A 288,358-nucleotide genomic window follows, 5' to 3' on the forward strand; every position below is an offset into this window, starting at 1 on the left:
ACTTCTCATTCTTCCTGGGATGAGCAAGGGCTGGAGTCGAAAGACTGATGAAAGCTAACTGTAGGCTGACTGAGAGGCATTCTGCCTGAGACGGTTAACATGGTTCGCCCCATCTACAAAAACTACGGTAAACACCTTTCCCAACGACTGCATACATACAGTCTAGACTGTCACCCATGATGCTGTATATGCTGCATTCCCAGAAAAATAAATGTCTACTAAGAAACAAAATATCTCTAAAGACATTCATTTTTGCTTAAAAGAGAATTACTAATCTGTCCTGGTGAAAAGACATAAAATGGCAAATAAAAGTAAACACTGAGATTGACAGTGCTAGTTTTATAAATCATCATTTATGATTTATTTGTTTAAAATATATTTTGAGATGTTTTTACAAGACTACTTATAGTCAATGTATAATTTCAATGGTACTTTAAGCAATTACAGTTTAACTGCATGTAGTATTAACTTTTCTTCTCTTCTGATTCCTCCGCCAATTTCAATTTCTCTTTTAATTCCTTCTGATCTCTGGAATTTTGTTTAAATATCGGTTGAAAAACATATACTCCTCCAGCAATTCCAAGGATGCTAGCGAATAGTAGTTGTGAAAGAGTCAATCTCCCAAACATTTTTTCAATAAATGCCACACGGTGCAAAGATGGTTTTGAAAATTACACTCCACTCAGGAAATCTCTCCAGATCTGTGTGCAAAGTAAATGGAAAACAAAGCAGTAAGTTAGAACAAGATTCTTTTTGAAGATTTCATGTCACTATGTTGCTCCAGAGTGAACAGTGTTTTTGTCATAATATGTAAATATATCTTACCGATTAACCTGAAAAAGGAATATATATCTATTTAGGGAGTACGGAAAAGAGGGCTAGGGGATGGTGTAAAACAAAGCTAAATCCTGTTATAGAATGTTCTCAATGGTTTAAAATGGATAATTAAAAGGGCAGAAGTGGGACAAGGGCAAGCCATAGTCTTTATGCCTTTAAAGCATACCAATCCCATCTGGAAGTAGGAGATAGAGAAATGTTACTTTTCATTAGTAACCCATCTTTATTATCTCATTTTTTGGGGCAATATGTATAATTAAAAACAATAGCTTCTTTTAAAAACAGGCTAAAATTTTATGAGTTCCCTTTGATCCTTTACTAAGTACAAGCACACGTCAAATATAAATCACTTGCCATCCATTTTTGACAAAAATATAACAGAGATTTGGCTGGTTTTACTTCTAATAGAGGAGTTAAGACTTTAGCACTTCTTGAAAAGTTATACTCCTTGCCAACATCTTAGTCTCTGGAGAAACTAGGTAGGCGTTTATGAACTAGGACAGCAAAACAAAAAAATTACATATTTTCATTATTAAAACACTATTTCACAGCCTCTCAGATCAATCCTGAAGGTCATAAAAATCATTAGGGGCAGAACTGATACTAGAAACTAGCTTGCCCTTAATTACTAAAATGTAATTTAAACTAGACTGGGAAAGAAAAAACCTGTTTTCTCCTGGATTCTACCATTAACTCAGATAAATGACGTCACTAAGCACCCTTGAATTGATGTCTGCTAAATGTTAAAAAAATTTTTAAAAGAGCCACTCTTTGGAAAATTGATCATTAAACCATGCCAATAATAAGAAAGTTACTCTTCTGCCACTAACCGTCTAACTGACGCTGACCAAGTCATTTTATGTTTTTAAACCTCATTTTTCTTATCTGTACAACAGGCTACCCTGCCCACCTGGTGCAACAAATTGTTGTTGTGCAATCACCCAAACATGTTTATAATTATCATTACAGGCATACCTCGGAGATATTGCAGATTTGGTTCCAAACCACCGTAATAAACAGAATTTCACAGTAAGTTTTGGTGTCCTACAAGCTATTTTGCAAGTCTCACAAATTATTTTGGTGTCCCAGTGCCTATAAAAGTTATGCTTACACTGTACTGCAGTCGGTTAAATGTACGATAGCATTATGTTTAAAAAACAAGGTACATACCTTAATTTAAAAATACTTTATTGCTAAAAAATGCTAACCATCATCTGAGCCTTCAGTGAGTCGTAATCTTTTTGCTGGTGGAGGGTCTTGCTTCGATGTTGATGGCTGCTGACCGATCAGGGTGGTGGATGCTAAGGTCGGGGGTGACTGCAGCAATTTCTTAAAATGAGTGAACAATGAGGTTTGCTGCTTGGATCGACTCTTCCTTTCGCGAAGGATTTCCCTGTAGCACGCGATGCTATTTGACAGCATTTTACCGACAGTAGAACTTCTTTCAAAATTGGAGTCTATCCTCTCAAATCCTGCTGCTGCTTTGTCAACTAAATTTATGTAATGTTCTAAATCCTTTGTTGTCATTTCAACTATCTTCACAGCATCTTCTCCAGAAGCAGACTCCATCTCAAGAAACCACTTTCTTTGCTCATTCGTAAGAAGCAACTCATCTGTTAAAACACTCGCTGCTTCACCTTGCGCTTTTAAGTTACTGAGCCGGCTTCTCTCCTTAAACCTCTTGAACCAACCTCTGCTGGCTTCAAACTTTTCTTCTGCAGCTTCCTCCCCTCTCTCAGCTTTCATAGAATTGAAGAGAGTTAGGGCCTTGCTTTGTATCAGGCTTTGGCTTAAGGGGACGTTGTGGCTGGTCTGATCTTCTATCCAGACCACTAAAACTTTCTCCATATCAGCAATAAGGCTGTTTCGCTTTCTTATCATACGGGTATTCAGAGGAGTAGCACTTTCAATTTCCTTCAAAAACTTTTCCTTTGCATTCACCACTTGGCTAACTGTTTGGCGCAAGAGGCCTAGCTTTCGGCCTATCTCAGCTTTCGATAAGCCTTCCTCGCTAAGTCTAATCATTTCTAGCTTTTGATTTAAAGTGAGAGATATGCGACTCTTCCTTTCACTTGAACACTTAGAAGCCATTGTAGGATTATCAACTGGCCTAAGTTCAATACTGTTGTATATCAGGAAATAGGAAGGCCTGAGGAGAGGGAGACTACCAGAGGAAGGGCCAGTGGTGAAGCAGTCAGAACTCAAACATTTATCAATTAGGTCCCAAGTCTTCTAATGTGGGTGTAGTTGGTGGCACCCCAAAACAATGACAATCGTTAACACAGAAGATCACTGATCACCATAACAAATATAACAATAGTGAAGAAGTATGAAATACTGCGAGTTACCAAAACGTGACACTGACACACAAAGTGAACAAATGTGTTGGAAAAATGGCGCCGATGGACTTGCTCCTCTCAGGGTTGCCAGAAACCTTCAAGTTGTTTAAATTTAAAAAAAAAAAAAAAACAAAACCGCAATATCTGTGAAGCGCAATAAAGCAAAGCGCAATGAAACGAGGTATGCCTGTACTATCACCATTACCATTCAGATATCTCCCACCGTTCAGCTCTCACTCCGAGTCACTGACCCCGCCTCCCGCCTGTCCCCGCAAAGGGTGATGATATCCGCACATCCCAGCAGTTTCCGGATCCCGGGGCGCACAGACCGCAAAATCGGAGCCGGCAGCACCTCCGCGACACAGAGAAATGCCTACGGGGAAGTGCGGGCAAGTCCCAGGCAAAGTTTAGCAGCCCGGACCAAAACCGCAGCTCCCGGCGACGAAACACCACCTTCGGGAGTTCGCGAAAGTTGCCCTTTCCCAGCTCCCTCCGCGCCTGCCCAGGACGGCTGCTCGCCGAGGCCAAACTTAGTGAGTCCAAAAGCAGAACGCGCTGCAGATAGCCTACCTCTGCGGAGGGAGGTGGTGGCCCCGGAGCCTCCGAGCACCCGCGGCATGGAGCGAGAGCCCGGCGACAGCAGCCTCTTTTTCCGCCGTCTCCAGAGCCGCTCCCACAAGAAGGTGAAGCTGCGAAAGAGAAAGTCGGTGCTGTACGTGAGCCCCGAGAAGAGCTCGGGGCGCCGTGGAAGTGAGTGAGAGGGGTGAGGACGCCCAGGGAGAGGCGGTGGCGGGAAGTCGCGGCCTCGGAGCGCGGGCTCCACCTGCTGGGTGGGGGTGCCAAGAAATCGGTGTGCGCTGGAGACGGGATTCTCCACCCCTGCCACTGGCAAGGCACTGCATTGTGCGTTGTTTAGTGCCGCCTTTCCCGCAGCCGTGTGAAGTGAGTAGGCATGATGCGGCCGTCCCATTAATTTAGAGGGGGCACCCAGGCCAGACGTTACCCAAGCTTTAGCAGCTGCGGGGGGCTGATTCCTGGAGTGTTACCAGGTTCGACCCCGCCCTATTTCATTTGTTCCCTCTGCCTTCTCTTTGCTCGGGACGTGATGTTGGCAGGAGAAAAATCACCCCGGCAAGTTGGGGGCGGGGGTGTGGATTTAATAAAAAGAAGGACTCCTCATTCATTCAGCAATTACTGACTGTAGCCTTTTATGTGACAAGGACGGTATGGGCGGTATAAAATGAATGCCTGGTTACTCCTCTGGAAACCTGAGACTAACAAAGAGGAAACCTATACATTCAATAAAAATTAAAACATTAATAAGTAAATTTTTAAGAAAAGAAAGGGGAAATCTTTTTGCTAAATGGAAAGTGAGGGTGGGAGGAGTGTGACCGGCCTTAGGGGTGGTGGAGAGGAGAGCCTGCTGGGCTCCAGCCCTCTTGCTTCCTTCCCCTAGCCCACACCTTGTTAGCAGTTGCATGCCAGCAAGGTAACGGTCAGTAAGGACAGTAAATTACCATACTTTCAGCAGAGTTTTTTTTCTTCTGCCTCAGTCCACAGAGAAAAGGGTGGGGGGTGGGGGGGCGACAGAGATAGTCCAGTGAGCTTTCTTCTAGTGTTTCTGGAAGAGGAGAGTTCAGATGGGGCATGTATGTTGTGTTGAATGTACCAATTGTCTGAGAAACATTGGAGATGTGTTTTGTGAAAATAAGGGAGGAGACTGGCAGGACCCCAGAATGATAGCAAAGAATCACAGTGGGTCAGAGGTAGGTTGCAAACTCAAATACTCAGGAGGTCCACACAGGCAAGGCTAAGTCAAAGCACCCTGTATTTCAGTACCAGTTAGTTGCCGGTTCAGCTCTGTGTTGCCAGATCTTAGTTTCAAAATGCTGCAACAGAGACTTTAATATAAATTCTGATTCTTTAAATTTTGGCAACTAAATTTAAATTTAAGAATAATACTCTGTATTTAACCAGCGGCTGCCCATCCACGGTTAAGAGCAGGATGTTGGAGTCAGCAGGCAGACCTGGTTTTGAATCCTGTTTAGTGATTTACAGCTTTTTTGACTTTGGACAAGGCAATTTACTTCTGGGCCTCAGTTTCCTCATTTGTAAAAGGGCAAATATCTACCCCGTAGCATTATTTTGAGGACTAAATGAGATAATGCATGGAAAGAAAGAAACTCAGTGCCTGGTTATTGAGTTTACTTAAAAATGTACAGATCATTTTATAAGTCACTATTTGGCACATACACAAAAAGTTGCTACCTTAGTAATTTCTTAGCTGGTTTCTTTCATTAAATACACATATAGGACCCACCTAAGGCCTTAGTTAACCCAATCTCTTTTTCAATATTTATCTTCTCTTTATACAATAAGTTGCAAGAAAGATTGGTTAAATGAAAGGAGTGGTAAATCACCCCACGGCGAGGCCCTGCTTTGAGAGTAGTTTGGAGGGGCCAGAGTTCACTAATGTGCCTTCGCAGAGCCTGAACGAGGGGCCAACCGGAGCGGCAGACTTCAGTTCTGCAGGCAGCACTTGCCTGACTTCTGTGCCACAGTCACCTGTCTTGTTTTGTTTTTCAGATCTTCTTGGTGAAAACATTTATCTGGTCTTGTTTACCATAACATTACGAATATGTAACTGCTTTTTAGTCCAGACAAGTTTTGTTCCAGATGAGTACTGGCAGTCTCTTGAGGTTGCACATCGTATGGTTTTCAAATATCCTTTGTAGTTTCTTCTCCAGATTAGGAATGTGTATTCCTCTTAGGAATTGTGGCAGTTTCTGTCACATGTTTTCAATCAATCCTCCACATTTTCTCCAAATAATTTTAATTTATCAAAGTATACCATTATTTTATGCTAATATTTTTTAATATATTTCTTTGATGTTAATATACTTGACTTCACTTTTAGCATATATTCCCACAGTGCTTATTACTGTGGAGGACGTATATGAGGTAAAAAACACATTTCTGCCTTGAACAAATTAAGAGTTTAGTTGGCCAGTTGCATTTTTAATTTAAATATCTAGTATAAGATGCTGTTTTTTTAAAAAAAATGCTGTGTTTTTGAGCTGCTGTATCAAAAAATGACATAGTTTTATATATGCAAATGAAAGTAGGTTTTGTTTCGATGCCATTTAACATTAGTCCTTAATATTACTAATTATGGTTATTTGACCTGGGAATGGACAGAAAGATTAAGAGGTTACACTTACCCCTTAATCTTTGCAAGCATTTACAAGATTCTGCATCTTTTGGGGAAAGATAGTGTTCAGCTACTGGTAAGTTTTAAATAAGAGTAATCAAAATAGTTCTTACAAGTAGATTTATTCCATCCTCTTTTAAATGTTAGTGTATATTAACTAAATGGTATTATTGTATCATGAAATTTGTTTTTAAGAGGCTACTGTTGCTAAACTCTGACCATATCTGGGAAGCACAGGGTTCCAAAGACATCCTGTGATGTAAGTCTTTAATATGTGCTAAAATACAAGACTGAGCACGGAAGTGTCCTGCTGGGAGCAATCCTGTTAAGATTTTCAAAATGACTACATTATATATTAATTATTTAGACTTTAAAAGTTATTTCCTTCATAGAGAATCACTTGAGAGCAGGTTGTATCTCGTTTTTTTAACGTGTGAGCAGAAGACCATATTGTATGAGCTTATGAAGACTAAATACATATAAGCACACTGAGAATTTAGTGTTGAGATTAAAACTTAGAAAAAGTTAATTTGACAAAAATTTAATAATATGCACAATTATTATGCTATGTTGTAATTAGGCATCAATAGTAAATAGGGCTGTAATTCCTGGATCGTGGATTTCTGGGGTTGTTTGTTAGCAGAGGATACAGAGGAAGAACTAATGGTGCAAATGTTTCCCTAACCTCACTGTCAGGATCCTTTAAGCTATCCTCAAGTTGGACTCAGAACTTCAGGCCTTCCCCATTTTCTATTAGGGAAGTACCCCAGAATTACAAAGGCAGTCTAAATCCTGAGGGGTTTTTGAAGCCTGAAAGACATTGAGGTTCGGGGGGGGGGTTGTTTTTGTTTTTTAAGGCAAAATTGTACCCTGCCCTTCCCAATGGTATTTGATTAGCTGTTACTGAGAAGCAAGAATCAGACCTGTGAAATGGATCATCAGGAAATATCACGAGCAGTAGCAGAGATTCCGTCCTGGACACAGGCAGAACTCAGGAACTGTGAATTCTCTTTCCTCCTTTCAGGGCTGGCCACTAGCTTGCAGATCATGCAGGGTATAGTCTGTATAGTCTGGAACCATGGGCAGATATACGTAATGTCACCAAGGATGTCTCATATCCCAGGAAGTAAGTTGTATTATAAATGAAGGGGTCTTCAGGATAGAAAAACTTCCTATTCCTCCAAGACCTGTCCACTGCCTTCAACCTGTAGCTGACCCACCTGGCCGTTTTGTGATTTAAAAGAAACCTATCCCACACCACAACCTCTCCCAAAAAAAGCACTCGGTCACGTCCCAGGTGGAGAAAATTAGGATGCTATCAGTCATTCATACTGTCATATTGATTATTTTAAATAAAGATCATACAATGTTGAACTAGAAGCAGTCAGAGAAGTGAAGTATTTCCATAGACAAAGGTCACAGCATGCTAAAAGCAGAGCTAAAACTAGATCCAACGTCTTTCCAGATTGTTTCTCTCTAAACTGTATAAGGTGTGTGCACAAAATGAGGGATGACTTAGAGCTGCAGTGTCCGATACGGTGGCCACTGGCCACATGTGGTTACTAAAATACTTGTGAGTAGTCCAAACCAAGAGGTGCTATGAGTGCAAAGTACATATTGGATGTCAAAGACCTAGTATGAAATAAGAATGTAAAATATTTCTATAATTTTAATATTAAAATGAATATTTTAGATATATTGAGTTAAACAAAATTCATGTTACCGGTTTGTGATTTTTTTACTTTTTAATTTGGCTACTATAAAATTTTAGATTACATATGTGGTTCACATTCTATTTCTGTTAGACAGTGCTGGCTTAGAACATGTGAGAAGAAAGAAGGATAAGAAGGGAGGCCTGCCCTGGCTGGTGTGGCTCAGTGGATTGAGTGACAGCCAGTGAACCAAAAGGTTGCTGGTTCAATTCCCAGCCAGGGCACATGCCTGGGTTTCAGGCCAGATCCCCAGTAGGGGGCGTGCAAGAGGCAACCACACATTGATGTTTCCATCCCTCTCTTTCTCCCTCCCTTCCCCTCTCTCTAAAAATAAATAAATAAGATATTTTTAAAAATAAAAGAAGGGAGACCTGATGGGGTACCACAGTAGGGCTTTAAATAGTCAGAAGATGGTCCAAGGGCATTTGGCTCCTGGAATTTAAGGGAGGAATCAGGAGCTTAAAGTGCAGGATTATAGAATGGTAAACTGCCAACCCAGGCTTGGTGTTCAAGATCTACCCCAGTCCTATTCCTTCTCCTCTTTACCCCACACCACTACTTTCTATTTTCCAGAAACCATGTGAAACTATTATTTAATTCTTGTTAGGTCCTTACTGTCATTAACTTTTCCAGTTACCCTGGAAAATGATGGTATCTTAAGTGTCTGGAGAGACTGCTAATAACTGAGATTACAACTCCACTTATTTTTGTGGTGAGCTAAAATCTACCTGCTTTTAAATTTAAGATTTCTACATGACAACCTTTCAAAAAGTTTTATTTATCCAGGATGAATATCTCTAGTTCTAAACCTCATAATCAGATACTGTCCTCTAAATATCTTGTAATTAATACCCCCCTTAAAATGAGGGTCTCCAAACTGAGCATAATATTGAAAGTTAGGGTAACTGGTTCAGAATAGTATAGTAGGACCATTTACTTCATAAATACTACTCTTCCCTCAGTGCACAAGGATTCTTTTAGTTTTTTAGTGGCTACTTTACACTGTTGATTCATATTAACTTTGTAGCCAAATTGAGTCTTCAAATGAACCGCTTTCAGGCCTGGAAGGTACGCATGGAGCTTATAGATCTCCATGCAGAGTAAACAAAAGGTGTGTAATAGGTGCCCTTAACTACATGTTATGGGGCACAGTTTAACTGAAAATATGAAGTACAGCATGCTTATAACTAAGATTTAGGCAATTATTTACAGGTTAATGAAAAAGAACACAAAGCTAAAGTGTTAGAAGCCACAGGCAACTGAAAGTTAAGCAACTCTAATTATAATGTAAAGTTAATAAATATTTTGAGCCAACAAAAATACAAATTTATATATTTTTAGAAACATATCTTTTGAATAAACCAACAGTAAGCTATGCTTTACAGCAAAGTGTTATTTTTATTCTGCTAATGATAACTACAGCACATTTTTTTAAAACTAAGATGCTAATGTATAGTACTAAGTTATACAAGTGATGGGCAAAGTAGGTTTACAGCTGTTCCTGTGGAGAATAATACAATAATAAATAATACAAGAATAAACTCTTGTGTTTCACGTACTCACAACTGTAAACCTACTTTTGCCCACCCCAGTGTGTGTGTGTGTATATCTTCTTTATTTTCTTTTAAATTTTCTCTTAAATTTACTCTTTAATGTCATCTAAATATTATTTTATTTTCTATATTGTAAGATGGGGAAGCAATGGTAACTTAATAGCTGAGAGCATAGGCTTTGGAGTCAGGGAGACCTGTGTGTGAATCCTGGCTTGCACATTAACTAGCTATACAGCCTTGGGAGAGTTACCCAACCTGTGTGCTCAGTTTTCTCATTTATAAGATAATATCTATTTCCTGGGATTGTTGGAAAGACTGAATGAGCCGATATATATAAAGTACATGCTTAATATGACTCCTAGCACATAGTACTATAAACATCTTATTTTAAATTACCTATTGTTATGCTAATGAAAATAACTAACTATGCTTCTAAAATAGAACCTTAACACAATGAAATGGTTTGCTGTCTATTTGAATTAAATTAAAATTAGTAGTGTTGTTTTATACATATGTGTGTGTATATATACATGAGAATGGTAAAACTACTTTGGGTATTTACATGAAAAATTAATGTAATTTTTGTAGAAAAACAGCAATTTTTGCAGAAGAATAATACAGTATATTTACTTTTGTACTAAGAATGGCTTTCAGTTAATAGTTGGATTAGCTTGTTGATATCTTACGGTGATTCAGTGTGAACCAACAGATGTTTTTAATATCTTTTTTTCCCCCACCAATGAAGATTTGGATTCCTAGACTGGCCCAGGCACTTCTGTCTGCTATAGCCGACTTGAGGCTTTATTCATTAATGAAGCAACTAGAAAATCAGCAAGTCGCAAAATGGGTGGTAAGTCCTAAACATTTTAGAAACTATATGCCAGTTATCTCATTCCTATAAGCATGAAAGACAGGGAACAATATAGATTCCCACACCGGTTTCAGGAGATAATTCATACAGCCTTACAGAGGCACTTCCATAATTAAGGACAGTGGAGTGCGAGTGGCGCACACCGTCCCTCTCCGGACTGGGCCCCAGGCAGCAGTCCCTGATGCCCTCAAACCCCATGAGAGGCTGAACCCTAGGAGACAGCCTTTGGAAGCATCTTCACTCCTCCAGCTGTCAGAGTCCTTGCCTCACTTGCCATAACATTCAGGAGGAATAGTTCTGAATTGTTGCCTACCTCGCCAATGACCTCAGCCATTTACAGCCCTGTTCACTGTTCCTCCAGCTACCCGAGCCTCGGCCTTTTCACTGAAGCATTCTTCACCTCTGGCTAGAGTGTTTGAAATAGCTGGACTCTCTAAGGGAGACAAGGTAGTGTAAAAGGCAGTCTTTTGTCATTTAGCTTATTTCACAAAGGGAAGATAGATTCCTGATGTCACAGTCAAATCTTGAATGGGTTTTCCCATTTAATCCATATCCTGAAGAGTGACTGGATGCTGAAATACTGTTGCTGCTTCATTTTGGCTCTTTTCTAAATTAAGTAAGCTTATTTGAGCCACGCTAGAAATCTTAACTACCTTTTTTAATACTGTTTTTATTGGAAAATATGTTTCAAATTCCAAGTAACCAATTCACCCACACATTTCTGGAATACAACTTATTATAACTATTAATAAATATTAATTTATGAAAGATGAACAGGACATATTTTTGCAGGTAGTGTGTTGATTTGCATTAGAAAGTCAGCTTGGTTTAGCAAAGGAGCCCTTGCTAAATGATTCCAGGATGAAAACAGTCTCTACTTTATGTTTATGTTCACTGCTGAAAGCTCAGCCTACAATGACAGAGCCATAATGCCTTTGAAATTCTTGCTCCAAAGTAGCAGCACCAGGTTTTTCTAGTTTAGGAAAAGCCTTTAACTCCACAAAAATTGGAAACAATTTTTAAAGGCTATATTTAAGGAGATAGGAAGCTAATATGCCTGCTTAACACCCTTGCATCAACTAACAAGCTTCTTTAAGGTAGTTGTTTTGTAGGATTACTGATGATGTTTACATAGTCTTCTGAAAACTGGTTGATTAATTTAGTCAGTCTCCAAATTAAAATTTAATGATGTCTCCTGATAGGTTTTTTTCTCTTTTATGTTGTTTTAATTTTTCATCAAGAAATAGGGCAGTATCCCAAACCAAGATCAATAAAAACAATCCATTTACTTGTCAGAAATATAAGACAAGTTGAGTAATACTGATTAGGAGAACATAGTTAGGAACTTCAATTCTCTATAAACTGTACCATCAAAGGATTTGTGTTTTGTGCCTTTTATTAGTGGGAAGTGAGATTAGATCAAATGCAATGCCATAAAAATGTCTCCGAAAGTATAAACTTCTTAACTTTAATAAATATAGATCTGATATCACAGACCTGTATTTGATATAAATTCTCAAAAACAATGTTTGGGCATGCCTACCTCTAACATTACTTACCTTTGGATGTGATTTTTGCAGTATTTAGACTTGCTATTTGCTGTAGAATAGAACACTAAACTTCGATTTCCCACTCCACATGTTTGCTCATAATTGTTCTTAGTTTTTTTGCCAGTTGTGCTCTTGGTTCACGTGGTATTGCTGTACCAGAACTCTTACCAACACCATGGAAACTGTTCTCACTGTAATGGCTCTTTTCTACTATCCTTTGGAAGGTTCAAAGTCTATGAACAGGTAAGATATATTACTGTTAATATACAAAACTAAAGCATGCTGTTGAAAAATCTTAAATATCAACATATTTTAATGTCCAGTGGACTCCATAATGTTGATGAAGGTTATTACAACAATAAATTTTTAATGGATACATTTATTATAGCAGGAAACAGCATACTCAAACTGAGTAATTAAGGAAAGGTTAATAAAAAGACCATTTACAAGAGTGTAGACAATGTTTAGAAAAGCCAATAAGGGGATACCATAGTACCCCAGGACTGGGCTCAGCAGGAAGTTTCTACTACCCTTTGGCCCCACGGAGCAAGGAGAGGAAACATTACTAGAATCCATGCAGAGCTGTAACTTTCACAGGGCCCCAACAGAAGGCACAGCCAGCCCTCAGCCATAACAAAGAGGAAGCTGAGAGAATGAAATACCCTGACTCGACTTTCTGTCCTCCAGTTTAGCTAAAGGCAATCAGAAAGCAGGATAGCCCATTGATAGGGTCCATATACGCGAGCCTCCCTGCACATGCAGTAGGTGAAAAGGAGAGAACAGACCTAGAAGGGCAAATGGAAAATATACGGACTTGACTTGGGCATATACATATAAACTGGGGAAACAAATACCAAGCCAAAAGAACAACATAAGCAAAGGCACAAAGCCGTGGAGGGGCTTCATTGTACTTCTGGCATTTTTTCCAGAGTAGCTAATATGTGGTAGGGTGCATGGGAAAAGAGAGTAGGGGATGAGGCTGAAAGGAACTTGGCCCTTCTCCAGAATTAGAACTTTATAGGTCATAGGGAACCATTGGGGGCTTTGAGAAGCAGTACATTATCATGTCTGATTTAGAAAGAATTCTCTTTAGTAGCTGGTATTTAGGATGTAATGAAAGGGAGAAAGCCATAATTTGAGTCTAGTTAAGAAACTAGTGTCCATTCTTCGTATATAAAAAGGTGGTTGTGAGGATGAAATTAAGTAAGATCACTTCTGCCTTAGACTTCTGACTGCAAGAATAGTCATCCAGTTCTCTGTATGATGAGGACTTTACTACAAGACAAAAAGTGAAAATAAGGAAAATGGACATCTTAGGCTTGTGGCCAGGCCTGCAAGAAAATTACAGAATATCTCAGCCACACACATGAATTAGAAGGTTATGCAGAATGCAAGGTAGTTTAGAGGAATGGGCTGTTTTTTGTGCCTTTATGGCCTGGTCTGTGAATCCCTGTTTTAGTCTTCCATCATTTTGAGGCTTAGCCAGTCTCTCTGTCCACTTCCTGTGTACCTCTCATTCACTTTGAAAGAATCTGATTAGGTCTTTTCAATGTCATTGTCCCTGTTTGGACACAGTTTTCACACTGGCCAGCCTTACATTGGCTGCCTGGGCTCAGATGCCCTTCCCCAATTCAGTCAGGAAAGGAGGACCATGTGGGACAAGTCACCACTATCTAAGCATTCTTTCCATGACAGGTACTATTCCTGGCCTGTCAAATAAATGACATTTTGCAAACTACTTTAAAATGCAAGTATTGTAAATAAAAGATTTTTAAGGGTGGTATGAGAATATCTAAGCATGGGTTTCTGTAAAATGAGAATAATAAAACAGCTGTCATAGAAATTAGAGAATCCATGTAAAAGTGCATAGCATAGGGCCTATTGTAAAGTGCTCAATAAGTACTGATAATAACAATGATGTTGTTGTTATTAAATAAAGCAATGTTTCTGAGCAATACCAAAAAAAAAAAAAAAACCCTACGAAAAAATTCCCGACAAATGACAGGACTTGATGTGAGATTATGCCCGTGGGAATGGGAGAGAAACAGAGTGGGTGTATGGATGAGAAGTCGCTATGTAAGGTGACTCCATAATTTTAAGAGTGAGAAACTGAGTGATCTGTTGACTTATATACTAGACACTGAACAGGTTTGAGGGGAAGTTGTGGGGCTTATTTCAGACACTTCGATTTTGAATGCCACAAAGAGATCTATGTAGAAATATTCAGAAAGGAGTAAGAAGTCCAAGTCTGAAAATTTGAGGTGAGGTTAGGACTGGAAATACACATTTGATTGTCCCCTAGGAAGTTTCACTACAGCAGAAGTTACAATTACACTGTCTGCAAGTCAGAACAAGCCAGAACTATGTTTTATTTCACTTGGCAAAGTTTTAAAATTGGATAATCTTACATAATATCTGGATTTCTGGTTTCTCTTGGGGGGGGGGGGGGAAATAGAAGGCCTAACAACATTTTGGGCCAGGATTCCTTCATGACAATATCAGAGTCCATCACTTGTTTTGAGTACTTATCTGATCTGTGTAAGCATTTGAATTTGAAATCTTTGCTGTTACATCCTCACCAACGTTAGAATTCTTTACAATTATTAGTTAACAGGTAAATAATAGTAACATAAAGTTATTTTCATGTGCTAGCTTTCAATTTTTAGCAGAGCTAAGTATATTTCCGAGTGATAATATTCTGTCTGTAGTCCATGATTAAATCTTTTAGCCATTGAAAGAAGTCCTAATAGTAAAATCCCACATTTCTAACCACGATCGATCATTTAGGTTTTATAGCAGGTTTTTTAAAATCAGTTGTACATATACATCTTTCAGTTGGATATAATTTGCAGCTTACTTTCAAAACAAAATCATATGGACTCAGAAGCCCGTCATTGCCTAAATAATCCTAATGTTTCTTTAAATGCAGTTGGTGCCTTTCTTAGAGAATGGTTTTGTGTGACTTCGCTATTCCTATGGGAGACTTGGTCATTTTCTGTCAGGAAGGCAACTGGCAGGATTGTATGGTTGAAAGTCAGTATACCTTTCAGCAAACAAGACCAACAATAAGACATAGAATAACTGTTTATTTCAAAATACTAGAATTGGGATATTAGAGCTAGGAAAACCCTTAGATATTACTTTTTTTATGGATGAGAAAAATTTAAGAGCCAGATAGTATAAGTAACTTTCCCAAGTTCACATACCTATTTATACCAAAAGGAAAATGCTCTTTTTTAAAGTGTTATATCAAAGTGTAAATAGTAGATAACTTCTAGACTCATTTCCCAGTTGTCTTGACAATACATTTTCCTTGTTTATAGTGTTAAGTACTCATCCCTGGTGGCACTTGCCTTCATAATTCGTCCCACAGCTCTCATTCCGTGGATACCTTTGTTCTTCAGACATTTCTGGCAAGAACAGAGAAAGCTTGATCTTATTCTACATCAGTTTTTACCTGTAGGGTAAGTATTGCTACAGTCCATCTATTAATGTTATTTTTATATATATTTTCTTATACTTTAATTTTAATAACCTGTAATTTATGTATTATGAACATGATTTTACATCTTGCCCTGGCCAGGTGGCTCAGTTGGTTGGAGCACTGTCCCACACATCAAAAGGCTGTGCCTTTGCTTCCTGCTCAGGGCACATACCTGGGTTGCAGATTCAGTCCCCAGTCAGGGTTGGGGCGTGTACAGGAGGCAACCAGTCGATGTTTCTTTCTCTCTATCTCTTTCTCTCTTTCTAAAATTAAGAAACACATCCTCAGGTGATGATTAAAAAAATAATTTTTTATCTTTTAGTTAATTATTATATCCTCTAATGTCAATAAGAATTGTCAGACCAAGGAAACAAAATATTTCTAAGTTTTTACTTTAATACTTATGATTCTGATTAACTGTAAGTATTTTAATTTGCTTAAATGAGATAGAATCTTTGCAATTCTTCTTAGAACTTTCCTATGCATTATTTCTTAAATATTTCCCAGGTGCATTTTAGAGAAACTTGATTTTTTTACACTTGTACATGGCGTTATAAGTTGTAATGGGCATTCACATATTACCACATGATTTTCAAAATTTTTGGATCTAGCAGTGCAGGTGTTTTTGTTTTGTGGAAGGAATGGGCTTGGCGATACTAAAAATGAGTCAGCCAAAGTCATGAGGTTGGTTGCTATGATGGAACGAAGATTGAAACCCAGGTCTTCCAACTATATTTTGAGCTTTAGGATCAGACTTAACCCAAATATCTAGCAGAGTATCCAAAACAGTTATTTATTAACAAGGGATGAATGTATTCTGACTCTTAGAACAGTGATCTTTTAGTATACTAGTATTCACTCTGTACCAGTATTTTTTGGTAGTAAAAAGGAGTAATTCATCTGGTGACTAAATCACTGTTGTCATTTCTCAGATTTATAAAAATTGTTTTGAATGTAATATTCATTCAGCAAATATTTATTTAACCCTAGTGTGTGCCAGGTGCTGTTACAGATGCTGGAGATAGAGCAGTTTAACTAAGTCCCTGCATTCATGAAGTTTACTTTACATGCTAGTGGGGAAAGACAGACAGCCAAATACAATTACGTATTTGTAATATATATTTGTCAATTGACAACAAGTGCTATAGGAAAAAATAATGAGATAAGAAGGATAGAGTGCTGGTGCATGATGGAAAGGGTGTCACATTTTACAGAGTAATTGGGGAAGACCCCGCCATGATAAGGTGACATTGGAGCCAAAACCTAAGGGAACCGAGTGAACCGTGTAGATGAGGAAAGAATATTCCAGACAAAGGAATCAAAGTGCAAAGGCCTTGACACAGGAATTGTTTGGCATTTCCCAGGAACAGCAGAGGGACTGGTGTGTCTAAAAAAGAGTGAGCTTGGGACAGTGTGATAGTGAAGTCAGAGGGAGAGCAGGGGCATAGTTCATTAGGCTTCTACACTGAGGCAGATGAAAACCCTTTTACTCTTAGCAGTGTGATATAGTTTACTCATTCGACAACCTTTAACATACTTTGTATCTAGCATTTGATGATTCAGATGATTCCATTTTTGTAAAATTCCAAACCGGTAAAACTGTATGCTATCAGAAGTCAGGGTGGTGGTCCCCTTTGGGAAGGGAGTGGAGATTAACTGGTTGGAGGGATGAAGGGGCCTTTTGAAGCGCTACTGATGCTGCGTCCTGATCTATACGGCAGTCACACAGTTGTGTTCATATTGTGATGATTCACGAAGCCACATACTCACAGCGTACTCTTCTCTGTGTTTGTCACAGGCAGCCTCTGAGATGCCCTCCACTACTCCCATCATCTTAATATTCATATATCATAATTCTAGTAATCTTGGATAATTCCCTTACCTTGAGCATGGAGTAGGCATTTTGACTTAATTCTAACAAACAGAAATGGCAGAAGGGATGTCACTTCCACAACTGGTTTGTAAAGATACGGCTTCCATCTAAGATGCCTGTCTCTCTCTTTCTTAGCTGGCTTATGCTGGGGGAAGCCACATGCCATGTCTTGAGGCAGCTTCCAGGAGAGGGTCACATGTGGGAGCCTGAGCTCTGCCAATAACCTTGTGAGTGAGCTTGGAAGCAAATCTCCCCATTACCCCCCAAAAAGCCTTTAGATGAACCTATAGCTCCAGCCAACATCTTGGGGTTTTTTAAATATATTTTGGTTATGCTATTACAATTGTCCCAACTTTTCCCCCTTTGCCCTCCTCTATCCAGTAACCCCCATTCCCTCTGGCAACAGTCCCCGCTCTTAGTTCATGTCCATGGGTCATGCATGTAAGTTCTTTGGCTACTCCATTTCCTATATTGTTCTGAACATCCCCCTGTAACTACCAATTTGTGCTTCTTAATCCCTGCACCTTTTCTCTCAATCTTCCCCTTCTCCCTCCCAATTGATAACCCTCTATGATCTCCATATCTATGATTCTGTTCCTGTTCTAGTTGTTTCCTTAGTTATTTAGATTCAATTATAGTTGTGAATTTGCCATTTTAATGTTCGTAGTTTTGATCTTTTTCTTATATAATTCCCTTTAGCATTTCATATAAGAATGGCTTGGTGATGATGAGCTCCTTTAGTTTTACCTTGTCTAGGAAGCACTTTATCTGCCTTTCAATTCTAAGTGATAGCTTTGTTGGATAGAGTAATCTAGGTTGTAGGTCCTTGCTTTTCATCACTTTGAATACTTCTTGCCAGTCCCTTCTAGCCTGCAAAGTTTCTTTTGAGAAATCAGCTGACAGTCTTACAGCAACTCCTTTGTAGGTAACTATCTTTTGTCTTGTTGCTTTTAAGGTTATCTTTTTATCTGTAACCTTTGGCATTGTAATTATGATGTGTCTTGGTGTGGACCTGTTTGGGTCCATCTTGTTTGGGACTGTTTGTGCTTCCTGGGCTTGCATGGAAGCACAAATTTCCTTCACCAAATTAGGGAAGTTTTCTTCCATTTTTTTTTTCAGATAAGTTTTCAATTTCTTGCTCTTCCTCTTCTCCTTCTGGCACCCCTATGATTTGGATGTTGGTATGTTTAAAGATGTCCCAGAGGCTCCTTAGCCTATCCTCATTTTTTAAAATTTTTCCTTCTTGCTATTCTTTTTTCTTATGTTCCAAGTCATTGATTTGATTCTTTGCTTCATCCACACCACTTATTTCACTTAGTATGACCTTCATTTCTGCCTGGGTCTTTAGCTGCTGAAATACCCAGTGAGTTCCTGGAGCATTCTCAGATAACCAGTGTTTTGAACTCTGCATCTGATAATTACTTATCTCCATTTTGTTTAGTTCTCTTTCTGGAGTTTTGTTCTGCTCTTTCATATGGGCCATATTTCTCTGTCTCCTCAATTTGGCAGCCTCCCTGGTTTTTTTTTTTCTCTGTATTAGGTAGAGTTGCTTTGACTTCCTGTCTTAGTAGTGTGGCCTATTGTAGAAAAGTGCACCTCTGAGTTGTATGGGCTGGAGCCTTAGGTAGTCTTCAGGGCAGGGCAGGGCAACCTGTGTCACTACTCTGTAGCTCTGTGCGGGAGAGGGCTGAGAGGGGACAATTCTGCTGCCTGGCGTCTGGAGTTCTGCCCAGGAGAAAGCTGTCTCCCAGCACTCATCTTATTGCCAGTCACTTCAATTTCTCCCCATATGCCACTGGTGCCCTTCCAGCTGTTACCCTGGTGCTGAATGCCAGAGGGGGTGAATCTGCGTGAGTCCTAAGCCTGTTGCCAGACCACTAAGAGGAGTCTCTTGAGAATCCCAGTTTGTTCTACTGCACCAACCCCCACTGGTTTTTACAGCCAGAAGTTATAGGGACTTACTGTATTTTCCTGTGTATAATACACTCCGTGTATAATGCATACCCACGTTTTTGGCCCAAACTTTCAGGAAAAAAAGTTTTTCATTTTATTTTTTAAATTCAATTTTTAATTTATATCTAGAAACAAACCTGATTATCATATTCCAGGATATTATTTTGCATATGGATATCATTATTGCTTTCTCGAGTTACACTTTTAATAAGCATAAGTAAAAAAATTAAAAACATTTATATAGATATGGAATTAGTACTACCCATGTATAATGTGCATCCTTATTTTTCCCTGAAAAAAGTGGGCAAAAATGTGTGCATTATACATGGTGAAATACAGTATCTTCCTGGCACTGGAATCCTGGGCTGCATGGTGTGGTCTGGGGCTGGAATCCTTCACTCCTAATTGGTCTCTCCCAATTTTTATCCACCACATATGGATGTGGGGCTACCCGTTCCACGTCTCCATACTTCTCTGTGCCACTTTGTGTCTTACTCTCCATGCCTTTCCACCTCTCCACCCCTCCTACCCATCTGGATGACTGTGACTTCTTTAAATCCTTGGTTGTTGGACTTACACACAGATTAATTTTTCTGACGGTTCTGGATGATGATGTTTTTGTAATCTAGTACTAATTTTTGCTGTCGTTGTCCCAGGAGGAGAGGCACGTTTACCTACACCTCCATCTTAAGCAGCCCAGCCATCATCTTGACAATTCACGAGACCTTGAGCCAGAGACCTTGAGCCAGAGACACTCGGCTAAGCTGTGCCTGGCTGGATTCTTAACTTGAGAAAATGAATGTTTTACGTTGCCAAGTTTAGGAATAATTTGTTATGCAGCATTACATAATGCAGTGTTTATTACTTTAAGTTTCCTTAAATGCGGCTATGTAATGAAATATCTTTCAAAATGTGTAAATCCATATTCAGTATATGAAACTAAAACATTTTTAAAGTAGCTTTTTAAAAAAACATCTTTGATAAAAGGTACTTACAAACCATATGCCAATATTGGATTTTCAGTAAGTTCAGAATGTTAATCATCTTTTTGTTTTTCATTTTCAGATTTGTCACTTTGAGTTGTTCTCTGATCATTGATCGTATGTTTTTTGGTCAGGTGAGTAAAATATATTAAGGTATTTACAGTATATTGTAAATAGATGTACAATAGATGTAAATAGCTATTTATTACAATAAAAGCTCGACCCAACTTTTTAATTCATGAATATTTGGAAACACAGGCAAATCATTAAAAAAGATTGCCAGAATGTGCCTTTGGTTCAATTTGTTGCACTTGCTATATATAACAAAACTGTGTATTCCTAGTTCAAATTCAGGAGTACGTTTTATAAGGCATTTTTGTCAGGTTTGTAAGCAGTAAAGGTTAGATCTTTTTAAATGGCTTTAGTTGGCCTTAAGGTAATCATTGAAAATTCAAATCAACCATAATACGCTATTCTTCAAGCATTTGGCTTGACATTTTAATCTCATGACTACTGGTTGTTTTTAAGTTCCCTGGCTTTTCAGTCGCTTATGGGCTCTGGAATCAGATTGCTGAAGTTTGAAGCTTAGTGCCCTTATTAGCTGTGTGACCTTGGACATGTCATGTACCTTTCTTGCCAGTTTCTTTATCTGGAAATAATTGTGGTACTTACAATGTTGCAGGGTTAAATGAAATAATGCACATGTAATGCTTACAGTGGTGCCTGGCACAAGCAAGTACTTAACATTAGCTGTTGTTGCTTTTGATTATCTGCTTTGTATCATACTTCAACTGCAATGTTTCGAAAGCTTTATCATACTAGGCAATACATGATATAAGGTACTGGAATCAAAATAATTTAAGATTTTATTTTACTTTTTAAGATTTTATTTACTTTTAGAGAGAGGGGGATGGATAGAGGGAGAGAAACATTGATTGATTGCCTTTCACATGCCCCCAACTGGGGACCTAGCCCACAACCCAGGCTTGTGCCCTGACTGGGAATTGAACCAGCGACTTTTCAGTTCACAGGCTCAGTCCACTGAGCCACACCAGCCAGGGCTTTACCTCTAATTTTATGTAAAACTTAATGTCAAAATTTGAATGTGTATTCACTTTCTTGAATCTCAAAAACCTAGTGTTTTACACATTAACAAAGAACACAATACTTAGAACATAAAAAAATGTATTTCATATGATCATTAATCCAAATTATTAGTGTAAGCTATTACTTGGTTTTTAGAATTCATTCCTGATTTAATGTCAAGATTCTGGCAAATTTCCTAATGCCAAAGATTCATACTTGGCACTAACACATTTCTGTTTCTCTTTCCTTCAACTATGCCAGTGGACTCTGGTTCAGTATAATTTTTTGAAATTTAACGTGCTGCAGAACTTGGGAATATTTTATGGTTCTCACCCATGGCACTGGTACTTCAGTCAAGGATTTCCAGTTGTTTTGGGCACTCACCTACCCTTCTTTATTCATGGCTGCTTTCTAGCCCCAAAGAGGTGCCAGATACTTTTGGTGACTGTGCTGTGGACACTTCTGGTTTACAGGTAAGATTTTATTTGTTCAAATAGTTAATTTTGATAATGTTACCAAGAAATTAAATTCTTTGAAAACTAAACTGTTACCTTTTGGAGATGCATTAAAGATTATGATTTGTTAATTGAGATGATTTAGCAGAAAGAAAAGATAGTAATTACACCAGTGCTCAGATAGAATGAATAGTCTTGATAGTTTAGTTTACTTAATAAGGATTACATTCCATTTTTAGGAAGTTGAACAAATTTCATTTGTTCTTTAAAAAAAAACTACCAAAATTTTAAGTATTGAAGGAACCAGAGAAGTAATATTCTAAAATGAAAATGTATGCATCTTTCTTCCAAATTTGAGTATGACTTGGATTGGTAGTAGAAGTTTTTTAGAATGTAACTGAACCTTAAGACACTCACATCAAATGACAGGGTTACTTTTAACACATCGCCTTACAACTGAAAAATGTGACTCATTCCTGAAGCATGAAACTCAGTCTCAGTACTTCAAAGAACAGGTCCTGTTAATTGTGTTTCATTTTAAATGCATTAATTTATTAAAGTATGTAATACGAGAAAATATTTTATTGTTTTTCTATTATAGCATGTTGAGCCACAAAGAATTCAGGTTTATCTATCCAGTTTTACCATTTTGTATGGTATTCTGTGGTAAGTATTTTTGTTCAATATAGAAACAAATTATATAGAAGTAGGTAAAAGACAATAAGCTCTCATTAAAGCTCATTAAACTCTAAAATATTTTTCAACTAGGCTAGAAGAGAATTGCTTCTAATGATAAAATAACTATATTACTGCAGTATTCTCATTTTGCAGCCTAAATATCCTTTTTTGCTGGGTCCTATAAAGTGAGATAAAATCATAGGGATCCACTATCTGAAGCACCCTCTGGCGGTAGTGATTCTGGCTATTGGAAATCTCTCACTAAAAAGTGATGGAATAGTATGTCTATTTTAGAATAGATACTTTACGATTAAACTACTAAGTTCTTTGTTCCATAAATAAAAATATATTTATAGCTATTTAAACTAGTTTTTAATGCTTTAAGACTCACTCTAATGCATATGGAATTTGTAAAGTGATTCACACCTGATTTTATTTTTGGCCCTTCATCGTTTCCAGTAAGTCTTTGCAATAACTTTTTTTACATGTGACTTCTAGAGGTTTGTATCATTCAGCTTTGGAATTTACATTGCTTATTTTGGGAAAATTATGAATTGAAACTTTATTAACTTTCATTCAAAATAAATGACTATTGATTTCCTTCAAATATTAATCACTAAAAAATCACTGGACTGAGGAGGGAAGAAATGAGTAACGGACTAGAGACAGGGCAAAGCTAGGGAGTTAATGGCATCAACCTTTTTACCTACAAAACAACTCCAAAGAACCAGAGTTAAGCAACCTTCTTTGACCAAGTAGGTACACCTTATCTCTTTCAGATCTCAGATGTACTCTTTTAAGTACAAATATACACCCTCTATATTTATACATCTAAAGTACTGAAACCAAAATTAATTTGTCATTGCCTTATGATCTTACTTTATACACAGTGCAGGCGCATGTATAAAAATACAGATGTCTTAACAACTTTGTTGTTTTAAGAATAGTAGCTCATTTACCACAGCAAGTTTGTTCATCAACCACTATCCTTTTTGGTATGAACTTGTTAAAGTTACAATTAAATTGTTTGGTTTCTGCCCTGGTTGAGCATTGTCAGACTATTGGAAGACAAATATGTGCGTGTTGTTTAATTTAGGAAGTTGTTTTGATTTCACTTTTATAATCTGGATTTTTCCAGCATTTCACTTGTATCTTCACAAAGTGTTTCAGGGAAAGACTGCATTTTTGCCTCATTCCCAGTCCAAAAGACTCAAGTATTAGGATCCCAGTAATCTCTAGTTCCCAGTCCCAAAGACTTAAGATAAAATGCTGCTGAGGGTTGAGATCATCTTGTGACTGATTAAGAACTGATCTTTTTCCCAGCCAGTGTCCACTCAGGATATCTGAAGGACCAAGACCCACCAAAACCCCTGACCTCACAGGATGTGATCTCTTCCTCCAGACACGTACCCAGGGTTCTTGAGTGGCCCTAAGATTCTGATTCTTAGGACACTCATACTGCCTTTAAGAGTCAGACCTCTTTTAATGTCAAGAGGTTCCAAAAAGAGGACTAATTACGTAGTGAGCTCACCTAGACAAAAATCTCTGGATATTCAGGAAGGATGTCAAACAGCAGTTCTCTTTGGAGTTCTTGATGTGTTCAACTGCCCAGTTTGTCTTTTCTAACCACCTGAAATTTTGAGTTACATGGTACTTCAAATGTCAGTGTTTTTCTATACTTGTGGCTGATACCTCAGCTCTTCTGCATGTAGCTGGGACTCGTTCACTTGCTGTAGGCAGGGTTCCAAGAGAAGGAACAGAAGTGTGCAAGGCCCTTTGAGGCCCAAGCATGGAATTGAACTGGCACACTGTCACTTCCACCACAGTCCCAGCCAGGACAGATTGGAGAAATGAACCTCAGACTCATATAGGGGCTGGACACAGGAAGAGGAATAATTATGTACCTTCTTTCAATCTGCAGTAACTTTTCTTCTCTAGTTTGTTTCCCTCAGCCCTATCCAAAAATAGGACTTAACCATAGAAAAACATACCGCTGTAATTGGCTCTGATCCTTAGTGAACTTTATAACCTTGTGTCTCAGTTTCCTTATCCGTAAAATAAAGACGCCACTGGTCTAGTTAACAGTGAAATTCTTAGATTTACCCTGTCATTTGTGCTGGTGTGTTTCGAGCACCTGCTTTCCATTCTGGGTTGAGTGTCTGTTTAATGTTTTTACCAGGGTAGCCAGTCTGGACTTGCTTGCTCACATCTGATTAGGCCACTTTGTTTTTCCGTGTGCTTATCTTTTTATCAAAATTACATAGGTACATGTTTCAAATGCCGTAACATACGGAGTTTGTCTTAAAGCTTCCACTGCCTTCCCCCAACTCCCCTCCCCAGAGGCACTCACTCTTTTAGGTGGTTATTCGTTATCTCTAAATAAAAGGCTAATACAGTTCTTAATAGTACAAAGAGTCTCTCCTCTGGGCCCATTCTCATATCCCTCTCCAGAATTAAACTACCCTTTATTTTTACCATTTAACACTGAAATCAAGTTGACATACAGCTTTCCTAAGAAGTATTTTAAAATGAAAACATTAACTCAGAAATATGTCAAATTGGTATTTCTTAACATTGAGTTTTCTAGTAATTCTTGTCAAAACCAGGATGGCATCAGTATGAGTAGATTGCTTCCCATCAGTATTGGGTGGCATCAGTAATGTACAACCTGAGCTTTCCCATCCTCATCATTACAATGAACCTTACCCAGGAAAGGAGGAACTCCTCAATCATTGCTGAAAAATGCATTCACACACTAAATATCCAAAACTTAGAATGTGATTGTGTATTATCAAGGTAAGTCATATGACTAGGAGATGGCTCAGTAAAGGAGGAACCAACTCATGAAGCACCTTCTTATATACACGTTTTTAGATTTTATCCCCAGAGAGCACTTGAATGGGACATAAAGGACTTGGAACACTCTTTAAACAGTAGTCTCAATAAGAGTGATTTCTTAAGAGCCCAGTGCTTCCTATAAAAACATTTGTGGTACAGAATAAACTGTCAGTGTCACCTAGCTCTGTTCATGTAGCTCTGTTCCCATTATCATTGTCTTGTTAAGTTTTCCCAGAAATTTTCTATATACCCACTTTTAAGGGTTTTTTTTTTTTTGTAGGTCCAGATTAACAGGAGAAAATTAAATATGCTGGGATGTTATTTAGAATTGAGTTAGTCACTGTGTGAAATGATGGCGCCTATATTCTGACAGGCAGTCACCAGGATTCACACTATATCCTTATTCCCATGGAAATTACATGAAGCTGAAAGATTTAAGTGGTTTTACAGGATAGACCGAAAACTGGTGCAGTAATTGGGAGCAGGGTCTTATATTTCAAGTTAGGACAAGCTTACGTTATACGGTGGTAACTAATTTTGTGAAGCTAGCTTATGTTAGGGTGGACCCTTTTAGTGAAAACTGCATCTCCTTGTTTGTATGCACATTTAAGTAGATTTACTGGATGGTAGCTATTAGGACCTTCTTAATTACTTTTAAATATTAGAGAAACTATACTGTTTCCCTGTAAGGAAACCATGGACTCTGGGCTTCTCTTGTGAATCAGTCTAGCATTGAGGCTGTTCTTTCTTCCAACTCTCCCTTTAGCAACTCCACTTTCTAAAGCTCCCCCTGAGAAAGTTTTCAGTGTTAGGTTTGAAAACCCTCAGTCAAACTCAAGACTATTTAACTGTTCCTTCTCTTCCCAAAATTTTCTTTGTTTCTTCACATACGGAGATTCATTTCTCACTGAAGGGATCCATCATTCTAAAGTGAGCTAGCTTCAGAAAGTGAAACACCAACATAACATAAGCATTACCTAACTTGAAAGACTTCCTTCAACATTAAAGCTAGGAATACAAGCACAGTTATCTTCCCGCATTCGATGCAGAATACCATTTTTACAACATTCACACTCTGTATTCCATTTTATATCTATTACCCATACTACTGTGTCCCTAACACCAGTTTCTGATAATGCTTTAAATGAATGCTTAGTGAATGAAAAAACTGTTAATGAGGGAACCACATTAGAGGACCATGGTATGTATACTTGAACATTCCTGAGAGTTAGGGCCTTGCCAGAGTAGGCTTTAATGTACCTTTTTGTAATGTGAACCCACTAGGAAGATTTAGTTTTTGCCTGTCAACCTAAGAAAGAACTTCACTTTCAAGTTGTATTTGCTGGTCTGTTATATCTGTAGCTGGAATTATTACAGGTAGCAGAACTTGGAATCCTATTTCAGTTCTAATAAAGCTATTATAGTCCTCATCTTTAGTAGGTCCCTCATTTTACCATTTCAAAAATCTTACAGATTTAGCTTTAAGTTTAAAGGTAGGTTTAGGTTTCTTGATTTGGCTATTTTATCACACTGCCTTTCATAACATTCTTTGGTTCATCAAAGCTATTTCAAGCAGTACTAGGCCAAATGGACATGTGATAAGCTACTGAATGTAATGAACTATAGGTATCTAAAAACATTCATAGAGGAACAGAATCAAGCATTTAAGACTTTTTGCCCAAATTTGATATTACAATTCTTCCTAAGCCAACTGTTAGTGTAGTTTAAATGTAAACAGTTCAAATTTAATTTTATTCATATTGTTATATTTTAGTGATAAGCCAAGCTGAGATGGCTGATAATAGTCAATTAGGTGATGGTCATGGGAAACAGTGCCTTCCCCAATGGGAATTAGCGCTAAAATTTCAGGCAGGCCAGAGATTGGATCCGGGATACCCAAATTCTAAAATAACTATTATCTATTTCTGTGAAGACAGTGTGTGTTGAGCATTGAAGACAATGTGTGTTGACCATAAAATCTAATGTCAAGAAAGTTTACTAGTCATTCTTTTCCACTGTAAAGGCCTGTTCTTTCATGGCATTGTCAACTAACTTTACCACATTAGAAAAGGAAAATTGTTCAGCATCTCCAAATTGTCCAACACTATAGTGGGGGAGGGGTGGGGAAAAAAATTTGCCTCCTCTTCTTCCAGAAAAAGAGATCCATTGCCACCACTCATAATGAACACTGAAGATCTCCAAGAGCCCAGTGATGTATTTTTTTAAAAGGACATTCTACTGTACTTCCTCCAGAATTACTGGGACTTGTGTGTACACAATCCATTGCTACTGCTTCAGATATTAAATAGAAGAGAGGTAATGGAATAAAAGTCCTATTTATTTAGCAACTACTATGTTGCAGGACAGGCACTTAACACACCTTTTTTACTAATACTTGAAAAAAAGTACTGTTACCCTACTTGCAGCTGAGGAAACTAATGCTCAGCAAAGTAAAGCGACTTGTGCCAGAGTCAGAATTCAAACCTGGGTCTGTTGGACTCCCTGGCCATAATCTTTCCATTATACTTCTATTCCTTTTCCTATAAGGTCAAGACCCAGATGACAATAGACAATGATAGTGAATGGTCAGAGCAACCTACTGATTACATCTTGTTTATGACAGCAGTACAGCTGTGCTACTTCCATGAAATACTGTAAATGTATTTGTAGCGACCAATTGCTTAGTTGTAAGAAAACAAGATTGCCAGTGTTATGATTAAACAGATCATGTCTATTTTCATACAGGGTATTCACTAAATCACCTGAAAACGTGGAAAAAAACAGCTCTAAGTCTCCTGTTTTTATCAAATACGCTCCTTGCGCTCTATACTGGTTTAGTTCATCAACGAGGTACTTTGGATGTTATGACTCATATTCAAGAACTCTGTTATAACAATCCCAATAAATCTGCAGCTTCAGTATTTGTAATGATGCCTTGCCACTCTACTCCTTTTTATAGGTAATAAAAATTGTTCCACTTTATGCTATTGTTAAGAAAATGAAACTACTTTAAAATTACTTTCAGGTTCCCAGATTTAAATTAAATGATAGCTGATCAATGATAATAAAAAATTTGAAACTCCACATTCAGATAGATTTTAAAAACCATTTGAACCATGTTGATGAAAGTCATATACCACTTTTAACTTCAATATCCTTTTCAAAATTTCTAAACAATTCAGAATTAATTGATCTGATTTAAATATATACTTTATAGGTTATTTGATGGTTTGGGGTTTTTTTATCCTTATCCAAAGACATGCTTATTGATTTTTAGAGAGAGGGGAAGAGAGGGAGAGAAAGAAACATCGATCGACTAGGCAAGTGCCCTGACCAGGAATCAAGCCCACAACCTTTCAGTTTATAGAACTATGCTCCAACCAACTGGGCCACATCAGCCAGGGCTTAATTTCTTAGTAAAGAAATTATCAGTGATCTTACTACAAATTTTTGTGATATATGTATACAATTTTGAATTAATCTCAAAACACTGGCTTCTAGTCTAGATTTACTGCTATTGCTCTGGTCTTTAACCAGTCTTTTTAATATCTTTGGATATCAGTTGTCTCACCTGTGAAAATTAGGGAACTCAATTAGATGATATCGTAATACTTGAATTAGATGTTTCTGGGAATATAACAATGAAATTGTCTTAACTATGCAGGGCATTTAAAGACATCCATTTGGCCCTCTGCTTGTCAGGAAGGTGTATTAGTTACCAATTGCCTAATATCAGTACAGAGGCAAACAGTTTTTATGTAGAAAATTTTACACCTATTAATCTGGCTTTAAACAGTCTGAAGTTAATTTTGCATGTGCACATTCAGTCAACCTAGTATCAAAGTTATCTTTTCAGATAATGTAACATTTTTTTTGAATACTCTTTATGTCAGTCATTAATGCCAACCATTAATACACAATTTGGAAAATTAGAATCGCCTAGCAGAAAAGTCACAGGTTAGATGTAAAACCCCAAGTGTCCCTTTAACTTCAGCTTCCCTACTGTATAAAAAAAGACTAGAGCTGAAAGAGACACATTCGCCGTCCCTCCATGCTCACATTCCTAACACTGCAGAAAACAAAAACTCTACAGGTACCAAGTTGCTTTCCATACATGGTAGCAGTGCTTGAAGTCTCAAGCTTTTGTATAGTTTGCCAAGTTCTCATCTTACTTTTTTTCAAAGTACACAATGCAGCAAAAAAATGTGATGTCTACTTTGGAACACAAGGTCCCAGCTGTTTCTGTTTTCCCCTTATCTCCAAAATTACCAAAGTCATGAAGTATTGGGTCTTGTGTAAATTTACTTTGTATGCACTTCATAGATAAAAATAAACTTCTGTCATGTATTTATTTTTAGTTTTCCTGAGGCAAAGTTATAAACACGGCTTTCTGCATGGTCCAAGTAACTAGCATTAATTTATCATGATTCATCAATCCATCTTTTTTATATATGCTGTAGTCCTTCCATACACAGTAAAACCATTACTTATTTGGACTTTAACCAGCGAGCACATATTGCTATTACTGAATCTTACTTAAATAAAGGTTCTGCTGCTGCTGCACAGGTCCATGGTGTAAGGGTCATACATCTGTGAGAACACTACATTAAAGGCTTGCCTCTTCACCGGAACTGGAACCTGGTTCACATTCAGATTTCACATTTTGTTATGTAAACATTATGTATCTTAAGAGTAGTTTGAAAACTCACTTTTTAAAAAAACTTCTTGTAACTATAATGGTAACTTTCTTTTTATAGCCATGTTCACTACCCACTTCCAATGAGATTTCTTCAATGTCCCCCAGACCTGACTGGAAAAAGTCATTATCTTGACGAAGCAGATCTATTTTATCAAAATCCCTTAAGCTGGTTGTATGAAGAGTTTCACAACAATTCAACATTGCCTACTTACTTGATCATCTTCAGCATTTTGGAAGAGGTAAGGAAACATGAGAAAAGGGAAAAACAGTTTCACCTTAGGTTTAGTAAACACTCAGGAAAACAGACAACATATTTATGGTCTTCTTTAACCCCTATAGGTGGTAACTGGTCTTTTCTCCAGACAAAATCAGCACTTCTGTGTGTATCAATATCTATACGTATCTGTGTAACTTGCCAGAAGTTAATTTAAGGAACTACATTTTTTATTAAGAAAAGCGCAGAGGCACAAATCAGAATAGGTCATTCTAAAATTCTGAAACCAGTACTCAGCAAAATGTAGCCTTTATTTACTTAAATATTTATTTCTAGGAAATAAGTGCTTTCCTAACTTCAAGAAACTATGAGAGAACTGCTGTTTTCTTCCACACTCACTTGCCAGAAGGTCGAACTGGAAGTCACGTATATGTCTATGAACGGAAGTTAAAAGGGAAACTCCAGAGAAGATGAAATTCTGAACTGTGCTGAGATCCTTCCCAGGGAAATAGACGCTGCTGGGTAGAAATACTCAGATGTTGCTTAACTACCCTAGTAAACACTGGGTAAGATTTCATGGAACTCACAAAAACCTATGAACTGTTTTACCAAATAGTACTACTGAGGAAATGTATGAAAAATATCACGAAGTATGAAATCCTGTATTAATATAATGCCAGATTTTAAAATAAAGACCTTTAGTTTTCCTCATGGTGTAGTTTTATTGTTTCTTCCACAATATTCAGATGTGCAAGAAATTTCACAAGAGAAAAGTCAGCAAGCTCATAAGAAGGCAGCAAATTCTTCACAAGTCAACGGGCTCTTGAACCCACAAAAAGACAAGAAGCAAGAGTAAGATTATAAAATGTTAAAGAAGAAATTCCATCACAATGTACTCTTATCAAGCTCTACTGCAAACTTAACACAAATATCAGTGTTAATTACACTTTGTCATGTATGATTTGGGCTTGCTTTAAACTCATACACTGAAAGGAAGTCTCATTTCATGCACAAAATCTGTGGTGTGCCTGGTTTCTTTAACAGAACTATAGTTGAACATTTCCAGTGCTGAAAAATATTCAGCAAAGCTAAACAACAGCAGGTTAGTAAGCTTTTATTTGATGCTTCTAAGTAATAATAGTCATCAAACTGATACTTAGAAATGGTAAAAAGACATTGTTATCTTGATAATCTCATCCTAGTTTCAACACCAAACATTGTAGAAAGCATCCATATGTTAGTTTTCTAATTTAACTTAATCACAATGGTCAATATTTAGGGTCAAAAGGTAATTGCCCCAATTCTATTTCGACATTTGCCATGTGTCTTCCATTAGTGCGATCGTACTTATGCCATTTACCTTCCCTCTTATAAGGTTGTGGCTGAGGGTGCTTCTGCTCTTGTTTTCGATGCCTGGAGTTTTCAATATTTACCGTACGTTGCTTTTTATCTGGTCGACTGAAAGCAGTAAACACATTTTTCATCTAGGTTAGAGTTAAATTTATTTAAACAAGGAACAATTTCAATGTTTTTCTCCATTAATCTATTATCTGAACACTCTGAAAAAGGATGTTAAATTAATCTGAAGTATAATCATAGTGTAACCATGTATTCAGTATTATACTTTTATCCAATGGGGGGAAAAATGTGACGATAAAATAATGAGATTTTTTTTTAATCATTTTTCTTTCTTTCCTGGAAAAATCAGTCCCTCCCCATTGGTCTGTTTCATCCTTCAGCAGAAATGTGTACTCATCTCTTGCACACAAAACAAAGCCTTTTTTCCTCTCCTACAGCTACAGTTCACAAACAATGTCTGTATGTACTGCCTTCCTCTCTCTCTCTAATCAGGCTTCTGTCACAATGTCACTCAAACAGTCCATAATGCCATCCTTGGCCACCCAATTCCCAAGGCAAGAAATCCAGTCCTTTTTATTGCATTTGACACACGTATAATCCTCTTACTTGAGATCATCTTTGGTTGTTCATGATGCCATTCTCTGGTCTTGTCATTCTCAGCCTCCTTTTCCTACAACCCTCTATATGTTGGCATTCCCTAAGAGTCTGATAAGTAACTCCAGCCTAGATGACACACACACAGTCTGGGCTACAGACAGTCGTATATAACTGATCCTTTCCATTTGTATGTCAATAGGTACCACTAAGCACAATTCTCATTTCCAGTTCCCCTTACCTAAAACCTTCTGGTATTCCTTATCTTAGTAATCTCACTATCCAACTAATGACCCAACCCAGAAATACGGAAACCACTGTCACTTTCTACTTCTCTTTGACAAGAAATACCACTAACTTTACTTCCTGTGTATTACTCAATTCCGTCTCCCCCTTTCCACTCATCCTCACCAGTTCACGTCTGTTTTAATGACCATCTTAGCTTCGCCCTTCCCAATGACTCTCTTCAGGCTGCTGCCACTGATCCTGGAAAACGCAATAAAGCATGTCCTCACCTCAAGCATAAAATGAAGCTCTTCATGAGCTACATATTCTCTTCTATTCATACCCCAGCACTGCCTTGCCTCCCTGAGGTGGCATGTCTTCAGATCTCCAAATTAAAGTTCCCTTTGAGTGGACTGTCCTACCCTATCTGCTTAATAAACTCATTTTTCCTTCAAAAGCCAGCTTAAAAATGTTTAGTTCAAAGGCCACCTCACTCATGAAGCCTTCCCACACATCTCCAGACTGAGGCCACTATATACAATGTCTCTATACCTCCGTTAATCTACCTAACTCTTCAATAGCTTGTGATCTCCTTCTCAGCAAGAATTTTTCATGTTTCCTCAGGGCAGCCTCACAGCACTTTGCTCATTGTACGTACTAGATACTCATTTAATGACTAAATTCACCAGTACCAGTCTCATTATTTTATAGACACATTACTTTTATTCAAAAAGATACCTATGTCAAATGTAAAAAAATAAAGCTAACATTTGAACGTTAGTCAAGTTTCACGTTACAGAATATAAAACTGGTAAGTAATAGATATGGTTAATTTTAGTAGTTATTTACAAAGCACACACATTAAAACTTGTGGCTTGCCAAGTTTGCCTCTTTCATCATGTCTCTACCTTTATCAACAATAAGTCTGTAGTAAGTGTACTAAATATCGTAATTTAGTAAATGGAATCAACAAACGAAAAGTGGAGCATCTAAATTGTTACTGCGCTCTCCTGAGCTCTTTATGCCTAGCTTCCCGAAAGTAAGTAAATAAAAAATTAAAGGGAAACAATCTTACAAAAACAAAATAAGCTAAAATAAGATTAATATACCCTTAACCAACTTTTCAGGTAGAAATTAAACTATTTGCTCAAGTCAAACTGATTATATAAAATTTTAAATTTGTAGTATCTATTAACTTGAAATTTTGTTTAAATTTAATTTATTCTAAATTCTCTGGCAATGAAGTACGTTTACAAATAGTACTTTTTTTTTTTTTTACAAAGAGTACAAATAGTAACATTCCAAGCAACTTATCAAATGATAAAATGCTATCCAATCTATAAATGTTAAAAACTGTTATAACATGGTGATATGTAAACCGACCTGGGTCCATATGGAGGGGAAAAAGTGTGACCAAAGAAGTGTCTATATATATATTCATCCAACTTCTCAAACACTTCATCATTATCTACTTGATATTCCTTGATGTCTTTAAGATAATCTTTAACATCATTAACAAAGTCAGTGAAGAGCTTCTGATCATGTATAAAGATACCATGTATGAAAAACTTATTGATGAATTGATCAAGTTCTTTCCAATGATGAAAACTATCCAATTTTCCAATTAAGTACCTTTCAATTAACTGTCTAAATTCATCTATCCTTACAGGATTCAACACTTTCATATTAAATAGGTTAATGGATTCCTGTTGAGCACATTCAAATACACCAGAACAAGCCTTTCTGAAAGAATTGTAATTTTCACTACAGCCATGTTCAGCACTGCATTTCTGTGAATTTGTGTTTCTTCCAAATTCATCAAAATGTACTGGCTTTCCTTTCCTTCCCTCTTTTTGCATGGTAGGGCCTCTATTATTCTGGTTTTGTGTACGTGCCTTATACTGTGGATATAAATATTCACTAAAAACTGTTGGTTTTTTAGCTGCTCCTTCTTTTGTAGCACCATATCTTTTATTGCCCTTTTCATCAAAGATATTCTTGGTGGTATCTTTGAAATGTCTGAAAGTGGATTTAACTGAATCTGAGAATTTTTTCAGATTTTCTTTCACAGCTTCTTTAGCCTGCTTAATTTTTTCTTTATGATGCCTCACAAACTCCTTGGTAGAATTCTTCATGGCATCAAATGTTTCCTTAACTGAACCCAAAAATGTTTCCTTCGACTTATTTTTAGCCCTGTGGTTTCCTCTGCTCCCTTTCTTTTTCCCATCAGTTTCTTGTTTTCCATTTTGATCTTTTGCCTCAATATACAGTCTTTCCCACAAATCAGACCGCTGCTGTTCAAAGTTTAACTTCCGCTCCAGCTCAGTGAGTCTTTCCCGTAAGATTTCTACTTCCTTCTTTTCAGTCAATACACTGGGAGAGTCTGGATTGCCAGCTGACTGCCTAGAGCTTAACTGTTGAAGTTCCACCCTTAAAGCCATGGTTTTTAGTCGTTCTCTCTCCAGTTCCCTCCTTAACATCTTTGCTTCTGCCAATAGAGTCTCCCTCTGATTAAGAAAGCTGTGTGTTTTCTGCTTTTCTTCTTTCAAATGCTGCTTAAGTTTCTGATTTTCTGTAACTAATTCAGTACTTGTCCCTTTATCTTCCAATATCCTAATCTGTTCTCTTAGTTTCCTTAACTCTTCCTGTAGTGAAGACAAGGCTTTTTCTTCCTTCTCCAGAGATATTCTTAAATATTGATTTTCTGTATCAAGGTTCTTTTTCTGAGTTTCAAAGGACATCTTCTCTGCTTCAGTAAGGGTCCGACACTTCGCAAGGTTTTCCTTCAATGACTAAATTTTTGTGAAAGAGAAGAAAAATGTCAAGTGTTTTAAAAGCTGAATTTAAATCTTTAACATATAATACACCATAAATTTTTAGTGTATATTTATGCAAAAACTAGTCTTTATGTATTTCCAATATATAAAAGTTGGAAAATACAAGGTTGATACACGAAAATGCACAACAGAGAGCTACATCAAAATAAGAGCATTGCATGTTCCAAGTCTTGTTAAAAATTAGCTAGAGTTTGGTTTGTCTCCAAGATTCTAAAATTAGAGATGGGGTACTTCTGATTAGTGTTTCCCATAGTCATTTGAAATCCTTACTGGTTTCTAGGCCCACTTACAGGTTAGGAGAAAAGGAGATTAGCCTCCTATTTGTTGACTACAGGATTCCAATCTCTCCTGGTAAGGGTCCTAGCAAGAATGTAGAAAGAACTAAGGGCTTCTCTGATCCTTGTGTGAGAGAGAATATTTTTTATAAAAAGTATAATTACAGCTGGAGGTGACATGATGCTCTTTATATTCACTGTACTCTTAGAAGGAAAAAGATTTCAATAATCTTCATCCTATTTGAAACCTCTTAGTCCCTATGCAAATCAACGTCTCTAAGTTCTGATAAATCATAAAATTTCTCTTGTACTTTAGAGGACAGAATGAATCTTGGTAACATTTATAACTAATTCCCCCAAATTCAATAATATTCTAAAGAAACTGAGAAGATTAGTAATATAATTCCAAGGTCAGCACCTTTGACAGAAAAAAGTTTTGTTCAATCAGGTTTACAAAATTTTGCCACAGTTGCCTTGAGTGGTCTAATTTTTCTTTCAACATATGCATTAGTAACAAACTAAGCAAAATAGCCAGAAACTAAACAACATGCTTACATAGGTTAATAATGCTTATTAGCAGTATTCAGTCAGTTAAAACATCTTATGTATAAATCTGCAAAATGATACTTCAATGATACCAGATACAGCTATTCCAAATGAATCAGACCAGAAAAATAGCTCATTTGCAGAAACAAGCAAAACAACCACCACCACCACCTTTAAGAGAATGACAGTATCTTCCACTTAAAAATAACTATCTGAAATGGATGTTTCACTGTCTGGCTATTTAATCTTCAGAGAATGAATTATTAAAGTTTCGTTATAGTCATTTCATCTGCTGTGTAAGAGAAAACAAGTTTCAGCTAACGGACAAAAGTGGGCTGTGGAGGAGAACTGAGTGATGTAGCATTATCTTTAAATGAACAGTCATACGCAGCCACAGAATGACTGCAGGATCCAGTAAACTCCACATTCTTGAATTAAGTGACTGGTAAGCAGATCCTGGCAGGTCTTCCATGAAGATCTTCAAAAAACCAAACCACATTTAACAGATGGAGACAAGCACTCTGCAAAAACTGACTTATTAGTAAAGATCTATGCAGGGTGAGTCTCCTAAAGGCCAGTGGGCTATGGAACTAGAAACCATGCTGGTGAAAGAGAAAATAGATACTCTTTTGAAAACATTCTCTGACCAAGGTAGGGAAAACTATATTATTTACAACCAACTCCAGTAGTTGTTCCCTGAAAGAGATAATTCATATGTCAAGTAGGATTCTGTCTTCCAAAGAAACATAATCATAATCCTGTAAGGGATACATAACATAAAGTGTAAAGGAAATGTGGGGAAAGTGAAGGAAAAAGGAAGAGTTTATTCTTTTCCTACCCTGAATTTATCTACAATCCCTACACACCCTTCCCAGGGAAGAACTAGAGAGGAGACCAGTTATTTTGCTGATACTCATAAATCCACCAATGTGCTCGGTAACTGGACAGAATGAACACACACAGTCCTGCTGGAGTCAGGTGAGTTGTAGGTAGGAAAGTATAACATGCTATCTCTTGCCTCAGAACTAACAAGAAACCAGAGGGGAAAAACCAGCTGGTTTTTTTTCTTCATTAAGGGAAGATCTTAGGCTACAAACACTCCTCTTTCTCACTGAATGAAAATGTTTTGCTTGGCTCTGTAGAAATGAAGTTAATAATAATGGTATGTATTTTATATATATTATCAACTTAAAATAATGTTAACTATAATATAAGTGATTAGGACTAACACCTTTGAAGTCAGAATCAAATTTAGCTATGCCAGTTGCTAGCCTTGGCAAAGTTATTTAACTTTTTTGAACCCCTTTCCATCTTTAAAATGAAGTTAAGACTTGATTAATTCACAGGGCTGTGGTCAGAAATAAGAGAAATACTGTACATGAGTACAGTGACTAGGACACAGTAGTACTCAATCAACAATTACCAATATTATTGATTTGCTAATCTGTACTGTACCTGTATCTGAATAGTGTATTAATTATTGGCTAACAATTATTTTTTCATAAAATGTGTTAGTAGTACACACCTTATAATCTGTAACAGACTCTTGTTTCTGGTGACATTGGGAAAGATAATCCTTCATATCATTCAATTCATCTTCATGTATTTTTGTGACTAACTGTTGACGCTTCTGAATCTGAATTGTGCCTAAAAATGAAAATTTTTATTAGAGATATGTAACATAAATATTATGATTATCAGTATTTTAAACATGTAATGAAATATTTAATTACACATATTTAACTAATCAAGATAGGATCATTTTCTTCAAAATACGAGTATTTCACAGTTCTATACAATTTCTGAATATAACAGTGTGAGTAAGTGAAGTCTCCATGGTATCATTCATCAAATGGTGGTGGGTGGATGTTAATATAAATTGGGCCAAGTAGGTTAACATATTTGTTTTATTTCTCATATACCCAGAGATATTTAAGCAGCTTACTATCCTTTTGATTAAAACAAGCCAGTCCATATTACCCTAACAAAGAAAACAATTTATGGTAATGTGTTTATCTTACTCTATAGAAGACACTAAGGTCTTTATTTTTTTTCCTTTTTACAGGGGAATGTCACAATCATGCTATTGAGAGCTACACATTGTGCTTTGACTCATATTTCTTCTGAGCTAATCAAACAGCGGGAGGACGCCCTCCGGGACACTGCACAAAATCCAGAACGCTTCACGAAACTGTGTCACCCTCGAGCAGGCGCCATGCTAACCTTCTCGGTATCGTCCCATTTTCAGTGTACGTGCAGCTGGCCCGAGGACTCAGGTCTGCTGTTTTTGAGGGACCTTTGAAATACATAAAGTGTTGCATTCTCCCAGACAGAGAAAGAAACAAAGCATGGAGTCTATTCACAGTTTATAAGGAAAAACAAAAATGCCTGTTTTTTCTTACTATAATTCTCCTAAATAATATAACACAAACCCAAAAGTTACAGCAAGGAAAATGACTGACTGACTGTGATCACCCACCATTCTCAGAGCCAGATCTTTTGAGCATTCTGTGTTCATTACATCTGTACTAGAGCACCGCCATCCCCATCCCAGCAGTGCTACAGGGATCTTAAACCAACCAAAAAAATTTAAATCACCTTAAAAATTAAAATGTTAATTTGGCAAGACATGCCTGTTCACATGCTGCTACATGCTTCATGCATGAGAACAAAAACAACACAATCAAAAAGGAGGCAAAATGCATTTGACAATTTTAATATTATATCTACTGAGTAGCATAGTCTTTTGTAAAGAATTTTGTAATGAAAGGATGTAATGATAGTTTACTATTTCTTCTCACTGCTAAAAAATTAATTTTTAATTTCTTCAAAAAATCTTGATATACACTAAAGAGAAATCCTTTGCCAAATTACAGACTACTGTTACCAATTAACAGCTGATACTGTTAGGACTCACACCCTCTCTTTAAATTTTCCAATTTATAAAAGCATGGCAAATTTGTTTCAGTATCTCCCAAAAGAATCTCAGATTTTTTTTTAAATCTTGAAATAAATACATATGTAGTTCCCTAAGTGACAGAAAATCTTTCTTTCCAAACTTCTAACAGGATGAATTCCTTTTGCTCAATGGAAAGTAACCTAGAACTGTGTGTCAAGACCCAAATTGGCAGTACTATTATCTCGCATGTTTGATGGCTGTCAATCTCATTACTAGGTTGCCCCTCCCCCACCAAGAGCTAGAAAGCAGCCACTCCTAGAGGTTTTTGAGTTTGTTTTGTTGTTTTCCAACATCTTCAGCTGCCGGACTATAAAGTGTTACTGCCCAAAATCCAATCTTTGGCCTTCTGGTCATGTGTACACGTCTATCTATATTAACTACATTAACCCACTGTCAGTTTTTGCTAGCACTGCTGTTAAGACTTCTCTACAGATCTGACCAGAGCTTCCATATAATATATCGAGCTGCCTGTTGGGCACAATCTTGGGAACAACTTCATGCAAACAAACGAAAAAAAATCAAACTTCAACAGCTACCCTAAACAATTCTAGAATAAAGTTCAGTAAAAACAAACCAAAATGGCTCACCATCTATTTACTGTATCATCTAAATAAAACTCTTTCCCAGTCATACTCCCATCTCCAAAAGTAAAGCAGCTAGCAAGCACACTTCTAGGAATTTAAAACAAAAACAAAAAACGGAGTATCTCGGGTATCCCATCTCAAAAGTTCTGTTTTCTATTATTACTTCAATGTCCCATATTTCACCAACCTTCTCTCCAACCCCACCACCTCTGTAATTAAGGCTCTGATCACCAAACATCTAAATTACAAAATTTCCCAGATGACTGGCCTAATCTTCCCCACACCATTGTCCTTCCTGCACTTTTCCTCTAACCTATTGCCACTCTATAAACCAAACTCTCCTATCCAGATTCCAAGATGTTTGACAATGTAACAGCACGCCACATATTCCAACTTTACATTCCATTATTCTAAGTAACAATCCTGCTATAGTCCAGGCAGTCTTCTCACTGCTCCCAAACCCAGCAAGTTTACTTTCAGGTTATGTGGTTCTCCATTGCTGGAATGTTCCCCTTTCCTTCCACCTACCATTATCTTAGTAAGACCAAACTCAACTCAAATCTTACCACCTCCAGGATGACTAAGTGTAGCCTTTGAGCTATAATAATCTTTGTGTACGCTACACATCGTGGCACCTACTTATATTCTGCTGTATTACCTGTTGAAGAGCAGGACAGCCTATCAATACTTAAAGTAACTTCTTGAGAAAACCAGTCCAACTGAACTCCACTAATGATTCAGAATATGGGTTTATCTATGAGCAAAGAAAGGTAAGGAAGATAGGTGCTTCATGCATAAAGATTTTTCTTTAAACTTTTATAAGCAGTTTCAGAACCTGCAGCAGTCCCAAATACTTTCAAGTATATTCTTTTACTGTCCTCAGTCATACCAGTTTTCTCTTCCTTCCAAGCTAGGTCTGAAACTCCAAAATTATATGGAGCCAAACTTGGTCAATGTGCTGAGTGATTTGACTTAGTGGTATGTCTTCATTAAATTATAAAGCAAATGACATTATGGTATGCAACAACTGACTTCATGGTGCATGGGAAAGTCAAAGTGGCTATGAAGTCCACTCAAAAGAGCTCTTAAAGTTAAGATTAGCGCCAGAGTTAAGAACAAAAAGTAATGTCCTTTAAACAGTGACTGTGAAAAAGTAGGAAGTTGTTCAGGTAAATTTTTGTATGTTCATTGAGCCAGTCTTCTTACTTTATCAACCTTCTTCACACTGTATTATTTAGTTTTTTCATATTCTGAAAAGCTAATTTCAAGCATAGGAAAATGCTTTGTTAAATATAATTATTAAAGTAAATTTTACAAGTAACCAAAATCCTAAGTAATGGCAATAATTTCTCATTTTGAAAGCACTCCTCTCTAAATTGATCTTTCTACAAAATACTTAGCAGTTCATGCAATTGGTGAGATTTTAAAGGAGTTTAGATAAACATTAAATCACTGTTCAATTTTTAGTAGGAAAAAAAGATTAAGATAAGACCTTCTCCTTTGTTACCTCCATGTTTACCTGTGGGGAAAAAGAATCATGCTCAAAAAAAAACAGATTCACACATTTGCTCCAGGTAGATAATGAAAAAAGTTAAATATATGTATTTCAGGTTAAATCTCATTACAACAAACTTCAAGGGAGAATATAAATGATAGTATTTCAGTATTAAATTCAAGCAGGCACCTATAAGAAACACACTTTACTGACTGATTTAAATCAAATATTGACTGTCTTCATTAATTACCCTAACAGTATAGTATGTTGAATGATGTATCTTTTCCACAAATCAACATAAGAGTACATGTATTTCTTCAATTTTTATATAATGAACACACTGATAGACAGAAATAGCAAAACAGGAGTACTTCAGAAAGTTAAATTGTGAATTACATAGTCAAAAAATCTAAATGTAGTTAATATAAGACAAACTGAAATTTGTTGACAACATCTAAGCCATTTGTTTTGATTCTAATAAAGCAGAGTGTGAATGTTCAGTTCTCAAACACTCATCCTTTCAAAAAAATTTTTATTTATTTATTTTTAGAGAGAGGGGAAAGGAGGGAGAAAGAAAAGAAGAGAAACATCGATCAGTTGCCTTTCGCATGTGAACCAACCAGCAACCAGGCCCACAACACAAGCATGTGCCCTGACCAGAACTGAACCGGTGACCTTTCACTTATGCCGGATGACGCTCAACTAACTGAGCCGCACCAGTCAGGGCTACACTCTCATCTTTGTGCAAATATATACCTTAAATAAGATTCAACTGTTGGGCTCTCAAATGATACCATATAGAATTCCTTCCTTTTCACCCAAGAGACTTTTAAATTAAAGGCTTTGCATTAAGATAATCAATGTACATTAAAAAAAAAAAAACACTAACAAGATTAATAGTAAGCAAAATATAATGCTAAACTATAAAACAAATGCAACAAAATATAAAGCTTACATGAAACTGGAAGGCAGAAATAATGAGCAACAATTATTGTGAAATTTCAATTGTAACTATTTAAGATGGGATTTATATAATCCTCCTAATAAAGTCTTAGTTCAAACTGCTTTAATTGTGATTTTAAAATAAATGATTTGCCTCACAATAAGCACTTCAGATCTTTAATCTTCCAATCTTTTCCTTGTAATAAAAACATACATGCTAAAAATCCTTCTATTTCTTAAATAAATACTGCTTAATTTAAGTGAAAACAGGTTTGTGAAACAGGCAACACCATCCCCACTCTCCAATTGAGAAAACTGAGGATCAGGTTGTGAGCTATTCAAGGTTGTATTTTAATCATATAAACACTAAACACATGTCCTACATGTTTAATCATATAAGCACATAGGACACTAAAACAGATCCCAGGATTCCTCACTCTTAGAGTTTCTACCCTATGCCATCAGCTTATGTACGACGCATTTTCAATTACTTACCATAGAAATGTCCAAATCCCATGCTGATTGCAATCACCAGAGCCAGTATAACACACCTATTGAGGCCACTACTGAAATGGCGTTTACACTCCTTAGGGGGCTCCGTTTCTTGTTCAGGAAGCAGTCGTTCTTCAGATTCTGAACTAGAAATGGTCTTCTTCCTAGCACGGCGTCGTCTAAAGGCAGGACTGGGCTGATGACTGGTTTCATCACTACTTGATTTGTCGTCGCTAGGCTGAGATGAAAATACTATTAAAAAAAATGTAGATGAATATTAAAAATTTTAGAAAAACATTTCCCAGTAAATATAATATACAGTAATTAATGCCATCATTTCATGCCTTTTTTATATAAGACAACCAAAAACAAAAACTCAAACTTTCAGGTTTATCAACATAATGCCAAAACATAAAATATTTCAACTGTGGTACACAAGAATCTGTTAATCATATTATATGCCTTTGAAGGTCTGTTTTTTTGTTAAATTTCTCCTATAGTTTATACCATTAGAACAATCATTCTCATAGTCCATTAAATTTGATATTTGATGCTATAAATGAATACTATTTCTAAAAAGAAAAAAAACAAACAAACCCTGTATCTCTTCGTTCAGTTTCAAACAAAGGTTAATTTAAGTTCAACTGTTTAAGGAACACAGACATACACAAGCAGTTCCTTGGGTGTATCTGGACCCTAGTTGCACTTCCATCCTATGAGTCTACAATCAAAGTTCAAAAAGCACTACTGTTTAACACAGGTTTCCAGATGTCAGATGAGCCCTTCCCTTCAACTGCCACTCTTACTAGAAGGCTATTAATCTCACCCTCTAGTAAATATGTCAGCATGAGGAAGTGACACAACAGCTATCTCCGATATTAAGGACTAGTTTGGTGCTGCTCCTTCTTTATGAAAAAAATAATTAAAAAAAAATTTTTAATTCACAAGAAATCTCAAGTCCTGGAAACATATCTGCTAGAAAAATTACCTTCTTTTTTTTCCCATGTGTAATCTGTTAACACGTTTTCACATTATCAATAAACTATATGTTTACACAGAAGATTATATGACTCAATAATTCCCCCAGGCCAGTTAGAAACAAAAAAGCACTAAAAGTAAGGATAAAATGTGAACTTAAACTTGATGCACAGAGCTACAAAACAACCAACATCCATGCTTCAAAAAAGCAAAACCATTCTTCAAAAGACAGGTTATCCATGCCAGAGGAAAGCTAGTGACTTAGGTTAGGCAATACTTTTTAAAGAAGAATCATGGAGGATTCAGTTAACGTTCACATTTACAACAACAAACACGAAGACAGAAGGCACTGTTGAATGAATGAATATTCCTAAGGTTTAGTGACACAGGTGCCAGTGAGAGAGCTTTTGTTCATGACCCTCGCGCCCATCATGTTTATCTGGTTATTCTAGATCACTGGTTTTCCCAAGATACCTTCACCTCAGCTGTTAGGTTACATTATCTTTGACAAAGAGAAAGAAAGGAAGATTTAAACAAAGCATTACATAATACAAAGGCATGACCATGGTTGGAGTATTTAAGTCAGACATTCTGACAACATTAAGATGGGTAAATGTAAAAAAACCTTTTGCCAAAGTCCTTAAATAAACTTTCAATTCTACATTAACATACTGCCTTCATTATATATTCCAAGTCAAAAAACCAGCTTAACCCATACTAATGAATTCACATCATTATCTAATGCTTCCATCTTTTTTAATCCATACATATGATAGCTGAAGTATTTTGATTTATAAAAAACCTTTTAAAGCTTAGTTTGGCCCACAGTCCAAGATGCAAGCAATGCAAAGGCATGCAATAAGCTTAGCCAGCTTTGTTACACAATCAACTTGAACACCTGTTTAGAGTACCATAGCTGACAACAGATATCTTTAAAGCACTAAGTAAATAGTAAATGTGACTAGGCATACTCAGCTCTAGAAAAGCTGATAGATTTAGTCACACCACCTTGGAAAGCGAGTTGGCTAGGAACATGGTGTTTCAGCTGATCATCCCATCCCCTTATGCATTCAGGAATCTTCCACAGCTTCTCCCACCACCTTTCTTTTGTGAATAAACAGGAAAAAAGATGTATAAAGCTTTATTACAAATAAAAAGGAAAAAGAATTGAAAATACTTATTTTAATTATCATTTAACATTGTTATTTGTGCTCCATCAAAATCTTACAATCATGCCTTTTTTAAAAAAACATATACAATACAAATTTTCTACAACTACATACTTTGCTCTCTTAGGGGAGAAGAGGGCCACATGAAGAGGGTAAGGAGCATTCTTACATCAATAAAAGATTACTATCACAAGAATCTAATTTAGAAGAAATAATTGAAGTTGAAATCCTACGGAGATGAAGAAAGGAAAAGGAAAACACAAAATAAGTAAGCAATGGGTAGCAGGAACTTAAACAAACAAACAAAAAAAAGGAATAGAGAACAAAAACTGTGCAACTGATTTATATGTAGTCTTTTCAACATAGCCCAATGTCATTTTTTATTATTTAACATTGTCACATTGTCCTTTGGGAGGAACAGCGATGGATAAAAGTATACCTAATAAACTATACCTCTTAACTGAATCTATAAAATTCCAAAGAAGTCCAAATTTATAAAGTTAGATAAAAACTAGAATAATGTGCTCTGAAGTGTCCAATTATCTGAAAAAAAATTAACAGCACATGTAAACTTCTTAAATGTCTGCTTGAACCCTTCTGCAAAACTGCTTCAACTACCTTTTCTTGCCTATTAATATTCTCAAATGAAATTAGCATGGTCTTCTTTTTTTTTTAATTTTAAGTTTTGTTTCTTTTTTTAAAAAGATTTTATTTATTTATTTTTAGAGACAGGGCAGGGAGGGGAAAAGAGGAGAGAAACATCAATGTGTAGTTGCCTCTCACACCCCCCTACTGGGGACCTGGCCTGCAACCCTGGCATGTGCCCTGGCTGGAAATCGAACCTGCAACCCTTTGGTTCACAGGCCAGCACTCAATCCACTGCCATACCAGCCAGGGCCCAGCGTAGTCCTTTAAAAAAGAAGAAGGGAAAAAAATACTTGAATGTAGCATGAATCCTATATTTAAGTAAATAAAATAAAATTCAATCACTAAAATGGATTCTAAAATCAATTACATTTAGCCCTATTCTGGCCAAGGCTGAAGTTTCTATGAGCACAAAGAATGCCAGATGAGAATTTAAACATCTGACTCAAGTGTTTTCAAGCTCGTTTATAGGCAAACTACTGATACACTAATTGAAAATAACTCGTTATTAAGTGAAATAACTAAAAAATCTCTATTTGACATTTTATTAACTTTAACTTCAATAACAGAAATTCCATTATCTGATTCTGGTAAATGTAAATATTAAAGTATGGTAAAATCTAAGGAAATGATCTGAAATAGATACTACATGTTCCTGTTTCTGTATCAACTTAGGAAATTCTTGGAATTACTAGCAGTGTTCCAAGGTGTCTTTCCTGTATTCATCCTTAAGTTGTAACTGTGGGTTAATTATAAGTTTGTTTCTTATATTTTTCCAGTAATTGTGTCTAAGTATTATATCACATTGAAAGTTGTTATTTATGCCCCTAAAATTCAGCCAAAAAATTATAAGGGACTCTAAAATGTAAGTTCAGTAACTTACATTTTTTTTAATCTCCAAATGATTCTGTCTTAACAACAGGCATTAAGTGCATTAAGATAAGACTTACAATAGGCACATTTTCATAAATCAATCTAAAATGGAAAAGCCAGGGACTTGAGATGCTGCTGTACTGCCGGCTACTTGAGCCCTGTTTGGCACATGGTACCACTCAGTAAATGTTTATTAAATGACTAATCATTGAATAGATCTGAAAGGTTTCAATAAGAAGTTTCTTTCACTTTTTCTGTACAATGTAAAATTTTTACCAATGTAGGTAAATATCTTAACATTCTCCTACTTTTAGGTACAATGGCTCAATCTCCCACTCTTAAAGATCTAAAGAATGTGCCCTGAGTGGTGTGGCTAAGTGGATTGCTTGCTGGCCTGCAAATCAAAAGGCTACCAGTTCCATTCCCAGTCAGGGAACAAGCCAGAGCTGTGGGACAGGTCCCCAGTAGGGGGCGTGAGAGAGGCAACCAATCAATGTATCTCTTGCACATTGATGTTCCTTTCTCTTCCTCCCTCCCGCCCCCCTCTCTAAAAATAAATAAATAAAATCTTAAAAAGAAAAAGATCTAAAAAATGTCAAATGCATTTTTTTGGAGTGTCTGAGACATTAACAAACCTCCTTGGGGCTATTTTTTTTTTTAACTTAATGATTAAGAGATGGTATCTACTGTTAAAGAAGACTGTGCTCTAGGTCCTAGAGTCTAGGAAAATATTACATATGACAGTAAATTTTGTAAATGCATTTCTTGAGTCTGATTCAAATATATTCAAAACTTGAGATTTAGGATTATAAAACAAACCATTATATAAAATGTGGTCACAGGACTCCTTAAGTCTGTTGTCAGTATATTCTTTATATAGTACTTACCAGTTTCTGGCTGACAGAATGTATACTGGCTGCTGGAAGAGGAGCCCATATTGAAGTCATCTGGACTCTGTACATCTGTAACAATTATGGCTTCTTCTTGATTTCCAATTTCTTCTAACTTAGGTGGCTCAAGGGTAACAATATCAGAATCGTCACTGACAGTTCCAAAGTAGACATTGTCTTCAGGTGACCTTTCTTCCTCTCCCTAAGAAAATCATAATTTTAGAGACAATTAAATTCAACAATTATTTAAGGGCCGTATGTTTTCTCCACAGTTCAAAGTGAATAAATGGTATATAAGCAGTAGGGCTTAAAATAGAAGATATGAATTCCATCCAATAGGAAAGGATTACTCAATAGTAGATTCATCTTTTAGTGTGAAAACACCTTCAAATCCCTTGGGGACTCTCTAACTGCTGCCTACTCCTGATAGGCTGCGGATGCTAAGAAGCCCACCTTTACCACCCAGTGACTACAGAGGGGAGAGATTTCTCACCAGTTCCATGGGTTTATTTTAGCATAACTCAGGGAGCCCTTTAAAAGACTGATTAAATTTTCCTGGTTATACATGTAATAAACTTTAATAGCTATGCCATGTAAAGATCGTCTAGCTATCTAGTTTTATCTAGAAGTCAAGTAATCGCTAAAGGATGAGGTTTAGTTTGTTCTCAAATTCAGAAACTGACCTTCCTTTTGCTTAATTTCTCAATATAATGTATTTTGCCATGTATAATGTGCACTCTTCTGCCCAAATTTCTGAGGAAGAAATAAGGGTGTGCATTATACACGGGTATCATGATTACATGCCACAGGCATAACAATCCCATGTATAATGCACACCAAACATGGGAGCACATTATGCACAGCAAAATACAGTATTCAAGGATGCACCCTGGCAAGGTGGCTCAGTTGGATGGAGCACTACCTGGTGCAAAAAAAAGGTTGTAGGTTTTAATTCCCAGTCAGGGCAAAAAAGGGCTGCAGGTTCAATCCCTGGTTGGAGTATGTAAGGGTGTGGAGGTGGGCAATTGACTTAATGTTTCTTTCTAAAATCCATTTCTTTCTCTCACCCTAATATAAATAAATATATACTCAGGTGGTGATTTAAAAAAAGGAACACAACTTAATCAGACAAAATACATCACAAGACATCAGTGGGCCTGTATACCTATGGATTGATATTGAACTCCAAATCCATTTTGTTTGTCTTTTCCTATCTGCTAATGGTATTAGTCATAATAACAGTTATACTTGTTCTTTGGGTTCTTCTATATAGTACAACTGTTTATGATGGCTGAACATCTATCACTGTTAATACCCTTTTCATGGCTTACATAAGTGTTATACTAGATCCAAATGCAGAAAAATGAGATGGAAGGCAGGACTCAAGTCATAGTTTACAGGATAGAAATAGTCTGAGTATTTTTTCACAATGAAGGCCATGAGACCTGACTGCATTCCATTTAATCACCTTTCTTCTTTTGGGAAAATTCTGCCTCAACTCAGATCCCATGATTACAATATTGCCCCATCTCCAGTGGTCACAAGACATCAATACTGAGACTTCCTAGGAATGAGCCTTCCCAGCACTATAAGACCACACTATTTGACCAAAAGGGGGAACTGTGGACAAAAAGTGGGGTTCTATGGAAAGTAACCTCTCAGGGTGATCTGATCATAAATTACCAAGAAATTACTTTTCTAAATTAAAAGATATCTCAATCAGAAATTTAAATAAAAGCTAATAATTTTAAACTTAAAAGCAATTGATCTGGGAAGTCTCAAAATTTTCAATGAAATTTGTTTATAATTAAAATAAGAACAGAATGCACAAATAGAAATGGTAGCTTTAAGTAGTACTCTCTATGTTTACCATATTTCCAGAGTAAAACACAAGGTTACCTCATGTGCTGACTTCGTTTCCTCCAAAGCTGGATAAGCAGTTTCTTCCACTAACATTGTGACATTTTGGCTACTCTCTGATATAAAGCAAAAATCAATTTAGTTATACTTTATCACTCTGGCAGTCTACAAATATAATAATCTGAGTATATAAAATGTATCCCTAATTTTTTTTAATGGATTTAATCTAATGACACATAAAGTTATTCCTCTGTTGCTAAAAAGATCTCTGTATTTCAATATATTTGTTTCAGTATTTGAAACTGTCAGGTGATAATTTTAGTTATCATTTAAGAGCAACTAAAACAGACAGCAAACTCACAGTTATTAACAACCACACCTAAAACCAAAACATAAGCAAACTAAAACAGGAACAGAATCACAGAGAAGGTTATCAGCACGGAGGGGGTGGGGGAGAATGGGAGGAAAAGGTACAGGGAATAAGAAACATAAATGGTAGGTACAAAATAGACAGGGGGATGTTAAGAATAATATGGAAAATGGAGAAAGCAAAGAACTTGTACGGACATGAACTCAGGTGGCAGAATGCTGGCGGAAGGGGGTTACAGGGTGGAGAGGAATAAAGGGAAGGAAAAAAATGGGACAACTGTAATAGTGTAATCAATGAAATATATTTTAAAAAAGAAATAATAGTAATTTAAATATGAAGATAAGGGTATACGTTAATTATTTGGGCATCATATTTCTCTAATTAATGTGAACATCAAATCTCGTATGAAGTATGATTATATATAACATAAATGTAATACAATAGTTAGATATCATTTACTACCTCTAACCAAAGTAGTCTTAAGTGTGACAATAAATGGAAATGAGTTTAGTAAATCACTTGTGATGAATTCAGTAATTTCGTACATCACTAGTTTTAAGATTAATAGTACTGAGTTACTAACACATGTAACATCAAAGAGTTATCTGGAGGCCCAAACATATACTACAGCTGCAAATAAACAAACCCCTGCACAGGATGGTACCACCAGGCTCTGCAAGCCTTCCCACCTACATACTCAACTTCTAGTCCTTCGGTGACTTAATCATTTAGATTATCCAGATGAGGGTAAGATTTGTAATGTCCCTCATACATCCTATTTTAAAAAATAAAAAGTCAGACTTTTTAAACCTCTTACCTCCCTGCTCTAATTGCAATACTTGTAGCTCCTCTTGCTCTAAAGATGAATCCTCTGGGGTGAGCTCACAGCTGTCACTGGCTGTCCCATGTTCAGAATTCACCATCTCTATATCAGACCCCTAGGGAAAAGTGAAAGTCAGTTATTTATCCATCAGCTCCTCAAAGCTAGGTTTGACTACAAGTTGATGCTTCCATTACCACAAGTCTCAATGCTGCCATACTCCAAAGAAAAAAGATCTAATCTGACCGCCTTTTGTTCAATTTAGTCCATAAAGGTCTATGGCAAGGAAACAGCATAATGGAGAACAGGTTTAGATTCTAAAACAGAAGTCAGCCCAAAAGTCAAATGATCTGATGACTATTTTATAAGCCCAAGCAACAAATTTGAATCTCAGAAGATAAAAGTCTCTGAACTTAGCTACTTCTACTAATTTACTTGTACTCAACATTAAAGACCTACTATAGGCAAGGCAGTTTGTTATAGGTACTATAAGACATAAAATATTTGAATCCAAAATTCAAATTTATAGCCTATTCAGATAAACAGCCACATTTAAGTAACTACTTATCATAGAAATGTAAAACTAAAAAAGTTTAAGGGCAAGGCTTAACATGAACCCATCACATTAATGCCGTAAACTTCATTTATATAATTTTAGATTAATCATTAATTTCAAGCTTGTCCTTATTTTGATGTCAGATTATCTTTTTTTTTTTTTTTGAGGTTTTGTTATCATTCACTTGTAAAGTTAAAAATGAGCGATAAAATGTAAAAACTGCTATACAGTATTTCTTGGTTCTCAATTTGTTTTCAGTTTTCAATCAGGCTGTCTTGTGGATCTTGTGCCTTAAATAGCAAAATAAAGTTAACCAGTCATTTGATTCTGCCTCTCCCCATACTCCTCCCTCAATTATCCTACAGTTTACTAACCCATGAAACCAAAAGGCCTGAGTTCTCCTGATAAACATAGCTCAAAACAACAAAATTAAAAGAATTCATTAAATGAGTGGGTTTTGAGTTGAGTACTAAAGAATCAATCCTAAATATAAGTCTTTGGGGTTGCCTAAAGTGGTAGGAGAATGACAGAAACAGAAGCAAGGTTAGGGATGGGTTGGGGGTCTCAGAGGAGATCAGTTCTGGCCTAAATGAAAATGGGGCCAATAGAAAAAGAAAAGGAAACACATGTAAGACACAAGAGCAAAAGAAGAGTAGAACTTGATAACTAGATATGGAGGGAAGAGACATAAAAGTACAGACATGATTTACTCTGTGACAAGACATCCCTAATACAGAATGCCCTAATGACACACGTGTCTAAGCGGCAGAGTGGTTCGCGTGCTGTCTTGCTTCACACTGCAAACCACAAGGAGGACCCCCACAGCCGCCTTGCTCCTAGTTAATTATCCTTGACTGAGAAGATGTTACTACGGGAGTTCATCTAAGCTTTGTAGAATAGAAAACAGGTTAATAATAGAAAAGTCACTTATTTAAAAAAAAAAACAAAAACAAAAATTACCTCACCAAAAAAGATAGGAAGGAAGGATGGAAGAAACCAGTTGGTACAACTGCTATTAAACTGTGAAAATTTCTTGTGGAAAAAGCCATCTTTTTTTTGTTAATGTTGTTTTCTAGAAGATATGACTAATCATTTATCTAAATCTTAAATTATCAAATGGTAAAAAATATCATTTTAGCCCTGGCTAGGTGGCTCAGCTGGAGTGTCATTCCATACACCAAAAGAATGCGGATTCGATTCCCGATCAGGTCACATGGCTAGGTTGTGGGTTGGATCCCCAGTCAGGGCGCACAAGGAATCTCACATCAGTGTTTCTCTTCTCGCTCTCCCTCCCCCTCCTTCTCTAAAATCAATACACATATCCTTGGGTGAGGATAAAAATATACGTATGTATGTATGTATGTATATGTGTGTGTGTGTCTGTATATATATATGTGTGTGTGTACATATATATATATATGTACACACACACATATATATATGTACACCATTTTAAATCTTTATAAATGAAGGAAAGTAAGCGAGGCTTAAGAGATCCTAAGAACAAACAGGAAAACATATAAATCCATTAAAACTTTGAATAGGTATAGATGATTTTTGTTATTGCTTCTATTCATCAGTATTTTGTGATTTTCCTAAAATGAATATATATTGCAAGTGTGAGAATATGTTTATTATATGCTAATTATGTAACATCATACTTCTATATAAAATTCATTTTGTAATAAAGTTCTAGCCATAGTCCTTTTTCTGTCAATACATACTTTCTGCTAATACATATTATAAATGGAACACATGTTCTCCATGCTCCTTTCTGTTCTATTTAAATGCAGGCTCTGATATTTTCCAATTACCTATTCTTGGCCAAATTACTCAAATTCTCTAAGCTTTACTTTTCTCAACTATGAAATGAGAATAAAAACAATTTATACCAAAGGTTTAAAATTATGAGCATGTAGGTAAAGCACAGGACCTGACCAATAATAAACCCTCAATAAATATTTTCCTACTATCTCACAAAGCTGAGAAAAATAACGTACAATAATGTAGATGATGCTGGCTCATGCAGAGTTTTAGTAATGAAGTTTAATGTAGGTGGAAAAATGTCCAAGCTATAGACAATGAAACCATATGCTTAAATGTAGAAAAATATTGGCTTTCAAAGAACCTAGCTTAAATCACTGCTAACACTGTAATATTACAAACTGCCATATAAAAAGTATTAAATAGCATACCTCATGATTGATGACAGTCCAGCCACAAGATGAATCACTGTCACTGGAATTTTCAGACATTTTTCAGGTCTACAAACACAAAAACATATTAACATGTTGGACATATTATTTAAAATCCTGTAGAAGTACTGTCAGTGATCTGAATATGAAAAATGACTTACTACCTCTCAGTTGAAACCGAGACAACCCACCCATAGGATTACCATATAGGATATGATGGCATACCCACATAAACAAACACTTTTAAGACAAGGAGATCTTCCTGAGCTAGAAATACTCTAGACAGTCATATTGTTGGAAGGAAGAAGAAAGCTGGGTCTCAAAGAAAATGTAGGATTTGGCCAGGCAGAACTGAAGGGATAGGAGAACCCAGTTTAATTAACTGAGCGAGGAGGCTGAGAAAACAGTGAACAGGGAGCTGACAGCAAAGAGTAAAAGCCTAGCCCTGGCTGGTGTGGCTCAGTGGACTGAGCGCCAGTCTGAAAACCAAAGGGTTACCAGTTCGATTCCCAGCTAGGGCACATGCCTGTGTTTTGGGCCAGGTCCCCGACTGGGGATATGCAAGAAACAACCAATCTGTGTTTCTCTCCCTTCTTTCTTCCTTTCTTCCCCTCTCTCTAAAAGTAAATAAATAAAATCTTTAAAAAATAATTATTATTTTGCCAAAGGGGAATGGTCAAATAAGGCTTTATAAATGAGGTTACAATATTTTTCAGACATTCTAAGTTCTGTTTTTAATTTTTTTTAAAGATTTTATTTGTTTTTAGAGAGAGAGGAAAGGAGGGAGAAAAAGAGAGAAACATCAATGTTGCCTCTGGCATGAGCCCATGTAGGGGACGTGCCCCACGCTCAATCCACTGAGCTACACCAGCCAGGGCCTCTTTTAGTACGTTTTTATCAGTAATTTGAAAATGAGCTATCAAAAAATGCCTATTCTTAAGTTAGTTTCTTCCTCTTTAAAAGAAATTAAATGTTAACAAATTTTGCTGGATTAAGATTTCTTTTTAGATATAAAACGTGTACTGTTGATGACAAACAAATATAAAACCTATTAACTAGAATTAACTGTGCATAGCAGTATATCTGATTATGTACAGTAGTATAATCTCAATTGTATCTAAATGTAATTGTGAAAACAAGTAGGCTGATTGAGAGAACCAAGATGGCGGCGTAGGAAGACAAACTGCGCCTCCTCGCACAACCACAACTGACAGAAAATCGAACGGCAAGGGGGTCCGACACCAAGGAAATAAAAAATAAACATTCATCCAGACCGGTAGGAGGGGCGGAGACGGGCACCGGGGTGGAGAGGACTCGCGTTGCCGTGGCAGGACCAAGACTGGCGGAGTGTGGGATCAACAGGGCAGGCAGTCTGACCACTATTAGACCCTGCGAACCCACATTCACGCACAGATAAACCCAGAGGGCCAGACTCAAGAGTGGCGGAGAGCGGAGCAGGCAGAGCGGGGGTAGCAACCCACGGCCCCCACATTCACGCATAGATAAACCGGACTAATGGCGGGGAGCGAAGCAGACCATGCAACCCAGGGCTCCAGCTCCGGGAAATAAAGCCTCAAACCTCTGATTGAAAACGCCCATGGGGGTTGGGGCAGCAGCAGGAGAGACTCCCAGCCTCACAGGAGAGGTCGCTGGAGAGACCCACAGGGGCCTAGAGTGTGCAAAGGCCCACCCACTTGGGAACCAGCACCAGAGGGGCCCAGTTTGATTGTGGGTAGTGGAGTGAAAGATTGAAATCTGGAGGAGAGTGAAGCGGGCGCCATTGCTCCCTCTAGGCCCCTCCCCCACGTACAGCGTCACAGCACAGCGACCAGCGTTACCCCGCCCCGGGGAACACCTAAGCCTCCCCCCCTTAAAGTAACAGATGCACCAAGACAAAAAAAAAAAAAAAAAAAGGCCCAAATGACAGAACACTTCAAAGCTCCAGAAAAAATACAACTAAGCGAGGAAGAGATAGCCAACCTATCGGATGCACAGTTCAAAACACTGGTTATCAAGATGCTCACAGAATTGGTTGAATCTGTTCAAAAACCAGATGAAAAAATGAAGCCTATCCTAAGAGAAACAAAGGAAAATGTACAGGGAACCAACAGTGACGTGAAGGAAACTGGGACTCAAATCAACGTTGTGGACCAGAAGGAAGAAAGAAACATCCAACCAGAAAAGAATGAAGAAACAAGAACTCAGAAAAATGAGGAGAGGCTTAGGAACCTCCAGGACATCTTGAAATGTTCCAACATCCGAATTATAGGGGTGCCAGAAGGAGAAGAGGAAGAACAAAAAACTGAAAACTTATTTGAATAAATAATGAAGGAGAACTTCCCTAATCTGGAAAAGGAAATAGGCCTCCGGGAAGTCCAGGAAGCTCAGAGAGTCCTAAAGAAGCTGGACCCAAGGAGGAACACACCAAGGCACATCATAATTACATTACCCAAGATTAAACGCAAGGACCTACATCCAAGATTACTGTATCCAGCAAAGCTATCATTTAGAATGGAAGGGCAGATAAAGTACTTCTCAGATAAGGTCAAGTTAAAGGAGTTCATCATCACCAAGCCCTTATTATATGAAATGTTAAAGGGAGTTACCTAAGAAAAAGAAGATAAAAAATATGAACAGTAAAAATGACAGCAAACTCACAGTTATTAACGACCACACCTAAAACAAAAACAAGAGCAAACTAGGCAAACAACTGGAACAGGAACAGAACCATAGAGATGGAGATCACATGGAGGGTTGTCAGTAGGGGAGTGGGGAGGGGAGAGGGGGAGAAAGGTACAGAGAATAAGTAGCATAGATGATAGGTGGAAAATAGACAGGGGGAGGGTAAAAATAGTGTAGGAAATGTAGAAGCCAAAGAACTTATATACATGACCCATGGACATGAACTATAGGGGGGGAATGTGGGAGGGAGGGGTGGGCAGGACAGAGTGGAGTGGGGGGGGGGGGAATGGGACAACTGTAATAGCATAATCAATAAATATATTTAGAAAAAAAACAAGTAGGCTATGTCTTGAACTTTCTAAATTGAAACTATGTTTTTTAATATAAGGGACTTATAGTATTATTAGCTTGTTGAACAGACCTTGAATCTAGTCTTCAGCGCTTAAAACACATGAACACAGTGATCACTGATGAACTGAAGCCACCATATTACAGAGCATTTGTCACATTTTTCCCTATAGTTTGTCAGAAGGGCTACAAATGACATGAACTGTTAAATCTCTGCATACCTTTGACACCCCTGCCCATTTCTCTCTTTACTTAACCAAGGTGTTAAGCATGACTTCACAAGTGTTTTATTTTCTATTAAACCAAAAGTATGATATTATTTGATATTTATATTTGTAACCTGAATTTTAGCACCTAATGTAATGTTCGCATGTTGATTCCTGTATTAACATAGTTTTTGTTAGGAATTTGTTATGTTGAACATTTTAATATGATAAGTTCCATTAGCCATATGAATTTTGACATGTTTCAGAAAAGTCAGTAAATAAAATATTATATGAATATAACACTGTTTCTCTTGAAGTTTTCAACTTCACAAGAATTACTGATTTCTTGACTGGGATATAATGTATTCATATAGTGTAAAGTGAGCCTAATGATACCATAAGTAAATTTTGTTTGTTTTGTTTCTTGGTACTTTTCATTTCTCTGGCCTGTTTGTTGATGGCAAGGATTTTTTCTTGATTAAGGAACGTAATCAAATAGTATAGGGTTTTTAGAGTTTGTGGGTCCAACCTCCTACAATTAGTGGGATCATGAGTTTTTTTCATTTACATCTTCTACCTTTTAACATTACTTTTTAAAAGTAACAATGATGGGAGAGACTAGTATTTGGGTTCTTTCAGTCCTTTTAAGCTAACAGCAGAATGGATGAGAACAGAGGTTCTAAGACAAACTGCCTGGATTGTGGTTTTGATTTCACTACTTTCTACCTGTGGTCTTAGACAAGATAACTTCTGTAAGCCTCCATTTCATCTGGAAATTGGGTTAACAATAGTATTCATAAGACTTTCTGAGGATTAGATGGCATAATCCATGTTAAGCCTTTAGCACTGTGCTTAGAACACAGTAAACTCAAAAAATGGTAGCTATTATTACTGTATTCATATGATTATTATTTTTTCAGGGAAAGGGTATAAGTAGCCTGGTCTTTAAGTTTTTCCATAGTTTGAATTGAATAATTATTTATTGGTAATGTGTACCTTTTCTGCCAAGGTATGTCTACTATTAAATGCCATTTTTTGCAGTTGGGAAATACAACAAGATTACCCTCATGCGGGGGGGGGGGGGGGGGGGGGTGTGTGTGTGTGTGTGTGTGTGTGTGTGTGTGTGTGTGTGTGTGTGTGTGTGTGTGTGTGTGTGTGTGTGTATGGCAAGGGGAACTGAAATCCTTAAATCTAAAACCTGTGTTTATTTGTCTGTACAAAATAAAATTACTACAGTATGGATGGACTTGGAGAACATTATGCTAAGTGAAATAAGCCAATCAGAGAAACAAAAATACTGTATGATTTCACTCCTATGTAGAATCTAATGAACAAACTGAACTAATAAGCAAAACAGAGACAGACTCAAAGATGGAGAGCAGACTGACAGCTAGTTGGAGTGGGGAGGAGGTGAAGGGATTTAGCTAAAAGGAAGGAGGAATCATGGATATGGACAACAGTGTGATGATTGCTGGGAGGGTAGGTATTAGGGAACCAAATGGTAATGGAAAAAATACAATAAAGATTAAATGTAAAAAAATAAATTGAGTATTAGTCGGTGATAAGTGGTAAAAGTACTGAATCTCTTAACGTATAAATGAAACACCAAATCATAATATATTCTGAAAAAAATACAAAAATTGTTGAATATAGCCCTGGCTGGTGTGGCTCAGTGGATTGAGTGCCAGCCTGCAAACCAAAAGATCACTGGTTAGAACTCCCAGCCAGGGCACATGCCTGGGTTGCAGGCCAGGTCCCCCAGTAGGGGGCGCGCAAGAGGCAACCACATAGTGATGTTTCTCTCCCTCTCTCCCTCCCTTGCCCTCTCTAAAAATACATACATAAAATTTTAAAAATTTGTTGAATATTATTTTAAGATGAGAATAATTAGTTGAAAATATTACCATTTAATAACAGGAAACTTTTAGACTTGATAAACATGTAAATATTTTACTTATTTTTCAATGGTGTAATTCATTTCTATAGGAGCATTAAACTGCACTTTGCAAAATACCGATTTACTTACGAGGTAGACTGCAAAGGAGTCATGCTGAACAATTAGGTTAACTATGTATCTTTACAAGTTCATAATTATGTATTTCTTACATAAGCTCTTCCACAATAGCTCCAGGGAACTTACAGATCCTGCCTAAATAATGCTTATTCTTAACAAATGAGTCACATATTAGAGGCAGTGATGAGACTTGCATGAAGCACTTGAAGGAAACAAACCAACATGAGTCATTATTGCTTTCTCTACCTTCTTGAGAAGGAAAAAACACTGCAGAGACTAGGGAAACCCAGAGAAATTCATTTATCTTGGAATATTTGACATGTGTTGTATCAATGAGGAAAAGGGAATAAAATATTACACATATATTATATAAACTACATATTATAGATAATATATAAATTAAATATAAATTATACACACGCACATTTAAAAAACTGATTTTTAAAAAGCAGCAGCTTGACCCCGGCTGCTATGTTTCAGTGGATTGAGCACCGGCCGGAGAACCAAAAGGTCTCTGATTCAACTCTGATGCAGGGCACATGCCTGGGTTGCCAGCCAGGTCCCCAACTGGAGGCATGGGAGAAGCAACTGATTGATGTATCACACTAATGTTTCTCTCCCTCTCTCTCTCCCTCCCTTTCCTTCTCTCTAAAACTAAAGAGATAAAATCTTCATTTAAAAAAAAAAAAAAAGCAGCAGCCTGATGTATTCCCTGAAGTCTTACTGTATTCCCTGAAGCTCCTTAGTCATTGAGCACCAGGAGTATACAAGGCTGTCTTCTCAGCTCTGGAAATACAGTAGAGATACAGTGGAGAACACGACGAAGTCCATGACCTTGTGGGACTTAAAAATATGCGAAGGCAGAAAAGTTAAAGAATAAAGTTTTAAGAAAGGAAATTATTTTAGCATGAGTGGAGTATTATAAGAACAGATATAAGTCTTTAAAAGGGCATATATTAGGATGGGAAAACAACTAAAGGGTGCCTAGATCAGTGAGATTCAATAAATCAGTGCAATATTCCATGATAAAGATGCACACCTAAATTTAACCAGTATTGATGGAGGTTAAAGAAGAAAAGGAGGGGTTAGGAGAAATTTGAAAAGACTTTTTTATAAGAGAATTAAATAGCCAATTATAGAAGGGAGAGAGTGCAGGATAACTACCACATTTGTGGTTAAGTGAGTAAATTTGAAAAACTTTTCTGTATGCAACAAGAAGTACCAAATAGGACTTTGATACAAGGAAAAATGGCTGCCCTGCTCGAGTGGCTCAATGGGTTGGGTGCTGTCCTGCAAACCAAAAGGTCACCTGTTGGATTCCTGGTCAGGGCGCATGCCTGGCTTGCAGGCCAGGTCCCCAGTTGAGGAGTGTGCAAGAGGCAACCAATCCATGTCTCTCACATGTTGATGTTTCTCTCGGTCTCTTCCTCCCTCCCTCCCTCCCTCTCTAAAAAATAAATAAATAATTATTTTTCTAAATGGCTAAAGCCTAAAAAGCATTATTTCTTCACCATAAGAAAGCTTCTCGCCCTGGCTGGTGTGGCTCAGTGGACTGAGTGACAGCCTGCAAAGCAAAGGGCTGCTGGTTAGATTCCCCGTCAGGACACATGCCTCAGTTGTGGGCCCGATCCCCCAGTGGGGGGCTCCTGAGAAGCAACCACACATTGACGTTTCTCTCCTTTTCTCCCTCTCCCTTCCCACCTAAAAATAAATAAATAAAATCTTTTTTAAAAAGGAAAAGCTTCTCTCCTTCCTTTGCATACCCCCATCTTCTACCTCTCCTAGTAGCCTACATTCTCACTGCTCCTGCATCTCAACCCTAAAGACTTTCATGCTTTATTTTCTTTAAGATTTTATTTATTTACTTTTAGAGAGAGGAAAGGTGGGAAAAGGAGAGAGAGAAAAACAACATGCAAGAGATACATCAATCAGTTGCCTCTCAAACGTCCCCAAAAGGGGACCTGGCCCGCAACCCAGGCATGTGACCCAACCAGGAATCAAACTTGCAACTCTGGGTCGCAGGCCATCACTCAATCCACTGAGCCACACCAGCCAGAGCAGATGCTTCATTTTCTTAATAACCTTCCAAAACTTCCGAGTTACCAGGTGTATTCCCTGGGTAGGTGTATTCCCTACCCTTCTCTAGGTAATTTCCATTTAGAGTTTTTTAAAACAGGTGGTTCCTAGCTTTTGCTTTGTCACAAAATACTCTAATAGCTCAGAGATGGAAAAAGAAACATTTCAAAAGAAAGTTAAATACATTGCTAAATTGGGACAACTTTAGCTTGTGTGAATGTCTCAAATCCAACAGCCCACTTTAACCAGCCCCCAATTTAATTATTTACTTGTTTTGAAGGACAAGTTGGACAGCTAGCCCAAATGAGGAAAGAAAGTTTTTTACTGACCACAGCACCAAAGTAACAGTTTGGATGAGCAAAATTCAGTCTAATACTAGAGAGCCATCCTAATTCAGCTGTTCTCAAAGAGTCAGGTGTGGTGCAATTAAAGCAAATTTTAAAAAGGACATTTCTGAGCCCCACCCTAGAGGCACTGACTCCGAAAGCTGCCACTGTAAGTGATCTTCCTAAAATGATAATCTCATGTCATTCCTTAAAACTTTTAAGCTTTTTCATAGTCTTCAGGATAATGTCAAAAGGCTTGGAATATCTTACTTTTTTCTCTAGCATTTTGTCTTTTGTCCAGCAAATCCCTCTCCCTCACACTTTTCAATTGCCCTAAAAGGTATGGCTTTCTGTTAACTCTGGAGTTTTACATATTCCCCACCCACACATCCCAACTCAAATCTTGTGCCCATTGCTTCCTATCTCAGCTAATGCATCACTTCTTTGTGAAGCATTCCCTGACCTCAGTCCCGAAGACGAGTAGTTTCCCTAATCTACTAAAAGTAGAATGCTGTGCTATAACTGCTTACCTGCCTGCCTGTTATGTATTCCCAGCACAAAGCATAGTGCTTGCTTGACACATATTAGACAGTTAATCAAGAAAGATAAACAGATTTCTTGGGTGGTAGTACAGTTAGTGGCCCAAGTCTACACTGTTACTCAAAGAACTCAAAATTCTGGAGGAACCCTGAGGTTCTTCTCTCATTAAAATTTGACCACATGTAAATATACAAACCCTCCCCCTTTTAAGGGCTTTATAAATAATAATTACAGATCCTAAGACTAGCTTTTTACTGATACTAAGTCACAAAAGATTTTTGAGGAAAGGAATAGAAAGCTCACTCTGGCTGCCTTATTGAGACAGGACTATGGGGAAGCAAAGACAGAAGCAGTAAGACCATTTGCAAAGTTCTTACAATAATTCTGGTGAGAGATGGTGGTTTGAAACAGGGTGCAGCAGTGAGGACAGTGAGGAGTGAACAGATTATACATGTACTGTGAAGGTAGAGTCAACAGTGCTTCCTGATATATATTGAATTAGGGGTATGAAGGATGACTCTTGGCCTGAACAAATACAAGAACTGAGACAGGAAGACTTGAAAAGCAGCAAGTTAGGAAAGGAAAACTGGTAAACTGGTTTGGGGCACATTAAATTTGAGATAGATATTATCACACCCAATTGGAAACATCAAATAGGCAGCTGTACACTGAATTTAAGGAGAGTTATGGACCAAAGATACAATTTTAAAACACTTTAGGCAGCAATTGTCAAAACTAATAACACAGCAACAATATTATTTTTACCTATAAAGTATAACCTAAGTGACTGGTACCTGACATGATGGTGCCCTTCATCATTCCTGGGCAGCTACATTTTACCATGGAAAGGTAAGGTTTCCACCACAGTATCTTCTAGAATTAGACATGATGAGGGATAATAGGGGCATTATTCTCCCACACATTTACAATTCCGAAGTAAGCCAGCCAATGGGCTGTCAGCAAAAGTCCCAAAAGTGCTGCTGCACTATACTCGTGATCAAAAATGAGTCAGTCTGGAAAGCTTTTAAGAACCTATTCCTATAATGCTTTTCAAGGTTCTGAAACTTTCATCTCCCAAAAAAGGTATGAAAATGCCTACTTCAAACTAGACTTTATTTGAAAAAGGGAAGAGATTCAAGATTCCAACTAATGAAACCTTTGAAATGTCCTTTCTAGCCCTGGCCGGTTGGCTCAACTGACAGGAGTGTCATCCTGTAAACCAAAAGGTTGTGGGTTCAATTCCCAGTCAGGGCACATACCTACACTGCAGGTTCACTCCCCAGCCGGGTCGTGCACAGTAGGTAGCTGATCGATGTTTCTCTCTCACATTGATGTTCCCTCCACCAAAAATCAATAAACATATCTTTGGGTGAGGATTTAAATAAATAAATAAACGGTTGAATAAATAAATAAATAAATGTCCTTTCTACTCTATTTTTTATCGAATAACAGCCTTACAGAAGTATTTCAAATGAGTCATCTTGATCTGGAACATAAACTCAACACACACTTATTGCACACCTAGGTACTGTGAACTATTATCCAAGTGCTGGGGATACACAGCACAAGGGGCGGGGGAGGGCCTCCCCTGACGAGTTTGTATTCTAGTAGAAGCCAGTTTATATCTAGTAAAATACAAACAAGCAAAATATATTGTGAGCCAGGTGGCAAGTACTATGGAGAGAAATAATGCAAGGAGAAAAGCTGAATGCTAGGAGTGGGGAATAGGGATTTATTTTAAACAAAGTTGTTAGAGAAGGCCTCCAACCAACATATGAGGGTACCTATTTCTCCACGGCCTCGCCAACATAGTAACCACCATCTTTAACTTCTGATCATCTCATGAGAAAAAGAAAAGATCTTATTTTAATCTGCATTTCTCAGATGACTGAGTAGACTGCAATCTCTTCCAAAATTTACGGGCACTGTGTATTTCCTTTTATGTGAATTATTTAATGTTCCCATGTTCACTATTCTATTGGGTTGTCTTTATTGACTTGCAGAAGTTCTTTAAGTTGGGTCATGAATGAATTTATTGTTATACCTACTGCAAATGTTTCCTTCTAGCATGCTTCAATTCTTTAAAAATATCTTCTTCCATGGATGGTTTTTTTAATTTTATGCAGTCAAATGTAGAGGATAGAGATAAAGAATACTGTGTCCTTTATAGCATCTGTATTTTATATCTTGCTAGAAAGTCTTTCCTACTCCCAAGACAATAAAATCTATTTTCTTGTATTTTCTACTAATAATTTTTCAGTTTTCCCTTTTACACTTAGCTGTTTCATCTATGCATCTGGGGTTCTTCCCTTTGGGTGTGAGGTAGAAATATCCCAATTACTGAATATTCTATAATTTTTCTGATTTAAAATGCCATTTTTTGCCTTCTAAGTTCCCATACTTTTATCAATCAGTTTGTAGTATCCATTCTGTTCCACTGATCCTGCACCAATAAAATGCTGTTTTTATTACTGGTACTCATCACATTTTCGGCTCTTTCCTTGGTCCCCACTAAACACACACAACCACTCTAAACACTTACATACGAGCAAAGATAAAATTGATCGCAGGTTACATACAATACTTATTTCCAAATACTTCTTCCCATTCAAAAGTCTCCCTCTGATCTTGAGAAGTGTTTTGCACAATAAAGTCAAATTTCTTAGGGTGACATTCAAAAGCTTCCACTATCTGGCTCTAGTCTGGCTGATAATTAATTGATTAGCTCTCCTCCTGAACTATATCACCTGGTCAAAGTAATTTCTTGCTTTGTGTCTTCTGAACACAGAACAAACAGCCCTACCTCCATGTTTATGCTTAATCAAGTCAGAATTCCTGGAATGCTTTTCCTTCCAATTTCTGTATTTAAGGCTCAGCCCTTCTCCATGAAGTTCTCAGAAACCAACCACTGTTTCTGACACACTGATCTCTCCTTCCCTTGTATCTACAGCATTTACTTCTTACTCCTTAATGTAACTTCCATACTTCTCAGTATAACTTGCCTAATGGTGGCTTATACTACTTTTTTTCCTTGAGTTACTTTACCAATTACTATTAAGTTCAAAATCTGATAAAGAACTCCAATTTTATTTTTAATGCCATTATAACACATAAAAACTTTAATTGACCGTCACACAAAGTCAGAAAAAGTCACACAATATATACTTATTAATCTCCAGTCTCATCATTCCATTCATCTATAGTAAAAGACATGCAAGCATTTGATTAATTCCTATCAGGAAGTGAAACATCAGAAATACTAAAGAGTTGCAGCTCTAATTTCAGGTCTAGCCCAGTCTTTACAGCTGCCTGTTAAACTTAGTGTAATTATGAATATTTTTTTAATCCTGCCTACTTTCAAGAGGGACTTAGGGCTACTAAAATCACTTAACCACCACAATGAATGGGTCTAAGTAGAAAAGTTTAAGGAATCCACTATCATCCAGCTAGGTGTGGGGTGTAGTTGCCCACTCTAGCTTACTACTAAAAATCTCCAATAGCAAGAAAGGGAAATTTGATGAGGCCTAATGCCACATCACCCCTGTGGTGTGATTCCTATTACTATACTCCTTGGTTTTAAAACAACCTCTCACCAAAGCTTATGAGAGCCTATTCAACAAAAAGATGTACGTCTCCAGCTGGAGCTGGCTACTGTATGACTCGGTCTTGCCTGCACCATCAACGAGACAATACTCTTATGTCTGTCAGAAAAACCAGCATTCTTCATATAATACTGAAGATGATCTCAGCAAAGATAGTGGAGTCTAGTCCAGATCTAGCCAAAGGCACTTTACTCTCTTAACTGTGTAGCACAGAGAGTGCCCCATGTCTTAACCTTACCCCCACCTATACCTTGTTTTGTGACAGCACTAATCTATGTTAACGAGTCATTAAAAAAAGAGCCCTACTGAACTCATTATCTTGTTTCTTGAAAGGGTGAGTAAGCACACAGTTAAATACATTTTCAAACATCTTCTTTAGAAGGACCATAAGCAGAAATTTCTTTCTGATTTTAGTGTTAGAACAACTGAGCTTATCCTGAGCAATTGGCTTAGGTTATTGAAGAGTTTTCCCTCATATACCTAGCCTTGGTAAGAATATACAAACGTCTTGTACACCTTAAACTAATACAATGTTATACGTCAATTATATCTTGACAAAACTGGAGGGAGAGGGAGAAATACAAGACAGGCGAAATTGACTTTAGTACTGAAATAATGAACACTGCAGCACACACACAAAAAAGAATACAGAACCTCACAGTGTATATTTTTGTGTAGAGTAATATGTTATTCTTGGTTCCATTGTAGAATTCCTACCTCTGTCTACATTCATTATCTTGTTGCATTTTATCTACCTTTATATTGCTCCCCCACCCTTCTGGCAATTAAAATAAACCCATACATTCATTCATTCATTCACTCACATTCATTCAACAAATATTTACTGAGCAACAACTACATGGCACTGTTTTAAACCCTTTTATTTTAATTAGAATCTTTTAGGGCTCAAAATAGATTTCAAAAATTAGGCAACATGCAAGGTGAGCACGAACAGAAGTAAAACGTGCAAATAAAAGGGAGGGCATTTCAGGCAGAATGAAGAGCATGTACAAAGGTAACAAAAACATGGGTGAAGTAAGTCTTCCTCAATAACGGTAGCACACTTTATATTTGCTGCAAATTTTTTAAAAATGTACCTGGAATATAGCCTTCCAAACATTTTATGTAAGCTTTGGGGTCAATGAGTTTTCTACCTTACTTTTACCGCTTAACTGTTTAAGAATTTTTTTAATGTTTTATAAAAATTATTTTTTAAAAGACTTTATTTTATTTTTAGATAGAGGGAAGGAAGGGAGAAAGAGAGGGAAAGAAACATCAATGTGTGGTTGCTTGTGAGCTCCCTACCGGGGACCTGGCTCACAATCCAGGCATGTGCCCTGATTGGCAATCGAACTGGCGATCCTTTGGTTTGCAGGCCAGCGCTCAAATCACTGAGCCACAACAGCCAGGGCTATGTAAATTATTAAAAAATGACTTCAGTGACTATGTAACAGACTGTTCTATTTATCATAGTTTATTTCTCTATTAATGGATGTTTAGGTGTTGATGAAACATTAGTGATACAGGAAAAAATCATCTAAGACTTACTAATAATTTGGCACAAAGTCACATTTCAAAAAATATGCTGACATAAATACTTCTGGAGTTAAATGGTGAGAAATATCTCTTTCAGTAAATAAAGTCTGCCATCCTATTAATTGTGGGAGGGAAGAAGCTTCCATTATACCGCTTGCTTTCTTCCAAATAGTCTGATCTTAAGTGAAGGGTCAGTTTACACTTTTTTTTTTTAATCATTTACAAGGTCAACCTTATTCCAGTCCCCAAACTCTGGCAATAAATTAACCTAGCTTAGGAATGCTTATTACCCACTAGGCCCGTGATTTTCAACCTTTTTCATCTCATGGCACACATAAACTAATGACTAAAATTCTGTAGCCCACCAAAAAATATTTTTGCCTATCTGACAAACCCAATGGCTATTGCTGTGTTGTCTGTTGTCATTTTTTTCTTTGACAAAGGGAAAAGAAGCCAGTGCCCCTAAAATAGTCAGGTATTGCATGATTTAAAAATTCTTGCAGCACACTGGTTGAAAATCACTAGATTTTTGTGCTGTGGGAAATAAAAGTATCAACCCTAGCGAAGTTGATTCCAAGGCTTACTGGCTAGAATGGTCGGTAAATCCTTTATTTGAAAAAGATTAGGTTTCTATAGGATGTTTAAACTATTACAGCAGATAAATCTTATAAAATATTTTCACCAAGCAAATGCCAAACTAAGCTGCTTTCCAAACAGAATAAAGGGACAAAATATTTCAATATGGATCTAAGAGGTAGCTGCCAACCTAGACACTCAAAACACACAAGTCTTCCTATGGACTGTGTGGAAGGTAGAGTATGAAAGAGAAGCAGTAAGATAAGAGCCACTTTCACATAAAATGCTTTTGACTTAAAAAAAAAAAAAAAAAAAGAAAGAAAAGAAAAGAAAGTCAGGCCCTGACTGGTGTGGCTCAGTTGTTTGGGCGAAAGGTCACAGGTTCAATTCCCAGTCAGGGCATATGCCTGGGTTGTGGGTTCAGTCTTGGACTGGGCACCAATAGAGGTTTCCCTCTCATACGGATATTACTCTTCCTGTCTCCCTCCCTTCCCTTCTCTCTAAAAGTAAATAAAATCTTTTTTAAAAAATGAGAGAAAGCCAATTTCATTGTTCTCCTTCATCCACCTCCCAAAGCGGAAAAACAAATCAATTTTTGTCAAGTTCTATCACTCAAAAATCAAATCCTCCATTAAACTTCATAAATGTGATGTTGCAGACAACTTTCAGATTGATGACTTTCATGACCTGTTTGTCTTGTAGAAGAGCAGCATTATTCACATAAGGCTTCATAAAACTTCAAGACCAGCCCTGGCTGGTGTGGCTCAGTGGATTGAGTGCCAGCCTGTGAACCAAAAGATCGCCAGTTCTATTCCCAGTCAGGGTGCTGGCCAGGCCCCCCAGTTGGCGGCATTTGAGAGGCAACCAATCAATACAGCTCTCACATCAATGTCCCTCCTTGTCTCCCTTCCTTCCCTCTCTCTAAATAAATAAATAAAACCTTTAAAAAAATTAAGAAACAACAATGAAAAAAACCCTTCGAGACCACTTGGTAAGAATATGGCTCACAGATTTATATATATATATAAAATGAAAACACAAAAGAACAACAACAACAAAAAAAACCCTCAAAAAGTTTTGTATTCCTGGGGTATAGATGATCATTTTTCTAAGCTTTACACAAAATGCAGAAATCATAAAGGATAATATTTTACTATATAAAAATCATAAACTTTTGCCAAAGTCACCATAAATATGAATGATAATGCTGGGAAAATATCTGTGACATAAATGACAGAGTTCTCAAAGCACTTAAAGTGTACCAATAAATAAGAAAGAGGTTAAAAAATGGAATAGAACATTCAGCAAGGAACATGAGTAAACAATTTATAGAATAGGGGTCCCCAACCCCCAGGCCAAAACACCAGGCCACAGAGTAGGTGAACTTGAATGTAATGCGCTTGTACCATCCAAAAAACACCCCCTGGCCCAGTCCACAAAAAAATTGTCTTCCATGAAACCAATCCCCAGTGCCAAACAGGTTGGGGACCACTGTTATAGAAGACACAAAAATGGCTTATTGCAAGAAAACTATGCTCTACCTACCTTACCACCAAAGATACCCAAAGAGACAGATTATTTTAATGTCTAGCTGATTAAGAAGATTAAACAGGTCAGTAGATTAAATAAGATATGAGGAACTAGGCCCTATAAACTTTGGAAATGTAGATTATTATCCTTCTGATAGGGGAATTCAAGAGTTAATGGTTTTAGATGTAGTTCATAGGCTTAAGTGATTAATGTTATTATTCCAGGAACCAGACTGATTCCAAGGGGTCAGCCAGCAATTCAACCTTTGTGCAATAGGGGGTCTGCAAGGGATGGAGATATATCTGAGCCATTGTGTTCTGGGAAAGGGACTGCAGGTGATGCAGATAAAGAACTGATGAGCAACAGATGAAGAAGTGCTAGGAGAATCTCTGCTGGATTGCAATTCTCATCCAATTAACCTTTTTCCAAATCCCTTACCTACCCTTTCATATAAAGAGTCATCTTGAAATAAGAGATATTAAGTCACTTTTTAAGGGTACATACCCGCAGTCTTCTCAGATCACCAGCCGTCTGAATAAAGCATCCATAAAGATTCAATCTTTGTCCCTACTTATTGGTTCTGGTTGTGACAGACAGAAAACACTGACTTTTCTGGTTTTCTTTTGAGTGATAACTAAAAATTTTACAGGCAAATACCCTGTGACCTACCAATTGTATTTTATTTCCTAGCCATTTCTTTTTTTAAGATTTTATTTATTCATTTTTAGAGAAAGGGGAAGGGAGAGAAGGAGAGAAACATTGAAGTGTCACTGCCTCTCGAGCATGCCAGAATGTATCTGATGGAAACACTTACATGGGAATGAAAATATATACACACATAAGAAGTTATTAGAACAAGTTTTATAACATAAAATTAAGCATGAAATTTCTACCAACAGTGAATTTATTAAAATCTACAATATCTATAATTAATGCAGCCATTGACAAAATAAACATGTCTTGACATAGGATTATTATAAATAATATACTAAGTGAAACAAGTCAGAAAATATGTATAATAAAATCCTATTTATATTAATCTACTATATACAATGTATTAAATTTTAAAGAGTATCTTTTAAATCTAAAATATTATATGTAATATATCTGCTAAATTTTCAATGAGCATCTACCTTTATAATCAGCAGAAAAGAAAAACATTTTTATAAATAAAAAGACAAACATAAGCACCCCTATGTTCATTGCAGCATTATTTACAATTGCCAAGATATGGAAGCAGCCCAAGTGTCCATCGATAGGTAAGTGGATAAAACAACTATGGGACATTACACAATGGAATTCTACTCAGCTGTAGAAGAAAATTTTACCCTTTACAACAATATGGATGGACCTGGAGAGCATTATGCTAAGTGAAATAAGCCAGTCAGAGAAAGACAAATACCATATGATTTCACTTTTATGTGGAATCTAGTGAACAAACTGAACTAACAAGCAAAACAGACAGATTCATAGATGGAGAGCAGATGACAACTAGGGAGGGATGGGTGGTGGTTAAGAGGTTGAGGCATTGAGCAAAAACGAAAAAGGACTCCTGGACTTTGACAACAGTGTGGTGATTGCTTGGGGACAGGAGATATAATGGGACTAAATGGTAATGAAAAAAATAAAGATTAAATAAGTAAATAAATAAATCCAAAAAAATTAAAAGATAAACCCAATTTTCAGTACAGTTAATGACTGATTCAAATCTGATCATTTTCCATATGATCAGTTTTTTCAAGATATTTTAAGGACATAATGGGAATCATATTAAAAAATTTACTATGTGCAGTATCAGTGGAAAACTGACAGCAGAGAGGACTTGGGTCTTGGATGAGTCCACAGAGCAGTACTTATGGCATCAAGATGAGGGTCTTACAGTTGCCCTGCCTCCTGGTCATATACAGTCACCATGTAAGTAAATGCAAAGATAACCCATCTCTGATAAGCAGGCCTTCTACCTGTAATTGAGTGGAAATCCAGTGAAAACACTGAAATCTATCACTAAAGATAGGGATCTGGGGAAAAAATCTTGAACACGAGTAGTAATTTCACTTTATTTATGCCCAGAAGGAGGCAGCAATACTGTTACATAAAACAGATTAACCTTTTTATCTAAAAAATAAACCCTACAAGAAGTTAGTCAATACAATTTCTTCACAAGTTTCTTTCTATGATGTAACATCCCTCAAGTTGGGAAACAAAAGCAACTACTGTGGTAGTTGAAGATAAAAGTATCCCCTTTTTGCCCCAATCTAAAAGAACCCACATCTTTGATAAAAAGTTTGAAATAAAGTGAATAGACATTATGAATCCAAAATCCTATAGGAAAATTAAAATACCTCTTGGTATGGAAATATTCTTGGCCCTCGTTGACTAGTGCAGCCGGTAAGAGTGTGGTCCAGATACACCAAGGTGGCAGGTTCAACCCCCCAGTCAGGGCATATACAACAAACAAATGAGTAAGTGGAACAACAAAGCTACGTCCGTCCGTCCGTCCCTCCGTCCCTCCCTCCCTCTGTCTCATTTCCCTCCCCTCTCTCTCTCTCAAATCAATAAATAAAAATGTTTTGAAATTTTCTTTCCACCAGGTATTCTCATTCTGAGAAAAATCCTGACTTTCCAGGACTGTTATATCTTGATTTTGGAAAAACCTGAAAGAGCCAACAAATATGTAAGTTTAACACAGCTCCACACTGTCCTCACTTGGGCACCACAAGCCCCTGGTGGGCCCCTTCTCCCCATTACAGATAAATAATTAAAACTCCTAGATTCTGGCTCTTTGTTTTCTTCTATTCTCAAATTTTTAAAAAATAATCAGTTTTCACTTGTTAAAAATATATATTCATCATATAATCTATATTTTTGTTTAAACATACATTTCACAAAAGGATTATCTGTTCTAATTATTTTTTAAATATTTTATTTATTTATTTTTACAGTGAGGGGGAGGGAGGGAGAGAGAGAAACATCAATGTGTGGCTGCCTCTCACATCCCCTACTAGGAACCCGGGACTGGGAATCAAACCCGCAACCCTTTGGTTTACAGGCCATCACTCAATCCACTGAGCCACACCAGCCAAGTCTGTTCTAATTTTTTTCACAACTGTCTTCAACTTCTTCATTTAGGAAAAAAGATGAAAAGATGGAAAACAAAAAAAGAATTTTATGCATTTTTATTATCTTCCATTTTTAGAAGTTTGCATACCTTATTACAGAATAATTAAATATATATTCCTATTTATTCAATATTACTTTCTAGTAGTAAATTAAATAAAAATGTTAGTAAAGCCCTGGCTGGTGTGGCTCGGTGGACTGAGTGACCCAAAGGTCACCAGTTCAATTCCCAATCAGGGCACATCCCTGGGTTTCCAGCCAGGTCCCCACTTTGGGGCCTGTGAGAGGCAACCAACCAATCTATCTCTCACACATCAATGTTTCCCTCCCTCTTTTTCTCCCTTCCTTGCCCTCCCTCTAAAAATAAATAAATAAAATCTTAAAATATTAGCAAAGATTTATTTACACACCAACTAACCAAATAAACAGTCTTAACCCACGATAAATTACGTATTTCTTTGCTCTTACTTTCACTTACTTGTATTTATTCTCATAAAGTCCTCAGAATTTATTGACAAAGTTTCTAAAATACTTTTTACTTGTAATGTGTCAACCTAACTGTAACAGGCAAGGCTGACTTCCCCAGGAGGCATCTAAGCTGGAAAACTCTTTCTTGCACTGAAAGACCAGAGCTTACTTACACATACAATGTATCTCTCCCAGAAGACCTGTTCATGAAATCAACTTAAAGTACCATTTTAAAACATTGAAAACAACATCTACTTTCTACTCTTAAATTAGACTGATGATCTTCCTTATACTTCAGATGTGCAATTAAATCAAAACCAAAATTAAAAGCCCAACTAAAAAAAGCACACTGCAGTTTCAGGACCTTTAAGGGAACGGAGTGCAAAGTCACGTCAGGAGAGGGGCCAGGTTTCCTTCAATCAAAAAAAATAAAAATAAAAAGCAAAAAAGCTCTACCAGAAATACCAAATCAGGATTATGTTTGATTATTTCTCCATCAAACTTTCCAGTCAGAAAGTATATATCACATGGAGCCATCACACTTCAAATGCATAATGTTTTATTTAAATGCTACTTAAGCAGGACAATAATACTTTGCATGATTCACTCTGTCAATTAACAGAAGTATGTAATAGTATTTTAGTATCCGAATGATCTTCACAAACACCCCATGAAGTAAAGCAATTGCCTATCACTTACAGCACAAATGGAAACAATAGAAACCCCTAACATTACATTACTTGCTCAACATAATTAAACATCCTGACTCCCAATCCAATGCTCTTTATTTACATCCCATCATGCCGGCAAAAAGAACCAGAGAAGATTTTAGGGTAGTGATTTATAGACAAGCACTGAAGAAAAATTATACTGACTTCCTGTAATGACAGAGGAAAATCATTACCTCACTTTACTTATTTTCTAATACTTCCTTCAAAAACCCTATAGGCCTTTAAACAGGTTTACCCACATTAAATGCCCTTTAAAAAAAATTCCAAAACGTATCAGTTAGTTGCAATCCTCCCCAGATTACAGGGCTAAATTTCATCTTGGAGCTCAAATTGAGAGATTATTTTCAAGTTTATCTGATGCAATACATGGGACATGGCCTTTGAAACTGACTCATATTTTTTAGCTATTTTAATCTAGTCAAAATTGCAGAACTGCCAGGAAGAAAATTCTTGAAAATGTAAATTATCACTTACAATATGGCAACTTCCTCACCTTAACCACACACAAACACAAATGCAATTCAGCCTCTGGTAGTTCTGCACTGTTAGATGAGTCTGCATTTTCTGTTTTAAAAAACCCTGGGCTTAAACAGGTCTTGCTGCTGAATCCCTATTCTTTACATGTTCAGAAACTACTACTTCTATGATCTTAGCAGTTCATGCTCACTTAATTTTTGTTAAATCTCTATTTAACCTGGATAAGAATACAATTATACAACCTGAACAATATTGTGTAACTAAATCATAAATCATACGTGTTAATTATGAATGCTTCTTATGCCCTATAAATGGACTGAAATATCTAATAAAATATTGAACCAACACAGTACAAAAAATATAAATAGAAAACATTGAAAGAAATTGAAATTTGGGGAGAGAAGTAAAGCTCCGAAGAAGATAACCTAAGAAAATAGAGTATGAATACTGGAGCTTGGGAGGAAAAAAAAAAAAAAGCTTCAGAATGGGTATTTTATTGTTAATGGGCAACTGGGGAAGAGGTAAACCTCAATCTTTCAAGACTTAAAATTACAAAAATGTAATTTAGGCTACTCCTATAGAACAGCAATTCCTTTCTATTCCTTTCTGTATGATGGAAAAACAAAATGTGGACTAAACAATATGCTACCTACCTATCCATATCCAAAATATCAGACATATAAAACACAGTACTCAAAGAGATTTAATGCAAACAAGCTCGAAATGCCCCATATTATAATAATTGCTTAACTTCTTTACTTCTGTCAAGTGCTTACAAAACAATAAATGAAAGATTCTGTTACATCCAGATCTGGATATATTTTCAGATCTGGATATATATTCCCATATTTTGTCACACGATGTATTTACAGGAATAATCAAGATTGCACTGCCTTAACTGAAGAAAGGCTAAGCACTTTTGTCTTTGATTTTACTGTACAAAGTGAAAAAACTAATCAAAATGGGATGTGGCATAAAAAGACTTAAGAATTATTGTCAACAGGTTACCTGACCTTTCCAGTCCAACTAATGAATTCTTGTCTCTTTCAACTATTACTTCATATTTTTTGTTGTTACTTATTTGCTTTTTAAAGTGATTTCCCGCCCCCCCCCCGGCTGGTGTGGTTCAGTGGATTGAGGGTCAGCCTGGGAACCAAAGGGTCGCAGGTTTGATTCCCAGTCAGGGCACCTGTCTGGGTTGTGGGCCAGGTCCCCTTTGGGGGAAGGGAGGTGTGAGAGGGAACCACACATTGATGTTTCTCTCTTTCTCCCTCCCTTCCCCTTTGTTAAAAAATAAAATCTTTTAAAAATAAAGTAATTTTTAAAGAATCTTTATAATTGAAATTGCTGTGTCTATTGTCTTTTTTAAAATTAAGTTTTTCTATAGAAACTCTGCAAAATACCAGAAAGCATAAAAAAAATTATTTGTAGTTTCACTTTTATAACTATTGTTTGTGCCTTTCTTCTGGGATACAAAAAGGACCACATACTAAGCCAGACAAGCTCAGGGAAGGCCTGTTTTCATCTAGGTAACATACTTAAGGAATGTTCAGGTAATTTCTTTTTTGGGACCCTCACTGCACCAGAGCAGAGACCACAAAACCTCTCACAGTTAACTGTTATTTACTGTTATTGTGTTATCTGCTAACAATCCTATACCCACAAATGCGAACAGGCACGTGTCTTACTGGTTTTACTTTTTATCCAATCCCAGAGATTTCCGGCTTTGCTTTCTCCCACCTCCCTAATCTATCACCAGCTGACTTCTTGTAATCTCCTTACTTGTACTCCTTTGTAATGTGTAAAATTAGGTGCAAAACTGCCATTCGTTGGAGCATTTTCTCAATCAGTTGGGATTTTGCTTCCTGGCAGTTGTCTGTTTGGCTCAAATAAACTCATAAAAATTCCCTACAGTTTAATCACTTCTTACGTTGACATTTCATATAGACGTATAATTGCTTCTAAATTTTATCTATATGGTTGACAAAATTAAAATTACACTATTTTCTAACCTGTTTTTATTAAAAATATTTTACACATTTGAGAATGGTTTTTTAATAGTACAATCAGAATCCCATCCTTAGCTGAAGAATTAAATTATGCATTGAAGTAACACACCCCACTTCCTCTTTCCCTTCCTTTTTAGAATCAGAGTTCAAGACAATAGTAAACCATTCACACCAAATATCACCAAGAAATTGGGGGCCTAATAAGATTGAAACCTTAAGCCACAGATATGATGGTCTAATAGTGACGTTTCAAGGACTATCCAGCGGATGTAACGTTATTCGAAGACGCAAATCTCCTAAAATTCGCAGTACCAAGAAGTTACCTATTCTAGAGACAAGAAAACTCCTTACCGTTTTTAAAGATACACACAGTGAAGCAGTGCAAATTTCACCACTCAACAAAGTGCCTTGATGGGCTGAGCTCGTTAAAGCCGGCGCTCCCAATGGCAGTTGGATTCATTAAACAAGGGAAATATGTAGAGCATACAAGGCACTATACGGAGAGCTGCTCCAGAGAATTTATCGATTAGGAACGCCCACGCTGAAAGCGGCTCGGGGGAGGAGGACCACGATATGAAGGGGGATTTGATCATTATCAGCCTAGCGTACAAGCAGAAATTTCAGCTGCATTATTTAGTATTTAATCTTTCCATTTCTGGCATCACGGGGCTCAAACGTCACCAAAAAGATGGGCCGGTTGAAAACCAGGCAGGGTGACGCACACCACACCTTCCCATATGGAGTCACACCATCAGGACCGAGAAGTACCCCAAACCAGCCCAGTGAATTAAGGAGGGTACCCGCGGCCGTCAACTCCCCCACACCCCTGGCGCACCGCTGGGGTCTGCACGTGGCAGTCGGAGGCTGCAAGACCATCAGACCCGACGCCTCAGGAACCGACTCTGGCCGCGGGGGGTGCAACTAGGATTACCAGGCCACCCAGCACGCTCCAGGCGACAGGAGTCGAACTCGGGGCCCGCCAACCCCAACCACAGATGAGACCGCGCGACTGCCTCCGCCAGGTGGCTGATCCGACGCTGCCAACCAGGGCCGCGACACGTAGCCGCGACTTCTCTCCCGAGGTGCAAACCCGCCCAAGGCCGTACCTGAAGGGGCAGCCCCACCGCCGCTCCACTGTGCTGGCTGTCGCGGTGGCGGTGTTCACAGCGCAGAGCGCAGTGACGCCTCTCATAAAAACAACCTGCTCGCAGGCGTCTGCAGCCGAGAGGCGGTGGCCGGCGGGGCGCCGTAGTGCATGCTGGGTCTCGTAGTCTCGCCCGCGCCTTCGGTCCGGCAGCAGCGGAGAGAAGAACTACGACTCCCAAAGAGGCGCGCGGCACGCTGCGGCGAGCCTGCACGACGCCGGGCCAGGTGACCGCGAGCCTCACAACATCCGGGCCCGGCGCTGGAGGGGCGGAGAGGCGCGGCGGCCGGTTGTTATGGAGACGGGCTGCTACAATCACTCCAAAGGATTCGCGGTTTCACCCTGGAGGGCTGCTCCGGATATTGATCCGGATTTAATTGGGTGTACTAAAAAGGCCGCATCCCCTGGGGCACTCGCCGGCCTCTCGCGGTCTGCTGCAGGAAGACTGGGCCGAAAAAATAAAGACACCGAGAATGACCGAGTATGACTGGGTGGGTTTGGGCAAAGGGCTGGATGTTTGTGAATGTTAATATTCTTTTAACTTTGGGGCACCCGTAGTCCCACCTAACCCCTCCCCCCAAAAAACAATTTTCTGGGCAACCACTGGGCTACATAGAGGCAAATGTGCATTATTGCATTAAGCCAGAATGCTCTGAAGGTATAAAAATGATTGGGGATGGTATGCAACTCCTACCCTATTGCAAGCTGTGAGGTGATGGCTTTGAAAATGTACCTTCTAAATTTTACATTTGTTTACATTGTACCTTGTTGAAAAGATATGAGCTATCAAAGGATATGATGCAATTATACTCACTGTTGATGGAAACTAGAAAACTAAGGTTTAACTGTCCGTCCCTCACTAGTGGCAAAAAAAGAAAAGGTTAGGAAAACATTAACAAGGAAGATGGTGGGCCTCCGCTGAAATAAAAGGATGCCTCAAAGTTAGACTTTTGGATCTTTGGCTTTGGAGGTTACTATATTTAACTGTGATATGTCAACTATGACACAACAAAAAAAAAAACAATTTTAACTTCATAATTACAACTTCTCTAAGGGATATTTTTATTATTTCGGTGGCTTGCTTTTATTATTATTTTTTTAATGTGTGATCATAACAAAGAACTTTGAAAAGTCACAGGCTTTCTCTAATTCTAGGAGAGCCTTAAAAATTAAATTACTAAGAAAGCTAACACCATCTACTTACAGATTTTTATTCTTTTCAAGGAACTTTCATGGCCAATTCTAAGATACAGTCAATTTAAAAAGAATTTAAAGGTAAATTTTAATTTACCTTTTTATCCTTAAGTACAACAGTTGCTGACCCAATGCATAATTGGCAGTTAACTTAAAATAATCCTTTTATTATTCTTTGAATGAGGCTATTTTGTTTTGATTTCAATTGTATCTAGTTTGAACTCCACATTTAAGAATATCAGATTTGAATGTTATAGAATTGTACACCTGAAACCTATATAGTTTTGGTACTAGTGTCGCCTCAATAAATTCAATAGAAAGGAAAAACGAAAAGTAAAAAGTATATCAGATTTGAAGAGAGTGAAATCCAAATAAGAAAGCTGTAGGGAGGGTCTCTGACGTAAAGTAAAATCAATGGGTATTTTGTTACTGAGTCTATAAACATTTGTGAATTATCCTGGAGATCTAAAAGATTTAGGTAGACACTAACTTCCAGATTGTGTGGTATAAATTATACCAACAAAGTTTTATCAGCTAATTTATTGTCAATTTTGACTAGATTTGGTTTTCTGTATTACATTTTGTGCCAAAGCTGGTCAGAATTCTAAAGCCAGTAGTAGAGGGTGATTCCATGAAAGGGAGTCCTCTGTGCCTGACGTTGCCCTGAGCAACCTGACTGGGTGTCCATAAAGTAAATTAGAGTTGGTACTTTTTCCCACAGATCACGGGCAGCCACCTTCCACCTAAGAAGCTTTCCCTTGCGGAGGAAACTTTGACATTTTTTTAACTTTTACCAAAACTTTTTGCCTACATGGACCCCAACAGAGTGCATTTATTAACACACACTTTCCTTTATGCTTTTCGAGTAATTGAACATCAGTTCTGCCCTGGCTGGTGTGGCTCAGTGGATTTAGAGCAGGTTCTTGAACCAAAGGGTCGCCAGTTCGATTCCCAGTCAGGGCACATACCTGAGTTGCAGGCCAGGACCCCAGTGGGGGCGCACATGAGAAGCAACCACACACTGATGTTTCTCACTCCCTTCCCCTCTCTTAAAAAAAAAAAAAAAAAATTCAGTTCCTATTGCTATATTTGAAGAGCCCTGATGAGGGAGTCCTCAAATTAGGATACAATACTATCTAATCCATCTCCTTTGATTTATATTCGTAGACAAGGAACTTGAAACCTTGTAAAACAATTTCATCAAAGTCACACAGCTATTATAAGCACCAGCATCACAACCCAGCACTAGTAACACTTAATATGTGCTTTTATAACCCTTACGGCAGGAGGAATACAAATACAATTAGTTTGCTTGACATGTTTTTGTATAATCCATGTAGGTATTATTATGGCCCTGTCTCTGTCCTTTTACCCACACTCTTAACCTGCCTTCTGTTAGGTAGCCGAGGTGGCTAAGAAGGGACCAGGAGCCAAAAAGTTCTAATTAGGGCTTTTATTCGAGTCTGAGATCAGGCAGGCTGAGTCCAAGCAGACTACAGCTGCAAGGGAAAGGGTAAAGGGTTTTTAAGGGTGTGTAGCAGACCCCAGGGGAGGGCGGATCACCCTGCTGATCTGCCCCAGGTGTCCTGGGTACAATTGTTTGCCAGACAATGTTCTTTGATTGGGCATGGCTGGTTCAGTGACAGAAAGTTCAGGAGATTTATGGGCCTCGTTCTGGGGGAGAAAAAGCTCCAGGAAGAGGGGAGGGGCAGTGAGGACTCAACTGGTTTCCAGCGGGATGCCTGCAGCTATCCCTCAGTTGCTTCTGATAATGGGGAATCTGTGGTCAAGTGTTTAGCAGGTGACACATACCTTCTTTGTTCCAGCACAGGCAGTGGCTTAGATCCTCCACGTCCCAGTACCTTCTAACTCCTCCCAAAGGCCTTTTTAACTCCTGACCACCACTTAACTACATCTTTTATAACAAACCTTGTGATAACATTCATGAGATGCCCTACAAACTTAACTCTTGTTTATATCAGTTAGCCTATGGTAAATTGGTTTCACCCAATTCCAAGACTCTATCAACAAACTGTAACTCAAAGTAAGATCTAGGAACCAGCAGCCCAAGTATCACCTGGCCTGCTGTAGCTCCTTTCCACATCCATTCAAGGCCCGACAGCAGCCAAAATAATCATACTAAAACTTGTGACATCATGGCATGCTCCTCCATAAAACCCTTAAATAGCTTTCCTTTGCTTTTACTATAAGGATCCAAAATTTTAACCTAGCCAACAACACCCCGCAGCGTCTGGCATCTGCCCCTCTATTCTCATGTCAACTTACTTGACTTGGGCCACACTTTTTCTTTGTTCCCCCTCTGTCTTTTCCTTCCTTGTCTTACACTCAGATTCAATGACACTTTATCAGAATGGCCTTCCTTAGCCCTCCACAGTAGGTTAGAATTTCCTATGTATTTTTACAAATATATTGGGATGTTTTATTTTTTCTGTCATAGAACTTAACCACCATTACCCTACACTTGATCTTAGCCAAAAGGCTGAGAAGGGATGCCCGCCATTACTCTCAAATGCCCTCAAGAGAACAGGATTCCCAAAAAAGTGGAGTGGCTAGGGCTACGTTTTTTGTTTTGTTTTTCCAGCTTTATTGAAATATAACAAACATGTAACACTGTGTAAGTTTAAGGTATACAAGACAATGATTTGATATATGAGTATATTGTGAAGTGACTTCCAAAATAAGGTTAACACCTCCATCACCTCACATAATTACAAGTTTGTGTGTATGTGGTGAGAATATTTAAGATCTACTCTCTTAGCAACTTTCAAGTATATACTGGTAATATAGTACTGTTAACTACAGTCACCATGCTGTACACAGATCCCCTGAACTTATATCTGGAAGTATAGACCCCTTGACTAACATCTCTTCATTTCCCCCCGTTCTTCCCAGCCCCTGGCAACCATTTCTACTCTTTCTTAATAAGTTTGGCTTCTTTTTTAGATTCCAAATAATATGTAAGGTCATATAGTATTTGTCTTTCTCTGTTCATTATGTATATATACCACATTTTCTTTACCCATTCATCCTTCCGTGGACACTGCGATGCTTTCCGTGGCTTGGTTATTGTAAATAATTCTGTGATGAACATGGGGGTGCAGGCGTCTCTTTGAGACAGTGATTTTTTTTTAAGATTTTATTTATTCATCTTCAGAGAGAGAGGAGACAAGAAAGAAAGGGAAAGAAATGTCAATGTATGGTTGCCTCTCATGCACCCTATAGTGGGGGGACCTGGCCTGCAACCCAGGAATGTGTCCTGACTGGGAATCGAACTGGCGACACTTTGGCTCGCAGTTTGTGCTCAATCCACTGAGCTATACCAGCCAGGGGAGATAGAGATTTCTATAAGGAAACAAAATTTGCCATCCCAAAATATTTCTCTTTGGCATAAGGACTAGTTTCGGCTGATTAAGAAAGCTGCCCTGCCGACATAGGAAAAGCTATAAAAACTGAGAAGTTACCCTTGTGTAAGAGCTTTTTTACTTGTAGCTGCCTAAGGGAAATCTCTACTTGTAAGGGTGCCTCCCTCACTTTAGGAGGAAGAGGGAGAATACCTGATCTCTGGAAACAAGTATTAATGGAGAAGTCAAGGGCTTAAATCTGCTAAACCACCTTACATTTGGTGCTGTGCTTTCCTGGTAATTTCCCCTCCCATAACTGACTGTCCACGCACAGCACATTTTGTCGTTAGCTGGTGATGTTATTTAAGGTAGTGGCTTCAGCCATTTAAGACTTGCTCAATTTCCTTGGGTCTCTCCCATATATATGAGTACACAAGCTTTTAAACTTTGTTATAAACTTTTGTTTTTCTACTGTTAATCTGTCTCATGTCAATTTGATTATTAGACCAGCCAAAAGAACCTAGGATAGAGGAAAAATTTTCCTTCCCCAAATGTTATTTCTTTTGGATACATATCCATCATTGGGACTGCTGAATCATATGGTAGTTATATTTTTAATATTTTGAGGAACCTCCATACTATTTTCCACAGTGGCTGCAGCAATTTACATTCTAACAGTGTACAAGGGTTCCCCTTCCTTCACGTCTTTGCCAGCACTTGTTATCTCTGGACTCTTTGATAACAGCAATTCTAACAGGTGTGAGATAATATCTCATTATGGCTTTTCTCATGTGGTTGTTCATTGTGTATGTGTGTGTTTAAACTTACTTGTTACAACTTTATTCTGGTTCAAATACCAGGTCTCTCCAGAAAAAGTCCAACCGTTAATATAACAAGAACGGTTCGCACAGTGACGTAACCTGGCAGCCAAGGAGAGTGCACCGGAATGCACATGCATGAACAATGCCGATCTCACTGCACTAGTGAGTGGGGATGGTAGATACTGCTGAGTGAGCATGTGTACTGTAACTGTGTGGCTGTCACAGTCAAAAAGAGCGAGCAGAGCAATGAATCTGCATCAAATTTTGGGTTGTTTGAACATTCCTCCACGGAAACTAGTGGGTGACTCTGAAGGCCACAGCTATGGGCAACTGGTAATTGGCAGCTTCATCATGACAACATACCCGATCATGCATCACAGCTGGTGCTTGACATCACATGCAGAGAGGTTTTGGCAAAACGTCAAATCACCCAGGTGACTCAGTCGCCCTTTGGCGCCCTGCAGCTTCTGGCTTTTCCCAAAACTAGAATCACCTTCGAAAGGGAAGAGATTTCAGAACCTCGATGAGATTCAGGAAAATATGATGGGACAGCTGATGGCGACTGGGAGAACTGCATGAGGTCCCAAAGTACTTACTTTGAAAGGGACTGAGGTGTCACTGTCCTATGTACAATGTTTCTTGTATCTTCTTCAATAAATGTCTCTATTTTTCACATTACATGGCTTGATACTTTCTGGACAGACCTTGTAGATACATGTTTTAATTAATTTTTTATTGTATTTTTTCCATTACTGTTTATCTTCCCTAGATCCTCTTCCACCTCCACCACCTCCTCCCTTGCACTGCAGTCACCACAGTTGTCTGTGTCCATGAGTTCTTTTTCTTTTGTGCTTGATCCCTCGTACCCTCGCAAACCCTCTCCCGACCAGAGCTGTCAGCCTGCTCTGTATCTAGGAGTCTGTTTTGCTTGTTAGTTCAGTTTGTTCATTAGATTCCACATATGTTGAACTGAACACCTTTTCATGTACTTCTTGGTCATTTGTGTGTCTTCTTTGAAAAAATGTCTAGTCAGGTCCTCTGACCAATTTTTAATCAGATATTTTGTTTGTTTGCTTTTGACTTACATGAGTTCCTCATATATTTTTAATATTTTTAGTATTAACCCCTCATCAGATATATGGTTTACAGGCATTTTCTCCCATTCTATAGATTGTCTCATTCTGTTGATGGTTTTGTTGTTGTTGTTTTGCTGTGGTTTGATGTAGTCCCGCTTGTTTATTTTTGCATCTGTTGCTTGTACTTTAGGGTCATATCCAAAAAATCGTTGCCAAGACTAATAAAGGAGATTTTTCCCTATTTGTTTACTGGGAGTTTTGCAGTTTCAGATCTTACATTTAAGTCTTCATTTCAAGTTAATTTTTGTGAGTGGTATAAAATAGGGTTGGAACTAAGTTGAATAGTTTTGGGTGTTTTTTTTTTCCCCCAGAACTTTATAATTGAGAATGTTTTGATGTGTTTACATTTTAGGATCAGAAAAGTACTTCAGCTTCAAATTCAGACACAGAAATGAAACCTGAACAACTGTGTGCTGTTCAGGTTTCTGAACAACTGAAGCCTACTTGTGTGAACCCCGGCAATCCTGTGTTTTCCTGTATGTTGGATCCAAAGACACTCCATACGGCAACCTCACTATCACAACCTAAGATGATTATGTATAAAACCAGTTCAAGTGCTCATGGTGAATTTGTACCTATACCACAGTTTTTCCCCTGCAATTATACTCCAAAAGGGCAAGAATTTTCAAGCCGTATCAGAGCTACTGGATTTTATCAAAATAACACTCTAAACACCGCACTTGACAGAAGCAGAACCCTGGATTTTCCTAATTTTCAACACACTCTATAAAAATGTATTCCTTTGTATATTTAAGAGAAAATAAACTCAGGAAAAAATGAGTTTTAAGACTAAGGCTAGAATTCCTAACTTGAAATATAAAAATATTTGAATTTAAAGAATACCTTTAAGAAATGAAGCATTTCACCTGATAACTGAGTGATACTGACTTTTTTAAAAATCCTCACCCAAGAACATGAGTTACTGGTTTTAGGGAGGGAGGAGGGGGGAGAGACAGAGGGAGACATCAATGTGAGAGACAAATACTGATCGGCCACTTCCCACACGTGCTCCAACCAGGGATAGAACCCACAACTTAGGTATGTGATCGGGGATGGAAACCGCAACCTTTTTTCAGTGTGCAGGACAACACTCCACCCAACTGAGCCACCAGCCAGGGCTGACATTGACTTCTTAAATACAAATGTGTTCAGAAAAGCAGCATAAAAGGTAGAAGCATTGTTGTACATCCTTGCTTTATTTATTACATGTATGCCCCACACATCAAAATCTTACATGATCTCAGTTGTCTATTGAGTATATTTATCAAGACAAAGGAACACAGGAGCTCTAAGAAAAAGATTAAAATAAAGACTGACCAGTTTTCCCACTGTTGTGTTATTTCAAGTAATGGCTTCAAACCTAGAGAAATGTTAGTTCCCTCTGCCAGGCCTGTGGAAGAGAGGACTTGTTACTCGCTCATTCAGCAAACAGTTATTAAATACCTACTTACGGCAGACGCTACATATTATGCAAATGTAACAAAAATAAAAGGCCATCTTTTATTGTTCCAGTGAAACTTTAGTGTTTTCAGTGAATTTTAGAAGAGATTGGCAAATTAATAATATGTGATAATTTATGCAATGTAAAGTATACAAAAGGTCTTTTAGACATAGAGACAGAATGGTTCAAAATGAGACCAAGGAGCCCTGGCCAAATACCTCGGTTGGAGCATCATCCCGGTACACTAAGGTTGAGGGTTTGACTTCTGGTCAGGGCGCATATAAGAATCAACCAATGAATGTATCAATAAGCGGAACAACAAATTAATGTTTCTCTTTTTTTTTTAATTTTATGATGTTAGTTTCTGCTGCTATTTTTTAAAGATTTTATTTACTTATTTTTAGAGAGAGGGGAATGGAGGGAGAAAGAGAGAGAAAGAAATGTCAATGTGTGGTTGCCTCCCACATGCCCATAACTGGGGACCTGTCCCGCAACCCAGGCATGTGCCCTGACTGGGAATTGAACCAGCAACCTTTGGGTTCACAGGCTGGCGCTCACTCCACTGAGCCACACCAGCCAGGGCCCCTCTTTCTCTCTCTCTTTAAAAAATAAAAATAAATTAAAAAGATGAGATCAAGCTGATCAGAAGAAGCATCCTGGAGAAGGTAAAGCCAAATCAAAGAATAGGTCAGTCCAAGCAGAAGAAACAATGTATGTAAGTACAAAGATGTGAGAGAATGTGATATAATTTTATAAAAGCAATTAGTTTGATACAGGCTTCCCTGCTACCCAAGAGTAGAGTATTCCTATGAAACCTTTCATAAGCCAAAATGGTGTAAAATGAAGAGTGTCTTCCACTTTCTGAAAGTTTGTATTACACCACTTCACTTTTACAGAAGACCACATTACTACCTGTTTCCCCTAACCAAAAGAAATCCAAAGAGGTGGTTGCTTTTACCAAAAAGCTATTACTGTCACTGTACCTATTTTTCCCTTTTGGTTTTAGGTTCAGGATATTAGTATCAATTAGAATAATTAATGTCAATTAGAATAATCCTGTGAGTCACTAAGGGATCAGAAAAGCATGATCTTCTATTTTAAAAAATGGCTTGATGTGAGGAAACAGCACAAATTCTGCAGCCTCGTGAAATTCTTCCAGATACCCCCAAATTTGTTATTTGGTAACACACAAGCAAGAAGCAAAATGGGTTTTGTTCACTACCTCTAAAACAGCAAAAACTGAGGGACTGCACAAGATTTTGAAGCAAATAATGCAACAGAATTTGAATGTACTAGCTTTTTCTCCACATAAACTATACAAACCATTTTGCTATTCAATGTAGGTGACCAATTTGTGGCAAGTGGAGTCAACTTTTTAATATGTAAAATCTACATATTAGACTAATGTTCCTTATTATGGCAGGTTGTTAGGCTTTTTGTTTTCTTGGTATTGCTAAAATTCTCAGATCGGATGAGTATCTTGAAATCAAGCACACTGTCGGGAATGCCATTATGTAGCCATTCAGTGCCTATTAGGGACTATTCTAGGCACTAAGAGCCTGCCCTCATGGAGCAGACTCTAGTAGGGAAAACAGATCAAAAACCATGCATAAATATGTACACATATTTATACATATATATAGTATATACTTTAAATATTTGTTAATATGTTACACATTACAGATTTTTATAGAGACAAATTATATATATAGTAACTATATCTATATAACATTTATGCATTTGTTATATATTACATACACATATATTACATGTAATATTTATATATGTGTCTATATGTATAAAACATGCCAGGTTGTAAGTGTTATAAAAAAACTAAGGGCCTGGCCAGGTAGCCCCATTGGTTAGAGTGCTGTCCTGATAGGCCAAAATTGTGGGTTTGATCCCCAGTCATGGCACGTACAAGAAGCAAGCAATGAATGCATAAATAAATGGAACAACAAATAAATCTCTTTCTCTCCCCTCCCGTCTCTCTAAAATCAATCAATAAATAACTTTTTTACAAAGAAATAAATAAAATAGAGTTAGGGGAGAGGGAGTGATCGGACAAGAAGTTATGTTAGGCAGGTTAGTCAGGGAAGCCTCTGGTAAGATGTTTGGCCACAGCCCTGAAGGAAGTGAAGGAAGTGAAGGAACTATTCTGGGGAAAATCAGCTGCTGTGAGGCAATTCAATACCAGGTCTAGAGTCCAGGGAGAAGCCAAATTTGAATATAATCAATTTAAACAATATCCAATGTTGTCACAAATATCTTATTTAAAACCATGGGACCAGATAAGATAAAGTATAATTAAGAAACCCAAGAACTAAGCTTGCAGAACTCCAACATTTAGACATCAAGAGAATGAATGGAATAAACAAATGAGATCAACAAGGAGTGATTAGTGAAGTAGGAGGAATTAGAAGATTGTGATGCCTGAAGCCAAGTGAAGAATTTGTTTTAAAAGGGAATGACAATTAAAAGAAAAAAAGGAAGGAAGAAGAAAACACAAGATACCAAAAAAAAAAAAAAGGAATGCCCCAACTGTGTAAAATTTATCTTGGGAGATAACAGTGAATGGAGATCGGACAGGGCTGATTAGGCAATGCGGAGGTCATTGTTACCTCAACAAGAAGTGTTTCAGTGATGTGGTAGAGGACAACTGTATGGGAATAGGTTTAAAAAGGAATAGAAGGCCCTGGCTGGTGTGGCTCTGTTGAGAGCTAGGAAAGAGGGCTAGCCAATTTTAAGCATTGCTAAGCAGAAAACCTCTTGAAGGTCACCAGAATAGATAGGGGAGAGAAACAACATTGTCGGCCAAAGTAAGGGTAAAGGTAAACAATACGTGATTTGCAGAGGGCTTATTCTGAGTTACAGCCAATTAGAGGGCCATAAAACTTTGGGTGCCAGACTCATCTCGGGTCTGGACCTTATCTTTAAACTGAGGGTACAAATTAAGTGGGACAGACAGATGGTTCTTATCAACAGGAGACAGACAGATAGTTCCTCCTGACCCCAGAGCTATGCAGAGATAGCCGCAACTCCCACTTTTGTAACTTGCTTGCTTGCTTCTCACCGTATAAAAGAGCTAGCCTGTGAGCGTTCGGCGCGACTCCCCTTTGCAGCCTTAACGGGCACCCTGGGAGTTCGCCCCTGCGCAGGTAAAAATAAAGTACCATCTAAGTGCACTCCACACGTCTCCATTTGATTTTCTGCTCGCGTACGGGATACAACATTTGGAGGCCCCAGCGAGATCTCCCTTTTGGGAGTTTTGCTTTCGGAGACTGGGTGGACAGTTCGAACTCAGTAAGTAATTTGTCAGGATCCTGTTTTGGTTTTGGTTTCAGTCCTCCGGAGGCTTTGCCCTGAGGTAGTAGGCAGGACGCTGCCGGAACCCTACCCAGGGGTTCGGAGAATAGTGGGACGCCACTTCCGAATATAGGTTTTGTCTCTGTGCCGCGCGGCCTTGTCGTGTTTGTCTGTGTTATGTTGTCGGAGGTATGTTATTAATGTAGTGAGAATGAGAGTGTGATTGTGTCTGTGGCTCCACCGGCATCAGCCTACGGAGCGTGCGTGGGCCCCAACCTGCGGTTCCTTAGTCTGTCATACGGCATAACGGCTGGGAGTTTAACCCGAATTCTACGCGGGCAGCCTTAGCTAAGACAGACCTAAGTCCTCGCGAGAGGAGAGGCCAGGCGGGCGAGGCGAATATCCTCCGACCTCGTTAGCTGTTTGTCTCGATATTGTGCTTGTCTCAGTTACGTGAAACTAACCCTTGTGAAAATGGGCCAGCGGGAGTCCACCCCCGAACTCCCCGCTTGATTGCATCTTGAATAACTTTTCTGATTTCCAGCGTCGTGCACGCGGCTACGTGAGCGTGCAGCTCGATCCGGAGTTCCTGCGGACTCTTTGCCAGCTAGAGTGGCTGACTTTTGGTGTCGGATGGCCTGCAGAAGGGACTTTCGACCTCCCGGTATTGTTTGCAGTTCGGGCCACAGTTTATAGAGCCCCACACCCCGATCAGATAGTTTACATCAATGTGTGGGTAGATATAGCCCCAGACAAGCCAGGCTATATTCAGAAATGTCTAAGAAGGAGTGCCTCCCGCGGAAGAACGGTTCTGTTAGCCGCGGGAAGAGGAAAACAAAAAGAAATTCCCGGAGCCCTCCGCACCAAGAGGGCGGAGGGTGCCTAAACTCTACCCCCACCACTACCAGGACCTGGGGAGGACATGTTAGACCCCTTGAATGCGCTCCCTCCCTACCCTAGGAGGGAAGTGCCGCATTCTACCCAGCCGGAGGAGGGAGGGACACTCTCGAGCCCTCCTCACACCCGAGGGGGAACTAGAGAAGGGGAGGAGGCTCTAGTATTCCCAGCACCTCCGGCACTTCTGCCACTCCGTGAGGCACCACCCGGACCGGGTGCCCCTGCTGGAGCACCCCCTCGGTTGATATATGTTCCTTTCTCCACTAGTGATCTGTATAATTAGAAACACCAGAATCCCCCATTTTCTGAGAAACCGCAGGGATTAATTTCCCTACTAGAAACTATATTTAGGACTCACCAGCCAACCTGGGATGATTGTCAGACTCTATTTACCTCAGAAGAAAGGGAAAGAATTTATAGGGAGGTTGCAAAGATTGTGTTGGGAGAAGGGGAGGGAGGAATCTCCCGCTGCTTTCCTAGAAAGATTACTACAGGCAGGTGCGGTAGTTCTTAGGAGCAATAGGATAGTGCCGCCTCTGGATTCTAGGGTTTGCAGAATTGGCCAAGCCTCTCCATGAACTTACGAGGGGAAAAGAGGGAAATATAACTTGAACTGAAAAAGAGAACCAAGCCTTTGAGGCGCTCAAGGCAGCTTTGGTATCTGCACTTGCACTGGCCTTGCCAAATTTAGGAAAGCCGTTCCAGCCGTTTGTGGCAGAAAACGGAGGCATTGCAAAGAGAGTGCTGAGCCAGGCTTTAGGACCCTGGAGAAGGCCCGTGGCCTATTCGTCCAAGAGATTGGACCCAGTAGCCTCAGGGTGGCCAGCCTGCTTACTTGAGCTCTAGTTGCCACAGCCATGCTAGTGAAGGAGGCCAGCAAGCTCACCCTTGGACAGAATTTGCAGATAATTGGGGAGCATCATATAGAGAGAATTTTGAAATCCTCTCCTGATCGCTGGTTGTCTAATGCACGGCTAACTCAGTACCAGGTGCAGTTGCTGAATTCCCCATCAGTCCAGTTCCTGAAAAGTGCCGCCTTGAATCCAGCCACCCTGCTTCCAGCCCCTGATCCAACCATCATGCATAGCTGCCATGAAATATTAGAGCAGGTCACAGGCATGCGCCCAGACTTGCGGGATGAGGCATACAAAAAAACCAGAGCTCGCTCTGTTCTCGGATAGCAGTAGTTTCCTTAGGGAAGGGCAGCGGTACACGGGGGCTGCGGTAACCACGGAAACTGAAGTCCTTTGGCAGCAAGCCCTGCCAAAAGGAACTTCAGCCCAGAGGGCGGAGTTGATGGGGCGTTTGCAAGGTCTAATCTTAAGAAAGCTGCAGGATATCTCTGCATATCTAGGGACTTTGAGTAGAAGATGCCTGTACTGGTAGGGACTTTTGGCTGCCACGTACTGAGTTTAAGTGCTGAGTTTAAGTACAGTCCTTCCCAGGGTGGGGAAGGAGCAGGGATTAAAGGTAGACTGTAGTTAAATCTGGATGGGCAAAAATATGTAGAAAGGTTGTGAAAGTTTTAAACCTGGAGGAAAGGAAACCTCAACTACTTGTTTTCTGGTTTTATGGTAATGTAGTTTCATTTTGCTTCCGTTTCTAATCAGAAACCCCCTGTATCTGAAGACCTAGTTAGGGTCACCTGAAGACCTAGTGAAGGTCGCCTGTAACCGGTTGGAGAGAATGCCTTTGCCACTCAGGACCCAGGAAGGGTCATTTGGGCATGATGTGTGTTTCAGCCTGAGGCAAAGGAGCATGTCTCTGCCAAGAGACCGGACCTGAAGGGCATGTCTCTGCGGAGGCTCCAGTAGACGCACCGGTGCAAGAGGATGTCTCTACCTGTGTGCTGTTCTTATAGAACTCCGTCTGTGTTTTAGATTTTGTTCTGTATCTTCTCTGAAAAGAAAATTGAGGATTCCAGGGATAGTTAAAACTTCACACTCTGTAGGAAAGTGAACAAGGGAAAGTGCAAGATATGTAAATGAAGATGTATGAAAGGATACAGAAGGTTAGTGGATGTTGCAGAAGGTCTATGGGAAGCTGTAAAGATAGAAGAGGGTTTGTAAAAAGGTGTGTAAAAGGTTATAAAAGTTTGTGAAAGTTTTGGAAAGAAAGTGTGTAGGGCCAGTAATAGAAGGTATAAGGCATAGAGATGCAATCTTAGTAGATATCAGAAGGAAAAGGATTTTCCTTCGCACTTGGTATTTTTCTCCCTACCTGATCCCTCCAGAATTTGGCATTCTGAAGGAGTGAGTAATGACATAAGGTTTCTCTGCATAAATCCATTAAGACCAGTCATTAATAGTTTGTTAACCGATGCTTTGACTGGAATGTCACGCCTGAAGGAGGCATGTCTGGGTTCTGGTTGTCACCAGGAAGCCCCGAGGAACTGGGATTGACTTGAGAAGCTAGCAAAAGCCCACAGGAAGAAGCCTGGCACCTTGGTTGATTGTGTGGTTCGTGGCAGTCTTTCCAGGGAAGGAACGAAGGTTGCTTTCCTGAAAGATGGATAAAAAGGAACCTGTAGGCACAATGAAAGCCTCAAGGATTTAAGTGAAACAACTGGTACAGGTGAAGCCAGGTGGCAGATGTGTGGCTCTGCTTCTGTGCCCTGAGGGGCAGACTGAAGTCAGTCTAAAGGTTCCCTGAGTGAGTTCCAGCGAAGCGAACTTAAAGATCATAGGCGATCCAGGCTGCTCTTGGTGTGTTTATGCAAACGAACAGGCAGAATTAAACGTTGGACTCAAAGTAGTCTCTTTAATAACGATGAGGGTGCTCTTAAGGAGAAAAATCATGGTCTAAGGACAATCACAATGTTCAGTATTGGATATAGGAATTGTTCGTGCAGCTGTCTTGAAAGTCTGTTTTCATTTGAAAGTTGAAACTGGGTTTGTAATATTACCGAAGATGTTCAATTTACAGGCACGAAGGGCCTGTCAAATTGCCATTGCTGTATGTCATCGCAGCAAGGGCCTTGCAACTGAATGTCTTCCCAAAAGACAGTCTCACCAGCATAGAGACTGGCTTGGGAGTGGTTGTGTAAATTAACCTGCGTGTTCCTCCTTCTGTTTTCATAGGGCGTGGGACTATGGCCTCATTACCTGAGAGAATGGTTGCAATATAGGCCTCACTTAAAGAGCCCACCTTCATCATCTACCCCTGAGACTCAACTAGTTTGGTTAAACTAGGTAGTTGGGTTGGTAAAGGGTTTGAGAGATCTGTGGGCTTCACTTCAGAGCTTATCTTCCCTTTTCTGTCCTAATAGCCAAGACAGAAAGGGCCCAGAGATCTGAAAGGAGAGAAATCCTGATATATTCCCCTCAGCCCGAGTGAAGTGTAGTGAGCCACAGGGTTTTGGACAGGTGTAGCATGTCTCATACACCTTCCTCCAGATAAGCCATTCTTTACCTAGGTGCCTGCCTTTCTGATTCGGTAATTATGATTTAATTGTGCCTTCCAACTCTCTTGCCAAATCTGTCACCTCCAGAATATGACGAGGATGCCAACTGTCCAGTAATGCCAGCCTTTGGACACCGAGCTTGCAACTTCGCAGTGACAGCCAACTGACTTGGATTAAATAAGGTCCTTCCCCTTACAGGAAAGGACTACCTCCGTGCTGCACCCCCTTTCAGGGCACCCCTAACCCAAGGTTAGGTAGGACAACGTCCATGTCCAGCCGGAAGCAGTTACAAGAAGATGAGACCTTCGCCCATTGTCCTTTATATAATTATAAAGGGGTTATATATCTGAAAGGAAGGATTGAAGCAGGGTGCAGCCAAGAGGAGGGCCCAGGAAGGGATTTGTAATAGGGTCCAGAACTCAAGGTGTACCATTCCTAGGCCCCTTACTCATAATTCTTCTGGGGATTAAGCCTAGGGCCTTGCATCCTACAGACCCTAGTTCAGAATCTAGAAGCCACAGTCACTCGTACTGCAGTAGCTAAGGTGCTGGCCCTTCAGAATTATCAGCATCAGTACCAGAAACTAAGGCAGTTTACTGATACCCAGAACTATGGCCAGCTCTATAGTGATGCTAAAGGAGCCGAAAACGACTTTTTGCATCAAAAGGGGGGAATATAGTAGATAATGGTTTAGTTAGTATGCTGCTCCCAGTTACTATGCTGCTTCCAGGTTGCCCCTGGCTGCTCACTTACAGGTTCAGTGAGCCCAGGTGGCACTAAGGGAACCTGTGCTCAGGTTTGGGGAGGAAGTGAACCCCTAGGCTCTATAAGCTGAGCCTGCATGAATATTAGGAATTGGATACTAAGCCATGTAGGTACACCACCATTTTAGGTAAGCCGATTATAGAAATCGTTGTTTAACAACAAGGAACATGACCCACTCCTCCGAAAAGAATCCAGGATTACTGAAAGCCCCTGAGGGCATTTGGTTTATATGCCTCCAAGGAATATATCTTTGTTTGCCACCAATTTCTTATCAAGAATTTCGTGTAACTGGGTACATAATTCCCCAAGTGTATCTCTATGCAGGAAACCCAGATTTTGTTCTCCCCTCTAGGACTAGGAAAAAAAAACTCCCCTTCTTATACCCATAGTAGCCACTGTTAGGATCTTAGGGTCCCCCGCACTCAGTGCCGCAGCCCTCATTCGGGAGATTTAGAGTTAAGGCAGCTTTCGCAGACTTTCTCTAAGGACATATCTCTGCTGCAAGATCAGGTAGCTGATTTAGAAAGACAGGGAGACTCCTTAGCAGAGGTAGCTCTCCAAAATCGGAGAGGATTAGATGTATTGTTCTTAAGGAAAGAAGGATTATGTGCAGCATTAGGAGAAACTTGTTGCTTTTATGCTAATCATTCAGGGATAATTAGAGATAGTATCAAGGTCTTAACCCAGAGACTAAAAGAATGAGAAAATCTAGAAGAACCAACATAGTACGCAGGAATCTATTAAGATGTCCCCATAGTTGACTACCCTGATTTCCTCTATTAGTGGGCCTTTATTAATTATACTCCTCTGTTTAACCTGTGGCCCCATCATTAGTATGATTCAAGGATTTGACTCATAAGTGCCAACAAGGAAATGGGGGAATGTTGAGAGCTAGGAAAGAGGGCTAGCCAATTTTAAGCATTGCTAAGCAGAAAACCTCTTGAAGGTCACCAGAATAGATAGGGGAGAGAAACAACATTGTCGGCCAAAGTAAGGGTAAAGGTAAACAATACGTGATTTGCAGAGGGCTTATTCTGAGTTACAGCCAATTAGAGGGCCATAAAACTTTGGGTGCCAGACTCATCTCGGGTCTGGACCTTATCTTTAAACTGAGGGTACAAATTAAGTGGGACAGACAGATGGTTCTTATCAACAGGAGACAGACAGATAGTTCCTCCTGACCCCAGAGCTATGCAGAGATAGCCGCAACTCCCACTTTTGTAACTTGCTTGCTTGCTTCTCACCGTATAAAAGAGCTAGCCTGTGAGCGTTCGGCGCGACTCCCCTTTGCAGCCTTAACGGGCACCCTGGGAGTTCGCCCCTGCGCAGGTAAAAATAAAGTACCATCTAAGTGCACTCCACACGTCTCCATTTGATTTTCTGCTCGCGTACGGGATACAACAGCTCAGTGTATTGAGTGCCAGCCTGTGAATGGAAAAGTCACTGGTTTCGGGCCAGCTCCCCAGTTGCAGGGTGGGATGGTGCGAGAGGCAACTGATGATATATCTCTTGTACACTGATGTTTCTCTCCCCTCTCCTCCTCCTGTCCCTTTTCTCTAAAAAATAAACAAATAAAATATTTTTTAAAAAGAATGGAAGAAGTAGAAACTACTCTAGAGTAGTTTTGCTCTACCCTGAACAGAGAAATGGGACAATAGCTAGAAGTAGATGTGGCATCAAAGGTTATTTTTAAGATAGGATTGTAATATAACATATTTGTATGCTGATGGGACCACATTTAGAGTACTGACCTACAAGTAAACAGTTCTATAGAGAAAATGGAGCTGAAGACAACCAAAGAGTAATGTTTCTTTAATATGTACTTTAAAGAACTCAAGTGTATACAATTAAAGGTATGGATAGGCTAAATAAACATAGAATTATTCACCAACTGGATGTGGAAGAAAAGGGACCACATAGTAAACCTGACAAGCTCAGGGGAAGCCTGCCTGGCTGCCTTACAAACTCAAGAGACCTAAAGTAACCACATAGGATGGTCTCAAATTAAAAACTTTCCTAAAAGCAGATCATGGTGGACAGCTGTCCTAGGCTAGAATCTTCCCGGACAAAAAATCTTTCAGTTAATTGAGCCTGTCTATTGTCTTTTTGCATCTAAGATAACTTACCTTTGGAATGTCAAGGCAACTTCCCTTTTTTCCCCAGAACCCCTGTGGGCACAACAATTACACCAGAGACTACAAATCCCCTATTGTTATTATTATTGTGTTAATTGTTGACTGTTAACTATCCTGTACCCACCTGTGTAAGAGAGGTCTGTGTCTGTCTAATCCCAGAGGTTTCCCTGCTTTGCTCTCTCCCACCTCCCCAATCTATCACCAATAGATTTCATGTAACCTCCTTATGCCTCTTCTTTTGATTGTGATGTATAAAATAAGTTTCAAAATTGCCATTTTCCAGAGCATTTTACCATTGTCAGTTTGGCTCAAATAAACTCATGAAAATTCTCACAGGTTTGGACGTTTCTTACATTGACATGGAATGTGTAAGGACAACCTAAAAAAAACATTAGAGTGTGGACTGTAAATTATTAAATTCATTATCTGTGAGATATACTAAATAATGCAGTACATTTTGGACTTTGCAACCCTAAATTGTAAAACAACTGAAAATTTAAAAAGTGCTTTGTCATTTTTATCAAAGAAAGCCTCCATTTCAGATAACAGTTTGAAAAATCAGTTCTTCTAGAAAATATTTAGCGCACATTAGGTAAAAAAAACAACTCACATTCTTTACACAAATTTTCCCACCTTTACACAATCAGAACGTTGGAAGTTTCACTTCCATTTCCAGATTCATCACTACTGGAAATACAGCCTGATCTCCCAGCTTCAAATAAAACTTGAACTTATCTTCTCAGAGGAATATTCTACCAGCTTGTTTCAGTCCTTTTCCTGTTAGCTAAAAACTAAAAGACTATCTCAAATATACTTTTACCTCATCAAGAGTCTAATCTGCCCTGACTAGGTACCTCTTGGTAAAAGCATTGTCTCGTTACACCAAGGTTGCAAGATTGATCCCCACCCCCCACCCCCACCCCCACCCCCCGTCAGGGCACATATAAGAATCAACCAATGGCCGTGGCTGGGGTGCTTCAGTGGACAGAGCGCCAGCCTGCGAACCAAAGAGTCGCAGTTGGATTCCTGGTCAGGGCACATGCCTGGGTTGCGGGTCAGGTCCCCAATAGGGGGCCCAATGTGAGAGGCAACCACACACTGATGCTTCTCTCCTTCTCTTTCCCCCTCCCTTCCCCTCTCTCTAAAAATAAATATTTTTTTTTAAAAAAAGGACCAATGAATGCATAAGAAAGTGGAACAACAAATCAATGTTTTGATAGTGGACTTAAGAGTTGGAAAATTTTAGCTTAAGGTAAACAGTTATAAGCCGAGCAAGTAGTGTGTATGTAAAGCTTTTGTTTCAGAAACTATAGATAAGGCCCACCCTGGCTCCTGGGAAAACTGCCGACTTCCTAGGGCACTGCTAAAGATTACGCTTGGGGACCAGTGGAGGCATTCAGGCCATTGTGTTTCAGGGAGGGGCAAACGACCACCTGCCCCTGGGAGCAGCTAACCGCCCAGGACAGGAATGTTGCAGTTTCTTCTACCTGACCCTCCCTGAATTTCAAAAACCCTCATCTCACCTAGTTTATTCCCTGCTATAAAAACCTTGGCCTGGAAAGAAAAGGGAAGATGGTCTGTTAGGGTATGAACCCGCCATCTTCCCAGATCACCTGCCATCTGAATAAAGGGCCCATAAAGATTCAATTGCTGCCAGTGCTTACTGGGTTTGGTAGGGACAGGCAGCCTGAACTCCGGTGTCTTCCAGTTTCAGTTTCTTTCTTTCCCTTCCCCTCCCCCCTCTCTAAAACCAATCAATAAATGAAAACATTTTTCTAAAAAATAAAAAGATAAAAAGAATCTAAAAGAATCTAAACAACATATCTGACCAAATAAAGTTGGTTGATTTTTACTATCTATAATAGTTCAAAATTTTTATGAGTTTAGTATATACTAGGTATGGTACTAAGCAGTTTGTTTTGTTTACTAAACAAAAAACATGTTTTGCCCTGACCTGTATGGCTCAGTTGCTTAAGCATCATCCCATAAAGCAAAAGGTCACAGATTTGATTCGTAGTCAGGGCACATGACTGGGTTGCAGGGTGGTCCCAAGTTGGGAATGTGTGCAATTGATGGATTTTCTGTCCCTCTTTTTCTCTCTCCCTTCCCCTATCTTGAAGACAAACAGCCCTGGCTGGTATGGCTCAGTGGACTGAGCACCAGACTTTGAACTAAAAGGTTGCCAGTTCAATTCTCAGTCAGGGCACATACCTGGGTTTCTGGCCAGGTTCCCAATTGGGGGTGTGTGAGAGGCAGCCGATTTCACCTCTCTCTAAAAATAAATAAATAAAATCTTAAAAAAAAAATAACCAACAAAAAAGTAACCTTAAAAAAAACCCCACATATTTCTGTAGGTCTTTAAAATTGCAAAAATAAGGTATGTTTTAAGTAATGTTAAAAATAGTTTCTTCAAGGAATGTGTTTTTAACATGTTTTATTGATTGATTGAGTGATTGATTTTACAGAGAGAGGAGGAGAGAGAGAAAGAGAAACATCAATTTGTTGTTCCACTTATTTATGTATTCTTTGGTTAATTCTTGTATATTCTCTGACCAGGGATCAAACCAGCAACCTTGGCCTATCAGGACGACACTCCAACCAACTGAGCTACCTGGCCAGAGCAAGGAATATCTTTTTTTTCAAGAGCCAATTTTTTAATTTGTTCATTTCTTGCATTTGAAGTACTCCTCAATGACATCCTTGGCCTGAGATTCTTTTCCCTCTGCCACGGTCCTTAATTACCACACAATTGCAGCTGGCCACTTTGCGGGGCTTTCCCTCTCTGTCATTTTTACAGAGACCTATCCATTCCCCTAATTTCTCTTCTTTTTTTTCATTCCCCTAATTACTCATTGTCATCATCCCTAATTAAGTTGACTTGGTGTTCAGCACATAAGGCCTCCACCAACCTGATTACAGAGGCTTATTACAATTGGATACAAGGTCACAAAGATGGACTTGGTACTTGTCTAAAGCTTTGGCAGCTTTGGGAATTCCAAGTACTAGATCCTTGTGGGGGAGGAGAAACTTTCCTCCAGCCTCAAGGTTCTTTCAGCTCATCTAATATCAAATAGACATGAGAAAAATAACCAAATCGAATACATACATATAGATGGGAACCCCACATACATGGGACAGTCAGAGACCACATTTGCACGAGGGGCTCATAAATAAAAAGGGGCACTGAGGTACAGAAGACATTATAAGACAGGGATGAGGTAAGGTGCCTTGAGGGCTTCAAAGGATGATAAGAATAGACAGTTTAGTAAATAGAAGTTTGCCCTGCCTTCTAGATAGGTCAAAGAAGCTGCTGCTGATAATATTCCATTAAGGTAAGGCCCCTAGTTCAAGTTCTTCTCAGTAAAGAGAGGGGCACAAGTTTCCCCTGAGCCTTCAGCTAAAGTTGCTGTTAGCTCAAAACAATCCACATTCTACACAGGCACATCTTGGGGTGCCTAGCTTTTAACCCCCACACCATCATGGATTAAGGCAGTCTTCAGCACTTCCACCAGTTGCCTCTGGCACACCCCCAACTGGGGACCTGACCGGCAACCCAGGCATGTGCCCTGACTGGGAATTGCATCAGTGACCTTTCAGTTCACAAGTCGGCACTCAATCTACGGAGCCACACCAGCCAGGGCTGCGTGCAATACCTCTGTACAGTTTTGGTATTTGTTCATAACCAAATTTTCTTTAATAATTGTGTACACAATGTGAAACTAGAAAAGCCAGGGTTTGTGATGCCTGTCACCTACCAGACCCAATAAGCAGAGACAGGGATTGAATCTTTATAGACGCTTTATTCAGAAGGCTGGAGATCTGAGGAGGCTGCAGGTTTGTACCCTAACAGACCGTCTTAAATTCCATTTTAATCCAACCCTTTTTATAAGGAGGAGAGAAGTGCAGGTAAGGGGTTTGGAATTCAGGGAAAAGTTAACCAGATAAAAGCTGCAGCGTTCTTTCATCTGTGCCACGGTGGGTCATACCTTCAGTTCCTGAAACAATAGCTTTTTACATACATTGATTACTAAGCTTATTAGCTATTACCTGAAACTAACATTTTTCCAACATTTGAGTCCCCCATCATATATATTGGTCATCACACAGTAGTGGGGATTAAAGATCTCTCCAGTTTACATTTGTGTAAAGGCTACATTTAATGTTTTATCTACTGGGTATTTTGAAACTAATTTCAATCAAACAATTGGCATATGAAAAAAGAAGAACTACTATAACAATTTTTCTTTTACTTTATTCACAGGCTTTAACAATAGCACTACTATTTGGGAGGCACAGTTTAAATCATAAAGGGAATTAAAATGTCTTCATCAATATTTTAGCTCTATCACCCACCATGTCCATGGAAACCAAAAGTCCCTTGGAAACCACAAGAGATTGCTCAATAAGAGGTCAGGTATTTCATGAATACAAATGTGTACCTGTTGCATTTAAACCAAGACTTTATTTAGAGGATAGGATCAAAAATATTTATAAATATCTATTGGAGACTTTCCCTTCTACCTCCTCCAGCTAATAGGAGTCTTGTTTTCTGATTGGGATGGTAATAGGAAGAGCCAGAGGAAAAACTAGGTTGGCCAACATATGTTGTTTGACACACAGGAAGACATACCCTTATTTTGCTTCATTGATTTTTAAAAATAAAAACAAGCAAACAAATAAACCAGGATTGATTATAAGAAAAACAGTCCTGCCACATCAGAAAATCTGGTGGTTGGACAGGACTACTATCTGTCCAGGACTAACTGGAAAGAAAGTTGCTTCAAGGAACTAAAATTTCAAAGTTGCTGAGCTAGGATCTCTTATACATTCACAAAAATATTGCCTTAAAAAAAAAGCACAAGGCTGTTTTATAATCCACTTGAATGACATCAGATGATCAAATACTGTAAAAACTTTTCCCAGTTTTGTTTTCCTAAAAATCATCTAAATATTATATATACAACAGGCTAGTACCCAGGACAAGTAGAAGAGGGAAACTGAGACAGATAACAGCCAAGTAATTTAAAAGCCATCTAGTAAGTTGCTAAATACTATCTTCTGTAACCAAGGACACTTAAGAGTAAATAGTTTACACTTCTCCCCAACCAGAGGGTAAATAGGTTAAATCCTACTCTGAGTGATAGCAGAAATCCAATTAGTGCTATTTGCCAACCACACCCAAAGGCGGATGAAGTTAAGGGAATAAATCTCATTTGGCACATCAGCCAAATGTAAAGCAGATAGTAAAGCTGATGAATATTCTATTGAGATCTTCCCCAAGACCTCCGATAAACCCTCAGCCTTTAAAACCCTCAAAAGGAAGCTCCCAGAGGCACATTCTCCCTCCCAGGAGCACACTGTGCCTTTCCTTTACCCCTCTTCTTTCCCCACAGACGTGCATCTCCTAAACTCTAAAGGACCCCCATGAGGCTTGCAATCAGGGGAGCAATGGGCAGCCACTGCTCATTCTAGGCAAGCCCCCTGATCCTATCCCCAAGGCCCCCTTTTCTCTGACTTTTCAGTGAGCCAAAGCACAACCTAGGTTTATTTCCCCACCTAGTTCCTCTCCTGTTGCTTCTTCTATCCTAGGCCCTTCCTTGTTTCACTGTCCTCAGCTTTGATAAACATCCTCTAAAATCACTTGAACTCGTTGGGAAATCTTTCCTGCAGGAAGTCAAGAACCCACACACTACCCGCCAGCCTTGGCAGAACCACTCGGGCCAGGTCCCCTTTGCGGTAACAACATGATCAGAGAGTTGTGACAACTACCGCCTGTAAAGGGAAGCTGTGCCGTCTTTGCTTAAAGCCTGCATCATCACATCGATGCAACACAAACGGTGCAAGCCACCATCAATAACATTACATTCTAAGTTAACATTTCACCTTTTGCTCTTTTTTTCCCTGGTGTACTTGAAGGTACTAGAAAACTTATCTTCACCAGGTAGTGTTTGAAATTGAAAATTAGGTTTTCCAAACAGTTGTTTTACTAGGTTGAACTGATCTGACCTCAAACAACAGGTGGTGGAGACATTAAAGAAAAAAAACCACAGTTCTGTGCACTTGAAAACTATGTGAACACATCCATATTGATTATACCAGGGTCAACCATTCAGACAATTATATAACATATTTAATACAAACAAAAATGCTTTATAAATATAATCTTTTTATTTTAAAATTCTACCCCGTTAAGAATGAATCAGGAAGTGTCCTGGTAATTATCATACCAACAAGTATTTTGATAGTTATAAGGGTAAGGTGAATTTTGTAACAAAAGTATATAATTAAATTATATATTAAGATAAAGAGGCAAAGAATTAAGATTACTCTTATTCTGATTTACTGATTCGGAAGCCACTCGACTCAAACATACCATCTTCTACAGATTTACAGTATTTTCCCTCTACAGAACTAGTGCACTAAAATAAAGCGAGTCTGCACAGTCAGCCATAATATGTACAGAGATGCCCAGTGCCTTGTTATTTTTGAAAAACTTAAAACAACACCCATTACAATACCTAGTTGCTTCTAGTAGTCATGAAGATTTTAGTTCTGTTCCTTGAATTATATTCCGAATCTTCTCAGCATCATGTTGTACAACTTTGTTGGATGGATCAATCTTAAGTGCAGCTTCATAATCCTGTAGGCCTATGTTTATATAGCAATAATGATCAATACAAATATTTCATAAATACTTACTTGTATTATCTACACAGTATTTTTTAAAAATAAAAGTAACAACTGAGAACATGGTCCAGGACCCGTACCAGGTTTTAAGTCAGAGTCCCGTCTTCACACGCATGGGAGTATCTCTAGCAGACTGCACACATTGTTCAGTGATTTCAGGAATAAGTACAATGAGTTCATGCAGGATTCAGTAAGAAGTAGTTATTTTAAATTCAAGAACAAATAAGCTAAGACCTTTAACTCATTAAAGCATGAACAAAATCAATAAAACTCATATAATGATATAATCCATAACCTGTAGTTTGTGGGGTTTTTCTGTAGTTATCATATCTCCAGAACTCCTTTAATGAAAATTGGTGCTGGGGTGGGGTGGAGGGATGGGGAGAAAAGGCATACAACTGTAATTGAATAACAATAAAAATTTAAAAAAAAAAAGAAAAGAAAGAAAATTGGTGAAGAAGGAAAGCATTGTGGAGGGCTTGGTAAAAACACATAACTGAGGCCAGGGCCGGTGTGGCTCAGCTGGGGCAGCGTCATCCAGGCAAAGCAAAAAGTTGCTGATGACTCCTGGTCAGGGCCGCCCACCACCCCAAACTTGGGCGGTGGGAAAGGTAACCGATCTATGTTTCTCTCCCTCTCTTTCATCCTCCTTTCCCTTAACCGATCTATGTTTCTCTCCCTCTCTTTCATCCTCCTTTCCCTTATCTCTAAAAATGAATAAAATATGTAAAATATTAAAATATATATGTACATGTATGTGTGTGTGTGTGTATGTGTGTACATAAACTGAATCTAAATATTTACCAATAAGGCAGTGGGAAGAATTTCTTTGGGAGGAGGGAAACAAGCTCTTTTATATTTTTAAAATTTTTGTGAATTTTATTTTTGGAGAGAGATTTATTTTGGGGGAGGGAGAAAAAGAGGGAAAGAAACATCAGTATGCGGTTGCCTCTCATGTGCTCCCTACTGGGGACCTGGCCCACAATCCAGGCATGTGCCCTGATTGGGAATCGAACCAGCCACTCTGTGGTTTGCAAGCTGGTGCTCAATCCACTGAGCCACACCAGCCGAGTCTGGAAACATGTTCTTAAGTGCTACTGATTTGCCATGCCACTTCAGAGAAATCACTTATCTTCTCTAGCCCTTCATTTTCTCATCTTTAGCTCAAGAAAGTCTGATGCTATTATAATTTGTAAAGATAGTATTATAATGTTTCATTCCTATCTTAGTGTTTTTTATCTTCATGAAGCTAGATTAAGGCACTAAAAAAAAAATGGGACATATAAACCTAATTTTGATGTTTTGGTTAGGAAAATCTCCTAAAAATGGCAGAAATAAGTTTAAAAATGAAGTCAAATAATAAAACTTTTAAAGGCTACAGCCCATTAGTCCTTGAATGCAGGGAAGCTAAATAGGCATCTGGGAGAGAGGTATGGGAAGGGGAGAATTGAAGATAAAACTCTGGCTACTACAATATTTTGCCTTTGGGGCAAACATGAGTAGCTAACCGCAAATAGTCCCTGAATACATTAGAAATGTAAAACAATAACAGTTAAATAAGTGCTGTGGCTTCTATACACATGGGGCTTAGTTATAAACCTTGGTACAGTGTTACAAATATAAGCAATGGTCACATATTGTGGTAGATTTCTGAGCGCGCGAGTTCACGCGTGCGTGCGTGCGTGTGTGTGTGTGTGTGTCTCCAAAGAATCTCACTTTAAAATTTCTATTACACTTAGTGAGTCACTTATATCCTTTATCATACATCTTTTCATGGAAAAGTTAATACCACAACATTTTCCAAGATTACATCTTGTTCTAACTCCCTTCTACGATAATTAATTTTTAAACTATTTCAAAATCATTTTTTGTCAGATGAGTTACAGAGAATAAATTAAGTGCTAAAAATATAAAATAATGGAGTCCTAAAAAGCATGATCTTAAATAATCCCAATGATATTTTTTTCAGAGTTTAATTTGGAACTCAAAACATTTCTAACATTTTCTTACCTTCTATGTACAACTCTAGTCGACAGAATGCAGTTCCACGCCGCACATGTGCCTTCATCCTTGCACGAGCATTGTCTGCAACAGGTGGTGTCAATAATTCTAGTGCCTTATGAAAACCAGTAAGGGAAAGATATAACACTCTAATTTAAACTTGAACAAAAACATGGTAAAAGCCTTACCTTTAAAAGAAGCCTCAAATGGTGATGGAAAAATAAATAAACAGTAAAGTTAAGAAAAAAACAAGCATCAAACCCTCACCCACCCAAAATTTGGCTTAGCTAGCACAGGAATTTAAATACATATATTTATATTAAAAAATGTAAGGAATTATTCAATTATTCTCCCCCAAAGTTATAATTTATCATTTGAAACCTCTAAAAATATACCCTTAGTAGCAAGAATGATTAAATAGCATTTGTTTTTTTATATTCAAATTAGATGATTCAGTTTATTCATTTATTCAATAAATACTTGTTTATGCACAAAATTGTACTAGCAAAAAGAAAACTATATCAAAAATTATCGCTTATTTAGTAGCTAAATAAGATCAAAGTACGAGGACTTGGTTGTTTCCTCTACATCCTTTATCTCAAGGAGCCACATAAAAGATTCAGCATGTGATTTTCCCCTAAAACAAGTTACTTTGATATGAAAAAAAAAAAACTAGCAGTTTAATACAATGACATAATATTAGTAATGAAAATTAGGATATACTAAGTTACTCTGAGAATGGAAAAAAATTATTGGACAGCCTTTTCCTGTGTGGGTGGTAGTGATATCAAGTGTTCTTCCTTCTAACTTGCATTATGTGTGCAAAATTTTAATAAGGAAAAGGGTGAGCACAAACTGACAACAATTTACTCATTTCCATGCGAATTTCAACTGATCTACCAAGGCAATATAGTAGCAATTGATTAAAACAAAACAAAACCAAACCTTCATTTCAGAAAAAAAGATATAATAAATAATAAGCAAGATGATTCTTAAAATCTTTTATTATTTAAATAATCTTCAATTCTTTAACACATAAAAGGTAAAGGCATCATTTAAACCAATAAATAGGAGGATAACAATTTCAAAGCACCATATATAAATAAAGAGATATATATACCTTAGAAGAATCTTCAATGGCCTTGTGTAGGTTTTTTAATTTGAGGTGGCAAGCAGCCCGATTCAGATACAATAGTGGAATCTTATTATTCAGTCTTATGGCTAAGTTGTATGCATTAATAGCTGCCAAATAGTTTTCTGTTGCAAACAATTTGCTAATGAGACAAAAACAGAAAAAATATATATAACATTGAAACAGAAACACAGAAATATATCTAAGGATATTTTCTATTCCCTGTACAACTGGGGTTGTAGGCTACACTGATTCCACATCCATCAGCATGTAATCAGCACGACCTCGCCCCTACCTCCCAGGGAGACATCAGGAGTTTAAGCCGGTAGGCATCTTTCCATTCTCCTTGCTACATTTTTTTTTGAAGATTTTATTTATGTTTTAGAGAGAAGGGAAGGGAGGGAGAAAGGGAGAGAAACATCCATCAGTTGCCTCTTGCAGGCCTGCAACTGGGGTTGTGGCCGGTAACTCAGGCATGTGCTCTGACTGGGAACTGAACCAGTGACCTTTCATTTCGCAGGCAGGTACTCAATCCACTGAGCCCCACCAGCCAGGGCTTTGCTAGGATGGTTGACTCAGAGATAGGCTTATGACCAAAATTGCATTCAGAATGCAACCTGTGGCTTTATTTCCAAAGTTAGAGAATGAAAAATTGGAAAAACTCCCCCTGCTGGATATAAGTGAAGAAAGCACACAGCCTGAATTGTTTAACCCCAAGAGAGGAGCAAATACTAGAATAAAGCTGGTATCATGGAATTATGAAAAGAATAAAAAGGCAGAAGGAAACAGTCCTTGGTGATACAAGCTTGGCTGGATCAAGCGTCACCTAAAATACAATACAGCTTTTTAGTTATATTAGCCAATAAATTCCTTTTAACATAAATCCAGTTTAAATTGGCTTTTCTTGGTTACTGGCAAACAAAAGCATCCTAATAGATATACTCTTTCAGTTCAAATCTTCCAAAATTCTCTTAAAATAAACAGATGTACATAATCAAAGAATTTATTTAAAATGCTGTTTCTTTTTCATTTTTCATGTACAATTCCCAGAATTTGGAAAAATGTATAAACATAGAGAAAATAGAAAAATACTATGCCAAGTATAAAAGTGCCATATAAATAACTCTTTGCATTCATTGCCAGTCAATTGTGCATACTTTACAGTTCTAGAATAGCACACACGATGACATCAAAAGCGGACCCACAAAAGCAGCCAGTAAATCCTGAGTAGAAGGTAAAATGACACCACTGTGACATCTAGCCTAAGTTGAGTCATCAAGTTTAAATTAACCTGCACAAACTAAAAAAGCTAATTCTGTGAGAACGGTTTCCATATCTGAAATGCTTCATATCAGCCTAGGATGTTTCTGACCACAAGTAACAGAACCCCAATTCAAACTGGCTTAAGTCAGTAAGGAAATAAATTATCCTACATTTAAAACACAGGTGGCAAACACAAGGCCCTCAGGCCAAATCCAGCCCTCCACCTAGTTTTATCTGGCCCCCGTACCTCGTTTCTACTCGGGGGCAGCACAGAGCTCCTTGCCCCTAGTTAAGGAGTAGTTACATTTTTTAAAAGTCTGGAGGGAAAGACCCTGTGCCCAATATAACCAGCACATCAAAGATGTTATCAAGGGCCCAGGTTCCATCCACTTCTCCATTCTATTGTACTGAGCTGCATCCTAGGGCTGGTTTTCCTCATGGGTGCAAAATTGCTGCATAGTACAAGGTGCCACGTTCAGGCACAATAGTCATTAGAAGAAAATAAGACAGTATATTCTGATATATGATCCTTAAGAGCAAGAAATCCTTTCCTAGAAATCTCCTGGTTCCCCTCCTTTCCCATCTTACTGACCAAAAGTACCTACCCTTAGAAAAAGATTGCCTCTTAAAAAACCACCAGTCTCTCTCCCTGAATTGCTGTCTCCCCCTTCTATATCTCTACACTTTTTCTCAATACTATATATTGCTGTTTTGGAACATTTTAAAAAATTCAACCATATGACCATCTTTCCATGTTAATAAATATAGGGATACACTATCTTTTGCTGTTGAGTTGTAGAAGTTCCTTATATATATACATATTCTAGATATATGATATACCAGATATATGATTTGCACATATTTTCTCTATTCTATGGGTTGTCTTTTCACTCTGTTGATAGTGTTCCTTTTTAACAAAGATTTATTTATTTTTAGATATAGGGGAAGAGAGGGAGAACTAGAGATAGAGAAACATTGATGTAAAAAAGAAACATCCATCAGTTGCCTCTCATACATGCCCCATCCAGGGACTGAACCCACAACCCAGGCATGTGCCCTGAACAAGGAACTCAAGTGGCGACCTTTACTTTGTAGGACAACACCCAACCAACTGAGCGACACCAGTCAGGGCAACAGTGTTCTTGATGTACAAAGTTCTTAATTTTTTTTGAAGATTTTACTTACTTATTTTTAGAGAGAGGGGAAGGGAGAAAGAGAAGGAGAGAAACATCAATGTGTGGTTGCCTCTCGTGCACCCCAACTGGGAACCTGGCCCCCAACCCAGGCATGTGCCCTGACTGGGAATCGAACTGGCAACCCTTTGGTTCACAGGCCAGCACTCAATCCACTGAGTCACACCAGCCAGGACAAAAGTTCTTAATCTTGATGCACTACAACTTAGCTATTTTTTAAATCTCCTATGCTTTTGATGTCATATCTAAAATATTGCCAAATCCAATATCATGAAGCACCCTGTGTTTTCTTCTAAGAATTTTGTAGTTTTAGCTCTTATGTTTAGTTTTTTTAATCTATTTTGAGTTCATTTTTGTATATGATGTTAGGTAAGGGTCGAACTTCATTCTTTTGCATGTGGACATCCAGTTTTCCCATCACCATTTGCTGAAAGGCTGTCCTTTCTCCACTGAATAGTCTTAGCACCCTTTTTGAAAATCATTTGACCATATGGTATGTTAGGGTTATTTCTGGACTATCTATTCCATTGACCTGTATGTCAATAACCCTAACCCTAACCCTTAATTCCCTCCTATCTAACATCAGAATTTGCTGTGGAGGGCGAGGTATGCAGGTGGGATTCCAGTGGTCCTAGTGTGGGGGAAGAAGGGACTTAAAGTCTGGGGTTAAGACAGGGTTAGTTAAAAAAAAATGCTAAAAATCACACACAGATTAAGGTCAGTGGGGCAGAATGATGGTCTCTCTACCTTATACGATTACAAATGTCTTGAAGGGTAGCAATTAAGTTATTTTCAGATTCTGAGTCAGAGAGGCTGTTAACTAACATCACACCCTGCCATATCTAAATAAGAGCACCTAGACTCTATCTCATGTGAGATGTTCTCAGTAAAAAGCTACCTGGCACATCATGTTAATGGAAAAGCTAAAATGCTTTCATAAGCAAATAAAATGACATAAGATTAGGTATTTTCCTAAAAGGTAGATTTGACATTTAAAACCAAGACACAGCAGTAGAAAGCTGGGTAAAGAAAATAAAAACATTGTATGGCTTTTTCTACAAGCTTCATTTTGAATACACATAATCCCCTAAATGGTTTTCTCAAGCTACTGCTCTTTGAAAGGCAGACCCACCTCTGAAAGGGTAGTACAACAAGGACGGCGTTTTGCCTATGTAAATAGAGAGGGCCACCGGAAAACAAAGCCTCTGGAGATGAATGTGTTTCATGCTTTGCCTTAATGTCAACACCTTGCTTCTGAATCAGTTCTATTAATTCTGTTTCTATCTTTTGTAGCGCATTACATTGCTAGAGAGGATACATTTCTCTCTAACAATTCTTTCCTGTCATTAGTTGCTAAGTGTTCTTCCATCTCTCCTCATTTTTAACTCTCTTCTCCTCTTATTTTGCTCCTCCTCCTTTTTCTACCAAATTGAAGACTGTAAGGCAACATGGTACAAAAACAAAAGGATCTCAAATAATTACAACCTACCAGTTGTAGCTGCCTGCCACAAAGTACACTTCTGCAACAGGTTGTTGCCTATTGACTGCTTTCATCAGAAGTCAATTTTGTATTTATTTATTTGCACACACACATGTCTTTTGCTGTACTTATCAGTCAAAATTTCAGCCCTGGCTCAGTGATCTTATTTGCCCTTTCCACTCTTAAATCCAAATCACATCATTAGTATATATTAGAAATAAGATCAAAAGGACTCATGGACATGGTCAACAGTCTGGTGATTGGGGGGGGCGGGTAGCGGGGATAAGGGGGATAAATGGAAATGAAAAAAAATACAACAAAAACAAAATTTTTTTTTAAGAAATAAGATCAGACCAACACTGCCTAGGACCTTTAGCTAGTCCCAGCACCAAAATACCTTGTGCCAAAGGCCTGTCTAACCATGTTCACCAATGCTGTTATCTTTGGGCACTGATCCAAAAGCATGCTTCTCCCTTGTCCTCATGTTAAAAGTCCTTATTTGCCAGCCTTTCCTACTCTCATCCCCACCTCCTCCTTTGCACTTTCTTACTCCTGTTTCTGCCTTAATTGACTCCACCTCCTATCCCAGCCCTTCCCGATACCCTCAAATCTTCCACTGAATGCTTTCTAAAATAAACCCGGCTCCGCCTTGAGGGCGGTGCTATCTCTACCCCCTCTACACTGAAGCTCCACCAGACACTCACCTCTCCATGTAAGGAACTAGGACCGCAGGCATTGGCACTGTCCAGACTCACTTAGCAGTAGCTCTCCCCTCTATGTGAAAGCCATCATCCTTTCAGATCCCTGCCATCTTTAGCCTATAGTCTTCAGGTCGCTGGCATTTACTGGTTTTTTAAATCACTCTTTTTTACTCATTGAGGGCTTTGAAACTTGGCTCCCAGTATCTGTCTCCATCCCAACTTCTGCTATAATTCCAGAAGATTCTAAGGCTTATCTATATGATCCCTTAATCAATTTAGCCTTGAAATACCTAGAACTCCTTAATTCAAATTACCTTCCCTTCAACTCTATTTTTGCTACCCACTGCCAGGGCCACACCTTGGATTCTGTCACCAACTGAATTACACTACCTCAGGACCATCAAACTCTGGAATCCCAGCCATTGACCTGAACTTTCTATTCTGCCAACTTTCCCTTCATACTACTTCTTCAACCTTACAGAGCCCTCTGCTTTTGTAATTGCTCCCCTTTCTCAGGCCACTGAGCCCCTCAAGACATCTCTTCCTTTCTAACACAGCCTGGGCTTCATGGCTAAACATCTGAGTTATTTCTCCCATGAGCAATCTGGTTTCTTGAACTACTAGTCTTGTGATGTTCTTGTCAGTCAAAAGTTCAACTCACGCTCAAGGATCTAATCTTAAACCCAAAAGATCAAACACTATAGGAGGTAAATCACGCAGTGGCACTGACTGACATCTCTGTGAATTCATGTTTCCTACTGAGCACAGCCCTCAACGGTACCCACTAGGCAATTTTTCTTGTTAGAAACGTACCTTGTCTTCACTTTCTTCCCTCTAAACTCAGAAAATAAAGTATCTCTGCCTACTTAAAATTAATTGGTCAACATTTTCTACAGCAAAGAACTAGTCCAAGAGGACAGCCCACTCTGCTATGCACACTTCAGCACTCTCACACTGAACGGATTCACAGCACACCACTCGGGCTGTGGTTAATCAATTGAAATAAAAGGATGGGAAGAAGATTTCATTCATCTATGAGAGGTATGCAACAGTGGCTGGAACACAAGCTTCATAATCATATTGACCTGGGATTGAATCCTGCTTCATCTTATTAACCACCACCTTAGCTTAGTTTATTAACCATTCTAGCCCTGGTTTCTGCATTTGAAAAATAAGGATACAGAATACTATCCACCCTGACTGGGGTTCAGTGTGTTGGGCATTGTCCCACAAACCAAAAGGATGCCAGTTCAATTCCTGGTCAAGGCACATGCCCGGGATGTAGGCCAGGTCCCTGGTTGGGGGCATATGAGAGGCAGCCAATCTGTTTCTCTCACACACTGATGTTTCTCTCCTTTTCTTTCTCCCTCCCTTCCCCTTTCTCTGAAAATAAATACATTTTTAAAAATCTTAAAAAAATAATAACCAGTGGGGATTGAGGCGGGTAGAAGACAGGAACTGCTAGAGTCCAAGGAAGTTCCTCTTAAAGGGCCTGCACACAGACTTACTCAGATGTACTCCATCTGAGCTCCAGCATGGAGGCAGCAGATTGAAAGGCATCAGAAACATACAAGGAGAAACTGAACTGTCCTGCATCAGGGTGAAAGCTGGAGGGGCAGCTTTCTCCCAATAGCATCTGGATAGCAGCTCAAAAGGCACCAGTGGCATACAAGAAGACCCTGAAGTGTCTATTACCCAGGTGAGAGCTGGGGAACAGAAAGGAGGGCAGACGCCATTGTCCCTTTACTGAACCCTTGCCCTACAGAGCCACAGAGCCAGGAGGCGGGTACCATATCTGAGACTCCATCAAACTGGCTAACACTATTTGCCCACCCTGGAGACCCCAGAGACTCTGTCCCACCCAACTTACCAGCTCCCACAAGCTGCTTTTCCATATGAATGACTGGTCTTGGCTCATGCTTCACAGCTTACTTAATTCTCTCAAAAGAGCAACAGCCAGCCTCAGTGAGCCCTCAGCCCCTGCACCTCTTGCTAAGTAGCCACAGTCCCAGCACCAGCAGCAACCATTCTAGATGCACAGCTTGGCTTCACCTGGGAGTCTCCAAGCCCAGCACAAGCAGCGGCCATCTCACTGCCATCTCAGATTACTTTATAGTTCAGGCAGGGTAACTCTGGGCAAAACACAGGTGGAGGCAGACCTTGGCCTGTACCACATGGGAAACCCAAAAGCCTGTGCACCCAAGTGGACAGCTACAGACCATGTTGGAACAATACCACCCTGCCCCTGCACAGCTGATCCTCAACAGAGGGCAGATGTTGCTGGTAAGTGGTCACATCCAGTCCTTGCAGCTGACTGGCCTGGGCAAATCCTTCCATTTTACTTGCCAACAGCAATCAAGGCTCGGCTATAGGATGAGGGTGTACTCAGCTTGCACAGAGTGCCCCGCTTGGGTGATAAGGGGACCCTACGGGACACCTACTACATTAGGCCACACTACCAAGACACAGAATCAAAGCAGCTCTACCTAATACACAGAAACAAACACAAGGAGGCTGACAAAACGAGGAGACAGAGAAACATGGCCCAAATGAAAGAACAGATCAAAACTCCAGGAAAAGAGCTAAACGAAACTGAGAGAAGCAATCTATCAGATGCAGAGTTCAAAACACTGGTTATAATGATGCTTGAGGAACTTAGTGAGGACCTCAGCAGCATAAAATGACCCTGACAGAAATTGAAAATACATTAATTGAAATAAGAAACAATTTATAGGGAAACAACAGTAAAGTGGATGAAGCTGAGAATCAAATCAATGATTTGGAACATAAGGAAGCAAAAAACAATCAGGACAACAACAAGAAAAAGAATCCCAAAAAAGGAGGATAGTGTAAGCAGTCTCTGGAACAACTTCAAGCATACCAACATTGGCATCACAGGGGTGTCAGAAGGAGAATAGAGAGAAGAAACTGTAAATCTGTTTGAAAAAATAATGACAGAAAACTTTCCTAATTTGGTGAAGGAAATAGATCTGTAAGTCCAGGAAGCACAGACAGTCCCAAACAAGATAAACCGAAAGAGGCCCACTCCAAGACACAACATAATTAAAATGTCAAAGGTTAAATACAAAGAGAGAATCTTAAAAGCAGCAAGAGAAAAGCAGTTAGTTACCTAACAACGGAGCTCCCATAAGACTGTTAGGTGGCCCTGGCTGGTGTGGCTCAGTGGACTGGGTGCTGGCCTGTGAACCAAAGGGTTATCTGTTCAATTCCCAATACACATGCCTGGGTTGGAAGTCAAGTCCCCAATTAGGGGCACACAAGAGGCAACCACACACTGACGTTTCTCTCCCTCTGCTTCTCCCTCCCTTCCTCTCTCTCTAGAAATAAATAAACAAAATCTTAAAAAGAAAAAACTGTCAGCTGATTTCTGAAAAGGAACTTGGCAGGCTACATGGGATGGGTGAGAAATATTCAAAGTGATGATAACCAAGGTCCTGCAACCAAGTTTACCCAGCAAAGCTATTGTTTAGAATCGAAGGACAGACAAAGAGCTTCCCAATCAAGAAAAAGCTAAAGGAGTTCATTAGCCCCAACCAGTATTATATGAAATGTTAAGGGTCTTCTGTAAGAAGATGATCAACAATGAACAATAAAATGGCAATAAATACATACCTATCAACAATTGAATCTAAAAAGCAAAATAAACAGGCAGAAGAGAAACAGAATCATAGATACAGACAACATTTTGATGGTTGCCAGATGGGAGATGGGTTGGTGGTGGGTAAAAATGGTGAAGGGTTTAAGTACAAACAGGTAGTTACGGAATAGTTTTGGGGATATAAAATACAGCATGAAGAATAGAGGAGCCAAAGAACATATATGTATGACCCATGGACATGGACAATGGTGTGTGGATTGTCTGAGAGAGTGGGGTGACTGGGTGCAGGGGGGCAAACGGGGAAAATTAGGACAACTGTAACAGCATAACCAATAAAATATAATTTAAAAAACAATGATTTAGAGTGTGTATAGCTGGGGAGCAGGATAGGAAGGGGGCCTGTAGACTGGGTAAAATGCAAGGGGAACTTGCATTTCATATGCACTGTGTGAATTTTTTTCAGAAGGTATATTTTTATAAAAATTTTCAATGCATGTCACTTTTAACAAGAGGATAAATACAAAATGAAGATAATACACCCACCCTTGGCTTTTAACCAATTATCTCTATTTTTTAAGGAGACATTTTAATCATCTTGTCTGTGGCATTTGCAAATCTATTCAAACCTTTTCTATTCTTAAAGAACAAGAAAAACCACAGTCTATCCTTAAACTTTCTATTCTATTGGCTCTGGGAGTATTTTTGTGTATTCTTTTCCTTTGCCAGACCTTCAAATGCTGGTAGGTCAGAGTTTTATCCTCAAGCCATTACTCTCCTGGTCTACATACTTTTCCTGGGTATCTCCCTGACTTTTCTAAATCCAAGTACTGTAGTGTGCTCTTCCTCTATGGAGTACGCCCACATCTTTCTTTCCTCTCAGGCCTGCATATCCTAGACTCCAAAGGTTCCCATGTGACCTGAAACCAGAGGAGCAAGGTGCAGTGGCAGCTCGTCCTCGGCTAACCCCATGAACCTGTCTCCAAGGCGCCCTTTACTCTGACTTTTCAATGAGCTAACAGCAGCCCACATAGGCTCATTTCTTTCCTATAACATTTCTAGAGAGCCAACACTGCCCGGCCTAAGTTCTCACCTGCTGCTTCTTCTATCTTAAGCCCTTCTTTGTTTCACTGTCCCCAGCTTTCATAAATGAATTCTCAAAAGAAAAAATTCAACTACTATATAAATGCTGATAGCCTCCAAATCTGTATCTACAGTGCTGGCCTCCCTCGAGTTTCAAACTTGCTGGACACTATGGACCAGACTGACCCAGAGACAGTTCAAACTCAACATACTCAAAACTGAACTTACCTGCATTCCCCCCACCTGGCCCCTCTTTTAGTATTCTCTAATTCATTCGGTGGCATCAGGCAATCAATCATTCAAACTGGAAACACGAAGTCACCTACAGGTGCCCCTTTCTCCCTCTCCAAAAATCATTCAAGAAGTTCCGCCTATTTTACTTCCTAAATATTTCTCAAATTGCCCTTTTCACACCTACAACAATACCATAGTTGGAAGCCTTTGCTTAGTTTCTGCAACACATTTTTCCCCACCTTACAAAATAAAATACAAGAATCTTAATCAAGCACACGATGCCCTTGCCTATTTATCCAGGTACATTTATTACTCCTAGCCTCAAATTTTGTTTTAGCAAAAAAATAAATGACCCACAGTTCCTGACCTGCATATCATACTATTTCTTGTCTTTGAGATTTTGCTCATGTTGTCTCCTCTGCCTGAAATGAATGCCTTTCTCTCCCTACTTCTTCAAACTCACTTTTCATTAAAAGGAGCTCAGGTACTAAGTTCTCTAGGAAGCTTTTCCTGATCCTACCTTCCTTTCATTAAGGTTAGGTGTTCCTCCTCTGTACTCTCGTATTACTTCGTTCTTTTCTAGAAATTGTACTTCCCATACAGTGTTTTAAGTATTTGTATATATCTCTCCCTTCCACTGATCTCTGTAGCTCAGATTCTAGCTCACAGTCTGGCAAAACAGCAAGCAATCAATAGATGTTTATTTAATGGTTCAATACATATGAAGGGAGGGAGAGAGGGAAGGAGGCAGAGAGGGGAAGGGAGAAATAGGAGGAAGGTTCACAATGGGTTTTACTGATGGGAGTAAAAGGAATAAACTTACCAGCCCCAGGCTTCTAACACTCAGAAAAATTGCCAGCTCCAGCTCCATGCCACAAATCAGTCTCTGATGTTTGTAATAGACAGGAGGAAAGACCAAGAAAGAACACATATGGTATAGAGACAGCTAATGCCCTTTCCTCCACCAAAAATGTCTACATCCTAATCACCAGAACCTGTGAATATGTTCACCAACCGGGCAGAAAGGACTCTGCAGATGTGACTAAGGATCTTGAGACAGGAGATTATCCCAAACTGTACAAATGGGACTAATGTAACTACAAGTGTCCTTGAGAAAGAAAGAGGGAGGCAGGGGAGTCAGAGTCAGAGACGGAGATATGACTATGGAAGCAGAGCTCAGGGTGATGAAATTGCTGGCTGGGGGCCATAAACCAAGGAGTGTGGGCAGTCTCCAAGCTGGAAATGCAAGGGAGCACATTCTCCCCTTGAGCCTCCACAAAGATCACAATTGATACCTTGATTTTAGCCCAGTGAAACCCAACTTGAACTTCTGATTTCCAAAACTGTTAATATAATAAATTTGTATCGTTTTCAGCCACTAAATTTGAGGTAGTTTGTTATGGCAGCAATAGGAAATACAAAGTATGTATGATATATAATAAATAATATCTACAATTGCCTCAAAATATGAACTCGAGTTGCCACTCAGAATGTACCAGAACTCACTGTTTTTGATAACTGAATAAAAATATTGACATGTAGAATCACATATATATAATAAATGGGAAAAGGACTGCCTGGATATAAAATGACAATTTATAAGATAATTTGGTAATCTTTTAAAATATGAATATGAATAATCAAAGCTCTAGTTTTTAAGAAACAGATTTTTAATGGAAGTATTAGGTAGGGCTTCTATAAAATGTGATTTAAAAAGGGATTTTTAAAAAATCCTCATCCAAGGATATGTTTACTGATTTTAGAGCAGGGGGAGGGATAGAGAGACACAGAAAGAAAAAGAGAGACAGAAAGAGAGAGAGAAACATCAAAACATCGATGTGAGACAGAGAAATATCAATTGGTTGCTTCCCATACGTGCACCAACCGAGGATCAAACACGCAACCTAGGTACGTGTCCTGACTGGGGATGAAACTTGCAACCTTTTGGTGTGTGGGATGACTCTCCAACCAGCTGAGCTACCAGGCAACGACCAAAAAAGGATTTTAATAAGCCATCCAAAAGATAGGATTTTTTCACTTCTATGACATTTAAATATAAAAATAAATAAAAAATAATAGCCTTAATTCTTATATGATCTGACTTTTTAATACGGAGGCTCTGCCTACCTAATCTGTTTATTTGCATTATGTCTCTCCAACAAGTACACATACACATAAAATGTCAAGATATTTGAAAAATGTGAGAAAAACTAATGTCCTCATAAATTTATTATAAATCTCATGGCCAGAGGTCAAACAACTTACTTTCCTTTATCCTTCAACCATTCTGGGTTCTTTTCTTCTTCTTTTAAATCCCTGAGTTCAGGAATATCAGTATTCATTGCTCTTCGTGCCTCTGCTTGTTTGTGCAGCCACTGAAATGAGAATGAAGTCTAGCGAATGACACAAAGGTCTTTTTGCTATTAACACTTACTTTTAGATTCCCCACCTTCCTACATAAGACAGAACTACTAGAACTTTTCTAGTTTCTATGTAGTGAATGTTTGTGTCCCCCCAAATTCATATGTTAAAGTCATAACCAGCAATGTGGTGATATCTGGAGGTGGGGCCGTGGGGAGTTAAGGAGGCTCAGACGACATCATGAGGGCAGGGCCTGCATGATAGAATTAGTGTCCTTATGAGAGGAAGAGACCAGTGTGCTTGTTCTTCCCTCTACCACCCCCACCCCAGCACCCTGATCTTGGACTTCCCAGCCTACAGAACTATGAAATATTCAATAAATGTCTGTTGTTTAAGCCATCCAGTCTATGGTATTTTGTTATAGCAGCCCAGGCAGACTAATATAGTACTTAAAGAAGGTGATTTTAAACTTGCAGTTTTTATATGTTAAAAAAAAAATTTTTTTTAATAGCTGGTTAAGAGTAAAAATTTCTAGTGCAAGTTTCATTCAGATTTGGGAGTTCCTGTGAGTATTATTTTACTTTTCTTGTTTATATTTTTATTTTCCTATATTAAAAATGTATAAGTATAATATTTCACAATAATATAAAATATAAAAGTAATATATTGTTTAATAAAAAGAAAAATGGCAATATTTATAAACTGTCATTATGTCTTAAGTATATTCAATTATATCCACAACTTTTCAACTGGAAGACCATATCAGTCCACACCTTACAGTAAAGAAATGCAGTTGTTAGTGCTTATATAACTTAAGATATAATATTTAAAATCCCAAAGCTCAGGAATTTATCAATGAATGAAAGATATTAATTCCAAAGCATCAGACATTAGAATATCTGATATTAATAGCTCATTGTAATGATATATTAATAATAAATTTCCAAATCTGTCCTTACCACAACACATACTGATCCAAACTTTACAAATCTAGTATAGAAAACGATGTATCTCATAAAACAAATAGCACATGCAACAGTTCATCTCTTGGAGTAAGCAAGACTACTGCATAGTAAATCAGTATCTGTCATCAGCACTCTGGAGCCAAAAAAACAATCCTGCAAAATATATTTTTCTCTTAAGGAAATAATAAAAAATAAAGTATTTTCATTATGGTCATTGTAACTAATAGCAGTACACCTACCTCCTCCTCTTCTTCTACTTGTGATTCCCGGAGAGCAGTTGGGAATGCCCGAGGGGTAAAGTTGATTTTAATACTGCCAACAGAGCGAGGAGCAGGAACACTGTCTTCCTTCAACTTCTCAGAAAATATATTTTCTGAGTTTCTCCCTTCAAAAACAATATTAGTAAGTTATTTATTCTCATTTTCTACTTAACAAACTGACTTTAAATAAGTTACACATCAAAGCTACTTCTAAAATTCTATACCAGTAAACCAAAGATACTTTTCTACAAGAAGGAATGTAAAATCCATCATTGAAAATACGGCAGGCCCTGGCCAGATAGCTCAGTTGGTTAGAGCATCGTCCAAATATGCCAAGGTTGTGGGTTTCAACTCTGATCTGAATACAAGAATCAACCAATGAATGCATAAATAAGGGGAACGATAAATTGATGTGTCTCTCTCTAAAATCAATATAAAATTTTTTTAAAATGTAAGTGAATCTCAATATGAAGATAAACATCAAAATTATTAATAAAATATTAGTAAACTGATTTAAGCTGTGTAAAAATCAGCATCATCAAGATCTTGAAGATACTTCTTACTTATAAAAGTGTGTTTTGGATCCAATAGTATTTGAAAACATACAATTTGTTTAGCAGTATTTGAAATATGGAAGGAAATGTTTTCATATACTCTAACTGGTATCAATATTTTGTTGAATAGCATTAAAGAAGGAGGTATTGTGGTAGTTAACTGGTGTGTCAATATTAAACTATAATAAAATATATACATTTAATAATGGTTACTGCTTAATATTCACTCTAAATGATTTTTCCATATGCTAGACCTCATTGTTAAAGTAGTAATGACATGTAGCCAAGTAGAAAGAGCATAGGTTTCAGGTGCAGGCAGATATGGGTTCAAATACCACAGGCTTACTTATTGGGTATTTGTTTATCCTTTATGAACATCTATTGCCTCTAAAATAAGAATAGCAGCACTTATGACAAAGTGCTGTTGTGAAAATTGAGTGAAACAACCAATAAAGTCACCTGGCATAAAGTGATCACCAATAAATGTTAATTATTACTATTATACAAGTGATTTTGCTACAAAATGTTTCATTTGCTACATATACACAAAACAAAGCTTAATATTTTAAGATGAGATAAAATCAAACTCTTAGCTTTCAATAAAGAAATATGTTCTTTTTGCCCTGGCTGGTGTGCTCAGTGGATTGAGCACCAGCCTGCAAACTGAAAGGTTGATGGTTCGACTCCTGGTCAGGGCACATGCCTGGGTGTGCGGGAGACAACAGATCAATGTCTCTCTTGCACATTGGTGTTTCTCTCCCTCTCTTTTTCCCTTCCTCCCCTCGTCTCTAAAAATAAACAAATAAAATCTTTAAAAAATGAAAAGAAATATGTTCTTTTAACTTTTTTTAACATACCAGGATCAAAGGCCAGAAGAGCTCTTGTTTGCTTAATAGTACTCATTTTACTGCGTGAGGTGAAGAAAATGTCATTTAATAAAATTCCTAGTTTCTTATCTCTAAAGAAATAAATGAATGTCCCTCGCACTGATAGTCCACCTGAAGTCTTTTTAGACATTAGTTAAAACACATATTTAACAACACCTGCATAAATTTCAAAAGGAAGCACACAAGTGAAAACAACACTGCATCTTTGCTCATTTTATCATAAAACTTCATTACTTCCTAGAAGACAAAATAAATCTTTCACTTTAGTCTTTGTGTTGCAATACTCATTCTCAATATGCTAAAACAATGATCAGATATCGGAAATATGTTACGACAACAACAACAAAAGTGACCAAATTCTTCACCAGCAGGACTCCCTTTCCCAGGAAACATTAAAGTAATCATTGTACCTCTTGTGGCAAGATTTCTAGATGCTGAATTTCTACTAAGACTTTTATGTTTTAATTTTTCCCTCTCTTCTTCAATTTGCTTTTCTTGTTGATGTAACTTCTCTTCTCTCTGAATTCGTTTTTGTTCTTCAGTTTTTCTTTGATGTGTTTTCCACGCTTCCAATTCTTTAGTTGCTTTTATCCGCTCATTTTCTTTCATATGTTCTATTTTTTTCCTCTCTTCTTCTTCAATCTGTGAACAATTACAATTACCAAAACTTTTAAAACACATAAAAAGCAACATTTTTAAAATAACAAATTCATTACAATAAATTATTCTTACCTCAAAACTCTTGTTATTGTATCTGCAGCGATAATTAGCAGTGAATAAAGAATTAAAATGGGAATGGTAAATAATTTAGCAAAATGCCCAATGATTTGGTTGTCATGAAACATAGGTTTTAGTTCAGATTTACCATTAATTATTGATATAATCTTAGACAATTACTTTCTCTAGCCTTAGCTTACTCACAAGTAAAATGTGGGCAGGCATTCAATCATATGATATCAAAGGGCTTGGTAAAACTATATATTTTTGTATTATAAAAGTCAAGTCACTTTTTCCAAAACCTAAACACACACCCACACCCACAAACATTCGCCTTTTTACTTTTGCCAGTCTTACCTTGTCTTAGGACTGCAGTTGTGCCAACCTTTGCCTGAGGAATGAGGGAATATTTAGAATAAAAAAGAAAGGATGAACTAAGGAGTTTGTCTCTGGTGGGTGAGTATGTTTGAACTTTGAATTCCATTGCCAGCTAGCTTGCCATAGCTGTTACTTGGAACTCCCATGTGAAAACCTAAATGTCAAGTAAGTTAAAAGCAGTATATTGCACAAGAATATGTTAACCCTCTTCCTTTCATAAATTTCCCTCATATGGGCAAGAAAGAAAAAACTCTGAAATAAAATAACTCGTTGGTATATATGACTGACTCTATGCATCTGAGTTTCCTATGGTAATGAAAATATTCTCACCTCTCTCCTCTAGAGAACAAAAATTCTCACATCTATCCTCCAGAGAAGCAGTTCTAACAGAACTTTTTTGATGATGCTCATGTTCTGTGCTATCACGTCAGTAGCCACTGCCACATGTGGTTAATTAAGCACTTAAAATGTGGCTCCTTCTCAACCACAGGGCTACATCAAGAGTTTTTTTCAGAAGTTTAATAAATGTTTAATTATTTCAGATTTTTTTTAAATGTGGCTAGAGCGACTGTGAAACTGATTTTTAATTGTTTCATTAATTTTAATGTAAATTAATATACATTTAAATAATATATCTGGCATAGTAATAGAATGACATACTGGGACCAAGTTTCCTAGAGGCTGAATTATCTTAGGATATAGAATTAACATTATCCATATGAAAACTATACTGAAGAAGTACCCTGCAACATCTGCATGATTCAATAGCCTCTTCTGGAAGACTGGTTATCTTTCTATTGAACTGTGTAACGCTGACTTTAAAGTAAATTTCACAGATTATTGAACAGGAGTTTCCTGTAGTCCCAGAACTGTACCTAAGGCTTAAACTAAGCCCGAAAGATGCTAATTACTATGCGTCCTAAGTTCAGACAGCTGCCAATAGGTTGGGCCAGGAGGACTCTACATGTGGCAATGAGCCAGTTTAATGCCTGACAACAGGGAATGATGAACAGTCAGTGTTAGCCAGAGGCAGCCACAACCTAAAAAGAGATGACAACTTCACCCAGTTTAATAATATGTTTGCCATTTTTCCTTTCCTCCCTCTTTTCCCCAACACACGAAAGAAGGCAAAAGTATGTAAAAAGTTGGAACACCCTCATCCCTCATAATGCCTGCAAGTGGAATGAATTTTGAAAAGTTTTTAAAACTGTTAAAAGACAGTCTTAATTACCAAAAATGAGACTATTCTTATAATCAAAAGTAACAGGAAAGTTCTGTTATCATAACCAAGAGTTAGTTAAGGGAAATATATGTATATTATATATCATACATATAATTATATGTGTAATTTAATTTGTAGTAAGCTATCTTAGAAACAAACAAACAAAAATAGCCTAACTCTTTAGGGAGTAATGTGGAAAAGAAAGGACCAAGAAAGGCTTCACAGAGCACATGACAGAAGGAACTAGAAAGAAGAGAAAAATTTGAAGAAGGTAATACCACAAAGGTTATGATAAAAGGAAAAGAGAAACTATATACATCAAAGAGAAACAGAGATCCAAGAAAGGCTTCACAGAGCATGTGACAGTAGGAACCAGAAAGAGGAGAAAAACTTGAAGAAGGTAATACTACAAAATTTATGACAAAAGGAGAAGAGGAACTATATACATCAGAGAGAAACAGAGATAGACAAATGTTAAACAATTCTTGAAGTTCTTTTATTTTTGTATTTAAAGATTTTATTTATTCATTTTAGAGAGAGGGAAAGAGAGGAAGAGAGGGAGAGCAACATCATTGTGTGGTTGCCTCTCTAGTGCCCCCTACTGGGGACCTGGCCTGCAACCCAGGCATGTGTCCTGACTGGGAATCAAACCAGCGACCCTTTGGTTCACAGGCCAACACCACTCAATTCACTGAGCCACACCAGCCAGGGCTGAAGTGCTTATTAAAACAAAAAGTAATATGGGGAACTCACCACATAAAGAAGGAATGCTTAGTAACAGAAAAATTCGGAAGTCTAGAAAAGCAATCATCACACATGAAAAAAACTGAACTTTAAGTGCTTTCTACTGCTCAAAAAAGGATGCCATAAAGTATGGGATATTGCTTTGCTATAGACAGCAACTTTAACTAATAAGAGAGTAATGAGCAGCTCCTAAACCCAATTCCCAAAGATGGGGAAATCTATATTTCTTTTAATTTGGAATGAATGGTTTATCAAGGCATTTTTCTTTCTAAAATCATTTTACTTATGAATTATATGCAGAAACCATAAATAAAATATTAGCACACTGAGCTGAAGAAAATATTAAAATTATAATACATCTTGATCAAATAGGGTGTTTCTTACTTATGATATTAGGAAATTAAAAGAGAAAAACAACATGACCTCAATACATGACAAAATATCAGCTGATACTAGGAATAACAGAAAAATTTTAGCTTGCTAAAAGGACCCATACAATATCCAATTTCATGGCGAAGCATTAGAAATACTTCTAGCAAAGTCACTAAGGCCAGTATACCTACTATTTTCCTATTTTCCTAGAGGTAACTTATATAATAGAATGTTTAAAATATGAAATATAAATAAGGATTTAAGGAGACAGAACTATCATTATTTGTAAATAATATTGTAGACTACCTAAAAGAACCAAAATAACAAACTGACAAACTATTACAACCAAAAAGTAAGTTCAGGAAGGCACTCATTTATAAGATCAACTTAATACAAACTCATAAAAACAAACTAATGTACAAACTAGAAATAAACAATTTGAAAAATACAGTAGAAAAAATTATTCATTAGTAAATGCCAGAAAAAACTTTAAAAGGCTAAGAATAAACTTAACAAAATACAAGCAAGTCCTACATATGTTAAATAATTCTGCTGGAGATACATAAAGTAAGTCTGAAGAAATGGAGATAAATGCCATGGTCTCGGAGGGAAACTGCAATATTATAAATATGTTGATGTTCTATAAATGAATTTCTAAAGTCAATGTAAATGTAATCAAAATACCAAGAGAACTTCTTAGAGAACTTAATAAATAAATGTAAAATTCATCTACAAAGAAAATGTGCAAGTTTTATGGAGGGATGAAGAAGTTGGCAGTTTCCATCCACAGATACCAAGTATGAAACTGGACAAACCTATAAAAAACAACAATTTCAAGGCACTGGAAATTAACCAAAGACAGCCTGCAAATTGAGAAGTGTTTGTTCTAGAAAAACTGCTAAAGTTACAGGGAAGAACAGCGGGAGGCTGTGCCCTCCAGCCTGAGGTTGCTCTCAGCCACCCACTTCCAGATAGAAAAATAAGACTGGCAGTTTTACTAACACGCAGCTCACAACAACAATGACAAAAAACACTGCAGCTTTGTTGGCAGAAAGGGAGAACTCATTTCAGGGTGGGGCAGGAAAAACCTGTGGCTTTGGTGGATACAAGCAATAGACTTGGTTGGGAATAAGCAGGGAAAATTTGCAGTTGAGGTCTGAGGTTGAGGTCCTGTTTAGGGTAAGTGACTGACTAGTCAGAGAATTAACATAAAGATCATATAAATGAGAGCAATACAAAGTCTGTGGTAAGCTCACCATACAATCCTGGCTAAACAGAAAGCTATGTATTTGTGGGGGAGACCCAGGAAGCCTGGTATAAAATGAAGCCAAGGGAGGCAGGAGAACTGACTCCAACTTTGAAGGTATTCTCAAAGCGACACAGAGATCAATAGGCAAAGGGTGGGAGGTCTCTACCACCTCTGCCCAAAGCATTAACTAACAGTTAGGCTATACAGACACAGGGAAGGTAGTCAGTCTAAAAAAATAAGAATTAAAAAAGTTAGCAGAAACATCAGCAGCTGTATACCCAAGGGAGACTAGGCTGATTTCATAATTAAAATCAAGGCAAGCTACTAAAAAATAAATAATCCTGAATAAATAAAACAAACAAAAAAACCAGAAGCCAAAATTTCTATCATCTAGTAATTAAAATGTCTAGTTTTCAACCAAAAATATTTCAAAAAAAAAGTTGGTAAAAACTTCTCAAATTTAATGAAAATATTAATCTGTAACTCCAATGAGTTCAATAAATCCAAAGTAAAATAAATACAAAGATCCAACATAAGCTACAAAATTAGTAAAAAAGCTAAACACAGCAGAAAATCTTAAAAGCAGCAGGAGAAAAAAGACTCATCATGTACAGGGAAACAACAATACAATTAAAGGCTGTTTTCTCATTAGAAACAATGGAGAACAGAAGACAGTAAAATGACATGTTCAAAGCACCGACAGATAAAAACTATAAACCACAAATTCTATAAAGAGCAAAATCATTCTTTAAATATGAAAGTGATTCTTCCCACCACCTTTCCACGCTGCCATAATGGTGCACATGAATGTTCAGGCTGATGCTCTCAAGTGTATAAACAATGCTGAAAAGAGAGGCAAACACCGGGTTCTTATTAGGCCATGCTCCAAAGTCATCGTCCAGTGTCTGACTGTGATGATGAAGCATGGTTGCACTGGCAAATTTGAAATCACTGATGACCACAGACCTGGGAAATTTGTCATGAACCTCACTGGAGGGTTACAGACATCCCTGTCCTGTTCCCGATCTTAAGGGAAATGCCTGTAGTTTTTGCCCGCTGAGTATGATGCTGGCGGTGGGTTTGTCATACATGGCCTCCATTATGCTTAGATATGTTCCCTCTAATCCCACTTTGCTGAGAGTTTTTTCATAAATTGGTGCTGGATTTTATCAAATGTTTTTTCTATTGATATGACCATGTGGTTTTTATCCTCTATTTTGTTTATGTGGTGAATCACATTTGTTGATTTGCAAATGTACCAACCTTGCATTCCCAGAATAAATCCCAATTGACCATGGATTCCACCAAGAAACTACTAAAACTGATCAATGAATTCAGCAAAGTCGCAGGATACAAAATTAATATCCATAAATCAGTTGCATTTTTATACACCAATAACAAACTGACAGAAATAGAAATTAAGAAAACAATTCCAGCCCTGGCTGGTGTGGCTCAGTGGATTGAACAGATTGCAGACCAAAGGGTCACTGGTTCGATTTCCCATCAGGGCACATGCGTGGGTTGCAGGCCAGGCCCTCAGTTGGGGACATGTGAGAGGCAACCAATCAATGCATATCTCACACATAAATGTGTCTCTCCCTCTCTTTCTCCTTCCTTCCCATCTCTCTAGAAATAAATAAAATCAAATCTTTAAAACAAAAAAAAGAGGGAAAATAACAAGTTTTGGTATGGATATGGAGAAACTGAAACCCCTGTTCACTGCTAGTTGGGATATAAAAAGGTGCAAATGCTAAGGAGAACAGTGTGGCAGGTCCTCAAAAAATTAAAAATAGGCCCTGGATCGGTAGGTCAGTTGGTTAGAGCAGCATCATGATATGCCAAGTTTTGCAAGTTGGACCCCTGGTCAGGGCACATACAAGAATCAACCAATGAATGCACAAATAAGTAGAACAACAAATCAATGTCTGTCTGTGTGTCTCTAAAAAAAATCAATAGAGAAAAAACTTCTAATTAAAATAGAGTTGTTGTCCTGGCTGGGTGGCTTAGCTGGCTGGAGCATCATCCTGTACACCAAAGAGATTACGAGTTTGGTCATGGCGCATAGGGGAGGCAACCAATCAATGTTTCTCTTTCACATCAGAGGTTTTTTTTCTCTCTTTCTCTCCCGTCCTCCTTCTCTAAAAATCAATAAAAACATATCCTCAGGTGAGGTTTAGAAAACAAATAATCATTATTATCATATAATCCAGCTATTCCACTTCTGGGTACAGACATACCCAAAAGAATTGAAAGCAAGATCTGGAAGAGATATTTGTATACCCGTGTCCATAGCAGCATTATTCAGAATAGCTAAAAGGTGGAAGTAACCCAAGTATCCACTGACTTTTTCGCTAGACTAAGGTAAAAAGAGAGAATACTAAAATAAAAATCAGAAATGAAAGAGGTGACATTACAACTGATAACACGGGGATGCTAAAGATCATAAGAAACTACCATGAACAAACTGTACACTAACAAACTGAACAACCTAAAAGAAATGGGTAAATTCCTAGAAACATACAACCTACCAAGATTGAGAAACAGAAGAGAAATAGAAGATCTAAGCTGAAAAATTACAGGTAAGGAGCTTAAATCAGTTATCAAAAACCTTCTAAGAAATAAAAGACCAGGACCAGGCTTCACTGGTAAATTCTACCAAACATTTAAATAAGGATACTAACAGTTTTTAAACTCTTCCAAAAAAGTGAAGAGGAGGGAATACCCCCAAACTCATTTTATGAGGCCGTTTTATTAGTTAGTTCAGTAAATATCTGTTGTCACGAATTTAATATTTTGCTTTTATTTTTTAAAATTCAGGAAAATGTCCCTAGCTGGTATGCCTCAGTGGATTGAGCACAGGCCTGTAAACTGAAAGGTCAATTCCCAGTCAGGGCACATGCCTGGGTCGCAGGCCAGGTCCCCAGTTGGGGGTGTGCAAAAGGCAACCAATCAATGTATCTCTTGCACAGTAAGGTTTCTCTCCCTCTCTTCCTCCTTCCCTTCCTCTCTCTAAAAATGTAAATAAAGTCTTTTAAAAAAATAAAATTCAGGAAAATGATAAAAATCAAAAGGCTGACAGAAGTGATAATACAATCAAGAAAAACTGGAACTCATCAAGTATACTGTAAGCAGGAATCTTTGGTCAGCTGACCACATGGTTAATTAAGTAAAAAACAAAGTATATAAGGATAGGCTATATTTAAAAGTCAAGTAGAAGTGATAAAAGAAGTGGAATCTTGGAGTTAGGAACTTCTGATTATAAAAACAATACTAGTGCTTCAAATGCAAAAGAAGAGTCATGGGTTTGCAGAGCTCTTGATGTGACAATGCTTGATATGAATTCCTTAATCATTCCACGATGTCAAAATGAGAATGTGCAATAAGAAATTACCTGCAAAAACAAGTTAGCATAGGTAAATCTTTAGAGACAGAAAATAGATTAGTGGTTGCCTATGGCTGGGGGATTGAAGGAATGGAGAGTGACTGCTGATGGGCGCGGCGGTTTTGGGGGGTGATGACAATGTTCTAAAATTGATTGGGTGATGGTTGCACAACTCTGAATGAGCTGTAAGCTTTACATGTGTGAATTGTATGGTATATAAATTATATCTCAAAAAATATTGCTGATTAAAGCTTTAACTTGAAATCCTCAACAGTTAAAAATATATTTATTTGTCGATATTTAGTGTTTTTCTTGTTTTAAATAATTGTGTCCATTATTTCAAGATTAAGAAAGAGGTAAAATATACCATAAAACCTTATCATTTCTGACTCTCCTGGAAATAGAAAATTCCCACTGAAACAAGTAAATCTATAATTATCCAACATTTATACCCTCAACTTTCACAAAGATTTTCAGGCCCTGACTGGTGTGGCTCATTTCATTCTGCGAAATGAAAGGTTGCCAGTTCAATTCCCAGTCAGGCCACAGGCCTGGGTTGCAGGTTTGGGTCCCCAGTAAGGGTGCATACAAGAGGCAACTGATTGATGTTCCTTTCTCACATTGATGTTTCTCTCCCCCTCTTCCTCCCTCCCTTACCTTCTCTCTAAAAATAAATAAATAAAATATTTGGAAAAAAAAGATTTTCTGCCCTGGCTGATTTAGCTCAGTGGATTGAGTGTGCGCTGCAAACCAAAGGGTTGCCAGTTCGATTCCCAGTCAGGGCACATGCCTGGGTTGTGGGCCAAGTCCCCAGTGGGAGCCGTGTGAGAGGCAACCACACATTGATGTTTCTCTCCCTCTCTTTCTCCCTCCCTTCCCCTCTCTCTAAAATTAAATAAATAAAAATTTAAAAAAAAAGATCTTCAGGAACACATGTAAATAGTAGATAGCCTATGTAACTTAGTAAGTCCTATAACCAAAGTATGAACAAAAAGGTGAGGGTGGAACTAATTATCCTTACACAGTTTATTATCATCTCTTTAATTAGAAGACTTTCCTATCAATGTGCAATTTACCTTCATCATGACATTTAGTGCATATTTTTGATCTTCCCGCCTTGCTGCAGCTTTCGCTTCTGTAGCTTCTTTTGCTTTCTCTTGTGCTTGTAAAACAGATTTCTCCCTTATTTTTTGCATCATCTCTTTGTCAACTAAAACATAAGGAATATCAATAAATTACAATTATGCTAAATTTTGTTTACTTAGGAGAAAACTGCTTAGTATTACGAACAAGGATGAGATATTTTTGTACCCAACTTCACATGGAGAGGTGAAAACATTTTTCAGTATTAAACTGGCCAAGAAGCTAACATTAAAATGTAAGCAAGTGACTGTATAGTAATGAATTACTACAGAAAAAATGGGAGGGAACAAAAGGGGAAATGGGGGGGGAAGAGAGGGAGAACAGAGAGGAGAGAGAGAGAGAAGGAAACAGAGGGAGGAGACAAGATGAGGGGAAAGACAAAACATATATACTCTCTGTTGAGAAAGCAGAGCTATTTGCTTATAAAACTGATCACAAAAAATCATCACTATGGGATTTAGAAGAAAAAATGGGTTGAGACTATCTGGTATGATCAATCACCTTCGCAAACATAACAGGTAATTTATACATATGACGAGTACAAGGCCAGTCCCAGGAAAAATTATAAAATAACATGACTTGTTATATATAGAATTTTACCATTCACAATTATTTTTATATTCAGTGACTCAATGTTTTACACACAGGCTATGATCCAATTTATATTCAGTGACTCAATGTTTTATACACAGGCTGTGATTCATTAGGGAGTATGTAAATTATCTTAGGGAAAGAGGAATCAGGAAGGGATCTAGACTTTGAAGGGGAAAAAATACAGGAGAGGAGAGAAAACTTGGCGTGGGGAGGGTCAGGAGGAGGACAGTAAGGTGTGAGGGGCAGGGATGAATCAGGTCCTAGGCAGGAGTTCTTAAACTTTTTGTTGCATCTGAACCCTTGGCTGAATAAAGCCGTATAGACCCCTTCAAAATGTTTTCAAATGCATGAAATAAAATCACAAAATTATAAAGAAAGCTAATCATATCAAAGCACAAATATTTTTAAAAAATTGATTTCGCCTGGTGTGGCTCCAAGGATTGAGTGACGGCCTGCGAACCAAAGACTCCCTGGTTGGATTCCCAGTCAGGACACATGCCTGGGTTGCGGGCCAGGTCCTCAGAAGAGGGTGCAGGAGAGGCAACCACACATTGATGTTTCTCTCCCTCTCTTTTTCTCCCTTACCCTCACTAAAAATAAATAAATAAAATCTTAAAAAAAAAAAAACCCAACTTACCACCTGACACAGAAAGGGTCTCCCACATGACTGCTTCTTTTTTATGTAAGGTGAAAACAATAGTGTCATTTCCAATCTTGGCTTTGCTGCTCTCGTCGTCTATGGGAGCATGGAGAAACACCTCAAATAAAAATGGAGCAAAGTTGACCTATTCAGAAGGGGGGGGGGGCGAAGAAAGTTAATTTAGTTACACTAATTAAAAACACAGCCGTTAAGAAATTAGTGATAGAGGCCAAAATCATTTTCTTAAATGCCTACTATAAATTTATTCCAGGTCGCGAAAGATTATCAAGACATATGTAGGAAGCCCTGGATAAAAAATAATCTTTGATTAGATAATAGCTGCTTACAGATGAGGTATCACCTGTATGGGATTCGTTTGTTGCTGCTTTCAATAGCACTAAAAGTTTAGGAGGTTTCTGTGGAAGGACGCGGCCGTTCGCGCACACCTGGGGGCATTAGCAGAAGCTTCGGGCCACACCCCTGGGCAGCGGGTAGGCTCGACTCACGTTCCTACCTTCAGATAGTTTTCCGTGCAGAACACGTCCGCATCTCTAACGCAGACACCTCGGAGTGGCACAGAGATAAAGACCGCAGTCTTCGTCTGCTGCCAGCTGTAGTCCCTCACCTGCAGGGGCATCCTGGGAGGCAGACAGAGCGGCTGGTGCCGAGGGATAGCACTGGCGCCTGCTCGGTTGCTAGGGAAGCCGGGGTTGCCACGTTCCAGCCCTTCCGGGTCAGGCGGGGCCCAGGTGCCGCGAGTTCCCAGCTGGGGCCGGACTCACCCTGCGACCCCTGGCGACCTTCTCACTACTTGGGGGTCCTGGAGGAGTCTTTAGACCACTTCTTAGCGTCTTATTATTTCCGCATTTCCGCAAAGTCTGAGCATGTCCGAAAACTAGGCCCACATTCGTTTAGGCAAATGAAGATCGTCCCTCTGATAATGCAAAAAAGAATACGGGCTTACTGGGTAGGAAAGCGTGCCCCGCCAGAAGCAAGTGCGACGCCCACGCGCCATTTCAGCTCTGGCCTTTAGTTTGTTCTGATGGAGGCTATAAGAGTTAGCACCCTTTGGTATTCCTGCTTTGGACACATCCTGGCCCGGGATCTTCCCTGTACTATTGTAGTTTTTCAAATCCTGTAATTTAACGGCCACCAAAAGCATGTAAGTAGGGTTCACTCCGTTGTTTGAGAGGTGGGAAGAAAAGATCCTGTGACTCACCTGACAAATACTTGCCACAACTCACCTGTAGGGTAAGTTGAATTCACACGGATACGTTTTACTGTTGTTCAAGGAGAGAAACTTAGAACTTCAGCATAGGCAGGATGTTTAAGGAATCATAAACCCCATTGCGGCATAGATTAGGGGCAGAACCTCCATGAACATCCTGATCTCTCATTCCACTGTTTATTCCCCGGGCTGCTTTCTCTAAATCCGATTATAAATTACTGGAATTTGATGTTACAAACAGTGAATTTACATGGAAAATTGGGTACTTGCTACCTAGTTAAGGAAAATTAACTAAAAAATAAAATTAGCCATCTAGGGTTTAGGATTTTAAACTTTTCACTTTTGTGGGCCATTAACATAAATTTCAAAAGTCCTGAAAAATTGTTTGAGATAAGTTTTGAAGCAACAGACTGGGGAGAAAAAAAACCCACATCTTTTCCTCCTAACAGGCCACCCCCTCACTACCTTACCCAAATTTGTCCGTGGTTCATCATCTCAAGGTTCTGTAACTTTCAGCACTGCGGCCACCTTAGACTTATTTTCTCTTGTCTCCCTAAGTGCAGAAATCTCTGAACCAATCCATGGATTCCTTTTTCATGGTTGTTTGTTTGTTTGTTTCTTTGTTTTGGCATTCCATCCCTCCCACCCTTTAGTTCTAGTCCTACTTTTACCATTTTATTCCAAACTGAATGTTCCACTTCAAAAGACAGGGTTTATGTGTTCCTTTTACATAAAACTTTCAAGTCTAGGTTCTCCCACTATATAAAAACACAAGTAATATAATGTATTTATGAAAGAGAATAAAAAGAATACTGTGTGCCAGTTGGGAGTTTCAGGAAAATACATTAACAATCACTTTGTTAAGCACATGCATACCTTCAAGGTGAAACTGTTCTTCTGACTACCATAATATTACTAAGCTTCTTACACTCCGAATGAATTAATTAAAAAAAAAACTTGATCAGTTTTATTACTGAATCATTACATCAACTGTTATTTTAAACATTAACTTTATACATTGTTTCATGACTTGTATATTAAACTAAAAAGTGTTTCACAAGCTTTAAACTAATTCAATTGTAAAGTCTTTTTTAAAAATTATATTTTATTGATTATGCTATTAGAGTTGTCCTGATTTTTACCCCTTGCCCCTATTCACCCAGCACCCCACAGTCCCTCAGGCAATCTCCCCACCATTGTTCATGTACATGGGTCATGTGTATAAGTTCCTTGGCTACTCCATTTCCTACACTGTACTTTACATCCCCATGGCTATTCTGTAACTACCTATTTGTACTTACAATCCGCTCACCTCTTCATCCATTCCTCCTCATCCCCATCCCATCTGGCAACCATCAAAACCCTCTCTGTATCCATGATTCTGTCCCTGTTCTTCTTGCTTGATTAGTTTGTTTTTTAGATTCAATTGTTGATAGATATGTATTTTTTGCCATTTTATTGTTCATGGTTTTGATCTTTTTCTTAAATAAATCCCTTTAACATTTAATATAATAATGGTTTGTTGATGAACTCCTTTAGTTTTTTCTTCTCTGGGAAGCTCTTTATCTGCCCTATAATTCTAAATAATAGATTTGCTGGACAGAGTAATCTTGGCTGTATGTCCTGCTTTTTATGGCTTTGAATATTTCTTGCCAGTCCCTCCTAGCCTGCAAAGTTTCTTTTGGGAAATCAGCTGACAGACTTATGGGAATTCCCCTGTAGGCAACAAACTGCTTTTCTCTTGCTGATTTTAAGATTCTCTCTTTATCTTTTAAGTATATTCTATTGACTATCCTGTTACAGTTGTCCCAGTTTTTTCCTCATTTCCCCCCTTCACCCAGCTCCCCCTTCCCATGGATGTCCGCACCCCCCCTCCTTAGTTCATGTCCCTGGGTTGTGCATGTAAGTTCTTTGGCTTCTCCATTGCCTATATTGTTCTTAACATCCACCTTGTCTATTCTATACATACCCAATTATGCTTCTAAATCCCTATACCTTTTCCCCATTCCCCTCTTCCTCCTGCCAGCTGATAAACCTCCAAATGATCTCCATATTTATCATTCTATTGCTGTTATAGTTATTTGCTTAGTTTGTTCTTGTTTTTTAGATTCAATTGTTGATAGTTGTGAATTTGTTGTCATTTTAATGTTCATAGTTTTGATCTTCTTTTTCCTAAATAAGTTCCTTCAACATTTCATATAAGGGCTTGGTGATGATGAACTCCTTTAGCTTTACCTTGTCTGGGAAACACTTTATCTGTCCTTCAATATTAAATGATAGCTTTGACAGATAGAGTTATCTTGGTTGTAGGTCCCATTACTCTGTATAGTTCTTGACAGTCCCTTCTTGCCTGCAAAGTTTCTTTTGAGAAATCAGCTGATAGTCTTATGGGAACTCCTTTGTAGGTACTCTCTGCCTTTCCCTTGCTGCTTTTAAGATTCTCTCTTTATTGGACTTGGGGCCAAGATGGAGGCATAGGTAGATACACTTTACCTCCTCACACAACCAAAAGCAGGAGAACAAGAAATTTAAAAACAAAAAATAACCAGAACTGACAGGAATCAAACTGTGTGGGAGTCCAACAACCAAGAAACTAAAGAAACATTCATTCAGACTGGCAGGATGGGCAGAGACTGGCAGCCCGGGGCAGAGAGTACACGTGGCAAGGTGTTGGCTGGAGGACCGGATGGTCCCATATTTGCGTGCATATAAACTGGGAGGAAGAACTAGGGAGTGACACAGACCATGCAACACAGGGTTCTAGCACGGGGAAATAAAGCCTCAAAACCTCTCACAGTAAAAACCTGTGGGGGTTATTGTGGTGGGAGAAACTCCCAGCCTCACAGGAAAGTTTGTTGGAGAGACCTACAGGATCCTAGAACATACACAAACCAACCCACCTGGGAATCAGCACCAGGAGGGCCCAATTTGCTTGTGGGTAGCAGTGGAAGTGACTTAAAGAGGCAAGCAAGAGGCATTGTTCCCTCTCAGAAACCTCCCACACACACACTGCCACAACACAGCAAGATGGGTTGCCCCACCCTGGCGAGTACCTAAGGTTCTGCCCCTTACATTGTAACAGGAATGCTGAGACAAAAAAAATTATGTATATATCCCAAATGAAAGAACAGATCAAAGCTCAAAAAATAGAACTAATGGATAAAGACATAGCCAACCTATCAGATGCAGACTTCAAAACACTGATAATCAGAGTGCTTAAAGAAATGGTTGAGTATGGTCACAAAATAGAGGAAGTAATGAAAGCTATGCAAAGTGAAATAAAGAAAAATATACAGGGAACCAACAGTGAAGGGAAGGAAACCAAGACTGAAAACAACGATTTGGAGCAGAAGGAAGAAATAAACACTCAACCAGAACAGAATGAAGAAACAAAAATTTGGAAAAATGAGGAGAGGCTTAGGAACCTCTGGGAAAACTTTAAACACTCCAACATCTGAATCATAGGAGTGCCAGAAGGAGAAGAGGAAGAGCAAGAAATTGAAAAGTTATTTGAAAAAATAATGAAGAACTTCTCCAATCTGACCAAGGAAATAGACTTCCAGGAGGTCCAGGAAGCTCAGAGAGTCCCAAAGAAGTTGGACCCAAGGAAGCACACACCAAGGCACATCATAATTACATTACCCAAGATTAAAGAGGAGAGAATCTTAAAAGCAGCAACAGAAAAGGAGATGGTTACCTACAAAGGAGTTTCCATATGACAATCAGCTGATTTCTCAAAAGAAACTTTGCAGGCAAGAAGGGCCTGGGAAGAAGTATTCAAACTCATGAAAGAAAAGGACCTACATCCAAGATTACTCTATTCAGCAAAGCTATCATTTAGAATGGAAGGACAGGCAAAGTGCTTCTCAGATAAAGTCAACTTAAAGGAGTTCATTATCACCAAGCCCTTATTATATGAAATGTTGAAGGGACTTAATCTAAGGAAAAGGAGATGATCAAAAATGTGTATAGTAAAATGACAACAAACTCACAACTACCAACAACTCAACCTAAAACGAAAAGAAACCAAGCGAACAACTAGAACAGGAATAGAATCAAAGAAATGGACATGGAGGATTATCATCGGGGAGGGGGAGGGAGGAGAATGGGGCAAAAGGTACAGGAAATAAGCATAAATGGTAGGTACAAGTAGACAGGGAAAGCTTAAGAATAGTATAGGAAATGGGGTAGCCGAAGAACTTATATATGCGACTCATGGACATGAACTAAGGGTGGGGGGCATGATAGTGGGAGGGGGTGCAGGGCAGTGGGGGAGAAAGGGGAGAAATGGGACAATTGTGATTGCATAATCAATAAAGTACCTAAATTTTTTTAAAAAGATTCTTTATCCTTAACCTTTGGCATTTTAATTATTATGTGTCTTGGTGTGGACCCCTTTGGATCCAACTTGTTTGGGACTCTGTACTTCCTCGACTTGTATGTATATTTCCTTTGCCAAATTAGGGAAGTTTTCCTTCATTATTTTTTTCAAATAGATTTCCAATTTCTTGCTCTTTCTCTCCTCCTTCTGGCACCCCTATGATGCAACTGTTGAACCTCTTGAAGTTGTCCCAGACACTGCTGATACTAGCCTTGTCTTTTGTACTTTTTCTTTTGTTGTTCTGCATGGTTGTTTTTTGCTTCCTTATATTCCAAATCATTGATTTGATTCTCAGCTTTAACCACTCTACTGTTGTTTCCCTGTAAACTGTTCCTTATTTCAATTAGTGTATATGTCATTTCTGACTGGGTCTTTTTTATGCTGTTGAGGTCCTCACTAAGTTCTTGAGCATCCTTGTAACTAACTTTTGAATTCTGCATTTAATAGGTTGCTTATCTCCATTTTGTTTAGCTCTTTTTTCTGGAGTCTTGCCCTGTTCTTTCATTTGGGCCATGTTTCTTTGTCCCCTCGTTTTGGCAGCCTCCCTGTGTTTGTTTCTAGGTATTAGGTAGAGCCATTTTGAGACCATACTTGGTAGTGTGGCCTAATGTAGTAGGTGTCCTGTAGGGTTCCATGGCACAGCCTCCATTATCACCCAAGCTCGGTACTCTTTGTGTGGGCTGAGTATACTCCTCTTATAGTTGCTGTTGGCAGATCAATGGGAGGGATTTACTCAGGCTTGAGTAAATTGGAGAAGTTCTCCTTCATTATTTTTTTCAAATAAGTTTTCAATTTCTTGCTCTTCTTCTTCTCTTTCTGGCACCCCTATGATTCAGATGTTGGAACGTTAAAGTTGTCCTGGATGTTCCTCAGCTTCTCCTCATTTTTTTTTTTTTTTTGAATTCTTGTTTCTTCATTCTATTCTGGTTGAATGTTTATTTCTTCCTTCAGCTCCAAACCGTTGATTTCAGTCTCAATTGCCTTTCCTTCACTGTTGTTCCCCTTTATTTCACTTTTCATAGCCTTCACTTTTCCCTCTATTTTGTGACCATACTCAACCAATTCTGTGAGCATCGTGATTATCAGTGTTTTGAACTGTGCATCTGATACATTGGCTATCTCTTCATCACTTAGTTGTATTTTTTTCTGGAGCTTTGATCTGTTCTTTCATTTGGGCCACATTTTTTGTCTCGGCATACCTATTTACGTAGTAAGGGGTGGAGGCTTAGGTGTTCACCAGGGCTGGGCAACCCACATCACTGCGCTGTGGCACTGTATGTGGGGGAGGGGTCCAAGAGGGACCAATGCAGCCCGCTCAGCTCTCCAGTGGCTTTCAGTCCCTTCCACCGCTACCCACAAGCAAATTGGGCCCTTCTGGTGCTGATTCCCAGGTGGGTGGGTTTGTGTACATTCTATCACCCTGTGGGTCTCTCCAACACATTCTCCTGTGAGGATAGGAGTCTCTCCCGCTGCTGCCTCAACCCTCACAGGTGTTTTCAGTCAGAGGTTTTGAGACTTTATTTCCCTGCGCTGGAACCCTGGGTGGCATGGTCTGTGTTGTATCCCATTTCTTCCTCCAGGTTCATCTGCTTGGAAATGTGGGACTGCCCACTCCACCAGCTGCCACCTTGCCTGGTCCACCAGCCACCTCCTGTCCACCCTGGTCCTCCAGCCGCCACCTTACTGCGAGTCCTCTCCACCCGGCTGCCCATCTCTGCCCCTCCTACCGGTCTGGATGAATGTTTTTTAACTCCTTGATTGTCAGACTTCCATGCAGTTCGATTTTCTTTCAGTTCTGGGGGGGGGGGGTTGTTGTTTTTTTTTTAATTTGTTGTTGTCCTTTTGGTTGTGCAAGGAGGCACAGTGTATCCACCTATGCCTCCATCTTGGCCGGAAGTCAGAGTGTTCAAGTTTTATGGACCTGCCATGTACCTCTATATGCAGCTTCTTTTCATGTGAGACTAAAGGCACCTGGTGGTTGCTTCAAACAAACTTTGAAGGTCTTCTGACAACCTAATTTTGTCATTCAAGCAAGTTTGTTCTTTTTTAAAAAATTTTATTGTTGACACTATTGCAGATAGTGTTATTTTCTCCCCAAACAAGTGTGTTCTTAATATTGTCACAATGGTGTTTCTACTTCAGGAATAGTTAAGCTGCTGAGATTGTAGAATTCCTCTCCAATTCATTTTCTATTAACAAAACTGAAATTCTAATTTGTTAAATTAAAAAGGAGGTATGCTATGTTCACATTTTATTAAAGAATAGCAATACTTAGTATTATATATAAGCTTCACATGGAAAAAAAGTATCTATATAGAAAGGCCCACCCAAAAATATTGTTTGCTCCTCAGTATAAAATTAAACTCCTGGTAAATTATAATCTGTTGTCCTGCTTAATGTTGCCTGTGACATCTACCCAAAGCCAAAATTGTTACACCTACTTGTCTGATGAAAGTTAAGCACTTAAAATACTGTTATTTTTCTCTAAAAACTGGCTTTATTTAAAAGAATCTGAAGCATAACACTACAGGAAACAAAACTTACAATACATATTGTTCAAGAAAGCCTGCCATACATAATTTCTACTAATAGTAGGTTTATACACTGATAAATAACATTCTTTATACAATGCACAAATGACATTTAGCATGACCCCTGAAAAGAATGACCAACAATAACATGGGCTGTTTTTGATAGAACCTCTACTTATCTTACTATAGAATAAAAAAATACAATGTGGAAGATGAGTTAAAACTCCCAATTTTAAATTCTAGCATGGAGTTTAAGAAAGAGGTAAAAGGAATCAGAAGGAGGAAACTGTAAGAGTTAAATATCTTTAACGGAAAAAGGAGAATTGGCTTACCACTATTTATAGCAATTATTATAAAGTAACTCAGATTTGAGAATTATTTGGTTTACTACTTGGAAGCCCTTGGATATTCAAACTATCCATTAGCTACTATATTCTATCAGTTACCAAGCCAATTTTATTTCTCTGAAAATGTAATCTGTACATTAACCATATAAAGAAAATAAACAATATGGGGGTAACCTAGTCACTTCATAGTTTATTTAAATTTTTCCACAAAGCAATTCATGAATCACTTAATACTAATACTTCTTTAAACCTCTGATTTAAACAAACAGACCCAGTTCTTAAAGATTGTATGTGAAAACACCAGAAAAAAACTCCTAACATATATACTAAATTTTTAACACAAAAAAAATAGACCAATGAAAACACTCGGTATTCAAATAAAATATAATGGGATGACACAGTATGGTATTTGGCATTTAAAAAAAATATTAAGAACTGAATCAGATTTATTGCTATGTCAATCCTAGGAACAGTCGACAATCAAATGTACAAAATGTACCACAACAACCATGCCAAAAAAATGATGTAGAGAGATATCATTAACATAGCATAGGTAGACATTTATCTTGTAATATATAGCATTGACATAATAAAAGCTTATTAATTCAGGATACTTTGCATTGATAAAAGTCTAAAAATTTGAATATTTTAAAAAGATATGCAGGTTAAGCACTCACAAGCATTCTTTTCTTTCAAGCATATAATTTCAAACATACATTTTGCATTGGCCAAGTATTACCTACTAAAATTATTTTGGGTACTTGTTTTAATGACAAAAGAGTACTTTTAAACTAGTATTCTTAAATAAATGCTTCTAAAGAGCTTAAAAAATTTTCCAAATTATACATGTTTCTTTAAAATCTTGGCTTTTACTAACAAATCTTTTCATCAGATAGTACAAAGCAAACCCCAATCAAGTCCTGTGTCAATGGATGCTAATATTCTAGGTAAATTAGAAGAATTTCATGGTATTGTGATACAGACATACCTCGTTTTGTTGCGATGTTTCATTGTGCTTTACAGATCTTGCATTTTTTACAAACTGAAGGTTTGTGGCAACTCAGTGTTGAGCACGTCTATTGGCACCATTTTCCCAATATGCTCAGATGATAGCATTTTTAGCAATAAAGTATTTTTAATTGAGGTATGTACATTGTTTTTTAGACATAACATTATTGCACACTTTATAATAGACTACAGACAAGATAGTGTAAACATAACCAAAAAATTTGTGACTCACTTTAGTGCGATATTTGCTTTATTGCATGATCTGGAACAGAATTTGCAGTATCTCCAAGGTATGCCTGTAGTTTCTTAATAAATGAAGTATAACTAATTATTTTGGTTATGATAGAGTGAATGATACCTCTTTTGGTCAAAAGACATCAGATTAAGTTCAAAATCTAGTATATGATTTTAATGGTATGGGCTAAAAATATCCCAATATGAACTGTCAAGATAACTCTTCAGTAAGTTATAACTGTAAGAGGAAGATCAAAATTTTAAGAAGTATTTATTATATTATGAGTGTTATGAATTGCTAACATCAAAATTTACCCCTCTCTCCTATTTCAAAGATATCAGGCCATCTACTAATCCATAAATATTGATGTTTCACTTACTTCATAGAGTAGCTTAAACATACCAGCATAAGAAATAATTAGTATTACATAGTAATTTCCTTTGCCACAGGAATAAATGTTGGACAAAGTCTGGAAACATTTTATTTTCCAATTTGAATTACAGTAATTTTGCCACAGACCACAGCACTAGTGCATGTGTTACTTTAGACATGCTCTATGAACAAAACAAAAAATTACTGCAAGAATACATGTCACCAATGTGGAACACACTCAGTTTGTATAAAAGTACTGAACTAATATCCCAAAAAGAGGTATATGTAAACAGTACATAAGGAAGAAATAGTTTTAATATGAAACAGTCATTTAAGTCACATACATCATGATAAGAAGCAGGACTTTCTTTTATAAGATATTTTAACTAACAAGCAACATCATCTACATCATCTACAGAACAACAAAGTACAGGTATTTAGAATACATTTTAGTATAATTGCAAGTAATTCAACAAACTATAGCAAAAGATGAAGCTAATCCATTGGGTTTCGTGAAAAGTCTTCAATGAAATACAGGCAGCCTTTGATGTATTAATGTCTGGCTTACATATAGCCACTTACTTCCCTTCATTTCCCCTAGACCACTTGTCTTGGGAGATGTTAATGCTATCCCCAACCTCCTTACTCCAAAGGGTGGCTCTAAACTTCCATCATTGTACCAAGAGTTGGAAAAATGCAGATGTGACTTCCACACTGCTCTGTTGGCTAAATGAAATACAAAAAAGGAGAAGTTGCTAACATTTGTAAATGAGAAGAAAACCTCTGAGTTCAGAGAAGTAGAAGAAATTTAAAATTCCAACAATCTAAAGGAAATTGTGAAGTACTTTCAAGAAAGTACCAGCCAATTCAATGAAAATACTGCTTCCTGCGGTGCCTGAAATGTATGTGGTCATTTTGTCTGAAATCTTAGATATTAAAGATTCATTCTGAATAAACACCCTTAAAAAAAGAAATTTAATGCTACTTTCTTCATGATCTTCATTCGCACATCTTGATAGAAAACACTTTTCCCTTAGAGTTTAGTCAACCACAGCCACACAAAGAAAGGGGAACTCTGATTGGAGGAAAGATAGGAAATTCTGAAGCACAGGGCATCCCAGAAGGGAAAAGGCAAGTTGGCTTATATGGCCTCCCACCAAAGTTAAGGATGGTAAGAGGGCAACTGGGAAACACACCAAAAAACTTAAACTTCCTGAATCACATCAGGAAAAAGGAAAGATCTCTGCTTCTTTCTCCCACCTACAGTAATTGGTTCCCTAAAGAAGCTGATCACACAGCATGATACTACACCTTAACTACATCATGCTTTAAATAAGCCTTTATGAGCTTCCCTAAGAATCTAATCATATAGAGTTCTAAACCACTATTTACAAATAAACTCTGGGAGCCTCAATACTTTTACATTTTTAATTAAAAAAATCTAAAATAGCATAAATGGTCATGCATATGAAACCTATACACTGCAGAAAATCCAAAATCATTTAGAGCTCCCTTCTCATTGCTTATATATTTTTACAATTAAACACAATCACTATAATATGTTGGACAACAAGTACTAGCACTCTTAATTTGTTCAAGATGAACAAGTTTGAAAAAAATATTGAAGACTTCTGATACATATTTGGATGATTAAAGTTGGCAGACTTCACGGTGACCCACACTACTGAGTTTTTTTTTCCTATTGTTATTCAGGGTTGGGAGTCTTAAAAAAAAAAAACCACCAAAAATTGGATTTCTTTATACTGTGTTAATCTATGAAGAATAAGCTAGTACAAGAAAATCTTTAGTTTTATGTACATAATCTAATATGGATAACAAGAATCATAACAGTATTTCACACAAAAGGAAAAGACTGATCACAAATCTTAATTCTAAGCACTCTACCTGAAGAATTGTTTTTCTTTGCATGCTAAACTGTTTCAGTATTAGTTCAGTAGCACCTAGAAGCAAGTGCACCAGGAAGTCTAGTGATACTAACAAAGCAAGTTCTAAGAAAGAAACTGATGCTTTAGAACTTTCCCTTAGTAACCTAGCTTTGGGGAAAGAGCCTAACTACTGATAGTTAGCCAGAGTGAACTTTGGCAAAACAAGAATGTAGGAAAAACTCCAAGATTTTCTGCCTCTGCGCGCGTGTGTGAGAGATGAGGCCTTTCAGTGAAGGAAAAGAATTACACCAAAAAGGTGTAATAATCTTCCAGCAATGCTACTGGAAGATTATTCCACCTGTGTGCACTTCTTTCCATCACTGAATATTTTTAAATGTTTAGGGCAGCTCATCACTTATCTTAAGAAAGTCACACTAATTTGTATAACAGCCTTCTTTAGATCAAACTGGGCAATTTAGTATCTGGCCATTCTTATAGTTCATCACTTTCCCTACCAAAAAGGATCTAGGTAATTTTTAACTTAGTGTTATATAGAGACAAAGGTAGAACTCATAAGAAAATTAATTCAAATACATGAAAATATTCATCAGCTATGCTTATAGTTTGCCTATGATTCACTGTCAAAAATCAACCACAGGTTGTTCTTTGAATACTTATACATTCTTATTTAAATGACATACTTTGAAGACCTAAATACCTGAAGAAAAAAATCACTTGTTTGTAAGTTAAAAAAAATTACTTGGAAATAGAAAATGGAAGAATTCCATTACAAATCAAGTATCTTTTGACTAGCTTGGGAGAGGTGGTCACAAAACAACCATTGAATCTGTAAGCAACCAAGGGCTTAAGACTGCATAATCCATTAACAAAGAGCACAACTCAAGAACTGCCACATAAAGTGTTAATTCCTACAGACATTGGAAGGTTCTACTCAATGTCTATAACTGCATTCAGTCATTAAAAAAAATCATGATCTGATGCTAGGACAGGGCAAATAGCATGCCGTGCATCATGTCTTAAAAATCAGCACTCTCAAGGATTTCAAAAACATGACTAGGTCCTTAAATATTTAGAAACTGTTGTGTCTCTAACAAAAACTACAGTGCAAGCACACTAGGATCTTCAAGTAGGCTACTGAACACATCAAATGTCAGTCAAAAATATTGCATTTCAACCTGCTTCAACTGGTAAAGTTTTCACACAAAGGAGTACCTATTGTTAGGAGTTTATCTCATTTCGTAAAATTGTAAAGACATTATTTTACAACTACTGAAAATACTTTGTACTCACCTCTAACTAGTCACAGGTAAATACAGAAAAACTGATATTATCTTGTACCATATGAAATTGCTGTTTTTGTAGGTCAAAAACACTGTATATAAAAGTTTTATTCAATTAAAATATGTACCATGAGCAGTAATAATTTTCTTCTAATAGGATATTAAATATTTCACTTTTCTAAAAATTCATCATTTGTTAGACTGTTTAAATTGTTGAAATCCTCCAATTACTTCTTCTCAATTGGAGAATGTTATTTGTTAGAAAAATCTCAAAAAAAAAAAAAAAAGAAAAATCTCCAAATGATGAAAGATGGTAGTTCATTAGATAAAGGCCTAGTGACTAATAACATGGACATGACAAAATAGCCCATCAATTAATTTCGCTTTAGTGGCCTGAGACATGTGAGATCAAGTACTGTCATGTAAAAGTGTGAGTTTGTGTTTATTAACCAAAAGATGTTTTTTAAGTCAGATTTTTCAGGCCTAATTTTAGCTTCTTGTCAATATGCTGCTGCTGTTGTTTCATCAGGGTCCAAACAGTAGTGATTAATTATCCCTTTCACAGATTACCACATGGTCTCCAGAACTTTTTTGGTTGCAATGAAGATGGCGCAAGTGTGGGAGCCTCACCAACATCTAACCATCATATAAATTGCTATCAACTGTCATATAGTGTCCTGGGGATTTTTTGGTCATGGGTTATGATCCACGCCACAACTGGATTTCAGATGTTTTGAATCTTAATTAGCTCACCTCCAGCTGTTTCCATTCTTTATCATCTCTCAAGAGGATACTCTCTGGTCCATTTTTATACTTTCCCCAGTGACAGCAAAAACTGCTATAAGGCCTTAAATTGTTGTTTGTTATGTTAGCTTATACCTTAGCTCTTAGTTGATGTTTGCTTAAAATGAATTTTGATCTCCCTTAAGGTTCATTTTTTAATTCAGCTCCCCAGAACAAGATTTTTCAAACTGTGAGTTGTTCTTTTGCCAGCAGAGTGCTCTAAAGCCAAATTTATGTTTCTACCTATCTCATTTGCAATATGTTCCAGATTGGAAACATGTTTTTAAAAGTATTCACAATTCTTCTGAGGACACTATATTATTTACTTCTCTGGAAAACAGTAACAAAACAACCAATAATCAAAGAAAATGGAGAAAAGCCTAATACTGGTACAATTCTACATAACACAACTAAAAACATACTTTATATCAACTCTAGTAACTGACATACTTTATATCAACTCTAGTAATTGAAGTCAATTTTCAACTGATCTAATATTAGCAATTTCATGTGGTACAATCCACAAGTTAATCAACAAATACATACTGAGCATCTACTACAGGCTAACACTAGTCTCATATCTGTACAAACAGATATCCTGAAGAGACTGACTTGAAATATGAAAGTCACTAATTTCAAGGACCCTAGTCAGGGAGCAATCTGGAGTCATACTTTGTTATTTTTAAAAACGTTCATTAAAATGTACATTTTCTTCCATGTGATAGCTACACATATTTTTTTTCCCCTGAAAACATGTTAAGTGAATCCTTGAAAAAGTTTTTGAAATAAATGTTCAGTATGATATCGCCAAAGTTCAGCACTGAAATACACACTTTTCAATGGTTCTAACTTCTAAAAGTCAAAACTTGCCTACGTTTGCTTTATATTATTTTGAAACTTCAAGAGGCTTTTATGTTTATGATTAAGAACAACTAGAATTTACTTGTATAGTACTTTCTAAAGTACTCTCATATACATTACTCTCATTTAAGATAGCAAATGAAGACAATACAAAATTTGCACTAGTAATGAAGTGGAATAGTAGTAAAAACTAAAAGGTAAATAATCTTTTTGCATGTGCATCTAAAAAAATATTGTAAAACATTTAAGATCCTGTGTCACTGAACCTTTGTAATACATGAGGGGAAAATACCCATTTCAGTTAATGCCTGTGATTAAGCATCACTGCCCACTGCAGGTGGGCCAAAAGTTTCTCTAGTGCGCATTAACTGGACATCTTTCTCGGCCATACAAGTATCACAGCCCCATACTGCTGATGCTTCTGCTGTTAGCAGGCCATAAGCTGTTTCAGTCATTCCAGTGCAGATCCGATGAAACCATTTCTGACAAGAGGCTTCACATAAGATGGCATCCTGATCATCATTCACTTCATTTGTACAAATTCCACAAGGATACACTGGGTCGGAAGAAGAATGGCCATGACGGCTTGGGTGGAGAGAGGATTTATTGCTTTTTTCAGTGGTGCACGTGTCTGCTGTACCTCTAGGCTGTCGTGGCTTATTTTGTGTCCCATTCGCATGGCTGTTGTTTGTAGCTTCAGTGCTACTTGAACGGCTATTCTCTTGATTTACTGCATTGTTTCGATTAACGTTTTTTAATTCAATATTACTCTGATTCACTGTGTCATCCATATTTAAGTGAGGTGGATGAGCAGAGGAATTTTGATTAGTGTTTTTGGTTGCTCCTTGATTAAAGTCTGGTTTTGAGGGTGGTGCTTTTGCTTGACCAAAAGTGTTTGGGGGAGGAATAAAAGAATGATTAGATTCTAATGGAGAAGTAAAATTTGAATTATTCCCAGGGACAAAGTTAGATGCCAAGTCAGGATTAGATACCTGGCCAGCATTCTGTGGAGGAATCTGACTGAAGTTTTCAGCAGGATTTTGTCTGAAATGTTGATTAGGCATATTAACACTTTGACTTAGTGCGTTATTATAAGATGGATTTCCAAAACTTGAATTATCATGTGGCCCAAAGTTAAAAGCATGAGGCCGATTAAAACCCATGCCCAGAGGATTCTGCGGAAATGGGTGTGGTTGATTCCTGAGTGAGTAAGGACCACAGTATGGGGCAGACATTCTCGGAGGAACATGAGGTGGCATTCTGAATGTGCTATAGCCTCCAAAACCAGGATAACCAGGACCAAGATATGGATTTGATGAAGGTAGTGGTTTATAGGAGATAGTGTTATAGTTGTCATCAAATGGATTAGCAGCCACTAGATGGTCAGAGTTTGGATTCGGTGGTGGAGCATACTCAGACAGTGGAGGAAAAGAAGGCCCCTGAAATGAGAATGTAAAGTAAAATACATGTTTTTGATCAAGAAAGTCATTAAAATTGTCCTGTTATAAAATCTTAACACGAACCTAGTTTTAGTCAAATTTATCATACAGTGTAATAAAATTTAATTCTTCACTTGACTTTTCAATTTGAAATAATATTGGGTTTGCCAAAAAGTTTGGGGTTTTTTCCCCCGTAAGATGGCTCTAGTGGAGCTTAATTGTCTTTAAGTTCATTCAAAACAATTTTGTTAGATTGTATTGCGACAGCTGTCATATCAGCATGCAGTTAAAAAAACATTAAAATTGGTGAATTTTTGTATGGCCATTTTAATATTGAAGATGGAAGAAAATATCCAACATTTTCGGGATATTATGCTTTTCTCAAGAAAGGTAAAAACACAACTGAAACATGAAAAGATTTGTGCAGTATATGGAGACGGTATTGTGACTGATCAAATATGTCAAAAGTGGTTTGTGAAGTTTCTTGCTGGAGATTTCTCCTTGGATGATGCTCCACAGTTGAGTAAATAAGTTGAAGTTGATAGTGATCAAATCGAGATATTAATTGAAAACAATCAAGGTTATACCATACAGGAGATAGCTGACATTCCCAAAATATCCAAATCAATAAAGTTATTGGTGAAAATGAAAAATATGTCTTTTATTTTATGGGAAAAACTAGATGGACTTTTTTGGCCAATCCAATACTTATATATAATTACACTTAATGATAAAATGTATAGGTTTCTTTCACTTAGAAAAGGAAATAAGTATGCTTTTCTGAGTGCAAAACCATTGTTACTTTGAACTCCAAAAGTATTTAACCTTGAAAAGAAAATTCATTATAATTTTCATTTAATAGGTTTGCTTATAACTCTAGAATCTTTCACTTTAAATTCTAACTAAAAATAACTTTTATACTCCTAAATAACCATAAAATTAAAATTAAATAATAAACAGGATCTAAATTTTTTTTTAGCTTAACTTCAGGGAATAATTATTAACTTATTCCCAAAGCACTAAGCTCAAGGCCTCAGAATGGAAAAATAAACGGCCAGTTTTAGTCACACGCTGCCAAGATTAACAGATGGTGGCCAAAATGGAAAAAAAGTCAGTGGTGCACACATCACACTTATTCACAGTCTTTATCATAAAAAGAGTGCTTCGAACTTATAGAGAATAAAACCATGAAAGCCTGTATTTATAACTGCTTATTACAACCACAGGTTATAGACAAAAGATACCTCCACCATGATTGCTTCATGATACCCACATGCTACTGAATTACTATAACAGCTGAACATTATTACTTCAAGTTAAATTTATGTCTAAATATATTTTCAACCTTTTAAAAGAATACAGGTATTGATATCTTTTAAATTATATTTAAGAATAACCATTTTAATTTTTCTGCCTACACTTCCCTCTTGCAATATCCACTCTAGGTCTACAGTCCAGCACCAGCAACTAGCTGCAGAGTAAAAAAAAATACAATCACTGCAGAATTAATTCACTAGGTTCTGAATGAGAACAGGAAACAAAACACATGACCAAATTTAAGTTTACCTCATCAACCTGATCATATCAGCAAAGAAAAACTGTTATTACAAGAAAATGTTAATTTACCTGTGTATTTGTCTTTCTTTTTTTCTTATCTGGACTTCCCAGTTGTACACCTGGTCCTCCTAACCCATCCAGTCCACTATCACCACCTGAAAATAAATAAAATCCAGATTTGCACTTGTAAGTGAAATCATTTCATATATCTTATAGCAATATCTATTGTAATTACCTATTTATATATTTTCTACTTTTGTTAGATAAAAGCAATACTAAATTTTTATTATCTTTGTTCTTCCAAAAATCTTCCCCATAACTCTAGACTGAAATAGTCATTCATCTCTACTTCCAAAGTTCTGGGGGGTTTTTTGTCATTATTTCAGTGAAAAAGAAATGCAGACAACTGTAAATGAACAACAATAAAGTAACTAAAAAAAAAGAAAAGAAAGTCTCCACCCTGCCTTTAAACCTTCAGTCACGTGGTTCCCTGTCCCTGAGGCAGTCCTGCTACTAGATTTGGGTCTATCTTTCCAAAGATAATCCAGATAAATTCCATTATAATACGTAACCTTTTGGTTACAAATGGACACAAATGATGGTATGCATACTATACACAATGGTCTGTTCCATGCTTAGAAACCATTCCATGTCATTCCACAGCATTATATAACTGCTCCATTCTCTAATAACTGAGTAGTATTTCATAGTATGATTACACCATAATTCATTAAACTCTTCCTCATTGATACCTAGGTTGTTTTCAAACCTTTGCTGTTCTGGAATGACAATCCATGTATACACATCTTTATATGCAAGTCATTTCTATAACTGTGCATTTTAATTCTTAAAGGGGATTATTTTCTCAAAGAATATGATCAAGCAAAGGCAAAACCGTGACTGTGAATCTAAGAGATTAAAACAAATTATCAATGGACTTTTTTTCCATTAAAAAAATCTCATTATGGAGAATTCTGAACACATACAAAAATAGTATAAAATTATGTACCTACATGTACAGATACACATTTGTAATGAATTACTAAATAAATTCAATGAACTGACAGAGAATAGAGAAGACCTGCTCAGTCATATACGTGGACTCTGGGAAAGGAATATTTACTTATTTATTTCTTATTATATTTTATTGATTATGCTATTACAATTGTCCTGATGTTTTCTCCTTTGCCTCTCTCCACCCAGCAACCCTCACTCCCTCAGGCAACCCCCACACCATTGTTCATGTCCATGAGTCATACATATAAATTCTTTGGCTACTCTCTTTCCTACACTGTACTCTCCATCCCCATGGCTATTCTATAACTGACTATTTGTACTTCTTATTTTTTTTTAAATAGTTTATTTATTTTTTGACAGAGGGTCGGGGAGGGAGAAAGAGAGAGAGAGAAACATCAATGTTTGGTTGCCTCTCCCACACCCCATACCAGGGAACCTGGCCAGCAACCCAGGCACGTGCCCTGACTGGGAATTGAACCTGCGGCCCTTTGATGTACAGGCCAGCACTCAATCCACTGAGCCACACCAGCTGGGGTGTACTTCTTAATCATCTCACCTCTTCACCTATTTCCCCACATCCCCCTCCCATCTGGCAACCATCAAAACCTTCTCTATCCTTGATTCTGTCTCTGTTCTTTTTGTTTGTTTAGTTTGTTTTTTAGGTCCTTTGTTGATAGATATGTATTTTTGCCATTGTATTGTTCCTAGTTTTGATCTTCTTTTTTTAAATTAAGTCCCTTAACATCTCATATAATAATGGTTTGGTGATGATGAACTCCTTTAGTTTTTTGTTGTCTTGGAGCTCTTTATCTGCCCTTCGATTCTAAATGATAGCTTTGCTGGGTAGGGCAATCTTGGCTGTAGGTCCCTGCTTTTCATGACTTTGAATATTTCTTGCCAACCCCTTCCAGCCTGCAAATTTCTTTTGAGAAATCAGCTGACAGTCTTATGGGAACTCCCTTGTAGGTTAACTAACTTCTTTTCTCTTGCAGCTTCTAAGATTCTCTCTTAATCATTAACCTTTGGCATTTTAATTACCATATTTTGCCATGTACAATGCGTACCCACCTTTTTGACCCAAATTTTCAGGAAAAAATCTTTTTAATTTCTTAATTCAATTATTTACTATTTATTGATATTTAGAAACAAAACTGATTATTGTATTTCAGGGTATTATTTTGCATATGGATATCATTATTGTTTTCTAGAGTTACACTTTTAACACATAGGAATAAAAGAACACTTATATAGAATAGGAATTAGCACTACCCATGCATAAAGTACGTCCTTATTTTCTCTCAAAAATTTGGGCAAACAAGTGCATATTACACACAGTAAAATACAGTATGATGTGTCTTGGAGTGGGCCTCTTTCCATCCATCTTGTTTAGGACTCTCTGTGCTTCCTGGACTTGCATGTCTATTTCCTTCACCAAATTAGGGAAGTTTTCTTTCACTATTTATTCAAATAGATTTCTTATTTCTTGCTCTCACTCTTCTCCTTTTGGCCCCCCTACGATGAGAATGTTGGACCTCTTGAAATTGTCCCAGAGGCTGCGTATACTATCCTCATTTTTTGGATTCTTTTTTCTTCTTGTCATTCTGATTGTTTGGTTTTTGATTCTTTATGTTCCATATCATTGATTTGATTCTTGACAAGAGAATAGAGTACACTCTACTGTTGTTTCCCTGTAAATTGTTCTTTATTTCAATTAGTGTATCCTTCATTTCTGACTGGATCTTTTTTATGCTGCTGAGGTCCTCACTAAGTTCCTTGAGCATCCTTATAACCAGTGTTTTGAACACTGCATCTGACAGATTGCTTATCTCCATTTTGTTTAGCTCTTTTTTCTGGAGTCTTGACCTGTTCTTTCACTTGGGCCATGTTTCTTTGTCTCCTTGTTTTGGCAGCCTTCCTGCATTTGTTTCTAGGTATTAGGTAGAGCTGTTTTGACTCCCCACTTTGTAGTGTAGCCTAATGTAGTAGGTATCCTGTAGAGTTCTGTGGCACAGCCTCCCCATCACCCAAGCTGGGTACTCGAGGTGTGCCCTTTGTGTGGGCTGAGTACACCCTCCTGTTGTAGTTGAACCTTGGTTGCTGTTAGCAGATCAATGGGAGGGATTTATTCAGGCTAGTCAGCTGCAAGGACTGGCTATGACCACTTACCACCAACCTCCACTCTCCATGGAAGATCAGCTATGTAGGGGCAGGGTAGTGGTACTCCAATGTGGTCTGTAGCTGTCCACTGGGTACACTGGTCCTGGGTATTCCAGTCTGAATGGATGTGGTTTCTTTAATTCCATAGTGGTCAGACTTCCATTCAACTAGATTTCTGACGGTTCTGAGTGATGACTGTTCTATATTTTAATTATTATTTTGATGTGGTTGTGCAAAGAGGTGAGCCATGTCTATCTACAATGCCATATTGACTGGAAGTCTCTGGGAGAGAAATATTTAAAATGAGACCTGATTTAAACAAATCTTGCATGTGAAGAGTTGAAGGAAGACTCTTTAGGCAGATAAAACAGAATGTGTAAAAATTCTTAAGTAGAAAGGAGCTTGATGTGTTTGAGAAACTTCAAAGAGGTCAGTGTTTTTTAAGGAACTATGGAGGGTACCTCTAGAAGAAATTGAAGAGATAGTCATGGACCAGATAATTTTAGACTGTTATGGGCTGAATGTCTATCCTACCCAGTCCCTCCGCCAATCCATACGTTGAGCCCTTAACTCAATTTGGTGGCTTTTAGAGGTGGGTCCTTTGGGAGGTACTTAGGGTTACATTAGGTCATGAGGGTGGGGCCCTTATGATAGGATTGGTAGTCTTGTAAGAAGAGGAAGAGAGAGCAATCTCTCTCTTTTCCTAGGTGTATACACCAAGAAAAGACATTGTGATAATACAGCAAGAATGTGGGTATCTTGAAGCCAAGAAGAGAGCTCTCACTAGGAACTGAAATGACTGGCACCTTAGCCTTAGATTTCCCAGCTCCCAGACTGTAAGAAAATAAATTTCTGTTGTTTAAGCCACCAGTCTATGGTATTTTGTTATGGCAGCCCAAGCAGACTAAGACCTAGTTTATAGTAAGACAGTTGGATTCTATTTGAAGAACAATGGATGATCGTTTAAGGATTTTGAGCAGGAAAGTGACACAGTTTATGTTTTTAAAAAGATTCCATTAGCAGTTGTGTTGAGAATAAATTGTTGATGGGATGGGGTAGAAGCAGGAAACCAGTAATGGTATCTTTACAATAGTAGTACAGGAAAAAAAACGGTACATGTCATAAAGAGAAACCAGTGTGTTGGAGATAGTTTCCCACATAACAAAATACAAAGAATATTTCTGTAAGAGCCACTTAGAGAATCTTAATTAACATAAGTGAAAACCTATGACAGACAATAACAAAATTTAGTAAGGTTTCTGCATATTAAATTAATAGTTAAACACTAAGAGCTTTCTTATATACAAACTACAACCAGTTAAAAGATAAAATAGAGGGAAAGTTTCCATTTACAGGAACAAAACTAAACTGAACTAAAATAGCTAGCAATAAACTTAAGAAATGCTTAAGATCAGTATGAATAAAAACTTTTAAAAGCCTTATTGAGAGATACTGAGGAAGAATCCTAATACTAAGTGGAAAGGTATTACCTGTTCCGGCTAGCCATCTAGAACAAAATAGTATTGTTTTCTACCTCACTTATTATCCCAAATAGCTTTGTTATGATGATCTCAGAGACACTAGCACCAGGTATCTGAGTCCCAGGCTCAAAGGACCCATTCTCCACACATAATACCAGCCTAAGCAGCACCCCCTTCTCAGAGATCTGCATTTAAACTCCTGTGTATTTATATATTTTAGTAATTCCAAACTCTCCTTTGTCCCACAGTCTTAGGAATGGTAGCTGCTTTCCACAATTGACACCTGAGAAAACTTTTGTATCTTAGTTTACCACTTCAGTTTAATGTCTCTTAACAATACTTCGTATTAAATATTTTCAATTAAAAACAACTGGTTTCTGTCTCCTGATTAGACTCTGATACATATCTCAATTCTCATCAGCCAGAAACTAACATTACTACTAAGTTAACATCATTTCAGACACTTAGCTTACTATCTACCTACCAACTTTTCCTTTTGCATATACAGAGTAAAAGCAATACCTTTACAAAAATAGGGTACTTTTTTAAAATGGAAGCATTAAATTATAATATTAGTGAAATTTAATAAATGAAAAAAGAGAGAAGTTAAACTGAAGAATATGCTAAATATCTCTTCACCAAAAGAGAAATTTTGGAAAAGAATTCCTTAAGGCTAAGAAAAGACATTAAGAAAAGCACCAGCAAAAGAACAGACACATAGATCAATGGAACAGAATAGCCTAGAAATAAACCCATATCACTATGGTCAATTAATATTTGACAAAGGGGGAAGGAGCATAAAATGGAGTAAAAATAGCCTCTTCAATAAATGGTATTGGGAGATCTGGACAAGTACATGCAAAAAAAAAAAAAAAAAAGAGAGAGAAAGAAAGAAAGAAACTAGACCACCAACATATACCATATACCAAAATAAACTCAAGATGGATAAGAAATTTAATATAAGATGTGACACCATAAAAGTCCTAGAGGAGAATGTAGGCAGGAAAATTTCAGTTATCCCACACTGCAATATTTTCACTGACACATCCCCTAGGGAAGGGATATAAAGAAAAATAAACAAATGGGACTACATCAAACTGAAAAGCTGCTGTACAACTAAAGACAACATCAACAAAATGAAAGGGGAACCAACTGTATGGGAAAACACATTTGCCAATGATACCTCAGACAAGGATTTGATCTCCAGAATATAAAAAGAACTCACATACCTCCATGCCAGGAAGACAAACAATCCAATTTAAAAAATGGGCAAAGGACCTGAACAGACAGTTCTCCAAGGAGGACATACAAAGGGTCCACAAACACACACAAAAATGCTCACATCACTAGCCATTAGAGAGATGCAAATTAAAACCACAATGAGGTACCATCTCACATCTGTCAGAATGGCTATCTATCATTAATAAATCAACAAACGACAAGTGCTGGAGAGGTTTTGGAGAAAAGGGAACTCTAGTGCACTGTTAGTAGGTATGCAGACTGTTGCAACCACTGTGGAAAACAGCATGGAATTTCCTCAGAAAACTAAAGATGGAACTGCATTTGATCCAGAAATCCCACTGCTGGGATTATATCCTAAGAATCCTGAAACATCAATTCAAAAGAACCTATGCACCCCAATGTTCACAGCAGCATTATTTATAGTAGCCAAGTGCTGGAAACAGCCTGAGTGCTCACCAGTGAGTGAGTGGATCAAAAAACTGGTACATTTACACAATGGAATACTATGCAGCAGAAAGAAGGAACTCCTACCCTTCGCGAAAGCATGGATGGAACTGGAGAGCATTATGCTAAGTGAAATAAGCCAGGCAGCAAAAGACAAATACCGTATGATCTCACCTATAAGTAGAACCTGATCAACATAAAAATGAGCAAAACAGAACCAGAGACATGGAAATAAAAGGACAAACTGACAGTGATTGGAGGGAAGGCGGGTAACGGGGGAAAGGAGAAAGAGCAAATCAAGGAACATGAATAGAGGACTCATGAGCACGGACAATGGGGTGGGGATTGACTGTAGGAGTTGGGGGTCATGGGAGAACAATGAGAAGAAAGGTGGGACAACTGTAACTGAACAACAATAATAATAATAAAGCACTGTGGAAGAAATTACAGTTTTTCTTTTTTCAATTTTAGATAGCATTAACTGACTTCTTGCTTTGAAAGTTGAGGGTAATACAGAATCGCACCATATTTTAGCAGGATATTTTCTATCTCTAGAGTCAATTCTTCATTTCAGGTAAGTTTGCTTTTATCGTATCGTTGAATACTTTCCTGCTCTATTTGTTGAGTGCTCTATTTCGGGGGCACTCATTACTATGCTAGAGAAATTTTTAGCTCCGTATTTATTAGCTCTTCTGACTTTTTGCCATTTTCATCTGCATTTAATCTGATTATTTGAAACTTATGAAATGTTAACCATCTCTATTCTGTTCCTTAGTTCTTATTCCTAATTTATTCATTCTGAAAATATGTTACCACTTGAAGTACATGTGAGATATATCCTTCTGTATGTAGGTTATGGATTCTTCATCTTTTGTGTGCCGTTTCTTTGTTTTCTTGGTTTTTGTTAGTTCATTAGTTTGCTATAGTATGTTTGCATAGTCCTCTTTTCTTTTTTTAATCCTCACCTGAGGATATATTTATTGATTTTTTTTAGAGAGATAAATAAGAGAGAATGAGAGAGAGAAAAGAAACATCTATGTGAGAGAGAAACATCAACTGGATGCTTTCTGTACTAGCCCTGACCAGGATCAAACCCACAACCTTTTGGTGTATGGGACCAAGCTCTAACCAACTGAGCAACCAGACTAGGGCTCTTTTAAAGAAGTCTTCCAACTTTGCCCAGATCTTTTATTTGCTCTGACTTAACATGGGTGTCTTTTGAATCCCATTTATTCACATCTAAGATTGTTTGCTTGGCTTAGGTAGTATTCTGCACCTACTGAGATAATCATATGATTTTTTTTCCTTTAAATTATTTTCATGTTTCACAAAGTCCCAACACTCCTGAAATAAACCCAATTTACATTTTTATATAAGTATTATCATGTTTATATGACTGGATCCGCTAATAGTCACTTAAGGAATGCTTGCCTCTATTAGAATGATCAATTTTTTATGTTTCTTTGGAATATCCAGACTCTTAATTCTGAGGCCTTGTTAAATGCACATCTACTTAGTTGGGAGGTGCAGTAACCCTTTCACATGGGGGAAATCCCTTTTGTCCCCTGATCCCTGATTGAGTGTGTATCCCTGGAGACCTGTGTCAGAGATAGTCAGTCCTTGTTTTTTTTTGTTAATTTTCTCTATTTCACTCATTTTTCTTACTCAAAGGAGTGAGACAGTAAGAATGCTGATTTAATTTGCTTCTCTATAGACTTAGGGTTATTAGTGATAATTCTCGAAAATTCTATAAATCACCACCAGCTTCCAAGGGACAGGTGTTGTCATAGAAGCCTAAGAAAGTGCATTTACCCTGTTCCAGATTTTTTGTATTGGGCTGTGCTACTGCCCTTGGTGGTTGCTATTGCTGAACATTGTTTTTATTTTTATTTTTTAAAGATTTTATTTTTAGAGAGGGGGGAGAGAGAGAGAAAGATATGGACAGCAATATCAATGTGAGAGAGATACATAGTTGTCTCTCACAGACCCCCAACTGGGGACTCAGCCCGCAACCTGGGCGCGTGCCCTGACTGGGAATCCAACCAGCGACCTTTCGGTTCACAGGCTGGCACTCAATCCAATGAGCCACACCAGACAGGGCCATTTTTGCTGTTTTTAAAAAACTGTTTTGGTTCTTTTCACTTGCAATTAAAAAAGAGATTCTGTTCTACCATCTTTTTTTTTAAATCCTCTCTCAAGGACATGCCCATTGATTTTAGAGAGAGGGGAAAGGAAAGAGAGGGACAGAAACATCGATGCAAGAGAGAAATATCAATGTTACTTCTCATATATGTACTGTCTGGGGACTGTACCCACAACCCAGACATGTGCCCTGACTGGGAATTGAACCAAGGACCTTTTGCTTTGCAGGACAATGCCCAACCAAATGAGCCACACCAGTCAGGGCCATTTTGAATCATTTAAATAAACTCATTATCTTCAGGAGATCTGTGAATAAAACCACCTAAAATTCTTTTTTAAAAATTGAGATTTGTGACATTAATTTTTTTGTTAAGAGTCTAACATTTCCCTCCATAAAACAAATGTTCAAGTGCCCATTGGTCTCTCTTCTCCCACTTAACTGTTCATCCAAAGAATTAACTATACAGATGCTCCTCAACTTATGATGGGTTACATCCTGATAAATCCATTATAAGTTGAAAGCATCAAAGTTCAAAATGTACCTAACCTCCCAAACATCATAGCTTAGGCTAGCCTACCTTAAACATGCTTGGAATGTGATAACCACAACACAATGGAAACATGGTTCACTGCAGAGCATCAGTTATTTACCTTTATAATCACCTGGCTGACTGGGAGCTGTGGCTCTCTGCAGCTGCCCAGCATCATGAAACATTATCTTATTGCATATCAATAGCCCAGGAAAACATCAAAGTTCAAAATTCAAAGTATGGTTTCAACTGAATTACTTTCATACCATTATAAAGTTGAAAAACTGAAAGTCAAACCACCGTTAAGTTGGGAACTGGCTAACACGTCCAATGGCTCTGACTTTTGGCCTTTCCTATGCCCTTCCTGTTGCTATCTGTAATATTGGTGCTTCCGCTCCATGACATAATCAGTAATGTTAGATCAGATTCATGTTCATCAGTGCTAATGGGAACATAAGCTACTAAGAATTTCTATGATTCTCACTCTTTAAAAGTGAAGTGTGATGGAATACTATGCAGCAGAAAGTAAGAAGGAACTCCTACCTTTCACAACAGCATTGATGGAAATGGAGAACATTATGCTAAGTGAAATAAGCCAGGTGGTGAAATACAAATACCATATAATCTCCTCTATAAGAGGAACCTAATGAATAAAACAAACAAATGAGCAAAATAGAACCAGAGGCATGGAAACAAGGAACAGATTGATAGCAACCAGAGGGGAGCGGGGAGGGAGATAAGCGTGGAAAGATGGGGAAGGGATTAGTCAAGGAACATGTGTGAATGACCCATGGATATGGACAACGGGGTGGGGATTGACAGTGGGAGTGGGGGGTGGGCTGGGTGGTGGAGGGCAAAGGGGGAAAAATGGGGACAGCTGTAATAGAATAACTATAAAATATTTTTTAAAAGATGAAGTGAAAGTTCAAAATTCAGGGGAGGGGAGGCAGTAGTTATAGAACTAGTTATTTGGGTTACCCTAGTAACTTTTGATATCAACGCTTCTGTCTGCTCTACATACCTGCTGCTGCTAACTTTGCAAGGTGAACAATGAAAATTCAACCAGAAACAGAGCACAGAACTGAGAAAAGGGGAACTGCCAAAGCTTATTGTTACACTGGCCACCCTGATCTTTCTATTTGTTAATACTTGAATTTCAACTCATCTCCTCACTCCCCCCTGCCTAGTGGGAAATGTTAATGTTAGAATAGAATGAGAAGCTTCTTTTATCTTAATAAAGGAATTTTACCTGTCTACATATTACCATCCTGCATTATGCCAATCAATCTCAATTAAGCAAAATAATACCCTTATTAATGTTAAAGGGCAAAAATACCTCTCTTTTCGCCTTTTAACATTTATCTAGAGCTGGAAACTGAAATTGTATCTCCTTAAAGTGTTTTATGTGAGTCTAATCTCTTAAATGATGTAATTATTTCCCATCTAAAGATTCTACAAATTAAAGATATTTTATACAAAATCCACTTATAAGTATAAAATTATTATTTTTACCTATGTTTTAATTGTTGTATAGTGCAGATTATTTACTTTAGGCCTTTTATTATTTCCTTAGATTAATTATAACCTCTTTACTCCTCCTTTTAAAGACTCAATCCATATTGGCCCCCAACTCCTTAAAAGGGAGTGAGGGCATTATTTTGTACACTACAGAGCAGCATGCCTTTTGTATATTTTAAATTTTCATTTTTTCACATTACTTTACTTACAGTAATGGTTTGGTTTGGACACTGATGTCTCGTAAGTACTATGAACGCATTATTTTAAACTATTTTATAACTAATATGTTCCTTTAACTTGCTTCATCATTATTCCAAATAAGTACATATTTTTTAACATTTTAAAATATATTTTATTGATTATGCTATTACAGTTGTCCCACTTTTTCTCCCCTTTATCCCTCTCTGCTCTGTCCCCCATTCCCTCCAGCATTCCCCACCTTAGTTCATGTCCATGAGTCATACATATAAGTTCTTTGGCTACCCCATTTCCTATACTATTCTTAGCCTCCCCCTGTATATTTGTACCTACCAATTATGCTTCTTATTCCTTGTACCTTTTTCCCCATTCCTCCTCCCCCTCCCCACTGATAAACCTCCATGTGATCTACATTTCTGTGATTATAGTCCTGTTTTAGTTGGTTGCTTAGTTTGTTTCTGTTTTTGTTTTTTAGGTTCAGTTGTTGATAGTTCTAAGTTTGTTGTCATTTAACTGTTCATATTTTTGATCTTCTTTTTCTTAGATAAGTCCCTTTAACTTTTCATACAATAAGGGCTTGGTGATGATGAACTCCTTTAACTTGATCTTATCTGAGAAGCACTTTATCTGCCCTTCCATTCTAAATGATAGTTTTGTTGGATAGAGTTATCTTGGATGAGGGTCCTTGCTTTTCATGACTTTGAATACTTCTTTCCAGCCTGTTGTTGCCTGCAAGGTTTCTTTTGAGAAATCAGCTGAAAGTCTTATGGGAACTCCTTTGTAGGTAAACTCTCTCTTTTACTCTTGCTGCTTTTAAGATTCCTTATCTTCAATTTTAGGTGATTTAATTATATGTCTTGGTGTGCTCCTCTCTGGGTCTAATTTGTTTGGGACTCTCTGAACCTCCTGAACTTGTATGTCTATTTCCTTTGCCAGACTGGGGAAATTTCATTATTTTTTCAAGTAAGTTTTCAATTTCTTGCTCTTCCTCTTCTCCTTCTGGCACCCCTATGATTCGGATGTTGAAACATTTAAAGTTGTTCCAGAAGTTACTAAGCCTCTCCTCATTTTTTTTTTTGAATTGTTTCTTTATTCTGTTCTGGTTGAATATTTATTTCTTCCTTTTATTGCAAATCATTGATTTGAGTCCCGGTTTCCTCCCTTCATTATTGGTTCTCTGTACATTTGTCCTTATTTCACTTTGTATACCCTTCACTTCTTCCTTTATTTTGCAGCCATACTCAGTGATTTCTATCAGCATCCTCATTACCAGTGATTTTAACTCTGAATTTGATAGGTTGGCTAACTCCTTGTCACTTTGTTCTTTTTTTGGACTTTTGATCTATTCTTTCATTTGGGCCATATTTCTTTGCCTTGGCACATCTGTTACACTGTAAGGGGCAGAGCCTTAGGTATTTGCCAAGGTGGGGCAACTCACCTCACTGGGTTGTGGCCCTGTATGTGGGAGAGGGGTCAGAGAGGGAACAGTGACACTTGCTCGGCTCTCATCCCACTTTCAGTCACTTCCCCCACTACCCACAAGTGAATTGTACCCTTCTGGTGATGATTCCCAGGTGTCTGGTACATTCTAGGACCCTGTGGGCCCCTCCAACAAACTCTCCAGTGAGACTGGCAGTTTCTCCTTCTACTGCAACCCCCAAAGATTTTTACAGCCAGAAGTTCTGAGGCTTTATTTGCCTGGCACTGGAACCATGGGTTTCATGGTCTGTTTTGCTCCCCAGCTGTTCCTCCTGATTTATCTGCACGTAAATGTGGGACTGCCAGCTGCAGCCTCACCTGCCCAGTCTGCCAGCCACTACCTTGCCATGTGCTCTCCATTCAGCTGCCCATCTCTGCCCCTCCTACCAGTCTGGATGAATGTTTCATCTTTAACTGCTTGGTTGTTGGACTTACATACACTTCAGTCTTCTGGCAGTTATGGTTGTTTTTTTGTTTTTAAATTGGTTGTTATCTTTCTTTTCATTGTCCAAGGAGGTGAAGCATATCTATCTATGCCTCCATCTTAGCCAGAAGCCCTCAGGTGAGTAAGTACATATTCTAATATACGTATGGCTTGGTTTAAGTATACATCCTATTGTGATTAAATTACACAAACTAGGTTTGTGTCCCCACCCCAAATTCCTATGTTGAAATTCTAACCCTTAAGGTAATGGTAATAAGAGGTGGGGCTTTTGGGAAGTGATTAGGTCATGAAGGCAGAGCCCTCATAAATGGATTAGTGCCCTTATACAACAAACCTTTGAGAGCTTTCTCAGCCTTTACCCATTTTAGGACACAGTGAGAAAGCACCATCTATGAATCAGGAAGCAGGTCCTCACCAGACACTGAATCTGCTGGGGCCTTGATCTTGGACTTCCTAGACTGCAGAATTGTGATAAGCACAATTTCTGTTGATTATAAGCCACTCAGTCTATGGCATTCTGTTATAACAGCCTGAAGAACTAAGTGCCTAACACACTGCTTGGCACACAGTGGGCACTCACATAATAGTTCTCAGTTTGCTTTCCTTTAGAGAAAACTATACCATAAGCCTTCTTCACTCCAGTTTCTATAGTATTGAAGATTCTATTAAATTATCTAATATTCAGCAGTGTCAACACACTCAATGGACACTCAAATATTAGTTTTTCATAAAAGCACAGAAGTTTGAGTTATAATATCAGATTATTCTATCATTTACTATGATGTGAATATCTCAGCTAACAGGTTTGTCTTCACATACCTCTATAATGTTGCTCTCCACAATGGAATGAAAATATTGTGAATTAACTTGTGAATATAATATTATACAAATTCCATCAAGTATTTGACAATGCTTGATGACTGAAAGTGTCATTATTTCCTTTTAGAATGCAAGGAAGAAAGTGTCCACTATGTGATGCTCACTACTAGATCAATCTGCATTATGTAATAAACATTAAATTCAGAAAGCACACAACATCAGGTATTTAAGGTTTCAAATACACGTGATTCTTATGCCAGATGTCCCCCCCAAACTAGTAATCTTTGTACTACTCATGTGCATGAGGTTTAAGGTTTAAGCTTACAAAGGTAAAGCTTAGGAAGGGTGAGTGGATAGTATCAATGTGTGAAGCTGTCTGTATACAATAATACCCCTAATAATAAACTTATTTTATTACCAATGTCATCCAAATTTTTATACAAAAACTTCAGAAATCATGGAGAACCAAGCTGCAAAGTTCCACAAAAATCATGTAATAAACATCGTGTATTTGTCTTTCTCAACAAAACTGTTTAAAATCTGAGCAGTTTCTGCTTTTATAACTTTTTTGTTCACTGTTTTCTCCCTAGAGGAAGATAACCTTCATTGTTTTTCACTCCATATGCACTCCCAATCTAAATGAGAAAGAATATGCTATTCATTATTTACTTACTGATTAATTGATTCAATATACCTGAAAGTGAATGTTGCCTTGCCTGGGTAGCTCAGTTGGTTAGAGTATTGTCCTGATAAGCCAAAGTTGCAAGTTAGATACCTAGTAAGGGCACATACAAGAGTCAAGTAATGATTGCATAAATAAGTGGAACAAATTGATGCTTCTCTCTCTCTCTCCCCCCGCCCTTCTCTTCTTTAAAATCAGTATTTTTTAAAAAGTGAATGATCACATTATATTTTAGAACGTATATTTTACCTTTTTAATTGAATTTTGAAAGTGCTTTTACAGTTCTTTTGATTTTTCTCCCTTTCACCCCCTCTATCCAGCACCCCACTCTCTCATGCAATCCCCATACCATTGTTTGTGTCCATGGGTCATACATATAAGTTCTTTGGCTACTCCATTTCCTATATGGTATTCTACATCCCCATGGTTATTCTGTAACTACCTATTTGTACTTCTTAATCACCTCACCTCTTCACCCATTCCTCCACATCCCCCTCCCATCTGGCAACCATCAAAATGCTCTCTGTATCTATGACTCTGTCTCTATTCTTCTTGTTGCTTAGTTTGTTTTTTATATTCAATTGTATAGATAGATTTGCCATTTCACTGTTCATAGTTTTGATCTTTTCCTTAAATAAATCCCTTTAACATTTCATATGATAATGGTTTGCTGATGATGAACTCCTTTAGTTTTTTTCTTGTCTGGGAAGCTCTTTATGTGCCCTTTGATTCTAATCAATAGCTTTGCTAGGTAGAGCAATCTTGGCTGCTTTTCATGACTTTTAATATTTCTTGCCAATACCTTCTAGCCTGAGAAATCATCTGATGGTCTTATGGGAACTCCCCTATAGGTACCTAACTTCTTTTCTCTTGATGCTTTCAAGATTTTCTCTTTAACTTTTGGCATTTTAATTATGATGTATCTTGGAGTGAGCCTCTTTGTATACATCGTAATTGGGACTCTCTGTACTTCCTGGACTTCTATGTCTATTTCCTTCACCAAATTAGGGAAGTTTTCCTTTATTATTTTTTCAAATAGATTTCCATTTTCTTGCTCTTTCTCTTCTCCTTCTAGCACCCCTATGATGCAAATGTTGGACATCTTGAAGTTGTCCCAGAGGCTGTTTATACTATGCTTTTTGGATTCTTTTTTCTTCTTTTTGTTCTGCATGGTTGTTTTTTGCTTCCTTATATTCCAAATCATTGATTTGATTCTCACCTTATCAACTCTACTCTTGTCTCCCTGTAAACTGTTCCTTATTTCAATTAATGTATCCTTCATTTCTGACAGGTCATTTTATGCTGCTGAGGTACTAAGTTCCTTGAGCATCCTTATAACCAGTTTTTGAACTCTGCATCTGATAGATTACTTATCTCCATTTTGTTTGGCTCTTTTTCTGGAGTCTTGACCAGTTCTTTCATTTGGGCCATGTTTCTTTGTCTCCTTGTTTTGGCAGCCTCCCTGTGTTTGTTTCTAGGTATTAGGTAGAGCTGCTTTGACTCTGTATCTTGGTAGTGTGGCCTAATGTAGTAGGTATCCTGTAGGGTCCTGTGGCACAGCCTCCCCTATCACCCAAGCTGGGTACTCGAGGTATGCCTCCCCTATCACCCAAGCTGGGTACTCTGAGTACAGCCTCTTATAGTTGCTATTGGCAGATCAATGGGAGAGATTTACTCAGGCTAGTCAGCTGCAAGGATTGGCTGTGACCACTTACCACCAACCTCTGCCCTCCATGGAGGATCAGCTATGTAGGGGCAGGGTGGTGGTGCTCCAGCATGGTCTGTAGCTATCCACTGGCTACAGGTGCACTGGCCCTAGGGTTTCCTGGGTAGTGCTGGCCAAGGTCTGCACCACTCATGTTTTGCCCAAGGCCACTCTGCCTGAGCTATGAAGTGATCTGATGGCTGCTATTTGTGCTGGGCTTGGAGATTCCCAGGAGAAGTCAAGTTGTGAATCTAGGCTGGCTGCTGCTAGTGTTAGGCCTGGGACTCACTGAGGCCAGCTGTTGCTTGTTTGAGAGGATTTAGGAAGTTGTGCAGCATGAGCCAAGACTTGTACTTTTCCATTCATTCAGAAAAGCAGCTTTGGTGGGCCCATGAGTTGTGTCAGGTACAGTCTCTGGGCATCTCCAAGGTAGGTCAAACAGTGTTAGACAAGTTGATAGAGTCTCAGATATGGCTCCAGCTTACCAGGTCTGTGAGGAGAGGGTTTAGAAAATGGCCTCTGCTGGCCTTGATTCCAGACACTTTAGTTTCTCCCTGTATGCCACTGGTGTCTTTCAAGCTGCTACCCTGGTGTTTGAGCTAAGAGGGAGTGAGTCAGAGTAGGTGAGTCCTTGAGTGGGTTCTTCAAGAGGAACTTCTTGGGGCTCCATAAGTTTTTTCCACTGACTCAATTCCCACTGTTTTTTGTAGCCAGAGGCAGAGACGTATCTTCCTGGCACTGGAACCTTGGGCTGTGGGGCCTGGCGTGGGGCTGGGACTCCTCACTCCCTAGATCCCTCCCGAATTTTCATCCACCACACATGGGTGAGGTACCAGTCCATTCCACATCTGAACCTTTCCTACCAGTCTGGATGGATGTAGTCTCTTTACTTCCGTAGTTGTCAGACTTCCAATCAGCTTGATTTCTGATGGTTCTGAGTGATGGCCGTTCTATATTTTAGTTGTAATTTGATGTGGTTTTGCAAAGAGGCAAGCTACATCTGCCTATTCCAGCATCTTGACCGCAAGTAGAATGTATATTTAGACTTTATTTTTCTGATTTTAAACGTAAACACTTACAGATAACTTATAACGTACCAGACACTATTGTCAGTGGTTTATATATATTAACCCGTTTAATTGTTCAAACAACTCCATGAGATTAATTTCATTTGGCAGCTGAGGAAATTGTTAAATAAAGAATGTAAGTAACCTGTTGAAGTCCACACAGCTAGTAAGTTGCAGAGTGGGATAAGAACCTTGGTAGTTAGGCTCCAAGTCAAAACACTGTACTGTTTCTCTGTATTGCTATTAGCATATTTATAGAGACTGGGAACAGGAAAGAAGACCTAAAATCACTCTTCACCATACCTTACAGTTCACCTTGATAATAAAGACGACTTGGATATCTTGAGTTGCCTAGAATAATAGTGTTAGAAAGAACTGTATAATCTTCCCAAAAGGTAATTCTTCTACACCTCTGGTGAAAGCAAACTACTAAGGCTATATTACCTAAAGTCACTGAAAACTCTTTGAAAAACATTTGTTGACTTCTCTAAGTATGGAAATAAAAGTAATAATTTCTTCCTGTAACATCCCATAATCTAGATGAAATGATTTCTTTTTTATTGAAACTCTTAAATTTAATATGATAAGTACTATGATAAAGAGAAGCACAAGATGTTGAGTGAACATAAGGTACTCCCTTGTAATCTTGACTAAGAGGTTTCAACTGAGCTGATACTTTGAAGATAAGTATCTCACCAAAGGTAGAATAAAAAGAGGGCATTCCTAGGAGAAGTAACAGAATGTGCAAAGAAAGATTTATAGGCAAGAGAGACCATAACAATGTCTAGAGAGTAAATGTGAATATTTCAGAACGGAGCATAATACAAGGCAGAGCATTTCATGGAATATGAAGGATGGAGGACTAAGCAGTAGGTCTGGGCCAGGTGAATTTTATCCTAAAGGCAATGAAGAACCACTGAAAATTTTTACAAAAAGGTCAACATGACTGAATTGTGCTTGGGGAGCACTATGGCAATGGAACATAGGGACTAAGACTTTGGGCCCTAGAATTTAAGTTTTAGCTTTGCCACTTACTAGCTGAGAAAGCTTGAATATGTTACTTAACCACACATTACTTAACCTCTCTAAGCATCAGTGCCTCAACTGTAAACCTAGAATGATAATAACATCTAACTCACAGAGTCATTGATAAAATAAGACAATCCATTTAAACCACTTAGCAAACAGGTAAGTATTCAGTGGGTGGCAGTCATTTATCACCATCAGTAGCAATGTGAAAAAAATGGATTTAGTGGAACAAAATGGGAGGCAAGGAAACCAGTGAGGGCTATCATGATAATCAAAGAGATAAAATCTGAACTAAAGTGGCTATGAAAAGTCCAGGTGATAATGGGTTCAAAACATATTAAGGGTAGCCCTGACTAATGTACCTCAGGGGGTTGGGTGTTGTACTATAAACCAAAAGGTCGCCTGTTCAATTCCCAGTCAGGGCACATGCCTGGGTTGCTGGCCAAGTCCCTGGTTGGGGGTGAGTTAGAAGCAACTGGTCAATGTTTCTCTTGCACATCCACATTTCTCTGCCTCTTTCTCCCTCCTTTCCCTTCCTCTATAAAAATTAAATAAAAATCTTAAAAAACAAAACAAACAAAAACGTATTAAGGGGACAGGTATTCTAGAACTTTGGGACACTGTTGGGTGGGAGTAGGGGATGGGTTTGGGTCACTGGATAAATGATGTTCACCAAGATAGGGATTATGTGAGAAAGAGTATACTGGACATCTCACAGATAGATACCTTTCAATCATTACATTCAAAATAAAATTGATTAACTTCTCCCTTATAAATCCATTCCTCCTTTTATATATCTGTAAGACCATTCTTTTAAACTTTTTCTCCTCTAACTTTCTGGGTACTTCTTCACATTCTGCTCCTCAGGGTCCTCTTTGCCCTTCTGTATACTAAATATTGTGTTTCCAAAGTTGCTTTACTCTTCTGACTTCTCACTCTCTTGGGTGAGTTCATCTATTCCCAAGGCATTAATTAGTATTCATCTGTTTACTGATAACTTCCAGATCTCTATTTCTGACTCCAATCACTTGCCTCAGTTCCAAACCATTATACCCGTTGTGTATCCTGGAAACATCCCAGGGGAATATTCATTCAATGTGTTGAAAACCAAGCTCACTTTCCTAATAATCTGCCTACTTCTTACATGTACCAATTAAACAAACAAAAAAAAAACCAACAACAAAAACTAAAAAAACCTTTTCTTTAGACATTCTCTCACCTTCTCTTCCCCTTGACTCTGACTATATAAATTATGCTTCCTCTCCAATTTTAATCCAAATCCTCCATACACCTATCCAATCAAGGCAGCCTATATTTCTTTGGTAAAGTCTACCTTTAGCACTTTCATGACATTTCTGTGTTATTATCCCATTCTAAAATACATCCTTACCTTTCCAATTACATTTCTAACTTAGGTTAAAAACATTTCATCTGAAATGAATGTCTCAGCTTCCTTCTTCATCAAATTTCTGTCTTCCTCCATTCTTTTTTTTCCTCCAAAACTAACTCTTCATTTGCATCCTTGATGCTATTCCCCTTCTCTCATCCGCAGAGACTTGATTTATGAGAACAGGAGTCTTATCTGTTTCATCTCCAGCTTCTGGAACAGTGAGAACCTAGCACATGGTAGATATTTTAAAATATGCACTGAATATTTTATTAAGGAATTATTCTCTCCTTCTCTTGCCTTTTTAGTTTCTCCCCTCTGCTTCTACATTGAATTCTTCTGGAAGTCTAAACTATGTTTAAGTCTTTTTTCAAGGGAGAAAAAATAAATAAAAAGATATCCATACAAACTTTTTCTTGACCCTATCTTTCCAAGCTGTTGGCTATGTCTTTCTGCCTACCACCCAAAGTCTTTTAAGTTGCATTTGCACCACTAACTTCACTACTTTGAAATGTGGTTTTCTCCCAAAAGTGCCTTCTCAAAATCACTACTGATTTCTTAGAACCTTTTCTCATCCCTCATGCTTTTTGTTGATCCTGTATCATTTTACACAAAGGAACTCCCACTGCTTCTTAGAACTCTTCTCCAGATCTTCCATGGTTTCCTTAAATACAGGTTATATGTACCATTATTTCCTGTAGGTGGTCACCTCATTTATCATGCTGTTTCCAAATGTGTGCTTATTTGTCAGTATCCTGGACTAAAAATGTCTTCAAGACAAGCGTTATGTCTTCTTAATCAATATATCCCCACTGTATGACATATGAGTGCTCAATAAATATTTGTTGAGTAATAAAGTGAATATTGTCATCACATCAACACTCAAGAATTCTAAGAACACTGTAGAATGGGAGTGTTGGTTAAAATAAGTATGACAGATAACGTTCCAAGAGAAAAGGACATGTAAAAGTAGTAAGAGGGGCTCTGGACAGAAAGCAGCATATATATATGAATGAGTTACTTCATACATTTACTCATTCATTCACTTGGTATTTACTGTGAGCAACGCAATTAGGGGAGAAATAGAAAGATACTTAAGATATTGTACCTATCCTCATGGATGTGTCCTTTTCTTAAAAAAGAATTTTATTTATTTATTTATTTATTTTTAGAGAGAGAGGAAGGGAGAAAGGGAGGGAGAGAAATATCGATGTGAGAGAGAAACATTGATCAGCTGCTTCTCCTACACAACCTGACCAAGGACTGAACCTGCAACCCAGGCACGTGCCCTGACCAGGAATGAAGCCAGCAGCCTTTCGCTTGCGAAACAACACCTACCCAACTAAGCCACACAGGTCAGGGCCTCATGGATGTGTCTTACAATCAAGGGCAGAGAATCCAGGAGTGGTTAGAACTGGTAGAAAGTAGGAAGGAGTAAGATACTTTGCCTTATTAAAGAGCAATTCTGAATCTAATATTAAAATAGCAGAATAAGTTTAGATGACCACAAATCAGCTTCCTCTAATCTGCTCACCTTTGCAATGTAGGTTTACCAGCAGCAGGTCTCAAACTTTAGTGTACAAAAGGAACACCTGGGGATCTTTTTAAAGATGGAAAAAAGTCTCCCAGGAATCCTGATTCTGTGGGCCCAGGAATGTGCATTTTAATAAGCATTCCATGGAATTATGATGCATTTGGTCTGCAGAGTATACTACTGTAAAGTCCTTAGTCACTCACATCATAATTTTGCCATATCTGAGTTACACGTATATCTTAGCCTTATCCTATTCAAGAAGTTTGTTGACTAATATTTTTATGACATACATGATATAAACACATAACTACTTAAAAGTTGCACTGGCTGGTGTGCCTCAGTGGACTAAGCTCCGGCTTGCGAACCAAAAGGTGGCTGGTTTGGTTTCCAGTCAGGGCACATGCCTGGGTTGCAGGCCAGGTCCCCAGCTAGGGGTGTGAAAGAGGCAAGGAATTGATGTTTCTCTCACATCTCAATGTTTCTCTCCCTCTTTTTCTCCCTCCCTTCCTTTCTCTCAAAACAAACAAACAAACAAAACACACACACAACAAATAAATAAAATCTTTTAAAAAGTCTATCTGTATACATCAGTGGATGGAAAACGGTTTGAGAAACACTGCTCAAGAGTTTATGCTCTATAAACACCACATCCTCCATGCAGTCTGATGAAACAAATTATAACAAAGTTCCAGGGCAGTGAAGTTCAACAGAATTGTGCTTCAGAATAGTTCATGTATGTACCCTGGTACCTTTTATGGATTACAGTGACTTATTATAAAAATCCCTCCTTATATTGATTTAAAAACAATACTTTGTCTCTTACTCTGGTACTTAATTCTCAGAATGTTCTTGAGCAGACACCTGAGCCAACTCCCAACAGTTAAGGCATCAAAGTTAAAAGCAGCAGTTGGAACAAAATGAAGATAGATTTGTGCTCTTGACCCACAATAAAATATATATATCCATTTTATTTAAACTTACATTTGATTAAGACTGATAATTGAGTTCACAGATATAAACTTGATAGCTCTCTTCCTTTTCCTTCAGCCCTAAAGTAATTTATAATTATAGGTAAAATAATATGGCAAAAGATCAGAGGAATAATTGCATCTCAGAAAAGTCTATTCCTTAAAGGTTTGGCAACTTGCAACCACAAACAGAAAAGAAAGTTGAAATAGAAAACCATCACCAAATTAAAGATTGTGTTGATATTAAGCCTTTAAAAACAATATTCTGCTCTAAATTATGTATTGGCTTAAATGGCTAAGAAAATCAATCTCTACCTAAATAACTGATTGGATGTTTTTTGGGTACCATATTCTCACTGTGTCAAAAGCCAGTTCCATATATTTAATCTCTAGTTGCACGGAACAAAAACAGATGAATGACTGTGGTCCTTGACCTGTACATCACTTAAGTCAAATGGAAATTTACTTTACTACTCACTGATTTATAAAGCACTTTATCCTGTTTGGATAAAAGGATTATTGCAATAGCCCCTGAACTAGCCTCCCTACTTCCACCCTTGTTCTCTACATTCTATGAGACTGTAGAAAGTCTATTTTCCACACAGCTGCCAGAGAAATCCTGTTAATATGTCAGATCAGTCACTCGTCTGCTCAAAACCTCCAGTCCCCATCTTAGAGTAAAAGGCAACGTCTTTCAAAGGGCCCACACAGGCCCCCTGTACACAATCACCTTGCCCTCAAGCTCAGCTCATACTACTCTACCTTTGCTCACTCCGCGCCAGCTACAACAGCTACTTTGCTGTTTGTTGAGTACACTAGGCCAATTCCAGACCTAGGGCCTTTGTATTCCCTGTTCCTTTTGCCCAGACTGCTCTTCCCAAACGTATCCACGTGGTTCTGCTCTATCTCTTCCTTTGGGTCTTTCCTCAAGCATCAAGTTCCAGGTGAGCTCTCTTATACAAATTGCCACCTGCCCACCTCCACGCATATTTCCTAACTACTTTCCCTGCTTTATTTCTCTCCATAGCACTTACCATTGACATTCTACACCTTTTATTTGTTTATCAGTTGTTTACCCTACAAGAGTGTGAACTCCTGCCTGGTGATGATTGTGTTTTTGCTTTGTTCACTGTTATATCCCAGAGCCAAGACCAGCGACTAGCACACAGTAGATGTTCAATAAATATTTGCTTAATGAACAAACGGTATTACATCAATTTGGGGGTTTTCATCCTTAACCCTATTAAGAGCTAGAAATGAGAGCTGGAGGATATCCCCCAAAATTTCCAGACTGGCACTTGGGGTCTGTCAACTTACACGCATTATCTTTTGTCTGGTACATCGTTCCTCTGATTTTTCTTAGATAGTAAGGCAGCTGGAAAAGGCCTAACGTGGGCAAGGCAGAAACAAACCAATCATGTATAAAACTGATTTGGGGTGGTTTGATTCTTCTCCATAAGCCAACAGAGAAAATACCTTTCGAATTTTCATAGTTTCTCCTCTTAAGCCTGAGGAAAATAAGCTGAATGTTTGTCTTCTGGGGGCGGGCTGGGGGGTTGCTGGAAGAGACGCGAAGGCCGGTGCACCTTCTTCGAGAACGTCAACTCTTCTGCAGTCCAACTTACTTTTTCGGGGGTGGGCATCGTTCGTGGTCTCTGCTAGGGGGTGTTTCTTTCTCATCCTCTGATGTACCTATTGTGCTGTGTCTGGCGAATGAGATAAGGTGGAAGAGGAGCGGGGGGTGGCGGGGGGCGGGGGGGGGCGAAGGGATGCTGAGCGCGGCTTCAACTGCCTCCTACCACAAAGTCGGGGAGGCGAGGGCTCCGCGCGGGTGTCTACCGGGCGAGCGGGCGCCGAAGCCACGCGCCTCCGACCGCAGCCTCGGCCCCGGGTCTCAGGCGGGACGCGGGCTGCGCGGAGTTAGGCCCGGACAGAGGCCGGTGGCCTCCCAGCGGCCGGGCACGCGGCCCCCGCGCGCCCTGCTCTCCCGACCCCCTCAATCCGGCGCCCGTCTCGGTTACCTCGAACTCTCTTCAGCGAAATGGGATCCTTCTCCTGTTCCGCTGACATTACAGACCGCAAAGCATGACTTCCCCCCAGGCCGCGGGAATTCGGTCTCTTTGATGCGGCGGCGGCGGCTCCTCCTCCTCCTCGCGGGGCCGCTGCGGCTGCGAGGCGAGCCTCGGAGCCGAGGCGCGGCCGAGGGCGGCGTGGACGCGGGCCGAGTTTGCAAAGTTTGGGAGGAGGACGAGGCCTCGGGGCGGCCGGACGGCGTGCGGGGGGCTAGCCGGGCTCAGCGGCGGCGGCGGGCGGCGCGGCCTGGGGGTGGCCCCCCGCCCGGGGCCGGCATGTGCGGACGACTAGTGCGCCGCCGTCTCCTCCCACTCCTTCTTCGTCGCCGCCGCCGCCGCCGGAGGAGCCGCTGACAGGGGAGGCAGGAGCGGGCGGCCGGGCCCTGGCGGCGCACTCACAGCGCCCTCTGAGGAGGAGGTCTGCGCTCTTGCCGCTCCCGAGTCGCAGACACAAAAGCCCCCGGCGTGGAGCCGCCTGCAAAACCCGCTCTGGGGCGGGCGACGGACGTGGCGCGGCCGCGCGTCTTCCCCTCCCTGGGCTCCCCAGAGCCGCGCGGGGACTGACTTCGGGGGGCGGGGGCCGCTGCCTGGTCCCACCGCGCCTCCCGCCGCCGCCGCCGCTGCCGCCGCCGCCGCCTCGCGCTCCGCCTCAGCCCAGCCCCCACGGCCCGCGCGCGCCTCTCGCTCCGCGCCGGGGCTCGCGGGCCCGCGGCCCTCAAAGCCGGGGCGAGCAGCGCGCGCCGAGGGGCCGGCCCGCCCCGCCCCGGCGGCTTCCGCGAGGCGGTGGCATCTCCGAACTTCGCGGAGGCCACGACGGGCATCGCGGCCTCCCAGCGAGGGATCTGAAAGAAGAACGCACGGTCAGAGAAAACTTTCTAAGTGGAAGCTGTAGAGTTCTCGGCGGGCATGTGGACACCCACATTCCCTGACTCCGTGTCCGGGTCTGGACACCTGTTTGTGGAATGCCCCAACTTCAAGTTTTAACAACTTGACTCGAAGAAAGAGCGATGCGGAATTAATGCAAGAAAGGAGACTGGGTAGAAGCTGTGAGAAGGCTGGGCTTCCTTTAGACGTTACATTTTAAGAGAAGGACCCCCAATGTGCTTGTAGATTGGATTTGGTCACTGTTAACACATCCATCAGTTGAGCTGTGTGACCTAAGGCAACGTACGTAACCTCTCTGAGTCCCAGATTTCTGATCTTTGAAAGGCAGTGGAATTACATCTCTGAGGTCTCTTCCAGCTCTGACATTCTTCAGCTTACTCTTAGGAAACTGCTCTCCCTATTTGTTATTAGATTTTCCGGTTATCCTACTGAAGAGAATCTGTAGGTGCAGACTCAGATCTTCAATCGGGAGAGACTCTGGGTTTATTTGAATGTCAGAATCACTAAAAAGCACTCATTATTAATATGAGGACTTAGAACTAATCGCCCACAGGAATTACATCCTTCCAGAGACAAGACCCATATAACTCAATCAACTGCACATACAGATGTAAACTTGAAATGTATAGAGTCTTAGCAGATACATAATAGACAAGGAACACAGCAGCACCAGAATCAGCTTCACAAGACAGGATATGGCGTGGCCAGGGTACAAATGTTACCCTTTCTCTAATAAGTTTTGGGGGATATTCCCGATTAGAAGATTCAGACTAGGATAGGCTAGGAAAAGTTTTCATACAGGGCACATCTAGGAGAAGGCTCCCACAACTAGAATATAAGTTCAACGTAGGCATTTTATCCACTTCGCTACTATATCCTTTGGTACCTAATAATGACTGGCAAGTGTTCAAAATTTTTTTGTTGAATAGATGCATGAATAAACAGGTTGGAAGTGGCCCTGGGCAGACTGGATGGACAGGGTTTGGTAAGTGTGATAAAGCTGTAGCAAATGCTAAGAATGATAAAGCAAATTGGCTTTTACACTTTATCTCACAGGATTGTTGAGAGAAGATGTGAAAGCACTTTGAAAATATCAAGCAATATGGAAACAGAGTTTTTATTGTATAATCCTTAGTGCAAGGGGAGTGGTTGAGAAAAATCATTGCTAAGAGATTTTGAATTCTTTGTTGTAATTCCCTAAAAGTAGAGACTCAGATATAATATGTAAATCAAGGGAAATGAATTGGCCTCTTTTTAATGATTCATCAAGAATAAAAAGACCATCTTATTTGGCCATGGACTTTTAGATCAGTTTGTCTTCCAAATTCTGATGACTTACTTGCTACATATCAGAACTACAAGGAGAGCATTCTAAAATTTCAGATCCAAGCTCCTCCCCAGGTTTACTGAATAAGTATCTCTGGGAATGAGGTCTGAAATCTGTCTTTACACTTTCTAGATGATTCTACAGCAATGATCATTGTGCCCTCGACTCCTTATGTCCCCAGTGTGACAGAATTCCTAACAAAATATACCTTCATCTTGCTGTTGAAGTCTTTATCTATGGAACTTGTTTGTGAATTTTAGAGGTAATCTAAATCTTTAATCCCTCTCTCATATAGAGATGCAGGTAAATCTATTGTTGGCAGGCCTACCCTACTATTCAGAATACATGCTCAGCCCTGACTGGTGTGTGGTTTAGTTGGTTGGGAGTCATCCTGGAAAGTGAAAATTCATGGGTTCAATTCCTGGGCAGGGCAAATGCCTGAGTTGCAGGTTTGGTCCCTGGCTGGGGTGTTTACCAGAGGCAACCCATCAATGTTTCTCCCCCTCCCTTTCTTCCTCCCTTCCCTTCTCTCTAAAAATAAATAAAATCTTTTAAAAAATAAATAAAAATACATGCTCAGTCCTACCTAAAACTCAATAGTAGGCACAACTTAGACTAGAACAAGGCTCAATAAACTTATTCTGTTGAGGGCCAGATAATATTGTAGGTTTCGCAGGCCGTACGTTCTCTGTCACAGCTATTCAACTATGCCACTATATTAGGACCCCAACCATAGATAATATGTGAAGATAGAAGGGTGTGGTGCGTTCCAGTAAAACTTTATATATAAAAGCTGGCAGTGTACTGAATTTGGCCCACAGTCTGACCCCTAAACTAGAACTTGAATCACACAGAGGACGTTGGAGCTCAGGGGACAGAACTAGGCTACAGATACAAATGGAGGAGACATTACCTAAGAATGGATAAACTCACCCAGAAACAATGAGAAATGAGAGCCAAGAACAGAATCCAGGGAAATACCGACATTTTAAAGTGTGGACAGAGATAGAGGAGTCTGTAAAGGAAATAAGAGAAGACATGAAAATTAAAAAAAAAATAGTGTAAGGGCAATCAAGAAAGGAGAGAAATGATCAACGTTGTCACATGCTGCAGAAAGAAGTATTCATTTCTATCTTTAGGCATCCTTGGCCTGGAATCTACTTAACCTCCTTGTTTTCTTGTATTTTAAAGTATTTTACAGCCTTTCCCTTTAGTATTTTACATCTCAAGTTTTATGTGTTTATATTGTAGGAAGTAGCATAGTGTAGCATTTAAACATAAAGCCTCTAATATAAGTTGGTTTAGATTAACAGGTAAACATTTTTTTTCAGAAAAAATAAAATATTGCTATAAGTTCTATTTTCAAACATTGAAAATCATAGATTTGTAAAAAATTGAATAGAAATAAAAATGAAACCCAATTCTAAGTTTTGCAATATTGGTTTGAATTCTTTTGTGATATAATTGAAACTGTGGTCATCTTAGCAACCTCTATATGTTGGTCAGCCACATCTAGTATCCCCTTGTTGGCAAATATAAGGAATTACAACAGCAAACTTTGGAAGATGTTTGTATAGGCCAGGATTCAATCCAGACACAAAAATCACACAATTTAAACAGAGTATATTTAATACAAAGAATTATTTATTTTTTAAAAAAAATTTTAAATTATATTTTATTGATAATGCTATTATAGTTCTCCTGATTTGTCCCCCTTTGCGCTCCTCTATTCAGTACCTCCTATTCCCTCAGGCAATCCCCCCACCATTGTTCATGTCCCGGGGTCATGTACATAAGTTCTTTGGATGCTCCTTTTCCTATACTGTTAATATCTTCCTGTCTATTCTATACTGACCAATTTGTAGTGCTCGATCCCTTCCCCCCATTCTCCCCCCGTCTCTCTCCCAACTGATAACCCTCAAAATGATCTCCATATCTATGATTCTGTTTCTGTTCTGCTTGTTTGCTTAGTTCTTTAGATTTAATTGTTGATAGTTGTGAATTTATTGCCATTTTGATGTTCATAGTTTTGATCTTCGTTTTCTAATATAATTCTCTTTAGCATTTCATATAATAATTGCTTGGTGATTATGAATTTCTTTAGTTTTACCTTGTCTGGGAAGTACTTTATCTGCCCTTCAATTCTAAATGATAGCTTTGCTAGATAGAGTAATCTAGGTTGTAAGTCCTTGCTTTTCATGACTTTGAATACTTCTTGCCAGCCTGCAAAGTTTCTTTTGAGAAATCAGCTGATAGTCTTATGGGTACTCCTTTGTAGGTAACTCTGCCTTTCTGTTGCTGCTTTCAAGATTTCCTCTTTATTTTAACCTTTACCATTTTAATTATGATGTGTCTTGGAACAGCCCTCTTTGCATCCATCTTTTTGGGACTCTCTGTGCTTCCTGGATTGCATGTCTATTTCCTTCACCAAATTAGGGAAGTTTTCTTTCATTATGTTTTCAAATAGATATCCAATTTCTTGCTCTTTCTCTTCTCCTTCAGGTACCCCTCTCATGTGAATGTTGTATCTCTTGAAGTTGTCCCAGAGGCTGCTTATACTATCCTCGTTTTCTGGGGTTCTTTTTTCTCCTTGTCATTCTGATTGTTTGTTTTTTGCTTCCATATGTTCTGTATCATTGATTTAATTTTCGCCTACATCAACTCTACTGTTGTTTCCTTGTAAATTGTGCTAAATAAGTGTATCCTTCATTTCTGACTGGATCTTTATTATGCTGCTGAGGTCCTCACTAAGTTCCTTGAGCGTCCTTATAACCAGTGTTTTGAACTCTGCATCTGATAGATTGCTTATCTCCATTTTGTTTAGCTCTTTTTCTGGAGTTTTGATCTGTTCTTTCATTTGGGCCACGTTTCTTTCTCTCCTCGTTTTGGCAGCCTCCCTGTGTTTGTTTCTGTGTATTAGGTAGAGCTGCTATGACTCACTGTCTTGGTAGTGTGGTCTAATGTAGTACGTGTCCTGTAGGGTCCCGTGGCACAGCCTCCCTTATCACCCAAGCTGGGTACTCAAGGTGTGCCCTTTGTGTGGGCTCAGTACACCCTCCTCTTGTAGTTGAGCCTTGGTTTCTGTTGGCAGATCACTGGGTGGTATGTACTCAGGCCAGTCAGCCGCAAGGATTGGCTGTGACTACTTACCACCGCCCTCCGCCCTCCATGGAGGATCACCTCTGCAGGGGCAGGATGGTGGTGCTCTGACGAGGTCTGTAGCTGACCATTGAATGTGCTGGCCCTGGGGTTTCCTAGGTGGTACAGGCCAAGGTCTGCTCCTCCGTGTGTTTTGCCTGGGGCCACCCTGCTGAGCTATAAAGCAGTCTGGATAGCTACTACTTGTGCTAGGCTTGGAGATTCCCAGGCAAAGCCAAGCAATGAATCTGGGCTGCCCCTGCTAGTGCTGAGCCTGGGGCTCACTGTGACCATCTGTTGCTTTAGAAATCTGTGAAGCATGAGCCAAGACAAGCCATTCATATGGAAAAGCAGCTTGGGTGGCCAGTAAGTTGAATGGAGTCTCTGGGGATCTCCAAGGTGGGTCAAACAGTATTAGCCAGGTTGATTGAGTCTCAGATATGGTACCAGCTTCCTGGCTCTGTGGCTCTATGGCTCTGTCGGGGGGAGGGTTTAGAAAAGGGCCAATGGCCTCTGCTTGCCTTGATGCCAGATACTTCAGTTTCTCCCAGTATGTCTCTGGTGTCTTTTAAGCTGCTACCCTGGTGCTTGAGCTAAAAGGGAGTGAGTCTGAGTAGGTGAGTCCTTGAGTGGGTTCTTTAAGAGGAACTGCTTGGGGCTCTAGAAGTTTCTTCCATTGACTCAATCTCTGCTGGTTTTTGCAGCCAGAGATTGTGGGGACTAATCTTCCTGGCACTGGATCCCTGGGCTGTGGGGCCTGGTGTGGGGCTGCAACTCCTCACTCCTAAGATATCCCTCCCAAATTTTTATCCACCACACATGGGTGAGGGACCAGCCCTTCAGTGTCTGCACTTGTCCTACCAGTGTGGATGGATGTGGTTTCTTTAATTCTATAGTTCTCATACTTCCATTCAACTTGATTTCTGAAGGTTCTGAGTGATGGTTCTTCTATATTTTAGTTGTAATTTTGATGTGATTTTTAGAAGATGTAGCCATACCTGCCTACATCACCATCTTGATCAGAAGTCCTCATACAAAGAATTATTAACCCCAGGATGAAACAGGAGTAGGGGGGGATTGGATGATAAGTAAAGCGAATGCTAAAGATGGTGAAAAAAGAAAATATGTGGAGGATCCACTACCATTAAAAATAAGCTAGAGCACCCAAAGAAGAGGCCCCCCTCTCTTTCCAGGCTGTGATCCTGACAGCTGTGTACTCTGAGCAGAGTGCCAGAGGAAGCTGCTGTCCCTGGCTGCTGCCTGCATTGCAGGTTCCTGGTACTGGATAAGATGCCTGCACCGCAAGAGCTAGACCCTGAAGAAACCATGGGTGCTTAGGAGCCTGCAAATAGGAGCACCTTGGAATAGGAAGAAAAGCTCTTCTTCCTGCAATATCTCTTCAGCACCCTCTACTAACAATGTACAACGTCATGCCGGCTAGCAAAGGAAAAATATTTAAAGGGTACAGCACCATTTTTGCAGAGGAGGCAATAAAGGGTACATTGGGGTGCAAGGCAATAAATTGATTACTGATACAATGACAGTGTGTATTTTAGCCTAGCAAAAGTTCCTACATGACCTCATAGCAACAGCAACTTTGGTTCTGCAATATGTTTTGTCATAAAATTGTACTTTCTGATTTTTTTTGCTGTATTATCCTAAGTGTATATTTATTTTCTAGGCTATGATATGGGACATAGTTTTACTTCAAAATGCCCTTTGAACCCATTCTATCTAACCTCTTCTATCCCATCCATCACCAGAGTCCATAAACTTGACCTCCTGTATATTTCTCAGATGTGTCCATGCTTCTCTATCACCACAGCCACCACCCGTCTAGCCATTATCATGTATCTTTTTTCTGAACTAATACGTTAGTCACCCAATAGTTTCCCCTATATCCACCTTAACCTCGATTCAATCCATTTCCTACTCTGTAGCCACAGTGCTGTTAAAACAAAAAAATGTATAGATTCACAGAAGTTTGCAAACAAATGGATAGGGAAGTCCTGTGCATTCTTTCCCCAGCCTCCCTCAATGTAAGCATGGTGTACAACTCTAGTGCACTATCAAAACCAAGAAATTGACATTGGTGCAATCCAGAGCTTATTCAGGTCTTTCCTGTTATATATGCAATGTATATGTAAGTCTATGCAATTTTATCACACTTGCAACCTTGTGTAACCACCACCACACTCAAGATATGAAGATACTGAACTGTGCAATTACAAGATTCCCTGATAACAGGACCCTCTTGTGTTATTACTTTGTAGCCACACCCATGCACTTCCCTGATCACTACCCATCAGTGGCAGCCACTAATCTATTCTGCATTTTTATAATTACGTGATTTCATGAAGGTTACAAAATGAAATCATGCAGTACACATCCTTTTGAGATACTTTGCCACATAAAAACTTCCTTGAATTTTATGAGTTATTGTGTGTGCCAATATTTGCTCATTTTTACTACTTAGTAGTATTTCCTGGTATGGATGTACCACAGCTTGTCCAACCATTCACCCATTGAAAGACTATGTGGGTAGTTTCTACTTTTTCACTATTGTGAATAAAGCTATTATGAACATTCATGTTTAAGTTCCTGCGTGAAAATAAGTCTTCGTTTTTCTGGGATAAATGCCCAAGAATGCAATTGCTGGGTCATATGTTAAATCCATTTTTAGTTTGAAACGAACTGCCAAACTATTTTCCAGAGTGCAGAGTGCTCTTTTTGAAATACACAGCTCATCCTGTCATCACTTTACATAAAACTCCTCAGTGGCTTTCCACTGCCACTGTAATTAAGGTTGGATTTCTTAAAACACAGACTATAAGCTGATATTATATGATTTCCACTGATCTCTCCAAACTCATCCTACACCACTCCTCTTGCTCTTTATGCTCATTGGCCTTTTAAAAATTTCTTCCAGTACTCTCCTGCCAGAGGACTTTGCAAATGCCGTTTCCTCTTCCAGGAATGCTTCTCTCTCTATGCCTAGCCCGATCAATTCAAACTCTACCTTTCATTCTTGACTCAAGCATGTATGTCCTCATTCTCCCTCTAATCTACCTTGGGTTCTGTTTTTATAATTTCTATTTTATCATGTCTCTGTTTGAAATTACGTACTCATTTCTGTGAATATCTGATTAAATTTTGTCTTGATCTCCAGACTTTCAAATTCATGAGAGTAAGATTGGACTGACTTTTGCTTATTACTGTCTGTCACATTTAAGGTGCTCAAAAAAATTTTTTTTTGAATGAATGAATGATAGAATTGCAAAGAATTCAAAGCCTTGACATTCCATAATTTTGTTTACCCATTATTTTAGGTATATTAATCACTCAAGTTCAAGATAGTCTGCTAAGCAATAGAGTCCTATAGCCGAATTGTAGATTCATACAAAGTTTACATTAATACATTCTGAAATATGTATTTCAGATTTAAGACATTTTATAAATATTTCTAGTGGATGACTTATTGAAAAATAACAAAGAAAATGATTAATGGAACATTTGTTATTCTTTTTCTTTTAAAATTTTTATTTATTTTTACAGAGACGGGGAGGGAGGGGGAAAAACATGGATGTCCAAAAGAAACATCAATAGACTGACTGCCTCTTGCATGTCCCCAACCAGGGACCTGGGGCACAACCCAGGTGTGTGCCCGGACCAGAATCAAATCAGTGATCTTTTGGTTCACACGAGGGCACTCAGCCCACTGAGCCACACCAGTCAGGGTGCAATTTGTTATTCTTTAAAATATTAAGGAGACCTGTGAGTCAAGAAAAGGGACAAATGTCTCCATAGCTCTCTCCATCTTGATCACTGTCATACTAACTTGAATACCCTTTGCAATCAATAGCCAAAGACTTGAGTTCAATATAACTATAAAAGTCCATGGTATCTTTCCTGGGGAAGCTGGTAAAAAATATTCATGGTTAAGTGAGATGCCTCTAATATCTCTTTGATCTTTGATTCTGAAGACACCGTGAGTCACATACTTCTTATGCGACAGATGATAAAACCAATATGGCAAAGTAATGTGGGATTTTTGCCTTGTTTTGTTCTGTTTCTTATAGCAATGGGAAAAGAAGCAAAAAAAATTTTTTTCAGGATATAAATACTGCCAACATAGGCAGACTGCAACACTGTGGGTGTTTGAGAAATTTTTGAGAGCATGTGGGAATGAGCAAGATATGTGTGTATTTGTGAATGAAGCACAGCAAGGCAGGACTACCTAAGAAACATGACAAATCATGGTGTTAAAACAACAAATTGTAAATATGGAACAATTGGCATTTTATGAAATTTATTTTAAAAGAATATGTGCCAAATTTAAAACTTTTTGGTTTGTATGCCTGTTTGGAGGGCTGAAGAAGGAAAAGGGAGGCAAGATAATAACAACTTTGCACAGTAACCTTCCTTGAGCCTCCCCATTTTTTGTACACTCACATTTATTTATGGAGATATAATTTATATATCTTAAAATTCACAATTTTAATGTATAAAACCCAGTGTATAGTATATTCATTTTTTTAGTGTGCTTTAGTGTTTCACATAGTTGTACAATGATCACCGTTAATTTTAGGACATTTTTATCACCCAAAAATGAAATCCTGTACTGGTTAATACTCATTTCCCATTGTTTCCCCCACCCCCACCCCAACCTCCCCAGCCCTTGGCACTACTAATCTACTTTCTGTCGCTATAAATTTGCCTACTCTGAACATTTCATTTCACATAAATGGAATCATGCAATATATGGTCTTTTGTGACTGGTTTCTTTCACTTTGCATGTTTTCAAGGTTCACCCACATTATTTATGTAACAGTATTTTATCCCTTTTTATTCCTGAATAATATTTACATTGTAGGGATATACCACATTTGTTTACCCATTTGTTTGTTGATGGACACTTGGATTGTTTCCAGCTTTTGGTTATTGTGAATAATGCTGCAAATGAACAATGGTGTACAAGTATCTGTTTTAGTCCTTTTTATTCTTTTGGTTTATACCTAGCATTGGAATGGCTAGCCAATATGGTAATTATGTTTAGCTTTTTGAGGAACCCAAACTTTTTTCCACAGTGGCCGGACCATTTTATGTTCCTACTAGCAACGCATGAAAGTTCCAATTTCTATATATCTGTAACAATGTTTATTTTCCTTAATTTTTAAATTTTTATAATAGCCATCCTAGTGGGTGTGAAGTGGTTTTTCACTGTGGTTTTGATTTGCATTTCCCCAATGACTAAAGATGTTGAGAATCTTTTCATGTTCTTGTTGGCCATCTTTATACTTTACTGGAGAAATGTCAGTTCAGCTTCTTTGCTCACCTTTAAATTGGGTTGTTAGTATTTTTGTTGAGTTTTAGAAAGTTCTTTATATGTGCTGATTATTAAACAATCTTCAGGTATGATTTGAAAATATCTGTCCCACTCTGTAGTTGTCTTTTCATTTTCTTGATAATGCCCTTTGATGAACATAGGTTTTTAATTTTGTTGAAGTCCATTTTTTCCTTTTGTTGCTTGTGCTTTTGGTCATATCTAAGAATTCATTTCTATATCTAAGGTCATGAAGATTGACACCCATGTTTTCTTTTTTTAAAAAGGTAATTGCTTTCAACTCAGGGCAGCCTGGTTCCCCCCCCACCCGCCCCAAAGAGTCTGTTTGTTTGTTTATTTTTAGAGAGATGGGAAGGGAGGGAGGAAGAGAGGGAGAGAAACATCCGATGTGAGAAACATCAATCGGTTGCCTTTTCCGATGTGCCCCAACTGGGGACTGAACCTGCAACCCAAGCATTTGCCCTCGTAGCGATTGAATGGGTGTTCCCTTGCTCTGCAGGACAATGCCCACTGAGTCATACCAACCAGGGCCATGTTTTCTTCTAAAAGTTATGGTTTTAGCTTTATATTTAGGTTATTGATCCATTTCGAGTTAATTGTTGTATATGGTGTGAGGTAGAAGCCTAACTTCTTTTGCATGTGGAAACTCATTTCCCTCAGCACTGTTTATTGAAGAGATTGTTCTTTCCCCCATTGAATGGACTTTACACCCTTGTCAAAAATCAACTGGCCATGGATATATGAATTTATTCCTGGACTCTCAATTCTATTCAATTGGTCTATATGTCATTGGTTCTTAGGCCTTTACCACACTGTTTTATTACTGTAGCTTGGTAGTAAGTTTTGAAATTGGGACGTGTGAGTCCTGTCACTTTCAAGATTGTTTTGGCCCTTGCAATTCCACGTAAATTTGAGGACTGGCTTTCCCATTTCTGTTACAAAAAAAAAAGAAAAAAGCCTGTTGGAATTTTGATAGGGATTATATTGAATTTGCAGATCACTTTAGGTGGTACTGATATCTCAACACCTATGAATATGGAATATGTTTCCATTTACTTAGATGTACAATTTCTTTTACAATGTTTTGTAGTCACCAGTACATAACTTTGGTTAAATTTATGCTTAGGTATTTTCAGATGCTATTGTAAATGGGATTGCTTTCTTAATTTCCTTTTCAAATCGCTCGCTGCAAGTGTATAGAAATGCAACTTTTTGTGGGTTGCTCTCGGACCACACAACTTTACTGAATTGTGGGGCAATTATGTTTTAAGTGGCAACAATGCATAGCAAGTTTTCTATCTAATCTTTAAAGTGGCAGTTTATTTGCTTTTTAAAAAAACTAAGATATATTTTTCCTACCACACTACTGTTCTTTTCTTTTCAGGATTATTTTTGAATTTTATTCTGTCTCCTTCTCTGCCTTCTGTTAAATTGATCATGTGTGTTTTATTTCCTTGTCCACTTTAATTAGGAGATTTAGAAATTTATATTCTATTTCTATTATTTTAGCACTCACTCTTTAATTTCTAACATAATGTTATTTAATAAAAGAATGGTAGAATTTGACTCAGCTCATTTTTCTTCCAGTCGTATGGTTTATTGTTGTCTAGTGTTTTATTTCTACCTTGTTTTTATATAAAATTAGTTAATACTGTATTTGTTTTATATGTCACTGCTGATTTAGATTTACCTGTTTTGCTCATCATGGCTTTAAAAAAAAAGCTTTATTGAGATATAATCATGTACCATACAATATACCCATTTTAAGTGTACAATGATTTTTTAGTATATTCACAGAATTGTGCAATTATCACCACAATCAATTTGAGAACACTCCCTACCCCGGAAAAACCCTCCAAACCCAGTAGCAGTCATTTCCCATTCCCTGCAACCTTCCAGCTCTATGCAACCACTAATCTCCTGTCTCTATAGATGTGCTTATTCTGAACATTTTGTTAAATGAAATCAAACAATGTGTAAGGTTTTATTTTTGTGACTGGGCACTTTCCTTCAGCATGTTTTCAAAATTCATCCTTGTTGTAGCATTTATCAGTATTTCATTCTTTTTTATTGCTGAATAATATTCCATTGAGTCAATATCCCACATTTCATTTATCTATTCATTAGGCATTTGAGTTGTTTCCACTTTTTAGCAGCTATGAATATGCTGCTATGGGTAGGTCTGTACATATTTTTGTTGTAAACATGTGTTTTCATTTCTTTTGGATATACCTAGATGTGAGATGCTGAGTAAAGTGGTAATTCTATTAACTTTTTGAGGAAGTGCTGAACAATTTTACACAGTGGCTAGACCATTTTGTATCTCCAACAGTAATGTATTAAGTGTTCTAATTTCCCCACATCCTTGCCAACATTTGTTACTTTCTTTTTTATTATAGCCATACTATGGATATAGAGTGGTATCTATCTCATTGTCTTCGTGACTTGTATTTTTTGCTCATCGTTGCTTCTTGCTTCTCCTATCTTCCTTGTGGATATTTCCTTCTTCCTCAAGTACATCCTTTATTGTTCATTAGCAAAAGTGTGTGAGTGGTAAATTCTCTCAATCTTTATGTATAACTATGTTTATTTAACTCTAATATTTAACGATTATCTGGGCATAGATCTCCATATTGCTGTTATTTTCCTTTGTGATGTTTTGAAGATGTTATCCACCATCTTCTTGCTTCTTTTGTCACTGAAAAATCTTAGTGCAATCTATATAATCTTTTTTTTCTCTAACTGCCTTTAAGTTTTTCTCTTTGTCTTTGATGTTCTGCGGTTTCACTGAAATATCTTGGTGTGATTTTATTTGTATATTTATAGCTTGAGGTTCATCTTTCCTATATCTGAGGATTTCATAAATTAGTCATTTTCTCTTTGAATATTGCTTATCTATTCTTTAGTCTTTCATTTTAGAATGGCTGTCAAGATGTATTTTGAATCTTAACTGTTTTATTTGTATTTTTTATCTGTTTCTTTCTCTGTGCTAAATTATCCTAAATAATTTCATCATACCTATATTCCAGTTTTAGAATTTTCTTTAAGTGTATTTGATATATCATTTAACAGATTTTCAGAAATCCGATGACTATTTTTTAAATTTATTTTTTTAAAAATAGAGGAAGGGAGGGAAAAAAAAGAAGAGAAACACTGATGGATTGCGTCTCGCATGTCACCTATGGAGAACTAAACCCCCAACCCAGGCACATGCCCTGACCGGAATCAAACCAGTGATCTTTCCGTTGAGGTCCGACGCTCAACCAACGGAGTCCTGCTGGCCAGGGCTGTATTTTCTTTATTTCTGGAAATTTTATTCATTTATTTTTCTAAAATACTTGCTCTTCAAAAAATACACAGTTTCTTATTTTCTTATGTTTCAATTGTTTCTTTTATATTCTCCATAGTCCAACATCATTTTAAGAAGTTTCTGTTCTAATTTTCAGTTTCACTTTCATTCCCAGAATTGGGAATTAAAAAAAAAAAAAAAAGAATTCAGTTAATTTAAAAAGCTTGCTTGGGTCATATTTTATCTATTATTTATTTATTTATTTATTTATTTATTTATTTATTTATTTATTTTTAGTGGAAAGGTTTTCAATATTCTCTTATCATTTTTTAATAATATTAAAACAAAAATTCTCATTGGAATTAGAGCTGTGTCTATGGATGAGTCTGTAGCTTTTACGCTACCTACTATGCAGTTCCTGAAGTAAGAAATCATCTGAAATAGGAAAACTGTTATTTTCTTGCTGTTCAGTGAACACAGATGAAAACAGTTCTTACATACCTGAAATAGGCTCTATTCCTACTGCTTGGAGTGGACCCTACAAATAAATCATCCTGTCCCAGGATATGAAAGCCATCATTCTGTACACTGAAAAGTTTTCATTCTTATTTTCCCCCCAAAAAACTAAAGAAAACATGGATTTTTCTTTTTTAACTAAGGAAAATTTTATTTAAACTGTGCAATCAATCAGTATTTAGACAGCAGTTTCATAAACATTTTGGCATTTAAATTTTTATTCATTTTTGGCATGACCTGTGGGATAGTATATAAACTACCCTTGGGAGGGGGAAAATACTAGGCAATATTTACTATGATGCTATAAGAAGAAAACAAACCCACATTATTAAACAAAATATGTTTTAAAAAGACATTTAAAAAGGTACATTCAAAATCAAGGCAAACACGAGCTTTCTTCCTGCAATGGAATTCACAGAGCTGATCCCCTGAGTCAAGCATAAAGTTAAAATAGCTCAGCCCTAGAGTCCATTAGCAAGTCTGCCAGTGCCGCCTTTACAAGCATATTGTATATAGAATGAAAGGATCCAGAACACCCAGAATATGAAATAATATAACTGACTCCCACTTTCATTTAATTCACATCTTTGAAAAAATCACACATACACAGACATGAAATTTTGTCCAGTAACAGTAACAAACAGACAAACTTAATATATGTCCTCTACTCTACTGATAGGCTAAGGCAATGTGTGTGTTATTCAGGCTTTACAAATTTACTGTAACAGGCTCAAGTTGCTAATCATCAGTAATCCTTTTCATTTCCAAATGAAACAAATACAGAATGTTGTAATAGGGAGAAGAATGTCTTAGGTGAAAATCTTAAATGTTTTTGTTGCTTTTTAAAGACAGTTCCATAAAAAATAAACTTCTGTAACATATTTTTAAAGATAAAGTTTGTAAGTTAGGACTGTGTCTAAGACCATTACAAGATATAAATGAGTAAATCTTGCAAAGGTGTTCAGAATCTCATGAATTAAGAGTGATACTGGGGAAAATAGTAATACTGGATGATGCAAGAAAAAGGAAAACATTTTCTTTCTTTACAAAAAAGATCATCATATCATTCCTCTTAATAGGCCTTAAAGGTAGACTTGAATCACTGAGAATAGGTGCCAGGAAGTAATTACCCTATATAAAAATTATTCCAAATAGTTTAAAGAAATGTTTAAAAACTTCATAATCTTGAAGAAGTAGATCTGTTAGAAAAGAATCCTAAAATTCACTTTCTCCTCACCCATTTACCCCTCTGGGAGTATCTGACTCTCTCCTTAAATCTTTAAAAGCCAAGATATTTAAAAGATGAAAGATTTAACTTGATGTAAGATGATTTCATGTTCAGTACTCTCAAAAGTACTGTAAATTCCCATTTCCCCTTATAGATTTATCTATACTACAGATGAATGTTTAAATCCCATTCCATGTCTTTTACCAGCCACTTTCTTTACTTATTGATTTGAGAGACAGAGAGAGAGGGAGAGAAAAAGGAAGGGAATGAGGGAGAAAGAGAGACAGAGAGAGACAGAGAGAGAGAGAGAAACACTGATTTATTGTTCCACTTATTTATGCATTCATTGGTTGCTTCTTGCATGTGCCCTGACCAGGGATGGCACATGCAACCCTGGTGTATCAGGACAATGATCTAACTGAGCTACCTGGCCAGAGCCTAACCACTTTCTTCTACTACTTGTTTTTGGTGGATATACAGGAAATGCAAACATTTTTAATTTTAGCACAGGCAAAACATAATTGGAAAGGCTAACTTGTAGAGAAAAAAAATCAGTTATGTTTCACAGCCTCACAGAAATGACTTTAACATTAGAATTATTTGCACTTGTTTTCTTTTTAAGTTTTCAAAGGTACTACTGACTCATTCTGCACAACAAATTATCCTCATTCCATGACTAGGGAAGAAACAAAAAAAGGTTAAGAACTTTCCTACCAAACAAGTCTCAAAATTGTCAAGGCCTAGAATTTAGGTGCTCCGATGAGCCACCATATACTTGTTGTACTATATGATTGTCCGTCAACTTTGCTACCCTCCTAAATTAGTGTGAATAGTTATGATGCATTCATATATAAACTATTGACTCTTCAAATCTAGCAAGAAAGGACGACTGGTTATATACCTGGCTTTTTCTAATTAATAAATTTCTATTTGGATATGGGAGCTACAGGAAAATTACAAAAGATTCTGAACACGTAGTCAAATAAGGAAATGCTTGACTAGATAAGGATGGCAGAAACCATCCCAACCTTATTTCTCATGCAACTCTAGGCACAGCATCAGTTCTCAGACACCATTTTGGCTAAGAAAAACTGAGGGTTTTAAAGAAAGAAAAGAGGAAGGTTAGGAGATGACAAGGGTGAGTGACAGCTCAGCCCCCTAAATTCTTTCTGTGAATGAGTAGATGTAACTAAGACAGACTTCTGTCAGCTGGCTGGATATTACCATGTGGACAGGTGGTTCTGATACAGTGGAAGGCACTATGAGCCTAGGTAATTAAATACTATTTCTTAGATGAGAAAATGCATCATAGTAGAAACCCAATAAACTTGGGCACTGGACCAACTTGGGTTTGTATCTTAGTTAAGCCACTTACAAGCTGTGATCTTTGGCAAGATAGCCATTTGAAAACCTCATTTTCCTGATTTCCATAATGGGATAATATTTACTTTGCAGAATGTATCAATAGCAGTTTAGAGGGATGGAGCACATGCTTGGCATGTCGCATATGCTCAGGAATGGCATTATCCCTTTCTAGAAACTGGAGTTAGAAGCAGCTGAAAAATGACTAGCATTCTTATACTTACTCCGAATATTATCACGGTCATTACTCCGTGATGGAGATAGCTTTATCTCTTTTGTTGAAGGAATGCTGAAAATTAGGTAGAATTAGAAACTATCCTTCAAAATGAAAAGACTTGAACTTGAAATGATCCAGGAATTAGAATGAATTAGAGCTGTGGAATCTAAAACTTTCTAGGAAAAGGGACAATTGAATCAAAGAAGAAGAATGACAAAAAAGCTGTAATTTCTTAGGAGTTATTCACATTAATAAGTGGAGGCACCTGCTGAAACTGATGGAAAACTGAGGGGTTACCAAAATGAAAACCAAATAGTCAGTAGCTGCTGAAACTGAAGAAATAAACCCAATTTAAAAGGAAGAAAGGCTGCTTGTTGCAAATATGCTTTTAAAAGAAAATGAAGAATGAACTTGAGCATGGTCCTCCTCACCTACTCTGAATCCCTCTGAAAGCCCCTAGAAAGAGAGAAGGAAAAAGTTCAACTATAAGGACAGTTTTCAAAATTTCTCATGAAATTTCATAAAGTTAAAGCCAAATACTTAGGAAACTTTCTGTAAAACACACAGAACCGACATGTTACTTTATGAAGCATATATTTAAAAAGTTTAAGTGGAATTGTTTTTGCAAGTGATTTAAAGAGAAAGTTTAACATATACATTTGATAGGTCACAAGCCAAAGTTTTCAAAGGTCTGAAATTCTGAAGATGCCCAAGGGACACATGACTTTAGACTTCTAATCTGTAATGCCATAGACATTTTATGGGGATCAGAATTCTATAGAAATAATGTATCTGTGGTAGGGAAAATAATGGCTACCTACAGAAGTCCATGTTCAAATCCCTGGACTCTGAATATGTAACCATACACTGCAAAAGAGACTTTGAGGATGTGATGAAATTAAGGATTTTGAGATGGGGAGATCACCCTGGATTATCCAGGTGGATTCAATTTAATTACGTGAGTCCTTAAAATTCAAGAACCTTTCATGGCTCTGGCCAGAAAAGAGGTATGTTAATGGAAGCAGGATCAGAGAGATGCTCCATTGCTGGCTTTGAGGATGGAGGGAAGGGTCCTTGATTTTGTCCCAGGGAGACCTGTGTCAGACTGCAGACTTAGAGAACTGGAAGATAGCCCTGCTGGGTAACTCAGTTGGTTAGAATGCCATCTGGAAATGCCAAGGTTGAGGGTTCGATCCCAGATCAGGGCACATACAAGGAGCAGCCACTGAATACATAAATAAGTAGAACAACAAATCGATGTCTCAATGTCTCTCTCTCTCTTTCCACCCCACCTGCCTCTCACTCTAAAAGCAATTTAAAAAAATAGAGAACTGGAAGATAATAAATGTGTGTCGTTTTAAGGCTACTACGTTTGTAGTAATTTATTACAGCAGCAATAATAAGATTGCAATACAGTATCTGTCAGGTAAAAATGTAAAACACCTTCAAAGGCCTGAGAAGAGTAAAGCCTGCAAACATACAAATTGCATTAACCTGTGATCTTATATCCTGAGCAAAAACCAATTAAATGCAGAATTCTATGTATATGTTTTAAACATCAATAAAATTCGCAGACAGCTGGTTGTGTATGGTGCTCTCCAGAACCCTCTACTCTGTGCTCACAGCCCATAAAAATTATTTTGACTATGAATTAAACCAAAGAACTTTGACCAGAGACCCATGGCAAACTGTCAGAAACAGTCTACAAATACATGTTTAGACTCAGAAAGATCATGACTCTTTCAGTATAGTTGGAACTCTGATTTTACATTCAGTATTCAAAATTTACATTCAATGAAATATAAACATATATGTAAATCACTACAGACACTGCTGAAGTGGAGCCACATCTGGATATTCTTGCATTAAAAAAAAAAAAAGCTTTTAATTCTACCTTTTTGTGACACTCTAAATTGTTTCCAAAGGTGTCTTCATATGAACTTGAACAATGACCCTGAGTCATCAACATGAGCAAGTTTCCGGCAGAAGTCTTTAACAAAGCCAAGACACGCGAATGCAAATCAGTCATTGTTCCCAATGTTGACACTGCTCTTGTTTGAAGCAAAGGCAAATAAAAGACATTTCACTGAAGATCTAATTTCCCTGGTGTGCTAAAGCTGATTTTTTAAAGCCACTTAGTGGATAAAGCTGTATCCTTACTTTTAGGCTAATCAAAATATAAAACTTCAGATTTCATAAAAAAGATTTTTGTTTCACCCAAGGTTCCACTAAAATTTCAAATACCGGGCTCTCTTGATGTAATTAAAATATTTCAGTTTACGGACAACTTTAAAGAGCACATCTATCAAAGTATATTCTACTCGAACAGTGATGTGATTTGCTTGCCTGTTATGTCCCAGCGCTCTCCAGAGATGAGAACATCCCTACTGTTCTCATAAGGGAATGCCTTAAGCCTTCTGAACTAACAAGGCAATGCTTTAAACAGGAGGAAGAGGAAGACTGCACAGGCTAGTTCAGGGACTGCCACCATAATGTCTGCAATGGAAAAGCCTGCTGATATTTCTGTTGACATCTCGTACTTAAGGTGCTTAGGAAAAGATCACATCATTTGGCAAAAATATCCTGTGGCTGAATCAGCAGATTTAATGGAAAGTCCCTATGTATACAATCTGGGTTCTGCAGAGACATGTTTGTTTGACATAAAAACAAGAAACAACAATTTAATGTACAACTAAGTTTGCCTGTATGCAGAGGTAACCTTAAATATCTTTGGTTTTTTAAATTTGCTGATAAAAAGTACTTGAATAAAAACACTGATAAATACCAATATAATTGTATTGCTTTTAATTATGTAAACTTAGCCCTTTGATATATTTTGCTACTAAAGCTAACCCTATCAGCCTCTACATAAATTTATTTCAAATCTGCTCATCTTCACTTACTTACAGGCTAATCTATATATTTTAATGGTCTTTGGTATGAAAATACTGATGAGCAGTATCTTGTAATATTTGGCATAAAAATGACATGCATGTATCAGTACTTACAACAAATAAGTCTTTGGAAAAGAAAATAGTTACCATTTGCATATTAGCCCCTTTGGAGTGAAATACCATGAAGTAACACCACTATGAAAGAGAAGTGAGAACCTTCACATTTTAGTTACAATTTTATATTTAAGGCTTCAGAGAAGCTAGCTTTGGCCAAGTGAAAAGAAGTCTTTGCAGGACACTAAATACCTTATTCAATGAGACCAAAATATTTATCTTTGGTGAAAAGACTTTTTTCTCTCCAACAAGTAGTTTCAACAATTTTAAAATACTTTAATACTGTTTAGTTGAAGATTTACTTGCTGAAGAAAAAAAATTACACTTGAAATTCTTTGGAACTTTCTACTGGTAAAGAACTTATTTTAAATGCTCTGGTAACAATAAGGTAGTTAAAATTACTAGTCTATTTAACTACAGCAATCAATATAAACCCTATTATTTTGGGTCCTATTACTTTGAGTTAGTAACTACTTGTGTAAGCTTCATTACCTATAGATGTTTCTAGTTAATTCAATTGGGGGAAATTATAGTCAAATTTTCACTTTCTACTGAAAATTCTTTGGTAACATGATTATTATGAAGAAATCTGTATAGAAAACAAAAGGTGAAAAAGAAGAAATGCACTGGTAAATAATTAGCAAACAGTTACAGCCTAAAGGTCTACAATAACTATGGGCCTATTCATCAAAAACCAAACACATAAAACACTTTTCTCAAGGACTTCAGATCCTCTCTCTAGGCTTTCAAAATGATTTTAATTCATACAGTCCTACTACATCTTCCATAACCGTGATGGATGATGTTTCAGCTGTAGGTATTTTTTTGCCTTTTAATGAAAGTTTAAAAAGTAAAACAAATTCTCGTACTCCTTAATTTTAGATACTGAGAAAAGTAGGCCCCACATACTTCTACTTACGAACCAAAAAGCGCCATACCCTGTCAGTTTGCCCATGCTTCCATGAGGCAGCTTAAAAGTAATAAAATGTTCCCTGAGTACAGGAAAAAAATAACACTAGAATAACTTTAAAAGGAGGTAGTATAAAACAGGAGCTATAAAGGCAGAAGCAGCATTTTTCCTTGCCTCAGATTGTTCACCTAAAGCTCTGCTTTTTAAATTTTTTTTTGTCATGAAACCCTTACTTAGACAGCTAAATGGGGACTTTGAATTTAGTTCAGACGTGGCTGCTGGCACTTAAAGTTGGTCTGCTTCTGAACATATCCAGTTTGGCACTAGACTACAGATTAAAAAAACAATTCAAAATGTATCATCAGACATTGGGATAGAAGATGCTAGAGGGAGGACTATTATCCAGTAATATTCTTTTGATTTTAAGAACACCATTTAACATAATCCCCCCCTCTATAAACCAAAGGTTTCAAGGGGAAACATTAAGATTCCTTCTAAAGTGAGGCTCAAAAGTCATTTCTAGATAATTTGAAAAAATACGTTTTAAAGGATATGGGGCCCCCCTGCTCCATACCATGTATTTCGATTCTGTATCCTCTCCCACTGCTGGGCACCTAGTAGGTAACTGTCTCATGACGGAGAGAAGGCCTGTTCTCTGTGTTTGAGTAAACAGTTTGCTGGCTTCAAACCAGCAGGAGGATTAACTCACTCCTGGAGTTAGCATTCCTCATTCACAGCATTGACACTGAAGGAAGATTAAATAAAAGTACCAAATTCTCTTAAGAAGTCAAGAAAATGCAAGTAAAGTGGTACAGCTCTGAATACTAATCCCTAAACAAAACCTGGAGGATAACAAACCAGAACAGTTTGATAAGATACTGTACATCAAAATAGTTACTGATAAAATCCAAGACAGTCTTAAGGCAACTTTCTGTACTCTTGTCCTGAACAACTTCATGAATATTAAAAAGATGTAAGGCAAAGGATTTCATAGTATATAATGGAAGGCACTGTTACCATGCTAACCTCAGGTTCATTTTACTGCCTACTGTTGCATTTATTTCATTGTTAATATTTCATGAAATTCCTTTATCCTTTTAAGCCAAGCAGGGATTTTTTTAAAAACAAAAACCCTAACCCATTCTCTTCAAAAATCTGTTTTCTGCATGGAGTTTTGCTACTAACTCTAGAAATTGAGGATGCTTTGCAAACTAGACAGTGCAGCCTTTGGCCAACTGTCAGGCAAAGAGGAAGACAGAAAAGGCACAGCTCTAGGCAGGCTAGGTTTGGGGTACAGCAGACAAAGCATTCAGCCTCTAATGCCCAAAACATAAAGGCTCTTGAAGCAATAGTATTCTCTGTATACTACCAAATAGTTCTTTTCTCAAGATAAACTTCTTTTGTCTTGGTCATTTACTAAAATCAATAGTCCCACTTTTCCTCTTCTTAGTGGCTTGACAGTCCTCACAGTGAGAGGTGTTAAATATACAAATCATGCAGAATCATAGATTTTTTTAAAAATCAGAGCTTCAGATAAACACTCTTACTCATCTACCTATATGACTCCTTTGATCACACACATTACACATAGAGCAATGAAAAAAAATTCTACTAGGAAGTATCATTGGTTATGTAGCTGAGAACTATCACAACAAACGAGGTAACAAAGTTGTCTTCTAAGTTTGCCATCTGGCAAACTGAGGTAGATAGTTAGCAAAGGAGCTTTCAAAAGTCTTCCCTTTGCTCCAGTGATATATTTTTATAATCCAGTCAAATATCTTGACTGTCTTTTCACATTGCTGACAATGAAACATTCAAAATATGCAAGTTTAAAAAAATAAAAGAAAACACATTCAAAAAAGCTGAAATACCCAACAAGACATCAATATTTTCACAAAAGGCTTTGGCTCCCTGTTCATTGTCCTTCGAACAGAATTAAAGGGAAGAATACCTGAACACGACTGTCTAGATTGGAAAATCGGTTTTATCAAAGCTTAGCATGGCAGACGGTGGCTGCAGAACGGAAGAGGAAGTTTGCTCAGCATCTGACAGCACTGCAGGGTCTTGACACTTCCTCTTCAAAGGATCTCCACCTGAATCACTGCCAGGGAAGGAACTGGAGGTCAGGGGTGTGGTACTTATAACCAAAGACAGGTGTATCTCATCATTGGACTCATGGGAGAACCTTCCAGAATCCCCGGTCTCGTGGCTGCCTTCACTATTGGCTGAATGCTCAGTATCAGCTGCAACACCAAAGGGTCTTGGGAAGCTGGCTGTCTGACCTGGGGAGCTGGGGGAGTCTTCATCACTAATTAGCACAGTCGTGCCTGGCTGGTAAAAGCAGACCGATTGAGTAAATCTTCTTTGAGGCTAGGCAAAAATACATAAAACATCATGAGTGATGACAGAATGCTCCTGAAAAATAATCAATCTGGTTTTACATATTCTGAAATAGCAAACTGTCCATGTACATGGATGAAGAAAGGTCGTCATCGTGAAGGGACTGCCTAGGTCAGCAGTTCCCCACTGAGGACCGGTAGCACATCAGAATTACTGGGGTAAGTGAGGTATCAAAGGCGTCTTCAGTGGTTTGGATGCATGCTCCTGCTCCATCCCTTTCTCCATTGCCCACCATTCCCCACTGAAAACCCCAGTTCTAATTACTATTCCAATTGTCATTTCAGTGATTTCTCCCCATGGCTTTCCATGGGGTCTTGCCCGAAATTAATAATACCCAGAAAGAACATGAAAACTAAAGTATCTATTTACATTTTCCTCTCTTTTTAATTACCATTTCATATACCATGGGTTGCCAAAGATTTTTCTCATGTGGGTAGATTACCTGCTCAACTTTCACCTTCTTAGAATCTTGGAAAAAATGCCATTTTTTCTTGGAGTTGTTTTTAATCACAGGACCATAGCTATTAATTATCAGGTCAGTTCCTCCCTGGAGAAAGAAAAGAAGAAAATGTAAATATTATGTATTTCAGTTTATCACAAGTAGTGCACAAAATATTTAAATGTTAAGATAAAAGAAAACAATCACATTATTACTATTTCTTCTTTTACACAAGCAGCAAACAACAAATTCAGGGTAGTTGTTAGTAATCAAAAAGATGTAGTAAGTGTATCCTTAAGAGAAATATATATCCTAAATAAAGTATTTGGGGTAAAGTATAATGATTCCAAAACTTGTTTGCAAATGATACAACAAAAATATATAGAAATATGAAAGATATTGACAATTATTTGTGCATTCATTACATTATTCTTTTAATCTTCCATATGTTTGAAAAATTTAAGAACAGTTGAAGAAAAAAAATGGGCCCACATATGGCAATAGATGGGGGATCAACTCCCTAGCTAACCCAAGAGAATGGAGGTATCTGTCCTTCAAACTGATTTCTTGGCTTCACTCCAGGCCTCCACTTAGCTCTGCCTTCCTTCACACTGGATTCTCCTGCTTTTTCTCCATGTCTGCCACCCTCCTCTGCTTCTCTGTAATCCTTTCTCACATCTAGTTCCAAGTTAGTAATAACAGAACTACAGTGTATTTTAGTTCTTTTTATGCCTATTTGAAAGATTTAAATTCTAATGTTCTAGATTAATTTGAAATAACTTTAATGGCTTATATTTATCTAGCAAATAAAAGCTAAATTAAGTTGTAAACAAAAAAGACAACAGCCCTGACTGGTGTGGCTCAGTGAGTTAAGGATCCGGTTTGATTCCCAGTCGCACCGACGTGGGTTGGGAGCCAGGTCCCAGTTGAGGGCATGTGAGAGGCAACTGATTGATGTTTCTCTCACACATTGATGTTTCCCTCCCTCTCTGCCTCCCTCCCTTCCTCTCTTTCAAAAAAATAAATAAAATCTTAAAAAAGACAAGAGTATCAAAAACCAATTTATTAATATTTATCCATTACATAGATAGTGTATAGCAGGGGTGTCAAACTCATTTTCACTGGGGGCCACATCAGCCTCATGGTTGCCTTCAAAGGGCTGTATGTAATCTCAACTCCTTAACAGTTAAGGAGTAGTTACATTTATACAGTCCTAAAATTATTTCGGCCCTTTGAAGGCAACCGTGAGGCTGATGTGGCCTCCAGTGAAAATGAGTTTGACACCACTGGTATATAGTATTGTGCTACATACAGGTAGATTGCATTTGTTAAATATAATTGTATAAAATTCAATATTAGCCCTGGTTGGTGTGGCTCAATGGTCTGAGTGCCAGCCTGCTAACCAAAGGCTTGCTGGTTTGATACCTGGTCCCCAGTGGGGGACACACAAGAGGCAACCACACACTGATGTTTCTCTCCCTCTTTCTCTCTCCTTCCCTTCCCCTCTCTCTAAAAAATAAATAAATAAAACATTTAAAAAATTCAATATAAAAATCCCCTGATATTTTGATATATTTTTATTATTCTAAATTTTAAAGAAGGGTTGGGGAAAAATAACTTATAGCATATTTGGCAAACTTTTTTCTGTAAAGGGTCACATAATAAATATTGTGGGCTTTGCAGGCTATATATGGCTTCTGTCCATTTTCTCCTTCATCTTTTTTTTTTCAAACTATCTTTTAAAAATGTCAAAAACATTTTTAGCTCAGGTGATGGCCATACAGAAACTGGTCATTGGCTGGCCTAGGCTTGGCGGTAGTTTACTGACACCTGGTTGATGGCACATTGGTTATGAGAGCTATTATAATAATGTATACTACCTAATGTTGCAATGTGGCTAAAAATAATTTTCAGTTGTTGTTCATAAAGCTTATCACTGTACTATTATTACAGATACAGGAAGGAACATGAAGTAACATCCCCCAATGACATTCTTTTTTAACTACATCCAACTTCCTCTAGCAATAAAAGGAAGGATCTTGAGACACGTAGCAAGATACTCCACAGTTTTAAAAATGTCATCCGTACCTAGAATGTTCTGATGGTCAATTCAGTTAAAAAAAATCAACCTAAGTATACAATGAATGAGAAAAATATTGTCCACCCAGTAAATACAGAGCGATTCAATTTATCTTAAATGCATACTAATAACCCTGGTGTCCTCATTTAAGACAGCATTGCTCCATATAATCCCATCTAATTGAATTTATGCTACTTTCTCTTTTTTTCTCTTTCATCTTTTTAAAGTTAATTTAATTATTTTTAGAGAGATGGGAAGGGAGGGAGGGAAAAAAGGAGAGAAACATCACTGTGGAAGAGATACATCGGCCAGCTGACTCTTGCACACCCCCAGCTGGGGACCGGACCTGCAACCCAGGCATGTTCCCTGACTGGGAATTGAACCAGCAACCCTTTGGTTCGTAGGCTGGTGCTCAATCCACTGAGCCACACCAGCCAGGGCTATCTTTTTCATATTTTAATCTTTTATATGTCCCTATCTTCTTCTCCTCAAATTATTTTACATAAGGAAGGATCTGAGTAAAACTGTTTCACATTTCATTAAGTAGAGTATTGATATAATACATTTGACATGTTTTTTTATAAGTAGATTTCACACATATATGGAAGATGAATGGAGGGAAGGATTACGCAGCAATTGGTCTCATAGCTTGGAGTACCTTTGCATCAATGAAGCTGTTGGGCATCATCATTGGCACTAAGGAGTCTTCACTTTCTATAGCCTCTTCCAGGTTCTTTCCTACTTCATGTCCACTGACTAGGGAGGCACTGGTACGAGATAATGGTTGCGTTCCATTCTGTGCCATCTTGGAAGAAGATGATTTCCTAAAATATTGAAAGAAATCTAGTTTCATTGTAGATATAGGCAAATGTACCAAATCTGGTCTATAATCACAACTTTGCATACAATAAAGTTACTTAATGTTTGCTTCTCACTTATGTTTAGAACTAAATATTAGATTTTAACTCCAACTCACTGCTGAAAATGTGTATGATTTAAGGAAGCTTCTTTATTTTTTTGTCCCGCTATCTGCTTACATATACTTTTTATAAACCCTGATTAAAAACCTTAATATTTACAAACTACTTTTATTATTATTTATAATTTATGCATTAATTATAATTTTTAATTTACATGTTGTCCTTCAGGTCTGCAAATTGTCACCACTAATGCCACATTTCACTTGCCAATTAGTGACAGCAAATTTATAGTAGCACTTCTGCAAGATTTAGGCATCACTAAAACACTATGCATAAAGATTTTACAGAAGAGTTCTTAAAGTGACACACTTAGACAGTAAAATTAAGTCAGTTGAATATACAAAAAGATGTTAGCACTGATTCTTCTTCATTAACATAATATCTTTTCTTAGTCAAGTACCAAACACATGTATAAACTCTTAACTACCTAGACAAGTGGAGGGAGTCAAGTGACACACATTACCTAAAAATACATTTTTGACTTTGCTTTTCTTTTTAATTTACAAAAGAACCTGAAGAAAATAAATTAAAACAAAAGCCAAAATATATAGGTTAGGAACAGACAAGTTCACTGAATGCTGAGAATTTAGCTGTGTCAAATTACAGATACAATTGCCTGACAGAATTCCTAGAAAATCAATCCCCAGTTATTACTTTGTTTTAATCCATGTCTGGAGATATCCAACCATATGTTCTGTGGTGATGTTGCGGGATAGTGGAGGGCGGGGCTCTCAGTGACTCAGGCTTTTCAGGCTATTTAAATGTGAAAATATTCTAGACAATTAAGAATTCTCTCAATCAGCAGATATCAGATATATAAGGGTGTCATTTTTCTAAACTGAAGATTACTTTGTGTTTCTCAAAATACTAAGGAAATGAAGAAACTAGGTCTTTTATTTGAGAATATTTTACTGGCACAGTAAATTTTTCAAATGGCAAGAAAATAATCTTCCAAAGTGAGTATATCTCTATAGCTGTAAGAACTCAAGTAATAATACATTTATTTTAAAATGGAAAATCCCAATTACTTTAAACAGCATTTGGTTTCAATTGCTTCTTATGGTTAATGTAAGTTAAGTGGTTTTTAACCATTTACCATCCGTAGCAATGGAAACACACCTGGCTTTACTTCGGTATATCAAGATGAGAACACAGACGAGGATGCAGGTCAAGGCTATGCCAACACCTACAGCGATGCCAGTCATTGATTTTTGGTCCAGGTGGTAATATCCTGAATAAACTAGAAGGGGAAACACATTTACTCAGAATGAATAAAAATATGCATGATTCCATTTATAATTTTCTGACAGATAATTGCTTTTCTATACTTTTCCTTCCTCTCATAGGAAAACTTTTGACCCTGTGTCTAAGCAGAAAAGACACATTACACTTTTACCAGTGATCTCAAAAAGATCAGTTTATCTTCCCAGTGAGGATTCTAACTATGAGTTCTAGACACTGTACTATTATATCAAAGATGAACATTGGCTTATAACTTCTAACGCTAAAAGGCACAAGGCACAGTTGTTCCCTGATGGACCAAAGGAGAGCTTTCCTGTCATGTTACCTTAGAGCAGAGCTCCAAGATTAGATTAGTTTCCCACTGAATGTATTGGCACTTACTTGGCAGTGCTTCTAAACTCTATGTACGCTTTACTAGAGGATATGTCAAAAATGCAGACTCTGATTTACTAGTTCTGGAGTGGTGGCCATGATTCTGCGTATTTTATAAGCTCTTGGATGACACTCACACTGCTGGTCCCCAAACACTGAGTGGCAAGGTCTTTGAGGTGTGATATGAGTCTTGCTCTCTCTTTCCACTGATGATAGGGCAGCTACTGTGGCTGCCCACTTCCCGTGTTTAAATTTTACTGCCCTGTCCTTTTTACCCTCTCTCTCCCCTTCCCTGGGTGTTTCTTTTTCATTCATATTCTCTCTCTCCCTCTCTCTCTCACACTCACTCACACACACACACACACACACACACACACACACACCCAACTAAGTAACTATCCTTCGAGGAGCTATGAGCCTTTAATTGTGTCCTGAGTTCAGCTGGCATTTCCTCCATTTAAAGTCCCCCCCCGCCCCCCCCACGCCTACTCCCCCAGAGGGGAGGAAAGGGAGGTGTCTAACCCTGCACCACAGCGGGCCTGGTTTCCCTCCAAACAGGGCAGTTGCCCCATGTGGAGTAAGGATGGCTCTTTAAACATATTTTTCCCAATTGCTTTTCTTGAGACAAACAACATTCTCTCTGGGAAGGCTGTTTTTCTGTGGTGAAAACTGTTAATAAAAACATGGTCTTCTGAGCCTGAACACCAAAGCCACCACTGCTGTTTATTTCCATGAAACCTCCCAGGAAGCCTACTCCCATAGTTCCAGGTGGTGTGGCTCATCTGTCTCAGTGGTTAAACAGCTGGGAAGAAAAATAACTGGGACACAGTGGTCTGAAAACTGCAGTTAATTCTGAGGTAGGTTTGTCTTCTTCTGGGAGTGCAGAGAAGAGCTAGGCAGCTCCACAGCATCAAAGCTTCACTGACAACAAGTCAAAGAAATGAGTGCAGGTTTCAGGACACGGCCATTGTAGGAGTGAACATAAAGTGCAGGGAGCTGAAAAATGTGTCTGCACTTAAGAAAGAGAAATCAGCGATTTCGACAGTACACAGACCTTTGCTATCTGCAGAATCTAAACGCTTGGGCATCTGATTTGATTCAGAACTTTCCTTTGGAAGCACTGCCAGCTCTACAGAATTCGAAAAGGGTCCTTCCCCCACTTCATTGGATGCAGATATCTTGACGATGTAGACATTTCCTGCCACCAGGTTTTCCAACAAAGCCATGGTGATTGCCCCTATTAAAACATGTATCAATGGCAATTAAGTGAATGTTATCTTTTACTCATTCTTTCAATCACACAATCACAGTGCTTTATTTTTCAAAATATTTTTCTGATTATAAAAGTAACATATTCATTTAGAACATTCTGGAAAAGTAAAGCTAAACATAAATACAATAATTTCCCATTGTTAATATTTGGTGTATCTGTATGCATGTCCACACCACACACGTGTGAGTACATATTTACTACATGCATGTTTCTATCCTAGAGTTTTCACAGTTCCCCTACATAACTCTCTGTAATTTTGTCTTAGGAGTAGTTTTTAAGAACAGTATGTCTTTTTGTTTTGTTATATACGAGGTCTGTCCAGAAAGTACCAATCCATGTACTATGAAAAATACACACATTTATTGAGGATGATATAAGATACAAGATAGTACATAGGACACTGATGCCTCAGTTCCCTTCAAAGTAGGCACCTTGGGACCTCACACGGTTCTTCCCAGTCGCCGTCAGCTATTCCATCATATTTTCCTGAATCTTATTGATTCTGACATCTCTTCTCTTTCAAAGGTGATTTTAGTTTTGGGAAAAGCCAGAAGTCACAGGACACCAAATCTGGGCTATGGTGGGGCTGAGTTACCTGGGTGATTTGATGTTTTGCCAAAATACTAAGCATGAGATGTGATGCACGAGCGGTTACACTGTCATGATGAAGCTGCTGGTCACCAGGTGCCCATAGCTGCGGCCCTCTGAATCACCCAAATAGTTCCCACAATGCTCAAGCTTAATGCAAAATTTGATGCAGATTTGCTGTTCTACTCAGTCATTTTGAATGTGATGACTACACAGGTTCACTCCACAGTTTCCACTGCCCCCACTGACTAGTACAGTGAAGTTGTCATTGTTCACACATGTGCATTCCTGTCCACTTTCTTTGGCTGCTAAGTTGCAGCAATGTTGTACAAACCATTCTCACTATATTAACAATGGCTGGACTTTTTTCCGGACAGACCATGTGTGTACATCTTTAAAATATACATAAATATATATTTATAAAATTTTTAATATATTCCTATGTGTATAATGTTTTACTCTTTACATAGGTGTGGATACAAACAGCCTTAAAAACATTTTATTTATGAAATAGTTCAAACATAGGTAGAGAGAGAATGGTATAATGAATCCAGATTCAACAATCATTAGATGTTAAAAATTCAATGTAAGTGTCTTTTTTTTCTTTTGGAAATGTTTTAACTACTTATGGTAATAAGTAGCTGTAACAGGTGATCTTGACCTTCTTAAATTAGAAACAACACAATTAGGTTTTTAAAATTTTATTTATTTATTTTAAAAACCAAGTCTCTCTCTCTCTTTTTTTTTAAAGATTTTATTTATTTTTAGAGAGAGGGGAAGGGAGAAAGAGACAGAGAAACATCAGTGTGTGGTTGTCTCTCACATGGCCCCCATTGGGGACCTGGCCCACAACCCAGGCATGTGCCCTGACTAGGAATCAAACCTTTCAGTTTGCAGGCCAGTGCTCAATCCATTGAGCCAAAGCACTCAGGGCATAAAATTAGTTTTGAAAGTATGAAACTATTTTTCACCCTTCCTAATCATTATCTAAGAGATCTTTAATATAAACAAAAGAAAAGGCCAAAGTTTTGTAGAACCTCAAAGTGCTGAAGACTTAGACCTCAGATTAACTATCAAAATTACCACCATCAAAATGCCTAGCATCTGCTTCTCTCCAAAGGTAATCTTCATTTGAACTTATATATGACACTTAGTATCAGAAGATATTTTCTCTGTTGACATGACTGCTAAAAAGGATTTCTATTTGGGCACTGCTATTTCTTGAGGAGTCTTTATGCTCTTGTTCTGACACTGTACTTAAGTATTTTTCTTACAAAAGGGTCTCTCACTCTAGGAATTAATCCTTATGTTAAGAAAGCAGGTGTAATAGAAATTCAACCAGCAAGTTGTTCTATGACTGCATTTGTGTGTGGGTATTCACAGGCAACTTAGCTTTCCTATGGTGATTTCATCTTTTTCCTGACTCAGAGCATCCTTACAATAGCTTCAAAGAGTTTACAATAACCTGTAGCAGTCACCTCTAGGCCAGAGCTGTCTATTCTGATGCACTTGCAAGAGTGTATTTCATTATGCAAGTGAAATGCAGTGTGATCTTAGAGCTGAGGACATGATTCAGAGGCCACCTCTGCAGATCACATGGTGTGAGGCAGCTGAACCAAGTGGCAATGTGAGGAGCCAAAAACAGCTTGTTTTCATATTCTATGGTTTCAACTTGGCCTGAGGAGAGTGTGAGCTACTTGAGCACACAACTGTTAAATAAACAAACTGACCCCTATTTAGAATCAGGAAAAGCCTTTCCATTCTTACAGTGTTCTTAGGCAGGTAAATTAAAAAACAAAGATGTATTGTGACATGTTACAATTAACTAGGAGGAAGAACATTTCAATAAATAAATTGAACTTCCATTTTATCTTAGAATACTTTACATTTAATTTTTAAAAGTGCTAGGCAAAAACTATTCACTACCTGAAATTAAACATCTTTTCATTTAATTTAAATTTTATATGCAGATGATCTGAGTGTGTTTGTGTACACACATGCTCCCCTTCCTTAGACAAAAAAAAGGAAAGTATAAGATTCTGGTTCCCCTATGAGCACACTCAAAGCAGTTCCCAAATATTAAAGTGAGCTGACTGTCCCTGTATTTGCTCAGCAGAATGTCTCAATCTTGGCATGATTATTTCAGTCTACTGCCTTTTATATGTATCTGAATCTTTGGCTAGACTAGGAGCTTCACAAACCAGACAGGGTAATAGGCTCAGTGTTGTATCAATGTTGATTAAATGCTGGCACGCTACCAACTAAGTAGTTTGTGACCTGGGGCACGTTACTGAACTTCACTTTCCTCACAGGGGCACTAATTCCCACCTCATGTAATTATTGTAAAGATTAAACAAGCTACCACTGACAAGTATCTGAAAAAAGTATATATACTCAATGAAAGTAAGTCTTCCTTACCTGTGACCTCCCCTCCTCTTCCCTGTCTAGAAGACAGAAAATTTCTTTCATATTTGAACAGTGTCATATGAATGAACAGCTAGCATAATGCCTTGTGCACGATAATTCTCAGTAAATGCTAACTGAACTTATATTAAAGGAGTGTTCATTTAAAATTTAAAAGCAAAGGGTAAGAAGCATTGACTCCAGAATGAAGTCTCTATCTTTCATCCACATTTTCTAAGTGATTTTTTTCAGTCCCACAGTCTTTTTTCTATTTAAAAAATTTTGTTTTCAATTATAGTTTACATTCAATATTATTTGTATTACTTTCAGGAGCACAGCACCGTTCCACAGCCTTAAATTCATCTACAGTGATGACTTCTGTGTTATACCACCAGTCCCATGAACTTAAATCATCCCACTTGTTCAACTTCTTTACTTAGACATCTAAAAGGCATCTCAAATTTAACATGTTCAAAACCAAACCTCTGATTTCCCCCACCAATTTTGCTTTTTTTTTTTTAACACATCAATCTGCAGCAAATCTAGTCTGATGTTCTTATTGCCTTCCCCATTATCACCCTTGTCCAAACCCCCACTAATTCTCACATAGACACTAAGTAGTATTAAATAGTTTCTAACTTCTACTTTTACCTCCTTACAATAAATTTTTCAGGTGGTTGCCAGAGCAATCCTTTTAAATTGTAAATCTGATCTACAGTCTCTAATGTCTTCCTCCACTCTTTGAATAAAATCAGTGGTCCTCAGATTCTGCCCTGTAAGACCTGCCCTTGGTTACTGTGATTACCACCCTTGTCCAAACCCCTTCACTTCCCATTGCCTGCTCTTCCCTCCACTCTAGCTGTCCTTGCCTTCTTGTTGTTCCTTTAACATGCCAAACACACTTCTGTTTCAGGGCCTTTGCACTTCTCCCAGATATACTCATGGCTCTGCTCCGATGCCATTTCTTCCAAAAGAACTTACCTTACTATTTCCATCACTCTGTCTTTTCCCCTTACTATAGTTTTCTTTATAGCACTTATGACACTACCTGAATATTTTTATATTTGTGTGTTTCCTGAGACGTAAGCTCCAATGGGGTAGGAACACTGTTTTGTTCAATGTGGTATTGCCAATGTCTAGAAAAGAGCCTATCACATACTAATCATTCAATAAGAATTCATTTGATCAATTAATTGTGTTCCTACTTTTAGTAGTTCAATTTATTTGGCAAATGATGAGTTAAATGGATTCCCTCAGTAAAGGACTTTAATTTCCAATGTGACTCTCTAATAGGAGGGATAGTAATGTCATTTCTCAAATTTATTTAGTCATGGAGCTTTTTTTAAAAAAAGAGGAGTATCTTTACCGTCTTGGAAAACGAATGCTATGAGGAACAGAGTTCAGGAACTGCTGTGGTAGAGCATAATTTCCTACAGTGCATTTTAGATTTTAAAATAATTGAGTAGTTTAGGCTGATTTACTGTTATTATCAGCAAGTATAAAGGCTCTAATTTCTGATCCTTTAAATTACACACAAGGATACTTTCACATCACATTTCTGCTCAACCATTTTAGCACGTACAATTTTAGCCAAGGATATCATATTGTCACCAGGAACATTTAAAAGTGTTTAAAACATTTAAAACTAACGAAAAAATCTTATTCCACTTGGCAATAAATACATGAGTTTATTATATATGTACACAGTATGTATAGAAGATTAATAGATATATAAGGAAGAAATATTAGTATTCTTCCTCTTTTTTCCCTCCATCTTTTCCTACACCTTTACCAAAACAAAATATTGTCTTTTTAGGCAGGTACAACTGAAGAGCTAAAGGAAGTATATGATTAAAATTCTTTTTATTTTATTTTATTTATTAAAGATTTTAAACAATTATTATTATTATTTTTTAGATTAAGGGGAAGGGAGGGTGAGAGGAGGGAGTGAAACATCAATGTGCGAGAGAAACATCTATTGGCTGCCTCTTGCACGCCCCCAACGGGGACCTGGCCCACAATCCAGGCATGTACCCTGATGGGAATCGAACTAGCGACCTTTAGGCTCTCAACTCACTGAACCTCACCAGCCAGGGCTGATTGAAATTCTTTATTAATATTTATAAAATAGCCCATTAAATCAGGTTAGTCATTTAGTCAAATGTATTGATAAACCATTTTGGAAATAATTAAGAATATTATGATAGGTTGTAAACTTAATAGCCCCAAATAAATTCTACATCCACTATCCCCACCTATGGAGTCCTCTGCCACACTAACTGTGGACTGGTCTACATGACTTGCTTTGCCCAGTGGACATTAGCAAATGTGATGTGAGCAGAAACTTGCAAAAGCTTTGTACATGGGGATTCCTCCTGTTCATCCTGATGTTAGAACTCTCTCTTGCTGTTTTTAAGCTACCCACACTCGTTGAAATTGTGAGATAATTTACAGCCTCATGAGTGACCTGAGGAGGGACCAAAAGACCTGTCCAGCTGATCCCAGTCCAAACTGCTGACTCACTGAACTGTGAGAAGGTAGAGTGGTTTTTTTCAGTGTGGTTTGTTAGGTAACCACACTGATACAAATAATTGATATAAATATAAAATTGTATTGCTGGCAAGTACTTGTTACTTTCATCTCTGGTGACTAAGAAATCACTACTTAGTAGGGCATCTTATCTGCTTAATGAAAAATATTACAAATATACGACTGAAAACTCCAGCTAAAGTTACCATTTGTTGATTTTACAATTGCATAGAGTTTATTACACCCACACAGTGCCTTTAAGTTTATTCTCTTAATTGGATAAATATTCTCCGTAAAAGGTTAAATATTCCCCTTAAAAGGTTAAATGTATAAAGTGTTTACAATATGTAGATGGCCAACAGACTTTCCTTCTTAAGCTTTTAATTGCTTGGCAAACTGTTCTTTTCTCAGCATGTGCATCTGAATGAAGAAAGTGCCAAAATAATGAAGTTTTACAATTTATGTGATGACCCATTTAAAAACTGGCATGTAGGACTTATTCGTATGAAAGATTAAAAAATTTTAGAAGGATATAATGGTAAGAGCATGCAGTAAGAATGTTAAGGATTTTAGAATTCAGTTTTGCTCAGCTAAAAAAAATTGTGTTAAAAAATTAAATTTAGTGTTTGTAAGCCCTAATAAGCCTTTCCCTGTACTCAGAGGTCAGTTCATTTGCAAGTGGACCATTTTAGTAGCTGTACAAAGGCCTTCTCCCTTAAGCCAGGTCCTCTTCCAGTGTTTGCTTCTCCAGCACAAGCACACCACCACCACCAGAATCTAGTTCACCTACAGCAATCTTCCTTCCCTTACCTCTCTCCCTCCCTCCTTAAGCTATCAAGTCTTTCAACTGTCCTCTCCTTTCCATTTCAAGCCTCACCACCCTAATCCAGGTTTATTATCTCTTTCCTGGACCATCACAATTGCTTCCCAGTCTCTTTGCATGGCTCTTGCCACCCACTCCTCCTCAACCAAACCTCTTCTATCCACAACAGTCTTAACGATCGCTCTGAAATGCGAATCATATGCTCCTTTTTCAAGTATGTCAATGGCTTTCCATTGCTCTCTTAATAAAACCAAAATCCTTAATAACTTGAAACTTCATAAATATAAACTCAAAACAAAGTCTAGGTCCCTCTTTCCCTTTGTTTCCTTATCACTAATAATCTTACTTTTCATTCGCTTTGGTAATTTACAATCATATTTACCTTCTCGGTGTAGGACCTGCCACTCCCCTGCAATCCAGGCCTTCCTCGATGCATATAAGATAGTATAGCGTGTCACAACCGTCTCTGGGCCATCAGGGGGTTTCCAAGAGACCAGAGCAGTGTCATCTTCTATCAGCGTCACTTTTACTCCAACTGGTGGGCCTGCTGGTGCTGTGCACACATATAGAAGGAGACAGTATTAATAGGATAAATGGCCCTATACATGCAGATACCAGGTTAATAGGGTGACAGGCATACAAGAGAGTCTGAAAAACTAGGAACCACTATAAACACATCTGAAAAATCAGAGCTTTTACCAATTAACACTGGTAACAGTAAAATACTACTTTTCTTCTTTTTCTGAACGTTAATTCATTTTTATAATGTTCAAAACATTTAAAAAATATAAAGGAGATAGCAGATTCCTAGATGTGGAATTACTAAGTCAGAGCTTGAAAGCATTTTTAGGGCTCTTGACATGGTTTGGTCAAACTGATCCCTAAATAGGTCTATACTCCCACCAATAGCACCTGCTCATTAGATATTGAGTCTTTCCCCATTGAGTATTGAATCTAAACTACATTTCTTACTAAAATGTATAGACTATAGATTCAACCTTATCTAGAAAGCCACTGAAGAAATACTTCTGAGACCACAAACATTCAGTTATTCTCCAAAGAAGTTGTGGATCAGAGAGTTTAAAGGGCAGGCTTTACACTAATAATTTACATCTGTGTCAAGTATTGAAGTCTTGGGATTTTAATTGATCCCATTTTTAATATGAGCTAAAAGTGTGACGAGCTGGTTTGGGGCATCACATAGCATATGGAAGATTGTTAAAACCATAGCTAAAAACCTCTTGCTCACTGAAATAAATGTCCTTTGCTTTCTTTCAGCATAATTGAAATAGAAGTCCTCATATATCATCTAATCCTTCACCCTCAATCTAGAGAAAAGGAAAAGCAAGTTTTGGAGACAAAATATCTTAGCTAGAGTCACAGGTGAGCTATACAACTGGTGCTCAATTAGGCATCATATCTATGCACGGCACACAGCATCAAGCTACCATACATATAAACAGAGGTTCTAATGTGGGCTCCTAACACACGCATTATTCACTGACTTACATTTAAAATGATTTCAGTGCAGCCTTGATAGCACACGTGATTTTTGCCCATTTGCTTATGTAATATGTACACTGAGAGGGGGAGAATAAATTTAATAAAGGAAATCTCAAATGTTAAAAAACAAAACAAATACATACACATCAACTGGTAGTGGCAACCAAGATAGTATCCTCTGTAAAGTGACGTATATATTTTTTACACATTTAGATAAAACCCAAAAGGCAGCTGCCATCTTTACCTTCTGGAAGTGTAGAATGGTAGACGACGGGGCTCCAGGGACTTGAAAGTTGATCCACATGCAATCGAACAGCAAATTCATATTTGGTGTTTGGTTCTAGACCTTGAACCAACATGTGGGTTTCTGATCTACAATGATGAGCAATGAAGCTTTAATGCTGTGAGCACACTGTTTCTCAAAGACTGTCAGTATGTCCAATAAATACAGGGAGGGAGGGCACGTTAAAATTATTTTACACTAAAAGAGCAATCTAATTTGACTATTAGATACTACATTTGGTATTATCCTATAGAAATATGCCTACAAATGTCCTAATACAAAGAAATTTCCTCTGAAATGTTGGAAGTCAAATTATGCTTTTAAATCATAGTGACAGACATCTTTTTATCCATAACTTAGAAAACAGAATAACCAGCTTTATTTTTTGATGCCAGAATGAAAATTATCCTTTGTTTCTTTCTTTAAACATGCTTTCCTTTAGCCACATGAAAGTCAAAGTAGCTTCTCGCCCAATTTTGTTGCATGAGACTGGGGAAACAAAAAAAAATCATTTACAGAAATTAAATGTCAAAAACTGCACTTTAAGAACTGAAAATGGTAAAGATGAAAAAAAACCCATTTTATATGCAAGCTAAGTCCTAAGACAAATGCTTACAGCTGAAGCTCAAGCTAGCCCAAGATGGTAAGAAGTATGAATGGGGAGGGGAGCACAGGAAACAACCATTAATAGAAGCTACATACGTTTGAATATACAGAACCAAAGAAGCATTCTGCAGGCCGACAGGGTTACAGCGAATGGTGTAGTTAATTATTTGTGCAGTCGTGAACGCAGGCCTCCTCCAGTGCAGGAAGATGGAAGATGAGGTGTTAGCCTTCGCATAGAGATGGTGGGGCGGTGGTGGAGGAGGAACCATGCGATCACGAACAGCTATTGGAAAAGACAAGGTTGATTTACCGCACAGCATAGCATTTACTGTAAAAAGTGGTAAGTGGTAAAATCATAACACCCCACCCAGTAAGCTGACTTTAGGTCTTTCTTCCTTGAGAGGCTTCTAGCAGTCTAGAGATATATTATTCAAACCTGAGCAATTCTTCCATGAGTTAGAACATAGGGAATAAAATATTATCGATACACAAATTGTAAGGCAGAAGCATAGAGAAGTCAAGCTACCAGCCAAAGGCTTTCAGAAAGCCAGCAGTGGGGTTAAAATTAGACTGACACCCACTTTAGCAGCAATAAAATCATACAGCTCTTAGTAGCAATAAAACTGAACAGCAACTGGAAGGAAATAATTAGCTTCAAGCTTAGAGCAGCTGAAAGAAAACTCAGTATATGTAGGTATTCAGGGTTATTTTCCAAGTTAAATTTCTCATGGTCTTTTGCAGGCAAAAGAAAAATAGGTTCTTATAATTAAATACATCTCACATATTTACGGAGCATGTACTTGTTCAAGATATTATCTTAGGTACTATGGGAAATATAAAGTAATCAAACCAATAAGGGTTCCAAGCAATAATAAGACTTAGATGTTGAGGAAGAGGAGAAACAGGAGTGTGAGCCATACATAGTGAAAGGAGCTACTGTAACTCTACTTACACACGCATCCTGGGGTGCTGACTGTCTGATCTGCCTGGTAACCATCTTCTATGTTATTGTAAGCCAGCAGTCTCACATGGTATTTTCTTCTGGGGTCTAAAAAGAAACCAACAGGTAATAATTAGACCCAGCCATCTAGATACAAACAAAGGTTCTAGAGCCTTTCTAGATTTTGGGTTTAAAATCTTCTGAATAAATACCAGATCTAAGTAAAATAAAATTTTCTCTCTCCCTGTCCTACACAATAACTTAGCAATTCACCTTAGTATGATACTGCTATTGTGACTATCTACCAATTATTTAAAATCTTACATTTAACCTCACTTCAAACAGTAACATTACTATAACCACTCTTCCTCCTCCTCCTCAACTGAGCAGAGATAGATTGTTGCTTTTAAACGACTTGGGTTTATGTGATGAATCATTTCCAAGAATTTACACTATGTAGTTTTTGTTTAGTTACTTGAGAGTAGTTTATTAAAAGCATGAAAATCCAAGTCAGATGTTTTCCCCCTCAAAGTTAAGGAGAATTACAATTGTCATCTTTTAGTATTGTACATTTGAAATTTTTTAGAACTGTGTTATTTATTTCTAAGTACGCCCTTTCCCCATACCTGTATTTTCAAGTTGAAAGCTAAATTCTGCAAGAAAGATAAGCTGGAGCTCCCTCTATTGGTATTCATTAACTAGCACAATCTGAAAACTAAAGTCCATCCCACACATATAAAACAAAACAAGAAACAATTTCTGGCCTTTGAGAAAATAAATGATTATAACATTTAAATGACATACTTTAGTAAATATACAGGAAGTTTAATGATACCAGTAAATTTAAGTGTAACCATTTATGACAATTATAGAGTGCTTGCTTATGGCAAAAAATAAATATTCAGAAATAATGTATTTTTCCTCAGCTTTACTGATGTATAGTTGGTAAGAGCTGATTTTTAAGGTGTACAATTTGATGTTTTATATACACAGACATTGTGAAACAATCACTACAATCAAGCTAGTTAACATATCCATCATCTAATAGCTACCATTTTTTGTGTGTATGTGTGGTAGAAATGATAAAGACCTACATTCTCAGCAAATTTCAAGTATACGATACAATATTTGTAATTGTAGTCCCCATACTATACATTAGACCTCCAAAACTTATTCCTGCACAGATGAAGCTTTGTACCCTTTGGCCATCTCACCCCATTTCCCCCACCTTTCCAACCCCTGGCACCCATCCTTCTACTCTGTTTCTGTAAGTTCAACTATGTTAGATCCCATATGTAAGTGAGATCATACAGGAATTGTCCTTCCGTGTTTGGATTATTTTATTTAGCATAATGTCCTCTAGGTTCATTAATGCTACCCAAAAGGCAAGATTTCATTCTTTTTAAGGTTCAGTAATATTCCTGTGTGTGTGGGTGTTTGCCACATTTTCTTTATCCACTCACCAGTCAACAGACATTTAGGTTGTTCCCCTATCTTGTCTATCGTGAACAATGCTGCAGTGAACAGGGGGGTGCATATATCGCTTCGAGATACTGATTTCAGGCCTTTGGGTGTATACCCAGAAGTAGAAAAACAATAATCTTTCATAGATATAGTCAAATGTAAAGTTTATTAAACTCTCCAAAGAGTTTGTATAAATATTTTAGAAACTGATTAAAGTATTCTAATATTTAATATTAAAATCCATTTAAACATTTCCTAAACTATTAAAGTTTTATTTATATTTGCTTTCATAAAATTAAAACACAAGAACAATTTACACAACTTAGGAAATTTCTGTAGTTTCTAGATAAAAAGGTAGGAAGACTAATACCTTCTGACTATCTTACAGAAAATGTTTTTCAGGTTTATTATCTTGAGTATAACAAAACTCTGTAAGATATGTTATTATTTTTTAAAAACTGTGGTAAAAGGCATTAAGTAGCATGTCTAATGTCACAAAAAGTTGAACCAGGAACTGGCGGTATGATAGCACAGGGCCTTTAAATTGACACAAACACATGTGCCTTTGTCACAGCAAGTTTGTCTCCTTATAATGAGTTTTAAAATAGAAATATATTCAAATATTTTATAAAATAATTACCAAAGCCCTGGCTGATGTGGCTCAATGGACTGAGTGCTGGCCTGTGAACCAAAGGGTCACCAGTTCGATTCCCAGTCAGGGCACATGCCTGGGTTGCAGGCCAGGCTCCGGGTAGGGGATGCATGAGGGGCAACCACGAATTGATGTTTTGCTCCCTCTCTTTCTCCCCCCTCCTCTCTCTTTAAAAATAAATAAATTAAATTAAAAATCAAATCAAATAAAAGAATTACCAGAGAACATAGAAACATTTGGATTTCATCGCTCAAATGATTTCCAACATTCATCACTGAAATTCTGAGATTCAAAAGGTTTCGGTTCAGATTAAAGACTACTTAATTTGAATCTGTTTTATTCTTTCTTTCCTTCTACCATCCTGCTGATCACATTAGTCAACTGAATTGTGAGTTCAATATCACAAATACTCCTTCTGAATGAGTACACAAATAGAATTCAACAGGCTCTTTGCAATCTAGTTCTTTATAAATTCACAGTGCCATCTTCAAAAATATTCTTCATTCTGTCTGTGCTCAGTTAGAAGAGCATCTTTAGGAAAGCTTCCCAAATGTGAGGTATTATGTCAGGAATGCAGAAGACACACAAAAGGAAGGATGAGACAGAATTTGTCCAAAGTGGCTCCCAGTCTCGGAGCCAGACGCAGATAGAGCCATCTCTCATGGAAAGCTGATTTTTGAGGAGTGTTGGCAGGATAGGTAGAGAGATTAATCCTTATTCTACTGTTCAAACAATTGATCAACACTTCATGAACATGTCTCTGGAGTGCTTTATTTATTTTTTAATTTTCACAATAGACATTTATTTCTCATAGCTCTGGAGGCTGAGAAGTCTAAGATCGAGATGCCCACAGATTCAGTGTCTGTCTCTTCTCGGCTTGCAGATAGCTACCTTGTTGCTGTATCCTCACATGGCAGAGAGTGGAATGCTTTTTTTTTTAACCCTAAAAGTGATTCTTCAAGTTTTCCCTTTTTCCTCTTTAAAAAAAATGAATGGCTTACACTAAACTGTAAACTCAGAATTAAACTTTTTTTGGGGGGGTGGTTATTAATCATCAAAAGCAGGTTACGTGTTCTGAGATGAGAGAACAGAGTTGCTCCCGTAAGATCCTCAGCACCTGGCTATTTCCCCACTTGGCACAGACTCCAGTAAGCCCACTGTGAGAAGGGGCATGTCTCCTGATGCCCATCTGGAACTCATCCCAGTATCCAGCACAACCCTCTCCATTGCTGCACTGCTTCCCCTGCTAGTATACATGAGGTCAGGAGAAGGTAAACCAACGACAGGCAAATCAAACACATGGAGGGGGCCTGAGATTCCTGTCTATCCACACAAAAAAGGTAAGACAAGAACCAGGATAATTCTGGAAATGGTTTTAGTAGGAGAAAACAATAAATAGCACATCATACTATGTGGAAAAAATAATTTAAAGGAGAGGAAAAACCCATTCACATTTTTTCAAGTGTTATCTCTTCTTTATGCTCTATGAAGAATCTTGTTTTAAACTGTACAACAAAAGAAATCACTAAAAAAAACCAAAAAGGCAGCTGACCGGATGGCAAGTTTTATTTGAAAACAACAACTCAGACAGGGGTTAATACTCCAAAAAAAAAAAAAAAAAAAAGAATCTTGTTTTAAAAATAAAAAGTGCCAGGAAAAAATAATGTAAAGGAGAGGAAAAACCCATTCACATTTTTTCACGTGTTATCTCTTCTTTATGCTCTACAAAGAATCTTGTTTTAAAAATAAAAAGTACCAGGATGGTGGGCCACGTGCACTACCCCTGTGCTCCTTTTAGGTTTGATAACATGTAGCTCCAATCTCAAAATCTAGTTACTACTTTATTTTGGTTTGTTAATCCAGAGACCCTGGAACAACCTGGCTTACTCTTGTTCAACCATTTGTTAGAAATTTAATTTCATATACTGTTTGTAAACTTAGGAGGGGTCCCAGGGACAAAAGCCCTCAAATAATGTTACAATGAGCATTATCAGGTAATAAGACTCATTAAGAAAGAAAACAGAACAGCTACACAATTAACAAAATTAAAGATACAGAGTAAAAAAAAAGAAAAGTTTAGGACCAATATACAAAATGCAGTTCAACATGCAAAATGCAGCTTATTAGCACAAATTCTAAAACTGCAGTTTTGCAAAGATCCTCTAATGCATCAGGGACAAAGCAGAGACCCAGGATCAACACTAAAGTGCCACAGGGTACCAGTTTCCACTGTCTGTTACAGCTCTTCTTGAGTTAAGCATCACCACATATGTGGTGCTTGGTTACAGAGACTCAGCAGACTTGATCTATGTGGTTAGGGGAAAATAGCAGAGTCAGGAGGAGCAGCCACAAAGAATAATGCAGGCCTTCTCAAAACTAAGCAAGGGAAGGAGGAGAAAGACTGGGGAGAAAGTTGAGTTTCTTCAAACTCAACCCGAGGGGTATAGTTTTGATCATCTTTTTCTTTAAAAAGTCCCTTTAACATTTCATGTAATAATGGTTTGGTGATGATGCACTCCTTTAGCTTTACCTTGTCTGGGAAGCACTTTATCTGCCCTTCCATTCTAAATGATAACTTTTCTGGATACAGTAATTCTGGTTGCAGGTCCTTGCTTTTCATCACTTTGAGTACTTCTTGCCTACAAAGTTTCTTTTGAGAAATCAGCTGATAATCTTATGGGTGCTCCTTTGAAGGTAGCTGTCTTGTTTTTCTTTTGCTGCTTTTAAGATTCTCTCTGTACCTTTAAACTTAGGCGTTTTAATTATGATGTGTCTTGGAGTGGGCCTCTTTGCATCCATCTTGTTTGGGACTCTGTCTTCCTGGACTTGTATATCTATTTCCTTTGGCAAATTAGGAAAGTTTTCTTTCATTATTTTTTCAAGTAAGTTTTCAATTTCTTGCTTTTCCTCTTCTTCTGGCACCCCTACAATTGGTATTGTTGGCATGTTTGGAGTTGTCCTAGAGTCTTCTTATACTATCCTTTTTTTTTTTTTCTTTTTGAATTCTTGTTTCTTCTTTCTGTTCTTGTTGAGTATTTATTTCTTCCTTATGTTCCAAATCATTGATTTGAATCCCTTCCTTGGCTTCCCTGGCTTCCTTCCCTTCACTGTTGGTTCCCTGTAGGTTTTTCTTTATTTCACTCAGTGTAACCTTCTTCTTTTATGTTGTTGCCGTACTCAGTGAGTTCTTTGATAATCTTGATCACCAGAGTTTTGAACTCTGTATCTGATAGGTTGGCTATCTCCATTTTGTTTAGTTCTTTTTCTGGGGTTTTGTTCTGTTCATTTGAGCCATATTTCTTTGTCTCCTCAATTTGGCAGCCTCCCTGTGTTTGTTTCTGTGTATTAGATAGAGCTGCTTTGACTCATGTAAGTCACCTGTAAATTATGTGGAGTGGAGCCTTAGGTAATTGCCAGAATGGGGCAACCTGCTTCACCATTTTGTGGCTCCGTGCTGGGGGAGGGTTCAGAGAGGAGACTGTGAGGCACCCTGACTTCTGGTGGTTTTCCCAGCATTCACCTCATTCCCAGTCACTTCACCCACTTCCCATATGCAACTGGCATCCTTCCAGCCTTTACTCTGGTGGTAAATCCCAGAGTGGGTAGGTTTGTGTACATTTTAAGATTATGTGGGCCCTTTCAGTGAAGTTTCCTGAAAATCACACAGTCGTTCCACTGCCCCAATCCCCACTGGTTTTTACAGCCAGAAGTTATGGGGACTTATCTTCCTGGTGCTAGAACCCTGGTCTGTGCAGTCTGGCCTGGGGCTGGGATCAGATGCTCCCAAGGTAGCCCTCCTGATTTTTATCCACCCCATGTGAATGTGGGACCACCTGTGCCTGAACCACTGCGGCCACCTCTCCACCCCATCTCCATGTCTCTGCCCCTCCTACCCATCTGGATGGTTGACTTTTTTAATTCCTTGGTTGTTGGTCTTTTATACAGTTCAATTTTCTGACAGTTCTGAGTGTTGTTTTGATTTAGTTGTAATTCCTTTTATGGTTGTATGAGGAGGAGAAGCATGTCTACCTATGCCTCCATCTTGACCAGAAGCAACACAGGGGTATAAAAATCACTCCTCAATAGGGCTAACTCTTAATGGCCCCAGAGCTGATGGCTCACATACGTAGTATTTGGATTTACCGTTAAAGTTGCTTAAAGATATATCAATATATAAAGATGAAGGGTTAGGAAAGAAAGTTCAAATTAATTTTTTTCTCTTTTTGTATTGTTGTTCAAGTATAGTTGTCTGCATTTTCCTCCCACCACGCTGCCCTGCCCTACTATCCCTGCCTCCTACCCTTGAACATATCCCCTTTGGCTTTGTCCATGTGTCCTTTATACATGTTCCTTGGTGACTCTTTCCCCTTATTCCCCCATTATCTTCTCCCACTTCCCCTCTGGTTACTGTCGGCTTGTTCTTTATTTCAATGTTTCTGGTTACATTTTGCTTGCTGGTTTGTTTTGCTGATTAGGTTCCACTTACAGGTGAGATCATACGATATTTGTCTTTCACCACCTGGCTTATTTCACTTAGCATAATGCTCTCCAGTTCCATCCATGCTGTCACAAAGGGTAGAAGCTCCTTCCTTTTTTCTGCTGTGTAGTATTCCATCGTGTAAATGTACCATAGCTTTTTGATCAGTTCATTTAGCGATGGGCACTTAGGTTGCTTCCGGCACTTGGCTACTATAAATAATGCTGCTATGAACATTGGGGTGCATAGGTTCTTTTGAATTGGTGTTTCAGGATTCTTAGGGTATAATCCCAGCAGTGGAATTGCAGGGTCAAAAGGCAGTTCCATTTTTAGTTTTCTGAGGAAATTCCATACTGTTTTCCATAGTGGCTGCACCAGTCTGCATTCTCACTAATAGTATATTAGGTTTCCCGTTGCTCCACAACCTCACCAGCACTTGTTTGTTGATTTGGTTATGATGGTCATTCTGACTGGTGTGAAGTGGTATCTCACTGTGGTTTTAATTTGCATCTCTCTGATGACTAGTGATGCTGAGCATCTTTTCATATGTCTCTGGGCCCTCTGTATGTCCTCCTTGGAGAAGTGTCTGTTCAGGTCCTTTGCTCATTTTTAATAGGGTTGTTTGTCTTCCTGGTGTGGAGTCATGAGAGTTCTTTACATATTTTGGAGATTAAACCCTTGTCTGAGGTATCATTTGCAAATATTTTCACATATAGTTGGTTCCCTTTTCATTTTGATGATGTTTTCTTTAGCTGTACAGAAGCTCTTTATTTTGATGTAGCCCCATTTGTTTACTCTTTCCTTTGTGTTCCTTGCTCTAGGGGACATATCAGTGAAAATATTGCTGCATGGAATATCTGAGATTTTCCTCTATGTTCTCCTCTAGGGCTTTTATGGTGTCGTGACTTATATTTAAGTCTTTTATCCATCTTGAGTTTATTTTTGTGTATGGTGTAAGTGGGTGATCGAGTGACACCTTTTTGCATGTAGCTGTCCTGATCTCCCAACACCATTTGTTAAAGAGGCGATTTTTGCTCCATTTTATGCTTCTGCCCTCATCTAATATTAATTGATCATAGAGATTTGGGTTTATTTCTGGGCTCTCTATTCTGTTTCATTGATCTATGTGTCTGTTCTTACGCCCATACCAGACTGTTTTGATTATAGTGGCCTTGTAATATAGTTTGATATCAGGTATTGTGATCCCTCCTACTTCGTTCTTTCTCAAAAGTTCAAATTAACACAAATCTGACTCTAAATGTTTTCACTTATAACTGTGGTGTCTCAGCTTAAGTTAACAAAATTGTGCTCTCAGCCAAATTATTATGTTTTTCTTTATTTAGGGAGTCAACCTTTGGCCAAAAAATGAAGAACTTCTTGAAACACTGTGATAGCTATATCCTTTATCTTTTTTTTTGACTATCTCTAGTACGTGGCTCACTTCTTTCCTTTCTGATTCACTCTCATCACTAGCTCTTCTACTTGTTTGTTTCATATAAGGAGGAATCAGAACCAGAAGTCTGGTTGGTCAATAAAGAGTTCAAAGGTATCAAAAAATTATCAAGTGCCTCCTAAAAATCAGTCACTTTCAGTATGAAAGACTCTAGGATTATAAAGACATTAACTTGTGCTTCTAATTTTATCTACCAAAGGAGACAGACTGGTAAATAAATACTTTGTATTACTTACTAATTTTATAACCTTGAACAAGTTTCTTAAGTTTTCTTAACCTCATTTATTTGCTTTAGGAAAATAGAGATATAATCCCTCAGAGGGATTTTCAAAGTATTAAATGAAATCATGTCTATTAAGTACTTTATACAGTTCCTACAATTAGTACACATACAACATTATTATTGTTATTATGTGAGTAAAAGAGCCTGGGAGAACATACCATCAAAACTACTACTAAAAATATGGTGCACTTAAATCTGGGAATCATCTTTGGGAAGTGAAACAAATTATCAAAGACATTCATTCATACAAGCAGGGTCTAGAATCTAGAGTATCAGCAAATTAACAGTGAGCAAATACTAAAGTGGAGTTCTAACCACTCTCTGTCTTCATTAATATTCCCTACTGCATAGAGCAGCCAAAGGTCTCAAGCATGTGGCTGACTTGCATGTATGATAATGTGCTATGTTTTGTGTTTATGGCCACTAAGAATGCTTGCTGTTTTGGTGACCATGTCACATGGTATATAATCCTCTCAGTGTCAAATCCACCTTCACTTCATCCACATCTTTCATATTAATCTAATAATCTCTCATCTGCTAACAAAGAAATAACCTGATGATAAATGCTTTGGAAAATAACTTAATAGATTCTTCCCCAATGAAAGAATAGTAGATTGTTTCATATATGGGAAATATGGAAGAGTTTGAAGACTAGCATTAGAAACAGCTAGCAGATGGGAACAACAAATTAGTTCATTCTGTTAATTATATCCAGTTTTAACAACTAGGTTTTTATTACCTTCAGTAACTATAACTCAGAATAAGAAAAACAAAGATCAATAAAATGAGACTCCCTGTAGTGCCAAAAATTTTTAAAGACACACTGATCAAGAACCTAATTCCACTTTAAAAGCATATGATTTAACAATAATAGTGCATTAGCTGCATTTTCAACATACTGAGTAGCCTACTAAAAATTTTGGTATTAACATCCCATTTTTAACTGCAACTTGGTCCTAAAAGAAAAATGTCACAATGAAACACACAAAAACCCCACAAAAAAATGACACAAACCCCTCTCCTTCCAGTGTTTTACTTGAATAACTTGTGTTTCTCTTCTCTATCACTAGATGGCATCTGTGCACCTTTAAGGGGAGTGATGACCCCACTCATTTAGTTGTTAAGGTGTAAGCTATTCCTATACCAGCTGCAACTGATGAATGAACAATTCAAAACAGGAAGGCATGAAATACAAAATACAGCTATTGCTTAAGTTTCACCAAATGAAAGACTTCACGAAATGCAAAGCAATGAAAAGGGAGAAGAGCTCCCTTGGATCAGTGTTTTGTCAAATGAACTTTTAAAAACCCTGTGAGGTAGGTATTGTGTTGTCACCTGTCTACAGACGAGGATACGAGATAAACAGGTAAGAATTCTGACTTCCTAATGAGTCGGTGCTACTAAGAAGCAAAGGGACAGTCTAGTACAGTGGTTATAGGCTGAGATGTCAGACCCAGACTTCTTGTCCAATTCTAGCTTGGTCATTATTGTATAGCTTGAGGAAGTTTAAAATTTACTATAAAATAAGTATGATGATGATAAGAGCATCTGCCTTTTGAGGCCATTGGGAAGAAGACATAAATTAATTCACATAAAGTGATTAAAAGAGTGCCCATGTATAATAATAACATTAATAATATGATATAAATACCAATAGTAATGATGTAAAACAATTACTTTTAGCTCCCCCTCACACAGAAGGACAGGCTGATACAGCGATTAAAGCACAGATTCTGGAACCAGACTACTTGGGTTTGAATTAAGTCTCCTCATCTATAAAATGGGAGCTACATGAGTTTACATTTATAAAAGTGCTTAGAAAAATGTCTGCTAGTTAGTAGGTACTTTTTAGTGCTAAATAAATAAATGTAGACTGGGCTGGTTTGAGAATTAGAGTATTTGGGTTTTAATCCTGGATTTAGTAGTTGTGTGGCTACAAATTGGGCAGCTCCTGGATCTCAGTTTCCTCATCTTTAAGATTAGGACGATGCAATGTATCAGTTGTTCTCAAATTTGTTTAGGTAACAGCGCATCAGGGGAGTGAAGACAAAAGTACAAGTGAGTACCATGCAAGATGGGAAGAAATTTGTTAAAACTCCAAGGGAATTAAGAGGAGGGAATGTTAAAGAAGTTCATCATCACCAAGCCCTTATTATATGAAATGTTAAAGGGATTTATCTAAGAAAAAGATAAAAAATATGAACAGTAAAAATGACAGCAAACTCACAGTTATTAATGACCACACCTAAAACAAAAACAAGAGCAAACTAGGCAAACAACTTAGAACAGGAACAGAACCACAGAAATGGAGATCACATGGAGGGTTGTCAATAGGGGAGTGGGAGGGGGAGGAAGGGGGGAAAGGTACAGAGAATAAGTAGCATAAATGGTAGGTAGGAAATAGACAGGGGGAGGTTTAGAATAGTATAGGAAATGTAGAAGCCAAAGAACTTATAAGTATGACCCATGGACATGAACTATAGGGGGGGAATGTGGGAGGGAGGGGGTGGGCAGGATGGAGTGGAGTGAGAGGGGGGAAATGGGACAACTGTAATAGCATAATCAATAAATATTTTTTTTTTAAAAAAAGGAGAGGGAATGGTTTCTGCTAGTTTGAAGTGTGGGCAGGGCTTGAAAGAAGCGCATTTGAGCAGAATTTGACCTTACGGTAAGCATGGAAAAGAAGAGATGGAGGTCAAGGGAAGAGTATAAACAAAGGCCCCAGGTCACGAACACACGGATCAGGGATGAGAAACAGGCACAAGTTCAGTAAAGCATACATAAGTGAGGGTCATGCAGAAAAGTTAGGCTGGGGGCAGATCTCAGAGAGCTTTGAGAGCTAGGCTAGGCATTGTGGATTTTATCTCATACACAGAGAAGAAAGCTATCTGAATGGAATTGCTGAGAGAAGGGATTAATGAGAAGGGAGTAAGAAAGCTCCAAGTTACCGGTCTGAGTGGACCAACAGAACCAGAAGAGGATATGCTTGGGGGAGTCAATGACATGCTGAATCAGCGGTGCTGGGGGAACATCCAAGTGGAGCTGACAGTGGGGGATTCAAAGATGTTGCACACAGCCCACAGTCAGGATGGAGAACCACACTTAGCAGTCATCTACACAGAGGATGGGCGCCAAGGGAGAGAAAAGACAGCAGGGATGAGAAATCTGGGGGTGAGATGAGAAGTGGTTTTAAGGAGGCATGAGGAGAGCCAGAAAGGTAAAATGTCATGGAAGCCAAGAGAAGGAGATTGGTTGACAATGTCCAATACAGCAGAGAAGTCACCAAGAGTAAGAATGACACCTGGTTATCTAGACCCTTTAACTGAGTAAATTCATTAGAAGGGATGGGGATAGCAGAAAACATGGAGGAGTAAGGAGGTTCTGGGTCATGGGAGACAGCTCTAAAGGGGAATGAAAATGCATTATCTTCTCTATGTACCTAAATGTTCACAGTGGTATCTATCTCTATCGGGTAGAATTTTTAGTTACTTTTGCTTCCTGTATCTCTGTGTGTTCTATAATAAATGCCAATTGCTTTGTTAATACAGTAGTTGGGGAAAATGTATTATCTTTTATATGCCAACAGCTAGTATGTACTTCATATGCATTATCTTGAATATCCTTACTACAACCCTATAAAATAAGAATTACTTTTATTTTATATATAAAGACACTTCTACATTAAGTAAACTAGCTTTCCTTTAACAATTAATCATTTTTCCATATACAAGTGGAGCAAAAGTAGGTTTATAGTTGTGAATACATGAAACACAGTTTATTCTTATATTTATTAATTACTATATTATTTTCCATACAAACAACTATAAACCTACTTTTGCCCACCCTGTAAAATATCCAAGAATATATTTTAAACTTCCTTGATTCTTCAGAATGCTGGAAATAATTGAAACTTTTTTGATGCTTCAAAACCATCCTTATGAGCATCAATTATTGTGTCTTCCACAACAGAGCAGCTGTTTTTTTTAAAAAAACTTATTTTTCCTATTCTTCAGCTCCAATTCTATGCTGCTGGGCATGTTTTATAAAGCCAGGTCCATATAATCACTAATGTCTGAAAAGCCAAATAGCAAAACATGGAAGAACATGTGTAAACCAACAGACTATATTCTACAGAATGGCATCCTGTCCTACTGAGTGGCTTTGTGACTTAAACCTCTTTTTTGGCCCACAGCCTGATTTGAGGTTATGCCTGAAACAGGCTGGGTTGCAGGCCCTGAATAAGTGGGTAATGTTAATGTACTTTGAAGGTAATCAAATACACAGTAGAGCAAAGTCAGAATAATCAAAGATGTAAACATTAATGAATACATTAATTTTACGTTAAGAAGGAAACCTTTAAGAATTCCAGTCCTATCAGAATTTGATCACTGTTCTGCACTTACACTTCAAGCTTTAAAGGTAAACCCAATAGGCTATCTTAGTAGAAAGTTCCCACACCCCTACATCATACCTTCCCCCAAACACTATGAAGACCAAGTGTTCTCTGATCGGAAATGAACTCAGACAGTAAAACTGATGGACATCAACCCAAATTTTATAAGCTCTTTCTTTTAACATTAACACATTGAGAAGTTTGGTCTCCTGGAAAACACGTAATAGAAAACAATTTTTTACAAAGTGTTTTGCTGTTGAGCAACAATAAGAGATACTGGAGTCATTAAAACCAGGCCTTTGTCTCTTCCAGCTGCTGCTTGTTGGTGAGGCTATGGAGGCCCTGAAAAGAGCCAGGCCATAGTAGACAGGTCAGGGGCAGCTAAAATTCAGACAAAACCTGAGGTCAGGGCCATGAGAAAACTTTACACACATGAGCCGGTCCATCTTTGACATCATTTCTAAAATTTAAATCTAGTGAAGACTTCATAAGATCTATTTTCCATCCTTGTATGGAAACTTCTCAGGTGGTGGGAAAAACAATCCTCCCAGCACCAAAGGAAAATAAAGCAATCACAGCACCAAAGGAAGACAGATAATCCCTGCCACTTGTTCAATTTACAGACATGGAACATGCTGGAGTGGCTTAATGTCTTAAGAAAATACAAAGCGTTACTTTAAAAATCACTATGTACCAGTTTGAATTATTTACTTAAAATACTGCTATAGAAAAGTTTTGCTTACATCAGCAATAGTGTCACAATTAAGACAGTTTCAAAGTATTAAAAATAGTCAACGTAGAATGCACACGCAGAGGTACGTAGCAATCTGAAAATCTGACCTATAAGGTCATCATACGTGAAGTTTGAAAAATTTAAAGTAGAAAATGCTCAGAATAAGTAAGAAAGGTGAAACTGTGAAGGACGCCCTAGTGTCTGGCCAAATGTCCATTTTTAATACAATCTTTTGTGCTACAAGGTTTTGTGTGAGCCTTTTCAGGCCTATTGTTCCCCTGCAGTTCAACTGAAGAGCTCCTTGGTCTGGGCTAGCCAGGGTGACTGCACTGCCCCCAAGCCTGTCCCTCCAACACAATACCCCCCCATATAATTATTCAGAGAAGAGGCCAGCAGTAAGGACTGCTGTGACACCTGGGTCACGGCCTCTGACACAGAATCTGAGGCCAGCCCCAGTCTGGTCCAACAGCAGAGGAGCAGGAGAAACGCTACGGGGGATGGGTGGGAAAGGCGAGGAGAGTGAAATACTCTGCTTTAAAAGGCTGTGTTTAAGCACAGTAATGAAAACACAAATCACACTTCAACAACGTGATTTACCTTCAAGTTATCCAAATGTTGTAAGACCTGTAGTGTTTCTCCCTTCTAGACAGTACTGAGTGAGATTAAGGGAGCAGGTCTTTTCTAAAAGGGAATTCTTTGTCTTGTACCCTCAGATTTATGTTAGAGTGAAAAAGTTAATTCATGATGGTTAAAATAATGCCTTACATGCATGGAACAGTATGCTGATTTAAGAGCAGAGGTTTTTAGCTAAAAGAATGTAAATTTTGTTTAAACCTAGATTAAAAATTCATTCTCCTTTTGTATAGAAACTGACTTTCTGTAAGGGCTTGTGAATCAAACATTTTTTACTGTTTGAATTATAAATTTTAAGGAAGTTTTTAAAATGATCACTATGCCAAAATATTATAAATTTGTTCTGTGATAATACAGAATATTTGAGTGTAAAACAGAGCCACAGATGGGGTGGGCAATCCCCCACTCACCCAATTTTCCCTGTGTTGTGTGAAACAGCTCTCTCTGAAAGCTGATGGTGGAGTTATTTGTCTAAACCTGAAATGACTCAGTCCCTTTTGTTCTGCCCCCCTGAAGGGTTTTAAGACAAATAACACCTCTCATTCCCAATACAAACATCCCCTCTCCTACTAAGTTTAGGACAATTAAGAAGAAAGTTCTTTTTATGTGACATTTGAGCCAATTGCCTAAAATAAGTATGTCCTATTGATAATCTCCATTTTATAAACACCTACTCCCTTGTCCAAAAGGATTGTTTTGTAAAATCCAGCTTTTTACCCAATTATATCATGTTCACTAATATTTTGATCATGTGATTTCATTTTCATACATCATCAGGCTTTCAAGGCTTCTTTTGTATTTTTATTTTTTAAATATTTTATTTATTTTAGAGAGAGGGGAAGGGAGAAAGAAAGAGAGGGAGAGAAACACTGATACGTGATAGGTTGCCTCACGCCCCTCCAACCAGGGTTCTAGCCTGCAACCCAGGCCCTGAGTGGGAATTGGACCAGTGGCCTTTCGGCTTGCAGACAGGCACTCAATCTACTGAGCCACACCAGCCATGGCTCAAGGTGTCTTTTAAGAGCCAGTTTCAATTTTTGACAAATGCGTTAGTTGAGGCTATCTGGATACAAAAATATTTGGGGTGAAAGATTTTTACTTAAACACTGCCATGAATGAATCTGGTTTAATTCCACACACTGAAAAACAAATCTGCAAGTGATATTGGAGGCTCCCACTAACATTTTTTATCTTTAATGTCCCTTTCTTATGACACTCCTTTCCCTTTGTGCATCCCTGGGGAAGAGAGGCCCCTCAGTTGTCCCTGTGTAAGATGAGCAAACACTGCCCCTGAGTCTCTCCCTCAACAGCATCAGTTAATGGAATTAAGCCAAGGATTGATATCCCCTTGGGGGTGGGGGGAAGAAAGGAAGACGCCAAATGAGCAGTGGACTTAACTGTCCCAAAATTTATGACGGCTTTATGTGAACAGTACTGAGTTTGGTCAACATGTTCCTGAATGATTTAAAACTGAATAAAATGAGGCAACTGCTGATTTTAAAAATTTATAATACAGAAAGTATTATTAGAATGGAGATGGGTAGTACAGTCTCCTAGGACAAAAGAGGCTATAAAAGTTATAAATGAAGTATAGTTAAGAAAATGAAATAAATTCCTTGATTATGTTGTATTTCTATCAAGAATAATCCTTACACTAAAAGCATCCAAAGTACTTGACTTAGGCTACTGTACTTGGCTTGGCGCTTGTTTAAGTAGCTGCTCTGTCTGCCGACACCCATACAATGTCTGACATGCATCATACAATGTCTGACACACATCACTGCCTTACAAACAATATTTTTATAGACTGACAGAGAGAGCCTATTCATGACAGCCAAACTTCCCCTGAAGCCATGAAATAAATTTCCTCTCAGGACTAACATTTCTCCGTTTCACTGTCGTGGGCTCGCCGTGCCATTTGACCCTTTTGTGAGGCAACACGAAAACGCCATCTATCATCTCCTGAACACAGTGGCTTGGCCGGAGGTGCAGCTTCACTGCAAAAACATCTGTGGTTTGATAACCGAATGGTTAGTAAAGCTGAGATAGCAGCTAATCTCAGACCTCAGCAGTTAAAATCACGCTTACAAGATGAGAAAAATGCAGGTAGACAGCTTGATACTAATCTTAAATTTCTTCCAGAGTGGGAAATGCAAGCCAGTGAACTATCAGCTTCATTAATCATAGTGATAAAACATGATTGTGTTATTTATTTATGTCTCTTTTAGAACTCACAAGAAGCACTATGTTACAACAATTTATTGAAACTTTGCTAAGTGTATCACTCTGAAATAGATTTTAACGTTAGCAGATAACAGAATTCTGGGAGTTCTTTGACACAAGCAGGTGCAGATCATGGCCATGTTAATTGGCTATAAACAATCTATTCAAGTTCTACATAAATGTTAAATCTTTCAGGTACTGAAAAACATTGAAGATCTCTGGGGTATTGGAAAAGTGTTCAAAATATCTTAAAATGGTTTTCAACACACATACTAGAGAACTTCAAACAATTTTCTGATTAAACTTTCAACAGAAGAGCTAAGGTTTCTTATACTCTCTGTTATTTCAGAAGTGCTGCTGTTTCAACCATGTGCAGAATCACGAAGACCATCCCTAATTTGGAGGTACTGATTAAAGATTTAAAACACAGTACAGGGCACTTTTAGCCTTTTAAATTACATTTTAAACATTTTGGTGTATTTGCTGTATTGCCTATTCTTTTATTAGTGTGTGTGCGTATACACGCATACTCTTCTGTTATTGTTGAGTCATTACAACACTTCACATGTAAATAAATAATTGGATGTATTTCCCCTGAGAACAAGATGTTCTCTCCTAGGTAACCACAATACCATTATATCCAGTAAGTTTAACAATGACACAATTTTACCTAATACATAGTCCATTTTTAAATTTCCCAAATTGTCCCAATGTCCTATATAGCTATTCTTCACCATCACCCCAATCCAACACAGGGTCACACACTGTACATATCTCCTTCATCTACATCTGTCCCCTGTCCTTTTCCTATTTTCACTGACAATGACATCTTTACAGAATCCAGTCCAGATGTTTTGTGGACTATCTCACCATCTCGATTTATGTGATTGTTCCTTGATTATATTCAGATTAAATAATTTTGGCAAGAGTACTACATAGGTTAGATTATGACTTTAATACAGGGTTTTTATTAAAGGAAATAAAATTTAAAATCTATGTATTTTCTAAGTCTGAACTTGTTAGGTTGCTTTTTGAAGAATTATAGTTTTAAAAGCTTTTCCAACCCCACAATAGCCTCATTTGCCTAGTGTCCAGTTTTAGCTCTATCTCTGTGTATCTATTTATCCTAGTTTATTCTTGTATTATTTTCCACACAAACAATTGCCCACCCTGTATTATCCCTGTGAGTGTTTGTACTGAACTGCTGCATGACAATGAGGACAATAAAGAAAAAACTTCAACATGTTTTTAGGCTTTTCATAAGATTTGTAGAAATACCTGGGGCATTTACTATAAAAAATGCAAATGCAGATCTATTTTTTTAATTCTCAATGAATCACACTAGAATGTGGGCTTGTGATACATATACAGCACGGGAATAGAGCACACCAAGAACCAGGGCCATAACGTATGCAACTGGGTCAACAAGGGACAGAGAATTAATGTGATTACAACAGTAGCTGTAGTTTCTTAGAATGGGAATGTGCATAGAAAAATGGGACTTAAAAAGAAGGTCTCATTACTTCTTGAAGGTTTCAGAGGTTTGAATACCAGTTTTGTAGGGTCAGAATTAAGGCCCATCTGCCATGATTTTGCTTCGGAAACAAAGGTCATTTTATGAAAAGAAAGTGGAAGTGTACTCAAGAAAGGGAAACACACTAAAAATCATCATACTTGGCCATCCAGATGGAGAAAGGTGAAAGTTCAAAAAAATTATTTTAATTGTTTCCTCCACTAATATTTCTAGGTCATCCAAAACCCTGTAAATTGTTAAATGATCCTAGAAACCACAGGAAACTTCTTTCCTTATTATCTTAGGTCATTGTCAAGCATAAGTTAGTATGATTAGATTCACAGAGAATCTCCAACAATTTGAGCGTATAGTGTTTTTCTGGAGGTACTGAATTTTGGGAATTTAATTATTACATTTTAATCTTCTAATAATTAAACTGTCCTGTGCCCCATAGCTAAGAGTGTTTGTGGTTTGCTTAGGCTGCAAAGAAGTGCATAGCTAAATTTATAGGCATTTCTAGCAACTGTACAGGACATCATGCAATGAAGAAGCCATAATCCTAGTTTCATCAACTTCCCAATCTTTATCTTTGCTCCAATTTCTTCATCTAGGCACATCTAATTAAAAAATACTCTTTTCTCATTATGGTAGAATATATGTTTATTATAGAAAAATTGGAAAACTTCAACAAGTAAAATAAAATACCTTAATACCAACACACAGAGATAATTTCCATGAATATTAAGTTGTATGTTTTTTTCATCCCCTGCCCTATCCAAATGTACACATACTCAATATTTTTGTATTTTATAACCTATTTTTTTCACTTAACACATGGTGAACAACAATTCATGTTATTTAGTATTCTTCTAAAACATTCCTTTCAATGCCCACATTTGTTTAAACTGTATGATTAAAGTTTATTTTATTAAACCTCTGTAGTCAAATTTTTAGATTTTCTCTAGCTTTTCACAACTATAAATGACCCTGTACACGACTGTGAACATCCTTGTGGTTAAATGTTTGTGCACATTCATGATTATTTTCTTACAACAGGTGTCTATTAATGGAATGGCTAGGAAAAAGTATGCATATTACAACTTCCCTGCCACCTCCTCTTTTTGATGGTGCTTAATTATCCCTAGAAAGGTTGTGTATCAATTTATATTCTATTAGTTTGAGTGTTCTTAAATCCCGGACCCTTACCAACACAGGGCCTTAATCACCTATTTGTTTATTATTTTGTCAAAATTTGTGCTTCTGTACTGACTCCAAATCTTTCTTAGAAGGAAGTAGGAGATGTATATATTTGAAATAATGACTCTAGCTAGATGTATTTCCACAATCTACCATGGAAGATGTATAAACTGTGACAATTATGGAAAATGTGCTGCCTACTGTCTTCAGAGGTTGCAGAAGTTATTGTTAACATCCGGGAAGGCTGAGAAAGCTGATGCCATTTTAACCTTCAGCTGAAGCAACTGCTCTATATTCTATGACAAACCAAGGTAAGTGCCAATGGAGTCCGTTATCTTGGTTAATTTAAGAGGCCTCCACTTAGAAGGGCAGCCTACATTTTCTGGGATGATATATTAAGTCTTTCAAGATTTCAAACATCTCAAAATGGAATAGAAAAATATGTACAATTTCCATAAACTCTGTCAGGATTATGTTATCACATTTGCTTATCCAAATCAACCAATAAATCAGGTTGTTTAGATAGGAAGATATACCAGTATTTAGCCTGTTCTGATGATCAGTCTATGACTATATTTTATACCATGCCTTCTTTAACTCTTTCATTAGCCCATCAAGGTCTTTCACTTAATTAACTTCTATTATCCTTCAGATCTTAATTCAACATCAGTTTCTCAGAGAATCCTAGGCTCACCCCCCACCCTCAAACGATAAAGTGTCCTCTATAACATGGCCTTATAATTCCCTGTCATTTTCCATCACAGCACTTACAATGGTTTGTAATTATAATTTATGGGATGATTCAATTAATGTGCATTTCCTTTTCTAGATTGTAAAGCCCCATAACTGCAGTAGTTACTTAGAAATACCTGATTCTCTATTTTAAAATAGTGGTCTCCATATAATTTTATTTCAATCTCTATTAATAAAGTTTTTTTCTAGCTTGCATACTCATACCACATATACCTTTATTTACTTATTTACCTGTGTGACTGTCCTATTATATAAATTACAAAAGACAAAAATATTTTTTAAAGCTAAGATAAAAAATACTTTCCTTGGGCAATGGTTTGTCTTGCAGCTGCTTCACAACCCATGGAGTAATTAGTACAAAACTTAAAATTTCATTTGCATTAACTAAGTTTTTAAAGAACAAGCTTAAAACAGAAAACAAAACACAAGTATAGTAAGTGCAATACAGCACATTTTTTTAATCCTCCTTGAAGTTTCTTTCATGTGCTAATGTGGCATTAAAAAAGAATTCCTCTTCTTTAACCTACTTAGATCTTTAAGGACCTCACACACATCTAAAGATTCTTTACATTCACCAGAAACTTCCAGAGTGGTCTGAGGGTTGACATGTACTATGATTAATGGACAGTATTCGTTTAATTTCCTGCAAAAAAAAAAAGTTTTCCCTTTGTAAGGAAAACTGTTATTTACAAATTATGGCAAGCATTTTATCATCCTTACAGATTTTTAAAAATAGAAAAATTAAAAGCTTACTGAAATTTTTCCTTCATTCATAAATATACCATTGAAAGTTCTGGTCTATTCAACAAGAGCTGATCAATAACTATGAGCATCTTCCTGATACGAAGGAAACACTACTTTTATTTGTTATCATTTTAGTGAAGTTTTATCAGCTCATGTACAAGGGAAGCAGAAAATAAAACAGTGAAATCAATTTAATAAATAAACTTCAAAATATAAATACAAAGCACTGCAGAGAATACTGAGATATTTTAGGGAAATTTACATAAAGATTCAATGTAAAGCTATTAGTTAAATATTACATAGATGTGAACATCATTAGATAGTAAACTATTAAAGTTTCATCAAGTGTCTTAATTTGAATTGTCATTTGGAACCAAGTATAAAATTCTTCTGAAGACAAATAGTGGGATTAATTTTGTTTTCGTGTACTTTTTATATCTGAAGAAAAACATGACTTAACATATAAAGAGATGAGCAATTGGTGATTTCTATTCTCACTAATATTTCGACAGTACCTGTTTTTTTTAAAAAAAATGTTTCCTGCTGTTTTGCTTTCCCTAAAGAGAAGATATTTCCCTAAGGAAAAGAGATTTCACATGGAAATTTAATTTGAGAGAACCGGCAGAAAGGGATATTTGCTGAGAGAGGGAGACAGAGAAAAATGCTTTGACCAGGGCCTCCCTGACTAACTACTCTAACATCAGACCCCAAACTTAAGTGGAACAAAACTCAAAACTAGAAACACATCACGATTGGTATTTCACTCTATAGGCTAGTAAAATAACATAGCCGCTTTAAATAATGGAACTTCCTTATCCTGCTTATTTTCTCCATCTCCACAGGGGCCTTACTTTATTTAGGCTTCTTTTCAGTCAGGCATGTGAAGTGAGGCTCCACAAGTACTGTAAATCTTCACCCAGAGCCAGAGGTCAAAGGGTTATCTGTGCTATGTGGTTTTAGGGTTTTCTTTACTCTTCTTTTTTTTCTTTCTTTCTTTCTTTCTTTCTTTTTCTTTTGTCTTTTTCAGCAAGAAAATAAAATGTATGCATATGAATCACAGCAAGCTAATTTAGGTACTAAAAAAGTTTCTGTTCTACGCATGAAATGCTTTCTCAAGTAAACCGGTGAATATCAACTTCTCAGGCATTCTACAAAGAGAAACCAGATGCAACAGAGCCCCCTCCTCGCCACCACTGTCTGCTAGGAAACTTGCCACACAGCTGTTAAAGCAGTAAAACAACTTCAAACCTACAGAAGTGATGGCCATTTAGACAAATGCATCAATTTCATTGCTGGAAAAAAACAACTCTGCTTTATCTAAAAAAAAAAAAAAGTCACCAAGTATCATTTTTGTTCACAAATTATAGCTCATTTACTAACAAGACAGATGTTTTCCACAGAGCTTTCTGTGTTTTAGAGCTTTTCAAAAGGTAATGACTATTCAAGACTAAGAATATAAAAGTCCAGGAAACCATCAAAATTCTTTTCCCAATTATTTTTGGGGGGTTTGATATGGAAAACTGAACCTTATTATGTTTTTTAAAGATAGTGAAAAAATGTTTAAGAACATTTTTTCTTCCTTCTCTGTCTCCAAGTGATCTTTTTAAAATGGGAAATAAAATTATTAGGTATAACATCCTATAGGATGCCATTAATACAATTTTGATACTGTACAATATACAGCATAAGAGTAAAAGGCATTTTTTCTCTGAGGGGACACTGTCATTTTAATGTTTTTTGTAATCCTATGAATCTAAGAGGCAGAAATGCAAATTACAATAGTACTGGTATCACATTCAACTGGATTACAAAAAAAGTTACAAAAAGACCTTTAAACATTAAAGAGTGTAAAATATCATTAGGTATTTGCTACAAGATTCCAGTTGGAATTGACCAACTTTATTTATTCCATAATATAGCAGCAATGATGTGTTTGATTCCTTTTGCTTTTGTTTCTTATTTAAAATTCATCTATCTTTTGCAACAAGTAAAAGAAACTGCTAAATGTTTAGAACAGCACCAAATTAAAAATATAAATAAATATGAGGCTCTGGCCAGGTAATTCAGTTGGTCAGAGCATCATCACAATACACCAAAGTCACAAGTTCAATCTGATCAGGGCAGATAAAAGAATCAACCAATGAATTCATAAATCAGTGGAATAACAAATCAATGTTTCTCTTTCTTTCTCTCTAAAATCAATAAATAAAAAAAGAAGGAAAAAAGGAAGGAAGGAAGGGAGGAAGGGAGGGAGAGAGGAAGGGAGGAAGGAAGGAAATATACATGGTCTTATCTATATGGAAACAATTTGTTTCCTGAAGTCTACAAAGATGATTTTTATAAAAGACTGCACGAAAAGTTACAACTCAAAAAATGATGATTTTCCAAGTTTTACATAGAGAAAATTTTAGTGAGATTTGTTGGATGTGTTTACTTTCCTGAAAAATGACTTAATGTCCTTTGTCTTAAAATTATGCTGAGAGTGGTTTCTTCTGCTCAAGCCTTTGTCAATTCAGTTTCCTTCCAGGTAGCTAAGCCAGGAAAACGCCAGGGTCCCTTGGAGCAGGACCGCATCAGAGTGCACTCTTAACTCTCAGCTTCTCTGCCTGCCTTCAATGACTCACTGTCTCAGATCTTATGATATCTAAGCCCATATGTTAAGGTGCTATAGATATCCCTACCAGGACACCAAACTTTCCAACCCAACACAATCAAGGCTAAATCCAGTATCTCCTAGTTCTCCCAACCTGGTTTTACACTTCTGAAAGCCCTACATCAATTGAAGTACCACCCACCCAGAGCTCCTACCATTCATTCCAATTTCTTCCACTGCCTAATTATATTTACAAACAGCTAATAGCTATGGAGCACTGACTGTGTACCAATGCACTGTGCTAAGGGTTCCATATGCACTAGCATATTTAATCTTCAACATCCTAGACATTTACAACAAACAGATGTTCATGGTGGTGGGTAGAGAGTTAAGATTTGGCCATCTAATCTCAAAACCATCAGTCTTCTATTTTAAGTTTTAAATTTATATACACTAAATTTACATAATTTTTTGGTGCATAATTCTACTTAACAGATATACAGATTTGTGGAACCACTATCAGGTTACAGAACAATTCTATCACATCCAGAAACTGCCCCATGCTGCTCCTTTGTAGTTAAAAGCCTGCCCCCGCTCCAACCCATGGCAATCACTGATCAGTTCCCCATCCCCACAGTTTTGACTTTTCGAGCATGTCATATAAATGAAATCATACAAATGTACCCTTTGGAGACTGGCCTCTTTTATTCATCATAATGCCATTGCTATTCATCAAAACTTGTTGCAAGCAGCAATATAGTTAGTTCATCGCTTTTTACTGGTGAGAAGTATTTCAATTGTATGAATATACTGCAGTCTGCTTATCCACTCACCCATTGAAGGACATAAGCTGTTTCTAGTTTTGGGGGATTATGTATAGAGTTATATATTGTATACAGGTTTTTGTGTGAACATAACTCTTCATTTTTCTAGAATAAACATCTAGAATGGGATTGTTGGGTCACATGGCACAGGTATGTTTAACTTTGTATGAGTGGCTATACCACTTAACATCCCTATAATCATGTGTAAGAGTTCCAGGTGCTCACCCTTGCTGGTGTGCCAGCCTGAGAACCAAAAGGTTGCTGGTTTGATTTCTGGTCAGGGCACATGCCTAGGCTGCAGACCAGATTCCCAGTTGGGGATGTGCCAGAGGCAATCACCATATCGATGTTTCTCTCCCTCTCCTTCTCCCTCCCTTTCCTTCTTTTGAAAATAAATAATCTCTTAAAAAAAAAAAAAAGTTCCAGGTGCTCTGCATCCCTGTCAGCACTTGGTTTTGGCATTTAAACATTTTTAGTCATTCTAATATGTATGCAGTGGTACCTTATTATATTTTCAATTTTTTAATTTGCATTTCTCTAATGGCTAATGATGTTGAGGATCTTTTCATAGATCCCCTTAGGTATAATTGCTGTATCTGTAGGCCTGCTATCAGGCTCATATATAATCAGTCAAGTCCTACTTATTCTAAGCCTAAAACACCTTCACATCTGCCTTATCTCCAATGAACTACCATCTTAGCTTACACTCTCATCGTCTTAGATTACACCATCTTACTGATTTCTTGTTTTCAGCAGCCCCTATTTGGTCCATACTCACTGCACTCTCTAAGCCTACCCTCTATGATACCACTGACAGTAGTTTTTCTAAAGTAAGCCATGTCGCTTTCTTGCTTAAAAACTTTTGATGGCTCCCCATTGCTTATATTATAGGACAAAGACCAAATAATGTATTATGGTATATATGGGGCTTATTTAACTCCGCGGTTTTAGTCTCTACCTCTCTTAACTATGCAACCCATAGCACACCAATAATTCTACCTCTTTAATTTTTTTGTTTCTGTGCATTTTAAGCTCCTGTGTTTGGAATGATTTCCCTCCATTCTCTAAATAGGCAAACTATTATTGATCATTCAATAAAACTAATCATTTATCTTCTGTGCTCCCAAAATACTCTGACTATACCTCAACTTTGTCTATGAATGCTTGATAGGTCCTCTGTGCTGAGCATAAGTTAAATATTCTGGAGGTAGGCATGCCATCCCATGTTTATGTTCCTTGTGCCCAACACAGGGCCTGGTACAGAGTATGTACATTCAATCAATACACAATGTTTTTTAAATTAAGCAGCCCAAGTGTCCACCAGTAGATGAGTGGGTAAAACAACTATGGGACATTTTCACAATGGAATACTACTCAGCCACAAAAAAGAAGAAATTTTTACCATTTGCAACAGCATGGGTAGACCTGGAGAACATTATGCTAAGTGAAATAAGCTAGTTCCACATACAAATAATTTTACTTGTATGTGGAATCTAATGAACAAACTGAACTAACATGCAAAACAGAGATAGACTCACAGGTAGGGAGCAGGATGACAGCTAAGGGGGGGGGGGTGGGGATGGAGGGATCGAGTTAAAAGGAAAAAGGACTCATGGACATGAACAATTTTTAAAAAAAATTTTATTTATTGATTTTTAGAGAGGAGGAGAAGAGAGAGAGAAACTGATTTGCTCTTCCACTTATTTATGCATTCATTGGTTGCTTTGTGTATGTGCCCTGACCAGGGATCCAACCCACAGCCTTGGCATATTGGGACATAGCTCTGACCAACTGAGCTACCTAGTCAGGGCAGAATAAATTCTTTTCTGAAACTTCCCTAATCTGGCAAAGGAAACAGACTTCCAGGAAGTCCAGGAAGCTCAGAGAGTCCCAAAGAAGCTGGACCCAAGGAGGAACACACCAAGGCACATCATAATTACATTACCCAAGATTAAACGCAAGGACCTACATCCAAGATTACTGTATCCAGCAAAGCTATCATTTAGAATGGAAGGGAAGATAAAGTGCTTCTCAGATAAGGTCAAGTTAAAGAAGTTCACCATCACCAAGCCCTTATTATATGAAATGTTAAAGAGAGTTACCTAAGAAAAAGAAGATAAAAAATATGAACAGTAAAAATGACAGCAAACTCACAGTTATTAACGACCACACATAAAACCAAAACAAAAGAAAACTAAGCAAACAACTAGAACAGAAACAGAACCACAGAAATGGAGATCACATGGAGGGTTGTCAAAAGGAGAGTGGGAGGGGGAGAGGGGGGAAAGGTACAGAGAATAAGTAGCATAAATGGTAGGTACAAAATAGACAGGGGGAGGGTAAGAATAGTGTAGGAAATGTAGAAGCCAAAGAACTTATATACATGACCCATGGACATGAACTATAGGGGGGGAATGTGGGAGGGAGGGGGTGGGCAGGATGGAGTGGAGTTGGGGGGGAATGGGACAACTATAATAGCATAATTAATAAATATATTTAAAAAATTCTTTTCTGAAGGATATCTATTTATTATTTGTATACACGGAAACTGTCATGTACAGAACTGCAGCAAATTTGGGAGTATAGACTTTCGTCACAGCTCTGAACTGTAAAGTGAAGAAAGTTTACAAAAACCTCCTCCTTCAGAGATGAAACAGGTCAATGCTTCTTCACACCTTACTTCTCCACATTATGTTTTATATGCTGAAACAAACATTTAATCTGGTCACTTGCTTGCTTAAAATCATTTAATGGCTTCACACTGCACTTAGTATAAGGACCAAATTCCTTGACTAGACTTACCAGGTGCTTATAACCTGGCCTTTTGTGGACTCTCTGGCTTCAGTCTGGTCACAATAATACACAGTAACTTTAATTCCTCCAGATCACAGTTCCCCTCACCTCCTGGCCATCCCATGTGAATTTTGCCATTCCCTCTTTGTAGAGATAAATTTACTGAGGCTACGAAGCTTAAATTTCAAGACCTTACACCTACAGTGTTTGAGGTCTGTCCAGAAAGTATATAGCCATGCAATAAGAAAAACATGGACATTTACTGAATAAGATTCAAGATACAAGAAACACTGTACACAGGACAATGACACCACAGTCCCCTTCAAAGTAGGCACCTACTTCGTGGAACCTCACACAGTTCTCCTGGTATCTCTTCCACTGTTCAAAATCCTTTGTAGGAATCTCCATAAGCTGCCCCATTGTATTTTCCTGAATCTCATCAATAGTCTGAAATTTCTTTCCTTTCGAAGGTGATTTTAGTTTTGGGAAAAGCCAAAAACCATAGGGCCCAAAATCTGGGATGTAGGGGCGGTTCAGTCACCTGGGTGATTTGATGTTTTGCCAAAAAACTCTGCACAAGATGTGATACATGAGTCAGCACACTGTCATGATGAAACTGCCAATCACCAGTTGCCTATAGGTGCAATGGGTTGTAGCAATCTCTCAACCAACGAAGAATATCGAGGTAGCACTCCTTATCAACTGTTTGGCCTGGAGGGACATATTCATGAGGGACAACACCTTCCTAAACAAAAAACACAGTTAACATGGTCTTGATCTTGCTGAGATTTTGCTGCACCTTCTTCAGGTGTGGAGAACCAGGTGACTTCCACTGGGATGATTGGGTCTTCATTTTGGGATCCTAGCCGTGGACCCACAATTCTTGAAGAAACCTGGTTCATTGGTAGCAGTTTGAATCAAGTCATTACCAACTGCAGCACAATGTTCTTTCTGCTGTGGTAGCAGAAGCTGCCAAACAAATTTTGCCACAACATGTTTCATGCCAAGATCCCGCGTCAAAATCTCAGACACAGTAGTTTTTGGAATCCCCAGATCAGCTTCTAGCTCTTGCATTGTCAGTTGCCGATCTTTGTTAAGTACAGCTGTACACGTTCAACATCCTCAGGTGTGTTCCTTGTTGCAGGACTTCCAGAGTGTGGATCATTTTGAACAGTCTTGACCATCTTTGAAGCATTTGTACCACACTTTTATTTGCACTGCACTCATTGCATCATCCCCAAAAGCTTTCTGAATCATCCAAATAGTTTCCAGGGAGGAGTGTTCAGGCTTAACACAAATTTGATGCAGATTTGTTGCTCTCCTCACTCAAGTCATTTTGAATGTGACATTGAGTACACGTGCTCATTCAACAGCATCTACTGTCCCCACTGACCAGTACAGTGAAGTTGTCATTGTTCACACATGTGTATTTCAGTTCACTCTCCTTGGCTGCCAGGTTACACTGATGTCATGCAAACCGTTCTTGTTATATTAACAATGGGTGGACTTTTTATTGTATAGTATTTTACTTGATTAGGCCCCATATAACCTGTATCTGCTCCTGCAACTGTGCTGGCTAATCCTATTGTTCCTTCAGATCTCAACATAAATGGAAAATATGACTAGATCTCTTCCTGGAAGGCATCCCAATTCCAGCCCTGAAATAGGTCAGATGCTCTTGCCAAGAGCAATTAACAACTATCTGATGTCTACTAGCCAAGAGTTCATCAAACCTTATTTTAATTGCTTAATTACTCGTTTTCCTGTTATAACTTCTCCAAATGCAATAACCATGACAACATTGAATATGGCTGTCCTATTTTAGGAACTAAAACATAGTAAGCTTGACAAATATCTGAGAATGAAGAAGTCAATTTGTAAATGAGTACTCAGTGGCAAACAAAATACAGAGACAAAGGGCCCAAACTGGAAGATGATACCTGAGAGCCTGTGATTCATTTACTTCCTGGATGTTTGGGGAAGAAATACACTGACTGAATGATGATACCCAGGAAAGGCCTTTTCCTCCCATATGAAAGCTGAGAATTATGGAAAATATGACTAGAAACAAGATAAGCAAGAAAATGTGCAATAGAAGTAGAACTAAAGAGAGCCTCAGTAGTAACAATAATTAAGCACTATAGCTGGCCTGATAAGAAAGTCAGCAATACAGGAACCTAAAAGACACCAAAAGCAATTTTCTGGAAGATTTCCAACATGAATAACAAACTAAAGCTAAAAGTAATTAACTTAGAAGGAATTAATGCTGGATATTTAGGGAAAATATTATTAAGTAATATAGACCAGTGTTTCCAAAACTTTAATGTACGTATTAATCATCTAGGAATCCTAGCAAAATGGACGTTCTGATTCAGTTTTGGGGAGGAGACAGGGAAGCCTGAAATTCAGCATTTCAATATACTTCCAGATTATGCTGCTGATCCTGAGATCACACTCCGAAGAGCAAGAATAATAAAATCTACATCTAGAACTGGAAAACTTAAGTAATATGGTCCACTTTGGGTCAACCTTTGGGTCAGCACCAGCTAAAAATGGTGTATGTACACACACATGCATACACATACATAGCTGTTTGTATGGAAAATACTATAATAATAATACAAGAATAAACTGTTTTGTGTACTCACAACTATAAACCTACTTTTGCCCCACCCTGTATGTGTACACATGTGTATGTATGTATACATGTGTGTATATATGCACATATATAAAATGAAATAGTACTCAGGAATAAAGAATGAAATCTTGCAATTTGCGACAATATAGATGGACCTACAGGGTGTTATACTAAGTGAAATAAGTCAGACCTAATGACAAATACTGTATGGTTACACTTATATGTGGAATATAACAAAACAAAACCAACAAAGAAAACAAAACAAAAACAGACTCAGAAACAGAGATCAAACTGATGGCTTTTGTATTTTTACATAGGAAAAATTTTTGAAATAATGTTTTGTATCCCATCAAAATTATGTGAAACTCAAATTCCCATGTCCATAAATAAAGGTTTATTGGAACTTATCCAATACCCATGCATTTATATATTTTCTACGGCTGCCTCTGTGCTGTGAAGCAGAGCTGAATACCTGTGGCAGAGACCATATGGCCCACCCCATTAGTGTACTTGGGCTGCTCTAACAACATACTACTGAGTGGATGGCTTCAACAACAGAAATTAATTTCTCGCAGGTTCTAGGGCTGGGAGGTCCAACATCAAGGTCTGACAGGGTTGTTTCTGTTGAGAGCTATCTTCATGGCTTGTACACAGCCTCCTTCTCAGTGTGTGGACAAAGAGCTTTCTATGTACAGTCACATTAAAAGTTACAGTACATAACCTTTCATTGAACATGAATTTAGTGGGCTCATAAACATTCACTTCATGTAACCCACAAAACCTAAAATATTTACTATCTGGCCCATTATAGGAAAGTTTGCGTAACCCTTGCTATGGACTCATGATTCTCAAAAGTGGGCAGAATGCAAAAATTTCAGGACCCACCTTGACCTACTGAATTAAAACCTGCATTTTAACAAGATCCCTCAGTAGTTCATATACATATTATAGCTCAAGAAGCATTAGTTTCCAAATTTAGTGATCATGGTAAGTAACATGGAAAAAGTTTTTTTTTTTAAAATACAGATTTTTAGGCTCCACACTGAGAGGAAGACAATTTTAAAAAACAGCTACAACACCTAACCTTTACTGAGGACTTACAGTGCAATTTGCCAGGCACTGTGCTAACCTTTATGTTCATGATTTCACTTAATTCTCCTAACATTCTAATTTACATATTTATCAAGAAAAAGAATGTAAGGAAAACTAAATGATACATTTTAACTTTTGGACAGTTCTTACAGTTTTATCAATCTGCAAACATTTTGTCTTTAAATAGAGGTGGTTGAAAACTGGCAAATGGTAATTTTTTTATTGTCTTAATGTAACAGCATTTTTTCACTAACAGGATTTTTGATTTTTCAAGTCCTGTGGTTCTAAAGTTTGAGTTGAATACCAATCATATTTGGTATCTTCAGGTACTACACAGAATGAAGTAGTCAAAAAAAATTTTGTATTTTTGATAAATTAACAAAAAATAGTTGAGTATTCACTCAAGACTGTGTTGAAGTTTCAACATGGTTTGGCTTAATAATAGATTAAACACAATGTTAAAAAGGGTAAAAGATATTTCATAGAGAAGTAAAATACAATACGTTTTAGAAAGTTCTCTTTGTTATAATTTGTACTCACACTTTGTCAGTTTTATGCCCTACATAGTTGTTTCCAAAATTATTCCTCTAAGAAGTATATTAACTTCAGTTAAATGAATTTATTTTGTAAATATTTGAAAGGAAAAGAGTAAGAGGGGGCAATCAGGTACTGTTCAAAGAACTATTTCTACTAAAACTGGAAATTAACTGGTAAAGCACAGGAAGAATCAAAGATGGGCAAAAATGTGAAATATGTTACAAAGATCTAGCCTGTGGTAAATAGCACCAATACTATTTTATTTTATTTTAATTTTTAAAAATATATTTATTATGCTATTACAGTTGTCCCATTTCCCCCCCCTCACTCCATCCTGCCCGCCCCCTCCCTCCCAAATTCCCCCCCTATAGTTCATGTCCATGGGTCATACTTATAAGTCCTTTGGCTTCTACATTTCCTACACTATTCTTACCCTCCCCCTGTCTATTTTCCACCTATCATCTATGCTACTTATTCTCTGTACCTTTCCCCCCCTCTCCCCCTCCCACTCACGTATTGACAACTCTCCATGTGATCTCTATCTCTATGGTTCTGTTCCTGTTCTAGTTGTTTGCCTAGTTTGCTCTTGTTTTTGTTTTAGGTGTGGTGGTTAATAACTGTGAGTTTACAGGAACTACTATAAAGGACACATGGACAAAATCAAGCGGGAGTGGAAAACAGGAGGGAGGTGGGTTCAGCTGGGGTGGGGTGGAGGGATAGGGAGAAAAGGCATACAACTGTAATTGAATAACAATAAAAATTAAAAAAAAAACTGTGAGTTTGCTGTCATTTTTTACTGTTCCAATTTTTGATCTTCTTTTTCTTAGGTAACTCCCCTTAACATTTCATATAATAAGGGCTTGGTGATGATGAACTTCTTTAACTTGACCTTATCTGAGAAGCACTTTATCTTCCCTTCCATTCTAAATGATAGCTTTGCTGGATACAGTAATCTTGGATGTAGGTCCTTGTGTTTAATCTTGGGTAATAAATAATTATGATGTGCCTTTGTGTGTTCCTCTTTGGGTCCAGCTTCTTTGGGACTCTTTGAGCTTCCTGGACTTCCTGGAAGTCTATTTCCTTTGCCAGATTAGGGAAGTTCTCCTTCATTATTTGTTCAAATAAGTTTTCAATTTTTTGTTCTTCCTCTTCTCCTTCTGGCACCCCTATAATTCGGATGTTGGAACGTTTCAAGATGTCCTGGAGGTTCCTGAGCCTCTCCTCATTTTTCCAAATTCTTGTTTCTTCATTCTTTTCTGGTTGGATGTTTCTTTCTTCCTTCTGGTCCACAACATTGATTTGAGTCCCAGTTTCCTTCGCATCACTATTGGTTCCCTGTCCATTTTCCTTTGTTTCTCTTAGCATAGGCTTCATTTTTTCATGTGGTTTTCGAATAGATTCAACCAATTCTGTGAGCATCTTGATAACCAGTGTTTTGAACTGTGCATCCGATAGGTTGGCTATCTCTTTGTTGTTTAGTTGTATTTTTTCTGGAGCTTTGAAGTGTTCTGTCGTTTGAGCCTTTTTTTTTTTTTCTTGGCGCATCTGTTACTTTAAGGGGTGGAGCCTTAGGTGTTCACCAGGGCGGGGTAGGGCTGGTCCCTGCGCTGTGATGCTGTATGTGGGGGAGGGGCCGAGAGGGAGCAATGGCGCTGCTTCACCCTCCTCCAGATTTCAATCTTTCACCCCGCTACCCACAATCAAACTGGGCCCCTCTGGTGCTGGTTCCCGAGTGGGTGGGCTTGTGCACACTCTAGGCCCCCATGGGTCTCTCCAACGACCTCTCCTGTGAGGCTGGGAGTCTCTCCTGCCGCCCCAACCCCCACAGGCGTTTTCAATCAGAGGTTTGAGGCTTTATTTCCCCGAGCTGGAGCCCTGGGCTGCGCGGTCTGCTTCGATCCCCACTGTTTGTCCAGTTTATCCGTGCGCGAATGTGGGGCCGTGGGGTGCTACCCGCCACTCTGCCTGCCCCGTTCTCCGCCACTCTGAGTCAGGCCCTCTCGGTTTATCTGCACGAATGTGGGGCCACAGGGTCTGCTAGTGGTCGGACTGCACTCTGCCAGTCTCTGTCCCACCACAGCCACGAGAGTCCTCTCCTCCCCGGTGCCCGTCTCTGCCCCTCCTACCGGTCTGGATGAATGTTTATTTTTTATTTCCTTGGTGTCGGACTTCCTTGCCATTCGATTTTCTGTCAGTTCTGGTTGTGCATGGAGGCGCAGTGCGTCTACCTACGCCGCCATCTTGGTTCTCCCACACCAATACTATTAATGGAATTTTTACACCCATCCTAAAAGTGACCTGTTAACAAATAAATGTAAAGTGATCTCACAGAAACCAATGCTGCCTCATAACATCAAAGCTAATCTGGACAGAAAACTTAATGATGTTTATGATGTAGATTATATGTTACTTTAGAATAGGAGAGACAGAAAAGAACAGAATAGAATTAATACTGGCATCTATAATGATATTTGAGATGACAGCTGATATTAAGGCACTAGTATATCTGAAGTGAATTTATAAGCTGAAAGTCAAGTATGGAAAGGTATACCTGAAAGTATTCACAAATAGGAAGACTTTGTTATAAAACATAGTGTATTTTTACTCTATCTTAAGGGGTGCAGTCAGGAAATTGCAAAAAAACACCCCACAATATAAGAATTTCTACCTATAGATCTTCTGAGTGTTACTGAAGGCTTCCTTGTATAAGAGAAATGAGGGAACACAGTCTCTGAAAAGACTGTGTGTGACTTACCTTAATATGTGACTTCCATATTTCATAACAAGTGATTCTAATTCTCCTCAAAACAAAATCACTGTTTTAGTGTGGTCCACAACAAACCCTCTCCAATAAAACTAGTCTCTTTTATGTCACAAAATATGTTCTGCCTTGACTGAAGAAGAGATTACAACTCCCTCCACCTATATCAGTTTGGTTCATCTATAGTTCTTGACTTTCTTTCTTGAGATATGTAACCACATGACCAAATCCTATTCTACTATGGTAAAAGATAACACCCATAAATCTGACTTAATTTTATCATGCTTCCATACAAACTGGCAGAGAGTCTCTAAAGTTACATTATTAACCAGGAACGGTTTTTTTGTTTTTGTTTTTTACTTCTGCTCCCTGCACAAACTGGAAGTTCCAACTTTGAATTTCTCAAAAAAAAAGAAAAAAAAAAGAAAAGAAATCTGTGAATTTTGAAGGTATGCGAGTTAGTTACAAACATTCTAACGATTTCAAATATTTTGGGTCTTTATAATTGGTGCTAAATCTCACGCTCACTAATCATGCTTGCTGTGAACTTTAATAGCACATGTTCTTTGGCAAAATAGAAGCCAAAGATTAGTATCACTGTCCTAAAGGCTAAACTAACAACAGTACCATCTAAATAATCCCTCCCTTTTCATTCTATTATATAAGTACTGAACAATTAAGAAGTTTCTGACAGTCAGCTTATGAAAATAATCCCTTTGAAATTAGTACTCTACCTTCAGGATTTAAAGCCAATTTCTGAAATAAACAAAGAAAAAGAGGAACAAATTGTTTCAGTTAGTCTATTACAAGGGACAACAAGTGTGTGATTAATTTTGTTTTCTGTTTATAGTGATGAAAACAACCATTTAAAAAATTGTTCTTAAAACTGGGCCAAGCATTGAAAGTGCCAAGAAAAAAAAAAAAACTAAGTGAAAATAATCACTACAAAGATAAATCTTAAAGAAAATTTCAAACCACCATTTAAAACAAATCACAGAAACATTAAATCACAAGCTTAATGCTTTTTCCCAATTCCCCAAACGTAAACCACTTCTAATTAAAATCAAATTGTATATTTTTAAATCATTAAACTAGAATAAACTAGCAATATCAAAATACTTCCATTGCTCTGCCAATATTTATATTATACTAGTAAAGATATGAGAATCTTTAAAAACAAAAACATTCTATATCTCAGGGTTTGAGGGTTTAGAGTAAAATGTTCTAAAATAACTTTCCTTATTAAGTGTAATTAAATTTTGTTAATCAGAAATTTTGGAGAAAAGTGAACAAGTCAGTCTACTTAATTTATTTTGGTTTAATCCTTCTTGTTTTAAACAGAGGTCATCCTTTTTATCTGGTACTACAGTGCCTTACAAAAATAAAAAAAATCCTTGTTACATAAAGTGAAAAATATAAATGTATTCATTTCTTTCTTTTAGAAACAAAGAACTGTATGTATTAACAATAAGAATGTGTTCCACTAACATACAGTTTTACTGAAAATTTAATTACCAAAAGTGGAAACAAAAGAATGTGTATTAGGGCATCAGAAAGGGGATTAGTATGAAAATGAAATTTTCAGACATCAGTTTGCTACTCAAATTGACATCGAATCAGCAAACAGAAGCATTAAAATTTCATTTCCAAGCCCACTTAGTAAATCTAGTTCCAGTTAGAGTATCTTTAATGTGCAAAAACTCAGTAAAAGCAAGTATTCACCATGCAAGACACAGATAGGGTTCCTTTAACCTACTGCCCTCTAGACACATCACTCTCTGTTAAACAGGCAGCTACTGCCAGATGCTCTCACTAAAACTCGTCACAGATGGTCAGTTGTCCAGTTTACAGAACACACTGCCCTCGTAATAGCCAAAAGAAAGAAGGAAAGGAGTGAGAGCTGTTAACACTTGCCTGCTTAGTTGAGTTAGACCCACTCGCTTGCTCTAAGCTTGACTAAGCCCTAACAGTGACTTTCTAGAGAGGCAAGAGTAGGCCCTAGGGCTCACAAGATTAAAAGGCATCCTGAAGGTGGTCTAGTGAACAGCTGTCCGGTGCTCGAATCCACACAACTGCATCCCCCTAGTCAGCCATTCTAGCCATGACTTCTGCAACTCCTGGGGTGCGGAACCTAGTGTCCAACAAGAAAGCCCTATAGCTGGGACGGAGTCCTGTTATCCTGCACTGCAGTGAGTCCAACCATTCAGTCTAATTCCACAGTCAGGAAATACGGAGCTATTTTAATACACAGGTATACTGACTAGTAAACCCATTTCCTAGTTTATACATTATAAAAAGATTTTAAGCTGAACTACCCCAAAATGGCATACATAAAGGATTTTACAACACAAAAGATATTACAATATAGGTAGTATATATGTGATTTAATTTTAAAACATACAAGGAAATTAAGGTTTACAGTATGGAAAGCTACTATTTAGAGATTTTTTCAAAATTTCAACAAAGATCATCCTCACCTCTCCTCTCCCAGCCAAACCCTAGGGGACCAGAGCAAGATGCAAGGATCATGTTCTGATGCAAACCGACGGACTTCGACTACCACAGCCCTGGTGGCTTCAGCTGCAGTGTCTGTCAGATGTTAGCTGTCCTTTCAAGATTCAATATCCAGCAAGAAGTCATTGGCTGGCTTCTTGATTTAGCTGTTAGACTTGAATATGGAAACAATGCTAAAAAATACAAGGACTCAGTACCTGATAATACAAAAAATGCTGTCAGCGCAGCTAAAAATGCAGAGCGCCAGTGTTCAATTTGGATGTAAACAATCCCAATTTGAAGGCTGCTGTAATGGCTTTGGCTAATCTTCAGATTCAGCATCACGATGATTACCTGGTAATGCTTAAGATAATTCACATTTTGGTCTAGAAACATCTGACACAGAATGCAGTCACTAAAGCAAATCAAACAAATGAGGTACATTGACTGTTGCTTTAGACAAGTGTATTCTTGGTTTTGACAAAGGAGATGTAGTTCTTAATGAAGTTGCTCAAATTCTGTGATTGTTGCATACAGAAAAGCTCAGAGAGCCACAGACAAAATGTAATGAAGTCATAGTAGATGTTCAGGCAATTGCTGCTGATCCAAAGACAGATCACAGTCTGCAGAAGGTTGGAAGATAAACATTTTAGGATTTCATCCTCTCACTTAGCACAACTGGGAACCATGTACGCCCTGGTATTTTAACAGTGGAAAATTGTAATGGTGGGAACTGTAACCCACTCCTACCATTCTTTGACATTGTTTCTGTCAGTGCTAAGTCTGACTATGTGGCTTATAGATAAAAAGCATGTTTGTATAAGAATGTTTGAAACTAGTTAAAAAGATACAGACCCCAAACTTCAAGCATCTCAGCTCCAGCAGATTTGCTGACTTTCAGCTGTGGAGCCAGGACAATGTGAAGCTGGGATGATATGAAGACAGGATGACTAATCTAGGATGATGTACACCGGGTCATCACCTGCCTTATTCGGAATGGACTGTGCCAGTCTGCACACAGAGAACTTTGCAACCCTCTCCCTTGATCTCTCTGCTCTGTTCCCCTCTCCCTCCTTATAAAACACCTCTGCCTCCAACAAGAGGTAGAAATAGGCTTTGTGACGTGAGTCCCCCATCTTCCAAGAGATGGGCTTTGAGACATGAGTCCTCCCTCTTCCAGATGGCCGGCATCTGCAAATAAAACACTTTCCTTTACATCAGCACCTGACTCTCCAGTATTGGCTTTTGTAGTGGGAGGCAGCCAGGCCTGCTTTGGGTTACAGTAAGTGTTTCAAAATCAAATGTTACATTTTCAAGTGAAGAATCCCAGAAATTAACTATGTCATAGAGATTTACTATCATTGATTTTTCTTTAAAGTTCAGGAAGTGGGTACAGGAGATCAATGGGTTGTCTTCTTTATATATGTGCACCTATAGAGAAGTTTTAAATTTTAAAGAATTGTTCTTCATCGCCAAAGTTTTAACTGCTTTTTAATCTTGCCACAAGCAGAGCATTATTTTGTTTTTTCTAATAAATTATTCACTTGTTTAGAATAAACTACCTGTATATTCAAGAAGAGTGCTCTATGAAGCTGATTTTTGTATCTTCAACATATTTACATTTCCTTAACAGTAAGTTTGACATACGATTTTTCATGAACAATTGTCCCAAATCCTGTTTCTTACTTGATACTGAGTACATTCTTCTTGACTAAATTATATGCATATGCAAAGGGAGAACACACCGAGCAGCCAAGGCTAGAAATACATGTAGCTAACTTTGGTGACAGTAGGTTAGACAACATCATTTCAGTATCAGTCGTCACCCTGGAGCATATATAATTTCTTGTCATTTATAAAGCTGTGTGACAGACATCAATAGCAAAACTTATTTAACCAAGAGCAGATTAAATTAAAATAGGACACAATAGGATTATAAGCAAAATGCCATCTGGAAAACTGTTGCAAAGAGCCTGAGGATGAGGTTCCAATTCCCTGCATCTGAAATGATTCCCCCCACTGCTTCTTACCGAGCAAGGAATCACATCTAATGCTGCTCTCACAGACTGTGCTACTGTGAGGTACCGTGAGGCCTGTGTTTCAGGGAAGGAAATGGACAGCCCATTTTGGGACCACCATGCCTCTTCCTTCCTGCACACCAAAGGGCAGTCTGTGACAGGGAAAGCTAGCCCACACTGTGAAGTCAAACATGTGGAAAAGGTGCTGTAACAATTTAGTGGGAATTTGTTGATCACAATTAGAGCTGCAACAAACAGCTAAGTGTGCATTTTGTATCTTAAGTATGAATGTTTATAACTCATGTATTTATTATAGAATGTACATTACTTTATACTAAACATGCTATATATCATGAAATTATTTTACCCAGCAAAAATAAGATGAACACGGAATAAAAGTGTCTTTCAGAACTCTGCTGAGTGCAATCACAAAGTTAGTGCATCTTCTCTAGTGGTTCTGGGTTAGAGCTACATAAAATAAACATTTACAGTCATATAGGTCATATGTAAGAGTATGATTTTGTGTAAAATTTACATATATTTTTATACATGTAAAATAATACCTACATAGAGCACTCTCAGGCAATTTCTAAGTTAAAATTAATTATTGTGTATTCTCTGATCCTTAGGTAATATTCCTCTTTTACATTCATATTCCACATCCACCACATACCCACAATAACTGATCATGATCTCACTCTACTAGAAAGTGAACTTTGGAAAGAAAAGCAGGTGCCCAGAGGTGGGGGAAAGATAGGAAGATACCACAGTTTTCTAACATCTAACGTTTTACCAGTTCACTCACAATGGTGAGTCAAAGACCAGTCACTGACTTAAGCAGCAGGATACACACAGTGATGTAGTAAAGTCAATTCTTTTTTCTTTTTACCATTTATCAGTTCTACTGGCTTACATCCAGTAACTTTTCTCCCACTTGGTTAGAGAGGAAGGAAAAAAGAAACAGCGTAGCACAGACTCACTCACCTAAACCACTGAGCGTGTGGAGAAGGTCACTGGTGTCTAAGAGGATGGGTCCATTCTCCTGCTGCCCTTCCTCTTTGTAGTACAGCTTATAGCCCTGGATGTCTGCTGTGTCCTCAGCATCCTGCTGCCATCTCACAGAAATGGTGGTACAGTTCAGAGGCTCCAAATGTAACTCTGGAGACTTAGGGGCTAGAAAAATTCACCAGAAATATATGTATAAAAAACCCGTAAGTCACATGAAAACACAGGAAAGCAGAGATCTCAGATCTCAAGCCAACCATTGCAAAAAAATTCAAATCCAACAATTATACTTCAACTTTCAATTTCACAGTGATATTTAAGTTTGAGACAGAAATTTATAAAATACTACCTAAAAGACTAAGGCATATAAGAACAAAATAATGTCTATATTTGTGTATTTTTAAGAGACAATAAGTACTTTCTAATTTTGACCATCCAACATTCCTCTCTGAGAGACAGAACAGGCATTATTATTAAATCAACTAACAGTAACAACAAAACCAGTCAGGTTACATTCTGCACTAGTAAAAGAGGAAGGTCAAAACTTCTTAGTCTTATGGTCTTTCTATTAAACTGATGTTTTAAAAAATATATAGCAATAATATTAATTAGGCCTCTCCCTCTCATATTTTTTATATGTATGTATGTATGTATACATATACATGTATGTGTATATATATATATCTTTTGATAATTCAGTTTGATTTGAACTGAACTGATCTTGCCATGGAAGATTTGCTAAGCAAACAAATATTACAACCAGGAGTTTTACTTACTAGTGAGTTTGATGCAAAAAGGACTATTCAATAAAAAGTTTAAATTTTTTTCCTATTAAGTGCATGATCTATTGGATACTTTTACTCATAAAACAAAATTTAAAAATATAAACATAACTTAGATAAGAAAAATCTAAAGTATAAATACAGTATTATTCTTCCTCAATCATCTTTAGAAATTTACCTTGTACGCTTGTAGCTTTGGGTGTTCTATGTGAAGTCCATACTGATGACTCTCCCAGCCCCACTCTGGTGGCAGCAGTAATCCGCACCAGGTAGACACTATCAGGTGTCAGGCCTTTCAAAAGATACTCATGTGTGTTCCCTGGGAGCTCCAGAACTTGGATGGAGTTCTCAGTGCTTAGGCGGAAGGACAGACGATAGAGCACCACTTGGCCCCTCCGATATTTGGCTGGGATTGGCAGCCAGGAGATGAGGATATCAGTGGGACTGCGACTTGTCAAACTAATTTCAGGAGGTCTCAGAGGAACTGGTCATATAAGAAAACAGGTTGCTTATAAATATTTAAAATCGAAATTGTCAATCAGCAAACCAATATTGACTGAATTTTCTTAATAGTAATACATAACATAATAAAGAAAAGATGCCTTCAGCCCTAGAAGAGGTTTTCAGGGTACAAATCATGGGCAGGCAGTGAAAGGACCAATCACAGGGAACTGGAAAAAGCAAGACTGTCATCAATGTTGTTTGGGATGAATATGAGATTACTTAATACTCGTAAAATAGGAGAATAGTTCTCAATTCCACCAAAATGCCTTAAGAACAGGAAAGAGAGAGTTATACAAGAGCTGGGAAGCTTAGGACAGAAGGGTTATAGTTTGGCAGATAGTATTTTGAAGTATAAGGGTGGTATCTTAAAAATCAGTGTGAATCTTGTATTCCCAATTTATATACATAAAGATGAAAACAACTTTTCCTCTAAATAACTTGAATATAACTGGCACTCCAGGAAAATGAGTCAAGTACAGTGGAAGGCAGTCAGGTGTGGTGTTAAGAGAGGTTCTAGAGTTAGACTGTGTTTGAAGCCTTGTTCTACCATTTACTACTCTGTGTGATTTTGGCCAAAGTAACTTCCCTGTGTCTCTTTTTCTTCAGATATAAAATGAGGATGATAATAATAGCTCATTCCTATCTCAGTTAATGGCAATTACTTGTCTAACTCAAGCCAAAATCCTTGGTGTCATCTTTGACTCCTCCAAACACACTCCACATTCAATCCTGTGACTCTGTGATTTCCACTGCCACCCCCTTGGTCCCCGTCACCATCACCTTTAGCCTGTATTGTTGCAATAGCCTCCTAACAGACTTCCCAGCTTCTCCCTTGTCCCTACTATCTATTCTCAATACATTAACTGTTAAAATGTAACTTAGATACTGTTCACTCTTCTGCTCAAAATAGCTCCCATTTCAGTCAAAGTAAAAGCCAAAGCGCTCTTTGAGCTCTATCTGCTTACATGGGCAGCTTCCATTAATTGTCTGCCTCATCTCCCAGTGCTTTCTACTTGTTCCCTCCCCTCTAGCCACACTTGAGCTTCAGGCCCTTAGCAACTTCCATTTCCTCTGCCTAGAATGCACTTCCCAGTCATCTATCTGCCTAACCAACTCCCTCATTTTCATTTCCAAATGTCCCCTATTCAGTGAAGCCTTCTCTGGTGACTCTGTCTAAAGTCTCAAACCTTCCTGACATTTTATACTCCCCTTCTCTGCTTTTTCCCTTCTCCACAACACTTACCACTATCTAACATGACTATTTACCATCTCCGCTGTTCCTCTACCACCTCTCCCACTAGAAAGTAAACTTCTTGAGTGCAGGGACAAGTTTGTTTTTTGGGTTTTTTTGTGTTGTTTTTTGCTTCTTGTTCACTACTAAATATTGAATAATACATAGCAGGTACTCAATAAACATGTATAAAGTGAAAGATGAACTAATAGGTAGAAAAGAGAAAATCAGCTTATTAAGCATTTCTGAATCCTTTATGTGTATGAACTCATAAATTCTCACAAAAACTCAATATAAGAAGTATTGTAACATAACCATTTCTACTTTATAGCTGAGGAAACTTAAGTACAAAGAGGTCAAATCACTTGCCCAAGGTCACACAGCTTGTAAGTGAAGGAACAGATCTAGGCAGACCAGACAGAGCCCACATCCTTATCTCCTATGCACTACAATCTCTCGTAACAATAGTTGTTCTATCACAGACTTACATAGGGACTAAATGAGACAATAGAGGGAAGGTTACTGAATAGGCAGGGATAAGCACTCTACAAGGTGTTAGCTGTATTGGCAGTGTACTGCTGTGCACTCCAGGAGACACATGCTTCTCCGTTTGAGAAGTATGAACTTAGAAAATAGGGAAGAGACTTGTGCAGAAATCTGAAAAGCAGTGTCAGAGTTCTGAATGTTGTCTACAATACAAAATTGAACAGATTAAAAAGTTTCAGAATAAGGAAGGGTTTAAAGGAGAAAAACTTTGAGAACATAACTGGAATTGGCAAGCTTGCTACATTTAGACTCATTTTCTTCAAGGATGTGGAGTGGTACACATCATACACAACCCCAAAAACCTCAAAATGCAAAACCAACCAAATAAAAAAATCCTTAGACATACATGTTAGAGGTTAAATGTAATGAGGTCACATGTACTGAGGCACACTCCAAAATGAAACAAATTCTTAAATGAAAACTAAAATTTGGAATTCAGTATCCAGATTAGTGATAACTTTTTCATTTAGTCAATGTCTCAATTTATAAACATCTAAATAAGTGGCATTATAAAGATATAAGTGAGAGATCTGGGGTCAAATGAACAAAGACAAAAAAGACTTGTGAATCATTTCTATAAAAATGTTCCGGCTTCTGGCCAAGATGGAGGCATAGGTAGACACACTGCGCCTCCTCGCACAACCAAAAGAAGGACAACAACAATTTAAAAACAAAAAACAACCAGAAATGACAGAAAATCAAACTGTATGGAAGTCCGGCAACCAAGGAGATAAAGAAGAAACATTCATCCAGACCAGTAGGAGGGGTGGAGATGGGCAGCCGGGGCGGAGAGGACTCAGGGCAAGGCGGCTGGCAGACCTAGCGAGGTGGTGGATTGTGGAAGGGGGCAGGCCAGGCTGCAGCTAGCAGACCCCACAAGGTGGTGGCTGGCAGACCCTGTGGCCCCACATTCACGCATAGACAAACTGGGAGGAACGGTGGGGGAGCAAAGCAGATTACGCAACCCAGGGCTCCAGCTCGGGGAAATAAAACCTCAAACCTCTGAGTGAAAACACCCGTGGGGGTTGAGGAGGCAGCAGGAGAGACTCCCAGCCTCACAGGAGAGGTTGCTGGAGACACCCACAGAGGCCTAGAGCGTGCACAAGCCCACCCACCTGGTAATCAGCACTAGAGGGGCCCAGTTTGATTGTGGGTAGCAGAGGGAGTGACTGAAATCCTGCAGAGAGTGGAGCAAGCGCCATTGCTCCCTCTCGGCCCCTCCCCCACATACAGCGTCACAGCGCAGTGACCAGTGTTATCCTGCCCCAGTGAACACCTAAGGTTCCAATCCTTTACACAATAGGCGTGCCAAAACAAAAATAAAATGGCCCAAATGAAAGAACAGATCAAAGCTCCAGAAAAAATACAACTAAGCAAGGAAGAGATAGCCAACCTATCACATGCACAGTTCAAAACACTGGTAATCAAGAAGCTCACAGAATTGGTTGAATTTGGTCGCAAATTAGATGAAAAAATGAAGGCTATGTTAAGAGAAACAAAGGAAAATGTACAGGGAACCAATAGTGGTGGGAAGGAAACTGGGACTCAAATCAACGGTGTGGACCAGAAGGAAGAAAGAAACTTCCAACCAGAAAAGAATGAAGAAATAAGAATTCAGGAAAATGAGGAGAGGCTTAGGAACCTCCAGGACATCTTGAAACGTTTCAACATCCAAATTTATAGGGGTGCCAGAAGGAGAAGAGGAAGAACAAAAAATTGAAAACTTACTCTAACAAATAATGAAGGAGAACTTCCCTGATCTGGCAAAGGAAACAGACTTCCAGGAAGTCCAGGAAGCTCACACAGTCCCACAGAAGCTGGACCCAAGGAGGGACACGCCAAGGCACATCATAATTACATTACCCAAGATGAAACAGAAGGAGAGAATCTTACAAGCAGCAAGCGAAAAGGACACAGTTACCTACAAAGGAGTGCCCATAAGACTGTCAGCTGATTTCTCAAAAGAGACCTTACAGACAAGAAGGGGCTGGCAAGAAGTATTCCAAGTCATGAAAGGCAAGGACCTACATCCAAGATTACTGTATCCAGCAAAGCTTTCATTTAGAATGGAAGGGCAGATAAAGTGCTTCTCAGATAAGGTCAAGTTAAAGGAGTTCATCATCACCAAGCCCTTATTACATGAAATGTTAAAGGGATATATCTAAGAAAAAAGATAAAAAATATGAACAGTAAAAATGACAGCAAACTCACAGTTATTAACAACCACACCTAAAACAAAAACTAAAGCAAACAACTAGAACAGGAACAGAGCCACAGAAATGGAGATCACATGGAGGGTTATCAACAGGGGAGTTGGAGGGGGAGAGAGGGGGGAAAGGTACAGAGAATAAGTAGCATAAATGGTAGGTAGAAAATAGACAGGGGGAGGGTAAGAATAGTATAGGAAATGTAGAAGCCAAAGAACTTATGTGAATGACCCATGGACATGAACTATAGGGGGGGAATGTGGGAGGGATGAGGTGGGCAAGATGGAGTGGAGTGAAGGGGGGGAAATGGGACAACTGTAATAGCATAATTAATAAATATATTAAAAAATTAAAAATAAACTTAAAAAAAGAACTACAAAAAATGTTCTGAAAACTAAGGGTGGGCCATTTCTTGAAGATAAGACATTTGTAAAGGAAGAACAGTATAATAAAGCACATTTTAAGTTATTTTCTTTTCATAGTGCAGGGCATAAATATGGGCCTTCTAGAGCCTCTGCAGAAAGTGTTGGAGGAAGAGACTCCCCTCTCCAGTACTATCTAAATAGAAGGAATTTTCCCCCATTGTAAGAATATATCAAGGGCTGTCACAAGTCAATTTCCAACCCAGGGCCAGGTAACAAACTGAACAAGTAATACTTTCTTCCTTAAGTAGAATGACCATATTGTATCTAAAAATAAAGTGATCTTATAAAGTATTTTTAACTGGCAGGTATTAAATTTCATAAACTCCCAGTTTAAGAAGTCTAATACATTTGACTTCCAGTCATTATATATACTCAATAGGTAACTGTCCTTATATTTATTCATGCCTGAAGGATATACTTAGGTAAAAACTAAATAAATAAAAATTAAAAAAATAAAAACTGCTACATATTTACAATTTAAACTAGGAAACTTAAATACACTGATAATACTAGAATTTTATGATTAAAAGTTATATTATGAATTATAAATAAAAGTTATTTTTATTATCGTGTTACTATCGAAAAGTGAAAGTCAGGTTTGAAATAGCAAATTAGCCTGCTGGTTACCGCAGCCTTTTTTTTTTTAATCAAAAGGAAAATATTTTCTCTATTTTAAAACATTTATTTATTGAAACTGATTAAACATATGAATATTCATACTTAAATGACCAAGAATCATGTTTTCTTACCATCCTCTAAAGTATTCTGTGTCACATGGTCAGACATCTGGCTGGCTCCCATTGGCATATATGCCACAATGTAGAAAGTATAATTGCTGGCAGGTTCTAAGTCATCAATGATATAATGAGTTGTGTCATTTCCAATGACTACTTGATATTCTTCATTATTTAAACCTAAGTTAATGAATCAGTTTTTAAAAATTAAGAATATTCAAACAAATTAACAAGACCACTTCCCTCACTGTAAAACACTGGTCCTTGAGTCTAATCTCTTATCAGTTACCTTTTGTTACCCTTTAAAAAATGTGAATAGGAAGGTCTTTATTTTCTAACAGTAACCATTTGTGTCTTGCTACAACTTACTAGTTTGAATTTTTCCTAAAGAAATCAAACCAAAAATAACTAATCTTCTGTAAACTCCATTAACATCTAGTCAAAACCCACAGCAGAGACCATATGCAGCAGTAACACACACAGCTTAACACTACAGAATACTGTAATTCATAAGTGTAAATTTTACTTGCTTCAACTCATGGCTTCTTCTTTCTTTTAAACATTAGTGGAGAGAGGGGAATGTAATGGCTCTACTCTTTATAAAAACAAACCAAACCAAAAGTTGTCCTGCAGAAGTTCTCATTTTGCCCCTAGAGATTCTATTAAATTTGACTGACACAAGTTGTTCTTTTATTTATATTGAAAGCAAAATATCTGGGAAGCATAGTATGTGCTTCAGGATGCTGTTTCACAATGAGCTTTTTTTTTTGTAGAGGAAAAAAATTCTCAGTAATTCTCAATAAAATATGCATGGCAAGGTATAGAAGAGGATTTGTCTTTGTGGGATTTAATTCCTACAGAGCAAACCTGTAATGTGGAACAAGAGAACTGGTCGCTACTGTGCTTTGTGAACAATTCACAGTAAATGGACGTCAACTTAATCAAAACTCTCTAAGGACAGGGCCCCTTCTCCCCACACTGGATTTATAAACAAAACAGAAGGCAAATTCCACTATTAAGTTTTCCCACATTTCTGAATGAACTTGATAGCATTTTAATTAGACAAGATTACAGGCATTTCACAACAGACTGGCTAATGTCTCGTTAATTAGGAACTGCATAGTACGATTTCTGACCTACTAAACAAGGTCCTTGAGTTCGAATTAAAAAGCCTTGTTCCAGCCATGAATAGACCACTGAGTTGCATGTGGAGGCTCTAATGAAAGAACCATAATAGCGAACAAGAGTGGTCTCCACCAAAACCAGCATTCCTTTTACCTTCCTAAATCACTAAAAAGGGAATTAGCATACTCCAACATGCTCAGTTATCAGACTTTCATTCTTCTTGCTACCTTGACCCATGATTTAAATTCAAAATATTCCTCTTCAAAATACTACTTCAAAGGACAAAAAACAATAAACAACTACCTGTCTCTATAGACAATTATATTATATCCCCACTCTGTGGGTGTTTGGACTTGTTTTTAATGTCTATTGCATAAAAGTTAGGCTGTTTGTGTACAGAAGTAAAATCTGTAAACCTCTACTATGGTTCCTATGAAAAAATCAATAGAGAAATCTCTAGGATTTATAAGCAGTTTTTCTTTTTCCTCTAGATTCTTTGCCAAAAGAAACAATTAAGATACAAAAGATTCCAGAAATGGAGTGACAGTTCTGAATAAAAAATTGAAGACATCTGATTTCTATTTTTATATAATAAATGAAACATCAGTAATATCTTGTTCAATTTTCTATCTTGTTCATATAGAGTTCTATATGATTTCAGAAAACATTCAAAATACATAAAACCAAATGTATGGGGAATTTGATAATGTGTATTTCCCCCCCCTTTAAAAATAACATGCTATAGTGACTATACTATAGTATTTTATTAAGCAGTTACATCATTGGTACTATGTAACTGCATACTTAAATTGGCATATTAAGTCTTAGTTAACAAGTTTATATCTTTGCTGAAATGAAACCCATAAATACACTACTCTATATATTTTACCTGGCAGAGATGGAATAAAAAAATCTTGAACTATACTTATATTCGCAAAGTGTACAATACAACATTTAGAGAAAAATAGATACACACTATGATAGATCATTTTATTAAAAGAGATACAGAAAGGCAAAGAACTTCAAAAACATTATATGGATTATGTAAAACATCATTCAAACTGAAAACAAATCCATGATAACAAGTGGAACTTAAACACTCATTAGCCCTGGCCAGTAGCTCAGTTGGTTAAAGAGAGCATCATCCTAATACGTCAAGGTTTCAGGTTGGATGCCCAGCCAGGGCACATACAAGAAGCAACCAGTGAATACATCAATAAGTGGAACAAGAAACTGATGTTTCTCTCACACTTCCTCTCTTTAAAATCAATAAATTAAAAAATTTTTTAAATAAACACTCCTCAAATTACTTACCTTCTGCTTTCATGTAGTGCACAGAATAAGCGATAACTTTGTCTGAATTATAAAGTGGCCTCTCCCAAGCTAAAAGGATGGCTGAACTTGACATGGTTTCAGCATGCACGTTATAGGGAGCACTGGGTCGGTCTTCTGACATTACTACGGTGAGTCTGGCTCTGGATAAAATCGATCCTTGGCTATTCTCAGCCATGCACTGATAAATAGCATCATCTTCAGGAATAATCTGGTTAATTACCAATTTACTGAATAAAGGAAAAAAATTATTTATTTCTATGAAAAATTCTAAGAAAGATGTAAAATAAAGTTGCTAAGTATACCCTCATTTTAAATGGCAAAAAATAACAAAACAAAGAACAAAAACAATGTATAGTCAGATCTACTGAAAAAAATCTTTATGAGTTATTTAAAATTACTCTTGTTTTCTGAGTCTACATAGGTATTTGTGATATGTGAATCCTGTTTGCTTTAGATGACAGTTCAATGTCTTTTTAAAAAGTTGGCTTTCATTGAGAAAGCATATTACTCTGTAATAGCATCTAATTTATATAATACTGCAATGTTACATAAGATTGAGGTCAACAAAAACTTTTAAAGTTTTATGCAACATAAATGAGAATGTTACAAGAAGATTCATATTTATACAAATAAAAGTGAATTCTTAAAATCATTAAGTTTGACTTGTAGAAGAATTCTCAGAGAATCAATTATTTTTTTCTAATTTCCTCACTTATGGAAGAAAGAACTGAAACCATTAAGGGTTAATATGCTTACTAATTACTTAGTTACTTGCTCATCAGGACTACAAGCCAGGTCTGGGGAACTGCCCAACATTCAGTGTACTTAACCACTTCCATGATCCATAGATAAAACAATTTATGACATGCTGATATAATCTTATTTTAGTTTAGTTTTAAGTACCAAGATAACTAAAGTACTTGATATTACAAGTATAGCCATTTCACAAAAAAATTACTAAGGCCATTATATCTTATCTAAGATAGTAGCAAAGTGGCATAGCCTACCTGTTGTACATTTTAATTCTACCATTTGAATGTATTTTTCTTCCATTTTTCAACCATGACATTTTGGGTGAGGGGATTCCTTCAGCCTGACATACAAATCGAGCAGTGCCAGCTCGAGGCCTCGTTAAACTTTCTGGCCATTCGACAAACAAAGGGGGAGCTATATTTAAAGAAAAAAGAAAAATTATTTCTTTGGACCCAATAGGAATGATACAGAGTTAAGGAAGAGTACAGCAAATCACCAAGTCCCACCCCTGAAAATATTTGACGTTTTGAGCCTCCAGTCTACACTCTGCATAAATCTATATCCAGACACTTTTTCTATGCATTGTTCAGTTAGATATGTACTTCCCCCAGGCTCTCCCTATTGTGACCATCTACATAAATGCTCTAGAAATATGTACAATAATCCTACTTTACTAAACCCAATGCACAGTCCCTTATATCTATAAGACAGCTTATAGACAATCAACAGGTTAAAATTTTAGGTTGGTGAATGGGTATATGGATTTATGGGTGGGTGAGGAGGAGATAAAGAGGGAAGCTTAAGAAAGAAGGAATATAATGGTATGGTGGTAAAGGGAATGGTGACTTCAGAATAATAGTTATATTTTAACATAGGACTTTAATTTTCTCTGAAAATTGATCATTAGGTTAAGAAACTTCTTATTGACCTTCATATCAATGATATGAAATTCAAGAAAGGTGGAAAAGCTATGAGTGAGATAAAACAGCAAATGTGAAAATGTAAGATTCTCCTGAATGCAGAACAAAAGAAACATACCTAACACAGTTAAAGTTGCCATGGCAACTGTAAAGTTTCGTGTGCCTGGGATAGTGGCTCGACAAACATATACTCCAGCATGTTGCAGCTTGACATCAGATATCATGAGATTACCATTTCCAAGTACCCGAGTATTAAAGACATCAATGGACTTGTGATCTATTGCAAAGGGAATATTTCAATTACAACAATATAAATTATGATCTAAAGTTAGTTCAAGCGATCACTCTCCAAACAATCCTGTCATAAAAGTATAAAATTCTCTATACTAAAACCATTTCTCTACAAACTAAAATGACAAAAAGTTAAAAGCCACCTAATTGCCAAGCGTGTTTTATATATGAAATAAACATTTATCAGTTTCACTATAATGAACAAAGTTTAAGCAAAGGACTCCCCACCACCTCCTTGGACAGACGTACCAAGACGGCTCCAAGAAATGATTGGTTTGGGATTTCCTGTGGCCATGCATTCCAAAACAACAGTCTGATGAAGAGATGTTGTTGTGTTCTGTGGACCTGCTATAATGGTTGGTGTGTGGAAGGATTTAGATTCCTTAGCTTTGGAGAGGAAAAGGAAGAATATATAAAAATAAGTTTTAAGTAAAATATAAGTGAAATGAATGAAAATATCTATTCTTAAAGTTATTTATTTTTCTTTTGTTAAAACAACTGAGATATAACTCACTTAACATACAATTTACCCATCTTAACTACAATTCAATGGTTTTTAGTATTTTCAGAGTTGTGCAACCATCACCACAATCAATTCTAAAACACTTTCATCACCCTGAAAGAAGACCCCATACCCATTAGCAGTCACTCCCCAGTCTCCTCTCCCCATAGCATGGCAATGACCATCCCACTCTCTGTCTCTCTGGATTTACCCGTTCTAGACATTTCACAGAAAAGGAACCACACATTACATGGTCCTTTGTGGCTGGCTTCTTTTAATGGCATAATGTTTTCAAAACGGAACATGTACCAGTACTTCATATCTTTTTATTGAGTAACAATTGAATATATAATTATATTAATAAAATGCATTTTATTTATTAATTCATCAGATGATGGACATTCGTGTTGTTTCTACTCATTCCTTTTTTTTTTACTCATTCATTTTTAATTGAGGTCCAAACATTTTAATACTTTCACTAATCTTGTTAAGAATTCATGTGATGGGGGGAGGAGAGAAGGAGTTTGAGAGTGCTTTTGTTTCTATCTTTCATACCAGGAAGCTAAGCGATATTCCTAAAATTAAAACAAAGCATTAAAGATATAATTTCAGTCTCTTAATGTTTTTTTAAAAGTCTTAAACTTAACATATCTTTTGGAAAGTAGTATCTCTTGGGAAGAGAAAACACTCATATGAAGTTTAACAGTAACTTTAGTATAAGTTTTCTTCCACTATATTCAAGTAAATTTAAATTAATTATTTTAAAATAGAAACCAGCAGTGATAAATATAATTCTGTTTTAATAATGTATGTATTTCTTTCTTCATATTCACCGCTCTAGCTATTTTCCTAATTATATTCATGTATGGTAAAATATAAACAATTATATTCACTTAATGTTAACAATAATAACTCCTGCAAATTAGAATTGGGGATATTTTAAACCTTCTATGTTTACACTTTTTTACTTTTATAAACATTACTCTTCATAATAACATGCATTATTGTCATAAATGCAAATTATAATTTTTTGTAAACAACAAAAAATATCAAACTGGAAACAAATATCTCTTTAATGACAATGGACAATTCTGGTGGAAATGGATGACTGTTACTCTCTTTTCTGTGTTTTACATATTTTGAAAAACTGAAATATTTAAAAATATTCAATCTTTCTTAAAGATGTTGACGCTAACATAGAACAAGTCAGCTTCTGAAAGAAGTTGCTTATACATAAAAATGACCATTTTCCTAATAGATTACAATATTTTCAATAAAATTAAAGTACTACTTTATGGCATATCATTATAGCCAGAGAATAAAAATTAATAGCTGTGCCACTGAAAACTAAAATCAAAAACAAAAACAAAAAAACAAACTTCTGTGAAGTACCCGGAGTCACTGTTAGGGAGGCCTCCATACTTTTACGCCTGTGAGCTACAGTAGCAGCAACACAACGATAATTTCCAGCATCCTTTGGGCCAACATCATAGATTTGCAATACTCCTGCTGGTAGGGCAGTTATCCTGTTAGGAGAAGAAAGATGATTAAGCACTTTGTAGTAGATTTTATTTTTTATTTTAACATATATTCTATAGTAAGATTTAATACAGGGTCTGGCAGCAGTAATGCCTGCTTAAGTGTGGTTGGTAGGATAATAATATGGGTGTAATAATTTATAGTTTTAATTTGAACATTGTACCTAAAATGTCATACGATGTGCTTGAGTGTGATATTGTTGTTACAGAATTACATGCTTATGATTTTGTAATGAAAGATTTTGTAATAAAACAGGGCATTATTTGTGCCAGACCCTGTATACTCAACCTTTTTTAAATCACCAAATGAAATACATTGAAGACCTTTAAAGATATTAGCTTGATTGAACTGCTTTCATTTGGGTCATTATAGTTCTCTAAAACAAATAACTATGCAGTGTGTGGTTTTTGGTATCAGTCTAATTTTACAGAGTCTCACTTGACATGATAGCTTAGAAATAGCTAACTGGTGGCCTAAAGCTTCGCATAATTTTTTCAGATTCCTGACTTTTTTGCCTATTAGTATCAATATGTATTCTCCAAGGCATACATGAATTTAAGTTTTTTAAAAAAGTACTTCCTTGAATAAGTCCATCCATCTATGTGCCCTACCATTTTAGTAAATGATTTTTGCCTACATAGGAACAGTGCTACTCATTAGGACAGAAATCAAAGTTTTTGAAATTGCTAGGACGTTCTTGATTTTTAAACTTCAACCACCTTCAGAAACTTGGGAGGTGTGTGTGTGCGTGTGTAGAGGAGAGGGGACTGGGAAGAGGAAAGTGGAGACAGGACTGGGCATCTACCAGGGCACACATGGGAGATCCTTTTCATCAGCACTGCTATTGCCAGCAGTAAAAGTGTAATTTGGTTTTCTAAATCCTTATGCTGCAATCCATTTACTCAGGTCCTATGATTGGAAGAGATATTTGAGGAAAGGAACAAAGCAGTAAGGCAGGCTCTCTGAATTCTGATCTGATCCTCCAAAACAGGAATTATGCCCCATACTCCAGAGACTGATGATCTAATTCTTTGTCTAACTTTGAAGTGTCTTAAGAAGTTGATTATTGATGTTATAAACAAAAATGAATGAGTTCATGATAAAGTGTTCATTACTCCTCCATCTCTCCAAAGACAAAAATTGCCTTTACCTGTCCATAGTTACAGGTAGAGTTGTTCGATTTAATTCCCATGTTATAATTGCAGGAGGATTTGATGAAATCTTGCATGCAAATCTAGCGATTCCACCTTCTTGGACCTCAGTAGAAATTGGCTGAACTTCAAAAGCAGAAATAGCTGCAGGATAAATTGTTTGATAAATTCAAAATAAGTACGTGAACTCATTATACCATACTTGGAAATAGCATTATACTAGATATCATTTATCAGACCTGAATTCTTACTTAGACGTTAAGACCATCACAACATCATTATCACAAAGATAATTTAGGGAGTAACTGTGGAAAAACCACTGAGCAATTGCCCAAACCATAGAGTCTGGTCTTTCCCAAGATGAAATTCTAACCCAGTTCTTAAGAAACTTACAACTTGTTTGGAGAAAAAACATTAAGATAACTTAAGAAACAAACAAAAAAACAATTAATAATGGTACTTATTTACATACCAAACTATGAAGTACAAACTTCAAATACTACTCTATTTCACAGCAGAGGGAAATCAATGAATTCTTTTTAAAAATACATTTATTGATTATGCTATTACAGTTGTCCCATTTCCCCCCCTTCACTCCACTCCATCCTGCTCACCCCCTCCCTCCCACATTCCCCCCCTATAGTTCATGTCCATGGGTCATACTTATAAGTTCTTTGGCTTCTTCTACATTTCCTATACTATATACTATTCTTACCCTCCTCCTGTCTATTTTCTACCTACCATTTATGCTACTTATTCTCTGTACCTTTCCCCCCTCTCTCCCCCTCCAACTCCCCTGTTGATAACCCTCCATGTGATCTCCATTTCTGTGGCTCTGTTCCTGTTCTAGTTGTTTGCTTAGTTTGCTTTTGTTTTTGTTTTCGGTGTGGTTGTTAATAACTGTGAGTTTGCTGTCATTTTTACTGTTCCTATTTTTTATCTTCCTTTTCTTAGATAAGTCCCTTTAACATTTCATGTAATAAGGGCTTGGTGATGATGAACTCCTTTAACTTGACCTTATCTGAGAACCACTTTATCTGCCCTTCCATTCTAAATGAAAGCTTTGCTGGATACAGTAATCTTGGATGTAGGTCCTTGCCTTTCATGACTTGGAATACTTCTTGCCAGCCCCTTCTTGTCTGTAAGGTCTCTTTTGAGAAATCAGCTGACAGTCTTATGGGCACTCCTTTGTAGGTAACTGTGTCCTTTTCTCTTGCTGCTTGTAAGATTCTCTCCTTCTGTTTCATCTTGGGTAATGTAATTATGATGTGCCTTGGCGTGTCCCTCCTTGGGTCCAGCTTCTGTGGGACTGTGTGAGCTTCCTGGACTTCCTGGAAGTCTGTTTCCTTTGCCAGATCAGGGAAGTTCTCCTTCATTATTTGTTAGAGTAAGTTTTCAATTTTTTGTTCTTCCTCTTCTCCTTCTGGCACCCCTATAAATTCGGATGTTGGAACGTTTCAAGATGTCCTGGAGGTCCCTAAGCCTCTCCTCATTTTCCTGAATTCTTATTTCTTCATTCTTTTCTGGTTGGAAGTTTCTTTCTTCCTTCTGGTCCACACCATTGATTAGAGTCCCAGTTTCCTTCCCACCACTATTGGTTCCCTGTACATTTTCCTTTGTTTCTCTTAACATAGCCTTCATTTTTTCATCTTATTTGCGACCAAATTCAACCAATTCTGTGAGCTTCTTGATTACCAGTGTTTTGAACTGTGCATGTGATAGGTTGGCTATCTCTTCCTTGCTTAGTTGTATTTTTTCTGGAGCTTTGATCTGTTCTTTCATTTGGGCCTTTTTTTTTTTTTTTGGCACGCCTATTGTGTAAAGGATTGGAACCTTAGGTGTTCACTGGGGCAGGATAAGCTGGTCATTGCGCTGTGACACTGTATGTGGGGGAGGGGCCGAGAGGGAGCAATGGCGCTTGCTCCACTCTCTGCAGGATTTCAGTCACTCCCTCTGCTACCCACAATCAAACTGGGCCCCTCCAGTGATTACCAGGTGGGTGGGCTTGTGCACGCTCTAGGCCCCTGTGGGTGTTTCCAACGACCTCTCCTGTGAGGCTGGGAGTCTCTTCTGCTGCCTCCTCAACCCCCACGAGTGTTTTCACTCAGAGGTTTGAGGCTTTATTTCCCTGAACTGGAGCCCTGGGTTGCGTGGTCTGCTTTGCTCCCCGCTGTTCCTCCTGGTTTATCTATGCCTGATTGTGGGGCTGCGGGGTCTGCTGGCGGTTGCACTGCCTGCCCTTTTTGTCCCACAATCCACCACTTTTCTGGGTCCGGCCCTGTTGCTAGGAGTCCTCTCTACCCCGGCTGCCCATCTCTGCTCCTCCTACTGGTCTGGATGAATGATTCTTCTTTATCTCCCTGCTCGTTGGACTTCCGTGTGGTTCGATTTTCTGTCATTTCTGGTTGTTTTTTGTTTTTAAGTTGTTGTTGTACTTCTTTTGGTTGTGCGAGGAGGCGCAGTGTGTCTACCTACGCCTCCATCTTGTCCAGAAGCCGGAAATCAATGAATTGTGACGAGACAGGTAAAAACTACTTACAGAGATTGGTTTTAAATTGAGCTTTGAATAATATATTGCATTTAAATGAAAGGGGGAATAGGAACGACATGAAGACAATGACAAAAGTGGAAGGAGAGTAGAGATAAAGCAGATTTGTAGCATAGTACAAATGAAGATATTAATGAAGATTTTTGAGTGAAGTATCATGATAGTAGCATTTGGAAAAAATTAATCAGGCACTGTTACACAGGATAGACTAAGAAAAGAAAAGCCTAGAATCAAGAACAATAGGCTGTTTAAATAGGAATGACAGAACTGGGTGGTGGCAGTGAGAAGGGCGAGATTCTACAGATACCTTAGACTCTTGTTTGGAATCAAATGGGGTTGGTATTGATGTTGCGGAATAAAAAAGATGGAAAAGACAAACGGTGTGCTGATAAACAAAAGGTAGAAAGACTTGAGGCTATTTTTGGACTTATGTTATTTCCAAAGTAAAGCTAAATCTTGAAGTATTGATATTTTCTAGAGATAATTCTTTACCACTCTAGGCTGGCCTCCAAGAACTTGTTATCAGGGTCCATGGTTTTACACTTTGACAGAGTCCAGACTGCAGGTAATAGTGTGGTTTTCCTTCCCTCTACTAAGTCTCCCAGGACACAAAGGAAGGGCCTCAATAATGGTCTTACTGCCCCTCCTCAGATTCCAGTTCAAAAAGTATATATGCCTTCATGGTTTATCAATAAAGTGAAAAGTTATGGACAAAAGTAAAGGGACTAATGTTCTAGATGACTTATGCCTCATTAGACTGGAAAGGGCAAAAGACTAAAAAATTCTGCCTTGGACTTGACTTCATTAGTTTGTAAGTGGATAATAGGCCTTTAGAGGAATAGGACACAGCCAGTGAATAATGGTGAAAATATTCTTAGAAAATATTCTTCCTAAAAGGGTGGAGTGAGAGTAAAGTGACTTTTTGTGTGTAACAAAAAATGTCTGCTTCCTTAAGAAGAGTGGTTCTCAAATGGCTGTTGTCAGTGGATCCACAAGATAAAAACCATTCTCATAATCACCTTAGTATGTGCCTTTTCATTTTCATTTCTTTTGTGTGTACTGTGTTTTCCAGAAATGACAGGTGACATCACAACAGTCTCAATGCAGAAGCAGATACATGTATGAATCCAGCCATCTTCTATTAAGCTAAAGCAGTGCCACTCTGACTAAATTTTCTTTTGCTTTGGAAAATAGTTGTGTTGATTAAGTGTATTATGTTAATAAGTAATGAGGACTTCAGGTCAAGATGGTGGTATAGGAAGACATGGCTCACCTCGTTGCTCAAGCTCCATGAAAATTACAACTAATATATAAAATAACCAACACTGAGAACCATCAGAAATCGAGTTGATTAGAAGTCTGACAACTATGGAATCAAAGAAACCACATCCATCCAAACTGGTAGGAGGGGTGGACACAAGGAATGGGCTGGTCCCTCATCCTCATGTGGTGGATACAAATTCAGGAGGGATATCTCAGGAGAAAAGATTCCAGGCTCCACAAACCACCCAACAGACCAGGGTTCCAGTGCCAGGAAGATAAGTCTCCACAACTTCTGGCTGCAAAACCCAGTGGAGGTTGAGTCAATGGAAGAAACTGCTGGACCCTCAAGCAGTTCCTCTTAAAGAACTAACACATGGACTCACCTACAAAGACGTACTCTCTCTGAGCTCCAGCACTGTGGTAGCAGCTTGAAAAACACCAGTGTGCATACAGGGAGAAACTGAAGTGTCTGGCATGAAGGCCAGCAGAGGCCATTGCCCCTTTTCATTGTCCCACAGAGCCAGCAAGCTGGTGCCATATCTGAGACTCCGTCAACCTGGCTAACACTATTTGACCAACCTTGGAGATCCCCAAAGACTCCACCCCACCCAACTTACGGCCCACCCAAGCTGCTTTTCCATATAAATGGCTGGTCTCAGCTTAGGCTTCACAGCTTCCTAAATCCTCTCAAATATGCAACAGCTGGCCTCAATGAACTCCAGGCTTGGCACTGCCAGCCAACCAAGATCCACAGGTTGGCTTCACCTGGGAATCTCCAAGTCCAACACAAGTATCAGCCTTCTCAGACTGCTTTATAGCTCAGGCAGGGTGTCCTCAGGCAAAACACAGGTAGGGGCTGAACCTGGCCTACACCACCCAAAAATCTCCAGGGCCAGTGCACCCAGTGGACACCTATGGACCACATCAGAGTACCACCGCCCTGCCACTGCACAGCTGATCCTCCATGGAGGAGGGAGATGGTGTTCAGTGGTCACAGCCAGTCCTTGTAGCTGACTAGCCTGGGTAAATCCCTCCCATTGATTTGCCAATGGCAACCAAGATTTAACTTCAAAAGGATGGTGTACTCAGCCTACACAAAGGGCATACCTCAACTACCCAGCTTGGGTAATAGGGGAGGCTGTGCCACTGGACCCTAGAGAACACCTACTACTTTTAGGCCACACTATGAAAACACAGAGTCAAAACAGCTCTACCTAATACACAAAAACTCAGGGAGACAAAGAAACACAGCCGAAATAAAAGAAGAGATCAAAACTCCAGAAAAAGAGCTAAACAAAATGGAGATAAGCAATCTATCAGATGCAGAAGTCAGAACACTGGTCATAAGGATGCTCATGGAACTTCGTGAGGATCTCAACAGCATAAAAAAGATCCATACAGAAACTAAGGATACACTAATTGACATAAAGAACAATTTACAGGGAAACAACAGTAGAGTGGATGAAGCCGAGAATCAAATCAATGACTTGGAACATAAGGAAGCAAAAAACAACTAATCAGAAGAAGAAGAAAGAACTTAAAAAAAGAGGATAGTATAAGCAGCATCTGAGACAACTTCAAGAGGTCCAACAGTTGCATCATAGGGGTACCAGAAGGAAAAGAGAAACAGGAAGAAATTAGAAATTTGAAAAAATAATGAAAGGAAACTTCCCTAATTTGGTGAAGGAAATAGACATGCACGTCCAGGAAGCAAAGACAGTCCCAAACAAGATGGATGCAAAGAGACCCACTGCAAGACACATCATAAGTAAAATGGCAAAGTTGAAATATAAAGAGAGAATCTTAAAAGCTGCAAGAGAAAAGAAGTTATTTATCTACAGGGGAGTTTCCATTAAGACTGTCAGCTGATTTCTCTTTCAGGCTAGGAGGGACTAACAGGAATACTCAAAGTCATGAAAAGCAAGGACCTAAAGCCAAGATTGCTGTACCAAGCAAAGATACGATTTAGAATCAAAAGGCAGATAAACAGCTATCCAGATAAAAAAATACTAAAGGAGTTTTTCATTACCAAACCATTACTATATGAAATGTTAAAGGGACTTATTTAAGAAAATCAAAACTATGAACAATAAGTATCTATTAAAAATTGAATCTAAAAAAGTAAGCAAACAAGAAGAACAGAGATAGAATCATGGATACAGAGAGTTTTGATGCTTGCCACATAAGAGGGGTTGTGGGGGAATGGGTAAAGAGGTGAGGGGACTAAGAAGTACAAATAGGTAGTTATAGAATAGCCAGGGGGATGTAAAGTACAGTATAGGAAATGGAGTAGCCGAAGAACTTATTACACACATGACCCATGGACATGAACAAGGTGTAGAGATTGCCTAAGGGAGTGGAGGGTATGGGATGGAGGGGAGAAAGGGGCAAAAATCAGGACAACTGTAATAGCATAATCATAAAATATAATTAAAAATAAATTAAAAAATTTAAATGTAATGAATCAATGTTTTTATTTGTAAATTAATCAACATTTTAAATTTTTGGTTTAATTTTTAATAGTAAGTATCAATACATATAACCTACACAAATAAAAGCTCTTTGGGGTTTCTATTAGTTTTAAGAGTACAAAGAGTGAGACTAAAATGTCTGAGAACCCCTATTCAAGAACATCAAATGCTAAAAATCATTACAACTTTTCTTTTTAATTTCTGCTGTAATCATTTTCTAGGATGTTAATCTATTTCAAAACATTTTTATTCTGGATCAAACCAACGCCCTTCCTACTGAAGAACTAGAGAATTACATGGTTATATTTCTCTCCAAAATAACAAGTGTAGTTATATTTTTCTTCAAAATATCAGGTTAACATTCCTAATAGCCTGAGTTCTCAATAATAATCTAAGCTCATTTTTCTATAATTAACTAAACTATGTGAAACATTCATATTTTGGGAGAATGATGACCTAAGTTTCTATAAATTTAATGCCTGCTTTATGAAGTACTAATTTCCCTTATTGGTCCCATAATACCTTTTCCATGTGTGAGGGGGTGACTTTTAGTTCTGGCCATCTATGTAGTAATTTTACCTTATTCTTCTACAGCCTTTCCCTCTCTAGACTGAAATATCTAGTAGAGTTCAACTTTACATCATAAAACAATTCTCCCAGTCTATTTGAATAATTTCTTCTTTGATTATCCTACAACAAACCAAGCACCCAAATGGGAACACAAACTATTTCTTTATTGTTATCATCCTAGTTCTAAGACTATACTTTTGACCAACAAAAGGCCAAATACTTAGAAAGAGTTCAGAGGTAGGGAAACCATTTAAGAGGCTACTAGAACACAAGATTGTGAATTTGCATAAAGGAAGAGACTGCAGGAATGGAAGGCAGGGCACAAATAAGAGATGTTGTACACTGAACAATATGACTTGGCCATGAGAAATTCAAGGGAAATGGCGAAAAGGACCCAAATGGTTCTGAGATTTCTGGCTGATACATATACAGTGGTACCTTGGTATTTGTCGGCTGCAGAACTCAGCAAACCTGATACTCATCACATTTTGATGAGAAAAAGTGTTTCAGCACTCAGCGCTTGCTCGCCACTCACTGCACTTGCCAGTACTTGTATGAATCACGATGCTACCCCGTAGGAGAAAATGCTTCATCAACTGTCGCTTGCTCACTGCTTGCTGGACCAAGTTAATGATAAGTACCAAGGTTCTACTGTATATGGAAGGTTAGCAGACAGTCTGGTGCCAGACCAGAAAACGTATAAGAGATCAGGTGGACTGGTGATTCACCATCACAGATTCTCACTTCATAAGAATGAGAAGAAACTGGACATATTAGGGAAGACTGGGAAACTATAAAATCAGGTCAGGGATTAATAATATAAACACTTTCAAGTATCATTCATCCTGATTTAACTAATGGTTCAGGTGTTAGGCTGTTAAGACTTAATTATGTTAAGACTTAATTAAAGACGTTCTTGAGTTTTTGTAATACCTGCTTTAAAAAAGTAGCACTGTATAACATGTAAAATTAGGAAAGAAAATATATATTTTTAATTTCTGAGGCTCTGTTGGAATGAACTTAGGAGAAATAGTATTTGTTTTTCCAATTTTAATTTATTCTCATTTCTTGATGATAGAAGTTAAGGCATTAGGAAATTGAGGTAAAGGATACTAAGATAAGGCAAAATTTTAGCCTTAACTGGTTTAAATATCAGGAATAAAATCCAGTACAACAGGGGGAATGATTTAGGTGGATAAAGGGAGACAGTACAGCAGTATGGCCTGTGGTTAAGGGTGCAGACTTAAAAATGTATAGATCTGGGTAAGAATCACAGCTTTGCATTCATGAGTTGTGTGCCCTTGAGAAGTTACTCAACCTCAAAACTCTATAACCCTCAGTAAAATGAAGATATTAATATTTTATAAGAACCTTATAATAATTATATACACATACATTCACATGTGTACACACACACAGATAGGGTAACATGAACATGTAGTCAAGGCTCTCCTAGACACCCAGTGATCTAGTCATGGTGCTGGAGGTGTAATAGTAGTAGAAGTGTCTTGCTATAAATGCAGTACTTTTAATTTAGAAATGGTGACTTAAAGAAAAGCAAACAAAGTATGTCAGTGACCACTATGCAATAAAAATAAACTTTAAAGCTCTAACATAGGCAGAGTAGTTTAAGATTAAAATTTTTTTTCTTCTTTTCTAAGCCAGACTATGTAGCTTTTACATAAAGGTACACAGAATGCAGAGAAAGAGAAATAATTTTCCCATTTTTAATGTGCATAGATAAATTATTTGGAGGATAAAATCCCCTACCTGAATGATGAAATATTAGAGGATATATTACAGGAAGATAGGTAATTAAATTCAAATCTCTAGTGGTAAGATTATGTATTCTGATGTTTTTATACTTATTTTTTCTGTAATACACATAATTGAGACAAACTAGTAACATTTTAAAATAAATTTTATATGCCTATATGGACATGTCTTCATAAATTTTCTACTGTCACCCTACTCCCTGATAAAACCCCTCATCTTTAATTTTAATGTCTCCTTTTTAGTGTTTTGAACTTCTCATGCTTTGGGTAGACATCACCTGTGATTTGTAGGTGCTTGATTCTCTCCCCAACCAGTGCCCTCAATCTGAAAGTTACAAGAAAAAGAATATCTGAATAAAACCTTTTTAAATTAAAAATAAGTTACATGAAATTTTACATCTAAACTTAGAAACTTTAGAAAAGCATGTAAATATGAATATATTGTAACAGTCTTAAACTGTTTCCTTCAAAGTATTTGTTTTTCTACTTTGATTTTTTTTTTAAGTGGGGCGTTAAGTTGACTAAATGAATAGACCCTTTACAATGAATGTTAGGATCTCCTAAAACTTTGGTTCACAACCTCTTTTTGGCCTTATCAAAACATTTTTCACTTATATTTAAATGGCAAAACATCTCATGTCCTTATGCAAATCTCGGCTTTCTCCTTGATGTGGACTTTGTTTCTGCCAGTTAGGTATGATTTTTACAAGTCTATAGCCTCCTTGTGAAACCTGACCTCTTTCTTCCCTCCACAGTCAGTGCTAACATAAACCAAGAGCCCCACAAAAAGTCATTAAAGCTGTGCTGTTAAGAGGCCAGAGCTCTATAAAATAGGCAAGAAATAAGGTCTTAAGAAACATGCAGCGTTCTCAAAAACAACCTTGCAAACACAATAAATGTAAGTGCCTATTTTATTTGTGACTTCCTCCTCTTCACCTGTCTACTTAATATTTGCTTCTATGATTTATAGTCAGAGGGAAAAAAAAGGGTCAAAGATGCTAAGAGGAAAATGTTCTCCAAACTTTTATTTGATCAAAAACAACATACATGTGTTTCCACACTGGAAATGTATAACTACAATATTAAATTAATATGCCATCCATGCTTCTAAAAGTTTGCAATGAATGAAATACTTAATACATGTTGAATCTAAAAGCAACTAAAAATTACCAATACAGTCTGAAATGACAAGACATTCAGTAATTTTTAAAAAGTTGACTATTCTCTATGTAAGAAAAAAAATCACTTTCTTTTGTAAATTGCATTCAAAATATTCTTTCACTAAACAGAAAATATTTCAATCAATCAGAATCTTCACCCAGGGGCTCTGGAGGCCTCAGCTGGTCAAGGACTCCATCAGTTACTACTGCCACACTCCCTCCTTAGAAGTCCTAAATGGCAAGGGAACATGGCCAGTAGTCATCACGTTCTAGCAACTCTGTACTGTTTCCACAGATATAAGTCACCAGTCAGTAGTTCTGGGGAAATTTGTAAGTGGCTCATCAAGAAAACAGAAATTTTTATCCCAGGCTCCTGAATATCTCCAATTTCAGAGTTACTCATGGAGTGTGTGTGTGTATCAGCTTAAAGCTTATTTCTGTAACACTGGTCTTTAAATCATGCATTTGTCTACTGCAGGCTTTCCTAATCAAAACACAATAGTAACTTCTTACCTCATCGGATCCAACTTGCTTTCAGTCTTCAAATTTGAAGACTGACCAGCAACCAAAGGAGAAGTAAACCAAGAGACCTGACCCATCTAATTAAAGCATCAAGGCAACTGATGCTTTACCTCCTTGAGGTAAAAACCAACCAAGGTACAAGTTTCAAAGAGAAGTTGAAAACTTATTATATCCTTAAGGCTAGACAAGAAATTGGTATTTTTAAAAATTTCTTTACAAAAAATTTCATCTAATAAAAATAATGTAACACAAGACAGATGTGGTCACTGTGACTTCAGTGTCAACCTTTTTTTTCCAGCTGTACTTAGTATACAATAGCTATTCTGTAAAAGTGGCTTCTTACCTGACTTCTAGGGAATTTAGTGTTCTGCTTGAATCTGTGGCTATTTTGGCAACTAGGTGCTAAGGGACATGCATTTGCTTTTCAAAGGTAATATTTAGATCAAAACATGTGTCCCAATAAATGTAAACAAAACGGAAGATTAGAAACTTTCTAACTAAATGGGTATCAGGGACTTTCAGAAATAGATCCTACATGCAAAGTTTCTACAGACTAGATTATTTTCCATCATTATATTCCTTCTGTATCCATATTACAAGACACCTTTAATAAAACCCGAGAATTCTTTGCTTCTTTGATATTACATCAACCCTGTTTTGACAAATGCCAGACTTGGTACTCTGCAAACTTAGTTCCTATGCCTGGAAAGAGCTACAGAAAGCTCTTCAAGTCCCCTCCTGTCAGCTGGGTCACTCACTGCTGTTCAACAATGTCTTTATTTTTTTTTTAATTTAAATCATTTAAAATATTTTTCAATTACGGTTGATATACAATGTTGTATTAGTTTCAGGTGTACACCCTAGTGATTAGACATCATGTAACTTACTAAATCATCATCCTGATAAATTTTGTACTCACCTGACACCATAGTTATTAGAATATTGATTATATTCTCTGTTCTGAACTTTACATCCCTATGACTAGTCTGTTACAACTAATTTGTACTTCTTAATCTCTTCACCTTTTTCGTCCATCTCCCCAAACCCCCTCTCATCTGGAAACCATCAAAATGTTTTCTGTATCTATGAGTCTGTTCTTCATTTGTTTTTTTTTTTAGATTCATTTGTTGATAGACATGTATTTATTGCCATTTTATTGTTCATATTTTTGACCTTTTCCTCCCCCTTCTTGTTCCTCTTCCTAAAGGAGACGCTTTAACATTTCATGTAATATTGGCTGGTGGTGATGAACTCTTTTACCTTTTCCTTCTCTGAGAAGCTCTTTATAAATCATTTGATTCTAAATAATAGTGTTGCTAGGTGGAGTAATCTCGATTGTAGGCCCTTGCTTTTCATTACCTTGAATATTTCTTGCAATCCCTTCTGGCCTGCAAAGTTTCTGTTGAGAAAACAGCTGATAGTCTTATGGGGGCTCCCTTGTAGGTTAAGTAACTGTTTTCTCTTGCTGCTTTTAAGATTCTCTCTTTGTATTTAACCTTTTAAATACAAAGGCATTTTAATTATGATGTTTCTCGGTGTGGGTCTCTTTGGGTTCATCTTGTTTGGGACTCTCTGCACTTCCTGGACTTGTATGTCTATTTCCTTTTCCAGGTTAAGGACATTTTCTGTCATTATTTTTTCAAATAGGTTTTCAATTTCCCATTCTCTCTCTTCTCCTTCTGGCACCCCCATGATGTGAATGTTGGTACACTTTAAGTTGTTTCAGAGGATCCTTATACTATCTTCATTTTTTTTTTAATATATTTATTGATTATGCTATTACAGTTGTCCCATTTCCCCCCCCACTCCACTCCATCCTGCCCACCCCCCTCTCTCCCACATTCCCCCCCCATAGTTCATGTCCATGGGTCATACTTATAAGTTCTTTGGCTTCTACATTTCCTACACTATTTTTACCCTCCCCCTGTCTATTTTCCACCTATCATCTATGCTACTTATTCTCTGTACCTTTACCCCCCTCTCCCCCTCCCACTCCCTTATTGACAACCCTCATGTTCTAGTTGTTTGCCTAGTTTGCTCTCGTTTTTGTTTTATGTGTGGTCGTTAATAACTGTGAGTTTGGTGTCATTTTTACTGTTCCTATTTTTGATCTTTTTCTTAGGTAACTCCCTTTAACATTTCATATAATAAGGGCTTGGTGATGATGAGCCTCTTCAACTTGACCTTATCTGAGAAGCACTTTATCCTCCCTTCCATTCTAAATGATAGCTTTGCTGGATATAGTAATCTTGGACGTAGGTCCTTGCGTTTAATCTTGGGTAATGTAATTATGATGTGTCTTGTTGTGTTCCTCCTTGGGTCCAGCTTCTTTGGGACTCTCTGAGCTTCCTGGACTTCCCGGAAGTCTATTTCCTTTGCCAGATCGGGGAGGTTCTCCATTATTTGTTCAAATAAGTTTTCAATTTTTTGTTCTTCCTCTTCTCCTTCTGGCACCCCTATAATTCGGATGTTGGAACGTTTCAAGGTGTCCTGGAGGTTCCTAAGCCTCTCCTCATTTTTCCAAGTTCTTGTTTCTTCATTCTTTTCTGGTTGAATGTTTGTTTCTTCCTTCTGGTCCATACCATTGATTTGAGTCCCAGTTTCCTTCTCATCACTATTGGTTCCCTGTACATTTTCCTTTGTTTCTCTTAGCATAGGCTTCATTTTTTCATCTGTTTTTCGAATAGATTCAACCAAGTCTGTGAGCATATTGATAACCAGTGCTTTGAACTGTGCATCCGATAGGTTGGCTATCTCTTCGTCGCTTAGTTGTATTTTTTCTGGAGCTTTGAAGTGTTCTGTCATTTGGGCCATTTTTTTTGTTTGTTTGTCTTGGCGCATCTGTTACTTTAAGGGGCGGAGCCTTAGGTGTTCACCGGGGCGGGGTAATGCTGGTCGCTGCGCTGTGATGCTGTACGTGGGGGCGGGGCCGAGAGGGAGCAATGGCGCCCGCTTCACTCTCCTCCGGATTTCAGTCTTTCACTCCGCTACCCACAATCAAACTGGGCCCCTCTGGTGCTGGTTCCCGAGTAAGTGGGCCTGTGCACACTCTAGGCCCCTGTGGGTCTCTCCAACAACCTCTCCTGTGAGGCTGGGAGTCTCTCCTGCCGCCCCAACCCCCAGGGGCGCTTTCAATCAGAGGTTTGAGGCTTTATTTCCCCGAGCTGGAGCCCTGGGTTGCACAGCGGTCTGCTTCTCTGCCCGCCGTTCGTCCAGTTTATCTGTGGGCGAATGTGGTGCCGCAATGTGCTATCCGCCACTCTGCCTGCCCCACTCTCCGCCACTCTGAGTCCGGCCCTCTGGGTTTATCTGTGCAAATGTGGGACCGCAGGGTCTGCTAGTGCTCGGACTGCCTGCGCCATTTGTCCCACACTCTGCCAGTCTCAGTCCCGCCACAGCCACGCGAGTCCTCTCCACCCCAGTGCCGTCTCCGCCCCTCCTACCAGTCTGGATGAATGATTATTTTCTGTTTCCTTGGTGTTGGTCCCCCTTGCTGTTCGATTCTCTGTCAGTTCTGGTTGTGCGAGGAGGCGCAGTGTGTCTACCTACGCCGCCATCTTGGTTCTCCCCCTATCTTCATTTTTTTGATCCCTTTTTTCTTTTTGCTGTTCTGATTTGTTATTATACCTTCAGTTACTGGAACTCACATAGCCCTTAAAATGACTGTGAAAAAGAGTGATACACTAAATGTAAAAAAAAAGATACAAAATTGTACTGACAACCTTCTTACAGTAGCTCAGCTAGAGAATTCCACTCTTACAATTTCTTTTATTCTTAATAAAATCTGAACAGTCTAAGCAAAACTTTTGCATGCTCTAAGAGCTAGCACTAGACAACAAGGCCTATCTTAATAGACTGGTGCTGGCCAATGCTGATGTGCAAAGAGTGAAATAATAAGATATGAGTCCATATGACTATGAAAAAAGAAAATATTTAAACAAAGACATTGGCTTTCTTTTGGAAAATTTAAGAGCAGTTCAATGAGAATTCAAAAAATGTTTGCAGTTACAGAAAAGGATAATTACTTTAGGGGAGTAGCAAAACTGTGGTAGGAAATATTGTTTGTTGGTTGATTGAATAAATGAATGAATATATAGGGAGCTACTGAAAATGTGTAATAAACATTTGTTAGTAATAAAAATCAATGTAAAAATGCTGCTTGTTGTTCACCTAAAATAATATGGTAAAATATTTCCAAATTAGATAGGAGGTTGAATGACTCTCATGATCTCAAAGGTCCCTTCCGTGACACTGTAATTCCAGGGGCATACATATGTTCTCAGTAGCTACATCACTGATACAGAAGTAGCTGTGGTACCAAGAGAGATTTTGGAGTCAGGAGGTCTAAGTTTTGGTCTTCGCTAACCCAATCATTGCCTTCAACATATAATCTTGGGTAAGTCATAATATAAGTCATAATATCCCTTTAGGTAGTGCCATCACCCCACAAGCTCTTTTAAGGAGGGAATAAGATTAAAGGTATGAATGTTCTGCAAACCCCACACCAGGGCTCCAGAGTTAGGGCACAAGTGAACCTTAGCTACAGTGTTGGAAGCAGAGCAAATTGAGAAAAAGAATTAGACTAGGGTCAGTGTATACAGTAAGAGCAGAGGGAACTTTCTGGACATCTTTTGACAATCCAGTATGGAGTCACTGTCGGCCACGTCAGTTATGTCAAGTGGCAACATGACAAAGACTGAGGTAATGGTGTCTAACAGGAATGGGCCCAGAATGCCCAAAACCATTCACATAAGGACTCCATCTGGACATCAATATGAATGAGATCGCCACCTACTGTTGGCTATAAAAAGAATTCAAGAGCTTTGACCATTCAACACTCAAGCCTGGCTGTATAATGGGTCAATCTCAGAACCCAAGAGGACTCCTACTACATACACTAAACATGTGCCACCACTGTAGCCATCCACTTGGCTTGAGACTGATGCCTCCTTCTCCAATGCAGATGCGACCAGTGACTGGGACTTTGCATCAGATGCTTGCTCTACTTGGTCTATCACATAACCCCCTCTGTGTGTAACCTGTGCGTGACTTTATTGGCTTATTAGGGAGTTTCCCCCTAATAAACATGGCATTGTGGAAAGACACAAATATGTGTGACTTCTTTCATGGATGCTCCCTTGCTCCTGATAGTTGGGCACCTGTATTCTCTCCAAGCTCTGTCATAAATGAGCTGTAAATGACCTGTCAAAAGTAAGCTCTTTGGCTCCTAGTGTCCTCATACACAAAATGGTAGTACTCTTCTCAGTGATCAATGCCATGCCTTCCAGTTCTAAAGACCGTCCCAGAGCCACAGGTCAGTGTATCCTGATACATCTTGTAGCACAGTATTATGGGGTTTATGGACCAATAGAAAGTACTGGTCTGTCTACAACCACTGTAGTCATTCAAAAAATGACCAAACATGGATGATCTTATCCTTGATTATGTTCTGAACTATACATAATTTTCAATGGGGAACTTAACAAAGCTGAGGTTTAATTGTTAAACAGAGGCTCTTTTTGGTAGGTTCCCCCTATTTTTCTACCTTTGTCACCCCTTCCAATGCATACAATCAACAAAAGAACAAGTGTCAATAACTTATCATCTGTCACCTAAAATAAGCAAAAATTAGCAGTGATTTCAATGGGCCTGAAGGGCACAATGCTTTATACATAACTACCCATCATTAAATGTCTACTGAAATAAAATTAGCTCACAATTAGATATGATGGGAATGTGCTTAGTATGGAACCAGAAGACTTAGAATGACTATAAAGGACTTAAAGTCATTCCAAATTTTCTTACATTTACTATTTTAAGCATCATTATAATTTTTGTTTGAGTTCCAGTACACAAGGAGGCAATGACATATTTATATCTGTGCATAAACATATGTATCATAAAGCACAAGAATGTGCCGGGACTTAAAGACTAATGTTAACCAGCAGAGACCATGCCTGTGAAAAAGGGTAAGGACAGTTGTATTCTCTTTAGTCTAGAGGGCTTTGGACAAGTCTGGAGCAGGCAACTCCTTAATCTAGAAAGTAGCATGAGTATATTAAATAATCCATAGATATTAAGGGGGTTGAACATAGAACATATGGAAAAAAGAAGTGGTACCTCATTGTGTAGTGATATTTCATTGTAGCTTTAATTTGCATTTCTCCATGACAAATTATACAGTCACTTTGGAAAATAACTTGGTGGCTTTTTAATAAAGTTAAACATACTGCATTTTCATCTTTAAATATTTGCCCAATAGAAATGAAAACTTATGTTCACACAAAAATATGCACAGGAAAGCTATATAAACTTCATTCATAACAGCACCAAATTGCAAACAACCCAAATGTGCTTCAGTTGGTGAATGGGTAAATTATAGTAGATCTATATAGTGCAATACTACTCAGAAATAAAAAGGGACAAGCTATGGTTACGCTTAAGAACACAGGTAAATCTCGCGTGCATTATCCTAAGTAAAAGACACAAGACCGAAAAGGCTATAGAATGTATACTTTCATTTATATGACATTCTGGAAAATTCAAGATTAATGGCTGCTAGAAGTTAGGGGATATAGAAGGTATAACTACATGGGCATCAGAGAATGTTTGGGGATGATGAAACTATTCTATATTTTGACTGTGGTGATGGTTACATGACTATGCATACGTTAAAACTCATAGCATGTGGACCCCCAAAAGTTTTACTGTATATAAAAAAATCAACTTCAAAAAAAGACTTATGTTCCTGATCAAACTTGTACGTGAAAAGTGTATACAAGTAATACTTACCCTGATGACTAGAAATGGACCTATGTTCCTGAGGAACAGGAGGAATAAGAAACCTAGAGCCCTCCTATTCCTCTACCTATGGAAATGGTGGGACAGCTTTCTTACTTCTGCTGAGTCGCTAGAAAAATGCGGAGTTAATAAGGCATTACATACATATATGTAAAAACATAGGTATACACACACATATACATCTGAAAAACCAGCCTTTCCTAAGTAGCCCAGCCCAGCAGCACACTGCAGGACTGTAATTCCAACATACTTTTCCCAGGCTGCTGCCCAGCATATCCTGCAAGACATCTGTCAGTTTGGGGGCTTCCCTGGCATTCTAAGCTCATTTTGGGAAGTCTCATGGCATTCAACCTGACACAGGTCCATCAGACCAAGCTTGAAATTATGCAGAACTTGGTCCAGAAACCAATGGGTTTGATCTAAGGAACCTCACACGATAAACAGACTTTCTGGAGTTGCTACAGGGTTTTAGAACTCATGTTTGACCAAGACTACTGAACATCTGAATGATTCTTCAGGATTAAACTGCACTGCTAAATGCTAAAATAAAGGTTTACTGTTTTTGCATACATATTTGTGTAACATTCTTACTTCCATTCTCCTAAAGCAGAATAGAAAGAGCTATTTTGAATGAAGACTTGCAATGTTGAAGTCATAACCACTTCTCCTAACATCCTCATCTGCAGCTGAAGTATAGTCCATCTTAGCTACTCCTTGGGCTACGTTTTGCCATATTGAGGATGTCCACACTGAAAAGAGCAATCGTAGCCAGAGAGTGACAAGCAACCAGGGTGGCATCATAGGAGCAGACCATAAAGAACAACAGAAGTAGATATGGAACTGTAACGCTTTAAAAGAAAGTGTCTGTCATGGTAGGAATTTAAGGAAGAAATTAGGAACAAGGAAAATCACACACCTAAGCAAAATAAAAAAGAGTGGGTGGTCAATAAGAAAAATCAAAGGAAATAAAAAGTGTTCTATAATTGTTAAACCATCATAAAATAACTACCAACATTCCTTGTCTTCCTTTCTAGAGCTGATAAAATGAACATAAACCACTATTTACTCTACCTTTCATCTTTCCCAACTGTTACTTACTCTTGAGTTAAAAAAAATTTTTTTTAAATAATTAGTGTCCATATGGTACTCTAATCTAGATAGAATCCTGTTAGTTGGGAGTAAAATCTGATCTCACTTTGAAAGACATCCCCAACTGGGATTTTCCTCTTCTCAAATTATGTGTCTCCCCAGCAACAGTGTGTGGTCACAGAAGTGTATGAGACATGCTAATGCGTTTATCAAGTGATTATTCTTGGCCCCTCTGCTGGCAAAAACAAGCAGGAAACAGCACACAAAAAAAACATGCCTAGTAAGCCACATTAACCAGCTTCAAAGCTGTTCAACTTGTGTGGCTCCTGTGAATTCAAGGGAAAGAGAAAAAGGGCCATTGCTTTGTCTTTACCAAGACCACTTCCCCTTCAGCCGTTTGCCAAGTGATTGCCTTATATTGCCTAATCCAAGAGATGCCTTTCTTATGCCTTGTTGTCATTCCATAAAGAATTAGTTCTGCTTAATAGCTCAACTGTGCAGGAAGAACATTCCATGCAATTTTACACTTTGCATCAGTCTGAGAAACAGAAGGATTAAGAAAGCATTAAGAAGAGTGAAGTTTTGTAACAAAATTCATGTCACTTAGCAACTTCATCTACGTATAAATTTATAATGAGAAAAATTCAAAGTCCATTAAATTACAGCAGAAATAGTTCTACTAGGTTACTTCTGCTTTTCCAAATAATTATTTCAAAGACATTTAAAACAATTCAAGAGCTGCAGTATCTTAAATTATTTGTTGATAAACTTTACAGTATTATTCTCTATTATTCTTTTATATATTGCTTTCTCAGATTATAAAAAGGCAGGATTTTTCTTTCTTTTTCACAGTTACCTGGCAATCGGTGAATATTTAGTAAATGCCTATTATGCAGTACAATTCATTAAGGTTTACATCATCACAGTTTATTACAATTAAATGTTCTATATATGACTTTCAATTCATAAACTGGGAATCAATCACTATGAAATATCTGAGTTTCTCTTTCATCTTCTAGTAGATGTTAAATTAAAGACCAAGACTATTTAGTTGATAACAGAAAAAAAAGTACACACACTGTCACTCGCACACACACAACAGATGTCCTTGTTAAGGTGAATTCATTAATTGCACCGTGAGTTCTAGGCTACCTGTCCACAACATAAAGAAATCCTTTTAATAATGCTGTAGCTCACTTTTTTTATTAGGCTTAACCACAGCCCTTAAAGGGGAAAAGAGAGAATTAACCTACTACATATCTTACATACATTAACTCATTTAATATTTCTGAAAATTTTAACAGGTAAATAATATTACCTTCACTTATAAGTAGGAAAGTATGTTCTGAGAAGTTAAACCAGGCCCTGGCTGGGTAGCTCAGTTGGTTAGAGCATCATCCCTATATGCCAAGGTTGCAAGTTTGATCCCCAGTCATAAATAAATAGAGCAACAAAAAACCAAAAATTGATGCTTCTCTCTCTCTCCCCCCTTCCTCTCTAAAATCAATAAATGAAAAGAAAAGAATAAAAAGACGCTAAACCACTTGTTTGGGATAATGTAATTAGTAAATGGTGGAACCAGGAGTCAAACTGGTGCTTTAAAAAAAATGACACCCAAGTGGCTGTCCTAGAGACATAGAGGTCCACACAAGGAGTACACCACGGCACTTTAGCACAAAAACACTGATCCAGCCTGTGAGTCTATTTTCCCAGCAGAAACATACATTCACGCACAAAGAACAGGGAATTTTCTTTTCTCCAACTTCCCCTCCTTTAAATGTTCCTAGAAGCAGCAACAAAAGCAAACTTCCCCTGTCCTCCACTTGACTGAACATTGTATCACCCCCAAAGTCGTCAGCAGGGCTTTAGGATCTGTCAATCTCTCCCTCCGTATTTGTTACCAACATTTATTTAATTATGCAATTATTCATCCAACGTTCCTCATTATTCTCTAATATGGATTTTCTTCTCTAGCCTAAGTAAATCCACTTGCCATTCCTTAAAAACCACTCAGAATCCAAGACCATTGCACTGGTAAGGTCCTACCTACAAGTAAAAGCCACAGGATGCTACAACACCCCGGCCATCAAGTGAAGACTGAGTCTGGAAGAAAGGTGACATGTATGGTCAAGGGCTGAGGGACTAGTAAGCAGCAAAGGATTATGAAGAGTGGTCCAGGCAGAGGGTAGAACATGGATGGATGGGCAAAAGTACAGAGCAATGAGAGAGCAAAGTACATTCAGAGAACTGAAATTCCCTGTGGCGGGAATTTGAAGTATATAGAAGACTCAGAGGGTGAGGGGGGATGAAGACATGGAGAGACAGGGCAGTAAAGGATGCAGACACTGGGCAAGCAGGGACAGATGATGAAAAGCCTTGCCTTTTTATGCTCTAATGCTTTGCTGCTCTAAGTGCAGTCCTTGGATCAGCCTTAGAACTATTCTTAGAACAGAGTATCAGGCTCCATCCCAATGCCAATCAGCCCTTTGTTAAGATGCCCAGGTGACTTATATGCAGTTCAAAGTTTGAGAAGAACAGTAATAAGCATTTGGGTTGCCTTCTGAAGGCAATGAGAAGCCACTGAAATATTTTAAGCAAAATATAAACATGATCAGATTTGAAAGTAGTATGGAAGACTAATTATGAGTAGGTACAAATGCAAATGTGTTTTTTCATGGTTTACATGTTATTGAGTTCTTCTGTTTGAGAATGATTGTTTTATGGAAGTTCTTACTTCTCTAATTTTCTGTTTTTATGGTTGCTAGGGGCTGTGGGGGTGGGGGACAGAGTGGAGGAAATGGGGAAGAAAAGGGTACAAACTTTCATCTATAAGATGAGCAATGTCTGTGCGTCTAATGCAAAACATGATGGCTATATTTGATAACAATGAATTGTAAAATTAAAATTTATTAAAAGAGAACTTAAATGTTCTGACACACACACACAAGGTAAATATGTGAGGTGATGAAATTAGTTAATTATCTAGATGAGGGGAAACCTCTTGTAATGTATACATATATCAAATCAACATGACATATACATTGAATATCTTTTATGCCAATTATACCTCAATAAAGGTGGGATTTTTAAAAAGTGCTTCCTTACCTATACAGAGGCTCCTCATGATAGGACTAACATTTAAGGTTATCTCAAACACCAAGAATGCATCTTCTTTAGAGTAAACACATGTCTAACCATACCCAACCAGTGATTTAAATCAATTTTTATACAATCATGCTTTCTAAACTGTTTCATCAATTCAAAGATGTTATATAAACAGCTTACTCTTTCTTGGCCTATTGAAAGGCCTTTGAATTATTTGGGTAGGGGAGATGTAGGCTCTATTTGCTGCTCACACACCATTTTTAACTGAGGAAAGCATAAATTCTTTTAGAAATATTTACCAAATTACATGCTATCTTTAGCTCAGAAGAATAAAAGCACAGAATTTTGGACCAGAGCCATACAGAAATCCCCTATAATGTGCTCAATAGGCCAAATCAAAACAATGCATAGTTTATATGAATGGGGAAAAAGAAACTTGCAGCTCATATTTCATCTGCTGTCAAGTGTCATATTCATTCAAGCAAAGGAAAGTTAACTGATAAAATCTACTTTTTTAATGCTTGTTATTGGCAGTGGAAATAGCCAAACAGCCTGACTTTTTCTCTGATACTTACAATGAATGTCACAGAAAAGGTTTTGTGCTCAAAGCAACACAAAATGACCCTGTTGAAAAAAAACAATAAAATTGATTTTCTTTTTTTTTAATTTTTTTCATATTTTTGTTGGTTTATTTTTTTTCCTCAGAACAATTTATTTATTTATTTTTTATTTTATTTAGTTACAATTGTCTGCATTTTCTAAAATTGATTTTCTTAATAACAGCAAAAATGTTATGTGTATTTGAAAATGTAATGCATCTTTTATAATGACCCAGAAATTATGATACTGCTACTCATATTCAGTCCTCACAGCCATCTGACCCATGTGGCAGACTCTAGCCAACAGAGTCTGTGTGTTGTGGCTGAAGACGAGAACAAATGCACACAGACTATAGCAATCCTGTAGAGAAAAAGGGACGGTACAGGTACTCTCTTAAGATGAGAGTCCTATGGATGCTTCTCTCAAGGGGAGAGCGCCCTGACTCTTGCCTGGACAGGCTTTTATTGTTTTTCTCAGGACTTACATCAAAGAAGGATTTACTGTCTATTACATAGATTGTTGTTGTCTACATTTTAGGTACAATCAAGAAAATGAAAATAACAAATGCAGAAGGGAAAGGTGGTAAGCTGATTATGCTTTGTCCTTGGGAAAATTCATATAGGCTTTGGAAATTACCTTGAAGATAGGCAATAAACATCTACTGTTTCAGACCAGGGTGAGAGAGTTTTAGCAAGAGCAAGCCCTAACAGTCTGGATGCATTTTCTAGGCCTGGTTCCCATGAGAAAACCGGTTTGAGGGTCTGGCTCCTGCCCACCACTTCACTCCTGTTGGCTTTCAATGCAGGGCTGAGTCACATTTGCCAGTTTGAAACAAACAGATTCCCTACAATTTCTTTCTCTCTTTTTTTTTTTTGTTAGGACTGTTATGGTAGTGAATCCCACAGGACTTGCTACTTGCTGGTCTCTTATAGGACCCTGGGCAAATAATTTGTAAATGCACTGATATTCTGAAGGGATTATATGAATAAAACTATATTCAGGACCAACTGTAAATCTAGATTTCCCAGCTTGTGCAGAGTGCTATTTATAGCCTAATGTGAATTTTCCACACAGCTCAACAGCAACTCTGAGTCTCTTTTAAGGAAATGATTATTAGTGGCATCAGGTAATTTGAAAGACTTCTGGAAATACATTGATGCTTGGAGGCCACTAAGGCAGTGTTTTGCAACCCCTTCTATTCTGTATTGAGCACCCCCTCAGAGGGCTGGTAAATCTCACTTCCCACAAATAAACACTGGCTGATGGAAGGGGTCAGTGTATACAGAAACTGAGGCAAAAGAATTAGTGAGAAAGAGAGGAAAGAGAAAGAACAAAATGCAAAAAAAAAAAAAAAAGGAAAATATTACATGACAAGAATTAAGACAAATAAAATGACTAAGAAAAGGAACAGATCAGGAATGAATGGTGCAAATAAAGGGAAACAAAATTAAAAAATGAAGGAGCAAATAAATCACTGCTCCACTCATCAGTGCTAAACAATCATGAAACTACTGCAATAGATTCTAGTATATTTAAATTTGGTAACAAAGCACTGAAGCTGACTATACTAGTAAACACACCTAGCCAACCAAGATTATTTCAAAGTGACCCCTGCTGGGCTGTGGAATAAATTTTTTAAAAGTTCTGAGTTATCTGGGAAAATAAGTATTTAATAGGATTATAGATTTTTTTAAACCTCTATGAAACTTTACAAATAGTTTAAATTTTTTGATGGCTGTAACTGTGGATGTCAGGATATGATAATGACCCAACATTATCAAGAAGGCTAGTGACAAAACGAACAAGTTAAAGAACGATGTAGGATGCAATCAATTGAACAGGATTACAACTACTTTGGAAAACAGCTTGACAGTTTCTTAAAAAGTTAAATGTATACCTACTACCGC

At 37.9% G+C, this 288,358-nt stretch overlaps 7 protein-coding genes, 1 long non-coding RNA gene, 1 other non-coding gene and 1 pseudogene across 24 annotated transcripts in view; 4 read left to right on the forward strand and 6 right to left on the reverse strand.

The window, feature by feature from the left end:
- Nucleotides 1-334: 334 nt before the first annotated feature.
- Nucleotides 335-3,882, reverse strand: PIGBOS1 (PIGB opposite strand 1). Of its 4 annotated transcripts, none has more exons than XM_045201566.2 (2): nt 3,747-3,882; nt 335-701 (listed from the first exon to the last, which is right to left on the reverse strand). In XM_045201566.2, exon 2 carries the CDS (start codon nt 627-629, stop codon nt 465-467), a length of 165 nt encoding a protein of 54 aa, XP_045057501.2. In that variant the 5' UTR covers nt 630-701; nt 3,747-3,882; the 3' UTR covers nt 335-464. The 4 variants fall into 4 exon arrangements, with proteins under 4 accessions (XP_045057501.2, XP_045057502.2, XP_024424212.2 ...); XM_045201567.3 differs by lacking the exon at nt 3,747-3,882 and adding an exon at nt 3,382-3,688; XM_024568444.4 differs by lacking the exon at nt 3,747-3,882 and adding an exon at nt 3,428-3,685.
- On the forward strand, nt 3,794-30,810 carry PIGB (phosphatidylinositol glycan anchor biosynthesis class B). Of its 4 annotated transcripts, none has more exons than XM_024568141.3 (12): nt 3,794-3,926; nt 5,763-5,895; nt 6,343-6,463; nt 10,398-10,502; nt 12,186-12,316; nt 15,397-15,537; nt 20,449-20,500; nt 21,714-21,925; nt 22,509-22,573; nt 28,169-28,382; nt 30,181-30,361; nt 30,673-30,810. In XM_024568141.3, exons 1-12 carry the CDS (start codon nt 3,794-3,796, stop codon nt 30,808-30,810), a joined length of 1,626 nt encoding a protein of 541 aa, XP_024423909.2. The 4 variants fall into 4 exon arrangements, with proteins under 4 accessions (XP_024423909.2, XP_053784048.1, XP_053784050.1 ...); XM_053928074.1 differs by lacking the exon at nt 3,794-3,926 and adding an exon at nt 4,013-4,118; XM_053928073.1 differs by lacking the exon at nt 22,509-22,573 and having other exon boundaries at nt 28,169-28,273.
- CCPG1 (cell cycle progression 1) lies at nt 12,753-76,501 on the reverse strand. 5 transcript variants are annotated; one of them, XM_045201562.3, is made up of 11 exons: nt 76,345-76,501; nt 53,001-53,069; nt 50,247-50,367; nt 49,099-49,175; nt 47,197-47,401; nt 44,631-44,726; nt 42,648-42,896; nt 37,698-37,819; nt 33,898-35,306; nt 31,697-31,794; nt 12,753-13,348 (listed from the first exon to the last, which is right to left on the reverse strand). In XM_045201562.3, exons 2-11 carry the CDS (start codon nt 53,058-53,060, stop codon nt 13,227-13,229), a joined length of 2,559 nt encoding a protein of 852 aa, XP_045057497.2. In that variant the 5' UTR covers nt 53,061-53,069; nt 76,345-76,501; the 3' UTR covers nt 12,753-13,226. The 5 variants fall into 5 exon arrangements, with proteins under 5 accessions (XP_045057497.2, XP_045057499.2, XP_045057498.2 ...); XM_045201565.2 differs by lacking the exon at nt 12,753-13,348 and adding an exon at nt 31,034-31,158; XM_045201564.3 differs by lacking the exon at nt 44,631-44,726 and having other exon boundaries at nt 12,788-13,348.
- LOC112312062 (U6 spliceosomal RNA) lies at nt 38,340-38,444 on the reverse strand. The gene has a single exon (XR_002975517.2). It is a non-coding gene; the product is annotated as a U6 spliceosomal RNA (small nuclear RNA).
- A 130-nt stretch (nt 76,502-76,631) lies between the features above and the next one.
- Nucleotides 76,632-83,814, forward strand: PIERCE2 (piercer of microtubule wall 2). Of its 2 annotated transcripts, none has more exons than XM_045201561.2 (2): nt 76,632-76,863; nt 83,248-83,814. In XM_045201561.2, exons 1-2 carry the CDS (start codon nt 76,678-76,680, stop codon nt 83,623-83,625), a joined length of 564 nt encoding a protein of 187 aa, XP_045057496.2. In that variant the 5' UTR covers nt 76,632-76,677; the 3' UTR covers nt 83,626-83,814. The 2 variants fall into 2 exon arrangements, with proteins under 2 accessions (XP_045057496.2, XP_024423905.2); XM_024568137.3 differs by having other exon boundaries at nt 76,731-76,873; nt 83,248-83,698.
- Nucleotides 83,815-83,845: 31 nt separating this feature from the next.
- DNAAF4 (dynein axonemal assembly factor 4) lies at nt 83,846-130,370 on the reverse strand. 3 transcript variants are annotated; one of them, XM_045201560.2, is made up of 10 exons: nt 130,215-130,370; nt 129,698-129,845; nt 128,400-128,533; nt 119,670-119,901; nt 117,798-117,943; nt 116,498-116,607; nt 104,651-104,804; nt 103,540-103,645; nt 101,361-101,490; nt 83,846-84,285 (listed from the first exon to the last, which is right to left on the reverse strand). In XM_045201560.2, exons 1-9 carry the CDS (start codon nt 130,335-130,337, stop codon nt 101,378-101,380), a joined length of 1,266 nt encoding a protein of 421 aa, XP_045057495.2. In that variant the 5' UTR covers nt 130,338-130,370; the 3' UTR covers nt 83,846-84,285; nt 101,361-101,377. The 3 variants fall into 3 exon arrangements, with proteins under 3 accessions (XP_045057495.2, XP_024423904.2, XP_045057494.2); XM_045201559.3 differs by lacking the exon at nt 83,846-84,285 and having other exon boundaries at nt 98,002-101,490; XM_024568136.4 differs by lacking the exons at nt 83,846-84,285; nt 103,540-103,645 and having other exon boundaries at nt 97,997-101,490.
- LOC128781330 (uncharacterized) lies at nt 87,055-94,063 on the forward strand. The gene is made up of 2 exons (XR_008427295.1): nt 87,055-87,639; nt 88,187-94,063. It is a non-coding gene; the product is annotated as an uncharacterized lncRNA (long non-coding RNA).
- Nucleotides 130,371-137,698: 7,328 nt separating the features above from the next.
- Nucleotides 137,699-172,185, reverse strand: PYGO1 (pygopus family PHD finger 1). Of its 3 annotated transcripts, none has more exons than XM_053928076.2 (4): nt 171,495-172,185; nt 171,099-171,179; nt 147,699-147,784; nt 137,699-146,072 (listed from the first exon to the last, which is right to left on the reverse strand). In XM_053928076.2, exons 2-4 carry the CDS (start codon nt 171,151-171,153, stop codon nt 144,948-144,950), a joined length of 1,266 nt encoding a protein of 421 aa, XP_053784051.1. In that variant the 5' UTR covers nt 171,154-171,179; nt 171,495-172,185; the 3' UTR covers nt 137,699-144,947. The 3 variants fall into 3 exon arrangements, with proteins under 3 accessions (XP_053784051.1, XP_045057493.1, XP_053784052.1); XM_045201558.2 differs by lacking the exons at nt 171,099-171,179; nt 171,495-172,185 and adding exons at nt 170,791-170,859; nt 170,950-170,973; XM_053928077.2 differs by lacking the exon at nt 171,099-171,179 and having other exon boundaries at nt 171,495-172,184.
- A 22,043-nt stretch (nt 172,186-194,228) lies between these two features.
- Nucleotides 194,229-288,358, reverse strand: part of PRTG (protogenin) — a 123,976-nt gene continuing 29,846 nt past the window's right edge. The window contains exons 3-20 of the mRNA XM_024567288.3: nt 264,547-264,691; nt 263,250-263,383; nt 261,605-261,742; nt 261,183-261,341; nt 260,399-260,558; nt 259,371-259,618; nt 256,947-257,111; nt 251,463-251,768; nt 250,482-250,670; nt 211,243-211,338; nt 210,387-210,573; nt 209,646-209,773; nt 208,281-208,451; nt 201,337-201,519; nt 199,788-199,908; nt 198,347-198,512; nt 195,612-195,716; nt 194,229-195,139 (exon numbers count right to left, since the gene is read on the reverse strand). Coding sequence (XP_024423056.2) covers nt 194,735-195,139; nt 195,612-195,716; nt 198,347-198,512; nt 199,788-199,908; nt 201,337-201,519; nt 208,281-208,451; nt 209,646-209,773; nt 210,387-210,573; nt 211,243-211,338; nt 250,482-250,670; nt 251,463-251,768; nt 256,947-257,111; nt 259,371-259,618; nt 260,399-260,558; nt 261,183-261,341; nt 261,605-261,742; nt 263,250-263,383; nt 264,547-264,691 — 3,206 coding nt within the window. The 3' untranslated portion in view covers nt 194,229-194,734. The remainder of the gene's footprint in view (nt 195,140-195,611; nt 195,717-198,346; nt 198,513-199,787; nt 199,909-201,336; nt 201,520-208,280; nt 208,452-209,645; nt 209,774-210,386; nt 210,574-211,242; nt 211,339-250,481; nt 250,671-251,462; nt 251,769-256,946; nt 257,112-259,370; nt 259,619-260,398; nt 260,559-261,182; nt 261,342-261,604; nt 261,743-263,249; nt 263,384-264,546; nt 264,692-288,358) is intronic.
- Nucleotides 247,522-248,123, forward strand: LOC112311592 (RNA transcription, translation and transport factor protein pseudogene; annotated as a pseudogene).

Source organism: Desmodus rotundus, chromosome 7, assembly GCF_022682495.2.
Source record: "Desmodus rotundus isolate HL8 chromosome 7, HLdesRot8A.1, whole genome shotgun sequence".
In the NCBI taxonomy this organism is placed as follows: domain Eukaryota; kingdom Metazoa; phylum Chordata; class Mammalia; order Chiroptera; family Phyllostomidae; genus Desmodus; species Desmodus rotundus.

What these genes read in the sequence shown, in the direction of transcription:
- DNAAF4 (XM_045201560.2), bottom strand. Translation starts at nt 130,337, where the DNA reads ATGCCCCTGCAGGTGAGGGACTACAGCTGGCAGCAGACGAAGACTGCG. An exon ending in CACTAAATGTCATGATGAAG is followed by an intron (nt 119,902 to 128,399) that starts GTAAATTGCACA and finishes AATTGTTCACAG; the next exon opens with ATTGAAGAAGAAGAGAGGAA. An exon ending in CCATTGAAGATTCTTCTAAG is followed by an intron (nt 103,646 to 104,650) that starts GTATATATATCT and finishes GGTTTTCATAAG; the next exon opens with GCACTAGAATTATTGACACC.
- CCPG1 (XM_045201562.3), bottom strand. Translation starts at nt 53,060, where the DNA reads ATGTCTGAAAATTCCAGTGACAGTGATTCATCTTGTGGCTGGACTGTC. An exon ending in AAACGAAGTCAGCACATGAG is followed by an intron (nt 47,402 to 49,098) that starts GTAACCTTGTGT and finishes TGATTTTCTTAG; the next exon opens with GGAGAGGAAGAAAGGTCACC. An exon ending in ATTCTGTCAGCCAGAAACTG is followed by an intron (nt 44,727 to 47,196) that starts GTAAGTACTATA and finishes TATTCACAAAAG; the next exon opens with AAAGGTGGTGGGAGAAGCTG.
- PIERCE2 (XM_045201561.2), top strand. Translation starts at nt 76,678, where the DNA reads ATGGAGACGGGCTGCTACAATCACTCCAAAGGATTCGCGGTTTCACCC. An exon ending in AAGACACCGAGAATGACCGA is followed by an intron (nt 76,864 to 83,247) that starts GTATGACTGGGT and finishes TTTACATTTTAG; the next exon opens with GATCAGAAAAGTACTTCAGC.
- PYGO1 (XM_053928076.2), bottom strand. Translation starts at nt 171,153, where the DNA reads ATGAGAAAGAAACACCCCCTAGCAGAGACCACGAACGATGCCCACCCC. An exon ending in CGATGCCCACCCCCGAAAAA is followed by an intron (nt 147,785 to 171,098) that starts GTAAGTTGGACT and finishes ATTTATTTTCAG; the next exon opens with GTGGTGATAGTGGACTGGAT. An exon ending in AAAGAAAGACAAATACACAG is followed by an intron (nt 146,073 to 147,698) that starts GTAAATTAACAT and finishes TTCTCATTTCAG; the next exon opens with GGGCCTTCTTTTCCTCCACT.
- PIGBOS1 (XM_045201566.2), bottom strand. Translation starts at nt 629, where the DNA reads ATGTTTGGGAGATTGACTCTTTCACAACTACTATTCGCTAGCATCCTT.
- PIGB (XM_024568141.3), top strand. Translation starts at nt 3,794, where the DNA reads ATGGAGCGAGAGCCCGGCGACAGCAGCCTCTTTTTCCGCCGTCTCCAG. An exon ending in GTTGCACATCGTATGGTTTT is followed by an intron (nt 5,896 to 6,342) that starts CAAATATCCTTT and finishes CCTTAATATTAC; the next exon opens with TAATTATGGTTATTTGACCT. An exon ending in ATCGTATGTTTTTTGGTCAG is followed by an intron (nt 20,501 to 21,713) that starts GTGAGTAAAATA and finishes CAACTATGCCAG; the next exon opens with TGGACTCTGGTTCAGTATAA.